This window comes from Ostrinia nubilalis, chromosome 5, assembly GCF_963855985.1.
Source record: "Ostrinia nubilalis chromosome 5, ilOstNubi1.1, whole genome shotgun sequence".
NCBI lineage: Eukaryota > Metazoa > Arthropoda > Insecta > Lepidoptera > Crambidae > Ostrinia > Ostrinia nubilalis.
The window spans coordinates 7,324,270-7,569,342 of NC_087092.1; the positions used below are offsets into that span (position 1 = coordinate 7,324,270).

At 36.7% G+C, this 245,073-nt stretch overlaps 11 protein-coding genes and 1 long non-coding RNA gene across 14 annotated transcripts; 5 read left to right on the top strand and 7 right to left on the bottom strand.

The window, feature by feature from the left end:
- Positions 1 to 10,154: 10,154 nt before the first annotated feature.
- On the top strand, positions 10,155 to 13,636 carry LOC135071745 (cytochrome P450 18a1). The gene is made up of 6 exons (XM_063965534.1): positions 10,155 to 10,696; positions 10,962 to 11,083; positions 11,175 to 11,399; positions 11,485 to 11,689; positions 11,869 to 12,133; positions 12,240 to 13,636. The coding sequence occupies exons 1-6, from the start codon at positions 10,324 to 10,326 to the stop codon at positions 12,655 to 12,657; spliced, it is 1,608 nt and encodes a 535-aa protein (XP_063821604.1). The 5' UTR covers positions 10,155 to 10,323; the 3' UTR covers positions 12,658 to 13,636.
- Positions 13,637 to 14,058: 422 nt separating this feature from the next.
- Positions 14,059 to 18,335, bottom strand: LOC135071746 (cytochrome P450 306a1). 2 transcript variants are annotated; one of them, XM_063965536.1, is made up of 8 exons: positions 18,227 to 18,335; positions 16,933 to 17,257; positions 16,681 to 16,826; positions 15,818 to 16,017; positions 15,292 to 15,739; positions 14,947 to 15,093; positions 14,678 to 14,852; positions 14,059 to 14,359 (listed from the first exon to the last, which is right to left on the bottom strand). In XM_063965536.1, the coding sequence occupies exons 2-8, from the start codon at positions 17,249 to 17,251 to the stop codon at positions 14,178 to 14,180; spliced, it is 1,617 nt and encodes a 538-aa protein (XP_063821606.1). In that variant the 5' UTR covers positions 17,252 to 17,257; positions 18,227 to 18,335; the 3' UTR covers positions 14,059 to 14,177. The 2 variants fall into 2 exon arrangements, with proteins under 2 accessions (XP_063821606.1, XP_063821605.1); XM_063965535.1 differs by lacking the exon at positions 18,227 to 18,335 and adding an exon at positions 17,825 to 17,959.
- Positions 18,336 to 41,661: 23,326 nt separating this feature from the next.
- LOC135071747 (uncharacterized) lies at positions 41,662 to 42,851 on the bottom strand. The gene is made up of 2 exons (XM_063965537.1): positions 42,762 to 42,851; positions 41,662 to 42,518 (listed from the first exon to the last, which is right to left on the bottom strand). Exon 2 carries the CDS (start codon positions 42,508 to 42,510, stop codon positions 41,818 to 41,820), a length of 693 nt encoding a protein of 230 aa, XP_063821607.1. The 5' UTR covers positions 42,511 to 42,518; positions 42,762 to 42,851; the 3' UTR covers positions 41,662 to 41,817.
- An 11,925-nt stretch (positions 42,852 to 54,776) lies between these two features.
- LOC135071748 (magnetosome-associated protein MamJ-like) lies at positions 54,777 to 55,744 on the bottom strand. Its single transcript, XM_063965538.1, has 2 exons — positions 55,672 to 55,744; positions 54,777 to 55,535 (listed from the first exon to the last, which is right to left on the bottom strand). Exon 2 carries the CDS (start codon positions 55,522 to 55,524, stop codon positions 54,916 to 54,918), a length of 609 nt encoding a protein of 202 aa, XP_063821608.1. The 5' UTR covers positions 55,525 to 55,535; positions 55,672 to 55,744; the 3' UTR covers positions 54,777 to 54,915.
- Positions 55,745 to 58,882: 3,138 nt separating this feature from the next.
- On the bottom strand, positions 58,883 to 60,118 carry LOC135072237 (uncharacterized). The gene is made up of 2 exons (XM_063966180.1): positions 60,085 to 60,118; positions 58,883 to 59,795 (listed from the first exon to the last, which is right to left on the bottom strand). The coding sequence occupies exon 2, from the start codon at positions 59,786 to 59,788 to the stop codon at positions 59,057 to 59,059; it is 732 nt and encodes a 243-aa protein (XP_063822250.1). The 5' UTR covers positions 59,789 to 59,795; positions 60,085 to 60,118; the 3' UTR covers positions 58,883 to 59,056.
- Positions 60,119 to 89,893: 29,775 nt separating this feature from the next.
- Positions 89,894 to 103,407, top strand: LOC135071750 (glycolipid transfer protein). Of its 2 annotated transcripts, none has more exons than XM_063965540.1 (6): positions 89,894 to 89,906; positions 101,261 to 101,434; positions 101,531 to 101,586; positions 101,780 to 101,892; positions 102,112 to 102,262; positions 102,410 to 103,407. In XM_063965540.1, the coding sequence occupies exons 1-6, from the start codon at positions 89,903 to 89,905 to the stop codon at positions 102,575 to 102,577; spliced, it is 666 nt and encodes a 221-aa protein (XP_063821610.1). In that variant the 5' UTR covers positions 89,894 to 89,902; the 3' UTR covers positions 102,578 to 103,407. The 2 variants fall into 2 exon arrangements, with proteins under 2 accessions (XP_063821610.1, XP_063821611.1); XM_063965541.1 differs by lacking the exon at positions 89,894 to 89,906 and adding an exon at positions 99,258 to 99,622 and having other exon boundaries at positions 101,260 to 101,434.
- On the top strand, positions 97,174 to 99,174 carry LOC135071749 (uncharacterized). Its single transcript, XM_063965539.1, has 2 exons — positions 97,174 to 97,251; positions 97,521 to 99,174. Exons 1-2 carry the CDS (start codon positions 97,249 to 97,251, stop codon positions 99,171 to 99,173), a joined length of 1,656 nt encoding a protein of 551 aa, XP_063821609.1. The 5' UTR covers positions 97,174 to 97,248; the 3' UTR covers position 99,174.
- LOC135071752 (uncharacterized) lies at positions 103,404 to 104,654 on the bottom strand. The gene is made up of 3 exons (XR_010257318.1): positions 104,401 to 104,654; positions 104,129 to 104,242; positions 103,404 to 103,670 (listed from the first exon to the last, which is right to left on the bottom strand). It is a non-coding gene; the product is annotated as an uncharacterized LOC135071752 (long non-coding RNA).
- A 189-nt stretch (positions 104,655 to 104,843) lies between these two features.
- On the top strand, positions 104,844 to 109,691 carry LOC135071785 (large ribosomal subunit protein uL16m). Its single transcript, XM_063965611.1, has 5 exons — positions 104,844 to 104,987; positions 105,082 to 105,159; positions 105,239 to 105,396; positions 106,795 to 107,037; positions 109,421 to 109,691. The coding sequence occupies exons 1-5, from the start codon at positions 104,954 to 104,956 to the stop codon at positions 109,634 to 109,636; spliced, it is 729 nt and encodes a 242-aa protein (XP_063821681.1). The 5' UTR covers positions 104,844 to 104,953; the 3' UTR covers positions 109,637 to 109,691.
- A 255-nt stretch (positions 109,692 to 109,946) lies between these two features.
- LOC135071791 (transmembrane protein 132E) lies at positions 109,947 to 225,933 on the bottom strand. The gene is given in 21 exon segments (XM_063965621.1): positions 109,947 to 112,106; positions 112,579 to 112,733; positions 112,978 to 113,058; positions 113,303 to 113,580; positions 114,109 to 114,230; positions 114,966 to 115,068; positions 116,257 to 116,551; positions 117,017 to 117,221; positions 117,447 to 117,487; positions 117,575 to 117,718; positions 118,410 to 118,682; positions 118,878 to 119,046; positions 119,475 to 119,647; positions 120,042 to 120,243; positions 121,197 to 121,345; positions 121,788 to 121,962; positions 122,295 to 122,438; positions 127,997 to 128,264; positions 134,151 to 134,297; positions 144,542 to 145,373; positions 225,516 to 225,933. Coding segments are annotated over 21 exon segments (4,251 nt in total). The 5' UTR covers positions 225,547 to 225,933; the 3' UTR covers positions 109,947 to 111,842.
- Positions 225,934 to 227,774: 1,841 nt separating this feature from the next.
- Positions 227,775 to 230,298, bottom strand: LOC135072238 (rRNA methyltransferase 3, mitochondrial). The gene is made up of 5 exons (XM_063966181.1): positions 229,696 to 230,298; positions 229,337 to 229,584; positions 229,001 to 229,156; positions 228,504 to 228,795; positions 227,775 to 228,016 (listed from the first exon to the last, which is right to left on the bottom strand). The coding sequence occupies exons 1-5, from the start codon at positions 230,088 to 230,090 to the stop codon at positions 227,848 to 227,850; spliced, it is 1,260 nt and encodes a 419-aa protein (XP_063822251.1). The 5' UTR covers positions 230,091 to 230,298; the 3' UTR covers positions 227,775 to 227,847.
- A 2,126-nt stretch (positions 230,299 to 232,424) lies between these two features.
- Positions 232,425 to 237,883, top strand: LOC135071753 (protein kintoun). Its single transcript, XM_063965542.1, has 3 exons — positions 232,425 to 234,523; positions 235,871 to 235,988; positions 236,298 to 237,883. The coding sequence occupies exons 1-3, from the start codon at positions 232,512 to 232,514 to the stop codon at positions 236,706 to 236,708; spliced, it is 2,541 nt and encodes an 846-aa protein (XP_063821612.1). The 5' UTR covers positions 232,425 to 232,511; the 3' UTR covers positions 236,709 to 237,883.
- Positions 237,884 to 245,073: the final 7,190 nt, after the last annotated feature.

The window sequence follows — 245,073 nt, forward strand, 5'->3', positions numbered from 1 at the left end:
GTGAAGCCTTTGGGAGTCTAGTAATAACTTTTATGCAGTAAGGATTGGTTTACGAAACGTACCAAATATTTTGATACTATCTCCAATAAAATGTAGAGCCATAAAATCCAGACTGACTCCTAGATGTATTAATAAATGCCTGCCTCCGCCGACCTATTGACATTTATGTAACAATGCCCACAACACGAAACGTTATCGATTTTCGTTTAGTATTTATGTACTGCTCCGGACCTAAATTAGATCTTGTCGCCACTGCTAGAACTAGGAATACAGAATGAAGCAAATCATAAACTTCGGTTGTTATGATCAAATCAACATTTAATGTTTATATTTGAGCGCACGTAACTTCACAGTGTATTAAAGTTATCGCTTAAACAGTGATTTTCTTCAGAATAGCAAACTAGCTGATGTTCGATACAAAGGAATTTGCTTAGATAAATATTCAACATCATCTCTGACCAATCCGTAGCATGACGTTAAGAAGAAAGAAAAGCCTGTTTTATTATACTAGCTAACATCGTATTGCTGTTTTTCATAATAAAAATATTATGCGTTAGGAAATTGTTTTGGGAAATAGAGTTAGGTAGATTGATATTTATTATAGTCACTGACGAGTAATTTTATTATTCATTAAATTTTAAATGTCACGTTGCTGACCACGCTACCGCGCATAATTATTTATTTATTTATGAAGCGATAACAAAGACAATTTTAATTAATGTTCATATACAGAGAAAGTGCCACATGATGACCACACAAGAGATCGACGTAGGGCCCCAGTTTATCGAAAGTTATCTTCCGCGATTGTGGAAGAATCGGGTCACCCAGTTTTGAAGGTCGAATAGATATTATTTTTACACACTGGCAATTAAATAATCGCAAATTTTAATTGTATGACCCGAGTGTCACGGGCATTAAGATTAAATCGTATCAGAGCGTTTTTTTTTACGAAAAAAACTCTGTCAATGAATATGTTGACCATGTAATAGGTACCTATGTAAATATTTATCATAAAAGCAATTCTTATAAACATTATTTAAATAAACACAAAGAAATTACAAACGATCTATCCAACTCTGATTTTTTTTATCTCAAATCTTTGGCTTAGAATAAAGTTGACGGTTTATTTTTATAGATATTAACTGTCTATGAAGCCTTAGCTTATGTACAGGACCTCTGCTCGCCCTATAGTACATGTTTTTTAAGCAAATAGTAAAACCACAAAAATGATAGTATTATTATCAGAAATGAGAAAATATCGCCAGGACATAGATCATTTAATAAAACATATACCTAGATAATTTAGTAAAAAAACGAGTATAAAGATTGTATAAGAGTAAAAAAGTTGAATAACCCCAAGAGCAACTTGTTCGGATATTCACCTTTTACCTTCATAAAGTATCTATTTCATAACACCAGAGATCTGCAACCGCATGCTCATTTGAATAAACAAATACAGGGTGTCCCAAAATTATCACGTCACAATGACACCAGAGGTAGCTGGACCTAAGACGCATCCAACAAGCCTAATACATTTTTAACAAAGTTAAGTTTTGAGATATGATTTTAGTTATAATGTCCATATAAGAATCTGATGATTTTTAAAATAATGATCAATTTTAGTTATTTTTAAAATGGTAATATTACACTAGTTCGATGCGTCGTAGGCCCACCTACCTTCGGTATTAGTGTGACATGCTAATTTCGGGACACCCTGTGTAAACTCTACAACTTTTTAATGACTACGTCAAATGTGTACATCCTACGTAAATCTTATATTCGTAACCGTAAACAAAATAGTGATTTATTGCCTGACAACAGTTTAACTGTAGAAAACGGCAGAAAACCAAAAATGATTACTTCACAACATACTTCGAGAAGTTAGCGCGTCGTGAAATATTTGAGCAGGTTGTTTAGAGTAGTGCAGGGCGAATGGAACCTATTGATTGAATAGCATTAATTTATTATAATGTTTATCACTTATAAATTAATGCGTGATATAATTTTGAGAGTTTTATAGCTATTTCAATTGCAATCTTAAAAATTTTGTAATCTCATGTACAATAAAGTAATTTGAAAATTATAAATAACTTGAAAAATACTACTAATTATAAAAATACCACTGCCACTGCCTAAGCCGGGAATCCAACCATTGTTTGTTCTTACCTAATCCTTTTATAAGAATTTAGTAAGTGTTCGCTTCAGTTTATTCTGATTTTCATAGAGGATCTTTTATTCATGTGCCTTTCAGGTTCTTATGTTTTAAGGTCCACAAAGGATTTCATGAAGTAAATAAATTAATATAAAACGATTTTTTTCCATGAATTCTAGTTTCAGCCGAAGGATTACTTTAACAGAAAGTTTGTCTTTGCCTAATAATTTTATTTCTGCCTACCGGACCGGAAAAAAGCAAGAAAATAAATAAATGTTGGTATTATGACAGTTTTTCCGAGTCTCCCCGATTTATTCGTTTGTTTTGACTTCCCGCGCTCGCCGCGGCGGCGCCGACAAACAAGTGATGATAGATAGATTTTGCAATCGAGATCATGTAGGTATCGAGCGATAAGTGGAACACTCACGAGTTTTGACTAATTACATTTTTTTTGTAAATTAAGTTTTTAAACAAATTATTTGTACCTACTGTTCTGTGATTTTGCGAACCGCGGTGTTTTCATTGTACGCTTAAATGTTATGTAATATTAAGTCATTACTCGATTACAGGTACTCGAATAGTACAACTTATGTTTGTTAAAAAGTAAACGAATCGGTTTGGGACTAGTCATGTTTTGGATAGACAAAATATTGTTAACTGTTGAAAAATATACTATACTATAGCCTGACCAGGAACATAAAAACCCTCGCCATGTTGCGGAAAACTAATGGTACTAATTTCTTTTAATGGCAACAGTAACTGAAAACTTCATTGACATGTCACCTTGCATGTCAGTCTATTGCTGTCAAAGTGTAAACAAACTTTATTTTAAATGTGCGCAAGTGGTTTTATGAATTAAATTGCTAAAATATTTTTATAGTCGTGAAAGAAAAGTGGTTCACAATGTGTTAAAGTATTTGTCGAAGAGAAATACTAAGGGTTCGGACAATATTTTCATTGAATAATGTTTCCGACAAAGGTTGTCAAATTGACTGACATGTTTATCGTATAGTACAGTCCACTATGAAAATTAGCTGTGGTTTGTTTCAACTACCTATTTTAAAAATTTTGTCACTTTCTAAGTGTTGAATTTTATGGGATTGGGAAAGAAGTACCAAGTTTGAAGCGTTCATGAGCAGACATTGCAGTTGAATATTCAAGTTCTGAATTTGATTATTGATGAATAATAAAATAAATCTACTAGCTCGATTGATGGTTTCATTTAATTTATTTAAATCAGGTTACCTATAATAATATTTTTTCGTTAATTTATGAAAATATCAAATTAGCCCGTAATCCTGAATCCTGATACATAAAGTTAGCCTATTAATTTAACACAGGTACGACTGTACTCAGTGTTGCACTATCAAATGCAATTGACGCGCCTCTATGCCAGGGTTTTTATGTTCCTGGTCAGGCTATAATAACATTTACCAAATAAATAAATGTGTGTGGGTATTCGGTTAATATGTTGCGATGATTTTCATTTCTAATATAATATAAAACACATGTAGGCAGGTACTTACACGAGTTACAGATGTGTGAAATTTTCATTCAACGTCATTCACTTGAAATAAAAATTGTACGTAGATTTATGTCAAGGAGTAAATAATCGAGGATATACAAACATTACTCGCACACATCTGGCCATTGACGTGGGACTATTGTGCCCACTATTGTGCCTGTGTTTGCAGCGAGATCGATGACCCAATTTGCGTAGATCATTACGTGGATTACTAATTGACTAAGGTTTTCTAGATTTACCCTTTAGAAGTGTGGGAGAAAGTCCGTACAATGCGCACGATCGCAAACCAAAAACAAAAGATGCGTTTATGCAACTATTAGATGTGGAGTTCAATACACTGAAGGTAGACAAATATAACTTTAAGGTTTAAGATAAGCTAGCCGTAAAAATGAAAACATCGATAAAAATATCTGCCAGCAACAAACCTAGGTACCTACACAGTGTAAGTACTTACTTTAGTTTTATCGCGAGGTAGGCACATAGGCACTACAGGTACGAGTACCTTGGCAGAAATAAAATAACGTGTACCTTTTACAGGTTACTTCGGTTATGTTACGAGAACTTACGAGTAACTGAATCCTATTTTAGGCTAGTTTGATCTGTAAGTAGACTTATGTTAGTTAGTTTACTAGTTCTCTAGGAACGCTAGGAATTATTTATACCTTAACCGAAGGTGGTGTAGTGTTTGCCTTGTCGTGGTCAGGGTAGGTCAACGCTTCGACACATCAGTTACAAATATTTGTCACCGTTATTTATTTGTACTGGCTTCGGTTATTGACTGACGGTATCTTCGGGTCAAGAGCCAGTATGCACTTTCTCTGGCAGCCTATTTATGTACCCCAGGGCACTTACTTTCAATTACATAGATTTCGGTCCGCTAACCCCCGGTCTGATTGCGGGCGTTATGCACATTTTATGAGTCATTTGTATTGCAATTGTAATCACTTGTAGTCTCAACATAGAACTTCTTAATAAGGTTATTGGCCTGTGGATTTCGGTAAGTCACAGAAGGACTTGACCGCAAGTAGTTCTAGTTACGTACTTACCTTCGTCCCTCGTGTCTTAATTATAAGTGTATGATTGCATATAAATAAAAATTACTTCAATCAAACTTACATTACCATATCCTTTGCACTAATATTGCATTCTCATTCGGCTCACAGGATACATCAAAATAGTACAACTCAAATCAACTCCGAGAAATAGATAAAATGTTTAATAGGTTTATAAAAGCTAAGATATGTACGGCTTTTTATAACCTGAAAACATGAAAAACGATTTTCCTCACAATGATAATAACCAGACTACGTATCGAAAAAAAAAGAACATGTCTAATCTTATAAATTGTGGGTAGGTACGTGACAAAAGCTTTTAAACAAATAGTGTCACAACAGCATTAAATACTGCGACAGCGTACTACTAGGTAATGAAATAACTTATGATTCAACAATACAAATGCCTAAACCAGACTTACACCAGTGTGCTTACCATGGGTTTACGTTAGGTGTGCTCGCTAGCGAATACGTCAAAAAAATCTATGACGATTTTATTTCTTGAAAGTAGCCGCTAGGGGCGCTGCACAATATGTCATACATTTAATGTCATTTTTTTACGGAGTCGCTAGCGAGCACACCTAACGTAAACTCATGGTAAGCACACAGGATAAAGAATTCGTTTCAGTGAAATGGGAAACCAAACATTTACGATGTGGGGTACCTACGAAATTGATGCATAAAATTTTGAAGTGGACGTAGACAAACTAAACTATAAAGATTTAACATGACATTTAAAAAAAATACGTATTGGATACGCAACGCAAATTGTTTAATTCATTTTTATATTGAAACTGTTTAAGCGCGAACATAATTTAATTGTGGGTAGTTGTAGGTACCGTACCTACTCTGTACTACAACATAATCTGTGAATGTGAGGGAGGGCGCTAGTGCTACTGAGTAATCGGCTGTGGATCGATGCTTTTAAACATGTTCATTTAAACAACAGTATGATTAAAAGTAAGTTTAATTATTAAAATAGTAAAGTAAAATTATGTGACAACGATTTTTTATGTTAGGTTATTTGTGGGTCAACCTAATTCATTGTAATCGTGACACTGTACAACTTAATTTGTGAATGTGAAGGAGGGCGCTGATGTGCGATAAGTTCTGTTAATGCATTAATTTTTAAAAGTTGATGTTGTTTTAGTGTATATTTTGATTTTATTGGTAATTTTCATTGAAAATGAAACTTTCGGCATTTGCCATAGAAAAACAGTACACTATTATCGAAACAAATTAGGTACTGCGCTGCCACTAACGGTTTTCCCTAACTTGCTTGACCCGAATATGCAACTAATAAACTTAAACAAGAGTAGGTATTAGTGTGTACTAAACTATTAACTAGGTGGATAAATGTATCGGTCATTCGGTTCAAACCAGTCGCCACACAAATCGTTAGGCCAACCAAATATTGTCAAATGTTGGTCAACTAGATGTCAAATACGATAATGAGCGCAATAAATCGGTGCATAGCCGATAAAAGGGACGGTCATTGACTTTTAGCCGAGTATCGCCGTTCACACGAGCACCGCTAGAGCTGCATTGAGGGCGCCACTGGCGTCGTAGAAAGCCCAAATTGCTTAGATAAAGTGTAGTTCCAAATTGTGCCAAATGCCAATTTAGATTTGTCGGCCTACATGCGACTGAAGTTTGCCGGCCGGTTGAATACTACTCATTATCCCGTTCATTGTTGAACTCTTATCGCAAATCTAATTAATTTGCAGATGCACTAACAAGTTTCCATTCAATCAATAACAAAAACAATTAAAATAAATTAAGTACCGACTTTGTAACAACAGACTAAATACAAATTGATATCAAAAATATTTTAAAGAAGAAAATATTTGCAACTGATGGAATACCTGTGTGAACTTAACTAGTTTTAGGAAAAACTCGATTCAAAGGGCTAAAGTTAAGAAATTATTTGTTAATCTACAAACGGGCCTTTCAAAGCAGCTTTCGCTATAATGGAAGTAATACAATAGAAACGAATAAGTCGCCCAAGGCAGATAGCCTACAAAACGCCATTATTGAAGTAAGCTTTTAGCCGGCTGTTTAGTAAGATATGCCCCCAGCAGTGGCCCTACTCCAGCCATTGTCTATTTACGCAACTACAGCACCCATAAACTAAGTGTGGACAAAATGCTTTATCGGTCACTTTCAGCTATCTGTTGGTATATTTCAAGAAATATTTCCTAATGCATTAAGTTGTCGGCGATCCAAATTGTGCATAGGCCAGGTAACTGTATCATCGACTTTGAACTAAGAATGTTTTGATGTTGTTAACATTTAAGTACATTATTTTGTATTTATCAAATTCATGTTCAATTTATAATTCCTTCGAATTTAAATAATGAATATCGTTTTAACGTTACTAAAATATCGTTACACGGTATTGGAATTTTTATTAATTTATTGAGGGTGGGTCAAAAATAGTTAGTTTATGGTGTACGGTCCATATAAATGCGGGGATCCTCCCGCAGATCGTCCTTTTTGGAACGAGCAGTCAACAAGGATAGCAGTTCACAAGAGAAGTTATCAAATTCCAAATGAAGTTTTTTTTACATACGTGGCATAAAGGCGACTAACTAAACTAAACCGTGAGTTATTTTTTAATTTGTTAATCATAGCGTTTAGTTTTCAAAGGAGTTGTGATGACATTTTAATAATTTTGTTCACAGCTACAGCAAGTTTGTAGTTAATGGTACGGCCCCTGTTAGGGAATATTAGGATTAATATTAGGAACTAGAACAATCTTTATCCTTTTGGTTTCCATTTGCTTTTCCATATTTTTCATGACTTTTTAAGGTTTAAATGTACATTGTGCCATAGCGTGGTCGTTAATTTAAATTCACATGGCTACATGGCGTGTGTGGGATGCCTTGTGGCCGTGTTTCATTGTATCTCTCTTCAGAGAGGCCAGCACAAGTACTTTTGTGCCTCATGGACGTGTAGGGAATGCCATGCTCAAGGCACGTGGCCACGTGGAGATTACCCTAAAGGTTTCCAAGTGTTTAACTTGCGTAGAAGTCTCTAAATAGTTGTTTGGTTCATCCCCACGTGGTGTGTACGGAGCCTTGTGCTTATTTGAAGAGACCGTGGTCCACGCACATTTAAAGTGTAGGTATGTCATGTACACACCACGTGGCCATGTGAATATAACGTTAAAGCTTTGGATTGTGCTTATTTTGTGAACGTACTCGCTTAGCGGTCACGTCACGTCACGTAGTACGTTTAAATAATAATTGAATACTATAATAACCACAATAATTACGTTGCACCTTGTTACATTATTGTGATATATTTACATCACCATGAGGCGTGCAGGGTGGGTGCGCTCCATGTGTGTATTTTTGAGACCGAGGATAATCCTGCGTACCCACTAAGTATTTGTTTCATAAAAAAATACATACAGGGCATGCCATGCGCCAAGCACGTGCCAATGTGAATTTATGTTTTCTATTTTACTAATGACCACGCAATGATGCAATAGGCACGAACCTTAAAGACAGCATGAAATACAAAAATCGTATTTAAACTTTTGAGCGTGTTAAAGTTTTATCGGTTTGTAGATTGAAAGTTTTAGGCTTCTTTTTAAGTTTCAGAATTCGTTAAATGTCTATACTATAGTCTTATTACTTTTACAATACAAAGTAAGAATAAATCGTACAATAAAGTAGCAAAACCTAAATAATTTCATTCATTCGAGAAGATTCTAACCTAAACAGCTTTTGAGATTCATTGACACTATTTTGATGCAGTGGAATGTCGTTTCATCGTGTATCTCGAACAGACTTTTACAATGGGCAATGTTCGGTAAAAAGGGTTTGTGTGTCAAACGGTTTTTTTCCTATTCGAAACCAACTGTTTCTCGGTATGTACTTCCACGCGCATGCGCACTATCTTTCACTTCTGCTACTTTGCATTTATCTTAGAACTGAATGTACTAAGCCATAATGAATTCAGAATTAGTTATTACGGTTCGTTTTTAATTACTTAATGATTATATCGGTTATTTTCTCAAACAAGGAACGCTGAAAAATATTTCAGGTTCAACGTTTTAACTAGCCTAGTATAAGCTCCTTACATTTTTTTAAAATATCACGGCACTTGTACGGTATGGTGGCCATAATATAAACTTATGTTTAAGAATCTACAGATCTTTCATAATACATAGATGTTCCCCTCCAAAGTTTTCTTTTTAATTAATTTTACCATAACTATTAAGTACCTACTTATGTAGGCGAGTTAGTATGTAGGTAGGTTTTGACCGTAATGTTTAATCCTTATTAACTATTTTCCTTGTCGATATTAAATGTTTTCAATAAAAATCACAGTATTTGTTTGTATAATTAATAAATAGGTACTTAATTACTTATAAAGATTTATTTACATAAGTAGCTACTAATAAAATTGTAGGAAAAAATATGTATTATAAGAAAGAACTAGCAGCCACGTAGTTATCTATTGACCTTTAACCAAGAATGATTTATGAAAAGTACCAATTTAATTACATTTAATTACTTATTTTTAATATGTTGTCGTAGTGCTTGCTGATTGATAGCTCATTCAGAAACGTAATAACTAGTTACACAATTTTTATTTAAATGACTGAACTTTGGAACAAGTAGTTATAAGTATTTAATTAATTATTTTATGCATTACAATATTAATAACTTATTTCAATTAGTTTATCGGTACCATAGATGACGAAGCCTTTTAAATACCTTAGCAGTTTAACAAACTTCATTAATTTTCGTGTGCCTTTTGTATTCTGGTAGGTATTACTTAAAGTTTCCTACTGCTGTTACTACGTCCGAATCGCTCGTAATTTAAAATACCAATGAGAATTTTCTATTGAAAATTCGGGTGTTAGAGGTCGAGTGGCCGAAGTTCGCTCAAGGTTCCATCTCGCGAGTCGTCGACCCGCCGTCACCTTGCCTCAACTTACGCAATTTGTTAATCTTATCATCGGCATGCGCACCCGCGCGACCTCGATAGCCCCTCTTACCCCTCGCCGAAATTCAACCACGCTGACATCAATACAAACCCTGAGGTCGCTCTCAAAGACAACTACGCTTAAGATTCAGGATGAGCGCAATGCAGGCACAACAAAACACTCTTGAATTCTTGCCAATATAAACTTACGTTGCACTTTCAGCACTGCAATACCTATTTAACTTTAACACGATTTTCTGAACCATTCTACACTTACACGTGTTACTAGAAAAAATGGAAACCCAGGATGGAGACTAAACTGTGAAAATATTAAAGTCGTTATCATTAAAAAACACGAGCTACGGCGGCTGTGCTACGAAACTCGTAGCGCAACGGCCGGCGGAAAATCGCCGCGGAGAGAGGTGCGCCCGCGCCAGTGGGCGAGCCATGCGCACTACCCCGGCGCGTATTTATTCGCAAGGCCATCCAGCCGCAACTCAGTGCGCAAACGACGGTCGCACGCGACATACACACTTCTGTGTAACTGATCGTTTCATCGTATTCCTTACGTGTGTTAATGTTATAAAGATATTTTAAAATATTTTAATATTTTTCACTCGTTCTAGTTTTCATTGACTTTATAAACTTTAAAAATGTTCTCCTTCGTCGCTGAATCCAAGATACTGTGGGGCTTGTACCAAGTGTTAAACAGTGTGTCGACACCTCTCCTGCTGACCATTGGCGCTCTATTACTGGTGCTGCGCCTGGCTCTGGTTTTGCGGGAGATACGGAAGCTGCCGCCGGGCCCGTGGGGCCCGCCTGTTGTCGGCTACCTTCCGTTTCTTGGCGTGCGGCATAAGACTTTTTTGGAACTCGCACGCCATTACGGGACACTGTTTTCCGCTCGGCTTGGTAATCAACTGACTGTTGTGCTAAGTGACTACAAGCTCATCAGGGAAGCCTTCCGAAGAGAGGAGTTCACTGGGCGGCCCAGCACTCCGCTCATGCACACTTTGGATGGCCTGGGTAAGTAATTTTTTTATAGAAAATTTAATTAAAATAAGTTCAGAATAATCACAATGAAATAACTGAAATCATAATGATATTAAAAACTATAAAAAAAATCAATCTTAGAATTGTATTTGTGTTAGTATTGTTAGATAACGTTTGTGTATAAATTTTCGCCGGTATGATAACACAGTGCACATGGGCATGTGGGCGGCGCGACCCTCCCGCCGGCCGGCGTGCCCTCCCACTCTGACTCTCACTAAACGCCTCCCTCTCTATGCAGGCATCATCAACAGCGACGGACGACTCTGGAAGAGTCAGCGTCGGTTTTTGCACGACAAGCTGCGCGAGTTCGGGATGACATACATGGGAAACGGGAAAAAAATCATGGAAGGCAGAATACTGGTACGTTAATAATTAAAAAATACAATATTAAATACAATATTTGTATTTTTTAAGAAAAAAAATCAAACTAATTTTACTTTTCTTTTTGTAGGACGAGGTGTTAGGACTCGTGTCAACACTGAGACGGTCCGAAGCTTCGCCAGTGGACGCCAATCCCGTTCTCGCGTTAGCTGTGTCTAATGTTATCTGCGGGATCACCATGTCTGTAAGATTCAGCCATGGTGACGCAAGATTCGAAAGACTAAATTACCTCATCGAAGAAGGCATGCGGCTCTTCGGTGAGGTCCACTATGGGGAATATGTGCCGCTATACAACGTAAGTTTTAATGCCAAAAAGTACTTGATATTTGAATATTTAAATTTGATTCTTTAAGATTACTAAGAATTTTGTTTTCTTGCAGTATCTGCCGGGGAAAGCTCAAGCCAAAGAAAAGGTGGCTAAGAACCGCGCAGAGATGTTTGAATTTTACCAGACCCTAATTGATGAACATCGCCAGACTTTGGACCTGGGTAATGCTAGAGATCTGATTGACGTCTACTTGATTGAGATCGAGAAGGCCAAATCAGAAGGCAGAGCCGGGGAATTATTTGAAGGTCGTGATCACGGTAAGTTGATTTAATTTTATCAAGTCTAAAACAGCTTAGTTTAAAAGTTTAAAAGTAAATTTTGAATTGAATCTTACACGATATTATTGAATTAATTTTATATTGCTTTTCTGTGCCATAATTATTTCAAATTTTAATAAAAATGCAAACATTTTCTAACTATTTATTTTTCTTTTCAGAACTTCAACTAAAGCAAATTTTGGGCGATCTTTTTTCCGCTGGCATGGAAACGATTAAATCTTCTTTACTGTGGATGATCGTTTTTATGCTGCGGAATCCAGAAGTGAAGAGGAAGGTACAGGAGGAACTTGACGCTGTCGTCGGCCGGGATCGTCTCCCGAATATCGAAGATATGCCAAATCTTCCATATACGGAGACCACCATTCTTGAGACGCTTCGCATGTCCAGCATCGTCCCCTTGGCTACCACACACTCACCTACTAGGTAAGCTATCTATCATGCTTAAACATAACATTTCGTAAGTTAAACATTTCTTCACCTCTATTTATGTTTTTTTGGATTTTACAATGTACCTATCTTATCTTTACAGGGACGTTATGCTGGACGGCTACAAGATCCCGGCTGGGTCGCAAGTCGTGCCGCTCATCAACTGCGTGCACATGGACCCAAACCTGTGGGAAGAACCTAAGCAGTTCAATCCAAGCAGGTTTATTGATGACAGCGGCAAGATCAGAAGACCGGAGTACTTCATGCCCTTCGGAGTCGGCCGACGAATGTGCTTGGGAGACATACTCGCCCGCATGGAGATGTTTATGTTCTTTTCGAGCATCATGCATCAGTTTGATGTATGCCTTCATGAGGGCGACTCCCTGCCTTCGTTGGAAGGCATCGTAGGGGCAACGATAGCGCCGAAGGCATTCCGAGTCAAGTTTGTACCGCGAGGGGAGCCCGAGCCCCCCGCGCCCCTCCCAGACCACCCCCTGCTGCGCCACGTCGGCGCGCACTAGTAGGCTCCGGTGCACGCGCACTAGTAGGCTCCGGTGCACGCGCACCCAACGCCGCTACCCACCCACCAGTATTCACTGATCACTCGTTTTAGAGCGCATCGACAACCATTTATTTAAGTCTAGTTTTAAGTTATTAAAGACATCGCTGTTACGATAGTCGAGGCTGTGCAAAAAAGTGTTCAATATTTGTAATGTGAACTGTAGCTTTAGGTTAACGAATTGAAAATTCCCATCGTTGAGATTATATTAATGTTTATATTAATGTGTGTTTGCAGTATTATGTTCATAGATTTTAGTTAGATTAGTTCAAGCGCAAATGACACATCACTAAACGTTATTTTGTAGTAATTTATAAGTTGATTAAGCTCTAGTACCTATACCAAATTAAGTTTATTCTAGATCATTATTTATTAGTAGGTATTACTTGAGTGTTGTATTTTGAGTGTGATCTCATGCCTTCAAGGATGTACGTATGACTGTACAATGAATGGTATTTAATATCTAGCTTTTCTGAACGAGAAAAGAAATATTGGTTTGAAACATCCCTAACATAATTGACCTGCAGCTAGTCTTAAGTGAGTTGATAGGTTTTAACTACAAATAAATAAATACTATCCTGTTAATTTGTGTAAGTTTAGTCTATACTGAATTATGATTGTTTTGAAGAATGAGATATGAGGACTTGTGTCAAGACTAAGACGGTCTCGTGGAATCGTCGCCATGTCTGTAAGATTCAGTAGATATCGGTGACTCAAGATTTTAGACTCGATGTCACATTGGAGAAGGTGGAGAATATGTGCCCCTATCCTGAATTATTACTGTTTTTTTTGCCACCACTTTGTTTACTTTAGTCATTTTTACTTTCAACTCACCGTTAGTGTAGGCATATTACCATTTATTTACCAAGCTTTGTACATAATTATGCATTAGTTACTAAATGAAGGTCTTAGTTGAAAATAAATTAATTGATTCAAACTTATTTCTTGTTTACATATTTATACCCTTTCTTGGCTTTCTTTAAACTTTTTATTTTGAGATGTAGCTTCATTCATTATATTAGTTAAAGATATCTAATTCACATTAATAATGTTGTGTGAATTATCCAAAAAATTAATGACTGTTTTCACATGTTGAATCATCTTGATCACTTAACTCGAATGGTGAAAATTTAAATTAGAAGCAGAGCATTACATATGTTTATAGAGGCTCATAAAATCTGACACCAGACGTATTAATGAAGAGTACTATTTCACCATCATCATCAGCCTACAGAACATAGCCGGCTGTATCATTTCTGACTTTTCGTAATAAATAGGTAAAGAGTACTATACCTAATTATTATTTCTTATAACAACTTGTCAAATAGATAGTACTACTGGGGTAATGAGTAAAAACTAAAAATTACTTTATCTAAAACCTTTAATGACAATTCACTATAAAAATACGTATCAAAATCTCAAATTAATACAACTACTTATAATTTGATCTGGAATCTGGAAATACTCATAAGATCTACAACACTATATGGCATCACAATAGTACTTCACAACGGGCGGTGCGAGAGTGACACCGACTGTTCCTTGCATCTGCTCTGCCGTGGGCGGCTGTGACGCGAGGCGGACGCGCCGGCGACGGAACAGCCGCGCCACCAAGCCGCATGACAGCATCCGCGAGAGCTCATCTCCTGGACACATTCGCTTGCCTGAAAATAACGTACAAAACTTGAGAAGCCGTAATTTGCGCGGGTACAGGTTTGCTATCTGGTTGACCAACCGAAGTGATTATGGACGAAGGTAATAAGATATTAATGAGAGTAATTAAAACTCTTTGAGTTTACAATGTCTTGGTTAACTGAAGCCACAATTATTTTATTGTTTAGTCTTTTTAACAACCTCCAAAAGACACCTCTTGAGTCATGGTAATTTATAGAAAGAAATCTTTAATAAACATAAACTGAAAATTTTAATAAGTACAAGAGCGAATTATTTCGTAAAACTCTGTAAACAAATCACTATTTTACCAGTTTGGAAAGGTATGAACTCTTGTGGTTTCAACAAACTGCCATCATCCGCTAAGAATCTGCTGGGCCTGAATTCTTCTGGATTTTCCCAAACATCGGGGTCCATGTGCAAGGCCCACTGCAGCGGTATCACCATAGCTCCTTTTGGAACTTTGTAATTTCCAAGGTAGGTGTCCTGCAATTATTCATAAATTATAATTCAAATCTTATGCCCTTAAAGACGAACTTTCCAAACATTACTTAATTGTGATAAATATTTACTTATTTACCTGCAAAGCGCCATGAGGAATTCCGACAGGCACTATGGATCGAATCCGCTGCGTCTCACATATAGCTGCCATCAAATATGGTAATCTTGATCCATCCACTTCGCCTTCTTCTGGATACACTTCCAAAATTTCTTTTCGAACTAGCTCCTGCGAAATGGTAAAATTATTGTAACAGGTACACACGGCCACACTGTTAACTATCCTTTTCTGTTTTTGCTCTCGCTCTCATGAAATGGTGATTCTTTGCGATAGAACGAGACGACATGACAGGCAATGGATAGTTATCACTGTTGCCGATGGAACGTCAATAACTATCAAAATTATATACTAAAGGATGTTTGATACCTGTTCTTTCGGATATAACGCCATGTAAAGCAAAAACCAGGATAGGGTGACCGATGTAGTATCAAGACCAGCTCCAAACATGTCAGCCAAAAGGTAATGCAGTTGCTCATCAGTCATAAAGCGTGCACTGTCGTCTCCATTTTCATACCTTTTTTTCTGTTCTATTAAAAAGTTATCTAATATGCACTCATCTTCCATTGGGATTAAAATGTTAGGATCGAAGAAATGTTCTGCATTGGAAGCGTGCTTGCTGTATGTAACACATCTAATATGACCTTCTGGGTGATCGTCGAACAGATCTGCATGAGGTAAATACTCAGCTCCAGCTGGTGTCTCCAAACCTAACATTTTACGTCGCCTTGCTATGATACTAGCATACAGTCTATGCGTCTGAGCTTGTCCACGTACCAACACCTCAAATGTTTTTCGGATTGAAGACGAAAAATGCCTGAAAGTATAATTTTAACTTGTTAATGTAAGCGATAAAAATAAAAGAATGACTGAAAGTAGTTATAAGAACACAAACCTAACAAAAGGCAGGAAATTAACAATACCAGCTACACCCATTTCGTGGCAACCTTCTTCTTGAATTTGTCGGAACCAATTCCAGGTTTTGTCTTCAGGCGGGTATTTGAATCCAAATATAATTTCGTTAACGACATTCCCAAGAGAATTTGTGAGCATGTGCGCTAGGTCCAATGGAGATCCAGAAGATTTTTCCACATTCTAGAATCATGAATAAGGTTTAATTATAAAAATAACAATACAAAATATAACAAGTTACCTAACAAATCGTAACAGACATTTATTAAATGAAATAGTTAACATGATAATTTAAGGACACTAAAGTAGGCAGTACTGACTGAGTAGGTATACAGATATTCAGCGTTTAAGACACAGGTTGTGAATAAAAAGTGAGACAAAACAAAACCAAAAGTTGGAGATCGTGTTTTTGCCTTTTGCTGCCCGTGCCACGGCAACATTTGTCAGTGACATTAAAAGGTCACTTTCAAGAAATATGTGGGTTTGAGCTTATGATAAAAACTTTGAATTTGTGCTTAAATTTGATCGCTCTCATCCACCTTCACCTTTAGAGGCATTAATTTAAAAGTTTCTTACGTCTTGTCGGGCAGGTAGACTCTTTGTGTTAATGTAACGAAGCGTGAATGTAACTAATTGTGTTTATTAAAATACCTTATTGTACCTATTGTTTTTGTACAGTTCACTGTAAATAGAAGGTCGTCAAGTACGTTAAAGGTCATTTTTAGTATTTGACCGGTAATGTAGACCTTGATACGATCAAAAACGTATGCTTAGCTACAGAAGTACAAAGTTACACATAAGTATGTTAATCATTGTATTTCTAATAATTTAAAAGCTTTTCCATACTTCAAGTAGTTCGTAGACTCCAGCAGCGATTCGTTTTTCCAATTTGTCACGAGATACACTGTGCTTGCTCATACCAAAACTTTTAAGCCACGCTGAAACTTGCTTTCTTTGATCTTTCCATAACGGTCCTTCTGCGCAAATAATTCCTGCGGAAAAATATTTATAATGATGAATAATATCGACTGAACAACTGAAAAAATAAATAAATTGTGTAATTTTGTTGTCGAAACTTTTTATGTTAAAGTAACTTACCATTGCCATGCATGATACCATGAGTCAGGTATAGCGGAGCTCTTCCCGAAAAAGCGTCTTTGGCGAATGCATCTCTTATCAACTTGTGATCCGACAGAACCACCGCATAAATGTTGCCCATCCCTATTCCATATATGGGACCGTACGTCTTGGACAATTTAGTCAAAGTTAAGTGTGGTTGATGACGGTCGATGAACGGCAAATATCCTAAAATTGGCAGACCCCAGGGGCCTGGAGGCAGATTCCGCCATTGATTTATTTTGCGAAATATCCAAAAACCCAAAACCAAAGTTATGAGCCATAAGAAGAACAAATCCATGGCACCCTAAAAGAAAAAAAAACTGATTAATGATAATTATTTATAATTGTAATGTTATTGCTTCAACATAAGTATTTTATTTTTTGAAGAAGAATATTTAGGAGAAAAATTATTTTATAACTTGATTAAATTATAGTTAACTAATTTTGTGGAATAGACACACACGAATACTCATAAAATAACCTTGTGAATAAAGGTACAGTTGTTACATTAAATCGATCAGAAAGAAAATCTTAGGTAAAAGATAAATGGCATTTCTAATGCGCCTGTCAAATAGCGAGGGTGATGGTGGCATAATATTTTATCTTCAATCATTCAGACTGACTTCAATCATACGACTGAACAACATTGAGCGTGGCCATGAGTGAACGGAGCGATAAATAAATTCAATAAAAATATTAGGCTTATGTCATCGGACTCGCTGTTTGATGTAACTTTTACAGCAGTTACCTACACGTATGAACGTAACCATATTATTTTGAGGCAAACAATGAACATTGTTACTATATTACGTCCTTGTACTAGCTAGGATAATAGGTAATATTAAAGTAAATAAATGAGTGTAGTACTTACAGTCTTATATTTTCCTTCTATATTCAAGAACTAAATTCTACTTGCAAGCATGCTACGTGATTTGTTTAGCATTGTCTTCATCATCGTGCGAGTATCATATTACGCTTATTACAGTCATGTTTAACCGTAATCTAATCAATTAACCTATCCTCACCTTGAAAACGCGATAAAAATCTTTATATTAAATTTTACCTGCGTACAAGACATATTTGATATTGGCGCCAAATGGTCCGGTCGATGATAAGCCTTGTCGGCCTTTATTTTTAGAATCATGTCGCGTAGGTATAACTATACTATTATGTTTATAATCTAATACGTCATTGGTTACACTACAGAGATAAACTTATGTGTTTAAGTTGTTAGTTGTATGACTACAGGCTAAAAATAAAACAGAAGTCTTACCTTAGAAGTTTTTGACCAGCAACAATTTTGTTTGTAGGCCTTGATAATAATATGATGTAATCACAGACTACTGCTCAAGCGGCCAGACGCACGCAGACTGTCCTCCACAGTGGACTATCCTATGCTCCTCCAAAAATTAAATCGTATCCCGCTACCCAAGATGAATTTGTTTTTCAAATTGCATTAAAATTTATGTTTTTTTGTTACAGAATACTGCCGGGGCGATTAATGGCGTTGCGTGACTCCACTTAAAGCGATACACTACGGTGCGTCTGAATATTTTGCTTAAGCGCACTCATTCATTGCTGTCAAAGCACAATGCACATTCTGAGAAACCTCGCTTCAAACCCAGGTAGTTTTGCTTTGATTCAGCTGGACTGTAGTCCGAATATTTGAATTTTAAATTGCTTACGTATTCGATCGTTTGTCAACAGCGAGCAGTATAATTCATTTTATCCTTTGTAGCAAATTGGATGATATCTATCGAGCATTCAATATGTGTATAGTACCCACATACGTAGATCTGTATATTTATAATTTTATTAAGTTAATTGAATCGAATGATTTGATATTTAGTATGTCTTTTAAACTGATTTTGAGAGTCATTCATAGTTTTTGCGTAGCATTATACGGGGTAAAAAATTTGCTTGCCATACCCAGGATTCGAACCAACTAAAATCTGTTAAAAATTACACCCTGCATTTTTCGAGTCGATCGTAAGGGTGAAGTATAAGAATGATATCTCTCTAACAAACTTGATAAATCAAATGAAAGGAAAACCATGAAATCTTACATTATTTTAATTTTTTTACTAAAAATTGTATGGCATGGTAGAGAATTTTCGATTAAAAAATCGGAAATCTTTGAATGCAGCTCTATTTCTTTTCAAAAATAAAGGAATGTTTTCTTTGAGTATAATTTTCTATCTATAGTATTAAGTGTATTTTCCCTCCAGGTGGCATTACAAAATTCCACCCAGTAGACTTTTTCAGGCATTTCCAAATATTTTACTTGATTGACATTATTTCCTTAGATTTGATATCCTCAGTAAGAAGGACAATAATTACTTACAATGTCAGCAGAAACCAAGGCGTGTTAGCTAAATTGATACCAATACTTTTACCAACGATGGGAAGATGTATGCGTACTTCAGGGAGAGATGTTTTTTGGGGCACGAAAACGAATGATCCTATTTATCTCCACAAGGGTTTGACCAGTTCAGGTTCTCTGTAAAGGGTTTGTGATTCATCGGAGCTTTTACTTAGATAGGTTTTAATAAAGGTAAAACTGGGGTCCCTGTACTAAATGTGTTTTGCTCCTCGAAAAAGCTTTGGATCTCTTTTCTCGCTTTTTAAATCTGAAGAATTCGAATGTAAGACGTTAGGGGTATAAGTTACCTAATAAAGTAGAAATTCTGTAAAAAAAAAGTCTAAAAAAAATGAGCCGAATAAAAATAGAATGATAAATGATGGTTCCAACAATTTCAATGTTTTGGATTGATATTCGACTAAGTCAGATAAATATAAAAAAACTAGGTATGATTTTTCATTATGCGAATGAATTCAAAACGTTATTCGAAAATAAAAGAAACTGAATGAACGATGAAATTTAAAATTTTCAGACTAGCACTATGTATATTTCTATAGCAAAATAACTGCTTTTTCAACTACGTGGGGATACCCTTTTGCTCACTCACATGTGCTTAGCTTAATGTGCTGTCATTCGTTCTAATGAATTGTTATTTTTTATTAAGCTGTTGATAAATTAATCCGAAACAAAAAAAAAATCCTTTTGATATCTGTATAAAAAGTTGCACGAGCACAAACTGTCAAGTGTGAGTTACACACGTTCGTTGCACATTTAGTACATAAAATGTACAAAGCAATAAATATGTATAGGTAAAGTTAAAAGATAAGAAAATAAAAAGAAACATTTAAGTACACGGTAGGTTTCCTGTAGGTAAACTTTGTAGGAAAAGAAAAGAAAAAGAATAAAAGAAAATAAATGTAGCTTATCCTCAATTGATTTCAATTTATGTCCATCAAGCAGTCTGAAAAAATGCCTGTGAGGCCAAATATTTGTATTCCTATTTTTTACAACCCCTCACTAGGTAGGTACAAAGTAAGGAGCTAGGGACCCTAAAGTTAGGTAGTGTTGGTGAACTAAAAAACATTGAATGGTTCTAGCGCAGAATAGGTTGGGCGGAGTGCGAGACGAGCGGGCGAGGTCGCTGGCAGCGCGGCGCGGGCGCAGCCGGCGCGCGAGTGAAGGCCGGTCATCGTCCGCGCAGTCTTATCGGGCCAATCGTAACGATCTACTACCAATAATGTAAGCATCCACTTGTCCACGTGCCACCGATTACTAATTACAACGCAGTTGCCACAAACGATTTGTATACCGCCCACGACCATGCCGTCATCGCCACTCACAATATTATAATCCAACCCACAGGAGTTTATGCTTAATTGATTGGTGACATTAATGAAATACTTTGTAACTAGACTAGGTTGAGCGGAAAGTTGCCTTTACTTTTGCTCGATTTGGCGTGATTCATTCCTGAACAATGTAAACCTCTTATCTGATGTGTGAACAGGTAAATGCAATTTGAAGGTTTATTATATTCGTAAATCCAACAAAATTTATATCATATTTTCCATATTTCCAGTTTTTTCACTTATCATACCTGTCTTCAAAAGCTATGGCATTATGTTTTTCATTATAGTTAGGTACCTACCTACATAAACAAAATCCTGTAACATGATATAGGAAACTTTAAGAATAGCATTACAGGTTTTGAAATAAACCTACTTAAGATCGTGAAAGAAATGAACTGCCATGTCTGTTTCAGGAATTCTTACGAGTAAGTATATGCATAAATGTCACTTAAGTTAAAAATGCCTATTGGTTGACTACGACCCTAAGGACAGTTGCCCGACTAAAAAAAACCTGGAATAAATCCGATAACAGTTGAATCCAGATTATCTTATTGTTCAGTAGACCAGAGGATAACCGTCGCCCAAGAGCACGCAAAAAGGCAAAACGACAAAAAGGAGAAGAAATTCTGCTCATGAGTCGCAGCGGCCAAGTTTTTGCTATTCTCATTCAGTCGCCGTACAGTTATCCCGCGACCAGTGTTACTGACACAACGCAAGGTTACCGCGAGGTGGACGCCCGGCGCTGGCGCACCTCGAACGACTCGAAAGGACATCGTATCGATTGAGCCGATCAGGGTAGGAAGTCTCTACCTCTGATAACGACCACTAACCGATTTCGGTCGTTAAGCCTGAGTAATGCGATATTTTAACAAAATCGATATTAAAAAGAAAAATGTGTCAACCTTTAACTTCATTATTCTTAAAATATTAGTTTTAATTTAGGCTTCGCGCAGCCTCCTAATCCTAAGTCACATTGAGAGGACTTTTCATTAGTAAATAAATAATATCAGCCGATTACTGCCACCTACACAAAATTGCGTTTAAACTGACATAGATAAACAAAACACCATCAATTTATTACAATGGTTACGAATAACGATAAACGATTGTTCAGAACATTTCAATTTACATAGAGCTTTACTTTTATTTTAAGCACTAGGTACTACTACAACAAAGTAATCTTTTGTTCAGATATCGTTCTCAACAGGATACACCAAAATCCGCTCAAGTAAGATAATACCGAGAAAATATCATTTTTATAATAGCAACCGCAATGTTTCCTACTTTATTTCAATATTTGACCAGTTTTAAATGTTTTATCCTTGTAGCGATATTAAACTAGTATAAGGTTACATAGGGTTCTGTAGACTGTTCTATTTTTTAAAACTAAATAATGAACTTACTTACCAAAAGATGTGGCAATATGTACACAATTGGATTGTTAATGTTAATTAAATTAATGATTCATAATATACCTATCTAAAATTACACGAAATAAATCGTAGGCTTCACTTAATGTGAGATTATTCATCTCATTTTTGTTCAGTTCGAACCCTTCGAATGTGCATAACTAAAAACGGAATTTTCCCCGTCCTTAAGTTCAGGGTATTCATATTAATAGACTTAACTCGTCGCTTGCACCTGTGCCTTATCCAAAGGCATGCTGGTTCACTTTTAAATTAATTTAAGATGTCTAAATTCATTTGTTCCCGACGTTCCTTTTGTTTGATCGTTAATCGATCGAAAATGCTGATAGTGAAACTAGTTCCTAGGAATGTAAGTCTCATTAGTTCTCATCGCCAAGTCAATAGCTTTATTGCGGCGCGTCGGCAACACTCTGAGTCAAATCAATGGGACCTCTAATGAGGCACGCTTGTCAATGAGTTCGGCGGGTGGCTCCGACGTGAGTGCCTATCCTCTTTTACTCTTTGCGAAGGCTCAGAACAGTCGACGGCCGTCTCCGGTCATATACTTCAGGCCACTGAACGCGCCATCCTTTTATTCTTTTTATCCCATACACCCGCAAGTACAGTCTAGAATGCATGCATCCCTGTATAACGTCTTCCTTCTTTTATTTTTAGTTGCGCCAAAGAGGTGGTCGACCAGTCGTGGCGACAGGGTCAATGAATCCAAGGCTTTTACCCCTGGCATGTGCAGCTGTTGCACAATAGTCTAGAAATTCCTGGAATAAATAAAGAACACGGGTAATCGAGTATTTATGACCGTACGCGAGAGAATCGGAAACTTTATCATAATTGCTTGTTAACATACAGTATTCTTACGAAACGTAGGTCAGTTACAATTGGTTTATGGTCTATATTTTAAAACGCAATAATTTAAAAGCTTTACAAGCAGATGTTCGAAGGAGTTGAGAGCTTAATAAAATACGGGGATACAGAAAAAAAACTAGTAAAAATGGCGATATAGCTTAGTGTCTGGTGATTCCTGAGATAATATTATACCGCTCAACTTTAAAGCTCGTTACCCTGATGTCTGGGTAAACTGACACTAACCTCAGATTTATTTATGGCAGTAATTAGTGGTCAATACTCGATGCACTATTCTTTCTCGACCATCGTTATCACCTCTGCCCCCACTTTACAATGTATTTATAGGCCCTAGGACTTTGACTACATCGCAGTCGTCAGTACTTACTATATCAGTGAAATGAATGATGCCGATGGCTTAGTATTGGAAAAGTTTTTGCGATTAAGTTTTAGCGCGATCATTTTTCTGCGTGTCCTCGGCTGTGGGTAACTTTTGGCTGTTTGCTTTTATCGAATAAAGTACTCTGTTGAGTTGGCCTAAAAGGTTATTTCGAAATGTTTATAAATGTTTGGGAGGCAAACAGATCGCGCAACTGACAGGCGGGCGCGGAGCGGTGGGTGCGGGCGGCGAGCGCGTGACGTTCGCCGCGCGCCCAGCGGCCCATCGGTGTCCTTGCATTCTTCAAAGGAATAGCAGAATGGTACCGGTTCAATAACCCTTGACAATGTGAAGGGATCACCGGTGCTCTTGAGCTTTAGGCGTGGTTATCTTTACGTAACCACGAACGCGATCACAGCCACCGATGGGATTCCCACTGAAGTCGACCAATAATGTCAGTCAGATCGCCCATAGGCTACTTGCATACTGATTGGCACTTGACCTATAGTTAATCACAGGATTATTCAATATGGCTAACAAGACAAGTGTCCGCGTCGTCGTGTGAATAAATATTCAAGTATTGAGGTCAGATCTCATGCACTGTTTATCAACGCACGGAGAGCTGAGGCTATAAAACAATGAGGTGTAATATTTGGGCGGCAAACTGTACTTACATGAGCAAAAGTAAGCAATCATGTCTGTCAATATTGTAGATTGCTTGATGTATTGTTTGAGTTTAGGTAAATGAAAAATTATGGGCTAATTTTATGGACAGAATGAATCCTTTATAAAAGAATGCACTTATGTACACATGTGGTATTGGAGAGTATTACGTTTGTAAAAAAGTTCTCACAGTCCCAACTATTGTAGTCTTGTTAATAACATCATTTCAAATACTCAGGTGTTGAAACTCGATCTGTATGCAGTTGCACACAGGCAAAGGCGTTTCCAAGAAAACTATTAAGAATGGAAACAACAGCAAACCATGACATCACATTTTGTATTTTAATTACTTTATGAATTTGTTAAAAATATAATGTCTGCCACCTTAAACTCGTATTACACTACTGGCATACTTAACAAACGTTAGTAAGTATTATTTTCGTATAAGTGGCCGAGCAGATTACCTACTGAGATACTACAATCTATTAGGTATATCTTACCGAAGTATTGTTGTTACCTTATAATAATTATTTAGTAATAAAGATAAAAACATTAATATTTTAACTAAATCAAAATGCATTAAGTGCTAAGGCCTTATATTTATTACAATTATCACTTCTTATGATAAATCAAAACAGTTAGTTTTTCTACTATAACGCCTAAGTAACTAGGTCTACAAATTTTAATTTGGTTCACACGGAACATTATTTCGTTGATTATAAAGCAGGCGTTGCGTTACTTAATAATATAAAACTTGCTGCGGATCGATTTAAGTAGGTACTGATCCTCCAAATCTATTTGGATAATATTAAGCGGATTCAACCCTGTAAGAATTATATCCTTAAATGACCACAGTAAATATTAATTTGTCCAATGTTCAATTTAAAGTTATTCCAATGGAATATTGGTGCCTATTTTCCCAAATTAACTATTTCTTCGCTATAATAACTTTGGGCTGGAAGACGTAGCGTGGGCAGGCCTCCTACTAGGTGGACCGACGATCTGGTAAAGGTCGCGGGAAGAGCCTGGATGCGGGCAGCGCAGGACCGTGCATTGTGGAAAACCTTGGAGGAGGCCTTTGTCCAGCAGTGGACGTCATTTGGATGAAACGCAACACCAAACGGCCGACAACACAATAATTTTATTATCGCTTATTACTTGGGCCCAGGGTCACCACCATGCTCCGTCGTGGTGTCCCTATGGAACTCCTAAGGGACGGTATCAAACAAACAAAGTGATTTTACGCCAAACCTGGAAATATCGGAGTTCGGAAAGGTTTAACACTAACCACTGAATCACGGAGTACCGGTGATATGAAAACAAAGAAGAAATATGGACATCTCAAAAATGCCACCCTGGGAGTATATGTATAAGGTTTTAAACTTTCGCATTCCATTTCGACTAAAATATTTTACTTAGTTTATTCTTTGACTTTGGGGCGCTTGTTTAGTTTAAAAATCTGGTGTTATTTTGCGTTCTAAAGTGTCGAGAAGTTGAAGAACAAAACATTGAAACACTTTGAACTCAAACGTGCATCGAGTTGCAAGTGACAACAGTCTAGGACGAAATGGCATCTTCAAGCTTTTAGGTATTATACTTGAATAGTTATCTTAATGAAATATGTAAAAAAAACATTTATTAAGTTTCATTCTGTAATTTATTTCAAAATTTTGTAATCAATATAAATTGTTTAAATTCCCATTAATATAAATTGTAGAAATAAAAATGATATCCAAGCATAACGAAAGTATTAAGGTTTATTCTATTGTAATTGAATGATAATGTAAAAATACCTTAGCGAGACTTCATTAGAAGAAATACTTGCATCTTATTAATTATAAAGTTATTTATAATATTTTAATAATTAATTTATTAATATCAACCTATTTTCCCACTATTGTTGAATGCAGATCACAATCGTTGAGAGCTGGTCATTGTTACGAGAAGTTTAATTTAACGTTTTATACAAAGTGTCAAATATTTTGTACATTTTAAAATAAGTTTGTTATGGTAACAAAAAACACCAATAAGAATCAACTCAAACTCGTTTGGAGCTGTAGTTTAGTAGAGCCACTAGATTAATATAGTGGTAAATATTGTAAATGTGAAAGTGAGTGTGTTTGTTCCGCTTCCATGGCCTTATTATTCAAAGATACTTAAATTTTTGGGCTCACATACCATTTACTTACAAAAATATAACCGTGTTGTTTTAGTGTGAAAACAATTTGCCTGTAATTTGCTGGAATCATGTATTTAGATAACGCCTAGTATAAACTGGAAAGCAATACTCTTTATCGAAAGGTAATTAGAATTTATTATCATTTAAAAACGTATCGTTAGTAATAATTATACTTTTAGAATGATGTAGTGCAATTTATAGAGCATTTCCTTCAGCGATATTTTAATGGCATTTCAAAAGTATTGTCGTGATCTTATTAATCTCCTTTTCGAGAAACGTTCTGTGAAATCATATCTTTATAGAGCTTGAGCGGATCACGGATTTAAATAATTGCTTCAAGATACTAACTAGACTGTTAAGTTATTTGATTTAATTGCGAAGAAATACAACCAACGCATCCAACGAATGTATTACTCATGCCCTGAACACAGTTTTACTTGCGTGGACATTTAAATGAGTGCCTACAATTTGGCAATTCAGTCAAAGAATGATTCACAAATGAAATCACTGCATGCAACTGCTGCAAAAAATACACATATGAGTCATTCAGAATTGGTGCGCCGTGAAATGTCATATTATTGAACTGTTTTTTTTTAAATTAAAATATAGAACCTTAAAGCTTAAAGCAGTAGCGCAAGGCTGCGCCAGCGCTGGCGACGCCATGTTTACAAACAAAGAGATCAACGATCGGCAAGTAGGTTACCGCTGCGCGCAGGCCGCCGGCGTGTTGCGCGGGTCGTGGTCTCCAAGCCGATTGATCGCTCCCAAAATACCTACTAAGCAAGCCCTCATTTTATTACGATACTTAACTTTTATAGCGATTTTGAATCACAAAAAAGTCGATGGCAAATCACTGACGAAACCATCGCGTTTTATGGCTACACCTCACCGGTTACCTTTTTTTGTCGAATGGGCTACTTACACTTGATCATAATCTGACCTTTTTCAGAAGAAATGATCATCCTACCTGCCTGTTATGGAGAATCATAATTTTAGCACTTCTGAACATGAATAGCGGGTACACAACAGCAGCATGCCCATATTATCATAATTATAAGTAGGAATAATTAAATACTTGTGCCTGAATTATCAACCAGTTGGTAACATTTGCCTGGGGCTGTGACCTCTACATGGAATTCGTTTTGTAACAGAGACGCTTTTTTGTACATCCCTTGGGAACTTATTCCCGGGATACCCTAGCATAAAGATAGACATAATGGATTCATGTCTACAATGGTCGACAGTATTTGTATAAGATTTATCAGCAAATAAATAAAAGTTAGAAAAAGCTACATTTTGAATTTCAATACGTATGATTCAAATCTCTTTACTTACCGTAGTAACAGAAATATCGAGCCAGCTGCAGCGATCTACAAAACAATTGAACCCATTTCACTCCGACACACACTACAATGTTTCGGGATGGCGACAATCGTCTCGCGCGCCGGAGAAATCGATACAATGCCCTCTCGCCAAGTCGCCGGAAGAAAGTTCCTAGCGATTTACATAGCGTTCGGTAAGCCGCGATCCCGCGCCTGCGATGCCCCACTTAGACACGGTTTGGTTTATGGCGGGGACCCATTTCCGTGGGTGCACGACCAGCGCTGCCCGCGGGCCGACACACTTCGCTCACTCCGAAAGTTTCTCCGATAGAGAAACCTACAATATCTAATAGCGCCGACATCCGTCTATGCAGATTTCCAGAGCAAGCCTCCACTGAGATGCTGACCTAAATACAAACGTTACAAAGCGAATAACGCCGGTGAGAGGTTGTTTATTTTGCACGCCGACGATATCTTTCAACCTATACTTGTTACCTTCCAGTGTATTCATCCAGTTCTAGACCGTAATGATGTTTCTCATTATTTGTGCCAAGTTTTTCTTATGCTGAAATACCACGGTATTCTCCTGCAGGAGAATCTTAAAATAATTTCTAAAACATATCTCAAGATTGGAAAGCTTTCGCTGCTACATGTGAGGGTAAATAACTACATGTATGGTGGCTAATTAAAACGTCGATAGAATCAACAGAGAAATGATCAACACCAATGACAACATCCACTCGTTTTCATTACAAATGGTGGCCGACAAGAAAAACTTGCACTAGTGTTACGTTAGAAAGCGTAGACATTTCACCATAAAGCCTAGAAAGTGTACATGAAGAAAGTGAAGAAGTAGGGGAAAAATGCGGTGTGAGTGCAGGAGGCGCGGGAACGAAGACACAATACTCGTTCCGAATCTCCAAGTTCCCAGTTATGCAGCCGTCACTTTTTCTGCCTAGATGAGCGAGCTCGCGCATGTTTCTCGGCACCACACGTTTGCCTAGTTCTTATATCGATGCACTCATTTTTACTTTCTTTTCCGTTCGCTCTTATTTGTTTGTAGCCGCGCTTCGGTTATATTAGCTAGACATCTTAATGAAAATAAAATCGACGCTCTCGCGTTCATGCTCAATGACGTCTGTTCCAGAATTTACTGCACTGTCTAGACGAGTCGTAAATGCATGATGCATAGGTTCAAAGAAAGGGTGCGTCTTCCTTAACAAGACGTTTTATTAGGGTTTTGGCTAAAATAAAGAATAAAATAGACTCACATCAGAGAGTAACATACTGCAAGTTGAATCATAGATTTTGACGTTCTTGCCTACTTCCGTTTTGTAAAATTTACAGGGTGAGTAAAGTTTGAGATCAGTTTTTCAGTTGATTCGGCATAGTTTTTTTCTGTTTCTATTCAATGAATACTTGTTAAAACACATTAAGTACGTCATCCTTGCATATTATTTCACTTAACAACTCGCAAAGAGATAAAACTGGCTGATTAAAATTGACATAGTGTGTAAAACTGTCGCTATTCTCCGGCAAAAAGTGTAAAAACTACCCATGCCAGATATTTTTGATGCATATACCTGAAAGTGAAAATCTTTTTGTTCATACATGCTTGGTCTATTCGTACGTAGATCACGCATGCGCATGCCAGCGCGGGCAGCCGGCCGGTCGCGAGGCCGCTACCACGATCACCACTTCCATTCCTTGTTCCGCTTCTCTACCGATACAATACCATGCCCGTGCTATATTCTCGGTACATCCACCTAACTATACCAGCGAATTAATCGAAGAACTGACAAAAGTCGATCAAACAACTTGTCGCCGTCAAGTATCAAGACAGTTTAAGATGAACATTCTAGTATTTATTTGATATTTTAATGACAGTTTCTTATGTGTAAGTTCCGTTGAATAGTTCGGATGGTCACATGCGAGCGGTATTGTCCGAGAGAAAATACAAACATTGACGAGCCGGCACGACATCGTATCGGCAACGATATTGTTAGCAAAATATGGTTGCTGAGAGTTATTGATACGCAAACAAGCGTGCATCGTAAAAAGCGCGGCGCTATGGTGCCTGTGAGTCGGATGGGAAAGCCGTCGGTTGCTAAGCAACGTCGAGAGAAAGAGTGTGAAGGAGAGAGATGAGCATTTCACCGCGCGGGGTCAACGTGCTCGCTATACTGTCGCTGATTGTGCCCCAATTGCAGTATGTGGGTCTAGGCCGGCGTTCGTCGACCCGCGTGACACACTTCGCGGCGCCCGCGCACGACCGCGGTGCTTTCACGGGCCAGCGGGGTGGGGGCAACTCTTTCATGGAAAGCTGTGGAAATATAATGCACCTGGGCGGGCATGCGCGGCTTGGAATGAAAGTTCGTGTTTAGCTCTTTAGATGGAATAAATAGCTTAATTTATTTGAGATTATACTTTTAAATTACATTTCAAACCTTTTTATTGTTTTTAACAATAAGTACAATTTTTTTCACAAGAAAATCGGCTTTTAATTACTTGGTACCTAAGTAATTAAAAGTACATAGGTTCAACCAAATATAAACACGTCCTTTAGAAATATTTAAGTGAAATAATATGTCACTAGAATAAGTAATAAGCATTTCTTTTGGAGAAAGATGTATCAGAATTTGATCAATAAAAATATTCACTAACAAGCAACGTTGCCTTTGTATTTACAATGCAATATTATCAAAACGTAAATTAAACGCAACTATAGCCTGACCAGGAACATAAAAACCCTGGCACAGAGGCGCGTCAATTGCATTTGATAGTGCAACACTGAGTACAGTCGTACCTGTGTTAAATTAATAGGCTAACTTTATGTATCAGGATTCAGGATTACGGGCTAATTTGATATTTTCATAAATTAACGAAAAAATATTATTATAGGTAACCTGGTTTAAATAAATTAAATGAAACCATCAATCGAACTAGTAGGATTTATTTTATTATTCATCAATAATCAAACTCAGAAATTGAATATTCAACTGCAATGTTTGCTAATGAACGCTTCAAACTCGGTACTTCTTTCCCAATTCCATAAAATTCAACACTTAGAAAGTGACAACATTTTTTAAAATAGGTAGTTGAAACAAACCACAGCTAATTTTCATAGTGGACTGTACTATGTGATAAACATGTCAGTCAATTTGACAACCTTTGTCAGAAACATTATTCAATGAAAATATTGTCCGAACCCTTAGTATTTCTCTTCGACAAATACTTTAACACATTGTGAACCACTTTTCTTTCACGACTATAAAAAGATTTTAGCAATTTAATTCACAAAATCAATTGCGCACATTTAAAATAAAGGTTGTTTACACTTTGACAGCAATAGACTGACATGCAAGGTGACATGTCAATGAAGTTTTCAGTTACTGTTGCCATTAAAAGAAATTAGTACCATTAGTTTTCCGCAACATGGCGAGGGTTTTTATGTTCCTGGTCGGGCTTTAACTCATAAGGAGTATGTAGTTTATACATTTTCCTCGTCATTGTTAAGGAAACCTATTTTCAGTCAGGCTTCATTTTGTGCAGACCTGCCTCTTGATCGTACATTTAGTCATTTGCGACTTTTTTACTTGCTCTTTCATATTATCATCAACAGTTGTTTACTGCTTACGAATCTCATCACATCTCATTAAAGTTGCTGGTATATTTGAATCATACGCAGTTAGGATCATACTTTATTTCAATTACCGCTCTACCCATAAAATTCTTCACTATGAAGGAATGCTGTATTACGAAGATTTAACTTTGTAAAACACAGTTAAAAGTTTTTTAACTCTGGTTAAAAAGTCACGCTACAACAAAAAAATATATATGCTACTAAATTAAAAGTATGACTCTACAATGACACTAGCAAGAGTGTGACTGTTCAGTCAGAAGAGTTGTCCAATGTCATTGAATGCTAAACAGAATATTATTTAGTTGTCCTGTTCGTATACCAAATTTTTCCATAATAACAATTCTCGTACCGCTCTCAATCATTTTCGGAGATCATGCACATTTTTTTCGCCATCAATTATGTTTGAGTATAAGTGGTCCACCTGCCCTTTGTGAAGAAACGCATCAGTCATTTTGAGATCTGCTGTATCACTGCAAATAATACTGGGAGGGACACTTACATACACAAATGTTTGTTTTATTTGCCAAGATGTTCAGATTGGTAGTTTAAAATGATTCAGTAAAGAGATCATCTTATAGTGTTTATGATTAGGTATGAATGTGCTTGCTTAATGTTTAATTTTAAGTTTTTGAAGGAATTTTACAATTCTATTTACTATAGGTGATGCAGTATGGCCAAACATAAATGTAGAGTCATGAAGTTTTCATGAAAATCCATATAACTTTATTTATACGAGTTCGAAACAAGTTTCCCAAATTGCTGGTGCTATGAGTGCACATAAATCAATACGACTATTAGTAAAATACAGCTTAGTTTTATTAACTTTAGAGCCTTTTTAGGGTTCTGAAAAGGCTCTATAAAGAATATTTTTAACTCAGCAACTTTTCTCAGTGGTATCCGTTTTATTATGGATTAACTTGAACATAATTAATGTGAAACTCAGTTATGAATAAAAAATGTAGCCAGTAGGGAATAGTAATAAACGAGTAATAAGTAGTGTTCCGTATAAATTTACACGTATAGGGCACACCGGTAGATCTTGAATAATGAAATAGGTACGACCATCAAGAAATAGCAAAATCGCACAGAAATACTGAGATAGTATGAGGAAAATGTGTCTTTCATTTGCTAAGGTAACTTGTATTTTTCTAACATTAATCACTTTACAAATGAGAAATAATGAAACAATCTAATAATGCAGTGTTGTAATAAGTTTCGTCATCTTCAGAAGCACGAAGTTGCTTGCTTGTAAAAGTATTACTATAAGTTCGATGATGCTGGCTAGCAGAATATTTTAGGCATACGTAGTAGAGTCTCTGTTTTCTTAAAATCGTTACTTATTAGGTAGGTAATGTGGTTATTTAAAAATGACGAATATATTTTCAACGACTGTACCTTGACCTTGAAAATGCAGTTACCTTGCCCTAAATCGCTTCAAATCTTTTAGCACTGCCTCACAATACACAAACGTCGCGCTCGTGACAAATTATACATCTCGTATACCTGCGGAATACTTTTTGTATTATCTTTAAAATTTTAATGAACACCATTTATCATTATTTCACGTTCCGTGAAACTACATACCGCAAAAATAATGAAATACTTGATTTAGATAAGTAAATACAAGATTACGAGATAGAAGAATTAAAATTATTGAAAAGAACGTTGAACTTGGGTTCGTTCTATGCGTTTCTAATTATGTTAACAAATTCATGATTTTGAGGTCAGTAAGTAAAGTTTACGTGGAGTACATGCCATGTAATTTTGATTAAGATTATTGTTTTTTATAATTTGACTTTGATTAGAATTATTATCATATTTTTGATCTTGTTGTAGGTAATGTTTTTTTAAATATGTAATGGACTTTGTGCATTCATGATAACAAGTCATAAATTGACTTATACCTATTTATATTGAGCCAAACATCTGGAAATTAAATGATAATTGAGCATTAAACCAATTTCCTTTTTTGATAATAAAATATCTTTATAATGACAATTTCGTCAATTAGGTGTTTATGATAACTACATTTTAACTGTGCAGGTGCTGTACTTATAGTGCAAATGGTAACAACTCTGTGGTCTTGAAATAAAACACAATCACTAGTAGGTACCTACTTAGGTAATAGAAAAACACTGAGTGGAACTGTAGATAACACTGTAAAATATATTTTCCAAAAATCTTCTGAGCATACATTGTTAGTATAATACCTACCTACTTAGGTAATTAGTAGGATCTTCTTCTCAGTCGGTACACTCTTGTCAGAGTGGTCGTGGTCATCATTTTGAATCACTATTCAGAGTGATGTTCCTCGTAACACGGCGCCATTCCTCGCGGACTGCAGCTTTCCGGGTACTTTCGCTAACCGAGCACTTAGTTGCGGCCTTGATCTGGTCCGTCCATCTCATTGGTGATCTACCACGTGGTCTGGTGCCCTCAACTTTTCCCTGTACTACGAGACGCTCTATGGAGTCATTACTGCGCCGAGATACATGGCCGAAGAAGGTTAAAATGCGTGACCGAACCGTGGTTGATAGGCGCTGTCTGATGCCGAGTTCATTTAATATGGAGTCATTGGTACGAAACTCGGTCCACGATATTCCCAGCATCCGTCTCCAGCACCACATCTCCAATGCGTCAATCTTCTTCCTTTCGGTTTCACGAAGAGTCCATGTTTCCGACGCATAGAGGAAAATGGGGAATATTAGGCAATAAACGAGCCTGGTTTTCGTGGCCTTGGTGATGTTTCTGTTGCCCCAAATCTTCCTCATTTTGTCCATAGCAGACCTAGTGACTGCGTTGCGTCGCTTGATTTCGTCTATGCACCCGCCTTCATTGGATATCAATGCCCCAAGATAAATGTATGATTTAACAACCTCGCAATTCCCTATGTGTGTAATCCCTGGTAAGTTGTTATTGGCGCGGTCGACAATCATCATTTTGGTTTTTGTGCGATTTATTTTCAATCCAAATTCTCGGCTTGTAGCTTCCATCTTGTGCAGCAGATCTTCCATATGACGAGCATCAGTAGCGAATAAGGTCGTGTCATCCGCATATCGCAAGTTGGAGATCCTTTTACCGCCAATTACGACTCCGTCCGTCCAATCTTCTAAGGCAATTCTCATTATCATCTCTGTATAGATGTTGAAAAGTAGCGGTGAAATAATGCAGCCCTGGCGTACTCCTGCATCCGGATGGAAATGACTCGACAGCGTTTCATCTGTTTTTACTGATGCCAATCCGCTCTCGTACAGGCGTCTGAGCAAGTGGACAAGATGTTTCGGCGTGCCCATTTCCAGCAAAAATCCCCATAAAACTGGCCACCTCACCGAGTCGAATGCTTTCGAGAAGTCTACAAAGCAGATATATGTAGGCTTGTTAAACTCTCTCGCTTTCTCGATGATCTGGCGCACTGTAAAAATTTGCTCGCGGGTGCCCTTTCCTTTTACAAAACCCGCCTGCTCAGGAGCGATTTCTTTCGAAAGGAAGGCCTTAAGGCGCTCATTCAGAATGTGTAGCAGTATTTTACTCGCGTGGGATATTAGAGCAATGAGTCTATAATTACCGCATACTTTTGTGGAGCCCTTCTTATGAAGAGGAATGAAGATTGTATGGACCCATTCTCTTGGCCATGTACCGGTATGCCAGATTTTATTGCATATAGTATGAAATATTTGGACAGCGTGATCCCCCGCAGCCTTGACTACCTCTATCGGGATGACATCTATACCAGTAGCTTTACCAGTTTTCAGGTGTTTGATAGCGGCACGTACCTCTTCTTTAAGAATGTCTGGTTCTAGATCATTCCCTGGTTCTGTTGATGGAAATTCTTGTGAGTTTGGATCCTGAAACAAAGCCTCACAGTAGATCTTCCATGTTTCAGATATCCCATCCATTTCTGTAATTAGCTCACCATTATGATTCTCTATCGCCCAGGTCTTCGATGAGAGTGTCCTAGTTAGTGACCGGATCTTCTGATGGAGGTCTCTGGTTTCGTACTTGTCTGCATGTACTTCAATTTCTGCACAGATATTCCGCAGATTGTTATTTAGATCTCGCCTGCATCCAGCTTGGATTTTTGCAGAGAGGCTATTCAATTTTCTGATGTTAGCACCCGTAGATTTGAGTCTTCGTCTCTCCTCAACCAGCCCCAGAGTATCATCACTCATCCAGTGTTGCCGTTTTACGGTTGTCGAAGGCGTATTACACTCCCTAACTGCGCTTTCCAAAAGGGTTTTCGCACTGGTCCACAGTTGATCCGAAGTCTTTCCAACCGACTTCGCATCAATCCACTGATCCCAATTTTTCTCAAGCACCGCTATAAATTTAGTGTTATCCTTCACCTCCATCCTTCGTTTATTGCTTACTTTCCTGGATGCTTTAAGTTTAAGCTGTATCCTTGCAATCAACGGTTGGTGATCCGATCCGCAGTCGGCTCCAGGAAGAGTATGAGCATTTTTAATAGAAGTCCTCCATCTTGCTTTAATTAGGATGTAATCTATTTGATTTTTATAATTACTAATTAGTAGGATGGTCAGAGGGAAAAATTTCATGTAAAATTTGGCAATAGGGTAGAAAGTTTTCAATCAGTAAGTAAACGTAGGATACGATCAGTCTCGTAACTGTCAAAAACCACACAAATCACGCAAAGAGACATGTTCATTAGATAACTTTAGTCTCATAGATTTTATAGCTAATTAAAGACAACGTTTATCGACACTGTCTATAAATAACCGAGCTATTCTCGGTGCGATACGACAGGGAATGCTGCTTAATTAAGTGCAGTGGGGACGCTAATGAATCTAATGCACTATCCGATAAGTGCCGGGAACGAGGCTGGCGAAGTGGGCCAAGGTCACCGAAGAGGCGATAGCGACCCTGCATTCGAATAGTCAAGTAGACAAGATGGTAGCCCTCCATCAATAAATTATTGCCGAAGCTCGTCTCTTAAGGCAACATTCAAGTAGATATGTTAGAGATAGAGTACGTTCGCTACTTTATTTAACAGCGGTACACTTATAGGTTATTCAAAGAGAACTGGGAAATTAAATCAATATCAGAACTCCTATATTCGTAAACGAAATCCTGAAAGATATACTTTTCTTCCCTTATCGATAAAACATTTACTTAAACGGAATTGCTTTTACTTTTGTACGAGTGGGTATAATAAAAGATACTATAACTTAGTTGTGACAACACACAATAAATGCAACTTGATTTGAATTTATGCAAGTTGGTACGCATATAAAATTGCATTAAGTATTTATCGAGTTCTTATCAAACGGCTAAGCCGATTTTCTCGAATCATTGCTAATCAAGCTACCTAGTTATTTAATTTTTAGCATTAAGAGTCGCATCTCAAACTAATTTGAAAATTATAAATAACTTGAAAAAATCGAACTGCCTAAGGCAGGGATTGAGCCTTAGGCAGTTCGATTTTTTCAAAGCAAGCTACCTTTTAATCAAAAAAGTCATTTTTAATCGGCTCATCCGTTTGGGGACTACGTTGACTCAGATAAACGCATAAAAAGATACAGAGACAAATACCTGAATACAAAGCATCTCGGATACACGTTATGTCAAATATTCGGGGGTTAAATCAAGTTCTGTGAGAAATATCACAAACTCTATCCATTCCGACAGCGAACTCTACTTTTTGTGCCAGTATTGACGATGAATACTAAACCTAAAAGGCGAGATTATAATAATCACAATTATGATCATGAATTTTCTCAATCAATTAAGCTTTATTGTTTCATGAAAATTATGATTTAACCAAGTGCTTGAAACTTAACTGCTTGTTAACTGTTGCAACGGTTTTGACATAAGTAAATCTTATTTATCAATTATAGCATAGTAACTGAAACTGACAAAGTTATCCTTACATAAAAAGTTCCAAAATATAAAAAAGAAGTAGATAGAAGTACTGAGAGAGAAGTGACCAATTAGACAGACAAGTAACTTTAGTAAAAAAATATGAATCAACACTCGTTATAGAGTTTATAATTAACCATTTTGAGAAATCATAGAAACCATTACCCATTTGTTGTAACTTATATTTTTCCTCAACTATTAAAAAATTGATAAATAAGACCTACGAAAGCTGCACCTTGTTTCTGTCATTAATCAAAACTAGTGTCCGACCGAAATTTCGGTTTCGGTTTCGGTTTCGGCCAGTTTCGGCCAAAAAATCAAGTTTCGGTCCGAGTTTCGGTTTCGGCCAAAAACGGCCGAACCTTTCGGCCGCGCCGAAACTTACAACATCGTACCTTAGGGTAGTTAAATTTTCAAACAGAACCTCTGTAACTGTGCTGAAAAGACAATGCCGGAAATTGGCGTCTTTTTTTTTCGCGCGGCCATCGAACAAACCATGTTTTTTAGATACAAAATAGTGTAATAAACCAAACTTACTATGACATGTATACCTCTAAACTCAGTCTGAACTGAGTTACGAGCATTAGAAGTTTGATGATTTACATACTAGATTTGCTTTTTGCGCGCAAGTTTTGTAAGAAATTGTAACAAAATAGTGACATTGTACCTATGTGTAAACAAACAATACCATCCATTAAAGGCTCCAGACATCAGTGTGGAGTAGAATCAGCGCAATAAAAAAATAGCGCAATATTTTGTTGCAATTTCTTACAAAACTTGCGCGCAAAAAGCAAATCTAGTATGTAAAATCATCAAACTTCTAACGCTCGTAACTCAGTTCAGACTGAGTTTAGAGGTATACATGTCATAGTAAGTTTGGTTTAATACACTATTTTGTAATCAAAAAACAAAGTTTGGTCGATGGCCGCGCGAAAAAAAAAAGACGCCACCTTCCATACAAAATCTGGCATTGCCATTTTTTCATTGTGATAAATCTTTGAAAGTAGAAACCTGTAATTATAGGTCGGCGAGATATTAATTTTAGAAAAAAATGGGCTTACTATAAGTCTACCAGAATCTCATGGCAAACAAAAATATTGGAAAAGTGTGTTTTTCATATGGCAATAATAATTGTCTATGGTTTAATTGTCACCTGTCAATGAAAATTATGAAATCTGTCAGCCGCTGCAAAAAATTTGTAATCTCTTCTTGACTATTTCTTATTTTTGTGAAAAAGTCGAAAAAGCTCAAGCAGGTCATATTGTTTTCAATGTGAATTGTAAAATAAGGCATAATAATCAAAGTCAATCTTTGATTCAAAAGCGCGTCGTCGAGTTGACAGTAAGTTGGACTGAAATGTTTTGATACATTTAGTTTATTACCCAACTGCGGCAGAAGGAGGGTTATGTTTTTACTTTTTTATTATATTATTCTTACATTAAGTAAGCTGCTTTATCGGGGTTTTCAGGTATATCTCACAATGTTATGACCATGTAAAGAAAAATGAAAAAGATTTCATCAAGCAAGATTGAATAATGGAGAAGTTTCCAATTTCTTTCTTTAAATAAACTTGAAATAAATATAAGTAAAACTAATAATAATTGTGAAAGAATCATGAAAATATCTCTACAAATGAATAAGTTACAGGGCCCTAAAGTTGCGCATAACTATTCACGCCATTTTGATCGGTGTATTCACGACAGTCATTCGGAGTACAAACAGTAAATCACCCCTAATCCGGTGCTGTTGACAGATCCATTTTTTTAAAATCTAGCAGTTTTTAATTTTTCAGCTAAGGTCACTCAAGATTCTTTCTTAGTAAAATTTTGTAACCTTTTTAAATATCCCAGACCTGGCCATATACAAAAAGAACGGCACCGCCTGTTTCAGTTCCACGCGAAAATATGCAGGTAATTTAAATAATTAATTTCCCAGACATTTCTTGATCGATTTAAAAAAAAAATTCACCGTCTTTTTAGTTTTAGTATATATTTTAATCCCATTCTGAGAAATATAGTGTTTTTAACATCAGGAAACTTCTCCATTGAAATGCTGGAAGAGCAATTTATTTACAATACCTCTTTATCTTGATCATCTATTGAAGAACAAGAAATGCAATTGGAGTTCTCAGAATCGTTTTCTAGTTTTGAATGAAGTGATAAGTTAAAAGTATGATTCATAATAAAATTAGTTACTTAAAGTAATATACGATTTATTTATTTTTCAAGACATTTTCCTATGTTAAAAACCCTATGTATAACAACATTCTTCATACACATTCCTACCTAAAATGTATACTCGTACTTCATGTTCATTAATATTATAGTCATAAAAGTAAAAAATTAAACAATATCAAGATCGTTTATTCGAATTTCCCCAGTATTGCTCTCAACAAAGTTTATTTTCCCTATTTGCCATGAGATTCTGGTACACCTATAACGTTTTTTCGACTTTTTAAGGACTTTTTTTATTCTATAAAAGGTTCGGTTTCGGTTTCGGTTTCGGCCGAAAATACAATGAAACCGAACCTTCGGTTTCGGTTTCGGTTTCGGCAAAATAACATGTTTCGGTCGGTCACTAATCAAAACCAATAAGCGAGTCTCGAGTAAAAAATAAACTGTCACTGTAATTGATGGCACCATTTGCAAAGCCACAATTAAACTACGAATAAGAGCAGGTGCGCAAAAACTCGAGCTCCGTGATGCGAGACGGCGTTCCAAGAACCCGTTGTTGGTTATCTTTAGACGACAATGTGCATGCGCATAATCGGGTGACGTCACTCGTCGCAGCCCGATTAGAGCCTAGCAATAAGGAAACCGACATGAAATTCCCTTCTTTTGCGTGAATCAACCTCGCTATTTTTAGCTCTGAAAAGTAGATGTCGCGACTTGTGTGTTTAGGTCTAACTAGACCTTGGTACGATTGTCACTTGTTTAAATAATGGGATTTCGTGCTGATTAAAGTAGTAAATTGTAACTCTTATTAGGCATTGGTTCGGCGGTTTATGCCAAAAGATTGTTAGCATTTATTGGTTCTTCCTGTAGCCTTCCTAACTTACCCTAAATCATTTAAGATTTTTTAATAACTTAACAGAACATTAATGACTGAGGAGTGATTAATAATACGTCAAATAAATTATTTCAACTGCAAAATATTTGCTTCAACTCTTAACTGCGGATAGATATAATATAGTGAGGGACCATACATAAATACTTGCTTCAGACCTGTTTAACTTTCCGTGGGACGGGAGAGAGGCTTACGTGTACCTGACTCATACATTCCGATCGATGACGTCACTGGCTCATGGGGTTGGAATTGACCAGTGGAAGGAATCGGGATAAATAAAAGAATGACGCAAGTTTTCAAGTTCATTCGTTTCATTAATCTTTTTACAAGACATGACGTCATCGACTAAGTATTTCCAGATTATATTACCTTTTGTAGTTAACTCAAACTGAAATAATAATGATTCCTATTATAGATACTCGTATAAGTGTGTAAATGTCAACATTTGGCTACGACAATTTATGATTAGAAAACACTTTCGTAGCACCTACGAGTATATTACTTTTGTGCTTATTTGACGTCATTGATAATAGTTTATCGCTAGTAAAGTAATTTTTTCGCAAATAATATAATTGAACACCGCTCGGTTTAGTATTTAAATATCTCATTACATATCATGTCATCCATATGTTATTTATTCGCCCGGATAATAATTCCCCTAATCTATTTAGATAGACTGTGTCGGACTATTGAGTAAAGTGATAGTGGCAAATATTTTATACTAGCGGCCGCCCGCGACTTCGTACGCGTGGATCCCGTTTTACCCCCTTCATCTATCTTACGCGGTTTAGATTTTTTCATACAAATGTTTTTTCCCGCTAACTCCCGTTCCCGTGGGAATTTTGCAATTTCCTATTGTAACTAAGCTTTAAGTTTACTAAGGTACCTGCATGCCAAATTTCAAGCGTCTAACTTAAGCGGTTTAGATTTTTCATACAAAAGGATTTTCCCGCTAATTCCCGTTCCCGTGGGAATTTCGGGAATTCCTTTCTTAGTGCACCTCTACGGTACCTCCTAAGCTACGTCCCTTCCAAATTTAACCATTAAGGCTGCACACGCGACGGAAACTTAAAAAATGGAGTAACTTCTCCCGTTTTCCCAAAATATCCCTTCACCACTCTGCTCCTAAGTATACTATAACCTGCCCAGGAGTATGAAGAATAATTGTACCAAGTTTCGTTAAAATCCGTGGAGTAGTTTTTGTTTCTATAAGGAACATACAGACAGACAGACAGACACAAAAATTTTACTGATTGCATTTACACTGTCGATCACTAATCACCCCCTGATTTATTTTGAAAATATATTCCATGTACAGAATTGACCTCTCTACAGATTTATTATAAGTATAGATATAGATTTTACATATTTTTAGACTATTTTTCTCTATACAATTAAGCTTCATGTGAGAATGTATTCATCTTTTCTTCATCCAACATGTATTCAGTTCTTGTCACTCAAATACTTATGCTTATTAATAACACCTTTATTTTGTCTTCCATACAATTAATTGAAACGTTATAGTGCAACCAACGTTAAAGGTAGCTTAATATATTGAGTTTATGAGATCCACTCAATTCATTAATAAACAAAAACAAACACAGGAGTTTAAGTACAAAAATATTTATTGGAAACAGTAGGTACAGAACCAAAATATTGGTATATCTGTTGAACATAGTTTTCAAGATTTTGCTTTCATTGTGTTACACGCAAAAAGCAGCACAGCTTAAGCTGGTGTTCGACAGTCTCCCTCCAAAGTTGATTTAGTTAAGAATTTCGGGGAGCACGACGGCTTCGGGGATGACCACGGGAGCCACGGGGTCAGGGATCACGATAGCTTCAGGGATCACCTCGGGGGCGATGGGTTCGGGGATCACGACCGCTTCGGGGATGACCACGGGAGCCACAGGCTCGGGGATCACGATGGCTTCAGGGATCACCTCGGGGGCAATGGGCTCGGGGATCACGACGGCTTCGGGGATGACCACGGGGGCCACGGGCTCAGGGATCACGATAGCTTCAGGGATCACCACAGGGGCGATGGGCTCGGGGATCACGATGGCTTCGGGGATCACCACGGGGTCGACGGGCTCGGGCATCACGATGGGTTCAGGGATGACGACGGGCTGTTCAGGGATGACCACGGGAAGCACGGGAGTGGGCAGAACAATGGGGTCAGGCAGAACAGGTTCGGGCTCCGCAGTTTCAGGCACCACGATGGGCAGCACAGGAGTAGGCAAAATAATGGGGTCGGGAATAACGGGTGCCTCAGGGTCGACGGGGATCACGGGAGTGGGAAAGATGACCTCGGGAACGAGTATGGGAGCGGGCACGGGCTTGTCGACGACGACGGCGTCGCTGGAGCCTCCATCAACGTTGACGATGATCTGCACCAGCGGCAGGGGGTTGGCGGCGGCCACGGCCACGAGGGCGAAGAAAGCAATGAAGGTCTTCATGTTTTTAGCTGAAATAATGAAAATGTGTTAATTACAGAAACGGTTTGAAAAGAATTTGTTTAAAAAGTTAACTTGTCTACGAATAACATTGGTTATCTATGTTACACTATTTCGTCAAAAATTAGATCTCACGATGAAGCTTAATCAAAATAGGAACTTGAATATTATTTTCAAAACACCTAAATCACAAAAAAATCTTTCTACTTATGCTACTTGTGAATAGATTAATTTTGAAAGAAATGGTTACTTACTTGTTTCCAATTGATTCCAATGAAAACTATGAGTTATGATACATTTACAGGCTATTTATACATTGGCTTTCATGATAGCTGTAAACTTTTTATTATAGTAGTAATGATACCAAATTTTATCATTTAAATGGCGCAGATAAAATAAATGATGACTAATTTTCATAAATATGTACCTGACTATTGGATAACTTCTTGAACCCTTTCCTAAAGCACGAGGTAAGCATTATTATCAAAGAAATCTCAAAATAAAACTCAAACTCCAGTATTGCTCAGCTTATCAATATTTGGACCGAAGTATCACAGACTCCTATATTCTTACGAGTGTATCCTATTAATATTGTGTATGTGAAAGTTTGTGAAAATGGATATTTGTACACCTTTACATCACAGGCTTCTTCAAGCGTTAGAACGTCTCGTAGCTAGGTGGAGTGAGGACTTGCTGGTCACTGGCAAGTATTGGGGTAGGTCTAATTATGACTAGCGTAGTAGACTGCCATGAGATAATAATAAAGAGTCTTTACAAGTCATTTCATAATAAAGGCATGACACAAAAAAAGCTATAAGACCATGCAAAGATCTAATATAGGTACACATATTTTAAATATACAGAACCACTTATGGTTAAACGATTCTATATGGCTGATATTCCTTTATCTTTTTACAAGTATTAAAGTTACAAGTAGAGTAGTAGATAAAGTAATAGAATGTTTAATCAGTATGATTATTTTTAGCATTGCAATTTATGCCAGACGTGAAAAATAAATTTGCATTTTGAATGTTGTAGTAGGTAATTGTTCAACTTCGTTTCAAAGTTTTGGCCATAAGTTTCTAAATATACTCGTAGAATTAAACTTCACGCCCTTCCGCTATCCACACATCAGCTCAAAATATCAGACATCCCCACTGTAGACGTCGCCTTGCATGCGTCTCCTCAAAAACCAAAACCTAATGATAGGGTCCCGAATTTTATTTAATAAGCCCTCATCCTATTAATAAGACGGTTACACAAATAAAATCGCGCGCCCAACCGGTATTATTGAAAACGACCGTTATTAACTTTGTCGGCGCCGGACACAGATGCTGCAATTATTATTGATGATTAATAGTACCAATCTTAATATTATGTTATCTGTATAAATCTGTAGAGCGGAAGGTTTGTGATTCCTAAACGTAACACCCGACTGATGCGCAGAAAAAGGTAACTGTCAATCAGTTGTGTCATGTCAAGTGTGAGCAGGCGGCTGCGAGGTTATCTTTGAAAGCGTGTTGAGTTTGGTGGAACGTTAAATTGTAGGGAAAGTGATTGTCAACCATCCAAGATATTATCTCCTTGCCCGTTAACCCACGCCTATGGAGATTCCACCCCTAGAGTTCCTTCTGATAGAGACCCAGTGCCTTTATCAGAAGTGGGATTCGAAGGGCACTATTCAAAGGAGATAAATCTTTCAGCATGCACACCTACGCTACGCAACTCATCAAGTTTTACATGGAGGATGCTGACTCAGACGTTGAGAGTTGGTGCAGGTTGACGGAAACTATTGTGATTGACGTAAACTGGAAGGGTCTTTGAGTGAGTTGAGGGGGCCGGGCCAAGGGCGCCCGGGCCGCCCTGTTGCCGTGGTTGAAGGGGCTGTTTACGCCCGGGCCACGCTGGTGTAATGTTGGTTTCCTGGTCGCACGGCTGCATGCCTGGATCAGCAGTAATAGTGGTAGTTGGGTTTGAGGTAACTGGTTGAAGGAGCCTTGGCTTAAGCCTTGCGCATCGGGCCATGTTACCTAAACTCTGGTTTCCTGGTCGGCCAGCTGTAATGTGTTGGTTTCCTGGTCGGGCCAGCTGTAATGTTTTGGTTTCCTGGTCGGCGGGGCCTCACCCCGGGCCAGCTGTAATGTTTTGGTTTCCTGGTCGGCGGGGCCTCACCCCGGGCCAGCTGCAATGTTTTGGTTTCCTGGTCGGGCCTGACGCCCGGGCCAGCTGTAATGTTTTGGTTTCCTGGTTGAAAGGGCTTCGCGCCCGGGCCAGCTGTAATGGTTTGGTTTCCTGATCGAGGGTCATCACGCCCTGATCAGCTGTATTTATTGTGATTCTACGATCTGATATTCGCACGCTCTGTAGTCAGGAATGGACGAGCTGTGATAATAAGAAATTGAATGTTTACAGATGGACAAACCCTGGACTAAGCGCACGAGGCCGTGCGATAGTCAGGCTGGCCGTGTCGGCGCCGGACACAGATGCTGCAATTATTATTGATGATTAATAGTACCAATCTTAATATTATGTTATCTGTATAAATCTGTAGAGCGGAAGGTTTGTGATTCCTAAACGTAACACCCGACTGATGCGCAGAAAAAGGTAACTGTCAATCAGTTGTGTCATGTCAAGTGTGAGCAGGCGGCTGCGAGGTTATCTTTGAAAGCGTGTTGAGTTTGGTGGAACGTTAAATTGTAGGGAAAGTGATTGTCAACCATCCAAGATATTATCTCCTTGCCCGTTAACCCACGCCTATGGAGATTCCACCCCTAGAGTTCCTTCTGATAGAGACCCAGTGCCTTTAACTTGATAAAGCACCCTTGATAAAGACCCAAAATTTCGATTCACCCCGGTCCAACCGGAATACTTGTCCATCTGTAGTAGTACCAAGGACAAAATATTATAATGCTGCAGCAACGGGAAATGTAGTTGTTCCTACTGTTAATTGTGAAAAATATAAAACGTTAAAATAGCGGTATCGTTATAGCCAATGAGATGCTGTCATAGTGACATTGACAATACGTCAATGTCACACGAGAATCAAACGTCAGAATAGAGGGACGCGCGGAGATGACTCCGCGCGCTTTTGTACTAAGTGATGAATTGTAATTATATTAAGGCAATAATGTGAAAGTTGAGTATTCAGTCTTTTATTTATGAGAATAGATCGACCGGCCTTTAATACTACCTAATCAAGACATTCTCTCTTTATAAGACTCGAAGTTCTAATTCCAAGGGGGGAGGACAAAGTTAGATAACACTTTATCGCATAATTGTACTTAATGGTTCGTAATGATAATTATTTTAATCCTGTATATCGATGGACCAACGATCTAGTGAAAAGTGGATGCGGGCAGCACAGGGCTGTCAGAGGGGGGGTGCGATTCGAATCGGACGTAACCCAAAAATCCTAGGGGGTGCCTTAGGACTTAATAAATATTTATCATTCTTTACTTAAAAATAATTCATTCATTTAATTGTAAAAAGAAAGTTACTTAAGTAAATATAAATGCTCTCCTACCTTCTTTAATAAGGATTCAATGAAAACTATAGGTACTTTTTCCAAATTTTTCAATCCTTATATCGAGATCTAAATCTACATTTGCTATCATCATTTACGAGTTGACTTAAAGGATTACTTTATTGAACCACAACGATGGTGATTTATATTCTTACATAATGTTTTATCTTGATAATATAATATTGTTCTTTAGTGTAGATATATTCATTCAGTAAACGAGTAGATTGTTGCCTTCCAGGAATGAGTTTAAGCTGATCAATGTGATTTTGAAAATAGATCCATGAATTAATAGGCCTTTCCTGAAAGTCCCTTAAAAATGGTGGATAGTAAAAAGGTAAGTAGGTACTACTCGTTTGGAACAATTTTATAGCAGTCAAATCTAGGTTTATTGGTGCCAATTTCAAGTGGAAAATTGATTTAACTCGAAAAATAAGACACAGTCATGCGTTTAAGTTAAATTGTTTTTTCATAGATTCCATGTAGGTAAACAATAATAAATACTCTTTATTGCACACCAAAGAACAGAACAGAAAGAAAAGGAACACACAAGGTACAACTAGGCGGTCTTATCCCTATGAAGCGATCTCTTCTAGACAATCTATGGTGAGGACAGTTACTATCTGATTAATATCGTTTCGGGTTCAATGACAGTTTACCTTTCCCCCGGGACAAACATAGCCTTCACAGGTTGGGTTATTATTGACGGCCAAGCTATAGACATAGATCCTGACTACACAGTAGTCGCAGCGGCGCCAACGAGAAGTGAGAATAAATAGTCCCATATTGCTCGAAAAGACTAGCGCTGACCGCCGTACCTACCATTTTTTAGTCGGCCGACGCTTTCTAAAAAAGCTCAAAAATATGATATCCTATATAATACAATTACAGAAAAAGTTTAAGAAGGTTTTTTCAATTTTATCAATACTTCTTGTGTTGTGATACCTGGTACGTCTAAGATGCGTTCGATTGCAACTAAGATAAGTGAACAACTAGACTTGTTTTTACATAAAACAAATAGAAAACTAGCTGTTCCTGCAGACTTTGTCTTGTATTAAGAAAAAAATACATACAGCCGAACATAGAACCTCTTCCTTTTTTGTAGTCGGTTAAAAAGTTAATATTGCCGTTATGTTTCCTTAATTTCTTTAATTTTCCACGCATCTTTCTTAATTGTTATTACTAAAGAACCTTTTTCTGAACAAACACAACAAAAAAAAGTATGAGCGAAATCGGTCCAACCGTTCTCAAGTTAAAGCGTGAACGTGAAATAGATAAATTAATGATGAAAATCAATAAATCAAAAACTAAATTTTAAATACCGAGAGGTCCCGGGTTCGATTCCCGGCCGGGCAGAAATTGAAATGATTAATTTTAATTTCTGTGACGGGTCTGGGTTTTACTATGCATAATACATATGTATTTAAAAAATATAAGTTCAAGTAGGTATGTTTATATCCCTTGTCTAGTATCTACTCATAGTATGTACAAGCTTTGCTTAGTTTGGGAGTAGAGGCGCAGTGTAAAAATGTCCAACAATAAGTATTATTTATTTATTTAATACTATTAAATAAAATAAATCAAAAACTGTGGAGTGTCGCCGAAAGGGAGCTCCCTCGCTGTGCTAGAATTTAATTAACTTCTCTTCACCAGCTGTTAATTCGCGCTAACCAACCACTGCTTGCTGATGAGCTACCTTAGTTTACTCTTACGTTAATTAATAAATCAAAATATATTTTAGGTATTTGTTAACCAGCTGACCCGGCAAACTTCTTACCGCCGCCAGTAAAAAGTTGTCTAATTTATAATAACGCAATTTTAATTTCTGACGTGTCCTGTTTAAAACCCTTAATTTGTATAAAAACTAGCATTCCGCCCGCGGCTTCGCCCGCGTGTAATGTTGTCTGTCACAGAAAAATTTTATCGCGCGCGTCCCTATTTCAAAAACCGGGATAAAAACTATCCTATGTCTTTTACCGGGACTCAAACTATCTCTATGCCAAAGGACAATGTTCGTTCTCCATACATTGTTCGCCTAAGAACCAACAATTTTGATTGACATATTACTACCCGAAAGCGAAATAATACGATTCTGTGTGTAAGAACAATGATTCCTGATGGACACTTGCCATAAAATTAATGATTAAGAATATTAAATCACAGCAATTTTATAATATGTCGTTTATGACAACATGGCGTCTAATGTATTGTGTGAATGTATGAACACCGATTCGCGAAAAATGTTTTGTATTGTCGTCACGCCGAGTCGCAGCCAAATAGTATAAAATAATAGAACAAGTTTTAGAAATACAACTCGGCATTCCACTTTTATAATATGCCCACTTATTGCACGTAAATAAACAACATGAATCGTAGGTTGTTTCCACCCTTGTCATCTGACACATGAAATAAACTCCTATTGTATTATAGATATCGAAGCCGAATCGTATGTAATAATAGAATGGGTTTTGGAGATCACTCGGGGTTCCACTTTTATAAAATACCTACATATTGCATAAAAATAACACGAATCATGAGTTTTCTTTTCACCATTTACATCTGACATGAGATAACAAACTCCTATCTCCATGACTACCGTCGTAGTCTATGCCAAAGACTACAATATTTTAAGCAAGAAGTTTCAAACCTTAGCGGCTACAGTAACCCCTGGGCCACATACATCGTGATAACATTCGGTCGACACCGGAACGAAGTCTTGCGATTATGCAAAAAAGCACCGTATTCTAGTGCGGCTATACCACGTTCAACCGGGGTTTTAATTCGACTAAAGTCCTGACTAAAGACTGGAAGAAAATACGCCGCATTGTATGAGCACTTCGTGTTCGTTAAAGCGGCTTCAGATCTAGAGCCTACATAGTTTTCTTTCCAATAATATCCGCAAGTAGCGCTGCATGATCTTTACAACAAAAACGGCAATAGTTATTAAGGTGCCAAAATTATATGATTACTTTGGCACGGTATTATACACGTTCGAAGATTTGTCATTTTCATTCATTTCATCATCATCATCATCATTTCAGCCACAGGACGTCCACTACTGAACATAGGCCTCCCCCAATGACTTCCACATCGCACGGTTGGTAGCGGCCTGCATCCAGCGCCTTCCCGCTACCTTTATCAGGTCGTCGGTCCACCTTGTGGGTGGACGTCCCACGCTGCGTTTTCATTCATTTATTATTTTCTTAAAGTGCCAGAAAAATATAGTTTCTAGCTGTCCCAGCAACTTCGTCAATAAAAAGTTGTCTTGTCTTATCTTTAAAATCGTAATATTAATTTCTGAACGTATCCTGTTTGACACCTAATAATATTATTTGACATAGCTGGCTCGGCGAATTTCGGCAAATTAATTTTGACATTGCAGAATATGACTTTTGATAGGTTTATCATAGAATTCGGCGGGGATATCCTCACGGAGGAAGTTCGAAAAATGGCGGAACAAGATCTTATAATAATGCAAGGCCGAAGCTGTAACGCGCGTGCTCCTACGTGTAATCCGGCGAGTATACAATAAATAGTAATGTCTGGTAAATAGTGGTAATACGTATCGTTCGTTCGTTCGTTTCAGCCGAAAAGACGTCCACTGCTGGACAAAGGCCTCCCCCAAGGATTTCCACGAAGACCGATCCTGCACCGCTCGCATACAGGCACCTCCCGCGACCTTCACCAGATCGTCGGTCCACCTAGAGGGAGGCCTGCCCACGCTACGTCTTTCGGCTCGTGGTCGCCACTCAAGAACTTTCCTGCCCCAGCGGCCATCAGCTCTACGAGCTATGTGCCCCGCCCCGTCTATGTCTATATGCGCTACGATTACAGGGTATCATTTTGCATAGTCGCAAGACTTCACTCCGCTGCTGTCAAATCAATGTCGCATAATGTTATCGCAATGTGTGTGGCCCTTGGCCAAATCACAGAAGCCTATGCGAAGAAAGAGCACTTGAATGACAATGAAAATCAGGGTTACCATTTTATAAGATCTCCTCACTATTGAGGGTAACAAAGTAACATTAATAATCTAGCCATTAATTATAGCTAGGGCATGCATTATTCGTTCGATATTGGTATTCGAATATTTCGAATACTAAAATTTATGGTATTCGAATACTTCGAATAAAACGATTTTTTCGAATACTGCTATTTTCAATATAATGTAAATTAAAAGAAACACTTTTTGTCTATAATCATTTTAATATGAATCAATTTGCTTAATACAATCATCTAACTTCAATAACTACTTAAAAAAAAAACGCTGCTATCGAAGCTATTCGAAAAAATACTGTTCAAACGAATGAAGCCCCACATCGGTGATCTGATACCTGAACACCAATTTGGTTTCCGGGAAAGACACTCCACAACTGAACAGGTCCACAGAACCATAAACATCATCTCAGAAGCACTAGAAAAGAAACGATACTGCTCAGCTGCGTTCTTGGACATAAGTCAAGCCTTCGAAAAGGTCTGGCATAAAGGGCTCTTGTAAAAACTGAAACAGAACCTCCCATGTCCGTTCTACGAAATACTTAGGTCGTATTACAATAAACATTTATGACTATGACTATGACTATTTGAAAGACAGATGCTTTGAAGTCAGATCTGGAGACTCTTGTTCTGCCCTATGCAACATAACGTTCGGTATACCCCAGGTTAGTGTCTTGGGGCCCGTGCTATACCTATTGTTTACCGCAGACCTGCCAACAACTGCAAATACATTCACAGGAACCTTTGCTGACGACAATGTAACAATGGCAACACACGACGATCCAGTCACGGCCTCACTCTATCTCCAGGAAAGCCTGACGGAAATGGAGAAATGGTACCATTCATGGCGTATTAAAGCGAACGGAGAAAAATCTGTGCATGTTCATGTAACCTTCACTCTCAGGAGAAACTCCTGCCCACCAGTTAAACTTAATGGTATCCAAATACCTCAGGCTCAGCCGCTGAGGACGTTAGGTATCAGGGCTTGCACTTGGATCGCAGGCTAACCTGGAGAAAGCATATATGGACAAACAGAGGAAGGACCTAAATGCCAAACTAAGAAACATGATGTGGCTTGTCGGAGTCCAATCACAGCTGAACACTAGTAGCAAAATGATGGTCTACAAAACTATCCTTAAACCTATCTGGACCTATCTGTGGGGAACAGCTGCCAACTCCAATCTCAACATAATCGAGCGCTTCGAGACAAAAGCCATACGTTTGATTTACCAAATCCCGTGTATATCAGCAACAGGCTCATGTATCAGGACTTGCCATTGCCCACAGTCAGAGAGGAAATAAAGAGCCACACACTCCGCTACAAGGATAAACTTTCAAATCATCCAAACTCATCAGTCCAACAACTCATGACCATTGAAGGCTTCCTATTCAGCAGACTGCAAAGAGCTAATGTCAGGACAGCTATTCCAGGACAGTTGAGAAACCATGACCACTGAGGGCAACTGAGTCACTGGACTCCTGCTGACTTACTACGAACAAAAAATCTCATTACAACAGGAGATAACTACACCATAACACTAGCCAAGTAGCCACCATCGGAAACCATATGCCTGGCACTTTAACATTTTTCGCGAATATTGGTTGGCACTTGAAGGGATATCTGCGATTGCGCGCACTTGTCCATTCATCTAACCTTACCGCTAACTTATTGCCTGCAGTTTTAATAGTTTTAAAAAGTTTTATTAAGTAGTTTGCGGTCAGATATTTTTACAAGTTTTTAATAGGAAAGGCGTATTCGTATTGTTCGAAAAGACCGAATAATTGTATAGATGCTATTCGAATAATAAATGTGGCGAATATCCGAATATTATGGATATCCGGATATCCGAATTGCATGCCCTAATTATAGCCCGACCAGGAACATAAAAACCCTCGCCATGTTGCGGAAAACTAATGGTACTAATTTATTTTAATGGCAACAGTAACTGAAAACTTCATTGACATGTCACCTTGCATGTCAGTCTATTGCTGTCAAAGTGTAAACAAACTTTATTTTAAATGTGCGCAATTGATTTTGTGAATTAAATTGCTAAAATCGTTTTATAGTCGTGAAAGAAAAGTGGTTCACAATGTGTTAAAGTATTTGTCGATGAGAAATACTAAGGGTTCGGACAATATTTTCATTGAATAATGTTTCCGACAAAGGTTGTCAAATTGACTGACATGTTTATCGTATAGTACAGTCCACTATGAAAATTTGCTGTGGTTTGTTTCAACTACCTGTTTTAAAGTTTTTTGTCACTTTCTAAGGGTTGAATTTTATGGAATTGGGAAAGAAGTACCGAGTTTGAAGCGTTCATGAGCAGACATTGCAGTTAAATATTCAAGTTCTGAATTTGATTATTGATGAATAATAAAATAAATCCTACTAGCTCGATTGATGGTTTCATTTAATTTTTTTAATCCAGGTTACTTATAATAATATTTTTTGTTAATTTATGAAAATATCAAATTAGCCCGTAATCCTGAATCCTGATACATAAAGTTAGGCTATTAATTTAACACAGGTACGACTGTACTCAGTGTTGCACTATCAAATGCAATTGACGCGCCTCTATGCCAGGGTTTTTATGTTCCTGGTCAGGCTATACATTTATTACCTATACGAGAAAGTAAAGCAACATGCGGTTTTATTTTAATTTGTAAAATATTTGTAACAGTTTGTTCTAAATTTAGTTTTACAACAGTATTGCTGTTTCAGCTGTGACTGTGAAGCTTTGGGAAAATAAATAAATAGAAAAAATATTAACATAAATATTTATTTAAGTTTTTATGTTCATTATCATAATATGCCAATTTAAGTTACACTGTGTGACAAGTCTTTGACACTAAACAAACTCTTCAGCTTAACGTAAGTGGAATTAATCCTTTTTGTTTGATCACATATAAAAATAACAAAAGTGTTAAGGAAAACTTCTTCTTTGGTATGGTATCACCACGGAGTTATAATGGCGGCAACTCTGTATCACTGACTTGTAACTTTCAAACAGTATGAATAATAAGGGCACCACATTGGTTTTCTTTCTGAAAAAAGGCTTTCACTTTTAGTACTAACCCTTTAGCACTATTTCATTGAAATAAAAATACAATAAACGCACAGAAGACTGAAATTGAGTCAACTGACGTGACATTTATAATTTGTTGACATTATGACAGTTTGACAAGACTAGGGATTGAAAAAGTTTTAATTGAAAAAGTAAAATGACAATTTATTAAAACGATTCACAAGGATATAATCGATTAAAAATATTTATAAAATGTTCTGATACTTGCTGTAGCGATTATCCAATCCTGGTTTCTACTGAAAAACTACCTTATGGCAAGATTTTAATAAAATAATAAAATCTTTATCTTCTCTTTCACAATCTATAAAAGTTCATTTGGTCTATTATTATACATGTGCTATGAATGAGGGTTTTCGCGATTGAAAAATCCGCGAGATAGCAAAACGTAGACGCGAGGTCCAAATGCTGCATGGTTGGTGGATTTTGACATATCTGTCAATGTCATGTCAAAAATAACCAATCATGCAGCATTTGGACCTCACGTCTACGTATTGCCATCTGGCGGATTTTTCAATCGCGAAAACCCTCATTGGCATTGATTATGAGAGACTGGCAACTATACTAGGTTGATATATGTTTCTCTCACTTCAACTGGCATTGGATTCAACATCGGATTCTGACACTTTTACAGTTATGATACCATGAATATCAGTTTATGGTCCTAATTATTTTTATTTTATTTTCGACCTTCGACCAGTTAGACACTTTAGATAGCTTCTTGTAATAGTGTCAATATCTTTTTAGCTTTTAACGCAAATCTTCTTCAAAGTCTTCAAAGCAGTTTAATCGATTTATTTTATTTTCAAAATCGATATTTTATTGTCTATGATGGCCGCAGGAACATCACTATACATGGACTCCCAGCAATAAAGTACGGTAATGCCTCGTACAGATTTTATCGGCAAAAATTATGGAACTTGATAGGTTTTAGACCATGCCACGCACCAAAACGTCCGGAAGTTGTAATAGTATTATAGAATAAACGTTAAAATACTTATTTATTTAATTTTTCAATGCTTAAGTGTCCATTAGAATGAAAGGGTGCTTAATGTATTAAAAAAATTAGAAAATAATTATGATGGGTTAATGTTTTTGGGCGGTTTTTTAGGCGGTTTCTGACAATGTCCTTTCATCAAAATCGGTTCAGTAAACCAGTGCGACGTGAAAGCAAGACAGACAGACAAAGTTACTTTCGCATTTTATAATATTAGTATAGAAGTATAGATAGCAGGCTCGGTGAACTTCGGAAATAATGCGTGACATGAAGCACATGAAGTGTCAATCGCGGAAAATGGCGGAGTAAATACCTACTTAATTAGATTTAAATTACATTATCGAAGTTTTTTTGACTAACCATTTTAAAATATTTTATAGCAGGGTTCCCCAAGCTATGAGTCGCGACGCGACCCAGTGGTGGGTGGCGAGCGAACATTGAGTGGACCCTGCCTGTAGAACAAACACCACCCTACCGATCCGAGTCCTTTATTTAGGTATACATATTAATAACGGTTCAATTTCTAAAATGTAAGATTAGTTAGCAGTGGCTATTTATCTAATATTATAATAGCGATTGGTTGCAAACACAACAGTTATTTAGAAGAAAGTAAATGCTTTATGCATGCAGATATTTAGAATAATTTAATTATAATTAATAAAAACATAGTTAATTCAATTTGTAAACGTCATTTATTAAGGTATTTTACAGTACATCCAAATCATGAGTGAAAACTTATGAAAGGAGTGCCTTAATACATGCAATATTTCAGCTGGCTGTTCTTAGCGCCCTATCTAGTTCCAGTTGTGAAGTTAGCCCAGTTGCTCGGGGAGGACGATTGCCTCGGGGACAACGACGGGTACGACGGGCATCACGGGGACGGATTCGGGGACCACCACCTCAGGGGCAATGGTCTCGGGAAGGACGATAGCTTCAGGGATGACGACGGGGAGCACAGGGGCGGGGAGGACGATCGATTCAGGGATGACCTCGGGGGCAACGGGTTGAGGGATGACGATGGGGGTAGGGAACACGATGGGCTGCTCGGGCTCGGGAACGACGATGGGGGTAGGGAACACGATGGGTTGCTCGGGCTCGGGAACGACGATGGGAGTGGGGAAGACGATGGGCTGTTCAGGCTCAGGGATAACGATGGGGGTGGGGAAGACGATGGGCAGCTCGGGCTCGGGGACGACAATGGGGGTAGGGAAGACGATGGGCTGTTCAGGCTCAGGGATAACGATGGGAGTGGGGAAGACGGGTCCTACAATCTCGGGAACGATCACAGGAGCGGGCACGGGCTTGTCGACGACGACGGCATCGCTGGAGCCTCCGTCAACGTTAACGATGATCTGCACCAGCGGCAGGGGGTTGGCGGCGGCCACAGCCAGGAGGGCGAAGAAAGCAACGAAGGTTTTCATTGTTTTTTTTGCTGAAATGAAATTAATTGAATTAGAATAATTTTTGTTACTATCAAATATTTGTTATTATCAAATACCAAATTATATCCATCATCATAAAGCAAATAATATTTAATTGTGGACCACTTATGTAATACATTAACTCACCTTGTTTTACAAGAATTCAATGAAAACTATGCTCTTAAACGAAATTTTTAGTGTTTATATAGGGAATCTACATTGGCTATCATTTACGAGTTTTATTATGACGATTATCTATATTACACTAAGCTGATACACATACCTACATGATTTATTGTTCTTTTATAGTTATGAACGACAAATATTATGTAAATACGAGTATTATGTAAAAATGTTAGTTTGGTTAAAGTTACAAGATACAAGAAAGTAATGTCTGACTAAAACTTTATTTAAAACTGTGAATAATTCACAACCACAAAACTGTTTTGAAATAAACCTAGATCTTTAGATATCTTAATTAACTGATCTTGATTAACCCACGGTGGATTTAATTTAGTTGTTTATGCGATCTCAAGAGATCGAGAGCCTGGGTGGTTTTTAAGTCTTCTTGTAATAAAAGCTCTATATAATGCTTCAAGCCGCGCCGTGTCCAAAGACTTCATGCAACATAGTCCGCTTAGGGTAAAATAAGCATGGAGAGAGTTCACTTTGTGATCATCATCATCATCATCATTTCAGCCACAGGACGTCCACTGCTGAACATAGGCCTCCCCCAATGCTTTCCATGTTGATCGATTGGTAGCGGCCTTTGTGATACCAGCACCAAATTTCAGTATGTTGTCAAGCATGTTATTTTGGCTTAAAAACCACCGGGAGCCCATCTGTAAGTAAAGTGTCTGGATCCGGAGTAACGACGTCATAAAAATGACGTCATAAAGATGCGCATCTTTAAAATTGCATTTAATTCTAATTCTAATTTGAACAAAGGCCTGCCACAACATTATTCTCCGCTACAGGTAGAGACAATTTAAATTTTAACTAAAATGCTTATTTTACTTTGAAATCTTTTGTTTTTATTTGAAATCTAACTTGTCTCTATCAAAATTACAAATCTAGAGCCATTTTCAGTCGAAGCGTTGAAATAGTCAGAAAATATGGATGGCCCCTTAACGAACTTGTAACTCATATAAATTCAAAATGTCTTAGTTCGTTATCTGTGAGGCGCTTTCTATACCTACTCCAGACGGCTGTACTCTGTTAGTTTCTACTAATTTCAACTAAATTCAATGTAAAAGGAGACGACGTGTGAATGACAGCCATGTAAAAACTACATTATAAATATTTACCAACATTATTCAGTAAAATGTGTTTATACAGTGTGAGTCACGTTAAAGTGTACATATGAAAATAGATGAAACTAGACCTATTTTTATCGACAAAAAAGAGGTCAAAAAATTATTGAGATCTTTGTAAAACCAAAAATCGCATGTCTCTATCCCTATCACAACATTTGCTATGGTCGTTTGAACAAAGGCCTGCCACAACATTATTCTCCGCTACATGTAGAGACAATTTTAATTTTAACTAAAATGCTTATTTTACTTCGAAATCTTTTGTTTTTATTTGAAATCTAACTTGTCTTTATCAAAATTACAAATCTAGAGGCATTTTCAGTTTCGTTGTTAACGAAGCGTTAAATGGCGCGCCCGGAGAGGCTTAGTTCAAACGATCAATAGTGACTGAGTTTCTTGCGCTGCTTCATCTCAGCACTGGCCCATTTATTGTCCCGAAGCAGTGGTAGGGTAGTGGTAATATTGGGACGTGTAAAAGCGCTTTTTAAAAGCCTATTTGCAAAAATAAATGAATTTTATGAATTTTTATTTTTTATGATCATTGCAAACGTTGTGATAGGGATAGAGACATGCGATTTTTGGTTTTACGAAGGTAATACGATAGAGAATAATACAAAGTAATAAAAACCACCGGTTATACGGGCATTTTTTGGAGAAATTGATCAAATAACCAAAAAAACACGAATTTAAAAGCAATTTTTCTTTCAAAAAGTATCATTTTTTATTATTTGTTGGCCTTTTTTGTGTATTTTATGTATTTTTTTAGTATTGCTTGTTATTTACCATTATTACTGTTTTTATTTTATCAGGATATACCGTTTAGTTTAAAAGTTATTACGTTTTCTTTACAATAAGTAATTGGAAGTAAAAAAATTCTATAAAAAATTAAAAAAAAATCGCAAAAAATTTTTGACCTCTTTTTTGTCTATAAAAATAGGTCTAGTTTCATCTATTTTCATATGTACACTTTAACGTGACTTACACTGTATTGTTCAGTAAAATCCGATATTGCTGTTTTTGTTTTTGAGGAATCTTATGTTATTATGAAACCTACCAACCTAACACCAATTTGAAATCAAATAAAGGATAATTAAATTTTCTTCAATTTGTCTCTCATGACTTTTTTTAAACGATTTTGACGTCCAAAAATCGACATTTGTAATTGTAACACTAAAAACTATCTATCACTTGTACAACGTTAAAATTTACTGGTTTTTTATTTATTCCTTTACCTATATTCACACAACTGCCTATCTGGATACCAAACATGAACTTTCTAGGTCATCTGAAAGTGGTAAGAATTTGGTATATAGGTGAGCCATGTACATAGATTTTTGGACGTCAATAAGTACCTAAATAACTGTTTCAGGTATATTTATAATGAAATTGAAGCTAATGTTGATATTGCAAATCTGAAAATATGAGCCAAATTTGCCCGAAAAACTTATTAATGTTAAATAGTTACATAGTTTTTGAGTGATGAGGGGTCAAAAATGGCTCCAAGTAGTTCGTCTAAATATACACACGGTGCAGTCGCCTAGCTGGAACTTGGCTTAACATGTTCCCACATATCTAGAATGATTGTTCAGTGTTGATTTAGTCGATTTCCATGTGAGACAAACAATGTATTTTTAAAAATTTCAGGCTTTTTAGAGCAGATGTTTCAGAGTGTTCTGATAAAAGCTTAATTTTAATGTTTCTAGCAAAACTTTTGTATCTTGAATCAAAGATAGGAAGGTGATTATTTTTTTCAAATATCTGCAATTAATAACAAATCTGTCGAAAAAAAGAAATCTGAAAAAAGTCAACCCAAAAAAAAAGATAAAAATGTTTAAAGCCTACTAGGTCATAAAATTTTAAAATATCACAAAATTATCTCTATCTCTTAAACTAAGCACAATCGTATTATATACATGGGGGTGATTTAGGTACACCTTGATGTAAGGATTCTAAATTTTTCTTTTAGACCTCACTGTTTTGGCCACCCTGTATGTATCCGCCAATGTTAAGAAGAGGTTAAAGTAAATAAGAATTAAACGTAAGCATTTAGTATGAAAGTAATTTATTTACAGAAAAATAATATAAAATAAGTTATAATACATTAAAATATTTTAAAGTAAAGCTGTTGAATTTTGAGTGTTTAATTTAAAATTATTATTGTTATCATCAAGTTATATTGCCGGTTGGTTTCCTTTAAGTTAAACCACTGGTAAACAGATTTAGTTCAGTGGTTCAGGGAGCACGATAGCTTCAGGGACAACGCCGGGCAGAACAGGTTCTGGTAGAACTACAGACTCGGGAACTACAGGGATAACAGGGCTTGGGTGAAGGATTGATTCAGGGATGGCAATAGGAAGCTGAGGAGTGGGGAGAATGATGAGTCCAGGGGTGGCAATGGGGCTCTCAGGTAAGACGGGAGAAACTGGGGCAGGTAATACGATGGGGTCGGGGATCACGGGGCTCTCAGGTACGATGGGAGAAACTGGGGCAGGTAATACGATGGGGTCGGGGATCACAGGGCTCTCAGGTACGATGGGAGAAACTGGGGCAGGTAGTACGATGGGGTCGGGGATCACAGGGCTCTCGGGCAAGACAGGAAGAACTGGAGCAGGTAACACGATGGGATCGGGGATCACGGGGTTCTCAGGCAAGACAGGAAGAACTGGGGTAGGTAGCACGATGGGGTCGGGGATCACGGGGTTCTCAGGCAAGACGGGGAGCACTGGGGTAGGTAAAACGATGAGGTCTGGGATCACAGGGCTCTCAGGCAACACAGGGGTAGGCATGACGATGGGACCAGGAACCACTGGTGCCACTTCAGATTCAATTGGCTTGTCAATAGATACGGCGTCTACTCCAGATCCTTCTAGGTTGACAATGATCTGCACTACCGGCAGTGGGTTGGCGGCAGCGACGGCCAAAACGGCAACCAAAGCGACGAAGATTTTCATTTTGGATCTGCAAAGAAACGTTGGGTTAAGATTTACAGAGTAAAATACGAGTCCTATTTCAATTCTACATTACTACAAAAAATATTTTGTTATGGGCGCAGTAAAATAACAAATTAAATATAGAAGTCGCAATTCCCATATTAAACATTTTAGGCTTATTAATGTATATCATACGAATGCACACTAATGTTTATTTATCTAATTATAATATATTATTGAAACAAATAAGAAATTAAATTTAAATGATTTGTAGACTTAATCTAGTTACAATATATTTGGTGCGTAATCAAACTCACCTATATTACTTGAAAGCTCTTCAAAAATAATATATTTTTTCTAATTTACACTCGGTTTTTATTGAAGTCATTAGAATAGTTATGAATTAATTATCTGATTATTTGGCACGTTCCACATGCTTGGGATTAATATTAATACAACCAGAATTATTAGATTTGATAGTGTCTTCCCTGCAAATAACGTGATCTGCAATTTTATTTTTGTTATGTACATTTAAATGATAGTATTTAGAATCTTGCTTGCTTGTAACCCGCATAATGCGAAAATTAAAACAAGAATCTATAATAAACAAAGCTCATTACCTATTATAAACATAATCGTCTCCGTTACTGTGATAGTATAAGTAAGTAATTAAGTAGAAGAGAAACAATTATTATACGCGAAGAGAGAAACGATCGTGCACCTTAGTGATTAATGAACGGCGTAAAAGCATGGTGTACACTAGTTCTAGAAACTGTAATCTTACTGGATTACCTAGTTTCGACTACCCACGCCGTGGAAAAGTCGGAAAAGCCCGCAAGCCGGCGACGTCACATCCGCAGGTCCGTTGACCACAAGCCGCCGATACAGCAATTAAAATAACGATATTCTAATTAGTATATCTTGAAATACAACTGAATTAATTTTTTGCAGTTTTATAAAAAGTTATGTTGAACTTTTTTGTGCAATTTATTGGTAGGTACATGTAGTCTCTACCTAGTAAAACTGCAAAAAATGAGTGTATCAAATCAAAACCCAATAGGGTAAATTAGAGAGGACCGTGCCAAGCCTAGCTAGCCGGTGTAATCAAGAAAAAGGTTCTGAAGTAATGTAAGACAGTAAAACAGAAGCCAAAACTTCCCGTTTTATAACTCAGCGTAAATATTTTATCTTAAATTCTGCTGCGGCGCGAACCTAATGACATCCCTTATTGATAAAAATCTCATATATCCGTTGAATACAAACAGCAACCGCTCCCTAGGCGATGGAAAGCCCTGCGCGGGCGCCGCGTGGTTGCCGCGTCTCCTCCCGTGGAAACTGTGCCACGACGCACCTACTCTTAGTAAAAGTACTTTCTTCTGCCCGCTTTCGGAAACCCGTCTAGAACAAATTTCCTCGCTGTAGTAACCTTGTACTATGTGACATAAGGCGTTTGACTGTGCCTGCACTATAATTAGACTCGGTCGGCGTTTTACTGCTGTACCGAGAACTCAATCTATATAGACTCGACTAGTGTATATGTTACGGTTAATGTGATAAATTGAAAATTATTAATAATAACCGGTTATTATGAATAATTACCGACAGTCGCGGTAAAAGTGATAAATTAATCACATTTAACTGTGATTATTTAATAATTCAACCTTAGTACTAACAAATTTCATACAAGAGAACAACATCGTGTGTACGTGCTCGTGTACAGCCAAACTTTTGAACGTTTTGATATCATATATAATTTGGCATAATGAGTTTGGAATGTTTCTTGCATAATATTACTTTTCCATGATGCCTATAACATAATGTTTTGATTTAAAGTGAAAAATAGGTTAAGGTGCGGCGGGGGTGGCCCTTGGGCCACCCCTAAGCCGCCTATTTAGTTTTATACACACATAAATGACCTCATATTAATCACATTTACCAAATCATGCGGTAATTATTCATAATAACCGGCGATTATTCATAATTTTCACATTTATCACTTTGACCGTAACATATAGATTGTAGCAACACCCCGTGAGAAATGCCAGCACTCTCTAGATATTAATATACCTATGTCAGCCGATTAGAATACAATAGGTTGTTAACAGATAGGTATTGTTCGGAAAATGATAACCGAGAAGTTCATAGTGCCTTTTTGTTATTGTTACAGTGATTGTTAGGAAGCTTTACGAGTAGATGGGTTCATAGTGATTTTGTGTTTTAGAAATACGAGCCTATGTATTGTATACCTTTTTGGGCTATCTTAAATACTATCATAATAGAAATACTTAAAAAGCTTTAGCTGGAAAACTCTTTTTTTGTCTTAAACGTTTTCAGAATTTTAGCATTTTCAACCCCAGTTCAAAACAAATTCTTTTTCAAGCGGAAGATAATTACAATCATCTGATAAGATGTCGATAAGTATCGTACAGCCACCGATAAAAATGTGTTATTTTTATTTGAGAATAAGAAAGTTTCGATTCGTAGATGACCTTTTATAGACTAAAACAGTTTTACGCGAAGCTTTTTTTGTCTAGCTCAGAACATTCAGACATTTGCGAATAAGCGTCGTTACCTACTAACATAGGCATCTAAGTTTAAGCGGTCTAGCGTTTCTCTTCAGAGCTATACATTGTCTTAAACTGGCAAAAGGGAGGACGTATTTAGGTCACCGCTGGGGACCGCAAAGAAGACGGGCGAAGTCCCGCCGGCAAAAGTAAAACTATTTCAGTGGCTACCTATAATAAACTTCATTTCGTTTGTTTTGGTTGTCTGAGTCTGAGAGCTTACAATAAATCTTTATATTAAATTAATAATAAAATGCTGATTCTGATGCCAGAATATCAGTCCAATAGATCCGATAAATCTTTAAACGTCCGTTTTTGAGTTCCCAGTTTTAGCGTTACCGTAATATGAATCTAATTTAATTGAATCTGTGTTACTTTATTTATAATAGGTAGGTACGTGTGAACCATCAATCGACAGATGCGGAAACGTTGCGCGAGAGCATTCTTGGGTCTTGCATTTCGGTCGCTTGCGCCGCGTCGTGATCTATCACGCGGAAATCCAAACATGTCACGAACTCTCCGACAAAGGTTCGTGTTGTACATGGCCCAACAGTCACCAATATATTCACATCAAATCTAATCAAAAAGTCACCCCGTAATCGAAATAGATCCTGATGATAAGTGCGGACTCCGTAGGTGGGAAAACTTCGTTTTTTCAAAACAATCGCCAAAAATATTATTGGTATTAAAACATGGTCACTGAATCTGGGGGCACGGCAGTGCCCCCACCAAGTCGAGCAAAAAAGCGGCACGGCCGTACCATCCTTTTCTCGAAGCAATTCAGGCCATTTTCGACTGCCTGTAACTTCGTTGTGGATAAAACTAGAAGGCTGAATTTTCATTAGCTATGCAGGCATTGTAAAGACACGGTATATTTAAAATTTCATTCAATTTGAACCAGTAGTTTAAGAATTATAACGGGTCAAAGTTACTTAATTTTGTCACTCACTGACTCACTGACTGACTGACTCACCGATCATCAAAATTCTAAGGCACTTCTAGCAGACCTAGAAGCTTCAAATTTGGAATATAAGTAGTGTTTGGTGTATGAATCAAGGAAAAACTAAAATATTTGGGGGCACGGTAGTGCAACCGCCAAGTCGAGTAAAATTTTTCAATTTCGGTCCAGTTTTCTAGATACATAACTGCTGTCTACAAAATACAAAAAGAAATGAGATTTGGGGGCACGGTAGTGCAACCGCCAAGTCGAGTAAAATTTTTAATTTCGGTCCAGTTTTCTAGATACATAACTGCTGTCTACAAAATACAAAAAGAAATGAGATCCCATCAAAATCAATACTTGTCAAAAAAACCAAGTCTCGCAACTCAGTTGTTCTACGGTAAAAAGTTGTGAAATCCATGTAATACCAAGTCCAGGCCAGGAAATCTTTAACGTTTTACATAAATATATTGACTTGGCCATCGCATGAAAACACGTGTAAATTAAATTATTTAGTGCGATGGCCAAGTCAATAATTTATGTAAAACGTTAAAGATTTCCTGGCCTGGACTTGGTATTATAGCCTGACCAGGAACATAAAAACCCTGGCATAGAGGCGCGTCAATTGCATTTGATAGTGCAACACTGAGTACAGTCGTACCTGTGTTAAATTATTAGGCTAACTTTATGTATCAGGATTCAGGATTACGGGCTAATTTGATATTTTCATAAATTAGCGAAAAAATATTATTACAGGTAACCTGGTTTAAATAAATTAAATGAAACCATCAATCGAGTAAGTAGGATTTATTTTATTATTTATCAATAATCAAATTCAGAACTTGAATATTCAACTGCAATGTCTGCTCATGAACGCTTCAAACTCGGTACTTCTTTCCCAATTCCATAAAATTCAACACTTAGAAAGTGACAAAAAACTTTAAAATAGGTAGTTGAAAATAAACCACAGCTAATTTTCATAGTGGACTGTACTATACGATAAACATGTCAGTCAATTTGACAACCTTTGTCGAAAACATTATTCAATGAAAATATTGTCCGAACCCTTAGTATTTCTCTTCGACAAATACTTTAACACATTGTGAACCACTTTTCTTTCACGACTATAAAAAGATTTTAGCAATTTAATTCACAAAATCAATTGCGCTCATTTAAAATAAAGTTTGTTTACACTTTGACAGCAATAGACTGACATGCAAGGTGACATGTCAATGAAGTTTTCAGTTACTGTTGCCATTAAAAGAAATTAGTACCATTAGTTTTCCGCAACATGGCGAGGGTTTTTATGTTCCTGGTCAGGCTATACATGGATCTCACAACTTTTTACCGTAGAACAACTGAGTTGCGAGACTTGGTTTTTTTGACAAGTATTGTTTTTGATGGTGAAATATGCTTGGTTTTAACTATCTTAAATCAATTTTAAGGTAACTAAGAAGTAAGTAAGATTTTGATTTTAACTTAGTTTTGTTGCGTTGCGCTGTTATAGGTGTCTTTAAAACTCTACATTATAACATAAATAAAAAATAATACTTACAATGTAAAAGGTACCGGAAAATCGACAAGAATAAAAACATATTACGTAGGTATGTAATCAATAGATTGTTACTGCAATATTTTTTACTGTCATCCATTAGAGAGATTAGCATTATCAGTATCAAAGCGGTATAATTTTATGAAACGTGTAAAGTCTTAAAAGTGGCAATAGAGATTGTTAATCCCATTTATCTGCCTCGATAACCGAATGAACAAAGTTTGGTAGCGTTTTGCTACTTATTTTATACGTGTAAATCAACCTTAACTTAGGTACGTTGATGTAAAATCAGTGAGAACGCTTATTAGAAAAGTTTTCTGCCTTTTCATTCACTTAAATATCACGGAAATAATAAACAATATTTTATAACTAAGAAGGTTGGCATTCTTCCGATAACGATATAAATAATATTTTTACCTTTAATTAATTTAGCTGGCTTAATGTGCCAACAATGTAGAAACCGATATTAATGGCTTACCTAAATTAAACAAAAATTTACCGATTAGATGATAGTTATATCTCTTTCAGCCCAGCCCAACACAATTGTGACGTTAGTTTGAAGTAAATTTTTGGCGGTATTTTAAGGCGTAAGTGAACGGGCCCACAGCCGCACGATTGTGACGGATATGCTCTATCTATTGGTGTGAGGAAGATAGCCAGCAAGCGCCGCGAAGTTTAAAATAAAACGGGTTCATTTTGCCGTTGCTGTTGTTTGGGGTATCGCTGCGTGTGAGTGATTCTAATTACATTAAAATTATGCCATTGCTATGTTATTATTGGGATTTATAGTTAATTATGAAGTGTTTTAGGTAATAGTGAATAAATTTGTTTGTATTTTTGGGTAATTCTCTAGAAAAAGTGTGACAGAAGTTTAAAGTCACAATTGTATCACTGCGGGCCCAACTACATACTACATTGCAATGGCTAGATCATTATTTTTCCTTAAAAACAATACAATTGGAGAGATACTGGAACAGTATGACATGGAAGATGTTCATGAGGCAGGTGTGCAAGATTGTAAGATTCTTACTCCTCCAAGAATGATGCTCCACTCTCATCTTTGAGGGCAACCCCCAATCAAAGTGACGGCAAATGGACAAAAAAAATGATTTCGTGGCAAAACTACTAGCCAAGCTCAAGATAATTAAAGTAATGAACAGCCCAAATCATTTGCGGAGTACTTAGAAATTTATTTTAATGCCGATCTGTTTGTAAGTTTTGCTATCGCTGCTGCGCAATATTACATGGCCGAAAAGGGCCAGCAAATGAAATCGCAATGTACATCTAATGAAATCAAAAAAATCTTTGGGGTTCATGGGACTATGAATTGCATTAAATACCCTCGAATTAAAATGTTTTATATTGTGACCTTGAATGAGTTGGGCCCACATCGACACAAATGTGACCGTCACAATTGTGACTTAAAATGAGTAAGGCCCACGTTGATACAATTGTACGCCCCCTGAAAAACCATGAAAACAACATAGTACCACTGAAAATGTTAAATTTTTATTTTCTCTGATCCCCAAAGATAAAGAATATCGTGTTTTTTCATTACTACCTTGTTTAGTTTCGTCGTGGGTCTGAAAGGGATATTTTTATCTCGACTGCTTAATAAGTTTGATACTTTGCTAGTCCTAGGAATGACGAGGCAATAAAATGTATTAAAGCACGAATGTAGCATACTCTACTCGTTACTTAATATTTCATCATTACATTTAAATCACAGACATAGATCTATGCTTAAATCGAAATCAAGCATCGAGCTCCCATAATACGTCTTTAAAATTTCAGTCTTATTAGTCCTTTAAAACTCTTTTTGAAAATAAATCCTTAAAGTTCCGTTAGTCGAATGCCGTAAAATCTTTTGGGAATTTGGTGTTTTTTATGTGTCTGGACTTGGACAAAGAGTCGTTTAACAGTCTCGGGTAGGGTTGGCAGGCATTCGGACAAAGATGGGCCTTGATCAGGTCACCTAGAAAACAAACTCCGGGTAGAGCGAAAATATTGTTTTTAACGGCTCTTAGATTTTACAAATAGATATTTTACGTTTCTACGCGAATGTCCAGTATTCTAAACTATATGACCAATCCGGATCCACGAGTTAAGGAATTGTCAACCCTGTCTCAGGAGTCAGGACTCTCAGGGGTAATAAAATATATGCCTTTATTTTTGGACCCGTCTCTCGACTTGAAGCGCACGCGCACGTGTCAAAATAGGTCAAGCAATATCCCAAAAGTTCATTATTCCAGCCACTTCCGTGTCCCACGCGGCTAACTTCAGCTTAATTAAAAATGAAGTGTAAGGCTTTAATTTTTTTAAACGCTTTTAACCATTAAGTATCATTTATAATCGATAGGATTTTACTTTTAAAATGCTCTAAAATATCTCCTAGCCTAGCTGTAAAATTCCGTCATAACAATTTAGCACCTACAAAATACCGTTTGTTCATATTGTTACCATGGAATTTTTTTAAATTCAACAGTAGCCTACAATAGAGCTAAAAGTAAACAATAGCGTGTGACGATGACTTTCTTCCGATGTAAGTAGTACTGTACGCGCCAGCATTAAAACCTCATGCAATTCAAACTCATGTCACACTATTCTATCACTCATTCTGACAGTCCTTTTCCTATCCTCTCCCTCCCACCTTCAGTCTCGCTCTCGCATCGCAACGCGCCGCTTCGCCTACCTATCTGGGCGTTAATAATAAATAAGTATCCAAAATAAACCAATTCAAATAAACCCAAATCGCGCGCTAAACTCATCTCAATAAAATTCAAGTGTTTGTGAAAGTGAAAGAAGAACCAAGCTTGGACCGTCCTGTGGAGTCTGCTCAATCGAAGGTATCCCATCCCGTTCCTATCCCAATCTCCTACAACTCCTTTCTGGTCCTTCGAGCCGGATGGTTCATTTCCTATCCTTTACACTTACAGAAAATCACAACTACACATTTTCACGCATCCGTCATTTTGACAACTCTCTAGAAAATTCTAGAAAATTCGCTCGTTTGACACATTCTTTCTGGAAAGTTCGATTCGTTTGACATTTGGCACATTCTAGAAATTGCTATTCACTCAAACGTCAACTCGTTGTTTGTAAACACGTATATTTTTTAAATTCAATCTTTTAAAATTTTATTTCAATTCAATTTCAAATTCGCTTACATACGCTACGCATTTTATTTTCCTACTGGATTATAAATAAATACGCACAACTCAACTCATTTTTAACGCTAGCTCTCGTGCGTGTGTTTGCTCACCTACAATACAATGGAGGGAGTAAAACGCAAAATTAATTTGCTTGAGGCTAAAAAAGAAGCGCTTTTTCAGAGGGTTCAGGAACTATACGACCTCAGCCTAAAGGTCTCCGACCCTCAGATTGAACAAATTTTCATGTCTCGCATGCATTCGATTGAAAAAACAAGATCGGATTTTCTTGATACTATTGACGAACTTAATTTGTGTTATATGAAAAATGATGAGGAACTCAAACCTACATTTGCCGCACTCAACTCGTTTGACGATTTGTACTGTAACATCCTTTCGGTGCAAAGCTCCATCGCACAACTAAAGGCCAACACAGAGCGACGCAAACAGGATTTCGTAAAAAAATTACCGCCTTTAGAACTAGTCTCTTTCGACGGAGCCCCTTCCAAGTGGCCCGTTTTCTACCAAAATTTTAAAACTCTTATTCATGAGAACACTGGTTTGTCTCCAGGTGAAAAGGCTCAATACCTTATAGGAAAACTTTCCGGAAAAGCACTTACAATTTGCTCGGGTATTCCACCGACTGGTGAGAACTATAACATAATTTGGAACAACCTATTAGAAAAATACCAAGACATAAGAGTACAAGCCTCTATGTATTTGGAACAGTTAATAAACTTCAAATCGCAATTTTTAGATGAATTTTTGGAACAGTATTGCTCAGCTGAAGCTGCCTTACGACGTTTACAGATTGATGACCTTTCCGATTTCATTTTGACTCATATTGCTCTCAGTAAATTAGACAAAGACACTCTAAATTTATTTGAACAATCCATTAAGCACGTAAAAATGCCTACGTTTAATGATCTCAAGACTTTTATAAAAGAACAGAATAAGATCCATTCTTTACGCTCATCTTTTACGCAAAATAAGCCGTACGTTAATTATAATAAAACGAATTTCGCATCGCAGTCTAAAAACTCGAAACCGACACAGTCGTTTGTTTCTAATACAGCTTCTGGAGTAAAACCCAATCAACATTACTTCCAATCTCAACCGAATTCGCAAGGCTCATACACTCCATCCGCTGTACGCAAGAATTGTCAACTTTGTAAGACGGAACCTGAACATGCCCTGTTCAAATGCAGTTATTTTCGCTCGAAAAATGCGCCAACTCGCTACTCTTTAGTGAAAAAATGTAACTTTTGCCTCAATTGTTTAGGCTTTCATAACATTAAATATTGCAAATCTCAAAATCGTTGCTCAGTTTGCCAACGTAAACATCACACTCATATTCATATAGATAATTTTAACGTAAATAGACCTATGACGTCACAACAGCTGACTTGCAGCGCTACGCTTTCGCCGACCGACGCGTCCATGTCCGCGCCCGGTCCGGTCACGCCGCCGTTGCAATCGATGCCAACCAACAATGTATCTCTCTCTGCAGTCACGCCGTCGATCGCTGATGAATCTAGTACCACGGTCTTATTACCCACCGCGTCAGTGTATACTTATGACAATAATAAGACGTGTCAAAAATTACGCGTGTTTCTAGACACAGGTTCGATGAGCAACTTTATCACAAATAAATGTTGTGCGCGACTGAACTTAAAAGTCAATCCGCTACCTACCACTATTAAGGGCATAGGTCAGTCTGAAAGTGTGTCGCTGGGATATGTATCTTTCACAATTGCCTCACGCTTTGATCCCAGGTGTAAATACACTATTAACGCACGCGTCATTGATACAATAACCGATTATTTACCTAATGTAAAGGTTGACATAACCCAGTTATCACATTTACAAGGTCTTCCTATGGCTGATGACAGCTTCGATATCCCTGCTGAAATCGATTGTTTGTTAGGCAATGAGATATTCCCGCTTCTTTTAGGTAGTAATAAAATAACTTCACCGCAATCCTCTGTCATCGCTATCGAAACCACGCTCGGATATCTCGCTATGGGACGCGCTCAGTGCTACTCAGCTCATTCACGCAATGATAATAAAGCATTCTTTTGCAATGTAGACTCGCACTCATTAGAATCACTCACGCAACGCTTTTGGGAGCTTGAAAGTGTACCTACTAAGAGACACATCAGCCCTGACGACGAAATATGTGAAAACATTTTCCAATCAACTCATTCTCGCGACGACTCTGGGACGTATACCGTTTCTTTGCCATTTAAACTCGACCCATCAGAACTCGGCGATTCTTACTTTACTGCTAGGCGTCGCTTCTATAACTTAGAGAAAAAGTTAGACTCAACTCCGGGCTTACGCACTAACTATAATGAAAATATTCAAGACTGTATCGATCGCGGTTTTCTGTCAAAAGTCGAAAACGCATCGAATTCAGAGGAAAATACTCCAAATTATTATATACCTCATCATGCAGTATACCGACCAGATAAACTCACTTCAAAAACTCGAGTCGTTTTAGATGCAAGTTGTAAAACAACCTCTGGAAAGTCGTTAAATGATGTTCTTTACACTGGCCCAAACTTACAAAGTAATATTTTTGATCTTTTAATTAACTTACGCATTTTCTCAGTCGCTTTATCTGCTGATATTGAAAAGATGTATTTCTGTGTGAAGCTTGATCAAAATCACCACCCGTTTCAACGCATATTATTTCGATTTGATCCTGAATCACCGATTGATACTTATCAATACAATAGGGTTTCTTTTGGCGTTTCTAGCTCGCCTTACCTCGCTATGCGTGTCGTTCGCCAACTCGCTGAGGACGAGCGCGCGAATTATCCTATCGCCGCGTCTGAAGCTCAATCCTGTATGTATATGGACGATTATGTCTCACCGATGGACGGGTTAGAAAAAGCTGAACAATCTTACCATCAAATGGTTAAGATGTTCATGGCCGGGGGGTTTAAAATGGTTAAGTGGATCTCGAACAACCCTGAGCTTATAAATAAGATTCCCGATTCGCATAAAAATCCACAGCTCGTCGATTTTGACACTGACTCAGAAATTACGACAAAAATCATAGGCATGCAGTGGCAACCTAATGATGACGTTTTTCTTTACAAAATTAACTCTACTAACTCTGACCAATGCACCAAACGCACGATTCTCTCCGCAACCGCTAGATTATTCGACCCTTTGGGTTTGCTAGGCCCTGTGACAGCGTTTCTCAAACTCTTAATTCAAGAATGCTGGCAGCGCGAACTTGAATGGGATCAGCCAGTTCCAGACTCAATAAAAAATAAATGGAATCGGTTTGATAGTGAGATTAACTATTTATCGCAATTAAAAATATCTCGTCATATAGGAATCACCGCGGGTTGTCACGTCACTATCATGGGCTTCGCGGACGCCAGTGAAGTATGCTACGGAGCTGTAGTTTATGTGCGCGTGAGCTCTGATGCAGATTCACCCGGTGAAGTCTTTCTTATCGCATCCAAATCGCGCGTCGCGCCTTTAAAGAAAATATCTCTTGCGCGGCTTGAACTGTGCGCAGCGCTGCTCTTAACAAATCTTTTATTATCGGTTCGCGATAGTATAGAGAATCGTTATGCTGTTAACTCAATTTACGCATTTTCAGACTCGACTGTCACTCTCACGTGGATATATTCTCCCGCGTACAAATTTCACACATTTGTTGCGAATAGAATTACTGAAATTAATTCGAAACTCAACGCCAAAATTTGGTATCATGTTAATGGAAATGAAAATCCTGCAGATGTAATATCGCGACCTGTAACTCCTAAAGCATTATTAAATCAATTAAATTGGTTTCACTCTCCTCAATGGACAGCTCAGCCAATCTCGCAATGGCCTATCGAGCCATTTCAAGTTTCATCTAACAGTGTTCGACTGGAAGAGAAAACTATCGCTCTTGTTTCAGAGACAAACTCTCAATCGAACTCTCACTTTTTCGATCGATTAATTGATCGCATTTCCACGTACCCAAAATTATTACGCGCTACTGTGTACGTGTTACGCTTCGCTAAAATACTACGTTCAAACGGAGTGGTTACATCCTCTGATTTAGAACTCGCTGAACTCTATTTAGTACGCCATATACAGGCACTATTTTTTACTCAAGATATGCACGCAATTAAAAATAATAAACCCTTTAACAAATCGCTTCTCAAACTTAACCCTTTCATTGACTCTGATAATATACTTCGTGTCGGAGGTCGACTCACTCACTCTCAACTCAACTATGGACAAAAGCATCCAATCATTTTATCGCCTAAACATCGCTTCACTCAACTTTTAGTTGATTACTTTCATGTATGTAATTTACATACTGGTCCTTCACTTCTACTCAGTCTGCTTAGACAGAAATTTTGGATACTTTCCGCACGTAACTTAGTACGTCAAAGAGTGCATCAATGCAATATCTGTTTTCGTTTAAACCCTAAATCTACAAACCCTCTTATGGGCGACTTGCCATCATTTCGCGTTTCAGAAGCTAAAGCCTTTGTTTATACATCGGTCGATTATGCAGGTCCCTTCTTTATTACTCACATTCGCCGCAGAGGTGTTAAAAGCCAGAAGGCTTATATTTGTTTATTTTGCTGTCTTACAACTAAGGCTCTACACATAGAGTTAGTTTCAGACTTAAGCTCTGATCTATTTCTCGCCGCTTTTCGTCGATTCATTTGTAGAAGAGGCCCCGTTTCCATGATATATAGCGACGGAGGTACTAACTTCATTGGCGCTAAACGCAAGCTTGACGAAATTTACGCTCTTTTAGAATCTGACTCTCACAAAAAATATTTAAGTTCACATTTGGCTGAACAACGCATTAAGTTTCTTCATAGTCCACCATATGGTCCGCACTTTAACGGCATCACAGAGATAAATGTTCGTTATGTAAAAACGCATCTTTATAAAGTTATTGGTCTTCAAGTGTTAACATACGAAGAGTTCAACACTGTACTTGTACAAATAGAAGGCTTATTGAATAGTAGACCATTGTGTGTTCTTAGCTCTGACCCATCTGATGTATCCGCTCTCACTCCCAATCACTTTCTCAATATAACTCCACTGAAATTCTTACCAGTAGAGGATGTCTCTGATATTTCTGACAATCGGTTAACGCGTTATCAGTTAGTCAATAAATTAGTGCAAAGCTTTTGGCGTCGCTGGAGTCAGGAGTATTTAACTTCTCTACAACGCCGTGAAAAGTGGAATACGGTGACCAAACCGATAGATGTGGGCTCTGTTGTTGTTATAAAAGATGACAATGCGCATCCTCTTTGTTGGCCATTGGGTGTGGTTGTGGAAGTATATCCCGGAAAGGACAAAATCATTCGCACCTTAAAAATTCGCACTGCAACCGGTATTTATGTTCGGCCTGTAGTTAGAGTTTGTCCTCTTCCTTTACAGTAACTCAAATAATGCTCTTAACTTAATTTTTTTCTTAACTTTAATTTAACTCAACTTTAATTTTAATTTAACTCAACTTTAACGCTTATAACTCGTTTAGTTCTCTCTAACGCATGTTTTTTTTACGTTTTTAACTTTTTTTTACAAACGCTACTCAATCTAGAGGAAGACCTCTAGGCCGGGGGAGTTGTACGCGCCAGCATTAAAACCTCATGCAATTCAAACTCATGTCACACTATTCTATCACTCATTCTGACAGTCCTTTTCCTATCCTCTCCCTCCCACCTTCAGTCTCGCTCTCGCATCGCAACGCGCCGCTTCGCCTACCTATCTGGGCGTTAATAATAAATAAGTATCCAAAATAAACCAATTCAAATAAACCCAAATCGCGCGCTAAACTCATCTCAATAAAATTCAAGTGTTTGTGAAAGTGAAAGAAGAACCAAGCTTGGACCGTCCTGTGGAGTCTGCTCAATCGAAGGTATCCCATCCCGTTCCTATCCCAATCTCCTACAAGTACTTTTAAACAACAAATAACTTACTTGGAGTATTTATTGTTAGATATTTATATCATTAAATAGAATGCAACAATTACAAAGCTTTACTTTCTTGCATTGCTTTACTAACTCTACTTGCTATCCAAAGTCCAAACATAGGAAGGTATACTATTTACATTTAAAGTAAATAAATAAATAAATCCATCAGCTTTTATTATCAATTATCTATATTACTCTTTTCGTTATCACAACTAGGTACGTCACGTTGATATACTTGCTCGTGGCCCGTAGTAAATGATGGTATTATGATTTTGTATTATTTAGATAGGACCTAAATCATTATTTACAAATTATGAAATATTTCATTAAATCAAATGTAATTGAAATGGAATCATAGGCTGTGCTTATCTTCCGCCCGCGCTGCGCTGCGCGTGAGTCGCCGCGGCCGCATGCGCCGGGTGGGCGAGCTGCGCCGACCAACTCGCTGCGCACTCGGCACTCGCTGAGACTCGGCTCCGCAGCAAATTTCGCCGCTCTCGCCCACTGATCTACATTTCACCTCCAATATGGGTCAATAACTGCCCACGCTCAGCCCCTCCGAGCGCGGCCGTTCACCTCGCCACTCCAAATCATTGTTCGCCAAATGTATAGCGTAGCTGCGGGTCGATGGCCCCATGAATGGTGAGAGAATCTTCTTCGAACGACACTCGACACGATGCCATCAACGCACATACATCCTCCGGCCAATCGTCGGTTTATCAGCTGCGCGCGGCAACATAAACACCGAGTCATTACCTTTTCGAATAAGTAATCATCATTCAGCCAGCTGTCAGCACTTCCAGTAACATCGAGTGATAATCATATCATACAAATTGCATTATAAGGATCTTCTATCTAAGGTAACCTAATCTTACAATTTGTTTGAGATACGTTTATTGTTATAGAAAGGTGAAATATCTAATAGAAACTGCGACAAATGGAAAGACGCGTAAAAGCTCGTGAAAGCTGCGCAAGCGATATGAACCTACCGTAATCTCAGATTTCATCGTTACAGGATGACCAAGTCTTGAAACTCGTTTTGCAATTTGTTTACATTTTTGAGGCAACATCCCACAATGTAAACCGACAATGTGCCTTTACCATAACACTGCAGTGGGTATAATAAAGGAATACTGAGTTAACCAAATATTGGACTGCAAGGAAAGTGGCGCGCTGAACGGCGCTCGCGCTGCCTCCGCTCGAAGTGTCACGACGAACTCTTACATAAGGACTCGTTGTGCTTTCGAAAATATAATGGGCAATTTTTACCATTCCTTGTCTGAACAATGGCCTTCTTACTCGCGTGTTGCGTGCTCAGAAGAAAGTTACATGGATATGCATACGTTTGTAAGATGATACTTATCTAAGCGTTGATACGCATAAGACAAAACATTGTATCTACATGCTTCCCGTTACTTGTGCTTATGTCTTGTTTCTTTGTGTTATTGTGTTGAATGGGAATACAATTTCGTGGTAGGCTGAAAGACCGCATAGCAACTAGTGGAGTCGCAAAAACCAGCTTCGTATTTCGGCTCTGGGCAGTTACCGCACGACAGCCGACAGGCCGTGCAAGGAGAAACACATCGCTTGCTCCACATTCGAGTTTGGAGCCGATGACTCCTCGTGACCGTGTCCCCCTTACCGAGTGCTGCTTTATCTCGCCGAATTTCTCTCTTCTGTTCCGCATCATCACGGACAAAAAGTTGAGACCCGTTGTGGAAGCGCGGCCTAGTTGTGGCAACGAGTTGGTCACACCGCGACGCATACCACTCGGTGTCAGCGAAAATTGAACTCTTCAAATGTGTTAATTGTCCGAAAGTGGACGAAAACACTTACGAGTGTAACTAGCATAAAAACAACTATAAATAAGATTGCAGAATACGTTAAGCATCAGTTAACCGATATTTTAGGTGATTAGCAGAGGTTAAAAGTTTATGCTTAACGGAACTTTGCACGTAGATTTAGAATACAATATGTTTGGACACGGTTGAACCCATGATTTGTCTGTAAATGTTAGGTTCCTGATAAAGAAAAGTAGACAGATGTTTGTTAGATTTTTGTTTGTTTGATTGTTTAGTAAAAGCAAAAATCCATGTGAAGATCGATGTGTTTAATAGAGCAATTATTTCTCTACAGTCTAGACAGTGACCAACTTACATGCTATGTTTATTTAAATTGGTATGTGCAGAGCCAGATTCAAATTAGAATCAAAATAGTAATTGATAAGGAACTGATAAGGATCGTTTTATTTTAATATTTTTGGATGAGAATTGGACGATTTTCTTCTTTCTAAGGTAAAAAAATAGTCAGTATTTAAATACCTAATGTATCACCCAACGTAGAAATGTAAGCAAAAATATACTTCTATCTAGTACTTACAGAAAGTACCTAAGTTGTTGAATGGTCAGAAAGACCATTCAACAGTAGAGCGTTTATTTGATGCAAGCAATAAAAGTAACTTGTACCCTATAAAATAATTACCGTAGGACCACCACCTACTAACCGACAAACCAAAGTGAATCGCGTATTCATGACTCTTTTTTCACTTTCCGACTCTAGCTTGGAGTCATTAAAATTTTACAGTTAGTTATCACAAGTCAGGCCTTTAAATGGTGGGTTTAAACGGTGATAAACGAGTACAAGATGCAAGTTTAGCTACATATAAATATACACAACTTTATCATGTTAAAGTTAACTTTAGGAAGTTTTTAAATAATTATGTTTATTACCTAGATGACTTCTCTATTATTAATTTGAATACTTACTAAGGTTGTGTGCTTATGGCATTTTAAATTGTTTTGTATCTGGTTCTAAACAGTCTCTAAGGCTGGGTTGCACCATCTTACTTTAACAAACATCAAAAATCTGTCAAATTCCATACAAAAAGCACCAGTTGTCGTTATAGTTACAGTTAAAGTTAGGTGGTGCAACTCAGCCTTAGTATAGCTCAGATGGAAGAGTAGTCGTCCGGCAAGCGAAAGGTCGTACCTATGTTCAATTCCCACCGTAGGCAGTTTGATTTCTTCAAGTTATTTATAATTTAGTTTGAGATGCGACTCTTAACGCGAGAAAATTTTAATAAAATTAATCATTGATCTGTAATTTTTTAGATTGCGATTTTGCGACAATAATAATCTCATGTCTGATGTGCTGTCGACGTGCCTACGTAGCACTTGACTAAGTAAGTATGCTTACAAAGTCAATACTGAAACAAGAGTTTCAAACCTGTTTTACAAGTTCAGCCTGTCGAGGCAATTTTCTGAGGCGCTTTACAGTTTCAGTAACTCTTTTTAATTTTGGTGTCGAGCACGTTCGCCTTACGGTAGTTTAATGAAACAAGTTCTCAATTAATTGGCAGTTTCGTCATTTAATTCAATAAACCAAGTGAATGTAATTATTTAAGTGTAGATTGTCTCGAAAAAAAAAATACTTAGTTGTTTTAGTATGAGAATATTACACACTCATTTTTTTTTTTTTTTTTGGACTATCCCGCGGAACACACTCATTGAACAGTGTTTTTAAAGTGACGTTTAGTATGGAAATGTCACTTTAAAACAGTGTTCAACAAGCATGCAACTTTTTATTAGTAAGGGGGTAATAGTATAAAACTACACATACTATTTAAATTGTTAATACCCCTTATTTCAAACCATTGTTCTACATACAAGCTTCCACAAAATATCACTAAAATATAACTAAACTTAAATGCAACCTTTCACTACTATAATAATAACACTAGTTTACAAGGTTTTTTACCCAGAGATGAAACTGATATGTATCGGTAGAGTTATTAACCCTTACTTAAAAACTGAACTTAGAAAAAATTTAGGACGTCAAATTTTGTAAATATTGATTATATTAATTTTTATCATTTTTACACATTTATCTCTAAAAAACAATAAAAAATGAGTCGTTTTACTCCTTCTTTTATACTGATTAGTATCAGTTTCCCTTATTATAGACCAGCAGCAATCCGATAATATATTTTTATCCCAAATTCCTTGTTATCTTTCCTCAAAAACCTTCAAATCCTGGTGAAAACTTTCGCCATGCTCAACACTCACGCTTCCCAGGTTCTCAGGAAAAAAATCCAGGTGAGAATGTAAAAAATGAATTTTTAACGACTTGCATGGGTATTCCTTGGTAATTCCTCAATAATTTAGAAACAATTTCTGCATAATTCTCAGATTAATTTATAGTTTCCCTTGAAACTTTTCACTACTGCTTTAAATTAATACCAAGCATCTTTCCCTTACTGGAATTGCTGGGTAATGATGGATAAAGAATTCCTTCAGACTGTAGCACAGGTTTTGTGACTGATGCAACATCAGAATATTGTATGTTCTTGGTTTTGTTGCTAAAACCTGTAGTTTCCGTGAGGCAAAAGTAACAGTCATTAATGTGATTTGTTGGTTCTCTCCATAACATTGGGGTGCCGAACGAATCGTATATGTTTTCTTCTTCCTGGAGCCTAGTGCAATAATATACTTCTCAAATTTTCGCACACTGCACCAGGAACCCATTTTTATCAGGTTTGTTATCGAGATTTGAAAGTAATAGAAATAGGCCCGTTTTACGGCCTCAGTGATTGGTCTCTTCATTTTTGACAATATAATTTGACCACAAACTTAGCAAAAGTTATTTGGTCTTAATTTACACTGCCTTCGTGACATTTTAAAACAAGTGAAAATGTTAAAATAATACTTAAACGCAATTAAAATAAAGTAGAAACTCCGACACGGCTAACAAGACAGCTTACTTAGGTTAATGCGGATATCTCAAAAACTTGACGTGATAAAAATATGAGACATATATTTTTGTAATAAGGGGGCTGGTAGAAAACACATCCCATATGAATTATCTTTGGGTAAAAGAAAAACTTTTTTTTTGTAAACTAGTGTAATAATTAATGTACTTTTTGGAAATGTCGTAGGCGTTTCTCAGCTTCTAACGAAAGAAACTAAGAAGCTATGTCTGAAACATGCCAAAAGTACCTTCAATATGTTGATATGAAAACCAATCGTCAGCAATAACATTCAATAACTGCACATAAAATGTGTATTACCACTTACTAGTAATAAAACGCGTAATAATTTTATCTGTCGGCGACTGTTTAGTCGTTTATGAATGGTAGAAGTGGTAGAAGTCACTGTATATTTACTAATCAATTTACTTTTTGTTTTTAGTAAAACCATTTTTTTATGTAGGAATGGGTATCCATTAATAAGTATAGAAGCACTAAATACATATCTATTTTTAAATAAAAAGTAGGTAAAATAGTTCCAGATCCAGTACGTAGAAGTAGTGCATTCCGTCCAATCACTCACTTCCGGTCTCTAGCAATCGGACGTCTAAAAACCTACGTTAATCTTTGGTATGTTGAACCTCGTCGAAAACATTTTCAAGACATATTTTCTTAAGAGCCATTTTACATTTTCGTGCGAATTTCTAAGATTTTGGAAGCATGAATTACTATCTTAAGCAACACCCAGATATTATTTAATAACTGCGAAAGATAGGTCAATCCTTGGTGTTGACCATTAATGAAACGGATTTACTAAAACTCTTTTGCTTAATTCACAGTGCCCCATCTCCCACAACCATTTTACGGAAAAATTGCCGCAGACTCATTTTCAAAGTCCTGTATCTATTATTTATGCTCATATAATAAGCTTAAAAATATATAGTAATCATCGGACATATATTTTTGTAGTCCATTAATGAAATAGATTCTTGAATTTCATTACCATTATTGAGTAAAATCTAAAAATAATTTGGCAAATTTGAAGATTAACGTCACATTTTGATCGTGGTTTTTGGTTTAAAAACACAGCAATAACTGCAATAAAAGTATCCCAAAATAAAGTATATTCATTGTAGAATTGATTTCTACAGTTATTGTTTAAATATTAGTAACCACTTTGTCAAAATATTGATGTGAATATCAGTATAAATTACAATGCGCAAGCCGACATCGATTAGTATGGCGCGAGCGCCCGTCAAGGCAGGACCTGTGTCATTTTTCCCGCCGTGACGTTTACGTGCGTTCGTGTCGTGAAGCGGTGATTTGTACGGCGACCAAATACATTTGATACTATGCCGAGAGGCTGTTTCGAGTCGGCCGGCCGAGCAGAAATTGAAATGATAAATTTTAATTTCTTTGACGGATCTGGGTGTAACTATGTATAATATGTAGGTAACATGTATTTAATTGAATAAATAAATTATAAAAAAGTATATCCATTATGCTAGCACCCTTAACACAAGCATATTGGTTGCCTACTTTTGGACTAGATGGCGCTGCGAAATTGTCCAAAGATTTGTTTATTTATTTCCGTACCGCGCGGGAATAACTTGACATGTCATTTTTGCGTACTTTTCAGGGGAGCGATTTTAAAGTTTAGAGTTCTCTGGTAAATCGGAATTAATGATAATTGATATTTTTATGATTGAAATAAGCTAATTTGATGCGTATTTTTCGATTGGCGTAAGAATTTGATTAAATTATCTTCTTAATCTATTAAAAAAAAGACTTGTCAAGTTGTGTACCGACGACTTGTCAAGTTATTCACCAAAGAAAAACAAACATTTAAGGTGTAAAAATTGGATTTAAGTTAATTATTTTGAATGAAGTTTAAGTAAAAAAACAAAACATAAAAATAGAACATATTTTTATCACTTTTGCAATGAAATAGTAACAAATTTATTAGAAAAATCAAATATAATCGCAGATTATGATTGCTTTTGATCAGATAATTGTACGTTTACTTAAAATTAAAAAAAAAAGACAAATAAAAGAACAAAAGCCATGCTTCATAACAAGCACAATTAATTTTAATTATTTTAGGCTTACCATTAAGCTTAAAATAATTAAAATTAACTGGATATATTTTTGCGTAAGGTCGACACGCCCTTTCGCGTCCACCGTCCAGTTCACGTCCAAATGATGGATCACTCTAGAACGTAAGCTATTGCTATGATTCCCTGAATATATGACAGGTTAAAAAAAATAAAAAAATCTTATATCATGCTACCGTTTTTGCCAAAAATAAATCCCACGTGAGCAGGTGCGCGTTTCAAGGTAAGTTTTTAATATACAGTGTGAGTCACGTTAAAGTGTACATATGAAAATAGATGAAACTAGACCTATTTTTATCGACAAAAAAGAGGTCAAAATTTTTTTGAGATTTTTTTTTAATTTTTTATACATTTTTATTTCTTCCAATTACTTATTGTAAAGAAAACGTAATAACTTTTAAACTAAGCGGTATATCCTGATAAAATAAAAACAGTAATAATTTAATGCTAAATAACAGGCGATACTAAAAAATACATAAAATACACAAAAAAATGCCAACAAATAATAAAAAAATATACTTTTTGAAAAAAATCTGCTTAAAAATTCGTGTTTTTTTGGTTATTTGATAAATTTCTCCAAAAAATGCCCCTATAACCGGGGGTTTTTATTACTTTGTATTATTTTCTATCGTATTACCTTCGTAAAACCAAAAATCGCATGTCTTTATCCCTATCACAACGTTTGCAATGATCGTTTGAACACAGGCCTACCACAACATTATTCTCTGCTACAGGTAGAGACAATTTTAATTGTAACTAAAATGCTTATTTTACTTCGAAATATTTGGTTTTTATTTGAAATCTAACTTTTCTTTATCAAAATTACAAATCTAGAGCCATTTTCAGTTTCGTTGTTAACGAAGCGTTGAATGGCGCGCCCGGAGAGGCTTAGTTCAAACGATCATTGCAAACGTTGTGATAGGGATAAAGACATGCGATTTTTGGTTTTACGAAGGTAATACGATAGAGAATAATACAAAGTAATAAAAACCTCCGGTTATAGGGGCATTTTTTTGAGAAATTTATCAAATAACCAAAAAAATACGAATTTTTAAGCAGATTTTTTTCAAAAAGTATCATTTTTTATTATTTGTTGGCATTTTCTGGGTATTTTATGTACTTTTTCAGTATCGTCTGTTATGTAGAATTATTACTGTTTTTATTTTAGCAGGATATACCGCTTAGTTTAAAAGTTATTACGTTTTTTTTACAATAAGTAATTGGAAGAAAAAAAATTGTATAAAAAATTAAAAAAAAATCTCAAAAAATTTTTTACCTCTTTTTTGTCGATAAAAATAGGTCTAGTTTTATCTATTTTCATATGTACACTTTAAACATTTAAACATAATAATTTGTAGATTTTATATCAAAAAATATAATCATTTAACAAAATTAATTTTCTTATAATATTTTAATTCTATTACAACCATTTTCCACTTCATCGCAGATGAAATCGCGGGCAAAAAGCTAGTATGAAATATGTAGTATTGCCTGCGGCTTCACCCGCTTGAAATTTAGTTTGTCACAGATCGTCATAAATTATAGCCTATACATTGTTATTCTGGTCGACGCCAGGGATGGATGAGCGTCGCTGTCGCTGGCGACAGGGTCTTCTGGTTCAGGGTTCATGGCGTAGGTCTCAGGCAAAATGAAATCCACTACACACAGCACTAATAATAATAATTACACACAGCACTAGAGTCGTATCGGAACTGAATGAACCAAAGGTCTTGCGATAGGAACGTCCGACCCGAGTGATAGTTGAACACAGACTGCCTAGTACTGCTGTACTGTACTGTAAAGTTTCATCAAAATCTGTTCAGTAGTTTTTGCGTGAAAGTGTAACAAACATCCAGACATCCACACAAACTTCCGTATTTATAATATTAGTAAGACTAGTAAGAAGTAAGATAGTAAGATGAATTATTTTAGTTATTTGTTTACTTATAATAATATTTATTTATTTATTTCTTAGCTCTGTCTGATAATGGATCTGGAGGAGATGCAATGGCCACCTCCGTAACAAAACAATAGAACCCTATGGAGTTTGGGCTTGTGTGATTCGCCTTGACGAATATTTCGTATCCAGGGTCCGATGATGGAGCTGTAAGGGGGCAGATTTTTTTTTTCACTATGTGACTGTCTTTATTTTGTACATAATATATATTTTACATATTATACCTATTCGTGTTTCATTATGAATCGAAATATAAAAGACTTAATAAACTCTATTAAAAATTTAAATTAATTTATCAAGTTTGAATACCTCATTCTACCTTAAAATTTATAACTTAAATCAAGTCTTAATACGGTCACAGCTCAAGATTTTTTTGTCCATTTCAGCGTTCTTTTTACTCTTTTGACGTTGCGTTGACAGCTTTTACCTAAATTCGCGCGGAATATTTTTGTGAAATGGCTCTTAAGGTGAAATATTTTTCACAGATATTCAGAATTTTGTAGGTAAACCAAATTTTATACGAACGACTCTACATTATGAATAACTGCCTCCCTTGCGACATCATTCGCACAGATGTTGGAAGCTCCAAATTACTTCCAGCCCCATCTCACCCCCTTACAGGGGTGGATTTTCCTATCAATATTTATTAGAGGATGCCAATATTCTACTTCATCGCCGGGAACTTAATCTACTAAATTTCGAGATATTTCGTGATAAGTGTGAGACCGAATTTTATGGAAAAAATATTTGAAGTTTTGAAGAAAACGCAAACATCCTATTAGATGGATTCTGCCACACAAAGGATACTAAAACTACTAATCATATTGCTTACATCGCGCAGAAATTGGATAAAGTGAAAGCTCATCGTCGATTTTAATTTTAATTGCTCGCTTAGCCGTTGTCAAAAGCTTAAATAGCGCGCTTGTAGCGTAATGCGCATAACTTTCTCTTTGATAATAATAAAGTGCGTTTTAAAAAACGTTATGTTCAGTTACAGGTGTCGTGCAATACCGACCGGCGGGCGGCTGCGCGGGCGCCTCCGCGGGTAAATGTCACGCGCGCGGCCTCCGCACTCACAAACGGCCTTTGCAGTTCGGCGCGGTCGACGACCCGCACGGGGTCGATGACCGAACCCACATTTAGTTTTCACTTTCGTTCACTAAGGATAACTGTACCACATACGTCATGCACCCGCAATCTACGCGATGCGGTTCCTGGAGCACACGCGGAATACGCAATACCCTGCCTGGCACACATTTTAAGCAATAGGTTCTGCCAAATTATTCTAACAACCATATTTTTCATGCGTACTACGTAACAGCGACTTTTCGTGTTGAGCAACTAGATTTATTATTGACAGATCTATCCGCCCAAACCACCAATCCTAACATTTGGATATAATTAATGTTACATATTCAAATGTTAATCGAAAGGACCGCATGCTTCGGTCCAACTACGTCCGTCACCTACCTAGGCTTAAGGTTGTTGCACTAATGATAGCCGGTGTTGTAACTCGGACATAGGAGCAGTGTCCTTTTGATGCATTTTGGGTACAATTAGGTAATTTTTGGTGGGGGGCGCGGCAGTGTGAGGGGGAGAGGGGCGGTGCGTGGGGTTGCGGATTCGGTGGTTGCGCAAGCGGCGGTCGTCGACTTGGTTATGTCACTGGGTTACGTAAGCGTTACCTCGCAACGCTCTCGGGCGCCAATTGACCGTTTCGCACTTCTCGCGAACTATTTGCGGTCGGCTGAGGCTCGTTAGCACTCCGCGCCTGCGCCTCTTGACCGACTCACTCTATTGTCCGTACCACCCTCCAACAGGTGATAATTAAGCTCGTTAGCGTTCCCGTGCGCGCTGATTGCAAAAGGGTGCTACATGCTCAAGTTTGCAAATAATGTCTGAAAAGGCTGTGAAAAACCGACACGAAACGTAAAAAGGTACTAATGGAAATATGGTCACTTGTAAACATATTTTTAATTTTTTTCCGAACACACAACTAGGATCTTGTTAAAATAGGGGATGACTTAGCTGGAATCCATTACACGTGTTTGATATCTGTTAATGAATATCATAATCTGTTTTAATTACTCGCTAAGTTATAGGACGGATTAAATATTCAATTCGGTTTTACAATCAATTATTTATAGAGGCTTAGTTCGAAGATAAATGGATCCGAATCAGATCGGCTTAGAGCGTTGCGTAAAATCAAGCAGCCTCCAATTAAGTTCAACCTTTCATGAATCGATTAGTGAACATCAAAATTATTCATTGTTGAGAGCAGGTGTGCCCTGGAGGAGTAATTATGCGATATGGCTGTGAAGGGGCTGGAGCGTTGCGTCAGAGTGCGGAGAGCGGTCGGACTCAACGCACAAGGTTGCAGAGGTTCAATGCTCTAGAAATACGACAGCACGCGACCCCGGGCAACCGCAGCGGCCCAAACCGTGCGCGAGCGCCGCTCTATGCGTAGAGCCGCGACTACGACCGTAGTCGATCGATATGCTCCGCGCAGCTTTCGTGCGATTTCGATAATCGGTGCTGCAGCTGCATTTTTCTCACACATTATAGCACCCCTGGAGTAACAGAGATAGATTGAGCCGAATAAAAAACCGAAATTATTTCGCGGAGAACTCCGAAAGCGTTCCAGTTGAAAAGTAATTTAACATAATTATAACTTTTTAAAAAAATAAAACCGACTTCAAATGCGTGAACACGAAAAAAAACTAAAAATTAAAAATATTGCGTATAAAAAAGTTCATCCCCAATTTTACACCCTTGGGGGTGAAATATTTTCTTCAAATTCGCATGAAACCACCCTTTTGATAATACCTATTCAACAAAAAAATAATCGTTCAAATTGATTTATAATCGGCGGAGATATTGCGTATAAAAAAGTTCATCCCCAATTTTCCACCCTTGGGGGTTGTTTTTTCTATTATTAAATTTAAATGGGACCACCCTTGAGGTAGTACCTATACGCCGAAAAAAGATTTGTTCAAATCGGTTCATAATTGGCGGAGCTATCGCGTAACAAACATAGAAAAAAAAAAAAAACATACGGGTCGAATTGAGAACCTCCTCCTTTTTTGAAGTCGGTTGAAAAATTATAGAGAACAACTGACACGGCTTTTATGAAAAGTTAAAGTCCTAAGTTAAGTTTCCTAAAGAAAATTAAAATAATAATATGTTTGAATTAGCCACGCTATTGTATGAATAAGAGAGAAAATTACAAAAAACTAGAGCCTGAACTGTAGGACTATCAATCAGAAAATCAATTGATAATAGACGCCTGAATTATGGAAAAATCCCCAGCTGGAGAATGTAGAACAGTAAATAAACAATTGCCATGCCGGCGCCACAGCTTTATCTGCCAATCAATCTTCTCCCAACCAAAAAGAAAGTGTACCTGTTTGACTACAGTTACGTTATAAACAATAGTTAAACTAGTTCTACAAACTGTTGACAGTTTTGTTTTAACGGTACACGCACAGCTTCGCGTTATTGTAACCTTCAAAAGAGAGAACGTTGCGTCGCCAGCACGTCCAATGTCCCAACTCTTTTTATGTGGTGGTTTCGCAATTTTTTTATAAATAATTTTGCCTTCGACCTTTGTGAGCCGCCCAATTTAGCCCGATTGGTATTCCTGAGGCGGCGCCGCGCCGTGGGCTTTTCGTAACGTGTGTGCTACGACACTAGGGTTGACAAGTCGGAAGGGACTAGCTAGAACGATTTCAAAACCAATTACAGCTAAATCCGTATGAAACGAAAATCAAGAATGAAACTATCCAGTTGTAGAAACAATAATGCAATAGATTTTGGTCTAAAAATTAAAATTCAGCCAATCGCAACAGACTAGACTTGTTGTTGTTAGCTCTACCTAGGCTTGAATCTCAACGGTTTATGAAAAGAAGAACTTAACTTTTGCTTCTTTTCAAAGTTTGTTATCATTTCCAATTTAGATGTAGTTTATAATATAAGATGTAGATGTTAATAATGATAGCAAATCTGAATACATTTTTTTTTTATTCTTTCTAACTTAAAAAATCCTTTCTAACTGGAACTATTTCATACTAGGTATAAGAAAATATCAGACAATGACTGCAAGTCTTATCAACCCTATAGGCTGCGCACGCGCTTATGTCCACGTGACTGCCATAAAGTAATGCTCACCCACGATACAAGATCCATTTTTGGGGTTTACAAACGCGATTTATCAATGTACCGATGAACGTGCTACACGAGACTTTATTGTTGGAGATATCATATTTTATTGGAGATAAATCGAATAGTACGTCCTTAACATTAACAACGCGACAATTTATTAAAAATAAATGTCAAATAAGAAAATATTAAAGAAGACATTGCAACATTAAACGGTGCCTGTTTATTTACTTTTATTTATTAGTTAGGTAGGTTTTTTTATATTCGAAATCATACGAAACGGTGGTTAATTTAACTGAAATCACAGAAATTTAATAATGCCTGGTACATAAAGCTGAAAGAATGACCATTATTAAAAAAAAATAATGCTCTTAGGTTGTATATAAGTATTTTAGCTGTTATGAATCACAAAATGCTTTATTGAGTGCAGTTTGCAATATGATGGCCAAAAACAATAAAATTAAGAGAGCCATTTCACTTTAGCATTTCTTGTTTTATTGTTACCAATTTTAACCGTACCGTTAAACGTTGACAATTTCTCCGTTCACTTCTTTGCTTATTCTGATTACACGTCCGTAGAAAGCGTCACATTGCTTATACAACTCTTTAGCGCATGACAACACAGGCCCTGCTTTACTAACTCTGGTGGTTCGCGAACACCTCATAGGGTTGTCTGTATTGTTCAATTTCATGTATTGATTTCAACGTGTGTAAAAATAGACACAATACATCATCGAAATTATAATAAACCAGTTTCAGTCTACGGCGTCAACCGCGTGGATTTCAGCGTTAGAAAAAGTCTTTATCATGAACTACGCCTACGAGTAAAATCTAAACTTATGAAACATATTTCTCGAGTTTCATCTCAATCTTGAGAAATTATTGTTTGAACCTTGTATGAGTTCCTATAAAGGTAGCTTATGTCCTTCTCCAAGTACTAAAATTGATTAAAATTGGTTTTAGGAAGTCAAACCAACGGACAGAGTTACTTTCGCATTTGTATTATTTTAATACAGTTTTCAGTCGTTGTCACCGCAAAGGTAATAATTAATTAGGTCACTGCTTTAAACAACTTTTCAGTAGCGCTGAAAAACTTCTGGTAAGGTCTCTGCATGAAATTTACTTCTGAATACTGAACCAAAGTACGTGCTATGAAGTACCTTGGAAACTAATTAATTAATGGCTGAATTATGATGTCGATCCAAAAAATACACTGAAAGTTCAATGAATAAATGTTTTACTGTCAATCAAATAACATTAAATTGTATATAGAATTATGAAAATTAATGAAAAATGGACATGAATAAAGAACGTTCAGCTTTCAATCCCTGAAAAAGGCTAATATCAAATGTGTGCCAGTGACCAGAATTTTAAGTTTTAGCCAACCCTAGTCCACAAGGTTCATTGACCATGCTGACCGGCTCTAAGATGATTTCTGAAACAGCTGCGCAACAATGTTGGCCCGCGGCCGCTGCTGCGGTTGCCATGTGTGATACCGAGTTTTTACGAAATAAGCCTGTAGTAGACTACAGGATTTGGTTACATTCAAAAATCGTCCAATAAACTGAAGAAAAGTATGTATGTACGTAAAGTTCTTGAGAACTTTTTGAGAAAGCTCTGATGAAACAATGTCGATGGATATTGCCAAAAGTGAAGAAGTTGGTACGTCTTATTACTCTTATTACAGTAGATCATGAAGGTGACTGTTTCACTATTTCAACCCACAGTTCGGTATCAAACACCATAATAACATACTAACTTGTTTGTAGGTATGTTAACACTCTATTTCACCAAACTCAAATGAGAGAAGTTCTCACGCAAAATACCAACGATTCTAATCGCTTGAATCACGAACAGAATGACCTTATTAAACTTTTCATGGCTATCCAGCGTAGGTACGTACCCAAATTAAGGAAAAGGACCTTGAAAGGGCTATGCTGTAAAACCATTACTTTGATTGACAAGCCCTATTAATTTCGATTGCAATTATTTAAGCGTATGAATGGAATGTTAACGTTAAGAATTTGATTTTATGAAGGTTCAATGCTATATGTTGATTCAAGGAGAGTTGGAACAATAAGCTTTGTTATGTTGAACGGAGATAAACGCTAAGTTAAAGGCGTGCTAGCATTGCTACACGTACCTACAAAATGATCGAATTGAACGATAAGATTTAATCGGAACTCTTTAGTAGATAGTCTAGAGCTGCTATAATCCCTTTTATCAAATGCTAGTAACGACGGTACTTCCAGGATAATCATCATAAAAAACGCGCGTGACCTAGGTAAATGACTTCTCAATCATTTATTCTGGTCATACTCACCATATTTTCTTATGAAAGGTGCAATAAGCCAATACCATACTCGTTTCTTTTGTCGAGGTGCATAGCAACAGAATTCCATACGTCGGATTATCGGTGCAAAACGCGGGCGCCGGCAACTGGCACCGGATCGCACGCGTGCACGCAGCCTTTCACGCACTTAATTTGGCAGGACCCCCTTCTCACCTCACCCGGGCTGCCCCTGTCGAGAGAAAGTAGCTAGCCTACGCAATGCTAGGGTCAACGGCCGAACTCGAAAATACATACTTCTGACGAAAAGTGACACATTAACAGTACACATTTCATATTCAGTGTGTGCGGCCAATTTCTTGCACGGATGTTGAATGGGCACTATTAGCCTCGGAGCTTGAGACCATTGTTATGGATAGGCACGTAGCCTACGCAAACCATGGCATATCCCCCATGTTTGGCGAGTTGCATTATAAACGTATCGATCAATAAAAAGGGTTATAGCGCATTGTCCACTTTTATGCCGCAAATACCATTGAGTGTAATCTATTTGTAAGAAACGAACCTGCAAATCGATTGCTCGTAACTTTTGTGATGGGAATATTTTCTTTACTAATAATTTTGTACACCATAAAGCTACATAAACGGAGAATGTTATCAACATCTTATTTTAATAACACAAACATTATTTAACAGCATCATTTAGATGATAAATGGGCCCTTAAAACATAACAGTCGATCTCATTCCGATGAGAATGTGAACGGTTTTTGAGAAGCATAATAGCGAAGGGCTTAGCACGACTCGTTCAGGGTCATCGGTTAAAAAAATAACCGCATTAATAATAGGTAACTGTAATAACTGAATAGTGCTCCACTACTCTACTAAGCACATAGCAACGCGAGCGCATTAGAGGCTGCGCCGAATTTATGAGTGAACGAGGTTGAAAAAAAAAACGTTTAAAAAACGATACCACACTCATTTTTTTCGAGAAGCACTCACGTAACACAAAGCTGAAGATGCTGTTACTGGAGACGCAAGTTGGTCTGCTATTTTTAAAAGATCCACTTAGCAGTAGGAACAAAATTCCCCTTTTCATTTAAATAAGACAATGGAACATAAAATATACCTTAGCAATTTTTGTAAACATAGGTTAAGCTTTCCTGTGAATAATGATATTTTTGTTTCGTGAAATTATCAATATTGCTCGGATTATTTATGGTTGCCAAATTAATGCCGCGTTTCCTAATAACCCTTATCAAGTGCCGTTTATGCTGAAAACATTAATGACGTTTCTTTTCTATTCGCTCGCGTTTATAATGATCGTTTATTTTATGTTGGTCATTTTATAAAATAGTGAACCTGAGTAGGTACATGCATCTGCGCAGTTGTTTGACTAGTCGTGTCTTGTCAGGCGATAATTTATTGTATAAGCTTGCATGAGGAATGAGAATAGGCAGCGGAGTATGTAGGCACCGTGCTCTTAGCTACGGCGCGTGCCATGGAAAATCACAGAAAACAAGGACACAATGCAATGGTTCATTCAACCTCACGTTATTATTCAACGAGCGGTCTGTGATGAAACCATTGATCTTCATTATTATTAGCGGAGTGCCGTGTCGAAATATTGGACCATGTACGCGCAACCAACCTAAGGGCCAGCCGAAATATCGCGTGGTACTTAGAACAACGCACTTGAACACACAATAATAATAGGTCTTAAACGAATATGGTGTCGACACTACGAAGGGCTCACTAAAGAGCCACTACTTTTAATTTATAGTTAACTCTACATTTGTAAGTATGGGACATACCTAATGCAGTCTTGTTTGAAGGATCATTAATTTCAATATGTAATAAGTAGCACTTTTTACGGAGGTCCTGGATTTGATTTTCATCTGAAAATGTAATGTTTCTAATGTACCTTATCTGAAATCTGATAAATGTGTATTGTGTACTTATCTATCTACACACTATGAAAAAATTAAGCAGGTTGAATTGAATCAAATGATGATAATCCAGTGTTCCTATACAGGGTGGAAACGATAAGTGATCTCATACGATTATTTCTAAACTTTACAAGATATCGAAAAACTGGTTACTAATCCTGAAAGTGCTTCACAAGCTCTATCCAACGGTACCAATATTAGGTTACAGAATTAACTGGATCTATCCAAAAATTTAATGTTTTCAGCCTCCATACTAAATGTATGGCAGCCAAACAATAATAGAAGTAATAATATTTAAAAAAAAAAATAAAACACTTAAAATGAACTCGTAAATTGCATTTTGATAAAAAATTATTCGTGGAAAACATTGGTTTTAGGCTTTACTTGCTATAATATTAACAAGACATGAGTGCCACGACTGTAGCTGTACTAAATGTATGGAAGCTGGAAACATTGAATTTTCGAATGGATCCAGTTTATTTTGTAACCTATTATTGGTAACGTTGGATAGAGCTCGTAAAGCACTTTCAGGATCAGTAACCAGTTTTTGAATATCTTGCATAGTTTTTAATATTTTGTCGTTTTTCTAAATGTATGGAAGCTATAAACATTGAATTTTTAGATAGATCCAGTTTATTCTGTAACCTACTTATTGGTACCGTTTGAAAGAGCTTGTGAAGCACTTTCAGAATCAGTATCTTGTATAGTTTAAAAATAATCGAGTGAGATCACTTAACGTTTCCACCCTGTAGATTGACCAACTCGAACAAAGAACGAATGTTCTAAATATCGGCGTTCACAATTTATTAGTAGATAGCCATTGCTATGACTTTCCTTATGTAGAGTCGTATTGTTGAATCCCCTGATATACTGAAATCAAATTCCTAGACTCATTATTTGTGTTTTGACTGAGCTTTTAGTAAGTTTAGTATGTTGATCAATCATCAATCAGTCACGCACGGCTGAACTGAAGATTTTAAACTTTGTTTAAACTTTAACCTGTGCTTTAACTTTTAACTTTGTTGAGTAAGCTTTGTTTGTATAGGTATCTGATATGTAGATTTCCTTTTGACAGTGTAGAAATTTCCCAATCTCACTGATAAATATGTATACTTTCAAACTAACTAATTTGCGGTTTTGAATTTAAATTAACAAACTTGCGGAATATTATTATCCTCAACAACACGTGTCGTGAAGATTATGACGTTGGAAAGAGCCTAATTTACTGGTTTATGGTTGCCTAATACAATGTTACATAAACGTTTTAAACTACTTTCCACTTTTAACATCGGAAATAACAAGGGAAAAACCAACCACAAATAAAATGTGTTAATGTTAAACATGACGTCCACGATACCATATGATCGAATTTAATCTATCATTGTCTTGATCCCCTGAGAAATAACGGAATTGAATTATTTATACGGACAATGAGGGATTACAGATCAGACAAAAGCTGCATTACTCGTATTAGGCTGGGTTGCACCAACTTACTTTGATCGTAACTTTACGGTAACCAGTGTATTTTGTATGGAGTTTGGCAGATTTTTGACTTTTGAAACTCCATACAAAAAACACCGGTTATCGTTATAGGTACGGTCAAAGTTAGGTGGTGCAACTCAGCCTTATTAAGTACTCGTTTGGGAAACATTTGGCGCTATTCAACTGTATAGTTTGTCTTTATGCTTGTAATATGCTAGTGAAAAACTCGTAGATAGAGTTCGAAATTATCTACCTTTTTGTTTTCTTCAGTGATTATATTGACTAATTTCTCAATGATACTTCTATACCTACCTAACCTACTCATTAATGCGTTATATTGCTCCGGTCAGTAAGTAGGTATACTTCGCTGTTCAATGCCAAGCTTTATACCCACTCGACCATTACCTAACACATTCATGATCTACCTGAATTAAACCTCGAATGGCATTGGGGATTATGTTTTTACTCTCTTATCTCTTACTGCAACAAACGTAAGGCTCATAAATAAGGTGTTTAAACAAAATCTGCTTGACTATTTACGTAGCACCATCAACGTTACAATGCGTGTAACTACTTCCAAATAGTTTTTATTGTGGGACCGCGAAGATTCGAGACATTCGTATAAATAAATGTTTATTAATAGAACAATAGAAAAACAACGGTAAGCGGTGCATCGTGGAGAAATCTAAACATCGGGACCCTACATAGGGTGATTAGTATTCATGCCTACATCAAACGTAGCCAAAATCGAGTTGGGTGATGGTGTAACCGCGTGAGTGCGGTAGTAATGGCCAGGGTTCGTTCGCCGTGGAAAGCGAAAGTGCGTTCACTGGGACAACGACCGGCTCCTGCCTCTGCCCGCTTCCTGCGCGATACATTATCATCGGAGGCGCGTCACACCTTTGCCGAACGGGCTCCGTAGGCGCGTGCGCCTCCCGCTTCCTTGGTAACCGACGATCGGTGCGCCTAGGGTTGCCAGGTCGAAAAACACAAAAGCCACACATTTTAACCTAAAAGCCGGACATGTCACGGGGGGTGTGGGTGCAATTAGTGTCATACGTGTCATAGCTCACGAGTGAGGGAGACTGGGTACGGTTGAAACAAAAGACGGTTAAAACAGAGCAAATATCTCGTAAACGGTTCCCCGGGGAGTGAGGGGTCCTAGGGGAAAAAGAAGCGGAAGACAGGTCCGAACACGAATTTAGTGCCTAATAACTTCCTAACGCGTTGACGTTGTGTATAAAACACCATTTTGTTTTTTACTCCCCAAAGTAAGTATTTTTCTTCAGACATTAACGCTTATACTACCTGTTCTTTTTATGTGAATGTATCGAGTGTGCGTTTGCGATTATAATGAAGCTTGTAGAATAAGGGACAGTAACTATTTTTAATGTGTGATTGTTAGTGTCGACGAAACTATAAAGTATATTTTACCAAAAGTGGGGCTGGGGACGATTGAAACATTTTTTTTGGGTACGGTTGAAACAGAAAATGTATTAATGTTTATTTTATGTAGATGCCGAGAGTTTGGGTAAGGAAGATTTCCAGGGAGGAAATTGACTTGGTAAAGCATAAGAGGAGGTAAAAGCTGAAGATTCACTGCGGAAAGCGGCGGAAAAGTATGGTTTGAAAAAAAAATAAAGATTTTCGTGAACTTTATTCAGAATGTTATCTTAATTATTAATGTTTATTAGATTTGGAAATATCATTTATTTTATCATATTTCTGTTATTTTTTTAAATGTTTACTACTTATCAAAGGCTAATTAATGTTTTAAAAATATTAAATACTTAGACTGATTAATGTCGTCATGTGGTACCATAATTTTAATATTCGTAGTATTAATGATAAATAAAACACGTTTTATTAGTAATTATTGTATTATTTGTATGTATTTTAACAGATCCCAATCGCTGTTTCAACCGCCCCCGGCATGGGGACGGTTGAAACAAATTTTCTTTTTTTTTTAAATTTCGTATATTTCTAAAAATAGTAACCTGGGAACTATAATGATACAGCCATATCGTAGCTAAAACTTCAAATTTCAATTTCACGTATCGTAATCGTCACTTGGTTATTAAACAACAAAATTATAGACAGTAAAAGCAAAATTGTTTCAACGGTACCCAGTCTTATTATTCTATAGCTCGACTAAAAAGCCAAACATGTCCGACTAGAGCCGGCCACCTGACGACACGTCTATCGTAGAGTACCTACCTACTGTTTTATTTGAAACTAATAAAAATAAATGTGTTTTTACATTACACAGCTGAACCGATTAGATGCCTAATTGTCTGATCATAAAATTTCACTGACCATAGAACCTTTTCACGAAAATATCCTAACCGAAATAATGAACTAAGCTTTGTAATTAGCCTTGTTAACGATAGGAGGATGTTGTTTACCTAATTGGTCACTTCAGCCCTAATACCTCCTTATTAGGGCTTTAATCAAGCTTTAATTAAGTCGGAATCTCAGGGCTCTACTTTATTTCCGTGTGTTGGAGGTGATTTGAGAATAGGATAGAATATTAAGCGGATATCTGGGAAACTAAGGTAGTAATCGAGGCGAAGTAATGAGATTTTGGCAATGTCTGTTACTCCCAGGATAGAGTCCTGAAAATTAGGTAGAGCTGTAGCCTTTGTTAGAGCTGGAAAATAGATAGGTGGATGTAGAGCGAGACAGTAAAATTTTCAGCGATATATTCTGCGCCTAATGAAAAATATAGATGGTGTAATCTGTGTGGTATAGTTTGCCCTAGCGAATAGAAAAAGCCCAAGCAATCTTAAAGCTGACGAAAAAGGGATGAAAGCAAAGCGTCGTTTCACAAATTAGGGATCTGAAAGTTGATATTTATGGTTGTGGTTATTAATGTTTCATAATAGTTCAGAATTTACGACCCCGTTTTTTAATGCGAGACGCCCATTAAAGACTTTTTGGAAACGAGAATCCAGGAATCTTCGCGGACAACGCCATAGCATTATGCTAGTATTACGAAATGTCCGTAACTCCATTTTTTTCAGTGAGATTTGAACCCGTAACCCCTAGGATTGCAGACGAAAACGTATACTTACCTACTATTAGCTATTTACTGGACCAGAAGCCTATTCAGTATTTTTTATTTTAAACCATTTAAAATGAAATTAAGTAATTAGATATTATATAAGGTAAAAAACAAATCGATTCGCTTTTTCTGACAAAATAACGCCACCAACAAGTTAATTTAATAATTTTAATGGATCTAATGAATACAAATTGGCCGGCTTATGATTTACACGCTGAAATCTACATCCTGAATAAAAGAAATCGCAGGAATGATTTGAGCACGCAGAACATTTAATTTTAACAATAAAATTTAATTCTTGTTTACCTAAAAATTATTGTTATATATTTTGTGTTAATTAGTTAAGCGAACACCAATCTGCAGACCAAAACTTCTCATCGCTAGCAGTTTTTGTTTGTTTCTATTTAGAAAGGAGTCAAAAGTATTATTTTTATAATTAACATTAAATATACTTATTGCTTACGTAGTTTCAGCCAACACTTCATACTTTCAATTCTCCGCTTAGCTTCCTGAAAAAAAGTTATCACAGATCTTAGAAAATTATGTGGTCCCAGCATCCATTACACGACATTATTTTTGGGATTTTTAATAAATAATACGTTCTACTCACTTTTCTAATACCTACATAAATTGATAACGGCTAATAACGAGCACCTATGTAATATTATCGCCTAAAAATGATAATGCTGCAAATTCGCCTTGTGAAGAAAGATTGCTATAAAATAGTGGCAAGGAGTAAAAAGTTGATAAAAATAATAATAATATTATGATTATTATCACTGCACCCTAATAGAGAAGTTCTGAAGAAGAGAACTAAGCAAGAAGATTATTGTTGTCAAATTAATTAATCAATCTTAATATAATCTATAAGATAAATAAACTTAACTTATTATGTAATTCACGATGACACACGATACACACCCAGTATGCTGCGCTGTGCTTAATTCACGTAATTGTGGGTAAAATTAAAGTAATTTACTTAAAATTACTTTTAATTCAAATGGAGATAATATGTCTCAAATATTATATTCTAAAAGGATCCCTCTACCTATCATATTAGACTCTAGAACTGCAGTTTATGTTTAAGTGTAGCCTTAGTACCATCCTTAAATTACCTGAAACTTTACGAGAATGTGGTCTATTGATAAGATTCAAAATTAAATAACTCTCGTGAACATTCTTAAGCATTCGCCATTTTTTTACTAGGTAGAGATCTAGTTTATAAAACTCCGTCATATTCTGTAAACAATAAGCTGTCAAAACAAACAGCTAACAATAACATAACAATGACGCATACACTGTTAGTGCTGCATTGTTCAAATTTCCCTCTTGCCGATGGAGACAGCCAGTCGCGTACCTGTCTGGCGGGCGCAATCGTTACCGCGTCGGTCTGCATCGACAGGCATGCGCAGTGCGCACCACCGTGCGAGCATTCGACCAAGTGGGAAGTGAGGAGGAACGGCGCTGCACGCTGTAAATGGTCGCCTCCGAGCCGCTCCGCCGCGCCGCCCCGCACCCGCAGTCCTCCCGCCGCGCCGGCTTCGCACGCTCCTCGCTAACCGCATCATGGTGAGTCATACCTCAGTGCGAAACTATTCATTTACGGCGACCTTTATACGATAGACACGGGCAAAAATAAAACACGACACCAGACCTGCCATAAAATCAACGAACGTGCTACAACGCACCTATCCGGCTTCGACGCGAATTGCAATAAATAAATCTAATTATGTGAATATTGAACTTAAAGAAATCGAGGAGTCTCACGTATATAAACACTGAAGGTCAATAAAACGTTTCGCCTAGAATCATTTAACAAAATCTAACACGCGTTTCAGGTAATGGACAACCGGATGAACGAAGAAACTGACAATGAACACAACTCCTCGATATTCGTGACCAATTTTCAAAATGGAGAAATAGTTAATTACTCCCTTGTTTTGATTAAAGGATTCATAACAAGAGGCAACACAACAAACCAGGACCAATTGACATGCACATTAAAAAATGAAAAAACACAAACAAAATCACAGTGGTCAGTTTATAATGGCGAATTTAAGGTCATCACTGAATTAACCAGAGGAAACAACACGATTGAACTAGAATATGCAGAACAAAAGAAATCAATTTTATTGGAGTATGAGCCTCGTAAAACGAATCTCAGAGTTACACCAGTTTACATAATTTGTCAAGGCCATGACGGATGCTTCCAAAGTCCTCAAGATGTTGATTGCTCTGTAGAAAGTGCTTGCTCTCGTATAGTCCTCGGATCAAAATTAATCCAATGCTTAACAGCTGAAAAACTTTTTGAAAGTGGAGTTGGGAGAAAAACTTTCCAACTTGAACATGAAGTAAATTCCAAAAAGCCTGAGTGTGTCATATTCCGCAGCAGCTTAAATGTAAATAAAGCAAGAAAAATGAAGCAAGCAGAACTATGGACTCACTTCGGAAGAGAACTAATGCTCTCTGATTTAGGGAGTAATGAAAGGAAGTTTCTGGGATTTATATCATGTACGAGATTTAAAGGGACCGACATTGAAAAACCAATGACTCACGATGAAATCGTTTCACTAACGGAAGCTTACGCTGCACTTGGAGGCGGAGGTCTAGCTCTGTTTGGTACTGCTTGTTTATACACATGGCCCACAACAGTGGATGATATCATCCCAAGATTCATGGACACAACACCAGTAAACAACCGAAGATTTATGGACGACAGCGGATACAGAGGAACCCTTGGAGGCTGTTTTGCTACAACATTGGGCTCAGTTTTCCATGAATTAGGCCACACCTTTGATTTAGGACATACTAAAGATGGTATCATGGGAAGAGGATTTGATAATATTGACCGTGTCTTTACTGTTGGAGAAAGAAGGTCATCGCTGATAAAAGATAATATGAATAATTATAGCGGTAAACCCGTACAACATTCCACAGTTTCACTACAGCGAAACATTAGTGTGACCATGAACGTGGCGGAACCACTACGCTTGTTGGGGCCAAGAAGTAAAACCACGTTAGGGAACTTTGCTTCAATGTCAAAATCTGACATCGTACGAAGAAGTCCAAATGTTACACCAATAACTAGACCATCGAGTGTATATTCAAGCATTACAAATAAACTCACAGACTCCAAGAGAAACATCAACCGAGTAAACGGAAATGATTCAATTTACTGGACCAGAAATTGTGCAGTGCTATTATCATATCACCGATGGTTCAACAATGAATATGGGAGAGAAAGACAAGCAATAACGAGATATCTGAAATTTGACAAAAACAAAATGCTGATTATCTCAACGGCTGGCATAAGAATAGTTGAAGTAAGAGATGAATCGAATGGAATGGTGTTGGATTCGTATGAATTCACTAACCTATTGCCAGAAAAAAGATTTTTGGTCCCGTTTACCTTTTCTCCTAAGAGCAAAGTCTTGACCATTGTCGTAGAAGACGATTTGGGCAATGTATTGAAGCAAACATTTTCTTATTGATTTCATTCCAAGCTAAGAATAGAATAGATTAATGTATTGACAATAAAGTGAAAATGTAATTGGGAAGTATTAATTTATGAGAAGGACATGTATATAAGTAATTTACGTGATAACAAAAACATGTAATTTTAACTTTGCCTATGTTATTATATATATTATGATTCTCAGTAACTAAACACGATAGCTTGTGATTTTGAACGTGTACATTTTAAATTTTAAATTGTGGAAACATCGCTCTGTGTAATGGCAACTGGAAATTTGACAATTAATAACTGACATGACATTACTGACATGCCGTGTTGTTGTTTGTTTACACTTAAAATTTTCAGGAAACTGGTGGGCTTATTTTATCAGCTTAATTTTATCATTTGAATGTAAATACTCATTTGCAATGACTTAGTTATCTATAGGTAATCAGTGTAGAAAATTTGGCGTGCAGATGATAAATGGTTTTGAGTAGAGATGAAACGGATATCCGGCAACTATCCGGTAGGCCGGATATCCGGCCTAAATTTACTATCCGGCCGGATACCGGATAGTAACTCACTATCCGGCCGGATACCGGATATTAAAAAACTACAACAATTTCCTATTAATGAAATGAAATACTTTAATATTAGAGGTAAACATCAATAAAATGGCTTATAATAATGACAGCTTTTATTAAAGTCCAAAAAGTTATAAAAAGCCATAATATTAAGGCCTTTAAAAAAAACTAATTTCTTTTTCTGGGCTATTCACTCTAATGACGAATACATAAATAGTAAATATACACGGTGGCCAAAACAGTGAGGTCTAAAAGAAAAATTTAGATTCCTTACATCAAGGTGTATCTAAATCACCCCCATGACCTGTATAATACGATTTTGCTTAGTTTAGGAGATAGAGTTAATTTTGTGATATTTTAAAATTCTATGACCTAATAGGCTTTAAAAAAATTTATCTTATTTTTGTGTTGATTTTTCTCAGATTTCTTTTTTTTGACAGATTCGATATTAATTGCAGATATTTGAAAAAAATAATCACCTTCCTATCTTTGATGCAAGATACAAAAGTTTTGCTACAAACATTAAAATTATGCTTTTAGCAGAACACTAACAAATTTTCAACTTAAAAGTTTAAGTAAAAAAAATATTATTCCGAATTAATAGGATTCCCAATATTAATTCACTCTAAGAAAGTCAAAAACATGTAACGGAATCTCCGACTTACTACTTTAGTGGAGCGATTACAGGAAATAGTGGCCCATTAAGTACATGTTTTTTTTGTATTATTATGAATGTTCAGGAAACGGCGCAGTTTTTGAAATGGTTTTGGACCTATGGAAGTAATTTTTTTTACTTAAACTTTTAAGTTGAAAGTTTGACAGTGTTCTGCTAAAAGCATAATTTTAATGTTTCTAGCAAAACTTTTGTATCTTGCATGAAAGATAGGAAGGTGATTATTTTTTCAAATATATGCAACTAATAACGAATCTGTAAAAAAAAAGAAATCTGAGAAAAATCAATCCAAAATAAAGATAAAAAATTTTAAACCCTACTAGGTCATAGAATTTTAAAATATCACAAAATTAACTCTATCTCCTAAACTAAGCAAAATCGTATTATACACATGGGGGTGATTTAGATACACCTTGATGTAAGGAATCTAAAATAATCTTTTAGACCTCACTGTTTTGGCCACCCTGTATGTTAAGTAAAAATATTGCCAAATAAAATAGGCGATCATTTTTCACTGATGGTCTGATGTCATGATGATGCAGTTCGGTCAGATTACGCAGCAAGTAAACGAATCACACACTCACGAAGGCAACCGAAATCGCCCGAATTTATCTGCCCCCTAGACAAGTGGCAAAATCCGACATTCTATTCGGACTGATTCGATTTTCGAAAAGTGTGACTAGTCTAGTCTACTAATAGACCCACTGATCGCGTTCGAAGCACCTGTGCGGCGCATAACTCGTCACGACATGCAACGAGACAATGGGCCAACTATCCGGCCGCCGGATATCCGGCTATCCGGCCTAGCAGCTGGCCGGATATCCGGTATCCGGTATCCGGCCAAACTACTATCCGTTTCATCTCTAGTTTTGAGTCATATTGGACATACTGATAATTTCTTACAAATGGCAAGTTCTTCGGGTCAATTATCGCATCAAAGCAGTTTCTGGAAAAACATGAAAGAATTTCCACCTGTAATTGATGGAAGAATACATTTTGTGAGTTTCTTAGAAGCTGCAAATGATTTGATATCATTAGTGGGTATGTACCATGTGAAATGTATCTGCAATGCACTGTAATAAAAATCACGTAAAATGTTTAGTTAAAGGCTTAAATATCAATTAAAATTTATTACAGAACGTCTTGGCAAGGTGTTTGTGCCAGTTAAATATGATATGCAAGGGAATATTGATGTAAGTGAACATACATAAACACTTTTAATTTTTCATGTTTTTTTCCAATATTTCCAATACGATAATGTTATTGTTTATGGAATAAATGACTATGACTATACAAAAAATATTGTACCTACTTTACAAAAACTTTGTATGTTAACTGGTAATAATTATTGCAAATTGTTCACCTACATGTATTTTTACATTATAGAAAGTAAAGAAGCATTATCAATACGATGAAGCATCCTGCTTGCTTGAGTTAATGCTTGATGAATATAGCAGAGGAAAACTGAATGCACTAGAGGGCATATTATGGCTTAATAGGTGAGGGTTTTTTCTGTCTTATATTATTATACTTCACCATTATCTACTATGCGGAAGACCTTACTAAAAATGTTAATTATACTTCATTATGTCTTATTATTAGTCTTGTCATTTTGTATACTTTTGCACTATTTTCAATTTTAAATAGAAGAGGAAATGTATGCAATTTAACTTTCTTGTTTGCATATTCCAACTGGCAATATCTGTCTTTGTTCGCAGAGCATTCTTGTTTTTCGAACTGGCATTTCAAGAAATAATTAAATGTCTGCAGTCTGGTAACTATGATATAAACATGGCCAAAATATTTACAGTGGCATACGAAGGATCTGTCAAAAAATACCACAATTGGGTAACACAACAAATATTTTTTGTAAGTTGATTGAATGTATTTGGTAATGACAAATTGAGAATGATCTTTTAAAATTTTATTTAATAACTTTGATAATCAAAAGTCCAAAAAGACATAATCAGTAAATAGAATAACATGAATTATTTTTGTGTAATTTTAATTTTTCAGTTTATCTGCAAAATGTCTCCGTCGTTGCTTCAACTTTTGAAATCCCTTGAAGTTGATAGTGATATGAAAACATTTGAAACGAAATTAGTCCAATTCAACATAACATTGCATTTAAATAGGTGTAAAATTGATGACTTTTTTAAAGATCACCAATTGTTTGAAGATTAGATGATAAGCTATCCAATTCAAATCCCAAAGTGTCCTAGTTTAAAATATGAATACAGTTAGATTTTGTTATTTGTAACAATAAATTGACTAGAAATAGATTTTGTATTATAATACACTAAAAATTATTGTAAAGGATCACTTCTATTATTATTACCAATTACCTAACTACTTAATTTTTTTAAATAATCATGTAATGTGTTTAACCATTAAATAGAGGTGGTCCTAACTGTAACCTAAGATAACCTACACCTAAATGCTGTGTTAGTACCTATAGAGCAAGAGGCTATTATAAAATAGATATTTATTAATTACATTACCAATAGGATTTTTTGTATTGTGAACCAAAAATGTACTTGTGACTTCCAACTAGAAGTGGAATATATTTTTGTGTAATAACATTTCTGTTAACATCTATGGAAGCAAATACACACAGATTTTCGAAGACTAGTGCCTTGAGTGGTTGACAGCAAGAATTACAAATTATTGTGTATAAGAAAGGTTCAAAACATTTTAATGAAATACATTATGAAGATGTTATATTTTGTACCAGTAGCTATAATGAGAATGCTCTAAAAATAATTTTAACCCAAGAAAATTAAGCAATGAGATGTGTAGAGTATTAAGGTGCTAGTAATAGTTTGAGAGATGTCACTTAGATCTTTGTTTGTGTATTACAAAATTGTGTTAATTATATATTTATTCTTATAAATATTACTGTAAAACCGATTGGAGCTTTGCTGCTACACATGTTAGCTTATAATGAATTCATTATAAATCTTGAGTGACTATGGAAGTTGTCAAACAACATAAATAAACATTTTTAAAATGCATTCATTTTGTATTTATTACGAGTATTCTTAATTAAGTAACATTATTCTTTGGAATGTTTTAAATATACACTTTTAGCAATATTAGAGGCCTGTTTCAAAGCTAAATAACTAAATATAATTTCCGCAATGGTAATGGACCATAAACATGCATGTAAAATAATCTCTGTGGGTGTACTCAGTAAATAAGGGTTAAATAAAAAGAAACTAACTAGTGGCATCTGCATCAGGGTTGTCAACATCAGAAATCCAGCAAGCTCTGGGACCTGGAAAGTGGGAAAAGAGGCATTTCTATAGGCAAAATCCAGGTGGTGATGATGTTGAACTTAATAATTTATATTGATGTTTTCTAAAACTCTTACACCCAATTTTTTTAGACTTGAAGAATTGAATACCTAATTGAGCTGTAAGACTACCCATAGATTTTGCATGACAAAGGGAAGCTATGATTTTAGACCTAAATAAAATAGGACGCTCAAGTGTGTAAGAAAAAAATTAAGGGTAAGAATGAAGTTTAGTAAGATTGTCTTGAAAATATCAGTTAACCGCTTGAGTCCCAGACGGCATTCATTAATGTCATAACAATTTATTTTATCTATTGTGTCTAGATTCGCGGGCCTTGAAGGATTAATTCTTCCCACCCTATTATTAATAAATAATTGTGTCAACTATTAGTAGTGGTATGTGAGTAAACTAAATAAAAATTAAATAAAATACAACTTACTCTGCAGGATAAGTTCCCATAGTGACCCAAGTAAAGTCTTGCAAATTCTATTATTGTAAGTAGCGTAAACACTGTGAGAGACAGATATTTTGTGAGATGGCCCAAGATATGTAGCTGAAATAAAAGAAAATAGTATTTCATTCATTAATCATTCAATAGATTTAAATTACATTTTCTTATACCTTTCAAACTTTTTATTGTGGACTGTAAAAGTTTTATACGAAAGGATTTAATGTTATCGTATCATACCGTTAGTAAGTCTATGAATTTACCTTATCGTACAGAAAGAATCCAACTACGATTATCCAAACCACAAAAAGGTATACATTCAGGTAAAGGCATTTTTGGAGACGCAGCATCGTCCGGTATTCCATGATTAAAGAACCTGTTCACTAACACACATGTTCTGGCGATGAATCTACTTTAAACCAAAATGATTATTTCCTCTAATTCATTATTGTAATTCGAAACTAAAAACGTTTTTTCACACAACAACAAAATCAAAACTCGCAAACAAAAACATGTCAAATAACTTTTTAAATAAACTTTACAGCCTGTGAACTTAACAGTTTAGCCAAATCCATTAAGCTAAATCTGCGGTCCACCAAAAGAACTTTGTATAAAACCGGTAAACCGGTAGATGTTCTACAGTAGAACCGGTAAATCGCATGTTTGTGGCGACCCAATTTTTTTATGGCCATGAATCTGACAGTCGGTAAAATAGCTATACTTTAGTTAACCTCAAAATTTCCGAAATAATTGAAAATCATTTAGATTTTTCAAAGGAATAATAAATTTTAACAAATTGTCTGAACCAAAAGGACAATGATTTTATCACGAACATTTCGTTTTACACTAGGTAAAGTTCTTAAGTTCAAAAGTTGCAATATTAAAGTTTATGCCAAAATTTGATCCTGTATTTTGTGTGTACTAAAATATATTTTTAATTTAAGGCTTACTTCGACCAGAAAGTGTTGAAACAACTTTGAGTGCTGGTATTAAGTATTTTGCACCACCAAAAAATTATGACCGTAAGTTATTAACCCAATAACAATGATCATTATAGAGAAAGGCACAAGCAGGAATAATTCTCATCTTTCACATTTTCAGACATTGAGATACCTGAACGTCAAAGGCTCAAGGTATACGAGAAAGTCCCAGTGTACCCACCTAACTTGAAACCACCCAAAATGCAAAAGAGACTGCGATACATGAGAGGACCTGAACCTTTACACACCACTTTACAGTTGAAGCAATATGGTGTTATTGTAAGTAAATATATAGAATAAAAATAAATAAACTAAACCTAAATTAAATAAAAACCATCAAAAGTGTTGTATTTTCCCTAGTCAAAGCTAGAGTAAAAAATGCTAGACAATTTTGGGGTTTCCAAACTGTGCGTTGCAACACCCTGGGGCGAAGTAAAAAAGTTTTAGCTTTCTGTTCCTTTGATAAAAAGATGGTCTGTTACTTTTTTAACACTACAGTGTAAAGTACACTGTAGTTAACAGGATACACAGTTACAACAGGGTAATTCTCAAAAAAGCTGATCACATCTCTTATAGGGTGTTTTTTTAGAGGTATAGAACTTTAAAATGAAATAAATTATGTAAAAATATGTTTGATTCACATGGTATTGGTTTTGTTTAACAGATGTTCTTATGCCATTTATGCTTCAAAATGATTTCGGGCCAAAGGGCGCCACGGTTGGCTCAAATATAGCGTAAACGAGATGTCCAATTTTCAATTTCTTTTTCGAGCAACTGGGGCCATACATCGGCAATAACGCGACGAATGTTGGCATTGAATTCCGTAGTTTATCTGCACAGTAGTGGACTTCAGATATCCCCAGAGAAAATAATCCATATGTGTGAGATCACCCGATTGTGGAGGCAAATTCAAAGATCTATCGAGTGAAATTATGCGCTCATCGAATGTTTCCCGCAATAAATCGAATGTGTCGCATGCTGGTTGGATGGTAACACCATCTTGTTGAAACCATAGCTCTGCCACATTAATATCATTCATCTGAGGAATGAAAAGTTACGAAAATTACGTCGACCGTAATATGGACGTTTGTATGGAAAACTGAACCATGTTTTTTAAAATACATTTTTGCACAATTTGCAAACGTTTTTCTGAAGTAATTCTATTTAATTATAAAATGGCAAAACCTATGTACCACCAATCAGTAGCGGCGTAAGGGGGGGCGGTGGGGGCGGTCCGCCCCGGGTGCCAAGCATCAGGGGGTGACACAAGTCGCGCAGATTAGTACTCACTGACGCATCTGCATGGCAAATCTGCGGTCTATGTCCATGATACGGGGAGGGGGGGGGGGGGGGGGGGGGGTCTATCTTCGAATCGGTAGGTAACTCCAAAATCCTGGGGAGTACCAGAGGGTGCCTTAGGACTTACACCAATTACACAATTTTCAAATTAATTATCACTAGAAACAGTGTAACCAATTTAAAGTTGTATACCTCTAAAAAAAACACCCGTTATTTGAGTTAATCTAAAGATTAAGTCAATGCCTGGTGTTAATATTAGTGGAAAGTTTAATTGATTCCATGCATTCATTCACAGCATTAAGTTCACCTTGTGTTTCAAATTTTGGCATTAAAGTTTAAATAATTAAAAAAAAATCATTCAAAACCTTAAAATTTCAGGCAACTGGTGGAGGTAGGATGAGTATAGAGCATTTTGAAATGGCTCGTCTGGTTGTGGCTCGCAAACTCGACCAAAAGAGAATGTTCGCCATCTGGCGGGTCGACCCTCCATGGCAGCCGGTGACTAAGAAGGGGCAGGGACAGCGTATGGGTGGAGGAAAAGGGGCCATTGACCACTACGTCACTCCTGTCAAAGCTGGCAGAGTGATATTGGAAGTTGGTGGCAAATGCGAATATGCTGAGGTAAGATAACTCTTTGTTACATAATATCTCTTTTTATTTTTTATTGAAAATTTTCTTTGTATTATACAATAAGTGCTTAAGGGAAGGTGTGTGTCCCAAAGTATGGAAAGTCGCCAGAATCACACCAGTACACAAAGCCGGTTCTAAGAAGGACGTCGCAAACTATCGACCTATCTCCATTTTACCCACTCTTGCGAAGCTTTTTGAAAGGCTTATACATAATATCGTATATCCTCTTCTCCACAATAACATACTTCCACAACAACACGGATTCGTCCGTAGACGTTCTACCGTTACCAATCTTGTAGTGTACACCAACGATTTATTTCACAATATAGACTCCAACAAACAGACAGACAGTGTGTACACCGATTTTCAAAAGGCATTTGATAGGGTAGATCATAAAATATTACTAGAAAAAATAGCCTATAATGGTATACGGGGGAATCTGTGGAGATAGTTCAAATCTTATGTGACAAATAGAACACAAAAGGTGGTAATCAATGGGCACGAATCCGAAACTGTCTCTGTAACTTCTGGTGTCCCACAGGGCTCAATTTTGGGCCCATTCCTTTTTGTTGTTTTCATTAATGACGTCACTGACTGCTTTAAGCATTGCAACTTTTTATTATATGCAGACGACCTTAAGATATATCGTACAATTAATAATACTTCTGACCACCTCAAATTTCAACAAGATCTGGACCGATTTACGGAATACTGTAATAAAAATAAATTAAAACTAAGCTTGAATAAATGTAACTGCATAACTTTTACAAGAAAAAGAGTATTTACAGAGTACAACTACTCAATTTGTGGTGTCAATCTTAATAGAGTACAGCAAATTAGGGACCTAGGGGTTACACTAGACTGTAAACTTACGCTGGATTCACATATTGAAAATATTTGTAACAAAGCATACAAAATGTATGGTTTTGTCATGCGATCTGCTAACAATTTTAGGAAACCAGCTACATATCTTCATCTTTACAAATCTTTGATTCGTTCTCAGTTGGAATATGCCATATCTATTTGGGATCCTTATTATAATAAATATTCTGATAGTCTAGAAAGAGTACAGAAAAAATACCTAAAGTGTATGAACTATAAATGTTATCGTGGCCGTTTACCTTATTCTGGATTATTGGAAAGGTATGAGTTGCCCTGCCTTAAAACTAGGAGACTGTTATTGCAGGCTACCCTGCTTTATGATTTTTGTCATAATAAATATGATTGTATCAGTATTACAGATAGGATAAGATATCAAGTACCGAGTAGGCCACGCATGAGAGCCTGCCGTACTTTTAAACTTTTTGCTAAAGATATATGTCGGACTAATGCTGGAAAGCGTTCACCATCGTATAGACTAGCGCAGATATATAATAAGTATTTTAATCATATAGATATATTCTCTTCTAAAATCAGCACATACAAAAAACTTGTATTGGATAAATTAACAGAAGGCATAATGGTTTGAATGTTGGACTAGGTTACGTTATAATTGTTTTTCTTTAATTATAGCTTCTCAACATACTTATAATTAAGTACTCATATAGTAATATGTGGTTAACTATGTTGGTTTCACAATTATCTAAGTCAGAATTGTATATAGCTAATAAGCATTCATTGTGTAAGCTGTTTGTTGACCCCAATAAATGAAAAAAAAAAAAAATCAATAATCCAACATTCAAAGGGAGGACTGTATCGTTGCTTTATGGCAGTGGTTCTTAACCGGTGGTCCGCGGACCACTGGTGGTCCCTGGAGGCATTCCAAATGGTCCACGATGTGCACTTGCACACCTTGGTCAAAACCACTTTTAACTGATTTTTGTAGTCAAACTGGTTTTGACGGATTATGAGGTGGTCCCTGACAAGACAGAAATTTGGTAAAATGGTCCCTCATGACTTAAAGGTTAAGAACCACTTCTCTATGGATTTATTTATACAAACAATAAGCCGCGTAGTTGCTCTCGCCGGAAAATCCGCTTAGAACAGTGAACGCGATGCTACTGCCACCCACAACACAAGCTTTGCTTAGTTTGGCACTAGATGGCGCTATGTAAAGTGTTAGGTATTACAAGGGTTATTTTAGGTATTTATAGTGAATTTACGCGCATACTAGGCGACCATGCGACAGCTCGGCGACTAGACGCCTATTTTAGACAATTTCATACATTACCTAGTTTCTCGTCGCGACTCCGCGGCTCTGACGCCAAGTGTGCTTTGAACAAAGTACCTATATGAAATTGTCGATTGCAGCCTGACGTCGCATCTAAGTCGCCGAGCTGTCGGTCGCGTGTCGCCCAGTGTGTGCCTGCACTAAGCTGAAAGGTCCATAATATTTTACTGCACAATTTCTCAAGAGCTCCTTTATTATTTCCAGGTCCACAATATGCTGAAGATTGTAGCAGAAAGATTACCATTCAAAGCAGAGGCTGTATCCATGGAGATTTTAGAAAAGAAGGCTGCCAAAGAAAAATGGCAAGAGGAAAATAATCAGAACCAATACACAATGAAGTACATCATCCAAAACAACATGGGTGGCTGCCACAAGATGTTGTCGCCGGTCGACCACAAGTGGTATGGGAAGTACTTGTAATTATGTTATTTATTTTAATTGCTGTAGAAATATATTGTATAGTTAAGTAAACAAATGAGTTCTTTGTTCATGATAGGTATAGACCATCTTTTTTACTCCTAAATAGACAGAGAGTTGATCAGTTTTCAAAATCAAATTCATGACTTTCATTTGAAAAAGTGATATAGGTATATTGTTGAATGTACAAAACTCGAATCTACTACTAGGTGTGTGTCTATGGAAACGCATTCTTGATGTATGTAGGTAGTTGTCTATTATACAGTTCAGTTTAAACAGATTATGTACAAATTAATTAATAAAACCAGTCAAATGTTTTATAATGGTTTATTAAATTTGACATTTTATGAAAGGATCTGTGACAAGCCTCAGTTTGCGTACATGTATAAACCTTGTAGCGTTAATCGTTTATAAACTCCTTTCTCATATAATTACGGTTTTAAATTCAACAAAAACAGATGTTACAGTAACAAATACTACAGCATAGAGTACTTATGTCTCGTGACTCCCTAACCTAACGACGAAAGCCAAACAACACGCTATCAGTAGTGAGCCTGTTCAGACAAGCGATATTCGCTTATGTCGCGCAATATGGATACAAGAGATATAACACGAAAATGCGAAATATCGCTTGTCTGAATCGGCCTAAGAGTATCGATACAGGTTCCTAGACTCAATCGTTCAGGCCAAACATGTTTGACACTGCACAACCGCATGCTAAATTAATATTTCAAATTTTCTGACATTGCGTTTTGCTCTATTTAGGATTCACATTAATACACAAATACAAGATCAAAACATTTACTATTACAATAGTGTACAACTTGTAACAGACACAAATCATCTCCTCTGTGTGCAACTCTACTCCGTCCACATGTTAAGCGATTCTACCACATTTATTTTCTATATATGCACTGTCTTCTCCACGTACCTATAAATTATATAACGTCATAACAATATTTACAAAGCCTAAAGAACTAACTTACGAGTAAATGCAATTTACATCTTCAATAAATTAAATAGTGTTTACAATATCATACAAGCACTAGATTTCATATATGATATGGCTTTTTTATTTATAAAATCGACTGCATACAAAATAAACCCCAAGCAGTCATTTTATCACAAGTAGAAATTATTTATCTTTATCTGTTATACATATCAATGGCTATTTATTGATTATGATTAACTTACATAAAGTGTATACATTTATGGAATCCACAGAAAACAATTTACTACATATCATAAATAGTTACCTTACATTTATTTAAATAGAACATAAGTTATTTTGAAAGTATGTAATAAGTAATAAATTAAACCATAACGGTGGCAACAATAAGGAACTATCAGTCGCGGGACCGACAACGTAGATGAGTAGAGGACAGTACAACAGACTTGAGAATACTAAAGCCCCTAGCACACAACTGGCATGAATATAGCGTTATATTTCTATACAATTGGAAGCGGAACACATGAACGAACACGCTTTCACGTGACTTTCAATTTGTACAGATCTCACGACCGTGTGCCAGAGGCCTTAAAGCTCACATTATAATAAATTTGACTAGTTCTGTGTCTTATACTCTAACCTTACCAAACTATAATTATTTCCCTAACACTGGCAATTCGTACTCATAGGATCATTGATTTTATATCAATCAGGTAAACAAACAAAACATCTAATTCGAAAAGGAGAAAACAACGTACAAACTTTGCTTAGGTTTGCGGAATCATACATACGAATATTATGTAATAGATACAAGCTAAGCTATATATAAAGTTAAGACAAAAGTGAGGTAGCATTTTTACTTTCTAATGGAAAAATATGTACAGATCTAGAACAAATGCAAGGGTGTTTTGTATTTGGTTCGGGATATTACTATTACAGTAGCGACGACGCTAGGCTAGGCAAATATACAGATTCAGATGTCTCAAGTAGCCCACGATAAACAGGAATAATTTTACCAATACAGATAATACAACGCGTGTATTACAATCTATTATAGTCATTGACATAATGAGTATTAACTACATGCACACTATTAATTACTCGAATATGTGCAGCTTTGTAGATGACTAGAGTAAATATGTTTTAACGATATAATATATTATGTATAAAACAGTTACATTTGTATATTTCGTTTTCGATCACTGCAAGGATCCATTGATAGACACATATTGTGAGGATAATACATTGACGTTGCAACAATTATTCGTACGCCTCGCTCAGATGTTCCAATAAAAAGGTTAGTTGTCTTTTCATGAAAACGTTTTTGTGAGCGATGGAGTCGCATAGCGCCTGCGTGGGCGCCGTGTTATCGTCCGCGTTGTTGTTGTCAACAGTACTATCCTCCGGTGCCTCAGCGGCCGCATTGAATACGTCGATCGGAGCTTTGCTGATATGCTGATATTTAAACGTAGACAATATCTGCCGGATCTTTGCAATGATCTGCTCTACTCAGGCGTTCGATTCCTGCGAAAAATTTGAAAACAGACGTGAGTCAGATTCTGTGAGACAAATCCACTACAGGATTTATTGATTCTAATCGAAAGTGAGGTTCACACTCTACTGCTATGCTAATGAGATAATCAGCTGCAGTCTAGCTCGCTACGTTGATGGGAGAATGAGGGATCGAAACGGTGAGTGTGCCAGTGATCGGGCGAAGTCTAAAGTCAAACGCTGCAGGGCCGTGACGCTAACCTTATCCGTACTTAAATACCGTTATAATAATACTGCGCGGTATTAAATGTATATTCGTATAAAACGTAGTACTCATATAAAATACTATGCTAAGATTCATTTTAAATGCATCAAAATTTAGGCTCTATCGTCATAAGAAAGTAGGAGGACATCGAACATCGAGATAGTGACAGAGCGGCCGCGCGACGCAAGCGACACAGCGATACTATGCTAGAAGCGTGGTGGGACGGCGTGTGGTTTATACCTTGAGGTTGTGGAAATAGTGCATGATCTGCTCGTAGTCCATGTGGAGGTCGTCGAGCCCGAGCGCCTCGGCGGGCGGCGCGCGCGGCGCGTGCTCGCGCGAGTACATCGGGTTGCCGACGATGGTGGCGCGCTTCACCTCGGGCGAGTTGCTGCCTGTGGACAGAAGTATTGCATTAATCTTGTTCAGATGAGAGAGAAGCTCAGGTTTTCTGCTTAAGTTACGTTTGTCAAACTTAGTTAGCTATAAATGTGTCGCATGAAAGAACAGTGTCGTGTCGTTTCTTTTGATGGTCGAATGGATCAATATTGTGTAAGGTCTGGAAGATGCGATGAGACATTCTTGAACTTCAAACTTCTGTATGTAACAAAAGGTAACAATCTTAATAGGTAAACCTACCTTTGTTCTGGCTGGAAGCCTCCACGAAATCTCCCTTAGGCTCTTTGGTCCGCTTGTGCCTCAGTTGTACCTCTGGCAGTCCTGCAAGCAATCCATATTTATATTACCGATAGCCTTACTTCAACTTCCTTTGACTTAGCCAGCTTTTGCGTCTATGAATTCGGGAAGGGGAAAACTTGTGTAGGGTAGGGGAGAAGATCATTCACTAGGATTAGCTATCTCACAGGACAAAATTACGCTTACTATGCCTACAGTAAAATGATTTTCAGAATCAGACACCAAACGAAACCTCTAAATCCCAAAGCATCCAAAAATTTAGTCTCACCTATTCCCGAATCGTGCATGTAGTCAGGACTTTGCGGCTTAGCGAACGTGCGCCTGGAGTCGTCAGTTCCTCTGTTAAGACCGACGATCTCCCTGTAATCCTTGTTCTCCATCACGAGGGGGGCGTCGTTGTCGAACTCGAAGAGCCTGGCGCAGTCCTCCTTGTTGGTCAGCTTCTCCACTGGGTTGTCGTCGAATTCCGGTCGTGAGTCTCGCTTGTAGTCTTTCATGTCTCGGCTCGATATGTAAGGGGCGTCGGTCTTGTTCAGATCAATAATTCTGAAATGGAGAAGTCGGTGATTTCAGAAAAGCAACTAAAAAGTTACCTACCGCGTTGTACTTATTACTGAGGCGGTCGGTAGTACTACGGTTAAAACATTTTACCTGTGTAACTACTCGAAAAACGATTGATAATACCATCACGTATCATGGGTAAAAAAGGGTAGTATACTGGTGTTAAGAAAATGTACCTACATTATAATCATTTGTAAAATTTTCCAATTAATGTTATCCTCATAGTTGAAAGCATCGCTGATTCTAATAGGGTATGTTCCGGATCACTGGATACGGAATTTCCTTGATCATTTGCACATAGATATTCACTGACCCGGTACTAGATTAAGCCTTTATTACATTGTTGCTATCCGGTTATCCGGTATGCTAATAATTTAGTAATTAGCCAGATAGCATAGCAAATCATAGTTTATCGGATAGATTGTATTTTTATACTAGAAAGCAATGAAGATTGTGTTTTGATGGCAATGTAAAATAACCTTTGTTAGAGTGTCAGAGCTTTTTTAAACTCACCTGTCGGGGCGGCGGCCATTTTCCGGAGATATCTTGGTGGAATCGTGCTCGCGGTCGTGTTTCTTGTGGTGGTTGCGGGAGTGGCTCCGCCTTGAGGGAGGCATGACGGTCTCGGGCAAAATCTAAAGTTTAAGATAAAAAATACAATACTTAAAGCCATTGCATTCTCACAATAAAATAACTTATAAGTTGAACTTAAACAACCTCCTTAAAACTGATAAGTACTCAAATGTTTACGTCACATACGTAAAAGCAAGGAACATAAAATAGTTTTTTCTGTTCTGTAGGGTAAAGGAAGTTATACAGGGTGGCCCAAAAACAATGGATAACCCTGTAACCATCGATAGGCCTCGCCTAACATCAAATTTTGACCCTAGTAAAAATATGACCATTTTCAAGATTTTTAAGTTTTTGTAAATTTTTTAGAAAATTGTCACCTGTGATTACCTACTTTATCTCATGCTATTTCTACAAATGAAGATATTTTTCCTATTTTTTTCCATATTACAAGGGATAGTTGGGCTAACAAAAGAAAACATTGAAGTTCAACAAACTAGTTTAAAAGTATGATAAATTAAAGATATTGCAGAAAAGAAGGAAAAATTATCGTTTTTGGGACACCCTGTATGTACCGCTTTGTAAATAGCATCAACAAGAAAGCTACTGCGACACAGGCCTGCGAGCCTAGTGCAGAAGTTGTCCTTGATAATGATATTTGTAAATAAAGGTTATTTATTTTTGAGACTCGCCATAGAGTCACTGTATGCTGTAAGAGCTTTGTGAAGCTCTATTTTCTATGTGCTAATTTATCGCTTCTAATATCTAGAATTCTAGATCATAACAGAAAGAGGTCTCACTTTGGGGTTTCGCGGTGGCACTGGCACTTGCGGCTGTGGCGTAGAGGAGTTTCGGTGCGGCGGCACCGGCGGTCGGTAGTCGTCCTGGCTGGAGGGCTCGGTCCTGAAGACCAAATGTAGTAAATTATACCTCAATTACACAATACAAACAGTTATCACTACCACACTACATAAGCGCTATTAATTCAAGCATTTGAACAATGATTTTGACAACACTGAAAGACACACGTTACGATATGTTGTAAGTTAGGGAAAACCAGAATTACAAAAGAATAGATTTGACTGTGACCTCACGCAAAACTAGTTATAATTCATCGGAATTTATCTTGAGAATTATCACACAAAAAGGACAGTGCCAGGGTCTGGACCAAGTGCTGCCCAGAATGAAACCATAGTGCATTTTGTTCCTCAGGCCAATACTAATTTATAAACCGGAGCGCACTGAAATCTATCCCTGGAGTTAAGAGAAAAAAAGAGTTTTGTTTTGAATTATTTACATACAAAATATCATCGATGTATACGTACTACGCATAAGATTTCGCGATTTTGGCATTAAATAACACTCGCTTTGTTGAACTTAACCATACTGCATCCGTACACGTTACTTTAGTGCGATTTAGACATTCTTTATAAACGATCTAGCGCTGTTTTGTTTGGTAAGTTGATAGAAATTCATTATTTCCAAAAATGAAGCAAGAAGTTTTAGTTCTATATCATTGCAAAAAATCAATTTATTGGTGTATTACAATCGATTATTGGAGTTATTAAGCTAAAACTTCTTGCTCCATTTTGGAAATAATTAATTTCTGTCAAGTAACCAAACTACTGCAATAGCGCTTGATCGCTTATAAAGAATGTCGAAGTCGTACTAAAGTAAGGTGTACGGATGCAGTATGGTTAAGTTCAACATATCGCGTGTTATTTAATGCCACAATCGCGAAATCTTATGCTTAGTACGTATACATCGATGATATTTTGTATGTAAATAATTCAAAACAAAACTCTTTTTTTCTCTTAACTCCAGGGATAGATTTCAGTGCGCTCCGGTTTATAAATTAGTATTGGCCTGAGGAACAAAATGCACTATGGTTTCATTCTGGGCAGCAGTTGGTCCAACTTCCATACATGGATTGGCACTGTCCTTTAGACTTGATAAGGTTTTGTACAGGGTGTGCTAGGCAGTCACAATATTAATAGGCTCACTCACTACATATTCAGTTTCAGAATGCATGCAGTCTTTTAGTACTTAATTACAGCATTGCTGTGTATGAAATACTAAATCACTACTCACTGCCAATGAATGTCCCCGCTCTGCGTACGCGCATGCCTCGCCGGTTTCTTGCAATACGTTGTCGAGTCGATCGTTCGCTTCTCGCTCTGCGAAGGCAGCTCGATCGAGTTCGGATTATCGAAGCTGGTCACCATGACGTTGCCGTTCTCTCGTATAGCGTCATCTGGGTCTACGTAGTTGTAGTTGAGAGGGTTAGCCGTGATCCGCATCTCTGTGTTATTGCCGTTGTCGACAGGTTGCGTTGAGTTGCGATTCGCCGGGTGACGGTTGCCGTTGCGTTCGATGGTTGCGCGTCCTGAAAGATAGCGAGTCTTTTATTTTTATTGTCAACGTAAGATAGTGGATAGTGTTTTATTTTTGTGGTTCTTTTGTTTAGCATTCCATGTAGAAAAATATGGTGGTCGTGTGCTTGATTTAAGTTTGTTTAAGAAAGTAGAATTCTTATGCAAATCGTGGCAAATCGCGTGCTCTTGCCACGTAGTGCTAACCAGATTTCGTGACATGAGGGAATTATAGAAACTTTTGCCACTTTAGACATGAATTCTTCACATAACTTAAGTTTAATTTGGCGATCGATAATGAGTTGTTCGTATGCCGAGAGGTCTTCCCTTTGTATGTAGTATACCCATCTATATACGTGAAGGTTACCTGAAAAATATTGCTTTCTGGCGATAAGATCGCCCCAACAATAGCAGCCTAAAATACCTAACATCATATTTTCTGAAATTTATTTTTTACGGTGCTCAACAAATCTACTTACCTAGCCAAACCCAATCATGAGCATTGGTAGTCGACTCCCTAGACTGCTTGTCGCGCGCCAGCCCAAGCGTGGTCCCGACCAGCCCCGCGACTTGGATCCGCCCGCCCTCCGCCACCGCCGGCATGGCCCGCCCGCCCCCGGTCCCGCCCTCGGCGCGAGTCGGCTTGAGACGGAACGCGTAAACGACACAGGATACGACAAAAACCTATGTGAGAGATAAGAGGTTTGGTTAGAGATGTTAGATAGATAAAGATAGAACAGTCATCCATTTAGGTGCAGCAATCTAATGATTTAGATTTAAGTTTAAAGTGACCAACAAAGTGTCAAATGCTAGAGATGCAGATGATAAACTGGAGAGTTTGTTTTTGAAAATGAGACTGATAGTGACGTTGTTTTAAGGCTTACCTAAATATTTTTTTTTTTTACTTACCACAATAGCCAGGCAGAATACTCCAAGTAGGACTGACATTCCTGAAAGAGTACATAAATTGATTAGTGTCCACGATTTTTGAGTCTCATTTTTTATAACTGTATCATTTTCATAGTTTAGTGACATACCAATCTCAACAGGCCTCATGTTATTGGCGGGAGGATGTCGATTCTGAATCGATGGGTTGTTGCGGAAGATCGAGGAGCCATACTGCTGCGCCTGCACTGTAGGCTCGTGGTTATTCTCATCCTTCATGTTGGAGTTGCCATAACCTAGAAAAAAAGGTTTTCAGTTTAGTCCCATAAGGGGCCGTTCAAGTATTACGAAAGCAGATTTCTTACCATTTTTTACCCCCCGCCCCCCTTGTCATCAAAAGTAAGCAAAGCACTTACCCCCTCCCCCTATGCTTACGTAAACATTTTTAGTTATAAATGTTTTTTATATTGTCATTTTTAAAATAGGAAAATTCATGAAAATATTAGGTTTAACTGATACACATAGAGTAAGGGACAAAAAAATATAATAATATGCGGACATGCGGACTACGACTCTCAAATTTCAATGGGCAGTGTCGGCACGAGAGTTATTATTAGACAAGTGAATAGCGCACGGTAATTTCCCTAATGTGCGGTAATTCCCCTAATCAGTTCTCAAAGCGAGTGCCTACGCATATGTATTATTTGCGGGAATCCCCGAAAAAACGTAAATAACTAACGATGACGTAATCATCATCTAGACCCCCCTACCCCCCATGTCATCCAAAATAAGCAAAACAGAGACCCCCCCACCCCCCCTTGGTGCTTACGTAATACTTGAACGGCCCCTAATAGCATCAAAATTGATTCAACAGTTCATAAACGTGGCAGACAACTTGTAACTTTATGTCATAAGGACATGACTAAGGTTAAGTTGGGAAATGTGGATAGGATTTCATTTTTGAAAATATCTAAAAGTAAGAATCACCTTTGAGCATATCTGTAAGATCCGCGATCCCAGACCTGAGTCCACCTCGCACCATGATATCGTCATTCTGTGGGGTATCTGGTCTCTGAGGAGCGTCTCCACCGCTGAAGTCCACGTCCACACTCGCAGCAGCGCTGGCCAAAGCACCAGGAATGTTCTTGATGTTGGCCGGAGTCTTCGCATCGCCTTTCCCTGGGAGGGCTACCCTACGAAGAGGACCGTTGCGGCATTGTTCAGGAGTTAAGAGGGTCACACGGAGTAGTTCGCCACTACCTGATAAAGTAAGAAAAAATATTAGAAATCGGGTCCAAAGAGTAAAAGTTAGCATTAATTTATTATCATCATGTTCCAACGAAGACAGCTTTGATCCAAGTTTTTTAATACCCCTCATAATGAGGTCATTTTAGACACGGTCATAAATCTCAACTTTACAACCTTTACAAAGTGGAACATTAAAAAGTTCCGAACCTTCACCGACGGCTATAACTCGTGGGTGTTTCGAAGCGAGCATCGGGGCGAACGCCACGACCTCGGGGTCCAGGCTCTCGACCAGTAAGAAGTAGTCTGTGACAGCAACATCGCGTAAGGCTGTACGACTGCCGTCCGAAAACTCGATATCGATGTCCAGTAGTCCTTCCTGTAAGATTCCCAATGTTTCAGTTGTAAAGAATTTTCTTGCTTTAAGAGGCTGTTATTTCACACTTGCTGAAGACTTAAATAGAGAAATTAACTTATCGGTCAGACAAATTACAAGTTTTGATTTCACAGGTAACAACAAGCTCTACCTTTAATGTTAGCTGAAATTGTTTCAGGAATCGGTTTAATAACTGGCTTAACTTAATATTTAATATTAGAAATTCTATGAAAGATGAGACATTTTGAAGGACGGCGCTAATTAGTTAAAACAAACGAACTTCGCCTTAATTTCGAATTCTTGCCCGTTAACCGTTTCCTTGATAATTACGGGAAGCGTTTATTAGAATAGTTTCAGACTCACTAAAACTTTGTTTCGGCAGCTAGTTGAGTTTCGGATAGTTGGATGAAAAATGGCCCTAACTTACTAACCTGATACTGGGCTGTTAGTCGCCTAGTGACGGTAGTTTCCGAGACGTATCCATCGGTAATGGCGGAGTCGGGGGAAATGTTCAACTGTAGCCCCGATATGACGCGAACTAGCAGCCGCGAGATAGAAACTTTGTCGTTCACCACGCGAACTTCACGCAGCCCAATCACGCGACCTGGCAAATAACAAATAATAGAAAAGTTTAGAACTGAGCGAGTACGGAACCAATTCCCTCAAGGCTATTTGTCTTTTAGGTATTTTTGTTACGTTTTGTTGCCATTCGATGGAATGGATTGCGCCTGAAGGCTGAAAAATGTACACGCTACGTTTTGGATAAAACAGTCTGTTTTTGAAATAGGCGTCTATATAAATCTGTGTGGTTTTATATGCCTAAAACCTAAAAAATATTCTGTTTTTTTGCTGCTACAACGCCCTCCTACTAGCAATTTTTAAGATGTTTTTATAACATTGACTGTAGATAGTATTAAAATCTGGCTAATTACAATAAATCTCATTAATATACTCTGGCTCTACATACAACTAAAAGATTTTCATAAGAAGCAACTCACCAGTAATAGGCGACAGCACTTGCACCTCAGTGCGGCCAGTGCTCCGCCCTTGGAGGACGCGTCCCCGCAGCGACGCGATGCGAGGGTCGGAGACACGCATCAGGGTCAGAACCAACTCCGTGACCTTGAGCCACGTGCGACGAGACACGAAGTACGACACACGCCCCGAGTCGTGGTCTTTGGCTAGGAAACGGGCGTAGACCTGTGGGAAGATCGTGTATTTATGATCCCATCCTCTAACTATATTTTGTTCGCCTTTATTATTAAAAGATAGTAAGTACACGTAACTGGATACTAGATAAAGGTACAGGACATTTTAAAATGCTCAACGTGTGTGTAGGTAAGTTATTTCCTGTCTAAGTGTCTTTAGCTAAAAAAATATGCTGTCAATTATTTGCGGACCGAAACCTACCAACGAATAATTTTATTAAAATTGTACAACTGGTTCAAACCAATAAACCTGATGATCTGATGAACTAAAAATAGTTTATTGCCCCTATTTAACTAGCCGTTCAAACACTAATATCCTAAGGATAGGTATACCTACCCCACAAAACTTTTTCAATATCGAAACTCCACACAATACCCGTATCGACGGTTTAGGGCGAGAAATATACTAAAATAGAGTTGTAAAGTTGTTTGCGAACTATCCTGGGCTACTAAACGATACCGATACAATTTAAACTTAATTAAGATACGAATTCGATTAACGTTTTTGCTAGCTATAGACTTTACATAAAAGTTATTTTCATTATCTATCGCACAATATCGTTATTTTAAGACCTGTCACTATTTCTACTTTATAATTATTTTAGTACCTAATTAACGGAGTCTGCAGACGAAACTAATTAAAGTTTCGATTCCACCATATTTTACGCGAAAGCGTAAGTTTTCATTGAATATTAAATGAAAATCTTTAAATACAAAAGAGTTAGTTTAAGATTAAATGAACATAACTCCTACAATTTAGTTTATTCGACAGCAAGTTCTTATAAAGAACTGGATTTTAATTTTGCTGTCACCATTGATCCCAAAGTATAAGTTAAGCATTCTGAAAATTAATAAAAATTACTTGCTACTGTACCTATACAGAGTAAAATTACCCTGTAAACAACTACATAGGGTAATTTTCAAGATAAACATCTAGTAACTCACCTCAACGTTACTCTGCTGGTATCGGAGCCGGCACGAGCGCTGGTCAGTCAGAGCGTTAGTGCCGTCTGGCCTCGCACCACCCCATCCTCGAGCTGACAGCGACCTCTTCATCCGATCTTTCGTGCCTGCTTCGTCTGACACCTTCCAGCCTAGACACAAAAAGATTTAATTACTTACCAGGGACATTTGGTTATCACTAGACTCTTGTGTTGAACTGAGATATTTAGCTTGTGATAACTGTTACAATCCTATTAAGACGATTGCGAGCAAGCTGCGAGAATCGCGAGATTTGAAGTTTTTTTTTATGCATAGCAAGGCAGGTAGGTATTTGACCATAATCGCACCTGGTGTTAAGTGGGATGCAGTGTAGGATGGTACAAAATATCTGCCCTGTATAAAGTGCCTATTCACTCTCGCCTTGAAAAACTACAATACTAAACAACAAAACATTGTTTCATGAAACCAAGAAATCTACAGTCTTTTCGTGCGCAACTTATATGATTTAGATCTAAGTTATGTGAAGTTAATTAACCAGTGCATGCCTATAGCTACCTTTTTAAGTATTATTAATAAAGAATTGAGTAACCTCACCTTTAATTTGCGACAGCCTATTGTCATCCACGTCGATCTCCAAAGGGTACTCGGGCATCCAAACGGTGAACCGAGCGAGGCCAGTGTATGTTCCGTACTTCACGATGACTGACGCGTTTGAAGACCCTCGGATCTCGGAGCCGTCTACGTACACTGAACTGCATGACGAAGAGACCTAAAAGAAATAGAAGCTTGAGTAGTTATTTAAAGTAAGGAGGTAAAGGAACTCAATTTTGAAATCTTAGGCTTTACCTACTTATGTGTTTGACCATCTAAAACTATAATTAACGGCAAAAATACTGAAGAGCTAGTCTTATTTTGGGAATAAGATTTTGATCGACCCTGAAGATTTGGAAAAAATATGCTCGCCATAATACCTATTATTATCAATACTGTGGCCACTATAAGTCCGACCAATGTTTTCAGATCACCTAAATCCTGAAAATACCTACTTGAATAATGTAAGCACTTCTTTGAATATAAGGGTTATTTAATCAATAAATATACCTTCAAAACGCTCTCATCTTCGGAATGACAGGAGCTCTGCAGCGTGACGTCAGCAACCTGTCCAGCCTGAGACACGATGAGCACCTTCATGGCTTGAGACACTTGGCGTCCAGTCAGCACCGCTGTGTTTAGCACTTCCCAATTCTAAAACAAACATAAATATGTATTAAGTAGGTATGTCTTAAAAATCCAAAACGTAGGTTAAAAGTGCATGTTGTGGGCAAAATTATTATACAACTTTGTGATCGTCTAGCTATCGTAGAGCTAAAATCTTATGGTAATCTTAGCAGTATCTACTGTTAAACAATAGAGGGCCCCCGCTGAAAATCAGTTTCGAGACAAGCCCTGGCGCGGTCTTGATGTATGCTGAGCGGGTGCTTTTTGTCAGAGGGACACAAGCAGCTATTTGTCCACTTTTGTATCTCTTCCTTTATGTACCTATGTGTTGCCTGCTTGTATAGGTACCTTAATTTTAAATAAAAACTATTCTATTCTATTCTAAATTATGTTTATAAATTTTTTAACCCAGCCCTCTAACAAAATAGAAAAAAAGACGATAAGTACGTAGGTACTAATAACAAAAGCTCGGATTAAGATTAGCTCGGTAGAGACGATACTCGTATGACCGCCCACATTGCCTATTAATCCTCCAAGGGATAGTATTTAATGCCTATTAGCCAGCCCTTCGACTCGAAAATAAATGTTGGCTAAGATTGCGGCTCACTATTATAAAAGGGTAGACTAGATTACTATGATTATTATAATAATTTATATTACATTTAATTGATAGCTTCTAGGCATGTTCTGTGCAAATAAAGTACCCACGCAGCTTTGATTTAACATGTCTGTAATACTTATTTCTCGGTAGCACTGTAATTAAATAAGTGTAGGTGCCACCGAAAATAGCATTTTGTCAAAGTTCATTCGACTCTACTCTTCAATAAATACCTAAGTACGAGTATAGTATAACATACCTTGATGTGTGACCTCTTGGTACACTTGACTCAAATAAATGTGCGTAGGTGGTCTTAAAATAAACGTTTTTCGTATAAATAGCTTAGTTTTATAAGTACTTAGTTATAACAATTCTGAAAATGATCTATACATATGTAAGACAAGTGTGTTAATCAACAATGTTGTAAGACTGTTTGTGTGAGTTAGTGAATCATGTATGTATTTATGCAAGTGTAATAGGATTTGCTTAGACATCCAGTACAATATACTAATCGGATGAACTTCACAAGGGGACACCTCACAAAGGTGTGCACGACCGACGATTGTCGTCACAGTTCTCTTTTAACAATGGGTAGTAAAACTATACTATATTCCCTCCATAAACGAGTGAGTAAAGTCTCCAGTGGTTTATGGTTCGTTTGAACAATGTTCAACATAAATGTGTGGACCGATCAGCCAGGGAGCTCAGGGAGTAACCTGTTCCTACATAATATGTATTATTTTAACTCCTATGTAGTCAAATTGTAGACAACTTGACCGCCAAAAGCAGTACTTAGTAAAGGCTAATTTAATACCACCAGGAAAATGATAAACACTGTCTCGGGCTCGCTCGTAACGAAATAAAAAAATAGGAATTGGATTGGAACCTAAAGATCGTCTAGTACCTAGGTAGGTACTTATTGCAAAATGAGATGTGAATTTACAATGTAGGTATTAGGTATTGTGTCCATGTAATAGTTTTGTTTTTATTTAACTATATGTATAGCGGTATTGTGCTTAATTACAATACACTTACCTAATTAAGAGCTACCTAAAGGTGATTAATAGTCCACAGCAGAACAACTCTGAACGGACCTCGTTTAAAACAAGTGACAGGCGGGTAGAGACTGATAAGGACTTGGTATCTAATCGAAATACACTTTAGAATTGTGGTGTATTAATTTCCTGAAATAGGACGAAAAGCATTACTTAACCTGGAAAACTCCTCGTAGAAGTGCTTTTCCATGTTATCAAGTTTGATATCAACTAAGGATTCTTCAAAATTTCATAGACGTAAAATGTCTCAACTTCACAGAATAATTTTGAAGCGCAATTTAATTTAGTTAAAATAAACCATTTCTAAAGTTCCTGCTTTTGACACTTTCAACCTAGTTACAATTTTATTATTAAAACATTTTCCTCAGCGAACTACGTTTAAATTCACAGCACATTAGACATTCCCTTTGAAAAAACGCCCTTATTCTTAATTACCTTTTAAAATACATTAAAACTGTATCATTCTTCTTTATAAAAAAAGCATTTGATTAGATATAGAGACACTAGGTAGAAGACACATTTCCATGTAGTTTTATCACAAATATGCAATAGATGTTACTGGCAAAAAGCTTTATCAACAATACACAAGCAACTTAATTATCTTGTACTATACCGCTATTTTTATTACATAGTGTGTAATAAACAGTGCCTATCTATATGGACGTTGTAATCGCTTTGTCGACTTCAAGAGTCATTAATCAAGCCGAACGCCGCCTGAATAACAATAAGTGTATTGTCTATCCTCTATCCAGACCTGCCAAAGTCATTCACAGACTAATTACTGTAACATGCATTAATAACATCGTTTGCATTTCATCACTAGCACACAGCTAAAATAGTACAGCCTCAACAACAGACCTCACAGTCTAGTCTAGTCATGACTCATACAATTTCAGGTATTACAAAACTTTATGAACAATAATAGCATAAATACAGCTTCATAAACTACTCCTTACTATGCTTAAAGTATGTTCCTAAATACTTCATTATACTTTTGGATTACTAACAACACTACTCTAACCATCGTATGCATTTTTTTTTTCAAGTTATTAATAATTAAATTTCATGTTCTATACCTTAACTAATAAGAAAAGGATTCTAGTATTTCATTAAAGTTCAGACGTGTGATTGTAATAAAAATACTCACATCAGTATACAAAATGGAGACTGAAACTACTAGCACATAACTTGGTTGTTCCTCCCCAGCTATGCCGCCTAGTTTAATTACTTCAATCATGTAGAGTACGTATAAACAAGGAACCCGTTTATCCCTCATTGAGCTCCGTCTACAGAGGCTCAGCCCGAGGCAGCTTTGAGGCTGCTAATATTCAGATAAACTAATTTGTCCCAAGCAATACGAGAAACTTGTTTAAATAATTGTTGTGCGTGCTGTGTTGGGTATGTTGATTGTTAACTATGTTACAAACAGTTAAGTTTATGTTTAGGGGTAATTAAGAGCTAGGTCGGGCTTTTCTCGTTTAGCTGCAAGTTGTTAAAAGTTTAGGCACAAACAATTTATATTCAATTTATAATTTTAATTATTTTTAACATTATGAACTAACGCCCGTATTCACAAACAATCAGCAAATGGAACACATAGCATTGAATAGAGCTCTGTGATTGGTTCGTGTGTCACCCTGTGCATCCACGCGCACTCTGAGACCTCATAGCAATGTTTGTGAATACGGGCGTAAATGTACTTAGTTTTCCTTTGGACAGCTTTATTAATCTAAGCTTTGGACCATAACCATAAGAGTAAAAATTTGTTTCTTTATTTCTAGTGCCATTCAAGAAATTGAAATTCATTACATACATTTTCACTTTGGTGACATGTGATGTGAATCAGTTTACGACACGTTTAGGTACTCACTTAGATTCAAACTTGCTACTCATATTAAACAGATTTAGGTTAAAACAAGAAACCGCTAGAGCTCATAAAATTCTAATGCTGTCGGCGAAATCGGGATCGGATTACAATACATTTCCTCAAACCCATATTTGAGTACGCCCACGCATACACTTGTACGTACAATTGTTTAATTCCATACCACGTGGGTGTCGGGTCCGCTCCTGGCTCATGTTTGTCTGTCATCCCGTCCCATTAATTCATAATTGGTTTACCTTGGTTTACCCACAAGATGTGATCGTTTAATTAAGTTTTCCCGTTGTTGTTCTACGTATTATTTCAATGGAATTATTTGCTTCTTACGAGTACATCAATGGTGCAAATGTACGAGAAGGAATGCAAATAACAGAGCTTTTGACTTGGCGGGAATAGTGAATGTGATATATGCGTATTTGCCGCATTTACATAGGATGAAAGCCTACGTCTACCCACTTTTCACGGGTAGGTAGGGTGGGTATTTTTTTAGGGTTCTGTTACCTCAAAAAAAGGAAAACAAAAAATTCTGTCTCTTGTCTTTAACGTCTATACATAGAAATACATTCCATCCATTTTTAATTTGTGTTGCTCTTATGAGAAAATGCTTCATGCCCATTTCAGTCTCTACATTATTCAACCTTTTTCCAAATATTATTTATTTGTGGAAAGTTTTTCCAAATAATATTTATGATTATAGAATTGAAACTCTCAGTTCGCGATCCGCCGTCGGCTGTTTTTATCAGAATGATTTCGGAATATCTAATATTTATGCTGATACCTGATATTAACAAAGTTGTATATCTTCGCTACAATTTATGAATGACAGTTGCTGATAAATCCAACATACAGAGATATACGAGTATTCTATATTACCTACGGATGGATTGAATTAGATAATAGTGATTAAGGAAGAATAAAATACGTCACCCGAGTCGGGAATGAAAGTAAATTTTAAATGCAGGGAGGTACTATGTATAAATAAGAGAAAAGGGTAAGCCCTTTTTTCATCAATCTTCCTATGTTACCAAAACACGGAAAACGAATTCGCAGTTTCATTACCTCGACGAAACAAACAAAAAACATTAAACATGATACATTGGATTCGTGGCATCAATTATGGGATTGTGTATGTTAGTACTGCGGGCTATAATGCCTACAACATGACAGAGTAAATGTAATTAACGAGATTTTTCAGCGCAAAGGTTCAGATGACATTGCCTTTAATAAAACGGAATTAATTCAAGCAAAGAAAATAAAAATATATCGCCAAACAAGTTGCGTTAAAATGCGGCAAAGGCTTATTCAAAAATTAATCGTCAGCAACAAGCGAGGCGGCGAAAGGCGGCGGCGTCGTAGGCGGCTCTTTCCCAGCCTCCATTAGCCCGCTATAAAGCCCCATTACACGCCACTTCATTCATGCTAAGAGTACACCATTAAACGCTAATCCTCAACATTTGCTTGCTTCTAACCTTCGTTAAATAATTGCAACCACAACATTTTTCCAGAATAAGACACGGGAATGTCACCATTTTTTCTCCTTAATTAGATACTACGTTTTACGGTCCAATTAACAGACAATAGTGGCCGGCCGACCGTCTCGTAAAGCCCTTGAAACCCGATAAAGATATCGTTATGGCAATAAAAGGTGCTCCTGCCCCACCATTAATTACTAGGAAAATACCTTTGGTAAATTTATCGCCACAATCGATGTCTCTATAAATTGTTGATTCCTGGCATCTGTGACGCTCGTAATGACCGAATAATGGAGTGGGTTGTCGAGATTGTGGCCCACATTTGCCCGTAATATTCCCGCGTTGGACAATATTTCCATAGCGCTCCATAGTTTGTCACGTCGACCGCGAGATAAAATAATTTAAAAATAGCCCGGTGCGTTTCAGCGTGGAACATATTTACGTGAGGTTCGAAAAAGCTTTTTGTTGTATTATTTATAGTGAATGCTAGACTATCGTTGTCAACATAACTATGACCTGAACTGACTTTTACTACAAAAATATTAATTTAGGATTCAAAATTATAAATTGAAACTTACCTTTGATATAGGCAGGACTGCTTGAATATCATCCTTTTCGATGTCCAGGCGAGTGTTGACGCGATGCTCATGCGGGGGTTCCTCCGTGGTGGACGTGGACCCTGGGTTGGTGGAGACCCTGGCGGACCAGCTCAGGCGTGCTGTCCCTCGGCCAGATTCGCCTTCAGATCCCTCAGTGTCGCCTTCGCCCTCAGCTCCCACTTCGACTAGCCACGTCAGGATCTCTTCCCAGCCTGGACCTCCTGCACCACTGGTTTCTTCCACCGCTCTACACAATATGAAAATATTTATTAGGTATATGAAAAAACACGTCAGTAATTCTGTATAAAGAGATCCGTAAAATTGTCATCGAAAAGATATTTACGGAGAAAATACAGGATAAAATAAGAGTAGCACAGAAAAAGCCGATTCAGGACTGCTTTGTCAGCAAAAATCAGCGATCCGCTACGCCTCGTGTCTGACCCACCCCGTATTGTGCAAAAACAGATTGTATCCGGACAATATTGCTTGACACATAATATTTCAGCGTATGTGGCGCGGCGCAATTTTTAACATGGAAATTGAATTACCCTGCCTCTGTTTATTTGAAGGTTCTGCAAATATTCACTGCAATCATGATAGCATTGGTCAAGCTGGTATCTAGTATACTACCTCAGAAGGGTATAATTTTAAAAGTCGTGACATCGAGTTTCATTAAGCAGCACCAGCGCCAGTCGGATTTATGGCCTCGCAAATGCCAGCTCCAAGTAAATACACAGTCGTGAGCGAAATTGTGAACAAATTCCACAAAAGAAATGAAAACGCGGCTTTATTTCGTTACTAAAGAAATATGTTTTCATTTGCGTATAAAACTCGTTAACAAGTACGAGGGGGGATCAGTAAATAAATTCCAGATGAAATTTCTAAGTGGAGCAAATGACGCGCGTCTTCCCACAAATGGTGTCATTTGCACTTGGGTCTTATAAAAGCGGCACACCTTGCGGCTTTATTCGGTTAGCCTTTTGTAGTAGTGTTCCCTACCCTGAGATTTCGTTTTACTCGAAGTTGACCCACTGACTTTCAATGGTGTCGTGGAATGCGAATAGCTGGGAGGCGAAGGTAGAGAAAATAGAAACGAAATGGCTCCTTTAAATCCGCGTTGAAATGCGCCGTGGCCGTAAGCGAGTCTGCAGATGCGCTGCCCGCTATGAAAGCACAGCCGGACTAAGACGCTTGCAGTCCCATTCCTATCGTATCTCGCTCGTGCAATGCAAACGCAAGCCTGTGTATGTAATAGATGCTACAATATATCTCCGAATTTCTTGGGAACGTTTGCAATAAATCCTTGCCCTGGGGAGTGCAATCCTTTCGTGTTCTTTGAAATAAGGTTCGGTTTCGAATTTGCTTGGTTACTAAAATACGAAATATTTTATGGGAGCGCAGAAAATGTTCAATTAAGCTACTCCTAATATGGCGTGACGGGTAGGCTCTATAAAACCCTCCAGTAATAGACGTTCGCCGAAATAAACAGCTTTTCGAGAGAATGGAGGTGACACGGCATAATCGTATAAAATACTAAGCTACCATCTACCTGGCCCCAACTGGTGCCAAGATTTCTTTGCGGACGGATGAAATAATGGCTCACGACATGAACGTGTAGAGCCGCCGCTTTTCGCATAGTAAGTGGAAATGTCTAGATTGATGTACCTACTCTTGAGCCGGCTTCTTACCTAAATTCAACGTGAAAATATACCGATACTAAAAGAAACTGACAGGTTTTTTCGTTAATTTAAACTTATTATTGTTTCATTTCTTTCAACTTCCCAATGACGTCAAAAGAATTATCCCAAGGCACACAAAAATCTACACACTCCTAATTAATTCATGTTGTTTACCTAGTTTCCACTAATAACTGCAACATAGTAGACCTCGCCTCCTAATCATGTTACAGTCCTAACAGTAGGTAGAACAGTAGCTATTCAGTATCAAAGTTGCAAACTGCAATTACGACTGCAGAGTTTTCACCGTCATAACTCCAACTGGATACCATGATTAATTTACTACAATTTTATAAAGCACTACATAGGGTAAACCGTATAGCTATTGCCTGCCCACTTAAAGATTTCAAACACATTGAGATGAAAAATTAAAGAAAGTATTTTAATTGTCGACCATTTATGACTTTTTTCTTATACCTCAATAAACTGTTAAACAGAATATTAACAGTTTTTAGTTAAAACTTACGTAACTTAGAAAATATTGAAATAAATTTAAAATCCTCCAAAAAGTACAGTCATTGCCCATTACTTACACTAATTGCCCACATCAAAGCACAGTAATTGCCCAGTATCTTAAAACAAAATATGTAATCAATTTTAAAATGACAAAATAGACTTTAAATAAACAAAACAAAACATAAAAGTTAAATTCTAGTAAGTAGTACAGTCTTTAAAATTTCAAAATAAATTGCGTTTGGCCTTATTAACATATTATCAAATATTTCTTAGACATAGATGACGCAAAAATTTGAATTTTATATGTAAATTTTATATGTACGAGGGTGGTCTGAAAAGTTTCCGACCTCAACGTGAAGATTGCAGCACACATCAATTAAAGTCAGGGAATGTAATTGTGCATCTTTTGACAGCAACACTTCAAAGTTTCAGCCATTTTTGACGCGCGGTTTTTATTTGAAAGTCGTTTGAGTGAGTCGATGTGAGTATTTTTGTGAAAATGGAAAAAATCGAGTATCGAGCTGTCATAAAATATTTGTTTTTGAAAGGGAATACCCCTACGAAAATCAAAGATGAGTTAGATTCTGTGTACGGGGACTCTTCACCGTCATTTACCACAGTAAAATTTTGGGCAGCCGAATTTGAACGTGGCCGTAAGAGCTTGGGAGATGATGAACGTTCGGGACGTCCAAAAACTGTAACTACTGACGATAACATCGCTAAAGTTCACCAAATGGTGTTAGACGACCGCCGAATTAAAGTGAGAGAGATAGCAGAGGCAATGAAAATGTCCAAAGAACGTGTTTGTCACATATTAAATCAAGATTTAGGCATGAGAAAGCTGTCCGCGCGATGGGTGCCGCGTTTGCTAACGTCAGACCAACGACGTGTTCGAATGAACATTTCCAATGCTCTGTTGGCGCAGTTTAGGCGCAATAAATCCGAGTTTTGGCGCCGACTAATTACTGTAGATGAGACTATGTAGAAAAATAAAAATCAATTTTAAGAAAAAAAATCTTGTATCTATGTTAGGTCGGAAACTTTTCAGACCACCCTCGTATTTATTTTTTTATCTTCTTTGATATCAGTTCAAGTGGTTGCTCAAAATGTTCAATTAGCTCTTGGTTATTCTTCCCTAAAGTTGTATCTATTTCCTTACAATTAACATTTTCACTAGTAGATTAAACGAAGGATTTTCATTTTTTGTATTTGCGTTTCAATTTTTATCAATTTTTTCAAGCCAAACCATATTTTTCAGCAATTTATCTTGTAGATAAATTGTTCATTTATCTTGTACATAAATTTTTCATTTATCTTGTAGATAAATTGTTCATTTAACGTAAGTGCGCCTATTAACGACCCCCCAAAATTTGTATCCTATTACCGCCCTATTTTTCTTTCTTTCATAAAAGACATAATAACAGGTCCTAGAAAACACGTTAGCTAAAAAATATCTAGATATGTTTATTGACTATCAAAACGATTAAAGTTTGTGTTCGTAAATAACCAGTAAATGGAGTTATTTGACATTAAATGAGACGCGCCCGCAACGGACGCACTTTTCATACTGACGCGCTCCCAGCTACTTAAGGTGCACCTTGTTATTAATTAGCGATTTTAACACATTCAAAATGAGTTTACCAATATGTTTTTGCATGATAATATTAATTCGTACTTTAGTTTCCTTAATAAACCCTCAACATAGCCCTCTCGCTGTATTTTTGTAGCTTAAATACAATTTTAAATAAGGGCGGTAATAGAAACACTTTTCATAATTTGGTTCCTAATAACGACCCACGGCGTTGTTAGAAATTTGATAACGTTTTTTATTTTAGTATTTATATATTTAATTACGCATTTAACCTCGATTTTGTTGTCTTGATCGATTCATAAGAATATTTCACATAATTAAATCAATTAACGCCATACGTTTATTGTCATAGGTTTGGCATAAAACTGCAATGAACATTAAAGAATATCTCTAATAATGTATGACAGTAGATTTTATAAAAACCTGTTAAATTCTAATTAGTATCTATTTGATATAAAATAAAACCTAATAGAAATGATATTTCACTGATCACGTCTTCATTAAAGTAGATAATTATTTTAGCTGGTTACTGTTTTTTTTTACGGTCGCTAATAGAATTAAGTAATATTCATACTTAATTCTATTACCGTCTCATAACTATAACGCCACCTGCGAAGACTTATAAGCCTGTATTTTGTATATAACCAACATTTATGACATGACACCAAACCAATCATGCGTTATCACAACAACTATGTAACTTTTTAAGATCCTTTGAATAAAAAAAAATAATTTAAAATAATTATACAGACAGTGTCCAATATTGTCCAAAGTTTAAATTAAAATACACAATTACACACAATTAAAATCAAAAACATAAGTCAAAAACTAATTAAAAATTATAGTCAAATTAAAAATAAAAACAAAATATTAAATTAAAATTAAATTAAAACTCAAATAAAGTTTAAATAACGACCCCCACTAATCACTAGAACACAGGGTACCGAAAAATCAAGTATAATAGAAGAATTAATTATTTTACTATTTCTGCTTGATTATTTATTTATTTTCGAGAAGTGTGCCCTTTCTCTTTTAATGATACTGGAATTCAAAAGCAAAACAAATTTAACTTGAAAGAATCAAGTGGTTCCCGAGCCTCTGAGCGGGAATCGAACCCGTGTCTCTTGGAATATACCCAATTGAAGAGCAATATTCTTAGCGGTCGGTAATAGAAACAGAAAAAACGTTAATAGAAACACACCTCGTCTATAGGTCGGTAATAGAAACAACTGCTTTTTCAGATTAAATTGCTATTTATTAATTATTACGTGATTAAATACTCATTGTTACTACTTGAATTCAAAGATCACTTCATCATTGTTATAAATAAATTAAAGTTTCTTTTCTATCACCACGTCTTATATCTAATTTTCTAACGTTTATCCGAAGTGAGCTTAAACTGGCGGTAATAGGCGCATTTACGTTATCTTGTAGATAAATTGTTGGATACATCTTGTACAGCTTCGATCGCTTTTTGCAAATTTTCTATGCTATATTGAACTTTTGGAGTCTTTGGCATACTGAAAATGAAACATTAAAAGCCATTTTCAATATTTATGCCTGTAAATTGCAAAACAAGTCTAGTAATGAGCAACTTAAACACTGCTACTGCATGGTGGCAACACTCTAATAATAATTGCCCTGGGCAATAACTATACAATAACATATGGCAATAACTGAAATGATGGTGGGCAATAACTAAAAATATACAGATTTACGTGCAGTGATTACCCACCGTTAAAATGACCGTTAGAAATCAAATTTTATCAGTTATTTTCATTGATAATGGAGAAAACACTTATAATTTCATCATGACTATACACCATTAGTTGAATATTAAATAACTTGCAAAAAAAAAATTAACCTCTAAGCAAGTAATTCCTTAGTAAAATTGTTAAAGTCTTTACTTGTTTGAGTAACATTTTCACCCGTCTTGACAAAATCCGCCATGACTGTTTTTTTTTGTGTTTCCTATTGTAAATTTTAAATCTACTGTACATTGATCTCGGAGCCATCTACTTAGTAAATTCAAATCTAACTAGAGTGATTCAAAGTCAGCACCTGACAATATTATTCTTAAAGCGGGCAATCACTACCAGTGGGCAATCACTCTCTGGTTTACCCTACCTTACCTAAGTATTTTTCTTTTTCTAGCATTTGCATTTTTCTTTTTTTTTATTTGTGGAACAATTAATGCAATTTTATCAAAATTCTTCCACTTCTCTTAAAAGATGTAGACTGAATGTATGACTTTTCTGATCAATTCAAAATTATTACACTCTAGCTTGAGTTCAGTCAGAGTGACCAAAAAAAAAAACAAAACTGCAGTTAATAACTGAAGTCCACTTACGTGTCAGTTCCATCGTCATCCTGCAGCGGCTGTTCAAGTCGTGTTGCGGTGACGGTCGCAGCCCGCTGCTTCACCTCCGCGGTCACCGCCCACCGCGAGTTGGCTGCGGTCACGCTCACCAACCGCAGGCCGGACTTCACTTTCATTCTGGTGACAAAGATTGATCTAGCATTAATTTGTACTGCAAAAGTCATATTTCAAAAGTAACCTAAATGTCGCTGATATTTAATTAAAAACTTTTCTTAAGGTAAAATTATCACTTCACGGGATTTATTGAAAGAAAGAAAGATACATTTATTACAATGGACATCACACAAATACAGGCAATTACATAGATATGACAGTGGCACATAATAATGGAACAAGAAAAAAAAAGTAAAAAAACTTTTACTTTTTTTGCAACAATATCTATTTTCTTAAGGTACCTACTGGCAAAGAAGCAAGCAAAAAATACTTATATGACGTATTTGTAACTTGTTGTAGCCACTGCACTGAAACCACGACACCCATTCAAGTAAGAACAATGTTTTTTGTTAATTTGGATTGTCTGTGTTAATTAAGGTATTGTTACTCGTATTGTAAAATAAAATACTTGGATATTGCATAGATTTAAACCGAATAAATACTCGTCAGCCGCAGCGCTATACATCACACGGGTTATCAAAGTTTCGACACAATTTCAGGCTGGCCCGCTGTAAGACATTACAGCGTATTGTGTGCTATCTCCGGCAGAACCGAAGTAGTTATAAATTTCCATTTAGGCGCAAACGCCGTTCCCGAACGCCCCGACGGCTATAACTCTGTGAAGCAGTTTGGAAGCAGGTGGCGCGGGATACTGCCAGTCTCTATCGTTCTGAATCTTTGGGAAGATTTTCTAGAATACAGATTTTATGATAGGTTTTGAATTGTAGCCTGTGTTACCAATTATGAATTGTAGCCTGTATCACCAAAAAGATCTTATATAAAATTTTATTTACTTCATTGCACTATGTAAGTAAACTATGTCACACGTGTCCAAAACAAGGACAAAGCTTTATAAGGAGGAAGTTTGCTCCAACACTTTTAGTAAACAGAAACGTGTCAAGATAGTTACTTTATTTAGGACTTAATGAGTTTCTGGAAAACCAATCTAAACAAAGGCAGTTCATGTGACGAAGTCCACGAGCGTTAGGTTCTACCTAGGTATTAAAACAATAGGTTGTAAAGGACATCATCCACGTTTCATATATTTTTGGTCCAAAATCAAAAGTGCCGGCCAACAAAAAAATGTGCTGTATTCTGACAGAATACGTCTGCCTTAGCATTTGTTACTATGGCACCAAAGCCGTAGCTCCACTGTGCGTCGAGTATTTGAGATCTAAAAGTCATCGACTATTCATACATTTTTTGTTCAAAATCAAAAGTGTCGGCCAATAAAAAAAAAAGTGCTGTATTCTGACAGAATACGTCCGCCTTAGCATTTGTTACTATGGCACCAAAGCTGTAGCACCACTATGCGTCGAGTATTTGAGATCTAAAATTCATCGACGATTCATACATTTTTTGTTCAAAATCAAAAATGTCGGCCAATAAAAAAAAGTGCTGTATTCTGACAGAATACGTCTGCCTTAGCATTTGTTACTATGACAGCAAAGCTGTAGCACCACTGTGCGTCGTAGTATTTGAGATCAAAGTCAGTCGTTTCATATATTTTTAGAACTCAAATACTACGATGCACAGTGGTGCTACAGCTTTGGTGCCGTAGTAATAAATGCTAAGGCGGACGTATTCTATCAGAATACAGCACTTTTATTTTTTGGCCGGCACTTTTGATTTTTGGACCAAAATGGATGATGTCCTTTCTCGTACTACGCTCGAGTTTACGCGACGGCTACGCGACGCGCGTGTCGGGCGGTCGTACCTATATCAAAATTTGCAGTGTTCTTTGCGGTTTCGTTAATAGCAGTATTGTTGTAAATTACTCTGACGCTACATCACGCTATGTCCAACTCAACACTATGTTGCTAATAATGAAACGGTTTGAAGTTTCATAATATGTAGTAACTAAACTTCTATCCTAACACTCTATAATATATAAGACCAATCTTATCTCACTTAGGTATTTGTTACGAACACATTAGCAGCTATGTTGTTTGTTTGAACATAACGTTGCTTAAGTTTAATCTTATCAAAATCAATCCCCTTAACATAAAATATTTACCGCGAATAAGAAAATGTATAAGTCCTATAAGTTTGTCTGAAACAATAACAGAGCTTGTACAAATAAGCCGATAACGTTATATTATGCCATTTACATTAATGTATTCTCCGAACTTTTCTCGGCGGATTATCTTGAAAAGCTCAAAGGAGTCTAGAAATGGTTTACGAACTAACGTAAGTTTGTAAAGTAAGATTAAACAAATGTAGAAGTCTTGTTTGATCGACCTTTGCCAAAGAATGATTATTACAGAGCTTAATTTTCGGGGAGGGGCTTAACCTATAGAGGAAAAGTTTTAATTGGAGATTCGAGGCCAACACAGCGGGCACTTGAAGCGCATTGTGGAACACTAGCGCGTCTCGAGCGCCTGTTAAAAGTTGCAAAGCGTTCCAATAGCCCATTATTTTTATGAACGTCAATACCGCGCCTACTCCATGGGAGTGTAACGGGTTTATCGTAGAAATAAAACTAAAGCAATCCACAATACGTGTTAGCTTTACGTATCGTGTGGGCTTTGTGAACCTAACAGCCAATCCATTTAAGCTGAAAGACCTTTGTGAATGTATCATGTTTCAAATTCTTTGGTAACGTTAATTGCTTTTGGTTTACCTAGCGGGATGGACTGCGGTGCGTGTTGCGAGTTGCGATAGGTCGTTAAAAAAATCAATTAGGTAAGGATACACATTATGCTGTGTTATTGTTTAATTTTGCACCAAACACAAACCTAACTACCTGAAAACATACATTAAATTATGTAGATTTCGTAAGAAACAGTTGCACTAATCTGTTCAATGTCGTTTTAAACTACCTTGTAAAATGTTATCACAAACTTAATTCAAATCAAAACCAATGACGAGCAATCTCGGCTATCGGAACCCAGTGTGTGGTGTGTTAAATCGTCGCCGTGACATCAAGTGCCTGCCGGTGACAGCATTTCCACTGCTGTGGGCCGAGACGTCAGGCTGCCGGGTAGGCGGCTGCATAATCACTTACCAATTGACAGGTCTATCTGGTGCGTGCTTGTACTAGACGTGTAGCTTGTGGGTTTAACTAAATATTCAGAGAGCTTTTCATTAACTAACGCACTTTGGAACAGTGTTTTGATAATGCGCTTCTTAATACGATGGTGGTCCACAACATCCCACATCATACATTATTTTTGCAAAATCCTAACTATTCATTAAGTTTAACTTATATAGTATGTACCATTATAAAATTTGATATTTTTTAGCTAAATTAGCCAACTGTGTAACACATTAAAATTATACAACCTCGTTTAGGCAAACCTCCAGTGAATCAAATGGTTAATGTAATCCCAGTTCAATATGTAGGGCCAGTCTTATTCCTTACCTACGTCAAGCCTTAATCTGACTTATTTGACCCAATGCCTCTTTACACAAATCTTTCAACGGGTCGATTTATCCCTCCATATTTATGTTTTATCTTTTCAAGTCATATCTCACAAAATAAACTACCCCTTGTTGAAATCTTATTATGATTGAAATTCAATTTAGCATATCTATCGACCATTTATTGTTTTTTACAATCGCCATTTGTTGAGGAAATTACTAGGTACATACTATTGTTAGCAACGATGTTAGCAACGAAAGGATTAACGCTGATTTGGCTATCAAATTACACCTGAGGAACGCGGGGAGTCGTACGGGATAACAAAAAGATATTCCTTGTGGCATTCGAACGTTGGCCGCGAGCTAAACGCCATGACCCGAGAGCCTTCTAAAATATCAGTGTGTTGTGTACCTATGATTGATGGCTTGAATTGGCAAATTATGGTATTGGTGAATAAGTTGGTTTCAGACTATTTGTATTTAATATCCAATTTGTGAGTGAGTATGTGTACGAATTTAACATATCAGAAGTGAGTCCGACGCCCATTGGTATGTAAATTATTTTTATTATTATTGATGCAGTTGCATGAAACAACAAGTGAGTTTTCTGGAAGTAGCCGCTCAATCAATAGTTGACTGGCAGAAAATAACATTAAGTCCTTATTTTATGCGCTTTTATTTTGCGCGATAAAGTTCACAACAAATGAATGGAAAATACAGTGAGAAAAAAAAAACTGATATTATTTTGGATACTGTTACTTACGTTATTATTTGAGAAGATCTGCTTCGATAATTTAAAATTTTAATTTAATTTAAAAAAAAACGCGAAGTGAGTAATTTTTGGTATGAGGATGTCATTATGCAATTTTTGCAAAGAAAGATTTCTTTTATTTATCAAGTATTGAAGATATTTATAATTTAGATCTTCGCAAGAAACTAAGGTATGAATTTGGAATTGCTAAAAGTGATTTTATAGTGAATTCGTAAAAGTACCATTTTACTAAGAGAAAAGATAAGTTCTCAGCAGATAGTTTATGATTAATATAAAAATATATCATAATGGCACAGTTCATTAATTTTATTTTTACTCCATCATTGGTTATTAAGATCTTAACAAAATAAATGTGAATTATTTGAAAGTGACAAAGGATTATTAGAAGTTATGTGAGTCAATTATGGAATATATTACTGTGAAATAATAATTATGGTGATGTAAATTAAGTAAATTTAAATTACCCATATAGAGTTCGTAATTGTTTTGTATTAAAATAATGTAATATGACATGCTGTTTGGAACAAACACATCCTGACTCGGATTGCGCTAGCGAAGCGAACCTGTGTTTATATTAACACCATTAAGATAAAATTTCGTGGCGAGGCCTCGAAACAATAAACACCATTGTGTGTGGTTCTAAAGGTTCAAAGTAAGTACTTGTGATTTGTTACTATTATGATGAATTTGGTTCGACAATTTGTCGTGATTGTGCAAACATGATTTATGGAGATACATATATTTTAAGAGTTACTGGTAATAATAATTTATATTTTGTGTATTTTAGCCCATGGAAAGGTATGGTACCTGCTATATTTACAAATGGCAAATGTACTGAAATAATCATAACATTGACTGACTGAACACATGGACGATGAAAGTTGGTAATTTTAACAAATCGATAATGAGTAGGTAAGACTACCTAATTGTCGTAGAGATGTGAACACAAATGATAAGTGTTTTGATTTTGACGTCGAAAAATAAATAAGATTCGGTAATTAGTTCATTACTCCAGTGAATGGAGTTGTTTTGAAGATACGTAATTAACACTGTCAGAGTGGTTAAAGATTGGTCAAAGTTTACAAGTTGAAAAGCGACACCTACGTGATTGTCTCTAAATGTGTCTGCGTTACATTTATGTTACCACACGCAATGTATTTGAAATAAAATCGTATCTGAGGTAAATGAAGTGATAAGTAAGTAATTTGTTTTCAACCATCAATGTGGGATTTAACAGTTGGGCTTTCAGATTTGGTAGCCATTGTGCTAGAATGTTTGTGATATTATATGAGTAACGTATTGGTTATTACGTCACTATGAAAAATTGAACTTGAGTTAATAATGGTTTGATACCTAAGTGTAAAGATCACGAAAGTCCGGTGATGTTGTGATGATAACAATGATTTTACAGGTAATGTTTACAGATACTGATTGAAAGATTTGAATTAAATGATGATTTGTTAACCGGAACAAGGTAATTTAATACATAACTGATGTGTAATACATCCAGTGCAGCTTATACAGCCATGTGTAGTGAGCGATACCATGTAGTATCGATGAATATGATTTTAATCAAATTACTGGTTTTTACAACAGTTATTTAGAGCGGTTTTAAGTTTACGTTTGTTGATCTTGTTGAAGCGGATGTAGCGAAATTAGAGCTAGATAAATTGTGTACCATATGGGTAACAGTGTTTTAAAGCATACCTACAATTGATTTACCAAGAGACAGTTTATTGTGATTGGTGGTATAACCAATTAGCAGTGAAAATAGATACATCATTGAAATTACGTTATATTAGTTTGAGTGTAACTATCCCGTTGGGAAAAGTTATGGTGTGTTAATGTTGTAATTATTATTATTATTCGATGACTGAGTAAGAAAGGTAGGCCGAATAGCAAGCAGCGCTCACATAATTGTGAAATGGATGCTGAAGCTTAAACGGTGCTCACTCAGTAGGTAGATAGATACCTGAATTATTGAGTAAGGGAAATGCTATGAGAACAAATACAAGGGTGCCAGAGATTATTCTTATAAATAGACAAATTACCCATAATAATTGATGCAAATCGAACTATTTGATTCTAGTAACACAAATTGTGTCGAATACCCTATATTTTATAGTGAATGAATAGTGATAAATGAACTAACAAATAAGTAAGCTATAGACCTGAATCACTATGGAGAAGAGACTAATATACGAGTGATACTATGTGAAAAGAATGTATGTTTATTGATATGTGAAATGTGATAGTGATGTATGTAAAAAAATAAATATCCGTGACAAATGTCATACGACTTAAAAATAAAAGAAGCAACCTGCTTATTTGCGAGACAAGGAATCGAAACAGACTCGTCGTTCTGAAGTTCATATTACATGGTCACATTATCTGTAATTTATGTAGAGTTTAATGTTTACCTACCATTTTCGAGCAGTGTACTAGTGGACCTGCCTGATAATGAATTGATAACACAATACTAATGATTTATGAGACTCAATTTAGCTGTTGTTACGTATATGCGAGACCTACAACACTGAAGACGAAAGAACTAGAGGTGTGTAAATTGGAGAATACAACTATGTAAATTCAAAACAGGACTACGAGGAGGCATGTGCCTGACAGACAGATCTTAGAGCATTTTGTTAATTGAGAGCAGCTTCTACGAGTGTCATACGGTGAAAACAATGTACTCAATTGAGTAGATAATATAAAATCCTCGCATGGATAGATGTTATAATATTATACAGAAATAAATTTAACCACATTTCAAGGTACACTTAAAACATGGTATACGAAAGTCTAAAATAAGTAATGTACTTATTTGGTGATTAAGTTAAATCAGAATGATATTCCAGGGATGGAAATAAAAGTAAAAGGTTAATAAATGGAACGTTAAGAAAATAAAAAAAAAAGTTGCCTGTTGATAATGGATATAATACGAGTAGCAAAAGATACCTTAAGCAGGCTTTTGACGGAGGACAAAATTTTATTGAAAACCCGATCACTAGAATAAATGAAATATTAATAAAATAGAGCGATAATTGCAAACAGTAAAAGTTTACGTTTATCTTGGCGATTCTCGAAGTGGCTGTTCCAGTGTTAAATGAAGACATTATTTTAGTACATATATGTATCTATTTACATGGGACTAAACTTCTTTATAATGATTCAAGTTCATTGGTGGAAGAGTTAGTAAGTACTTACTGAATTCTGCAACGATCGACCCAGTTCACAAGAGTTATAACGCATACTTATTTGCTTCCCACTTTTAAAATCTGAAGATAATGATGTTACACCGGAAATGTTACATTACATTTCCGGTATTCCGGACTGTAACTGAATTTAACAGCATAAGATAATGAAAAGTTGAAGATGATAATGTAATAATTAATTGGCCACATATGAAAATTTGTCCATGGAAGTCGATACAAGTGTGGACACTGAGATGTTTACAAACATTTCAAATGACCGACTCCAGGCTCGAGTATAGTTATTGTTATAAAACATTATCGGAACATTATGTATACGAAATTCATACATAAATAATTAAGTTGCAAAGGATACAACAAGTCGTAGTTCATTTAAATGAGAAGAGTTTTAATGCTGGACTTTATGAAACTGAACAATAATGGTGAATGATGAAATGAAATGATGAAATGAAATGATGAAATGAAATGATGAAATGAAATGATGAAATGAAATGATGAAATGAAATGATGAAATGAAATGATGAAATGAAATGATGAAATGAAATGATGAAATGAAATGATGAAATGAAATGATGAAATGAAATGATGAAATGAAATGAAATGAAATGAAATGATGAAATGAAATGAAATGAAATGAAATGAGATGAAATGAAATGATGAAATGAAATGACGAAATGAAATGACGAAATGAAATGACGAAATGAAATGACGAAATGAAATGACGAAATGAAATGATGAAATGAAATGATGAAATGAAATGAAATAACGAACGTCAAAGCGAACGTGACAAAATTAGTTTCGATGAAGAGATATTTACATCTTGGCATGTACTTGGATGAAACGTAACGTGGAAAAAGCATATTTTTACCAAACGTCCAGCAATAGGACAACAATAACGCGAAAAGTCATAAGAAATGGTCAACCTGCAGTGGAAAATAAGGTCTTGTTATAGTATAAGTGTATAATGAAACCAATCTAGACAAACGTTTTTGTTGAAGTTTCAATGGAAACTGTCGAAGATGCTACCTGAATTATCTTTATGTGAATGCACTAATGTGGTAAAGCAGCAGTATACGATGGAGTATTGAGATATTGTAGAAGCACCGTGGTACGTCACGAGAGACTTTACCGAAAATTCGGTATCAAAACAGTGAAAGAAGAAATAAATAATAAAGCTAAACTTATCATAATGAAAACTGGAGCTACATAACAGTTTATTTGTGGACGATATATTTTCAAGTATTCGTTCATAGACTAAAGAAGAAAGTACCTCAGGACTTACTGAAAGAAGATTGATTTATGACACTGGCCTCGAAGACCGCCAGAATCATTATTATGAAAATGGTACTGAATATCGCTCAGACAGAATGATTGCAATAACAGAGAAAAAGAAAATGTAACGAAGACGGAAGAGTAAAATAGAATGTTTAATTTAAGGTCCTCGGGTGAAACTATTCACAAGGAAGGTGTTGACACTACACTGGTGTTGTCAAATGCGAATCGAATTTCAGCTGGACGATTGATTCAACTGTTGATTAAGGTGTTGCAGATGATAATTGATTCTCAAGTAATTAAACGACATAGATAGCATACATGTATGGGGACATACATCATAACGTTCGAATGGCCGAAGCGGAATGGGGACATTCCGGCATCAGGACGGCCGTCTGTTAGCAACGATGTTAGCAACGAAAGGATTAACGCTGATTTGGCTATCAAATTACACCTGAGGAACGCGGGGAGTCGTACGGGATAACAAAAAGATATTCCTTGTGGCATTCGAACGTTGGCCGCGAGCTAAACGCCATGACCCGAGAGCCTTCTAAAATATCAGTGTGTTGTGTACCTATGATTGATGGCTTGAATTGGCAAATTATGGTATTGGTGAATAAGTTGGTTTCAGACTATTTGTATTTAATATCCAATTTGTGAGTGAGTATGTGTACGAATTTAACACTATGTTCGTTTATTTAGTTGTACGTATATCAAAGCGTTTCATTTCAGAAAATGAAACACGCCGTCCTAAGCCCTTCTCTACCTACCAATTACGGCATAACGTTGCTTAATTTCAAATTTTTGTAGCATCGGTAATCGAAGTAGCTACCTACATATTCGAAATTTATTGATCAGTGTGTAATAACTGCTACTGTGTGGTCGAGTGTCAGCTGACGGTTGCCTAATTTGACGAACTCGAGGCGGCCAGCTCGATTTCAATTAAAGATTACCACTTTAGAGACGGGTTCGAAGAGTGCTTAACTCGTTTTGAACGATGTAAAAGTGTAAGAAGAACTTAATCGAATATAATAGTATCTAAAACTATGAATATAAATGAGTATGACATTCTAAGCTGTTTTACATTGTTACTCTTTAAAACTGTTCATGTATAGGTAGCTATACAGTAAATTAGTTACATTGTATAATCGTATGTGTTTCAAAACAAATAAAGCGTTTTGAAAACTTTTGAACTAAAATAAACATCCACTTTCCAGCAGAAACAAATATTTATTGTTATCATAAAGCAAGTTGATCAAGACCGACAGTCTCTACTGCGGACTAAAATAAACGAAACTATCCCCAACTTCGGTTTTAAAAGCTGTTAAATTGAAAACGAGGCGCTCGGTGAGTGACAATCGGAGAGACGCTCGCGGAGAACTCTCGACTCAATCAATAAATGTAAAGCAAAATAGCTTCTCCAGCAAGATTTCTCGACTGACGCGTAAAAATAGAGCGCTGGAAAAAACTTTTACAAGTCTGGCTGTGCGCAGTTACTAGGTTCAACTCAATAATGCACAGAGCCTAAGTGGTCAGTTGAAATCTAGAACGATAAATATAGTATTTAAAAATGAAATACAAATTTTTACCTGATAACGACATGTCCAATAGTGTGGCTGGTGTCTCGGCGTACAACAAAGGGAAGATGCAGTCTTGAGTGTGGATACAATGGTGCTCGCGGTAACAGCAAGGCAGCGTCTCCAGCTCGGGCCTCGCGGTAGCCAGCCCGGGCGCCGGCCAGCGTCACGGAGCCCAGGGGCCAGGCCGGTTGCACAGACACTCGTCCACAGGCCCCGTCACCTGTCTCGCCACTTCCCGCTTCCGCAGCGCTATATGCCAGCTTCACAGTCCGCGGGGGACGCTTGCCCTTCCCATCAGCGGGCCACCACGCAGCTGGCACAGTCAACTCGGCTAAGCACGCGCCCTCTTCACCCTCCGGCCCACATGTCGCAGTTAACGTTCGCGAACCGAGACTCGCGTGTAAAGTTATGCACACCCGCCTTGGACGAGCGGCCGCCCGTCGCGCGCCTCCCTCACCACCAGTGTGGAACAAAACGCGCAGAACGGGAGCATCTCGAGGAAGTTCCCGAAAGACGAGATGAGCTGACACATCTAGCCTGTGGGCGGTCGCTTCTTGTAGTTCTAACAGTGTGGCATTTCTTCGGGGTGGCTCTAGGGGATCGGGCACTGCGTATCGAGCTGGCACGGTTTGCTTCGTGGAAAATGGGCCGTAAGTAGCTCGCACCGATGCTGGCGCAGACCCTTGCAAGACCGTGAACCTGTCGAGAGACAGTAGCGCGCCGGGAAGGGCCGTGCCCATCGGTTCGGGAGGTGGACCTGCACCGCTCCATCGCGCCGTGTGCTTCAGGAAGAACCCGCTGTCTTTGTTCTCGAAGTGAACTTCGACGGCCAGCGCCGCCCCTGCAACGAAAGAAAACATCCCATTACAAACGTGCATAAAACACTCATCAGCGTAAAAATGTATGACATGTGTAAAATGTTAAGTAAGTATTTTATTTTTATTCCCGACGTGAGATAAAAGGGCGCCAAACGGAATATCTGGCACGTTTCCAACTGCATTTGTGTTCTGCAGAGTTGTCAGTTTACGTCAGTTTATGTTTACAAACAAACCAATATTCGTAAATTAGTTTATTTCAGAATCTAATCAAAGACAATTTACGTAAGATTAATTCCCACAGTTTCACATTTTGTAAGAAAAAATATGGTTACACGCAGAATTTTTTAAGTGATACGTATCATTTCAATGACGGATGAAATAACCAGTCGTCCCGCTGGCTGAGGCCTCGGCAGTTCCTTGAGCTAGATTTGTGTCACGCGCCGCATTGATGGGATGCTTCCAAGAACTTATTATGCTGCTAAAATATTCAGCAGGCGATCATTATTAGAATGTGTTCTATTTTGTGGAGGAACGCGTGTTTTTTCTGACTATAACAAGATAATTTAGAGATTATACGACAAATGACAATAGTTTAAAACCTTGAAGAAATACTTGTAGGTAGGTACTCTGGTTTAGCATAATTATTTCACTAAAACGCATTATTAGAAACCTATACTGGAAATACAAACACATTGTAGTTAGTGTGAGAAGATTTACGTAAAGAAGGTTCGAGTATTTAGTACACTGCAAGATCTAAATAACCAAGCCTTGTTTCAATTAGTGGGGTTAACCGTGGGTTTCAGGCGTGCTTTGATTAGCCATAATAAGAAATGGCTCCTTAATCCTGCGAGATTAACCCTAATAATGGTCGGCGTGAGAAAGTAATGAGCAAATCTCTGATTAACTTAGACCTCTGCACAGGTAGCGCATAGTTTCTGGTAGGAATTGTTTTTATCGCTTAGGTATAGTTTCAGTTCACGAAAATAGATGCAACATAAATTACAAGATGATCGTTTATTTTCAAGTAAGTACGGCTCTTCGTTTAAAAAACTTGTTGCTATAACGGTGACATCTTGTAAAGGTGCACTGAATCAAAAGAAAAGTTTTTATGAAAAGCGCCCCACGTCGCGGACTTTAAAATATCTCTACGAAAAATAGGATCCGCTGGAAAACTTTAATAAAGAGCGGACTTTAAAAACACTGGTTCAAATAGTAGTATTACTTAAGTAGAAAGCGATTGCTTCATTTGCAAGCAAAGGGCACTATTCCGGCAACGCTCACACCCGCGGAGAGGATAATAAAAAGCTTTAGCACGTGACGTGCTGGAACAAAGAAAATTCACACCGCTTTCTGGTTTTAACCCCTTCAGTGAAGATCTTTTCATTAGGTTCGCTTGTTAACACGTCAAGTTTTTGCAGGAGATGCAGGTGCATGTAAAAATAGAGTTTTCCATTTTGTTCCGGAATCTGGTGTATTTTTTGAGGAAGGACCTGGTGCTTTGCTACTTTTCGTATACTTTTTGAACAGTAACGCTAGTCGTAAAGGAAATTCTTTTCTTTCTTTTCTTTTTTCAGCCAAATGACGTCCACTGCTGGACAAAGGCCTCCCCCAAGGTTTTCCACAATGAACGGTCCTGCGCTGCCCGCATCCAGGCTCTTCCCGCGATCTTTACCAGATCGTCGGTCCACCTAGTAGGAGGCCTGCCCACGCTACGTCTTCCAGCCCGTGGTCGCCACTCGAGAACTTTCCTGCCCCAACGGCCATCGTCTCTACGAGCTATGTGCCCCGCCCACTGCCACTTGATTTTAAAGGTAAAGGAAATTATTAGTTTGGAATCGAAAAAACACTACATTTATCAAATGTGTCACTTGATTAACCCTATGGTGTTACTAAAGTATTATGACGTTATAGAATAGTAGATATTATGACGTTATGAAATCTGAATATTTTTTGTTAAATCCAGATGGTAAGAATATGAAATACTGAAGAAAAAACTGGCTACTGATGCAAATAAATTCACTCCACCGAGATATGAAATGCCGCGCTCCAAAAAAACTAGGTAGAAAATGTTAAAAGTGACGGAGTCTAGTAATAAAGGTGAGGCGCAAGGATGAAGGAGATTGCGAATTCAGAGAGCCAACTATCCCTAAATTAAATTATAATATTCATCGTGACAGTAGGTATTTCACTCAAGCCAGGTTAAAAGTTACTGATGAAAGATATAACCGGACGTTATTCAAAAGACGGAAGATTTTATGGATAAATTAAAAACATTATCCTACTTTTTATCACTCTTAATTAAAGCCACTGAGTCCGATGGTTTGTGTACCTACTTACCTACCTATGTAATTACAACGTCAGCTGCCTTTGCGGGTTACCATTCCGCTAAAGCCAATTTTATACTAAAGATAAGCACGTGCCTTTATACTCGGATTTATGACCGTTTCATATCAGTAAGATTATTGAATCGTGTATTTAATAAACCATTTCAAGTCAGTCCTTACGATAGGTACCTATATCAGCCTATAATAGGTACCTAACGTGCCCATTTTGTTTAAAAGGCACCCCAGTTTCCCATCCGTTGCTCCAGTGAGCAGCGGGATTGGAAACGTGACTCGTGCTAAGCGAATGGCCTCCCCGGGAAAATTAAATAAGCAAGTCCTTGCAGGCAGCCAATGCAAACATTGCGGTGCAGTGGTAAACACACAGAAAATGTGGGTGCTAAAACTATCAGCAGCCTTTCCTTAGCTAAGGTTTTATGGCCATTGCTATGCCACGGCCCACTATGCATCGAAATTGCGATTTATGGACATAGCGACTTTTTTCACAATTTCTATTAGAAAAAAATACCTATCGATAGGTTACGTTATTCTGATGAATAAATGCTGCACAAGTTTTTCTCTAAAACCAACAGTTTGGCTGGAAAAAAATATTTTCCATTTTCGTTGTATGGAATGAAACATAAAGTGGTCGATTTTGACTAAGCCTTGACAGATCTTGCTTTGAAACTACTTGAGCCTTGTTCTATGGCTTGTTGACTATAATCCTACACTATCAGCGCGCGCCCAAAGTTGCCCGTTCACAAGTTATGAGGTTCTGAAAAATTAAAAAAAAGTAAGTAAAAGTGACTTTTTTTTGGAATATCTTTAAAGATTTAACGAAAATATAAAGATTCTATACGATAATAATGTAAATTAACCTTAAATTACTACTGAAAACACATTTTATTAAAATTAAAAGTAATAAAATCAGCGATTTTTTTTTTCACAATTTTTGTTAAAAAAAAATACCTATCGATAGGGTATGTTATTCTGATGAATAAATATTATTAAACGTTTTTCTCTAAAACCAACAGTTTGGCTGGAAAAAAATATTTTCCATTTTCGTTGTATGGAATGAAACAAAGTGGTCGATTTCGACTAAGCCTTGACAGATTTTGCTTTGAAACAACTTGAGCCTTAATTTATGGCTTGTTGACTATAATCCTACACTAACAGCGCGCGCCCAAAGTTGCCCGTTCAGAAGTTATGAGGTTTATGTCAAAGGATTCCATTACAAGTGGTGCCAGTGTTATTTTTTGTTTATTATGATTTGCTGTCGGTAGGTAGTTAAACCCTAAATTATTTTACTAGAAAAGAACAATTCTAGTAAATTTTCAAAGATATTAAACCATGCATCGCTCTACATTACTTACGGTATAACCAGTAATTAAAATTTTGTAACCAATTCTATTGGAAATAATACCTAAGTATGTTACAGGCCTCCCACTAGGGTGGACCGATGATCTGGTGAAGATCGCGGGAAGTGCCATGGAAGCCCAGCAGTGGACGTCATTTTTAAACGAAAGGACGAAATTCGCTAAAATGAGACCTATTAACAAACCATGCTTCATTATAGAAAATAACCCACTTATTACGTAAAATTTTATAACAAGTAGGTAGGTAAGAGATAACGATCGTCATTAATGTATTTCAGAAATTCATTATCGAATTCAGTTTCGTACTCTTTTTAATTATTACTTTGATCCATTATGAAACAGCTTAATTTCAGCTCATTCGTAGAAACATTTTAAAAGTATTGTTTCCTTTTAAATCCACCATTAATAAAATCAAGATCAATTTGTAACTTTTCATTTCGCATTATTAACGCATGAATAAGTATCATTTTATCCTGGCTACTGCTGAAAAACAGCTCTCTCAAATATCTCACCAAATGATCGACGAAAATACATCGTTCAGAAATCGCTATTTTATTTCCCTTGTAATTTATGAAGATCTAGATAGCTCTTATTTTCTCCTCGCCAAGGACGGAAATTGCTTTCACGTGAAATCTGTATAGCCCAACTTCAGCCCTGCTATGTAAATTCGGAGTAATAATGGCGTGACGTCAAATAGCCAACGCAGCGGCAACACGGCATGACAAATGAACAAATATTTGCCCGCTAATGGAGTCCACATATTACGGGATGGTATTAAGCTGTTCCACTACTGCGATACTACGCGCCCGAAATTAAATATCAGTTTGACGGCTTCCAAGCGCTTACGGGTATAAGAATGGATTTATGTTGCTGATAATATTGTCAATTTCAGGATCAACGTAAAAACATATTTAAGCTTTCACTTTTTTCATAATATGTGAACAGGCTAAGAACCTACAGTAGGTATATTGTGTTACATTGTTGCCACTGTGACTGTGGTGTGGTACATATTATGTATGAATTAACATTTATAGTGAAATACATAAGGTTATTCCAATATTTATTACATGAATCTTCATGTAAACATCTGTTTTCAGATCCTTGACCCTATTCAGTAAAGTAGTTAACGTTTTATTTGACGAACTTTTCACAATTGTGAAAAGCTTTCTTTCATTAAGTGATATTGCAGCGTATAGTGGACAGCAGGCTTAATTGTCGTTCCAGGGTATAATATCAATGTTCCTACCGTTCGAAACACCAGTTCATCATCGGAATCCATGTTCTGCTATTAGTTTTGAATGATACCCGATTATTTATTGTTGTCATTGATTGATTCGGTGTACCGTTGAATGAATAAACAAAGGTCGTATCGACGGTCTTTTAAGTACTACCTACTGAATGTTTAATTTAAAGATAGCTACTGCATTCGTTGTTAAAATAAACAGAAAGCTTTTTCTACCTTTTCACTGTCCACATTTAACTGGGTTCTGTGCATTTCGTGCTGAATAAAACACGATACTGCAAGTTTCATGAAAAGTTTTCAGTTCAATTGTAGATTCGATCGGTCCATTTCTGCTCGCAATCACAATCGGGTTCTACGACCAAAGTTTTTCAATACACATTATTGTGACAACAGTCCGCTAAAGGTTTCAGTTTGACCTTTACACAAATAGGTAAGTGCCCTCCAAAGACCCGTGTTGATAAAGTCGGCGATACGGCGTAGCGGTCGCGCTGAGCCGTATCTAAGGATTAGTTCGGTGGCAGTTATTACACCCCATCACCCCCACCCGGAGGGAGGCGATCGAGAAACGCGATATCAATTCGCGAAACTTCTCTTTTTGTATCAACCGCGCTACCGCCGAGGAAATTAAAGTGTAGTCGAATTCGGACAAACGAATACATTCGAGCTGCAAGCCACTGGTTTTGTTCGAGCTTTTACGTGTCTATTTTCAAACAATGTTTTTGAAATAGAATGACTGTAGGTACCTGTTGTTTTGCCGGGCTTTTACGTCTATATTAATGATTGCAAACTAAACTATTACAGCTAAAGTTGCTCTTACTTATTAATCTGGGTATATGAGAATAAAGCTTAGGTTTAAAAGATCTAGCAACGATAGGCTTTATCTGTAGGTATTCGTGAAACAAACGGATTATTCGTGCAGTACACGACTCTCGTTATCTTTAACTTGGGTTATTGCAATATCGTTAACTGCATCATAAAACAATACACTTTCAGTGGAACCAAACCGAAACGCCCCTAAAATTTGTATAAAACGACAGTAAAATGGGAAAAATTGAGGTAAAAGAAGGCCGCGTAAAAAATAATGGCCCACCCACAGGCCTGGGGAAGGGTAGCCTGCTAAATAAATTGTTTGCCTTTTTCAATTCCACGCCGCCCAGCCACAGAGGGCACGTGTATCCACAATTATAAACACTTTTTGTATCAGAATGAAATGCCTATTCCATACGAAGTAAAATAAAATAAAAAATAAAAAAAAATTTAAAAAAACAGTAATTATTTTTTTCTGCGATGATGAATATGGAGGTTTTCACGTTTGAGTAGGTATCTGAAAAAACAACGACAACTCTTTCATTGACTTCGTCAGTTTGAATTACATGAGCTTAATAAAAGTACGATACACAAAATACTTGTTTACAATTGCTCAACAAACGTAATCATAATGTTGATTTTCGACTTCGAAAGCATATTAAATATGTTTCATTTTAGATACAGAAGAATGCTACTAAAATTTACTAAGACTAACCTACAGCATTTAAAGAAAATTCATATTATGCAAAAGGTAGCGCTATCCTGTCAACATCTCAACTTGGGTAAAAGTGGAAAGTAGCATTTACAGAATGCAGAACAAAAGTCTTTTCCTGATTGAACAAAGAGCCATTCTGTAGCAGCTCCCGATTTTATGGAAACGGGTCTCATTACTGCCATCAATAACTCGGCATCGGATTTGAGGGCTTTGTAAGACGTTTATTGAGCCCCGGTCCATGTTTGCGGTTGCCGAATGGATGTCACGCTGTATTTCGTTTTGCAGAATATATTTTTCGTGTCGAACAAGCTTTCTTGTGTATTCCGCCTTTCAGATTGCGCAAGTTGATGGATTGTGTCAGCGTATGGAGAGTTTACGAGTGAGCTAGTATAAGACGAAATTGATATTGATTGTGTGCTAAGAGTATGAAGGATTGGTTCGTTCGAAATGGAAAAGTATTGGGGCAAATTGATATTTTCATCGACTTGAAAAGGAGTATTTTATACGTTCACCAATCCAATATTTTTTGGAATTATCGATTAATTTTAGATAGGTAAGAGTTTAGCTTAGAGTCCTTGATGTAGAGCAATAATTTAACGATACTACTTATCACCAAATACAGAGAAAGATATACGAGTAAACATATTCAATTATTTAAGCCTGGTAGGCACAATAATATTACGTGCAGTTCTCTACGCAATCTACTCATTTATTCACACGGCTCCCTGAAGAACGATATTCGGAATATTCAACATTGCGATACATTTTCATCTTGGTTATGGCCTTGCTAATGTTACTTTGTAAGTCTTTAAGTGAAATTGGTTGCGTAAAATCTTGCAGAATTCCTAACTTTTTACAAGGTGCTAACAAGTTTGTTGAACTTGATGCTGATGTTTATTGACAGATGGTAGGTATGTCTCAATTAGTATTAAAATGGTTTTGTAGTAAGGTAAAAACAAAGTTCTATTGTTATTAATAGAATAGATCCCACAATTTAATCTTATTATAGACTAACTAAAGGTAAGGGGATTGATTTTCGAATTCAAAAGATAGCAAAACACAAACAGCAGGCGTGGGCGGGCGGGCTCTCATTAATCAGCCAGGATTGCGGTCCAAAGACCTTCCAATATCTTAGCACCGAATGTATCTATCCATTGTTTGCCCAAAGAGTTATTTCGCCACACAACTTTGCCTCCCAAAATTAAGGTACCTGCACTACTCCAAGTCTAAGCAAACAGTTGTTTTCAGAGCGGTGACGTCACTCGACTCAGCAACCTGAACAGCAAACCTTTTCGCTATGCTAACAGCAGTTCGCAGTCTTTTTGTCCACGTTGCTATAGCGTCGAAATGCAGCACTCGTTCCAGTACATACTGGATTTAGTCAGACGTGACAAACATCAGAGACGTTCACGAAGACTAACTGCTTGAGCGATTGGAGATAATTTGACTTACATTTTACAACAATACATTATGTTCAAATGGGACAACTGCTTGCCCGTAGAGCAAATGACCTATAAGAGAGGGACAAAGGTCCTTTTATTACACTGGTTTAAGATGTAAGATTACACGAAAGTAGCGTAATCATTATTGGAAAGCCACTGTATTCAAAAGCCCCAAGCGTGCAAGCTTCTTCTTTTCTAAATAACTCTTTTAGGTCTTAGAGATAACATTTCATTACCTACCTATGTGCTCGTATTATGTGAATGCTATAGCTACCTAAATCGAAAATGGAACTAACACTTCAAAGCCATTGCGATTTGCGACCTAGGTACATACACCTCCGGATATTCTTCTCTTATATCCGGACAAACTACTATGGATTGAGACATTTCCATTGCGAAGCGGGCTAAGTTAGCGCGAGCCCCTGTCGCCTTAGATTACTGCCTACAAACTGACCTAATTTGTGCGCACTAAGGACGTGAGATGGAAATAAATCAGATTGTCCCAAGGGACATGGGTACGTTGATTGGTATGCCATCTCAGCCTTATGCGATGAGCTAGAGTCTCAGTATACTAATGTACATTGACTCCTCTGAAAAAAACAATGGATACGTTTCGTAATTAAAAGCTTTCGTATTGAGAAAATCGACTTCTAAAAGTGTTAGTCATGGCCATAAAAAATAATTCTTTGTAAGTAACTCGATAAACAACTACAGGTGGTTTAAATAAATAATGTATTTTAGGGCTTCACCGATGAGAAAGCAATAGAAATGTAGTCACTTCATAAATCATCGCCCAGCGATTAATATGCGCACAATGCATGAAATCGAAATCAAAATATGAGCGCAGAGTGCAATCGGTGAAGGAATGCACGACTCGTCTGAGCGGTCCATACCTACATGCTTTAGGGATGGGAGTATGAATTTCGCGAATTTTAATTAAGTTGATTGAGCTGAATTGGTCACGGTGTAAACACTGTATGCAAATGCAGTGCTAATAACATGTAAATGTCTTCTCAGACTTTGCAAGTGTTGCTGAATTACCCATAATTACACGTTGGTGGGACACAAAGTTTACGTTCATTAAAAGCCAACTAATACTTATATTATAGCCAAGAGAGTGATATTTTTTGACAAACTGAATAACTAGATAAAACAAATTAAACTTCTCTTGAGGCCATCATCTGATGATTTTTAAAGAAACGAAAAGATCACAAAGACATTTATAAAATAAACAAGTGTAAGTACCTGTATAACGCCGATATAAAAAGAAAATAAAAAATATTGACGTACAGGTCCACTTGTAAATTTATTCAGAAACGATACGTTGTTACAAAAGTTTTGGGTTTTCTGAGCTGCAATCATCCCTTTTTCATTCGTGTGCCGCAACTTTTGAATAGAGTCCGTACCTTGAGTTACAAAGAAACTAACAACGCGTCATTATTTTGTGTAGCTCACAAATGTCGAGTGGATGTTACATCCCTAACTTATAACTGGAGGCGGATTCCCGGAACGGGTCCCGGCTGAGTCACGGGATGCCGCGGGCGTAATACAACATCCAGGAATAGAATAGCTCGGTATTTGTCAACATCGGTACCCGATTGATGCGTAATAAAAGTCCGTACTTTGTAGATCGCATCACTAGCGTATTGTGTTGCTGCCCGTGGATTTATGCACGGTATTGAATGACGATGCTAACGTATCGATTAATTGTGATGAGAGAATGCTTTGGAAGCATTGTATGTAAGCGATTCGTCATAGCATAGATAGCAGATAATAGTTTTAGAATTTTGCTTCAGTTTCATTCATAATTCATTCAAGTAAGAATTAGATAGTAGGTAGGGTAAGTGCGCTAGTTTTCGTCCAATTATTATCGGAGTTGCCAACTTTGTGATGCGAAATGAATATCTTAAAATACCCTTACTCATATGTATCATATGTCATTTTAGTCCTTATATAGTCTATTTTACGTTAATATTATATGACAATAAGTAAATACCACGGGTTTTTTAAAAAAAATATTTTATGCATAAGACGCGATTTCACTAGTTTTCGTCCAAAAAAATCAGTTTTCGTCCTAGTGTACGCTAATTTTCGACCACTGTGTAGAAAAAAGGGTGCTCTTGAATTATTAACTTAAAACCAATTCTACAATACAGTAACTATGGATTGTGGTATATCATTTGAAAGGTAATTTTGTTAGCTTTCAAATGATATCAAAAAGATTTAAATAAGTTTCTTACCTAAATTTAGGAAAATATTGCAATAGGTCGAAGGACAAATGGACGAAAACTAATCCACAGGAATAGCTATTTTTGGTATTCGTCCAACCCCAGCGCTTGCTCATGACGTCATGGACGAAAACACAACAACGTTTAAAGCTGTTTTTTGTTTTCGTCCACATCTTTTTAACGGTTTTTATGGGTTTATCACTGTTAAAAAGTGGACGTAAACTAAAATGTTTAATGTAATAGCAATAAAGATCATATTGGAAGAAAAAACATTTTATTTTGTAGGTCCATTGAAGTAAAATGATTATTAAAAATATTAACTAGGTGTCAGGGTTTCCGTCCACGTGGACGAAAACCAAAATCTTGCAAAATTGTTATGCTAGTATTAGTCCACTTAATTATCTAAGATTTCTATATAAAAACTTTAATAAACCCTTAAAATAGTGTTTATTATGCTAATAATTAGACATACGTGCCAAAAACATTACGTAAAGTAGCTAAAACAGTAATTAAACATACCATCAAAGTTCCCTACCGGCACGTTTTTTTTCTAACTTGACGACGTTTTCAATTCACCTGTGTGCAGCAGCAACTTCCGTAAATTTTTTTGGAGTTATTACTTGTCAAATTACATTTTCATGCAGGCAGAACTGTTACTTAGATATTATAGATTGTAACAAGTCCAAACTTGCACGGAAAGTTAGGTTTGTATTCTAATTTTCCGTATTTGTTTGTGGCAAGTCGGTCAAATGGACGAAAACAGGAGCTGGACGGAAAACCGGCGCAATTACCCTATTTTAGTTTGAGTTTCTTATTAAAATTACGATTTTATTCTTATCTGAAATGTTAAGCGAATAATCACTCTACAAAGTTTTGTTATTTATAAACATGCGTGTGATGTTCGCAACTTCGCATCTACGTCGATGTTGTATTAATCTCGCTACTTGTAATGTAAGGAATCCCTTTAATATCTGCTGGCAAACAAAGCCCGGTACTTCATTGACTAAAACCAGATCAAAGTGAAGTGGAAATGTAGGAAGATTTCAACGCAATATTGTTACGTTGCTTCAAAAAAATAGCTTGTGGAAGGCGTCGTTTGCATAACTGTCGCTAGGTAAGTACTCGTATCAAATTATACCATTTCATAAAAGACTAGCTTTTTTACTCACTGCTTTGCCTGTGTGGATTTCGGTTTGTCACAGAAAGATATAACATAGATTAACATTTTTTTTACTCTACATCTTGAATTAAGCTATGAAAAATTCCCAATAATGGGTACGGGTAATTTTGGTAATTTGTTAAGCTAAACTGTAAATTGACTGGACAAGCCTTTCAGACAAACAGCCAGCAGATAAAGGTATTTAATAAAATAACATTGATATAACTCTTAAAAGTTACTATTTATACGAATGTAATGTAAACAAAATCACAGTCAACTCAACAAAACTCGACAGACGTCAACCTCTCCTACGTATCCACTCGACTCGAGGGCTCTTCTATGAAAGGCTTCTACGCGCAATATACTTCTCTGAGATGATTTAAGTTCGCAACATTATTTTGTGAGGGCACAGGCATTGGTACCTATGTATTAGACGCAGATGAAAACTGGTTAGAGTTAGAGTTTTGTAAAATTCTACAGAAAATGGTAGTGTCTTAAGCATCTCGTTCCACAGTTGGATAAAAACAATCCCTTCCTAAATCTTCCTGAGTTTCAGAACAGTTAGGCTTCTTCAAGGTCAGGCAGCCTGACCCTCTTATGAGACCTCTTATGACCCTCCCTCTCAGATGGTTACTCCTTACACTAACTGCGTGATCTTCTATAAGGACTATCTTAACCATTTCGCCAGACAAAGCGGTTTCTCTTGTTCAAATCTGCCCCTACTCCAAACAAAATAATTTGACACGTTTCCTTTATCTTAGTCTTTTCACGCGTAACAGATTAAGCTCAATTAGGGAAAGGAGTTCCACGTCCTCTCGCAAGTAACAAATCGGCGTACATCCTTAGCGGAAGACATATCGCCCCCGCACATTCCCGACTCATTTACGCGTTTGTCAAAGGGCCGTGAGAGCGGGCGGCTGCGATGCGTGTGCACACCATTCGCATTGTTGATGCGTGCGTAGGCCCTTAGGTCCGGATAGCCAGTAGCCGCTACACCTAACGGTGTATCTTTATCATGTTTGATGTTGATACCACTTTTCAAGAAAATTATGTTGATCATTTTTTAAATGTAGTCGTAACTATTTTATGTAAGTATATTGTGGTGAATCGAACAAATCTTTTATTAAAATCAATCACCGTCTCATAAAACCGCAGAAAGGCGCTTGATGCAGGTCGCTACCAAATGTCTGGAAGAGATCTTTAGTTAGAGAGTTGTGTGTTATTTTAGAAAAGTTATTCTTTTGAAATATTAGTCTCAACACTAATACATAACAACACAAGTTACATAGGTACCCATTTTGGTACAATACAACTGCGACAAGCCTGTTTGATAGAGACGAACGAGAAAGTTTAAGCGTGAATGAATGGATGTTAAACCGTTAAAACTTGTAGCACTTGTTGAAAAATAGTGTCTTGCGAGTGAAGTCTTTGTGGAAACGTTACGTCGTCGCCTCCGGTAACAGAGGCGGGGTTCGAGCAAAAATAAGCGACTCCCATTTTTCTGGCGAGATGAGAAGTCGGGTTTCATTTCACCTGACAATTACTTAGGCGGGTCGTTAGTGACAGTAATTAGTCGGGCAGATTCGGTGCGAAGTAGCGCGGGTGTTTTGAGGTGACGAGGGCCCACGTTTTCGCTGTCAACAATAACTCGCCGCGCCTATCTAAATGCAAATACAGCCGAGAGGGCGCCCCTTGATCTTCGCACTCATCCCTCATTTGTCGTTGCGCAATAAGGATTTGTGAATGACTTTCGAGCTTGATTAAACAAACAGTCGATTATGATGTTTACAAATACAACCGTTCAGAGCGCTGTAAAACCAACTTAATGATCTACAAGAGAAATTACATTTCTGATATTCTAAACGGCTTCATTTAATGAATTTTGCTACAAATAAAAATGTTTAGGTTTAGGTGCACGTATCACAAATTTTATTATCATACTTCGTGTTACAATTTTACGATCTTGATTAATGGGCATTTTTATAACTATTCCCTATTTAGGAAACAACATGAAATACCTCATTATAATAAGAAGTACCTGGCATGCAAATAAGCTTTTAACGTAACACGAAACCACTGTTTGTTTTGGAATTCAATTATCGCGTGAAGCACGACCCTCATTCACATATTGAAAGGCGATTGATCTCGTATATAAAGTCAGTTATAAGAGTATTCCTTATATGCCACAAAAAGGGTCTAATGTGTTCAATATTTTAAAGAGCGAGCTGAAAGAATTCGATCCCGGGGTTGAGTTTGCCCGCCGAAGGAAAAATAAGATTAGGTGGGGTAAGAGCCATGAACGGCCATCGGCTCTTTGTGGAGAAAATGTAATTGCGTAAAAGCCGATGCACAATGGGTTTCGTTCGCGAACGGTACTGTGCATCTCGTACAATATTCTTGAGAAGATTTTGTATACGAAATGTTTAGAAGTGTATATTAAAGTTCTACGAAAGACGTTACTAAGGCTGAGTTGCACGAACTTTGACCGTAACTTTATCGCAGGTGCTTTTTGTATGGAGTTTGACAGATTTTTGACGTTTGTCAATGTTAAAGTAAGATGGTGCAACGCAACTCAGCCTAAGTATGTTACAAGGAATATGACACTAGATCCTCAGAGAGATCAGATAATGTATGTAGATAAAAGTGGGATAAGGTACGGAGAGACTAACAAAACTTAATTTGGGTATGGCATATTTTTATTCTACAAACTACATTCGATCCTATTCATAAGTAAGTATACCTCGTTTTGAATAGGAACGTTTTGATTGAGAAACTACATGGAATCGAATGAGTAAACCTAATTATATCCTCGTCTGTCGTCTAATTATATCCTCCAGCCCAAATTTCATAACAGCAGGCAGTAGGCATCCAATTATTCGAGTCAGGTAAACCGTTACATCGCAGTTTGCACGTTGGCTTGGCACGCTGAACAAATGTCACCGCTTCAAATAGAGCCGGCAGCCGGTAGGCCGCGGCACAAGCTCACCAAATCTTGTTAGTGGCGAAGCAATTTAACTTCCGCCCCAGCTGACCTGTTATGCTGAGATAATTATTAATATCCACTTACGAACTCGTTGCCAAGCCGTACACCGCAATTTGGACTCGGCTCTATATTTGGGCAGTCAATTAAACAGTTTAGTAAGTCTTTAATGCCGTGATTAAGTATTTCCTTCCAGGGAGATTGACACGCGTGAATTACGTCGTAATGCTAAGAATTATTTGCAATAAATACTGAAAATTGCGTGTGGCAAAGTGGAATGTGGAATAGGATACTGTAATAAGTTATTACTTACGTAAGATGCATGTCGGCCGTTAACCTAACTGTAACCGCGTACAGAATAAAGAGTCGTAAAAGACCTGTGACATTATTCCCGGTTGAAGTTTATTCGGTCAGTGAAATAGTAATCGTGACCAATTGCAATAAGTAACGTCGCCCCCCGCTGCGGCCGGCTGTTGACGCTGCGGGGTAGCGTCAGAATGTACACATGGATATGTCAAAACCTTTTAAACCATTGAAAACCTTATGCATTCCTTATAAAGGAGATAATGGAAATAAAGATAAATCGATGATGCAGCACGCGAGGCACACGCCTTGAAAAGCTAAAGGATTCGACGATCATGAACGTGATTAGTCACTGTAGACGATTTAAGTCGAGGAATTCCAATTAAATCACAAAGTGACATCGTACAAAGAATTACAATGTACAGGTAACATTAATATTTATACCTTTTCGTTAGAACAAAAGCCTTTTTACGAAGCAAGAAGATACCTACAATCCCTATAAGAATAAAAAAGATTCTTTGTATTTAAAATTATAGGTAAGTCTCTATCCAATAAACAAATTTGTACGCTGACAGATTCGGGTTAAATGGAGCTTGTGCTTGAACGAAGTAGCTTTGTGATTTACATAAGGACGTTATATCTAACCGAAATAAAGTGCTAACAACAGAGCTATCCACGCGAAGAACCCGCGATTTATATAAATTTCATGGACTTAACGGAATTGAGAATATCCCAGAAAATCTTCTCTTTCAAAGGTGCGAGGTATATTTACTTCGCATTATTTTTTATGATTAGATTTGTTACGGTAAGACTCTACATCTTACAGATTTCATCAAAGGGAAATTTTTGATTCTATTAAATACTTAAGCCGACACTTTAGAGTTTAATGGTCTTATTTTCTTCTGATAATATTATGCTTGGAGTATTAAATCACATACATGAACATTATGGAATCTCAAATAAAGACATAAATGACTAGGTACGTCACTATGTATAGGAAAGTTTGCAGTTTTCTGTGCAAGTTGCGCGCTTTTGTTAGGATTTTTAAGAATTTCTGGCAAACAGGTATGGCACCAAAGATTTTCTCATCAGCCAGATTGATACAGTTGCGGCTGTATACAAAGCCTTGACTTGATGGCTCTCTCCCTAAATGATGCACTCTCGGCTTTTAGGAATATTGTCTGGCTCACTCCACGTTCATTAGAAGAGACAGGTTTTAAAAGACTGTTTGGGAAAATAGTTCACATAAACTTCCACCTGCATGTAAACTTCAGATTCAGAGATACAGGAAAAAATATGAAGCAAACTTGTGAAAACAAGTTTGCCACTAAAGAAAAGGTAAATAGATCTTGCAAAGTTACCAACTCTGAGAGGCAAACTTTGTATAGACGACGCTTTATTAAAGTGCATCGAGCCAATTGTTGGTTTAATTTAAAGTTTGTATTTGGTGATTGAATGGCCTCACTCAAGCAAATGGAGCACAACAATAATGGAGGTACACCGAGGCATGCTCAATCAATAGCTTGTACCGACCAATGCGCAACCAAACGACCTTTTAACTATACAAGTGCTTGTCACTGTAGTTATTTGTAATGATGAATCTATCTGATATTAATTTGTAGGTCAAAAAAATAATTATTTGTAACGTTATTGATTGACGAAATGTTTTTTTTTTTATGTTAGTGATAGATTTTATTGTCGAATACATAATTAAATTAAACTTTAAATACACATTGAAAACACGACTAAGTTGCATTACTTACCATTCCATGGTAAACATTAACATTCTTTACCGCCAAGCAGGAAGGACAAATAATTTATTTCTATCAATTTCCCTTAAAAAGAAACATTTCCGTTTTTCGCAGTCGTGACTAAATAAACAAAAACGTAAATCCTGCTTAAATTAACTACGCCCACTTAAATTAATTATTCTTCAGATATTCACTTAGTCCATTAAAATTCCCATTCATCAAGATAATTGGTGGCATAATCCATCAAACGGTTTTTGCGTGAGGCCTACTTAACTAAGTCACAAGAATCTACAGGGTCTTAGTTCAAATAAGTATAGGTAGTACGAGTTCATTAAAAAACTATAGTGTTTTTGAGAGTATAGACTCTCAGGAACTATAGGTCCGATTTGAAAAATTATTTTTGTGTTGCATTGCCCATAACATCACCCTACAGCAGAATAGGGGCGGAGCAGTATAGAAAAATGTTGCAAAAACAGGAAATATTATTCCAACTATTTTCACGCGTACGAAGTCGCGGGCACAGCTAGTTATGCCTATAAAAACCACTTAAGTAGGAACATCTTCACTTGGTATTAAAAATGTGATCTGAATTTAATAAAATATGATTATGAAATAAGAGTGAAACCAGACGAATAGATCACAGAAACCAAAAAAGCAAAACTTTCTAGACACAAAAAAACTGGTTTGATCCGTCTGGCTTTAGAAGATATCGTAATCCACTGGTCGAGATGAAACGGCATTATCTTCTGATATAAAAGAGGCTTTGCCATTGTTCGGAACGAGCGGCTTAGGTTCCCAATAGGCGTTATTATAACACATTCCTTTTTTCTTCAGTTCCCTTTACATGGGCAATTTTATCAAACACAAATGGGGAGTAGAAACTTTATTTAATGGAGTAATGACTTTAATGCATCTCTTGAATGGAAGCAACTTGGAACGGTATAGTCCCTGCACTATCAAAGCAAATCGAATATACTGCGGAAACGTCGAGTTAAAGGTTAGAGTGCTTTTAGGAAGAATTTAATTATCTAAATTAAGTGGACATGGAAGCTAAAGTCAAAGCCGTGTTTGACTTAACTAACTAATGTTGATGCAACCAACATCAGTGGCACGAGTAAGTGAAGGTACTTTTGATAAGGAGACATTAGTTATAGGGATTGCAATCCGGTCCGGCGGATCCGGTAATCCGGCGGATCCGGTGTGTTTTTGGACCTACCGGATCCGGTGAGTCGGCGCCGGATCCGGTGGCGGATCCGGTAAAGCAAAAAATACGCGAACGTGAACTGGGAAAGTCGAGCGCGCGCGCATTTGCCAGATCGCTAGACGTGCCGCGACACTACATTGCATTTTCCTTTGCAAAAAGTAAATGCTTCTTGTTTTATTGTTGCTTAGGAGTCAGATTATTTCTCAAAAAGAACTGAAGTTGAATTTATAAGTACAAATTTAAAATACTGTTTTGTGGATTTAAGTCTATGTAAATTATTAATAAGAGTTTAATAGTATTATTACTTAAGTACTTTCAGATACTTACATATAGCAATAAGTGAGAGTCAGACTGATTACTAACTTTATTATTTAGAATTTTCATAATTTTATTAGTACAAATAGTACGTACTTACCAAAAATTACAAATAATACCGAAAAATATAAATAAAGTGACTTTATTTTCCATAAATACGTATTTTATTTTTCTTTTTAACTACTATTATCAAAACTAAAAATCACTAAATACTAGACCAAGTAACTTTGCAATCCGGCCGGATCCGTCCGGATCCGGCCGGATTAGCGTCAATCCGGTGAAATCCGGCCGGATTGAAAATGATACCGGATTGCAATCCCTAATTAGTTATTTATTTATAATCTTCTTGATTTTATTAGTATTAGGTAAATTTGTAAGTATGAGGTTGGAACAAATGAATATTGCCTCGGATTATCTAATTTATTAGAGCTGCATTTAAATAGCTTGCCTTGTTTATTCTAGTATTAAATGATTCTGTCTGTTAAACGAATTATCCCTGCTTCATCACAGCTCTATCGAAGCGCGAGCTTTGTGAAACTGTAATGCGAGAGCTGTGTAATTGTCTACAAGTATTCTCAAATCTTCATTTTGCCTAAAGCTGATGGAAATCGAATATCTAAGGCGTTTATTTCGCTCCCGAAACTTATTTTATTAACGGGCCGTTAAAATTCTAAAAGTCCGATAAAGCATCAAAGGGCTGTTTGGACGCGGTTTCTTGCTCCGACACTGGAGGAGCTTTGAGTCTTGCTGGTCACAGTCAAAGTAAATCGAAAAACGTTTTAGGTTGATATCACAATTTGGTACACTTTTAAAGCGTTCATGAGTAGCCACATGATTTTTTTAAACTATGTTTTAATGAAGGTTTCAATCAATGTTAATTTTGTTCAAAGTATGGCTTCAGGTTTTTTTTAAATCATTTTACTACTTTACCAGTCTAGCGCACACCAATTAGTTACATTAATATGTAGGTACTGCATTTTAAATAGTTGGTTGCATGGACCTATAAAAAAAGGCGGACGGAACTCGCGCTACAACAAAACTGTGACGCAAAATTTTGGCGTTTGTCTATTGTGTGAGTGAATTTAGGGATGCCATGTTAGCCAAAACATTTTACCCATTTATTTTAAGAAAAACATAGATCGGCAGATGTTACTTGGAAATGTAGACAGAATTTGAAAAGGATGAAAGGTGAATGCGTTGAGGTAGGCGAAATTTTGAATGTTCAAATTTTCTTACATTGTTTGCAAGTCGTTGTCAGGGTATGTACATAATGTTGATCAAAAATGATTTACGCAGTTACAAATTACGAATCCTGTGTACATTATTATCATAATCTTATGCATCATCAATATAATTATTATTATCTCTGATAGATTTTAACATAAAACCTGATACTGACTTGCAATCAATGTAAGAAAATTTGAATTTCGCAGTTCCACATTTTTGGGAAGGATCAAATCTGCCTATGAAAATGTATCCCATTAAAACACAATTATTATGATAAATTATTTTATTTCTATAGTATGCGTAATAAATAACTAAAAAGTCCTAAAATTATTATTAATTTCCCATATTTCAGGTAATTTTCCCACGTAAATAACTGAGAACACTGGTTTTTGACGTATTATTTTTTCGAGTGAATGACGTTTGATTTCAATTTTAATTTCAATATTTTAATGTCGGGAAATAAGTGATTGGATTATTTTACCTGTGAAATGTGATTCCTTAATTTTTGTTTGTTCGAACAGAACGGTTTTTACACAATTTCATCTCACAAGACATGTCGTATTCGTGTTGTTTTTTCGCCGCCTAAATGTGTCAACTGTGTGAAGTTTGCACTCGAAGTGGTGCGTCAGGGTGTGAATGTGTGCGTGCCGGCCTGTACGTACAGGCAAGCTGGTGTATCCTAATGTCACAGTATTTTGTTGATGAGAATCCGTCCGACTTTTTTTATAGGTCCATGGTTGGTTGACTAAGTTTCCTCCACTATCCCTCATCAAGAGCGCAAAAATGTAGCGCTTGTACAAAGATGTTTTACTCTCCCATTTGACTGTGCCCCGTCGTTCAAGAAGCTTCGAGTTTTGCTTAGACGTTCCAGCAGAGGGCGTCACTCTTTGAGCATACTGCTAATTCAATTAAAGTGAGTGGGAATACTGATATCAAAGTAAACTCTAGAGACGTCACTTTTATCTAAGAAATGGTGAATGCTAACCACTTCTCTGCCATCTGAAATGAGAGTGAAGCGAAATTTAATCTAGAGAAATTGCAATCTGGTGACAAGATTATAGTTGTACATATTATCTGTGGTTGTACTGTGAGCAGAAACATTTTTCATGAAGAATTTTCTGTTTGAATGATAAACTTGGTAAGGGCTCTTTCAAATAAGACTAAGCCTGACGTTAGTAGTCCATTTGCAGGACCGTAACTACACGGGATATGAAAAATGCGTAAATGACAATTACCAACAGTAACCTATTAAGTGTGCGATCTTGCAAATACACGATTGATGTCCTGTTCAAAACGTCTAATTTGTTATTTGATAGAGCCCTTAGATGAAATTGAACGAAAACTGATTTTCTTACTCATGCTTAAAATCAATATTTTGATTGCCATTATGCACAATGCTTCTAGCATAATGCATCAAAGATGGTCTAGTGATGAGAATGCTTCTATTGTTAGAAGCGCTGCATTGCTGAAGATTGTGATCATTGTGGGGAATGAAATGCACACGCCTTTCATGGCAGTTTCTATAGAATCTTTGCCAATGACTTTTCCATTTTACATAATAGCCGTCAAGCAAGCTATGTAAAGGTGTCACTATTTTCAAGACCTTTATGTATACTGGTGTGAGCTAGATAATTGATACCTACCTAATTACGCGACTGGTTAGTAATTTTTTGTATGTATAAGACATTATTGGTGTAAGTAAATAATGAAAAACCTTATAGAATTTAAAAAAAGAATAATAAAAACATTAATCACATCAGATATTATTCTTGTGGACCTATGTGTACATTTAATATCAAACAAAGCTTAAGCAAACAAAGATCTCGTCCCTCCCACGTAAACGCCCGAATCATTTATTATTTGATTTGGCAAAACGAAATCATTAGGGAAAACTAATGCCGTCTGAAGTTCAAAATCACATTTGGGCGTAACTAATTACTATGTTGTTGGCGTACGAAATGGGGAGCACAATCTATATTATGTTATAGGTATGTTTAATTACATTCGAGGCCTAATAATTATACATTAGGGCACGGCAAGTCCCAAGCCAATTAGTTGTATTTTGGCATTAAACGAGGTTATTATTAATAGATTTTGTATTTATATTGTTGGTAGCTTATCTTAATGTTTGAATTAAAATTAGGTTAGTTAATTAATCTAAATGTTTTAGTTAGTATAACCTCCAAAACAGCCGTGAATTCTTTACCGAAAACCAGTGCTATTTCAAATGAAATAAAATTTCGGCGAATTCACGATTGTGTTATTGTTATTACCTACATTTCAGTATTTACTTCTCAATTTGCTGAAGTAAATAAGGAGATATTAATAAGTGTTAAATTAAAACTTAGTAGCAACTGAGGAATGAAGCAAGAAAATAATGAAAAACGTTGCCCTTTAATTTCTGGAATTAAATAACGAATACCTACTTTTAGATGTTCTAGTTTTTTTGGTTAAACCCTTTTAGCTCTCCGTCCCTTTGTAAAAGTAATTTTTCACGCGTTGAAAATGAAAGTCCAAAGCTAATTAGTTTATTACAGTGTAGTACTTCAAAGGCCTGCAAAATAATTCAGGTAGTAATAACAATGCTTCTTTCCTTAGAGGGCAGCCATAATCCGGGCGTGCTGACAGCCGAGATAATTATCTTAAGCGTTAATCTTGGATGAATTTTCTACGTAAAGCGAATTCTTCACGATACCGCCAATTTCTTGAGTCGTCTTTGAATAACAACAACGAGACTTATCGCGGATTATGTTCTTTTTAAATTATTGTTTTCCCCGGATTTCCTTGAAGACGCCGGTAAATGTAATGTAACGGGAATTTTCCGGGAGGTGTCAGTTTTCGGATTTCAAGTCAAATTCAAATAAGTTTATGGTGAATGACAGGCAGAATGACAGGTAGGTATAAAAATCATAGAACTTCACTTGAAAATGAGAAAAGCTCTGACGTCATCTTTTTAACCGACTTCACTTATTTAGGTAGGTACTTTATGTTTAATTTAAGATTTCATTTTCAGTGCCTATTTAAAAATGAAATAGTTCAATTAGGCCAAGTAGATATGTTTCTTTAATATGCTATTGAGTTTTCAAATAAAATTAATTAATCTAATTGCCAAAAAAGTAATTTATCTATAGCTTAGAACAAGGTCTAGAAACAATTCTATAATGTTAATACGCGAATAAGGATAAGTAAGTAGGTACCTACCTGAAGTAACTTTCCAATTAAATTATTATAATAAGTCAGATGAAATTTTCACATTAACTAATAACAAAGTCTCGCTCTGTTCGCATCACCTAAGTATAAATAAAGTTCTTATTAAAATTAATAATTTCAAAACTTAGCAAAATTTAATTACTGACTAGGTAACTTATAACTTTACTTAAAACAATCAGCAAAAACAAAGTTATTAAAGTATATCAAAAATTTTACGGTTTTCGTGTATCAACATTGAAAACGAAAATAATGATATTATTATTAACATGATCAAATAAAAAAAGACTGAAATGAAAAACATAATCGCCTTTTTGGAATCATTATGAAATGAAAATACAGACAGATATTTGTTCCGTAAGTCTACAAATTGTTTACATAAGCAAGTAGAGCGGTACTACAAATATAATATTAAAAACGTCGGATGAAATATGCCTCAAGCACTATTATACGAGTATGCTTAACTCGACAAATATTCAGGGACTTCATTAACCGAGATCAGAAGGGATTCAATTTGGGTGTGTTTTGGTTGACGTCACGTGTCACCCATCGCTACGCAACGAGTTCTCGACTCTCGCGCCAGCTGAAGGGGAAAGAGAAAAATTTACAGGTCATGATAGGGCAAATGATAGCTGGATCGGACGTGTTCGACCGAGAAACGGATCGGCGAGAACCGGCCCGGCTCAGGCACGGACTGATTTGCATGGCCGGACGTGTCACGAATAAAATGGAAATGACCCGGGCGCACTGAGAGAAACGCTTCAGCCTCCAGCCACCGTCACCGACAATATTGCTCCAATTTACAACCAGAATACGACCTCGTTGGTGCTAACAAAGTGTCCGCATTAAACAACAGGCGCTGCCCGTTTTCGGGTACACTCTGGCGTTTTGAACACTATTTTTTTTAAACAATAGTTACCTAAATTCATAGTGAGAAAGCTGCCAGCATTTCAATTAATTATGGTATTCCCTTGCGCTGGTAGATAAATGAGTCTCTCGGGCGGCGTCGGAGTGAAAACACGAAACTTTGCAACACATCCTCCCCGCCCACGACAGCTTCAGGATCACCCTAACTTTTGAATTATGTATCCTTTCAAGTTTTTACACGAACCGAAAATGTCAAATAAATACGATTCACTTTGCTGTGCTTGCTCTTTCAAAGTTCTAAAATACATGAATCTCTCACTCAGTTCATTCCCTTCACGAATAAATAACCTACCAACTCAGGGCGTTGATATCAATAAAAATAATGGAGGCACTTAGAATTCTTATTGATGCTAACCACGTTTTTTGAATAACCCATTTTTAAAGCAATCGTAAAAGTCACATGGGGCTTTACATTTCCTATAATGCAATTCTCCAATCCTAAATAAATAGTTAAGTACTTAAACAGTATGTACGAGTACTTATGTGAATCTAGTTTGACCAATGTAAGAAATCTGGTCAGAGGCGTATGTTGGTTGCAATGAATCAAGCCTAAAGCTTTCAGTGTATCAAGCTTTAGGCCCAATCTAACTCACGCCCTGAAACTGTATCCTCGTAAATACCGAAAGTGTACGCATCGCACACAGCACATAAAGCTAAACTCTGTGGCCTCTTATGTAGTTTTATTAGAAGCTATTTTGCAATAAAAATGTGTAGGTAATTTGACTTTACATTCGTAGCGGCCAGATAGCTTCGAACACTAACTCCAGCGCCGGGTCGAACTCAATTTCACGCGTGATTTGTGCACTTTTATTTCATTTCCACTCTGACTGAGCGGTTGGCGCGACAGATCCAGAGATCAAACCGTATAAACAACAGGATCAAACGAATTTGATAACGACAATATTTCAGAATAAATAAAGTACCGTTAAAATATAAAATATCCCATTTTGGACGCGATAAAACAGAGTAATAGAGTATAAAATACCTACATTATGTGACTTTAAAACAGTTTTTGAGAAAAATGTAGAGTTTTATTCAACATCATCTATTCAAGAATTTCCTTTCAAAGAATGTCGTAGTACCTACGTAGTTTCGTTCGTAGCAATACATTTGTAAAATATCGTAATTGAAACAAATACCATTAAATTCGTCAGGTTTCAACGACCCAATGGAACAAGGCTAAAGTGATTACGTTACAATAACGAATAACAACTTTACGCGTGTTTGCATTTAGGGCTATTAAACGCTTTCGAGGCAACTTTACTCGTGTACAATGGTGTCGTGTAACTTGACAAACAGCGGCTCCTGTAGCAATAGCGCGGCTCGCGCCACCGCCAACTTGATATATTGACCTGCTTTGTGAGGGAGCCCCGGTAAACAGACGCGCTAGCGTTGCGTCTCGAGATAAGAATAAGACCCCCTGACTCTAAATTATTTTTATCTTCAACTTCCACGACTCACTAAAACTTATCTCGAAAAATTGTTTACGTGTGACTACGACCGCGAGTGCATTTGAATGCGGTAAAATTTAGCACCAGCCACCGTGTATGTACAGAATACAGACTACACGGCTTGCACGTAGCTCGTAAACGAATGGAGTCGGCAGAAAGCCAAGAAAGCACTACTAGCCGAAAACGCTACAATTTTCAGCAACGTTATAACTTTTCAATAATAACGAAAGTTCGATATCCATCGGTATATTTGTTGCGGTTTCAAAACATCAGGGATGAAATTGAATAGAATCGCGACATTCATCACGAAATGGTCGTTTGAATATCATGAAAAGCGGCAAAATTCCACGGCTCGGTAGACAAGCCGCAGTGGATGGAACTTTATGACCGGCAAACGACGCGTATGTGAACGACAGAAAAAGACGGTGCGTCGATAAAAACTCCATTGTCGACACCAGACTCGCTTAAGGGCTTCGCAAATGACAGGAGGAGCATGATAAAAACTACGGACGCTCGTCTGGCTGCTACAGAACAAGTAGGGAATGTTACTTCGGGATGTCGGCGAGCGTGAAATTTGATTGGCGTCTGAAAAACATTTTCTGAATGACGTCTTGTCGGAAACATTTCGCAGAATCTTCATTACTGAAGTAATTTTTAGTCACGTAGAATGTTGACTCATATTTACCTGAAACAAAAAAAGTCCTGCTTTAGTTAAAGCACGTTATAAATAAATAAAAATAATTTATCTTAGCGGTACAGGCAAAAAATGAAATAACAAGACAGATCTTTTTAAAAGCCTTTGATCAACAATGGATTTTCTCGGTTCATTAACGAATTCTTCTGAAAAAATGTCTAATAAATTTTTCACGAAATGCCTGAAGGAAAAACGGAGCTGTCGGCTAAGTGTGTTGTGCTCTTTTGTTATTTTGTATTTATGTTTAAAAGGCGATCAGTTTGGTTTTTGTTTGAACAACAGTGTAATTAATTGACCTAAATGTTGTAGTTGAGGTTTTTCTGAAATGGGTTAATTCAAAATCGGTCGATTCGTTGCGTGACTCGACAGTTGGCTGAGGGAAGCTTGCCTTTTAGTTGGATAATGTTTCGCTTTGGAAATGTGAAATAGTTTTAGGAAGCCGAAACCGCGCCGAGCGTTCGACTTAGCGGCTGATTTGCAGGTTTCGAAGGGCATTGTCTGTGTCCATTATGCAAATGGAAGCAGCGTCGACAGTGTTCGTATTTAGCTGATCTATTCACAGAGTTTGCCGTCGAGCAGCAGGGATTCAACTGCTACATGTTTAATCACTCGGCCGCCATCGCCATGAATAGTATAGACCGTCCATTTTCCAATGCAAATGCTAGCAATCTAAATAGAAATTGAACAGTGCAATGAAGAAGCCCGCAAGTTATCTCAGCATCAAGAAGACAAATATTTCTATTCTATTCTCTTCCAAAAGGGAAACTAGGTTAGCTAGCCTTTCTGGAAAATTCATGGATTGCAAATAGTTTAAGAAAGACCGTCACTACATCAAGCAAAGAACACACTCAATATTTGAAACCATTAATAGCACTCTTGTATTTGTTACGTCTTCGTTAGTCTAACTACTTACCTACTTGGAAAATACTTTCATCGAGTAAATATTCTAGTCAATTTACACACTTCAACAAAACACGTTAATGTCCATTTACATTAGCAAACATTTCATTTGGCAAGTTCCACATGCCAACGAATGGAATACTGGGCCAAATTCCTGTCAAATAAACGTAACGGGGGTGTAGTATCCTTTGGGAGTACCCTTATAAACTATTTTATTTAGTTTTCTCCAAACAGGAGTTACTCGGGGAAAAGACTGGCAGAAAATATCGAAGTATTTTTGCAGTTACTATGGGTATGTAGTGTTCCTTAGAAAGGCATAACCCAATATGACCCCGAAGGGTGCGTCTGCTTATACTCCAAACATCCGGCGAGGGTAACATGTGATACCAGGGGAACATCTGTACATCGAGTGTACTTGCCCGAACTTCATACTGAGACAAATAACTTCCTCGTGTAACAATAATATTGTCTGTTGTTACTGACACTCCGGTAGATAACATTGTTCCAACCTTACGAAACTCACAACGAATGATTAATGTTTTGTTATTACGTTTAACGTTTTAATTTTCTTCATTATTCATGCTTTATAAATTAGGTAGATAGGTAGAACATTAGTTGACGTACATAAAGAAGCGTGACAAATCACTTTGGGCGGAAAACTAAATCTCATGCTCATATTATGCTGTAGCGTACTCCTTCTAAAAAAGCCTATCAAGCCCAGCCTATCAAGTGACATTAATAGGTTTTCGCGAAAAACTAAGCTGCATAACCTCTTGCCTTAGTCAAAACTCCCCCAGCCAATAAAATGACACCTAATGACCTGAAGATTCCGATAACACACCGAAATAACATGACGCTTGAACACTTTCCATGCGAGTATTGATAACGTCGGAAAACACGAATGCGTCAAATGGATTTTCGCGAAAAACTAAGCAGTCTTGCCTTATATTAAGTACGTAGTCAATACAAAAAAAAAATCTCCCCCAGCCAATAAAGAGACATCTGATGACCTGAAGATTCCGAAAGCACACCGAAATAACATTACGCCTGAACACTTTCCATGTGAGTATCGATCACGTCGGAACACACAATGCGTCAAATGGATTTTCGCGAAAAACTAAGCAGTCTTGCCTTAAATTAAGTACGTAGTCAATACAAGAAAAAAATCTCCCCCAGCCAATAAAGAGACATCTGATGACCTGAAGATTCCGAAAGCACACCGAAATAACATTACGCCTGAACACTTTCCATGTGAGTATCGATCACGTCGGAACACATTAGCGAGATAGCATCAGAACACTTGTCGGGCGCGTGTCGCCACTCCGCGTTATGGCGGGCCAGCACCCCGGGGACTGCGGCGCTGATTATATTGCTTTTTAACTGCCTATATACTTCGGCAATTCCTGTTTGTTCAGTAGTGACAGTTAAGGAGAAAACTTGTGCAGAACAGCGGTTTAGAACGAGAACACTTATGTGTGATTCATATTTCCTCAGAGATATGATATCGTTATAAAGTATAGCATAAGTTACTCACGTGTATTGCTTTCCTGGAAAATATTATTTTGTACATATTTTTAGATTACGTCGTTTTATCGCGTATATTACTCGTATGTACTGGCATGCTTGAAAAACATACAGTCGAATTCACAGAAAACATAAATGTAGCTGCCATTTCGAGCAGATAAACAACTACGTATTTTGCATGTGCATTTCTCGGCAACGTGATGCGTGATGAATTTAATCAGAAATATGTAGTTTAAAAAACAGTATTGATTGTGCTATTATAGAAATATTTTTTCTCGTCCTACCAGATCCGGCTGTAAAAATTCTCACATTAACCTAATATCAATTTCATGATAAAATAACCTCCTGTGATATACGAGGCTTTTCAATTACACTTTCTCCAGGCACCTGCCTATTTAGTTCTTGTAAATCCACAAACATCTTCAAGCTAGGAAAGTAGAAACGTATAGCGAGTTTAAATGAGCGAAGAGAAACTCTAGGCAGTGATAATTTATCTATTCAAGCTTTTAACAATTCGACGGTTTTAGTGAAAACCACGGTTAATTAACCACAAATGCCAATAACCTGTAAATTTAAGTGGAAATATCGAGTAAGGCCCGGTTTTTTGATTCGTAGTTAAAATAACCAATGGTCAAATTTGACAGATGTCAAATGACAAGTGATTAAATATCAGAAAAAAATGTTTTTCGAACAACGGTTATCTTGACTTTTAGTACATTTTTTAACTATTTGTTAACATTTTGTTAATATTTAACCATTAGTAGCAAAATTTAACAATTTGTTATTTTAACTATGAATCAAAAAACTGGCCCTTAGTGTCCAATCTCCCTTGATAGTGAATACCTATTTAAAGTAATTAGATGTAAAATGGCGTTGCGCGTTGGTTAATAGTCAATTTATGTCAACAAAAACAAATAATTCTGTGAATTATTTGACTCTTAGAATCATTATCAAATTGCAGAGGAGTTGGAATATCAATTTACAAGCGAGCAAGTCATTAATTTATTAGTGTTTATTTAGCTTAGATAATTAAGCTGGTGAGCATGGTCGTAAAGTACAAATTAATATGAACAAGGCAGCAGGCTTACGAGTGGCTGCGGGAATCTTGTGTGCAAGTTTGTGCAAAAACACGTTCAGCCTTGCTGTGTTTGCAAAGGCTCATAGTCCCAGCAGTGCTTTCATTTGCAAATATTACGACGCTGCAGCGAATCCTTTGTGGCATACCGTTTATATCTTTAATAACTTAAAACGCCAATAATCACGGAATTCCAGTTTCATCTATGCTATTAAAATGTAGGTCATGACACAGTTCAAAGCTGTTTTCAGTTTAATAATAGCAGCTGCATTGTTTCAGTAAGATCATATTAAGTTTTCTGAAATCTGGATGGAAAACTTTTTTAAAGATTTTTAAATCTGTCATAATTTTAACTCCTCATGAGTTTTTAGTGCTACATTTTCATGCGGCTCTGCGCTCTTTTCAAGAAAAAGTATTTTCATGATAAAGTAGACTGAGGTTAACTTAACAGCTTCTTGCACCACTTTGTACAAACTCATGTAGTTACATCGGCAATAATAGTAAACGAAGAAAAAATACATTAACAGCCCATTACACTTCACATTGGAAATATTGGCATTCAGCCTGCGCGTAGCGGTCCCCTCGCTCGCAACCAAACTCTCGGAGAAAACTTTAATTGGAAAATAGTCCCGCCTCTATGGACAGTTTGCAGTTCTCCTATTACGTAATACTGAGGATTGGAACTTAATAAGGGAGCTTGTGAGTGGCACACTTGTTCCTAGAAAGCCGTCGGCTTGCGAGACCGAGTTGACCACTTGTAAATTATGTTACGAGTTTTCAGCATGGAGACGATGAATTAATGATTTCGTGTGACCTAATTTCACGAGAAAACTATAAGAATAGCTGTCACTGCATTTCAGTACAGATTCTTAAAAAATAAAACTTTAACATCTTTTCGCAGATCCTAAACCAAACGGTTTCCGATATATGACAATTATACCCTTACTCAGATTTGGGTACCTACCTACCATGGAAAAGGTTTATTTATTTGATATTGAAATGAACGTCCCTAGCAAACCTGACAAAATAATGTAAGGTAGCCTTAGAAAGTTTTTTGTTGAGCGTATTTGACAGGTAAATATAATACGAATACCTGTAGCGAAAATAAATTTATAAAAACAGTTTTAACCGAGGCGATTCGAGCTGCATAATAATAGAATACAACACGAAAGCAAAATGATATTGTAGCTATTGCTATGAAGTGTAATGCTCCGAGTGCACTCGTCGGTTTTCGTCCACATTCCGTTTCCCTTTGTTCATAAATATGAAAATATCAAACATTTAAACTGAGGCTTGATATTTGTTTGCAAGCTTTCCTTTATTCCCATTTTATGGAAGAGCATATGGTGCGGAGTTGTGGAATCTGACTGTAATGGCGCCCCTAAATCTACATACAGCAAGGGCACATACGGAACCTAACACGACAACCGCGATGTAAAGCAGCTTGCATCGCCCTTAATGCACGCTACTCCCTATAACGAGGCCAAATGAAAACCACAAGCAGCTTCATACGAGCGTAAGCTCCTTCGTTTGCTATGCTAATTGGCCGGATAAGCCGCTGGCGGTGCCAACACGAAATGTTGGTACTTCGTAATTAGAAAATTTGGCGGAAAATGGTTGACGCAGAAACAATGCGGCGTTAACCCACTTACTCCTACCAGGTGTTATAACACCGCTAAAAAGTAGTTCGGAATATCCTCAGATAAATTATAAAAATATCGAGAATTTATTTACTGTTCCTTGTATTTTCTCTTCATTACGAATCAAGTTGTAATTGAGTATGTTCGATATCGCATATTTGCTTTATTTTGTTAGTTTTTTACTATTTTGAATTCTGTTATTTAGTTTTGTGCAAAAACGTCTTATAAAAGCTAAGATATTTCATAAACTTGCTAGTAATACCTCAGATTATACTAGTTATTATTTTAGGTACTACTGTTAGCTACAAAACTATAAACTTATGTTTTTGAAAAGCTTTTCATTTTTGATACTTTTTATGACAAAATTACGATCGGTGTTTTAACACCTGGTCGCATAATCGACGTCTAACCTGTATATTCATTAAAAGTTTAGGCCACGATATAAAAGACCGCTGAGACTTCACGAAATAGTGGAAATATTAGAAAACATTGACGACGTGATCAGATACCGAATTACATAGCAATTTTACCACCAGAAAATGCTAATGCAGAAGCAACAGATGAAGATTCTGGTGAAGAAGACCACGTTACCTTACAAAATCTTCCAGGTTAGCCTGCTTCCGTTTATCTAACTACAGTTACTTATAGCGTGTAAGTTTTCTATTGCTATTTTTCGTGAATTTCCAGGTTTTCAACTTAGAGCCGAGGCAGAATTAGGTACAGTACGACAAGTCTTCTTCAGACAAAGAGGATAACATCCCGCTTTCTGATTTTTTTAAAGTAAGACGAAATGAATCTCCTCCAATGCGGCTAGTTCTTCTGCCATGAAAGTACCTACCGCAATCACAATTATTACAACAATGCAATATAGTGCAAGTACCTTCTGTTAAATTTTGTGCCAAAATGTCTAAAATATACATGGCAAAGCAGTTATGGTACTCAAAACAATATTTATGAAGAATGGCGCCACAACCAGGGTCTACGGAGCTTACATCCCTATGTATGTACTACTTTAGTTACGAGTACTACATGCAACTGACATGTAAAATTTGGGTGCAGTCCTGTTGTCCCCCCTGGTTGGCCCCCCTGGGGGAGCCAACAGGATTTCGAAATCCTGTTGTCCCCCCTGGCTAGGGGAGACAACAGGACTAGATTTTTAATCAATGATTTGAGGACTGTTGTCCCCCCTGGCAAACATTATTTAAAAGCCATATATTTTTATACCATAATTTTTGAAATACTGGAAGTACTTGACTGAATGCCAAATTGCCAAACTGAATAACCGTTTGTTAAATAATAATTACCATTTTGATAACGAAAAAATAAGGTGTTGGTGCCGATACTGACACCTACAAACTTGAAAGGCAGGTAGGTTCCTTATGGAGTGTAGACATCTGACAAGAACGGATTTTATTTAACTATTTATTTAAGGATATGAAATAATACGAAGGATATAATAGGATTTTACGAAATTCCACACATAAGGGGGTAAAACGGACTCCACGCATACGAACTCGCGTGCGGCCGCTAGTTGAATCACTGAGCAAGTGTTGAATATTATGATTAATTTAAAATTATGCAGTTTTAGCGTCCTATCTACTAATATTATAAATGTCAAAGTTTGTGAGTATGGATGTTTGATACTCTTTCACGTATTTAAAGACTACTTAACGGATTTTTTTTAGTAAACTTTACAGATGATAATATTTTTTATACATGTGAATACCATACCTTTAAATTAGCTTTTGCCCACGGTTTTGTCTGCGTAAAATTTTGTCTGTCACAGAAAAAAATATAAGAGCGCCTTCCTGTTTCAAAAACTGGCATACCAATACCAAATATCAAAATCGGTTCAATGGTTTAGGCGTGAATTCGTAACAGACAGACAGATAAAGTTTTTCGCATTTACTTAATATTATTTAGTAGGGATAATTCATTAAGATTATTTTAAAAGCAAGTAAAGCAGATTTTGGAATAGTTAGAAATAGTACCGGTACCAACAACTTATATTTTTTTCGTTGTCAAAAAGTTAATTATTATTTGACATACGTTGAGGTATTTAGTTTGGCAATAAGTATGGCATTCAGTCAGGTACTCCATTTTCAGTTCATCTTAAAAGTTATAAAAATATATGGCTTCTAAATACTCAATGTTTGCCAGGGGGGACAACAGTCCTCAAATCATTGATTGAAAATCCAGTCCTGTTGTCTCCCCTAGCCAGGGGGGACAACAGGATTTCGAAATCCTGTTGGCTCCCCCAGGGGGGCCAAGCAGGGGGGACAACAGGACTGCACCAAAATTTGCAAGAAAAAATCAATTTGGTGTAAAAAATGCGCCACGTACTAAAGTATCCTGGGTTATGATTTATGTCTCCACCATCCTCCTACCTCCTCTGAATAAGATTTTGGTATTTTTTAAATAAATGTGTATAACTTACAACTCGTTTTTAACTCTTAAACCTAACAAAATCATAAGAATAAGAATAAGAATAAGAATACATTTATTTGCTTAAAACACGGTATATACAGATGTTACACAGAAAAATGTTCAGTCATGTTTTGCTTACACGAAGCATGCAAATATTAATTTTGGGCCAAAAAACCCAGTCATGTTAAAGGTACATACATTAGTGCTAAATATTGTTACATAATCATTATATTCTAATTCTTCATTCTATTCTAAATATTGTTACATAGTATAATTTTTTCTCGTAGTAGTAGTCCATTCTCCGACCAGGTGTTAAAACACCACCCATTTTCCGGCTTTTCCAGTTGACCAAGAATTTTTCTAAAATTTTTCTGTGGATACTTGACCTCTATTTAGAAACATCATAAAAATTTATAAAAATTGACAAGGATAAAAAGTTTCAGGAGTATCTGGGTTAAGGAAAATTCTATTTTAGGTGAGACCTCTCACGTTCATCTAATGGGCAGGCGGCATTAAGACATCCGGATTGTTTGATTCAATTTATATTCTGAATTTGCTAACTTCATCAAACACTAGATTACCCACTTTTTACCAGAAATCATAGTAGGTACTTTAGGTGTAATCTAAGGTAGAGAGGAGTAAGGCTTTAGGACAGTATACGTTTTCTCGTGGGTTTAAATTTTAACTAAAATAGGTATTATAATTTAACGTTCACGCTAGCTTAAATTTTCCTTTGTTAAAATCAAAATATGCAATGTTAAGTAACCTATAAAAACGAAAGAAAACGAGTTTCCCCCTAGGATGTTGAAAGCTTCTCGGTGCCATTGCGTACCACCGCCTTCAAAATTACGGTCATTAATTAAGTTTAATATTATTACTGACATGTCAAACTTGCTTATGACAAACATAATAATAGGTACATTACTTATATGCGTATTTATTTACCAAGTATACATATAGGTATTTTCCATGCAAAACAGTGCTTATTTTATCATACTTACTTCGATACCTACACTTCTTTTTCTCATTACTACTTCATAAGTAGCCCAAAGGATTTCCGTTTATACCTACCTATTTCATCTCCGGCTAATAGGGATTGAAATGTTAGATACTTTTTACGTTACATATTTATAGCCTTCATTAAACCACTCTGTAGGCAGGCACTTAATAAGCGAAGCTAAACATGTTTTCCGCTAACTAATTAATGAACCTGTCCAGACATAATCAAGTACTTGTACAACAAATTTTCTTCTAAGATAAGTATTTTTAGCATAAATACCTCCATAATGAACCGTTTCATGATCAAGTTTCTTGCGCCAGGAACTTGCTTCTTTCACATAAAACTTTATGTGAGCTCCACTTTATCTTTTCCATATTATTCATGTATTAATTATTCCCTAAGGGAGTTGTTGAATTAATTGAATAATATGTAGCCTACGATTTGTTTGTTATTGGAAACTTAATGGCCCCTAAGATTTCACGGAATCGAAACAACTGAAAACTTTGTGTTTAAGTTTATCATATAACTTGAAGGCATGTTTACATAAGTAGGTACTCGTGCTAATATGAAATAAGTTATAAAGTTATCGAATCTTATAACTATCCATTCTAAAATTAACTTTCGATTAACGTGTCTATATTACCATGATGTCTTTTGTCCCGAATCTGCGTTTGTATTTACATAATTGTCTTATTACAGGGTAATATAGGTAAGTACCTACCTATAGGTAGAACTGAAGATTGCTGTTGAGTATCTTCACCTGAGCTCCACTAATTGGTTTCGCGTTGTATCTCTTCCATCGACTGGAAATCACTAATTAACGCTGTAATTTAATTAGAACTTCACTCAATTTAGTAACGGAACAAAGCCATAGTTCATGCTGTTATCAATAATTTTAGTCATGCTTAATCATTTTGACGAAAGGTCGTCGCTAATAATGTTAATAGGGGTCCGGACCGCACACAAAGTAGTACGATGATTAGTTGTAGGAGTTAATTACTTTTTCGAATGAAGGAAGAAAGAAAATAATTTTACGTAACTACTCGTAGGTAGGTACTATGTATTCACTGTGAAACGACTCACGTTCATACCATTAAATGAAAACGAAATTCTAAAAAGATACTGCAGCACATAACTACTAAAATACACCCCCTTTTAGTAAAAACGCTGAAACCGATCGCTTATCACTTTTTTATACGCAAAGGAGCCATTACGGTCATTTCAGTCGAAACCTGTCGTGGGTTAGATCTGTATCTCGGCCTCTATACAGCCAGGTCACCATACAGCTTTTAGTACATTACACTGTAAGCCACGCATTAGCTTAGGGCGGGTGATTCGTTGAGTTTATGTTAAGCTTACTGGCCACTTCATCACATGGGTAAATCTGTATTATATCTTATGCTGGACGTAACGTGATCTCACAATTTATTCAAAAGCCCCAGGCGCGGTACGTGAGAAATTTTCTGGACAAAAGCGGAATACCATTTATGAACAAGAATCTCGCGGCAAAACTTAATTTGAAGGCAGCACAGGCCGACCCCAACGGCCATAAAAAGCTACAAAAAGTTGCATGTGCTCCTTAAGTCGCAGGTATTAATACAATTGCAATTTAACACGCATAAACGTCAGGCGCAAAACGAAAGGAGTTAGGAAGTTTAATTGGAAATGTCTCTTAAAATTGATAGGTCGCTGGTAGCGCCTTACGAAGTTTAGCCAATTTGCTCCGGGAATTCGAGATCGACTTCGAGTCTTATTTCCGTACTTCCGACTCCGAGAATTTTCGTTTTTTTTGTTAAACGAAACTTGAAAACAATATCATCTGTTGCAATACGTTTTTGTTACCTTACTCACTTTATCTAACTGGCTAAGAGCTTTTACCAAGAATTCGTAATGTCTTTAATATTGTATTGAGGGAACCTATTTGCTATGTGGCGTATTGTTATAATACTCATGGTGGATTTTTTCCATCTTATGCCGTAAAATTACGCAGATTTTTCACATTCTTTCAAAGTCAAAGGCACAATTCGTTTATTTGATTTGAAAGGCAAATTAAGCCTCTCTCAGCCAGTTCGAAATGTAAAAGTTTGTGCGCGGAAAAATCCGGAAACCAGAAAGGACTTTGAAACCTAACTAATTAGGCAGATTCGACATTTCACATTTTTCTTCGACTGTCCGACTGCCACTGTGGCGGAAACAGAATTAGTTCCTTTTTAAATTAAGCCAATGACATTGTGAATTCGGAAACTTTTGCAACTGAACCACGAACGTCAGGTCATTTACCCTGTAATATTCGTGTTAGGTATCAAAGGGGACCTAATTAGATAATTGAAGCCAGTGAGTATTGTGAGGTTTAATGCTAATATTACGTCTAGAGACTAATAATGCTATTCACTGTGCATAATCTATCTAGTTAAATTGAATTAGCACCTGATGCATGCGGTTTGATTTAATTCACTCGCGCATATTCGTTAATTCTGTGGGGTTTTGTTATTACAGCCTATGAAAATAAACGCACCCGCACGTTTAATGTAATCAGGTTATTGAAACACGCTTCATCGAGTGAGCGCCCGGCTGCGTCAGAGTGGTGCTCGAAAACGCATTAGCATTGCCGACCCGCCTGATGACGTTGGTCAGGGATGCCAACACAAAAAAACATGTTTATCATTTGTTTAGAAGCGCCAACTTTACCTAAAAAATTCAGCCGTTAATCTCAACCGATAAGATTGGATATAAAGCCCGGAGATTTCCTTTCATCATCATCGTCAGGCCACTCAGTCCCCTCTGTAGGATAACTATCCTCTTCAATTCAACACAGGCTTTGGCCTACACTCCTCACGCCTGAAAAACGAGTTGGGGCTTGATACCTACTGTTTTATAAACAATTATTTTCTTATTGTACGTCCATAATCTAAAGTAGGTTTAACTACTTCTTATATTCTTAAAAATTTAAAAAGTACCTACTTAGTTTCTATTTTCATCAGTTCCATCCAATTCTATTCGATTGGAAATTCAATAGTTCCGAATGACAACCCTGATACTTGCACATAGTGTTCGACAGAGACAGCAATGTCACAAGAAAGGGTCAACAGGTTTCATCTCTCTACCCGGGCCAATACTCAGCAAATATTTGCGGTGCTCTTCACAAAAAACTCTAAGCAAATACCTTGACGCAAGTTGAGTTAAATAAGTAGCTAATTAATTCAATAAATACTAAATGGGTCGTAGCATCGTCTAACATAAAGTCTTTACTCAAGGAAACGGCTATGAATTGCATAATAAAATAATGCATTAAATCGGACGTAAAATTAACAGTTCCTCGTTAAACTATCCGTGAACAAAGGCCTCGTTTTCAAAGGAAATCGTTTAAGCTGAATCTTAACTGGCCTTGCAAGATGGGCTATACGTGGCTGGACTACGGAAGTGTTTCGTGACTTTCATGACTGCAGATAGCTGGAGACCCTTTGGGCTTATGTTGCTGTAACTCGTATATCTTCAGGCATCATTTATTGTGTCCAGTTCATTTACAACAGTCAGTAAAAATCAGATGTGGCTGCCAAAAAAATACATCACGGTCAGCAGCCTCAATTAGTACCTACGTTGGTACAAAAGCTTTGCATGTCACGGTGAAAAGGGAAAGCTTCAAAAGCAAACGTTACTTTACGAATTGATGTTATTTTTTATGACACAACATTTTTTTTACTAATTAAACCGCAATGAGATTTCATAAGTCCCAAGACTAAATCAACTAAATGAATGGTAATTTCACAACTGCGTGGTTCTAAAACAACTAACTTCCTAAAACAGTGGTGTTAGCTTAAATTTTCGTAGCGTGAATATCTCTGTGTCCAGAGGCGTTTACAGCTTGTGACAATATTTGAGCTATGCACTGTACAAATGTATTTCGACTGGCGTTTATTTTAAACTATGTACTCAAATGAGACGAGCCAAGATAGCGAAGCGGTGTCAACCTGTAGTCTATTATCACGGTTAAGCCACGAGAATTGGAATCTTCACTAACATTTCTACTAGAAATTGTAAACTTTCCTTTTAAGGATTACGTTAACGTTATCGCTGGGTAAACTTACTATTTCCCATATCCGTCTGTTACGACATAGGTACTCGTACTCTAACAATGCATTTACTTGAATCCCCTTATAAAAGGTGTAAAGTATTAGAAAGTAACGCGTAATTCACAGTTACAGAGCTTTAGCATTCATTAATAAAATAAGCTCAGAAGAGCTATTACATGTTACTTAATCACGAGTCGTTGTCAGTCTTGAAAAAAAACAAAGATTTTAAAAGGATTTACAAAGATGGTACATAAAAGTGTCACTGTGAGTTTACTCGAACGATTGTATTAAGCTTATAAAGTACTTGAGAAACATGATTGACTTCAAAAACACAATAAACAAGGCAAAAATAGCGTTCGTCGCTAGATTCTTACGTCGCGCGCCAATCCCCTAGGATAAGTTTTATTACATTCCCAACACAAAGCGGGAATTACACAGTACGTGCGCGGTCAAATATTGCCCTTCCTCGTACACTTCATCACAATGCTCTATTAGAGACAATGTAAGTGTAACGTCTCGCCCTAGCCGCCTTAGAATCTCATTATAGTGATGTGTGTAGCTAAATCTTAGCAATTATTCTACAATTAAGACTTTCCAAACATCTTGTCAAATAAGATCTGAAATCGAAACACTCATGGACGCAGGTCACAAAATAAATAACTTAAGAAGTTAAAAAGTAATAGACTAAGTACATTCAACCTGCATATAAGTGTGAAAAATCTTTTCATCAAGACAGCCTAGTTACAAGTTTAAATGTTTATTTTATTATAACAAAATAATTAAATTTAAACTATCCAATACGTAACAAATTAAATTACGTGGCACAACAAATAATGACATATGATGCAAGTGGTTCATGTGAGCTTTTATTTAATGGCCAGAATTACTCATCAACTTAAAAATTATTCATTTAAGTGCAGCTTTTAATGGTCTGCTAATGGCAATTTATAGCGCACTTCAGGCTGCAATATAACGTTTATTACACAATTTCAGTCACACAAAAGGAAAAAAGGGTGCTGGATTACGAGCATAATATGTGTGGTGGTAAACATTTCATAGAAAGACCGCCTGGTTAGAGCGCAGTTTCTCTTACTATGACGCCAATAGTCACAGATTCGAATACCGGTTGAATTATAATCATATTGCTATTTTGGTGTGCCATCGTTAATTTTGTAAATTATACATCTTACGCTTAAGTAGCTACTGACGTTTTTTCAACAGTACATCACGTACAGGCTGTTCTTAAACCGATCTTAACTTAATAAAATTCAATTTAAAGTCATTCAATACACATTTGAGTGAAGGAGCACTGCGTTACTAGACACAATGCACTCGCCCCAGAAATTCATTCAGAAAGGAGTGCCCATTCTCCGGTGATACCGTATGCAGTTGTTCTGGCGCTCGGGACTTCCATTATCAATAGTTCACACTTCAGTTCACTCGTGTTACTATCTGCTGATGGATGCGAGTTTCGAGTGCGGCCGGTTTTATTGCTTTTAAGTGCTACGTAGTTTTTAAGCTTAAATGTATGCAAAGTGATTTGATTACGAAATTCTTTCTCGATTCTTAAAAAACACTTTTTGACAAATGAAAATGAAATCTTTTATTCTGCGACACAAAACAAAATCAAGAAAATGAAACAAAAACTAAATAAAGTAATGATGAAATGTAAATAAAAAAAGCTTTATTTAAGTCTATTAGTTCAATGTAATATTCTAGGTTTGCTAAACTATAGTATTTTTTATATTTTCAAAACACTGTAGAAACCACAAGAGTAGTAAAACGGTTATTAAGAGCGATATTAAAACTTAACAGTATTTTTATTCCTCTTTGTGTTATAAATGAGATATGGGCCTTTAATGCTGGTCTCTTGTCCCGTAAATCGACGTGCTCCTCGAGGAATGTTCTATTAATATTTATGACCGGAAAATTATCATTAAAATATGTTTTGACCGACCGTAACATTACCGATAGGCCCCATTCAATATACGAGGGCCCTACAAAGGCCCACCTAATACGCTTTTTTATTTAAATCAATGATATTGTTGATATGACATTACGTTAAGGACATTTTTGTAGGCACGACAACAATTGGAATTATCTTACATGGATAGGTGCTTTTAAAAGCTTTATATTTTAAAGACTGTATGTTTAAAGTTTCTTATAATCTTCCCGGAAACCTACTTGTATTTAAATACCCTAGTTAATAAATCTAAGTGAAATGCACAGAACTAATATGTTAATTACAAAATCTTCACAGTGCTTATTCAAATTCCCAGCTACAGAAGTTATAGCTCAAGAGATTACATTGCCGTTACCACTTGAAGCTAGAGCAAACTTCGCGAGTTTCTGAGTTATTACAGCAGTGGATGGGGATGGATACTAATTTGACAAGAGATTTAATACCTATTTTAGCTAATGTTATAGCAATATTCATGTTTAGTATTCTACACACTTTGGCATTAAGAAACGTTAAATTTAAGCTTTGCTCTTACTATTTCAAGTCATTGTACCAGTGTACCTACTTATGTCTCTTTCGGGATCAATATCTTTGTAATTGTGATTCCTTGTTTATACAGGTAGTAAAACGTTTTATAGTCCTTGTTCTTGCCTACTTTGCATGGCCATTGATCAAATGCATATTGGAATTCCATTCATTTAACTACTCAGTCACGTGCGCTTAGGAGCAAATGTTAGCTTTTCTATCGTGCTTTGTAGGTAATATGAGTACCCACATCCACGTTCATGCGTGCACATATTTAATATTTATGTATCGACCTAGAATCCTTACTATAAACACTTAACAGCCGGCTGCTAGAGCAGGCCATAATCAATTTGCTAAGCATGTGTATCCAGTGTTGAAATTCAAATATTTATCGGCAGTTCCCATGGGCGTAAGCGCAGGCCGACCGTTGACCCTGCGCGCTCGCTCGCTCGTAAGAATGCGTCTGCTCTCCTCACTGTGCCGGCACCCGAGACAAATCTGAAGGCTGTGTCGGCGTCCTTACATGTTTATGCATGGGATCTACAATACGATAGCGATAGCGAATTGGCATTTTTATCCCTGTAAATCTTGAAGTTTAGCCCAAAGGGCTCTATCGTCTTCCCAAGCATATGCACTCATCCGGTCTGAGAAGTTTAAAGAAAAAGGAAATGACTTATGACCCGTATACAAAACAACGCTCAAAACACATTTCATTCTCGGTCACAAATTCTGAATATTGAAATTCGACCAACTAAAAGCCTCTATCAATTTCTAGCAAAAATGACCGGATAAATCAATCAATCAAAAGTCTGTTAATATTAAGTGATTACACCACACAGCAGGTGGTAATTACTTTTTATGCATGGTAACCAGTTTTCTGTCATAGAAACCTCAAATTAATAAAATAACATGATACTATGTGGAATACATTGCTCTTCTCAGAAATTGCGTTACCTACAGAAAATTAAGTAGAAAGTGTTGGTAATATAAGCTACGAAATTACGTAGTATTTTACACTGGCGTACATAATAAACAGGATTCATAGTTCCAGCTACTACACACTTTACATTTTCTGTGCACTTATGCAACTTATCACTCCTCCCCACTTCCATTTTGTGTATAATATCGCTGTCTGTTTATGATTCTCATAAACAACTAAAGCGTAATTCTGACCTAAATATGAAAAAGAACGTAATTTCTTTTGGAAAGAAGTACCTAGCTAAAAGTCTGAATGCCTTTGCGAAGAGAAAAGCGGCAAACTGACTGACTAAATTCAATTTAAAAGGTCAGATAACGACTCGATAAAAAGCAATTACTGGAAAAGCAAAAATAGTGTTCTCGGGAGTCGGGATGAATGGTTTCATTAAGCTTGAAATAAAGATTTTTCCAAAGTATTGCCTCGACTTCTTACGCTAATAAGACCAGTTTTAAGCGGCTCTTCATTATTTCATCCGCGAAGCTATTAAGGACCAAGCTAAAATGGGAGAGTTGAGGGCCTTAAAAGTCTTTCTTACATAACTATGCTTGGAAAATGTGAAACCATAAATTGAGTGAGTAATAAAGCATATCATTACTCAATTGTAAAGGTTAATTGGTCTCAATCACAGGTTTTGTAATATTTTATGAATTTCGGATTTACAGGCGACAAGTGAGAAGTGGTGACGGACATTGATGAGTGCCTTTTCGTAAAGGTATAATAAGTAACAATTGTTATTATTAAGTCCGGCCACATAAGTACACAGCTAGGTTGACCTATGAGATCCTGTAGACGGTAAAGGTAATTAACTTATTAACTCTACATTATATTTAGTCATACTCATGCTACATCGGTAAGTAATTTAATTTAATTTGTTACCTAACATAACTTAAAGGCAGGTACTGAAACCTTTCAGCAATCAGTTTTCGAATAATTCCAATTTAACTTTGTAAATTAATTACTGTTAAGTGCCTCAATATGCCTTTAATACCGCGCTTCAAAAGTCCGGACAGCATTTATCAGCAGTTTTCTGTTAAATGATCAACGCACTCCACGTTGATGAAAACGAAAAATAATAAAATGGAATTTATTGTCTATCAGGCGAGCGGTCCGGGTCAGCGAATCGCGGCGGACTCGGCTCAATTTAATTAAATGTCAACGCGGCCAATGCACTTAAAGCGGTGCACTGGATTAATATCAGTGTTCACTCAGAGACAAGCCACTCATACGCCAATCAGCATCGAATACCAATGAATTTGATATGCGTCAATACCAAAACAAGACACGTGCCTTAATACAGCTCGGTAGCTAACAAGCGACAACTTTAAGCGTGCCCGCATCAGACATTGGAATTTAAATGACGCTTAAACACTTGTCTTGTAACTACGTTTTATCGTTTAATTACATTCTTGCAACCATCAAAATCTTTGCTCACACTCGTAACTGGAATTAGTGTACTTAGCATTCGCAAAATTGACTTTAATCTTTTGATATCTCTCTCATCTGTAGCAGTACATGAATACATTTTCTAAATCAACTGTTAACAAGCTTACAGGGTCTAACTTTACATTAAAAAGTACAAACATTATTTTCTCATAATATGTCTAGCTGTAACGATATAACTCGTTAACCATTCCCACCAGACACATCGCTTTAAAAAACATTTCCGGGGATATTTTATTCGGTTCGGTATCTTTATATCCTATACTGCAGCTGAGAAATACAGCGTGCACAGAGACATTCATTCTCTCTGTATGCTAAATAGGCATGTTTATAGGCTTATCGAAATTCGATAACAGAAAACAGGTATTGAATACCGGTCGGGTTTTGTAGTGCGTGCTTTCTTTGAGAATCAACTGATTTTATAAATTCAACAAAGGTTCTCCAACATCGGTGCGTTCATGTTTGAGTGGTCAATTACATGCTCATCTTTATAATCGTCGAAACTAAGGACCCTATTATTAATATCGAGTTAAAGAGGACTTTACCTGGAGAGCTCTCTGCTATTAGGTCGCGGGTACCCCATTATGGGCAGGTCTCATAATGGAGCGCCTTATGTTACGACGCTCCCTCCTCGCTAATGGCATTAGACCCTAATATTGTTAGGTCTCTTAATTAATACAGACTTAATTCACACAAAATATTAAGGAAGAAACGGACGTGCTTGTTTATTATATTACGTGGCGTCTTAAGTGCTCCTTGCTTTGTTTAATTAATGTGAGCAATAAGTAGTATCTACGACCACGACCTCTAACAACTTTGACTTCCATTCTCCATTAATAACATAGAGTCCTTTTTTGATGTTTAATTTTTAAAACATCGATAAGTAGTCAAGTTAGTTTTAAATAAATTTTAGGCATTATAGGAATATAATAATTATTGGTATGTGAACAATTAAAAACTTGGTAATAAAAATAAAGAGGCACTACGTTAGCACATTACCTACATTTTTGATAACTCTACATTAGAAAGAAAATATTTCTGAGTAATTATACCCACAGTTATCCAACGCAGCAAATTTTGTGAAAAAGCCTCACTTCTTAATGAAAACAAAGTGCCCAAACACTGAACTAATTAAATTTGGACAACGCCAAATGGGACCAGCACCTAAATTAAAATACTTTAAATCTTATAACTGACCCAGCCTCTTCCTTTCGCAAGCATTGCATTTTCTGTGAGAAAGTTAAAAGATTGCTTGGAACAAGTTTCCGAGATATTTTCACAGGATTCCGCTGCGAAATAACTTTGTAAATACCTAGCTCTCTATAGGAAACGTGAACGGTAACTTAGTCGAGAAAGAGGGGTATAAAAGCAAAACAGAATCTTGTAATATTTGCATATTTATTTACATTAAGTTTTCACACGCTGATGTTATTCATGAAAACCTCGGTATAAAACAACGTCATGAATATTAGATAGATCTATAATAGCATTAATATTGAATTGCTCATAACGAGCTTCTCAGCTTTTAATAGATATAGTCACTGTTATCATTTCTTGGAATATTTCAAGTTCTGAATATACTTAACTGGCGTATTATCACTCACATTGAAATCGAATTACCGACCTGACTTGTTCACCAAACGATAAATTATGCTTTTATCGGGACTGAATGAGATTCTAAAGGAGTTAAGCGGCTCCTCTGGCAATTGAATGGTTTTATTAAAAGTTCGTTAAGCGCTGCAGCCGTTAAGAGATCGAGAAGGGAGGGGAGTCTATTCGATATTGTAACACCGATTTTCATTATCAATTTTGAAATTGAATCTACTAATTTTAAATAATATCAATTTCGAAATCGAAGCTTTTTTCAAAACTAATTTCAAATAAACGCTAATGGAAATGAATTCTAAATCTAAAGAATATTATTTCATTATCTGGGACCTACAATGTTTGATCACAAACATATTAATTTAAACAAGAATACTTAGTTACTTCAATTGAATTTTAAAAAATACCTCCACGTGAATATGCCTTTAAATAGAGTGTACTTAAGTGTTTTGGAGCTCAAAGCTCTTTTAATTTAAGTGGCTATAAAATATAATCACTGTAATCGAAACGTACAATTAATCCACAGGCAAATAAAGTATGATTAGTGTGACTCATGTGCCTTCTATTGCTTCTATTGACATGGAATATGTTTCGATTTGGAGTACCAACCTATGTAGGTAATTGGCACCTATTAGCCTTTATTGATTTAATTTTTAGAGCTTTTAACATGAAACACTAGGGCAAGAATCTAAATATATAAAAGGAGAAACTGACTGACTGACTGACAGATCAACGCACAGCCTAAACGGCTAAACGTAGGCACTTGAAATTTGGAAGGGACGTAGTTTAGGTACCGTAGAGGTGCACTAAGAAAGGAATTCCCGAAATTCCCACGGGAACGGGAATTAGCGGAAAAATCCTTTTGTATGAACAATCTAAACCGCTTAAGTTAGATGCTTGAAATTTGGTGTGCAGGTACCTTAGTAAACTTAAAGCTTAGGTACAACAGGATATCGTAAAATTCCCACGGGAACGGGAGTTACCGGGAAAAAACATATGTATGAAAAAATCTAAACTGTGTAAGATAGACGCTTGAAATTTGGCATGCAGGTACCTTAGTAAATTTAAAGCTTAGGTACAACAGGATATCGTAAAATTCCCACGGGAACGGGAGTTAGCGGGAAAAAACATATGTATGAAAAAATCTAAACTGCGTAAGATAGACGCTTGAAATTTGGCATGCAGGTACCTTAGTAAACTTAAAGCTTAGTTACAACGGTATATTGCAAAATTCCTACGGGAACGGGAGTTAACCGCTGAAGATAGATGAAGGGGGTAAAACGGGATCCACGCGTACGAAGTCGCGGGCGGCCGCTAGCTATCATCTATCTATATAAATAAAAATGAATTGATGTTCGTTAGTCTGATTATAACTCGAGAACGACTGGGCCGATTGAGCTGATTTTGGTTTTAAAATGTTTGTCGTAGTCCAGAATACGCGCGCGGTATGTTTTTCTGTGACAGACAAAATTCCACGCGGGCGAAGCCGCGGGCGGAAAGCTAGTATTTTAATAAAGTTACTAGACCAATTTAATCTCTGTAAATTCTGTACAACAACTTGACTCAATTTCTTGGAATGGTGACCAATGGTATTTAGCTACCTTAATTGAAATATATTGACGATCTGCTTGACAGCTCTAAAATCGGCCACGAGGCCCGTTTAATCAACGCCGTTAATTAACAGTTATAATAGAAATTGAGGAGCCTGCTATGTAATTGATCTTAAGCCAACCGTCCTATTGTAACCTATATCGAACCACAATATAGCTTGGCTTATCTTAATCATAGAGTAATTGATTATTATTGTTAAAATAAGGTGCTCAAAATACTAAAATAACGTAAAACAAATAAATTAGTTTGTTAACGTACATTTTTTTTAGTTTCTTTTCTTTGCTGATGAACTAATACTACAATTTATACTTGAACATTTTTTTCTAGTGTTGTAACGACTGAAGACACACGGCTGTTGTCAGACTTTACGAGCTACCATAAGCGTCTGAAATGGCTCTATCAACATGGCTTGATGTACAGTCAAAGCACAAAATCATATCTCTTCTTATGTTGAGACAAATAGTACTATTCAGGATACATATAATTAGCTAACAAAGGCCTGGTCTACACAGTTATGATCTATTCGAACCTCAATAACCATGTTAATAGTCTGAACTCTACCTTAGCTAGTGGGAGGATATCAATTCCGACTGATCGAACACCCGATCAGTAAGCGGCTTAATCACGCTGCACGGTGTGTTGCCTCATTGTTGACGTGTGTTTATGTTCTCGTAAACAGCTGAAACTACGTTATTTATGCCTCGTTAACGGTCAAAACCGGTTTAACGCAGCGTATCTGACGTGTTATGGAAATCATTTTAATTAAGGCTCCATTTTGTAATCAACGTTGTAAAGGGCCTTTTGTAATCAGGATGGAACGAGAAGGGATCATTGCGATCGGATCAAACCGAATATTCAGGCAGCTAAGTGTCAGGACGCCCCGGATTTCTAGTCCTGATTTTGTACAAAGATAGACTCATCAAGTTATATCGTCTAAAATGTTGCGTACTGTGTAGGCGGTATTTACTTATCCTGTGACGTACTTGCCCTTTTGATCTTTCTTCTATTGAAAATGGAATCAAAATAATAATAATGCTACCACATTTTCCTTATCCGCAAACACAATTATCCAACCTAAAGCTATCGTTTTCATTTTCTCTTCTCGAAAATAATCCTCTTATTTATCGTCGAAAGTGAAACATAACTGTTCTATGAAATGAAACTAGATTTTTCCCGAGCTTTTCCTGGATAAAACAAGACAAAGTAATTAGCCGTCACAAAGGCCTGTCCGTTTAAAAAAGGCGTTTCAATTGTTTGAGTCAAGTCAACACAAAGCCTTAAGAAAAGATCACAACAGGAAGTTAAACACTAGACTCTCAGATAACTCTATTATTTTAAAAATAAAATAGAATTTACGAAAGAATTACAAATTAATGTTCTTTGTACAAATAGAATACAGAATGAAACATCTAAATAAACGAATGAAAACGTATCTAAAGTTTTGTCATATAATTTTGTAAAACGTTTAATGTTATCTAAATATTATTTACATAATTTTGTACGAACTTTATCGTCACAGCTCTAAAGTTTTCCAGGCTAATCTAAGCAGAAGTTCTGGGAAAATAGTGTACAACATAAACTATAGCTATAGTCGTGGAGCGTTGGAATCTGAATGCCGTGAACGGTCCCCCGAGACAAGCATGGGTCTGTGGAGCGAAAGCTTTTGTTTCCCGTCAAAGCGTCAGTCCTCTAAGTAGGAAAATACACAGATATAAAATCTGTAAAATACTCCCATGAGTCGTAAAGTTACAAACAAACATAAACCTAAATGAGCAAACGGTTCATCCAATGAAGTATGCAATCTTAGTGTTAAATAAAATTTACCTAATTAATAGCATCTGGAAAAGGATGTGCGCCGTTATAAAATGTTATCGACAATTTTAAATGACAGATTTCTGGGTTTATCATGCAAATCGATAAAATGTCCCGATAAAAGTTAATCGTGAGGCGCATTAAATTATTCTTTTAAATGCGCCACTTTAATCCTCTTTGCCAACCCTAAACTTGTAGTAATAGATACCAGTACATGCCAGTCTAGTTTCTCCGTAAGTCACCGCTGAAATTATCCAAGCTAATCTCGTCAGATTTCCCGGAAAATTGTCTCGACACGCGACGGTGGCGATAAAATCTAGACGGCACAAAAATAGTACTTAACTATCCTTCTATACGACAGCAAGAAGGAGGTTAATTATGCTCAGTATAAATAAATAAGTTATTGACAGAAGATTCGTAGTTTCATGTTGAGTTTTTTTTAATAACGCCCGTTAGTGTCGCTTTTTGTTTTTTTGTGTATATTGTAAAAGAGTCCCAATTGAATTTAGTACGAGAAATATAATTCAAACGAGTATTAATTTGCGCTAACTTAGTATAAACATTGTCGTTAGTCAAGGACTTCCTAAGCTAACAGCCTACATAACTTCGACTTCGCGTTGTGTTCATTATACAACTTACATAATTTTCATGATAAGGAAGTTTCAGTTAGAACAGAGTTTAATATCACGGCTTCAATATTATAGAAATTTTAGTATACTCATACTCGCTTCTGGCGTTATTTATTATTGAGTAAACTAATCGTAATCATTATTTGTTTACCTTAAAACGGAGAACTGCAAAATTTTTCAATCAAAATCTGAAAACACGGTCTTACCTGAAAAGAAAGCAAAGTATTACTTAATTAATGTACATAGTAATAAAGAAATAAAAAACATAGACATTTATTGTGCTACGCTTTAAATTAAAGATAAGATAAAATATTATGTAGTAAGTAAGTATGTACTGCTACTTATTTATTTATTTTAAATAAATAAATAAGTAGCAGTACATGCAAACCTTAGTGCCCTCAATTTAACGTGTCAGCTAAGTATTTTGTAGGAGGTTCAACACCTTTTGTCCAATTCCCAATACAACTCTAGATGTTAACAACAAAAAAAAATGTTTTAGCGGTCCTAATCTATAACAATACTGTTGTAAACTCATCTATCAAAAGGCTTTTCGCACTTTTGTGTCAATTTTTATATGAACATAAAAATGTTTTCTTTCTCTCCAATCAACTTAAGTTTTCCTTTTGTGTAACTCTTCTATTCATTCCGAACCCGTAAAAGTACTTAACAAAATTAAAGGTAGACATTAAGAAGCATCACAACAAAAGTGAAAACCCAACTCGAGCTTTCAATAACAAAGGTTGTGGAAAACAAATAGAGACACTTAATTCAAGGGCCCTCGCAACATTTGAAACCGCATGGGGTGCAGAAAAACCTTCACAATAAAGCCGAAGCTTGGGAAATTCCGTACGTGGAAAACCGGCCAATAGTCCAGTCATTTAAGCTTAAATTAGGTAAGAATCTCGGAATTAGAGATACCCAGCTGTAAGTCTGTAAATACTTGTATATTGACACCCTAAAAGTTGTCTCAAAACCTACATATGGTAGGGTGTAAGCAACTATTAAATTTTAAGGTCAAAGGTCACAAAAATCGGTTTTTTGCGCTTTTTTTGGAAATATCTCATTTCCTATGGGTTTTTTGCTATTTGTATTTATTATCAATATTGTAGAATACTAAATTCTCTACAAATTTTGTTTAAAATTTTTTTTTATACGGTGAACCGTTTTCGAGATAGAGGGCGGAGAGCGCGCGGTCACTGCATCACTTCAGGTCAACTTAAGCGGTTTAGGTTTTTCATACAAAAGCATTTTCCCGCTAATTCCCGTAGGAATTTCGGTAATTACTTGTTGTAAATAAGCTTTAAGTTTACTAAGGTACCTACATGCCAAATTTCAAGCGTCTAACTTCCGTTAAGCGTTTAGATTTTTCATACAAAAGGATTTTCCCGCTAATTCCTGTTCCCGTGGGAATTCCTAAGTAAACTATAACCTGCCCAGGTGTATGAAGAATAATTGTACCAAGTTTCGTTAAAATCCATCGAGTAGTTTTTGTTTCTATAAGGAACATACAGACGGACAGACAGACAGACAAAAATTTTACTGATTGCATTTTTGGCATCAGTATCGATCACTAATCACCCCCTGATAGTTATTTTGAAAATATATTTCATGTATAGAATTCTGTCCGTCTGTATGTTCCTTATAGAAACAAAAACTACTCGACGGATTTTAACGAAACTTGGTACAATTATTCTTCATACACCTGGGCAGGTTATAGTATACTTAGGAATTCCCACGGGAACAGGAATTAGCGGGAAAATCCTTTTGTATGAAAAATCTAAACGCTTAACGGAAGTTAGACGCTTGAAATTTGGCATGTAGGTACCTTAGTAAACTCAAAGCTTAGTTACAACAAGGAATTCCCGAAATTCCCACAGGAATTAGCGGGAAAATCCTTTTGTATGAAAAATCTAAACCGCTTAAGGCTTGGTATTTCTGCTAAAGTAGGTATTTCGCGCTGTCAAAATCTGCGCGCGCAATTCTTCGCCGCAGACAGCGCGCCAAAGAGCTCCCGCCACAATTTCCAGCTACACAGTATAGAAATACGCAGTTGGTTAGGTTAGGTTGACTTCCTTCCCTTCAAGCGTCACACTCACAACACTTTCTAATACAAATCATATCCAAGTGATACAAATTAAAACACCTTACAGGCTTTTTGGGAATATATTCTAGAATCGAATAAATATGAAATATAACTGCAGAAGTAAACACGGTTCAAAGTGGCCGTGGCGTCGCCTGACCTTCTGGAAGTTCTGCGCCGGCTTAAAGAATTTCAAGATTACGTCACCCGACCTATCGGTAGGCCCTTGGAAGCTTGAGCGACTGGAAAAACATTTTATGATAAGTTACTCTTAGTAGCGATTATTTAGAGCTTGGATAATAAATTATAGTTGTTGCAATTCACGAAGCTTTGCATGTGGTTAATAACATTAATCAGTACACGCATTAATTTTGTTCAGTCTCTTTGTTTATTAATAAATAAAAATATCATACTAAAATTGCAGAAACATATTTGTTTGTATTGGTCTGGGTGTTTTCTTTCTATAATATGTATGACGTATGTACGGGGTTCTGTATCGAAAATTACTATGAGCATCACACGCGGTTACCTGCTTACCTCTGTGCTGTGCACTCATGGGAGTTTAAGCAGAGGTCCCTAGAGTTTGACTTTGAGCTTTGTTTATAGTCATTACGAAGCAGACTGATGGGAAACTGCACTGTCTTGAATTCGAAAGGGCAATTTGACGGTGTTAGGGGAATTCTAGGAATAAATACAGAGTCTCCTCATTGAGATTGAGACATTTCAATTTGAGATTTCACTTGACATTGAACACAATCTGACATGGAGTTTTCAAACACTTGTAAAAATAAAAAGTAATTAAATCAAAGGCACTAAGTAGTATTGATTTCAACTTCGAAGAAAATGACTGCCAAAATTACTTTCTACCCGTTCCACACGTCTTTCATGAATTATATTAAGGAATTGTTAAACTAAATTTCAAGTAGATTGAACCAAGGAATCACTTTGTCCCATACAAACTTTGCCCCCTTTTTTCACCCCCTTCATTTCATGACCCCATTTCGGAAAATCTTTTCTTATGAGATGCCAACGTCATACAAAGAACACACCTTCCAACTTTCAGGTCTCTACGATATCCGTCAGTCATTTAGGACAAAGCATTTTCATTAGTTGTCCAATACTCTATCTTTCCAGGTATGTCATTGACAGGAGGGCGCTACTATCTTAATGGGTTATTCATTAGTCCCAACTTTATGCCACTTGACATTTCAGAATCGTTTGACTTTAGATACCTAAGTGATTTGATATTCGGAGTCTTTTAATGAAATCAAGTTCTGAAATAACTTGAGGTGTTGTACCCGATCAAGCTTTTCATTGCAGGACAGTTAAATGGTTTTATTATTAGTTTCTTCTCTAAGTCTTAATTTGTCAGAGTAGGTAAAGGCTCCATGAGAGCAAAATTTAGCTTTATAATATAGTTTTTAATTTTTTTCTTGAAATATTTGACGCCTTGTAATCTCTCGTTAATATAGGTCCACACAAAAATAAGAATGTTTGACTTCGACTTTAATAATTATGCTCTTACATAATTATAAATAAACTAGCTTTCCGCCCGCCGCTTCGCCCGCGTGGAATTTTTCGGTTTTTATAATATAACCTATTACACTCAGATATAATGTGGCTTTCTATTGGTGAAAGACTTTTTTAAAATCGGTTCAGTAGATCCCGAGATTACCCCTTACAATTTAACAAATATACAAACACACAAACTTTACCTCTTTATAATATTAGATATAGATAGGTAATTTGAAACCCTATTTTGTTTTATTCTTTTTTTTATTTTAAATATTTCACAATCCAAACTAATATTTACTGTAAGTAAATGCTAAATAGTAAATATTAGTTTGGATTGTGAAATATCCTACTAATATTATAAAGGCGAAAGTTTGGGTGTCTAGATGTCTGGATGTTTGTTACTCTTTCACGCAAAAACTACTGAACGGATTTTGTTGAAACTTCACAGTATTATTGTTTATAACCCAGATTAACATTATGACGATATGTGGCAAATAAATTTCAATAAATAAATAAGACGTGTCTAAAAAGCGCCATCTATCGTCATTGGTTAAAATCTACAGCACTGGACAAACTACGGTATGACGTTCGTAAATATTCATTCGGGGGAAGCCGTGAAACGCCATCTATCAACAACGAGGTAAAACATCATATCTAACGGGGGTAAAACGAAGTCGCGGGCTGCCGCTAGTTTATAATAGGTAGCTTTCCCTCCGCAACCTTATTGGTATTCCATGTATGTGTCTTTTAACTGATTTCTGTTAAACATTTCATGTAAAATTTGTCCAGTTATAACTCTATTTACATCTGCATCTGTAAGCAAGGATTCATGTTCTCCAGCCCAGATGCCGAGTACAGAATCGTCTTTCAGTGACGTGCAGCTGCCCCTTTATTTGACCAAATTTTTATTATTTATTTGTGTCATTGTGCTCTTCTAAAGAGTGTAAGACGATTGTATGTAGGTACTATTAAAATGTAATTTTAACTCATTGGTTTTGTCTCATATTTGAGGAATGTACTATGTATCATGAGTAGGGTCTTAGTTTAAAAGGATGCCAACGATTTAAATTTCAATAGGTAGACAAAATTCATAATTCTTAATTATCAAATATTTTAGCTTTCTCCAGTAACACTGATGTTATTATACTGTGACTCATCAAAGTCACCATTGTCAAAAATATTGACAAATCGCGAACTGTCACGACCAAAAAACTGACACGCGTCCGTCCTCCGTAAGCGCCACCGCGCGACTGATTGAGATTGTCCAAGCCGTCATGGGCGATTTTTTCCACATTTTTTAACATAGTAACTAAATAAGAGGCAATATAAAAATTTCATCCGTTAAAAGCCCTCAAGTTATTTCTGAACTTTAGTTTAGTAAAAGATTCAGAATCTCAAATCGCTTATTTAAAAAATAAAACCATAAATAGAAAACGAATAGAGGTAACTTTGGGAATTTATTCTATCGAGTCAACTTCATCAAATCGTGTTTCCATCCGTTAATAGCCCTAGAAAATATCCTCAACTATGCCCAAATAAAATCTTAGCCTTTAATTTTACTGTTTAGTACCTCAAAAATGAAAAATGAAAACCTCATTTTCGCCATTTTCACTGCTACCCGGCCTTAAGTAGACCTGAAGTGATGCAGTGACCGCGCGCTCTCCGCCCTCTATCTCGAAAACGGTTCACCGTATAAAAAAAGTTTTTAAACAAAATTTGTAGAGAATTTAGTATTCTACAATATTGATAATAAATACAAATAGCAAAAAACCCACAGGAAATGAGATATTTCTAAAAAAAGCCCAAAAAACCGATTTTTGTGACCGTTGACCTTGAAATTTAATAGTTGCTTACACCTTACCATATATGTATAGGTTTTGAGACAACTTTTAGGGTGTCAATATACACGTATTTACAGACTTACAGCTGGGTATCTCGAATTCCGAGGTGAACTTACTATAATGACTGGACTACAAGTGCGAGTAGTAACTCGCGCACGAAGGATTATTTAATGACCATTATCCATTATCTAAACAACATTAGGCTCTATATGTATTATTTCTTTTTTCCCTGGTGTCTGTTTGTAATCACAGTAGGATTTTCCAATTGAATTACATATTTATTATTAAAGTGATTATCAACTAAAGGACATTGTCAGAAACCGCCTAAAAAACCGCCCAAAAACATTAACCCATCATAATTATTTTCTATTTTTTTTAATACATTAAGCACCCTTTCATTCTAATGGACACTTAAGCATTGAAAAATTAAATAAATAAGTCTTTTAACGTTTATTCTATAATACTATTACAACTTCCGGACGTTTTGGTGCGTGGCATGGTCTAAAACCTATCAAGTTCCATAATTTTTGCCGATAAAATCTGTACGAGGCATTACCGTACTTTATTGCTGGGAGTCCATGTATAGTGATGTTCCTGCGGCCATCATAGACAATAAAATATCGATTTTGAAAATAAAATAAATCGATTAAACTGCTTTGAAGACTAGATTTGCGTTAAAAGCTAAAAAGATATTGACAGTTTGACACTATTACAAGAAGATATCTAAAGTGTCCAACTGGTCGAAGGTCGTAAATAAAATAAAAATAATTAGGACCATAAACTGATATTCATGGTATCATAACTGTAAAAGTGTCAGAATCCGATGTTGAATCCAATGCCAGTTGAAGTGTGAGAAACATATATATTTTTTTTTTATGTGACAGGAGGCAAATGAGCAGACGGATCACCTGATATCAACCTAGTATAGTTGCCAGTCTCTCATAATCTATGCCAATGAGGGTTTTCGCGATTGAAAAATCCGCCAGATGGCAATACGTAGACGTGAGGTCCAAATGCTGCATGATTGGTTATTTTTGACATGACATTGACAGATATCCACCAATCATGCAGCATTTGGACCTCGCGTCTACGTATTGCCATCTCGCGGATTTTTCAATCGCGAAAACCCTCATTCATAGCACATGTATAATAATAGACCAAATGAACTTTTATAGATTGTGAAAGAGAAGATAAAGATTTTATTATTTTATTAAAATCTTGCCACGAGGTAGTTTTTCAGTAGAAACCAGGATTGGATAATCGCTACAGGCAAGTATCAGAACATTTTATAAATATTTTTAATCGATTATATCCATGTGAATCGTTTTAATAAATTGTCATTTTACTTTTTCAATTAAAACTTTTTCAATCCCTAGTCTTGTCAAACTGTCATAATGTCAACAAATTATAAATGTCACGTCAGTTGACTCAATTTCAGTCTTCTGTGCGTTTATTGTATTTTTATTTCAATGAAATAGTGCTAAAGGGTTAGTACTAAAACTGAAAGCCTTTTTTCAGAAAGAAAACCAATGTGGTGCCCTTATTATTCATGCTGTTTGAAAGTTACAAGTCAGTGATACAGAGTTGCCGACATTATAACTCCGTAGTGATACCATACCAAAGAAGAAGTTTTCCTAAACACTTGTGTTGTTTTTATATGTAATCGAATAAAAAGGATTAATTCTACTGCTCAAATGGAATAACTTATCCCAAGAGACCGAATATAAAAAAAACCTCTCCATAGAAATTATCACCATCACGAGGATGTGAATTTTTTTGAGAATTTGATATTGGTCCTGTAAGAAAAGTAGTTGTATTTCAGTAGTAGAATCAACCCTTCTTGTTTCATCAGCAAGAGTAACTATAAAAACGCCCTGTAGGTAGGTATTATTAAGCTGAAGAGTTTGTTTAGTGTCAAAGACTGTCACACAGTGTAACTTAAATTGGCATATTATGATAATGAACATAAAAACTTAAATAAATATTTATGTTAATATTTTTTCTATTTATTTATTTTCCCAAAGCTTCACAGTGACAGCTGAAACAGCAATACTGTTAACAAAACAGTAAAACTAAACTTGGAACAAACTGTTACAAATATGAGGGGTTTAATATTTTACAAATTAAAATAAAACCGCATGTTGCTTTACTTTCTCGTATAGGTAATAAATGTAATTAATGGCTAGATTATTAATGTTACTTTGTTACCCTCAATAGTGAGGAAATCTTATAAAATGGTAACCCTGATTTTTATTGTCATTCAAGTGCTCTTTCTTCGCATAGGCTTCTGTGATTTGGCCAAGGGCCACACACATTGCGATAACATTATGCGACATTGATTTGACAGCAGCGGAGTGAAGTCTTGCGACTATGCAAAATGATACCCTGTAATCGTAGCGCATACAGACATAGACGGGGCGGGGCACATAGCTCGTAGAGCTGATGGCCGCTGGGGCAGGAAAGTTCTTGAGTGGCGACCACGAGCCGAAAGACGTAGCGTGGGCAGGCCTCCCACTAGGTGGACCGACGATCTGGTGAAGGTCGCGGGAGGTGCCTGTATGCGAGCGGTGCAGGATCGGTCTTCGTGGAAATCCTTGGGGGAGGCCTTTGTCCAGCAGTGGACGTCTTTTCGGCTGAAACGAACGAACGAACGATACGTATTACCACTATTTACCAGACATTACTATTTATTGCATACTCGCCGGATTACACGTAGGAGCACGCGCGTAACAGCTTCGGCCTTGCATTATTATAAGATCTTGTTCCGCCCTTTTACGAACTTCCACCGTGAGGATATCCCCGCCGAATTCTATGATGAACCTATCAAAAGTCATATTCTCCAATGTCAACCCACCACAAGGTGGACCGACGACCTGATAAAGGTAGCGGGAAGGCGCTGGATGCAGGCCGCTACCAACCGTGCGATGTGGAAGTCATTGGGGGAGGCCTATGTTCAGTAGTGGACGTCCTGTGGCTGAAATGATGATGATGATGAAGAAATGAATGAAAATGACAAATCTTCGAACGTGTATAATACCGTGCCAAAGTAATCATATAATTTTGGCACCTTAATAACTATTGCCGTTTTTGTTGTAAAGATCATGCAGCGCTACTTGCGGATATTATTGGAAAGAAAACTATGTGGGCTCTAGATCTGAAGCCGCTTTAACGAACACGAAGTGCTCATACAATGCGGCGTATTTTCTTCCAGTCTTTAGTCAGGACTTTAGTCGAATTAAAACCCCGGTTGAACGTGATATAGCCGCACTAGAATACGATGCTTTTTTGCATAATCGCAAGACTTCGTTCCGGTGTCGACCGAATGTTATCATGATGTATGTGGCCCAGGGGTTACCGTAGCCGCTAAGGTTTGAAACTTCTTGCTTAAAATATTGTAGTCTTTGGCATAGACTACGATGGTAGTCATGGAGATAGGAGTTTGTTATCTCGTGTCAGATGTAAATGGTGAAAAGAAAACTCATGATTCGTGGTATTTTTATGTAATATGTAGGTATTTTATAAAAGTGGAACCCCGAGTGATCTCCAAAACCCATTCTATTATTATATACGATTCGGCTTCGATATCTATAATACAATAGGAGTTTATTTCATGTGTCAGATGACAAGGGTGGAAACAACCTACGATTCATGTTGTTTATTTACGTGCAATATGTGGGCATATTGTAAAAGTGGAATGCCGAGTTGTATTTCTAAAACTTGTTCTATTATTTTATACTATTTGGCTGCGACTCGGCGTGACGACAATACAAAACATTTTTCGCGAATCGGTGTTCATACATTCACACAATACATTAGACGCCATGTTGTCATAAACGACATATTATAAAATCGCTGTGATTTAATATTCTTAATCATTAATTTTATGGCAAGTGTCCATCAGGAATCATTGTTCTTACACACAGAATCGTATTATTTCGCTTTCGGGTAGTAATATGTCAAAATTGTTGGTTCTTTAGGCGAACAATGTATGGAGAACGAACATTGTCCTTTATCTTGTGAATATTTCAAGCGTCTACCTTTTGCCATTATATTAATATCGAGCAACATTTGTTTTATGGAAGCCTCATTTCAATATTTATTTTATTCTGTTTTTAGTAGTAGGTATTTATAACAGCAACAGAATACAACGGAACCCTAAAAATGCGAGAAACAGCAGACAATCACGCAATCGCTACCCTTACCCCGTTTCGTGCGTCGCGCCGGCGTCGGCGAGCGACTAGACGGCCCGGCTCCGCTCTCGGGCTCATTAGCCAAACGAGCCATGTGGATATCATACCTAACACCTCGATGTTCTTTTGTTTAACTAACGCCAGCTACCGCGAAAGAAAAATATATCGGAAAAAACTGTTTTGTGACGTCACGTCAAGAGCAGGGACAGCGTTGGAAATGCTACGAAGATGGGAGGGAGAGGGTGAATATTATTGATGATGTCACATGAGTGAATAGATGAACATAATAAACAAGAGTTCCTCCCATTAAAGAAAGTAGCAAGAAAGATGTACCTTTATGATTCAATCAAGGAATTTTTCATAATCAATGCCACTTATTTGAAAAAGTGCACGTATAATCGAACTGCGTACGTTATACGTTTGCTAAAGTGTAAATAATCCTACTACTAATCCTAATTTCCTAAACATAACTCCAGTCACTTCATTATGCTGTTCGGGAAGTTGTTACGTAAACGTATGTCAACGGCAGACAAATAGGACACAGAGTAATTTCCCTGCATTTATGGTCTTTTGCCAGCAAACACGGATCAAATTATGGTCCACAAACCGCAAGCTCGGTTTCTGCTGTTGGCCGGACGCGTGTTAGCAAACAACGGTACAGCTACCTATAGCGACAAACCTGCGGGTGTGTAAAGTTATTTTATATGAAGGTACCGCAAATATGTAACTTTAATGCCGCTAAGCCATCACCGTAATAAATAATTTAGCTAAAATGGCTCAATATAATTAAGTGGCTTGGTAAAACGTGTACATGGTTTTGTAATTTTGTCCTTAATAAAGAAGAGTTGAAAGTTGACAGCGAAACGCCAAGAAAATATTTAATTAATCCAACATCAACCGAAGTTCCAGAAGCGGCTTTGGACTTTATTAAACAAATGAATCTTGAATTTCCAGCACGCCTGCAAAAAGGTGAATTCCTGAATTTTTTATTCATTAAAACTGGGAATAATATTTTATAATGTCTTTTATGCTGGCGAACTCGCTTAATCGTATCTGCGCCGGCTTTGTGGCGAACATTCGTAAGTCCACAATGAGCGCCATTCGTGCTAATCGCCGTTCGTTTAACCAACAAAAGAAACTGTTTAATGTTGCAGCACGCGCACCTCGCATAGCTTCGCCATCGGAAATGCTTTAAGCTCGGATTCGTGTAATAGACCGTTTGTGTAAATAAATTCCTGACATTAGTGCCCGCACACGGCAACGCTCCTTGCTACACATGTTTCGGTCTTGATACGTATCGACCGCGGCCCGTAAGATTTGTTGCTTTACACGCTGGACTCATTGTGGTTTCTGTGTGTTTTGATGTCGTGATTTCGGCCCGTGCCGAGGCAAACTTCGAAACTAACATTATTCAGAACAAAACTTCAGTGCTCGGTCACAAAACTTTACAACTGTGCCGCACAAACATGCGAAACACAAGTTAATCAGTTATTTTGTATACAATGTACATTCGGGCACCTGCATTACCTCCCTATTAATCTAGTTACTAGCTTTTTGTCACGATGCCAAATATTAAGTTATGAAAGTTTGGCTGCAACTAACGAAAACAATATCGACTTGGTTGGAGTGAACGCTTGCAAAATTTTAGCAGGAAAACTCAACGAACGTCACGTCTTCGAAAGCACTTAAACTCAGCTGTTCTTATAAGTTTTGAAAGTTAATTTTTCGCCTAAAAACAAGTTAGTAACAGTGCGTGTCCTGAATTGTGGGTGAGTAGGCAAGTCGTTAAGTTTAGAGCAGTTATAAATCTTGTGAATAGCCAGCTTTATCGGCTGCTACTAGACTCCAACCGAAGCCGACTACCACGCCTTCAAGCAATATCAAAGAACTTATTAATTACTTACTCAAACTATTCACAAACACCATCACTCAAAAATGTCTAATATATGTAGTTATGTTGAAGATTATTTAAACTTAATAACGACGTCAAAATAACCTCCTCCTTTTTTGAGTCGGTTAATAAGGAAACTACAGAAACTACATTAACCTGACCACTTTTTAATAAGCTTTCTGGCATATATGAACTGATCTGGACAGTTGGAACTGCGGTAGATAAATGCTCCTAAAAACGGAAAACTAAAACAGTTCAAGATTAATGGAGCTAAAATTGCATTGCAACATTGCAGCGGCAATAAAAGTCCGCAAAATCAGCGGTGAGCACCGAATGCAGTTTTATCGTTTAGACATGAGAGGGTCCGAGTCTACTAAAATTAAGAGAGCTTTCCGTTTGAAAAGTTTTAACCGAAATTCAGCTACAAAAGCAAAATGGCAGATTGAAATGTATCGTTTCATCTTTACTTTCGTTTTGTGCTTAGTCATAGTAGGTATAAGCCTGACCAGGAACATAAAAACCCTGGCATAGAGGCGCGTCAATTGCATTTGATAGTGCAACACTGAGTACAGTCGTACCTGTGTTAAATTAATAGGCTAACCTTTATGTATCAGGATTTAGGATTACGGGCTAATTTGATATTTTCATAAATTAACGAAAAAATATTTTTATAGGTAACCTGGTTTAAATAAATTAAATGAAACCATCAATCGAGCTAGTAGGATTTATTTTATTATTCATCAATAATCAAATTCAGAACTTGAATATTCAACTGCAATGTCTACTCATGAACGCTTCAAACTCGGTACTTCTTTCCCAATTCCATAAAATTCAACACTTAGAAAGTGACAAAAAAAATTAAAATAGGTAGTTGAAACAAACCACAGCAAATTTTCATAGTGGACTGTACTATACGATACATATGTCAGTCAATTTGACAACCGTTGTCGGAAACATTATTCAATGAAAATATTGTCCGAACCCTTAGTATTTCTCTTCGACAAATACTTTTACACATTGTGAACCACTTTTCTTTCACGACTATAAAAAGATTTTAGCAATTTAATTCACAAAATTAATTGCGCACATTTAAAATAAAGTTTGTTTACACTTTGACAGCAATAGACTGACATGCAAGGTGACATGTCAATGAAGTTTTCAGTTATAGTTCCAAAATACTGGACTGTCCTGTCGATGACATTGACAGTGGGGCGCCACCGTCAATACCGGATCGCTGGTTCAGATTTTTGCCATGTTGGAAACCATATAGTTGAACGATGGTAGCGCCCCCCTGTCATTGAGTTTGGTGGGACAGTTCAGCGTGGGTCATCTATACTGTTGCCTTTAAAAGAAATTAGTACCATTAGTTTTCCGCAACATGGCGAGGGTTTTTATGTTCCTGGTCAGGCTATAATACTAGTAACCTTTGGTTCATTTACATTTTACACAAAAGCCTGAAAAGGTCGTTGCTCCAAAAATTTTAGTTGTTTTAATTGTCAAGCAGTCACGCAACGGACTCTTTAATTGACCCCATCTGGCAGGCAATTGCCAAAAATTCCTCTTGCAAATTATCTCATTTACAATCGTCAAGACTGTACCCTGCGAAATGAGCCGGGGTAAATGAACATTGACCGTTTCGCTTATGAAAATAACGGCGGAGGTCTGAAATAACACATTCGTGATACGTATATGACGATGATGAGCCCCCATGGGGCTTTACGATGACGTGCAATTGTTATTTCTTCTACCCAACGTTACACAAGTATATTGTGCACATACGAGCTTTAAGTCATTTTTTCATACTTTCCACATTACTTTTGTTATGCTCAATGTTAAAAAAATGGTTTGAATGTTCTTCCGACACTTCTTCTCGGCAAAAACCGATAATGTTGTCCCAAAATCACTGACAGAACAAGCTAGTTAATAGACGTGTAAAAGTACCCTGAAAAGAGCCTCCCTTTTACTAATAAAGAATTTGAACTTGTGGAAAGATTAGAAAGCTTATATCGTGCTTGTGTAACACATAGGACTCAAATCAGCGTCAGTTAAGTTTATGAAAGTACGTTCCTCAACTCCAGAATTGACATACAAGTAGCTACGAACATAAGGCAAAAGAAACCCAGCGAGTTAGAGTGAGGTGGAAGTTTGACGCGGAATTGCCCGACTGGGGCGTGTGGTAACTTTCAAGTTGCGTCGAGTTGCATCGTTTGAGTTGCTGATTGTATCAAGAGATTCATTTCGGTGAAAAAGTAGGGAAGTTAAAACTTTTAATTAGTATCGTATGAAAATACTCACGAATTCCATTTTCAGTGGCCTACGTTTTTTTTAATAAGTGCCTAATTTCGTACAAAAATTTTTTTTTTTATTTATTTCTGTCACTGAACTCAGCTCAAACTTTCTGTAAATGTAAAGATTTCTTTATTATTTAATTATTTTTTTCCTACTCTAAATCTTTTGTATAGGGGAACCTGTTGAACCTTGGACAGAGTTGTACCTAAAACAATTGTATATATTTTTTAAATAATGCGGTTTTATGAAAAGTTGTCTAGGGTATTACATACGTTATTTGTCAACATTAACGTGAAGTTAGCTAAGATTCGCCGACGCCGTGCAAGTACAAGAAAAAATGGTAATTTAATATTTTACACTGACGCAGTGAGTTTTTGGAGGTTTACTTCATGTCAATTTATGAAAAATGTTGCATGTTTGACAAAACGGTTATAGTTAGAACATAATCTTTATATATCTAGCTACTGGACGATATGAGTTTCAGATCCTAAGCTCAAATGGAAGTGGGTTTATTATGCTTATTAAGTGAAGAAGTCGCAATGTTGTACCTTGACCACCCAACTAGCGATGTACCTTGGTCACTGATTTTCATTACGTTTTAATGAGAATTTTATTGCAATAAAAAAACATATCATACTGTTATAGATACAATGCCCCGAAGACCTCAAAATAGCAATTTAAAGTCTGTTTTTGATATTATATGTTTTTTTAATTTCTAATGTTTTTTAAATTTACGTTTAATGTATCTTCATAATGACTTTTTTCAGATTATTTTTGTTGATAAAGCGGTTTTAATGGATATTTTGCTAGAATTTATGTTAAATGATAAGAAATAAAAAAAAACTAGATTGCAAGTTAAAGCCACTCCTGCGCGTATTTTGTCTTACACGACATAACATATCAACATTCAACAAAATTATCTAGAAAAAATGTTGAATATTGTCATATTTTTGTTGATTGTGTAAGGCTAAACATGGACTGGAGAGCCGGCTTAAACTTAAGTGATTTGTTGCCAAAAAATTGTGAAAAATAATTAGTACAAAAAATATGGATGAGGATCTTTTTTAAAAAATACTTTTACTTAGATATTGTTGCTAATAACTGTAATAATTGGTATTTCAAATAATAATTTAACAGAAAATTAACAAATTGTAGCGAATATAAGCATTTATTTAAATTTAAATAGGTACAACGTACACGGTCCAAGGTACACCTGGTTTGTTGTACCTAGGACAGTTTTCCCTTTTTTTTCTAGCAGCTAGTATGCCCAAATTTTTAAAATTATACACAATTTTATGAATGAATTATGTAGTTAATTAAATGATCTTTAAATATAACTGCACTAGACAAGTTAAAGTATCACCATTATTTTTCAAAAAATCAAAATTCGAAAAACTGGCCTAAGTACAACAGGTTCCCCTAATGTAAAACAATACGCGAAACCTAGAAAATACAAATAGTTATGTATACTTAGTTCATAATAGAAATCATAGGCATTGAAAAAAAAGCTTACGCGTACGTACCTAGTACCTACGTCTCCATTATCATGATGTGTAATTAAACCATAATATTATGTCAGCCCTTTCATTTGTCATTAGTCACAGATAAATGTGTAATACTCTGGAACAGTTGGCGCCAGGATATTTATAACCAAAGTTTAAATTCCTTTGGTGTTCACAAAGCTGTAATACCTACGGTTTAATTTATTTGGGTGTTTGAAACCACAGCGGATTAACACAATTAGTTTCCGATTTATAATAACAATGTTATTTATTGTTTGCCGTTGCGGTAGAATGCGGATATAATCTGATTATCTACTTAATATAAGAGCTATTTAGCTTTTATTAGCCTTGTTTACTTTGTCGCTTTCAAAAGTGGGTTATTCGGTCTCTGGGCTATTTCAAACGTTTATTTATCGAGAATTGTACCTACCTAGGTATAATTAATTTTTCGTTTAGTTAATTAACTTTATGAATGATTCACTTTTTTGTAATACAGGATTAAATTGAAAGAAATATTGCCCCAAATCTATGTAAAATTCTATCTGGTTAACAAAGATTTTTTTAAACTTCTTGGATTTTACACATACACAAACCCGACTAATTCCCCAACGAAATTTGGGTCGCATACGGTTTCTCTGTAACATGTTTAATATGCGGAAACAAAATAGTGTAGGTGCAACAAATCATCTTTCATATAGGTCAGCTCCTGTTATCGGAGCCGTGATAAAGTTAGGTAATTAACCAGCTACTACAAAGCACTCTTAACAGCTTCATTTGTGTATGCTTTAAATTTATGAACAGTTACCGTCATTCATGAGTTAGGTAATAAATACAACGCGAAATGTGTTCACTAGACGTTTATGAATGAATACAAAGTTTAGTGTCGTCAATTAGGTAAGGTTATCGCTGTTGTACTACATTCATGCTCGATTTACGTTTGTCGTGCCCGATAGTAAGAAGTATAGCGTCATCGACAACACTAAAATTATTTATCTCCTTGAAAACTAAAAGATTCTACCACTTCCAAACAATTCCATTTTCCCATTTTGAAAAGCTTGGAATGCCAAGGGAGTATGTTAGTCTGAGAAAATTCCTGACATTCTAAAATGTGTTAAAATTGTAATCTAAAAACGAGAGCAAAGTGAATTGGTCTCTCGTCGCCGTGGCTGAAAATTTTCAGTCGTTTTTAAATTTTCTCTTTGTTCTCCAAAACCGTACTGATAAAGTCACGTTATCAAAATGAAAGCTAACGTTCTGTCCGCGTTTGGTTTATCCTTCAGATAGCCGAGAAAGGGACACGAACACAAAGACAACATCCTATGGGAAAAGCCGCAAACTTTACCTGTTTTCACCGTAAATTAAAAATTAAATGCATTTCGACGGCACGTGACATTATTTTCAAGAGAACTACGCCGTAGAAGGTCAGTCGATATCAAAAATTCATCGGCTAACTAATCGATGCGTTGGCAATGTCGTAACAGTCCATGATATATGGAATGCGAGGGGGTAAATTAAAGTTTGCAGCTACTTTGGGGTTCAATATCTAAATAAATAAGTTTGGGGGAGGCCTCCCTCGCGCCGAGGACGCAGATGCCCACACACGAACCGAGGCATTACGACAGTAACGCCGCTTAATCCACAGCCCGGCTAAGGGCGCTGATACCCGGGGATTAAAACTCATAAAAATACATTCAACATTTTTGAACATTTCATTGCCCCAAATCCCCGAATTCGTGGTAGAAACTTGGAGTTTTAAAGACATTTTTGTGTTCCATATTTCTGGGTAACTTTATTTTGAAACTGTCGGAGTATTTACCTAATTGTATTAATAAGTTCGAGTGTGGTAAAACTTTCTTAGTAGTATTCGATGGTAAATATTAAATACTTACTACTAGGTAGAATAACGACATGAAACAAAACTTTGTAGTGTAACTGCGTAGTAAATCTAAAGATTCACCATCAATAGCGCCGACAAAACCATTGTCATTTATGTGACCGTAAACAATGTCGTTTACATCACGAGGCTGTTATGAAAGAGAATGCGAGGGAGAATCAATAGCGTATCCAGATCAGTGCAACAAATCGTAATAGGTATAAAATAAACACTCCATATAACGTTTGTCCTCCACGAGGGGCAACTAGTTCGTAATCCCCCCGCGTAGTGGCGCCGCCTCCGTCTCCCCGGCGCGACAATGTGGGGCAAGAATGGGGCTGCCAAGTAAAAAAAATATCTGATATGTCATGGCAATGGCAACATAGACATAATTTTATCGGCACGAAATTCTAGCGTTTAATTTTCCAGACAAACAAACGTCTAACGTTTTCTAAGTTTTCTTTAGATCTCTCAAGTCCCAAATTCAATACTTTCGTGTACATTTACTCGTACCACAGATAATATAATACTAACTCGTACTTAGGTACACCGTTTTCTACTTTACGAAGGTATATCGATTTTTCCGAATAAGTATATCAGCTAAGTGGCTCTACACACCCTGCACGGATCGAAATACATCCACTCCTATTGTTTGTCCCAAGGATTCCTGGAGCTAGAAGGGCGGGTTCCGTTTTCCTACTCAAGAAAAGGTGAGACACTTTACACACGTAGCAAGAAATATTTATTTATTTTAGTCAATTTTAACAGATTTTACGAGTATCTAATACCATCCATCATATAAATGAACCACTCTACCAATATGCTAATTACTCACTTGTGAATAAAGGCTAGTATTGACATACCTAATACAGCTCGCAAAATATCCGAAAAAGTTTTAGGTAATCTTTGGTCGCTAACGACTAAATTGCTAATAATAACATAATATCTGCTGTATATTTCGTCTCCTAATATTATTACTGACTAAATTGCTAATAATAACATAATATCTGCTGTATATTTCGTTTCCTAATATTATTAATTACACTTACAATCCAACTAATTGGCAATCCTAAGAATAGAACCACCTACCTAGTTATCTCATGCCACGTTTTGGTCGTCGGATATTTCCCGTATCGACATCAACATCTTCTGATAATATAACCGCTCCAGGCGGTGAGAATCCAACTTGGATTCTCATATTCAATTACACATCCAATTTACGGCTTAAAGACTATTACTTTGAGTATTGATGATAATATCCAGTTATCGGCGCAAATTAAAAAGGCAATTCCGATTAATATCTGACTTTCTCGATGATTTTGCAATAAAATTTCATTGTAGGTTCACTTTCTTGTTAATTTCTACGAAGTTTTTCCCTTGGACTGTCTATAAATGACTCTACATTCCATTTTTTGCTTAGACGTGAAACATCATAAGACAAAGCAATAGATAACAGAATTTGAAGGATTCTGTAAGGCAATGATGAAGAATGATGTAATCACAAATTGACTCTACATTCGAGAATTAAGTTCATCAATTTTCTCATAGAGACGATTACAATTATACTGTTTGGCTAAAAATTGCTAGTTTACTTACAAAGGAAGAAATGGTACGATTTGGGCGGTCCTATTGCTAGAAAGTAGTTTTCTATCAAACAACATTTCAGGAACTCCAAGCTACTATGTAATCGCGAACCGCAGTTTCGAATTACGTTTGACCTTTGCAAAAGTATCAGATAGCTTCTCGGTTACCTACCAAGCACATTGTGTGGCTTCGTCAGTTACCGCAACCGTGTACTCTGAAGTACCTAACCCGGCCCATGGTGGCGAGTGTAAAAACATTAAACCATATTCGAGGAGTAAATACTATATTTAGTATATTTACTACTGTACTGTGGTTCTTCACATGTGGATGAACATCAAAGAAGTTCTTAGGAGTATTACATGGTCGCTGACATCAGATTAGGCTTGAATGGGGCTGATTTAGGTCATTGAGGTAATTCACGAGTGGATCTATGACCCTGGTTGCGGCCTAAATCTACTCAGAGTGCCTGGCCGAGCGATTACAGATTTCATTCCGAAGATTAATCATAATCCTTTAGGCAGAAGCGTGCCCTTGATTGATAGTCTACTAGATATAATAATATGTTAGTATGTATGCTTAACTCAAGTGAAGTATCTACGAGTATTACTGTAATTCAGCGTTGAATTTGCTAAAAGCTTAGTGATAACTGAAAAAATTACCTACATCTTTGATCACATTAAATTATTAAGTTTCTGAAAAAGCAATGATTTTACTCGTTTGTATAAAAAGAGCTTTCATGTTAATGCTCTTAAAAGCTTAAAAAGCAGGGCGTCACGTAGATTTTTTCACATAGAGAAAAGATATCACACTGGCAACCATTAGGTACGATATTATAGACGTCTGAAATCAATCGAGATTTACCTAATTTCTGTGCTTTTTTGTAGCTTCTGAACGTGACTGAAGTGTAAAGCAGCTTCACGTCCACGTTTAAGCTCCACGCATGAACGTGGCTTTAAAAGTATGAATAAACACCCAAGCAGATTTGATATATGTTCTATGTGAGATGATCGTGATATATGATTCTCGAACGGCACAGTATTGTAATCCGATCATAAAACAAACGTGTTTCGTGTAAAGGAATTTGGATTCAACAAATCACGTTTTGATATCGGGAGTGCGATCGATAAGGCAAGCTCGAAATGGAACAATGGGCTGTGTATTATTAGAACACTCGCTTTAAAATGCTTTCCATGTTTCGGCGCATCCGGTGGTGACCGTACTTCGGAACTAGTGACATGGTGCGACGGTCATGAATTTACATGACTGTACTAAGAGCCGTATTTGAAACGACACTAGAGAATCAGTATACAATCAAGTATAGATGAATAGAATGAAGCCTGTGAAACTAAGATCAGTAGTAAAATTATCATCACAAGTTTGAACACAGACATCGTAATCTGATCACGTTTTAAAGCTGAAGATTTTACGTGGCTTAAAATATAAAGAGCCTTAAAAAGCGTTTGAAAAAAAGCTTTTCAGAGCTTCTTTACACAAATTAAGGCCCTATTCTTAGTTTCGACTTAGCTCCAGGCTCTAAAGCTGAGTTGCACCACCTAACTTTGACGGTAACTATGACGATAACTGGTGCTTTTTGTATGGAGTTTGACAGATTTTTGACCTTTGTCAAAGTTAAAGTAAGATGGTGCAACCCAGCCTAAGTGTTAACATTTTTCTAGTTGAGTTAGAAACAATAATGTTATAAATAAATGTAGGTAATGATCGTTTCAATTTAATGAAATAAATAATAATTAAGGTTCATATTTAGCCTACTCGAGTCGCAGCAAGTGGTAACCGAACAACGCTATCCGGAACTAAGACATGGAACTGTAATCAAGTCCCTGCTTATCAGCGTTCAAACAGTCCGCTTGTACGACAATAAATAATCGGCGTGTCAAAGAATCATTAATTTCACTTTAAGCAGGATGTTAGCTATGCGGGAAAGCCGATATTGTACTGTGATAAGCGGTCTCTAATGAGGTTTATGAGCCTTTAAGCGCTATATTTGCTAAGCCTGCCTCTACTTGCACCACAATGAGGTATTAAACTTCAAGGTAGAGGTAATACACTCAAGAAATAGACGCAAATAAATACAGTATATTTTTATGTTTCATTTTATTCACAAGGCAAACCTATTACGCGCCAGACAGGTGCAAGTTATTAGATCTTTTAGGAGCTTTTAGCAAAAAACGTTTCGCGTTATAGCATTGAATATTTTTTATCCAAGTTGCCCTCAGAAAGCGAGCGTGAGTTGACGGGTCGAGGCTAGGGCTTGAATACCGGAATTCCGGAATTTCGTAACTCCGGAATTTCGGATAGATTTTTTCCGATATTTCAACTCCGGAACTGAAGCCAATATCGTATTCCGATATTGAAATTTTTCATAAATTATTTTAAGTTTTCAAAACGTTAAAGTATCTAAATAGGTCCTTAGATAAGGAAGTCCTTGAGATATGTATTCGCAACTTTATTACTAATAATTAAAGAGACAATAGAGCGGAACAAAAGCTCCAAAATGTTCGCTAGAGACAACTCTAATGGGCGAAGCCAGCTGAAGACAGCGAATGATAGTGAAAATTCAACAAAACCTGAGGGTTCTGGGTGAGATCGAAAAGTTTTTATGGACAGCTATATTATACCTCTGTCACCAAACCTGTTAATAGCTCAGCCACAGCACAGTTTCAAGAGCTAAGCTAACTCGACACTATACCGAAGATATCCCGGACATCAGCCCTTACGAGATTAGGATGGTTCTCAAACAGCTAAAGAACAACAAGGCACCGGGTGATGACGGAATAACCTCGGAGCTTCTGAACGCGGCGGGTGATAAGCCGATACTGAAAGTCCTTCAGAGACTGTATCTCCGTCTTACTCCAGGGAATAATGCCAGAGGCACGGAACAAAGGCTTGGTGGTGTTTTTCTTCAAGAAAGGGGTAAAAGTCATGGAGTTACAGACCCATCTGGGTTCTGACTCTGAGTCATGTCTACAAGCTGTTTTTGAGAGCCATCACGAATAGTCTCGCGCGTAGGTTAGATGACATAGCTTCTCGAGGAAGCCGGTTATCGAAAAGTTTACACTACCATATACCGCATCTATACGCTACGGCAGGTTATACAGAAGACCGAAGAGTCTAACTTGCCTATATGCCTGGCGTTCTTAGACTATGAGAAGGTCTTTGAGCCTGGCTGAGCACGAAGGCGATTCCTCTGCAGGGAGCTGTGAGGCAGGGAAATGTATTAATACGTCGAATTCAACTCGGCTGGGCAGCGTTCGGGAAACTACATAACATCTTTTTGACCAAAACACCTCAGTGCATAAAGACGAAAGTCTACAATCAGTGTGTGTTGCCAGTAGTGATGACATACGGTTCGGAAACGTGGCCTCTTACTATAGGCCTTATAATAAGCTCAAAGTTGCACACCATGGTATGGAGAGTGCTATGCTCGGTGTTTCTTTTCGAGACCGAACCAGGAATGAGGAGATTCGTAAACGAATTAAAGTCGCCTGACATATAGCGATCGGATTAGCAAGCTAAAGTAGCAATGGGCAGGGCACATAGTACGTAGAACAGACGGCCGATGGGGAAAGGTTCTGAAGTGAAGGCCACATACGTGTACGTGTTTGTCGGGAGGCGCTTTCTTTTTTTATCCAATTCCGGAACTAGAACCGGAATTCCGGAGTTGAGTGCCCAATATCGGAAATCAGTTCCGGAGTTGAAAACTATCCGATATTGCAAGCCCTAGTCGAGGCCTAATGGATCTCCCGATGATGACTCATGAGTCCCACGTGACAGCCAAAGTGAGCTTCGCCCGATTCGTTGAAGTTGTAACGCGGGTCAGGATTTGATATTTGAAGATTAGTTCGCATGAGGAAACTGGCGCTACAAACCCTTTTTTTATACTTACAAAAACATTTCGAGCGTGTAATTTGTTTGTTTTTGAATTGTCATCAATAATTGTACTCAAATATTAATCATCCTTTTTAACCATAACGTCTTATCTACTCGAGCTTTTGTGTATCAGTAAATATGTAATTTGTTTCTTAATATTTTGTGAAGAACCCAATGTAGAGGCAATACGTATGTATACCTACCAACAAGGACAAGGTTTAAGGTACCTAACAGAAAACCAACAATGTACCATTATTTCCAGATTAAATTGCCCCGTTAATTGGATCCTTAAAAATAAGTTCCCATTAATTTGGCTAGACAAATGAGTGATTGATTAATAGGCACGTTGTGTTCAGCAGAAATAATTGATCTGAATTGAACAACGCGATGAATGCCAGCTAATTAACCGTCGGCTGCGAATGAGCGGACGAATGCTGTTTAGTTTGTCTAACAACAATGAAAACTTATGTAACGTGAGCTCTCTGTATGAATATCGAAATCATACGAGTAGATGCCAAATTAGGCTATTATGGCAATTCTGTTAGCCTTTTGAGTTAACAAGACTTGAACGCAAGTCAGTAATCAATTCTAAAATTGACAAACTGAATAAATGTTAATAGCTGCTTATCTCTACAGGGTGTTAGGTAAATGGGTATATGAGCCGACACTAGCCCATGTTAACATAGGCATATAAATGGTATGGCGTAGTCAGAAATTTGATATCATCATTTTATTTTTTTAAATTGTCATACAAAATAATTTTTATAAAATCCGATTTGTATGAAAATTTAAATAATAAAAATGAAGATATCAATTTTCTGACTTCACCATACCATTTATATGCCCATGTTAACATGGGCTAGTGTCGGCTCATATACCCATTTACCTAACACCCTGTATATTATTCTCTTTTGAGAAGATAGCACTACTTAAGTGCAGATGTTACTTTATTTACGAGTAAGATCTCAGTAAAAATATATTTGCAAATATAAAACTAAGTTTGTAAACCTCTTCAAAGGCAAAAATATTGAACGACTAATCTGCAACTGTCAAAAAGATTATCCGATTTTCGGAGAAGGATTACCAAAAGTGAGCGATGAATTTCACGGCGCAAAACATAGAATCCCGTTGCTCAAAAGCAATTCAATCCACTAAGAACACATGCGGACTTCATAAATCCTAGTGTCGGATCTGTACAGGCGAGTTGTGTGTCATAAATACCGCGGGTATGTATGTCAAAACATGGGGGATTTGGGCGTTCTCCCTGCGTAGACGGGCCCAGCCGACGTCAACCGAGATAATGAAAAAAAAAGATTTATGATCAACTCTAATCAAATTTTATTACTACCCCATACGATCCCTCGCTAGCTATTATACTGTACAGAGTGCTTTTATTATCAAGATATTTGTAGTTCAGTATGTCATCTCGTACGATACGGGTATTCCGAGTGGACTATGCGGTAAATACGACGCTGCGGCATAGTCTAGATATAAGGGTACATTCCCATATAATTATGACGACGCAAAACATTGATTAATACAGCACTATTCAGAGCACAAGCGTAGCCAAGTTTCTTTAGCCAAATGGGACGTGGATCGTTCGTTACATTTCCATATGTTCCCTGAATATGGTTTTTGTAATGTCTCCGCAATATAGCGATTTGTACGCAACGCTACCCAATACCGTCGTGCCCCTTCCTTCATTTCTTTGACCCAATTACAGGGCACGTCTAGTTAATAATACATTTCAGCCCTAAGAGTCCCTCGAAAGGTTTGTTAGACGATGCGGGTGTTGCTTTTTTCGATTTTGAAGCTTTTCCACTGGGAAATATCTAACTTTTTATTAAGTTAGGTTTTGATCAATAGGTAGTGTTTAGTAATTGTGTGTAAAACTAAACAGGTGTGTTACATTTACCACTCAGTTACGTAAAGTCATAAAATATTTATCGATGGTAAATGTAGAGCACATGAATAATATAAAATGCAAGCATTCCTTCCTATACGCACGACAAGTCGGTCTAAGCGTGTGAAATAGCTATAAAATTAGTACTTACAACTGAATTGAACGCCGCCACAGTTAACAAAAAAGCATTGCAAGTATTGCATTTCCCATAGTCGTAGCTTAGTAATAAATAATGAGTATTTTATGGTGTAGGTTTAACATTTCAGGAACCAAGTGAGCTTTGACTTGAAGTTGAAGGTCGAAACCTTATATCCAATTAACCTTTAGGCGGGTACCAAGCTTTTGTGTCACATTAGTTTACTTTTGTTTTAACTACCTAGCTTATGTATCTGTATGTCTAAATTATACTAATTTTATTCCCATTAACTCTCATCAATTTGAAAACGGTAATTTTCAGTCTGTTAGTAGAAGTCAAACGCTAAAGCCATTACTTTAAGTAATTCATGAATGGATAATAAACAATCGGCTTTTAAAAGTATTTTATAAAAACATACTTGAATTGACCCTCGCGACAATCAAGGCTGGGGTTGCTAGAAAGGCCCATTATGCGGAATGACTTGAATTAGTTATTCAGTTGATTATGCGTCCCCTCTGGCCACTCTATCATTATCATTTTGCTCCTCGCACGTGCCACTTGTGGAACCCTCATGCTCTTCAAGGTCGATAATTATAGACCTTGTTGTTCCTTACTGTACTGTGTTCTCATTGTTTATCTTACCGGTTCGTGTGCACCGGTTTATCTTGGTTGTGCCTGTTTATAATAACGGATAAGTTTATAGGTATAGAATAGCACATTCTTCAATTTGTTACTTTCCAATAATTGAACGCGTCGATTGCTTTTAGACAAAACCGTAAAAATGCTTAAAGCTTACGCGATTCAGTCTTTTCAGAAAGATTTTTCAAGAGATTTTAGTATGGTCTAGTTACAAGTTCAGCCATTGCCGGACAGTAAGTCTAATTCCCGCGGGAGTGACAGCGGCAGTCCAGTCGATTCAGCTGCGGTTTAATTACAAATTCTGCTTCGACCAGTCATGTTCCACGACCACAGTCGAAAGACTTCAGCCACATTCGACGGCAAACTGTCCGAAAAATACCGCAACGAGTTTCTGATAGTTTAAATGCCACTAGAAATTACATAACTTTAAAGTTGTTCTTATATCTAATATGCTCTACATTAACGTATCTTTAGAAAAAAAAAATGCGATATTTGAATACCTAGGAGGAAAGCAAGAAACGGGGGAAAAGCAAGAAAATAATGAAATTTAAGTATTGATCCCGCAACAACAGCGTTTGAAAATCAAAAGATGAGCTTTTAGGCTCTTAACTTCTTTGTTCTTTATGCCGATTCTGAAACAATCATAAACCGTCCGACCGTTTTGCATAGCCTATGGCACAACTGTACATGCCCAGCAGATAGAACCGTTCCTATGACCCTGGGGAAATAAGTCTCTTATCTAATATTGTGTTGTGACCGTAGAATATCTGAACTAGGTAGCCATCTTTTGAAAAACGCTTTGCTTACGCAGATAACGAAGGGTTACGTAAATACGATAAGTTAATCTATAATTGCTTCTGTATTTTATTTGCACAATGCAATTCAATATTTCTTTACCCGCTAGCTTATCTTAATGTATGATTTCACCTTCGGATGAATCTATATTCATGTATACTCTACATTGTAGAGTATAATTAATAGTATTATTGGATAAAGCTAGCAAAAAATGTCTGTACTGCATGTAGTAAATATTAAGATTAATAAATAAAATCAATAAAACTTAACATAAATGCCTTTTTGAAAGTCATTGTTATCGTATATCATGAGCAAAATGAGCAAAGTTTAGAGATCCTTTCTTCACACTTCAGTTTATTTTAGATGAGTCTATTTTTCAGGGAAACTTCGAAGTAGTCCAACTGGGAAATCATTTTCTTTTGCACAGTAAAGTTGGGACTTTTCGTTTATCAGCCTAGAGACCAAGCCAAGGACTTTCAGACCAAGGTAATTTATTGCAGATCGCAGTAATTTATAACATCTCTTTAAACGAGTACAATATAATTCTTCTGTATTTGAGTGTTACCAAACACCTTAAGTACTGTTAGATCTGTGAGATAGATTATGATGATTATTACATTATTTAAATCCCTAGATTGCGCTACATATTTCCGTGAATAGTTTTTAACGATTGAGGAGCATCCTAGAAAATGTTTGTCGATTCTTCAGTAGAAGTTATAGGCACACCATTATTACCTAGTCCTAGAATGTAGTTACTTGATTTATGACTACACAAATCAATGGCAAAATTAAAAGGGTAAATAGGATACCGACTATCTAACCATAAATTGACTCTGTTAAAATATCAACACTTAGCAGACAGATACATTAGTAGAAACGATAACTATCGATTGATTAACGCCATGTGTCTGCCAACAAAAAATATGAATGAGGCTGAGAAATGAACCGTTATCAGAGAACATAAAAATAGTGTGAGAGCCCGGGCGCGACCCTTGCCCGCATACAGAGAGATGAGCGAGCAACACTTATGTCGAAAATAGCAGTATCGATTTCTAGTGTAATCTGTTAAAGTATTTAAGTACGTATTAACATTTTTAGGCTATGGTTGGTGTTAACATTTTTAGGCTAACTGCAGCATTGCATTAAAAAGAAAGTATCAGAACTGATTTTGGGATGCAGCGAACCTGTAGTTTGATTTGCTCTAGAACAATGGAATGGAAAAGATGGAAGAATCCATGCAGATACCTAAGAAAGTAATGCTCTACCATGAAGCTACAGATAAAAATGGAGGCCACACTCCGAATACCTACTTGAAGCACAAACTATGTATCACTATCTCGTTCTCTGTGGGCAGACTCGCTCTTTCTAAATAAACAAAAAATATAAAATTGCTCTAATTCAATGAAACTCAATGTAAAATCTTTATTTCTTGACATAGGTATCATTAAAAATGATAAGTGTAATTACTGGTAAAACGTTTTAGGAAGAAATTACTGTAAAAAATGTGAAAAATGTTTACAATGATCCAATGTCGGAAATCACGAAATAAACACTTACGCGTGGAATCTTATGTCACTTCCAGGACACCACGTACTACCGCAACCACGCACTACAAAATTTTGCACCAATTCTTGTGATAAAACAATGATTATTTCCTGTAAACAATCTCAAACGAAATTAACTGCTTAATAAACAAAATAGTAAACAACCGCCATGATGGGCCGGATTGGGCCGATGTTGCCACATGGTACCGATTACCCAGAAATTGGGATTGTAATTCCCTGATTCGCCAACACATTAAGCCTAAATGGCCGACAATTTTGTGATTTTTTATTTAACTAGGTAATCTTAGTTTCAAATATTAATTATTTATTTGTTTAACTTCTGATTTGGTTAGTGAATTGGCTATTTCGAAGAATTTACAAGGAGATTTAAATAAGAAGATAGCAATACTACAGTTCACACTAAAAAGAGAGGTAGGGCCACAGAGAGCGAGATAGATATAAGTAGGTATTTGACTCAAGTTTTTGTTCCAACTTTGCCCTCCATTTTTATCTTTAGCTTCATGTGCTCTATCTACTTGGTTTTTGGTTAATGCCTCTTTCCCGATAAAAGCTAGAGTTCCCGAATTTATACCAATCTTTTAACGTTTGCTTCATAGTCCGTCGCATGTGTACCTTTTGTGTGACAATAAAAATCTATGCATTATTTAAAAAAAGAACCCGAATTCAACTGACGCGTACGCATCCCTACGCTTTGCGTAGACAGCGCAGACGCCGGCGCAGTGACGCGGCCGCAGCCTGCGAGTGAGAAACACACACCCGAGATGAAAGTCGGCGCCGGCCACTTATCGACTCCTGCACCCGTTCCGATTATGCACTCGCTGTCAGCACCCGAAATAGACATAACAAACCGCCCGTGAAGTTTCTCTAAACAAATTCAATGACGGTTACCTAACCGACGAAGGGACACGTAAATAATGGCAGTTTATTGCTTGCCCATACTTATCTGTGCCCATACGTTTTCTGTCAATCTACAAAAGACGCGGCTCACACAGAATTCCAGTAATATGGCCGTCACTCTCGTGTCGTTAGCATAAAATAAAAAGATGCGTTCAATCAGGTTTTATGGCTTCTTTTTATTACGAATACATCTTGTTTTGGCATCTTCTCAGGGATATTTAGATAATAAAGTACGAACGATTTTTTCTTGTATCTTCGTTACAAAGATATTGCTCCAAAAAGTTTTTTTTGCCTACTAGATGTGTAGACAAGCACCAAAGTTAATCATTATAAAAAAACTAAAGCAAGCCCAGGTGCAGTCTACATCCGCTACTCGAAATGAAATGAAACAAAAAATATTGCGGCGGAAGGAATCAGCTGCGAAACTGTACCCAATACTTTTCGAACGTAAAATATGGATTTACTTTTGTTTCCTGTTTGCGGTTTCACAGAAACATTATATTCATCATGCCTACGATGGAGTAGGGTGTTAAATTGCAGTGAAACTTAAAAGCCAATTTGGACTGAAAAAAATCACTGTTTTTCTGTAGGTTAAGTAAATACAACGTGGATGGCTCTATTTAAATATCTTACATAAGGATGTACTCGTACTAAATACACTTTTTATGAGATATAATAATCACACTATTATACGGCATATTACCTATATGCCATCAAATAATGTAGAGTAGTAAGTATACAAATACAGAAAGAATGTGAAGATAATCTGAGCTTTTAGTTAGATCAAAGCACTTTAATAATATAACTTTGTATCCGAACAATATCCTTTTAACAAAACGGTTCGATTAGCCCAGACAGTTTACCTTGGAACAAAGTTAAATATTATAAACGGAAAAGTTTTATGACTTGCTTTAAAAGTTGTCAGTCTCGATGTGGACTAGCAAATTCAATAACAGTAGATTGATGAGGGTGCAGGGAGGTCTTTTTTTCGAACTTTTGTATTTTTTCACGGCGAAACTTCGCGATTTATCAAATTCCCTTCGGTATGGTTTTGGCGACAGATCGCTCAAGAACAATTTCCAATAGCAATTTCTTGTGGATCGCGCAAAAAGACTCACGGATACGAGTCTATTGAAACTAAACGGAGAAAGATATTACGAAAGTCGTATGTATTATGTAGAGACGTTTACAATAAGAATTTCTCATGATTGTATACGGCAAGTTACTACGCGAGTACCGAGTTGCCTTTGACATGCGGACAGAGCTATTCTTTGTGAAAATTTTCGCACGGGTATTTTAGTGTACAAAATAAACTTGGAAGAATTTTTGAACAATAGTTCTCGGGCGGCCGGCCAAACCGATGCGCGTTCTACCTGCATTGAACACCTGTCGCAGCCTGCCATAAATAAAGAAATAACAGCCTTTTTTGAGCTTCAAGGTGTTCGAATTTTAAATAGGTAGGTACTTACCTAATACAATCTTATTTCACTAAAGTTAGAATTCAAATTAATTTAAGCTGCTAAGTTTTGTACTGATAAAATTGGACATTTATAAAGTTTACAAGGGCGAAGTAACGTTTTACAAGGGCTTAAACCTTTAATATAAAATTTAAATAGTTCTTATTGGTTAAAGTTTGTAAATCCAAGATCAAAGACTAAATTGAGAACCCGTAGGCAGCGATTCATTAAACAAAGGCTTATAGAAAGGGACTAGTAGGTACGTCTTAGATATTAGAAGCGTTGAAACAAAATATGTAAGAACATAACCAAGTGCCTACTTACCAATCAAATTTAATTACCTATTCAATCAATGTCTTACAAAATAGAAAAACGAACATTCACATAAATTACTTATTGCGAGAGAGAGCTGTTTAGTGCCTACTAATAAAGGAGGCTTAATTGATTGATTACCGTAAAACCTTTCGTTTTACGATACAAAGGTTTATCGAAATTGAAGCTATGAATTTGCTGCATCATAAATATCTAACGCGGCGGAACCAATCGCCGTCGACGATACCGGCAGATGTTCGAACAATGGTACTCAGAGACCGACCACAACTACGTAATAGAGAAATAGTAAACTAAAACCATGCCTTTCATCTAATAAACATGTCAATAAATAAGAGATTACCCGCAAACTAAGCGCTAACTAAATTCGTAATTTGAAAAAGAGCGCAAGCATAAATAAAGAATAACCGCAATTGTTCATACGAAATGAGATTGGTGCGCGCAAAAAATTGCTCTTTTCTCTCCAACCGTCCCATTTGTTCCTTCGAGCGGCGGGACGAGGGTCTTTTGGCAGTCTTATTACTTATTTTTCACGAGCCATGATAAATAGAGAGCCATGACAATGTTACGGCAGTAAATTTTTGCAGGAGTAATGCGCGTGCGTGCTTGGATCGGTTGAACGTGCGTGCGAGTTCGTGCTGTGATTTCGTTGGAGAGGATATTTATCAGAATGGGTTGCAGATGTTACATTTGTAACAGGTGCGTAATTAACACGGTATAAATAAGATCCGTAGTAGGTAGGTACAACCATGTGAAACTTAATGATGGCCAGTAAATGGACCATAAAAACATAAGAACTCTACCTTAGAGGCAAAAGATGTACCTATCATTTTATTTATACTGATTAACCTATCAGTTATTAAAACATTTTAATTCATACTAGTCAAATACCTACTTACTTATCATGCAATCGTTGCTAATACAGTTAATTCTCATTCATTTATCTACGAGAGCCGAAAGCTCTACTACGCTACGAAAGCTTGTGAATGAGTAAGTTGGATCTATGCGAAGAACTACTTGATTAACTTGTTTCGAGGTAAAACTCTTATCAATCTTGAAAAACCAGATTTCAAAGCTGATATAACAGTACTTTTAACATCAATAAACAAACAAATTAGAGAGAAACAAAACAGGCGGGAACTAAGGTAAAGTTTTAAACTCAGGAGAGATGATCAGGCAAAGCAAATAAAATCATAGGCAAATTATGCTACTTAATTAAAACTAATCTAGAACTAAATCTTACCTGTCAATAATAGTAGAATTAGACGCCGCATGTTGAGCTCCTCACGAGGTGCGATCTAGTTTTAGGCAGAGGTTATCTGTGCACCAGCCATCGCAACAGTCCCGAGAGTGCGGCTATGCAACGCCAATGTTTACGCGACTCAGCTGACGCCCTCGAGTTCGCCAATTAACCACACACTCGCGCACTGCGGGATCCGCACGCTGCAGTGTCAACGGCCACGAGCTTACGAGAAAAACTGGACACTCGGCGAAAGCTGTCTTTGGTGGGTGCTACGAGCCGCGGCGCACTTATCTTCGCGTTTAGATAAGTTGTTCATTCATGTCGGGAGACGAGAGTCGACGGTTGACAGATGGCTTGTGATGAAAACATCACACATGGCCCGAGCGGCGAGAGACAGCGCGCGCGATCGCAGCGCACGACGGCCGAGTCGCGAGTTGCGTGAGTGGGCCGGCGCGCCGGGGAAGGGGCCACGCCTGCGCACCGCTCCCGCGCCGCACCACCTCCAGTATTGACCGACGACGCCTCCTTCCTACATTTCACATCCTTAACTAGGTACTACGAATTCTCCTTTGAAAAATTCCCTAATTCCTTCCGCGAGATTGAGATAGGCCACGTCTATGGACCATGAAAGCTCGCCCACCAATTTGCGTTTAAGAAAGCTCTTGAAGATTTTTAAAATGTCACTTGAGATTTTTATACTTTACTAGATTTAGTAAAAAAAATCTGATATTTAACATTTAAGTACCTACCTACTTGCATGCAACAATTTTCTGCAATATAATGAAATCATTGAAATTATTTAAGTGATTTCACCCCCCCCCGCACCATAGTTCGCTCTATAAGCGTAAAGTTTGTAAGATACTAACTTATAAAATTTATTTCCCATATAAATTTCAATACCTAATTCCTTTATTTGTCTACGAATACGATACATTATTTATTTATAAATACATAATGCAGTTTATTTCGAAACAATTTTTTATTTACGATCGATAAAGTACCTATGCAGAAAACTTGTTCACGAAAGCCTTTTGCATAGTAATCAGACCGGTAGGTAGGTACTATGTATAAGAACGCGACTGTGAATCTACCCACAGGGCCACACCATCAATTGTTTATGGCGCTATAAATTAGCTAATAGGCCGTCGTACTTTGCCATTGATCAAGTCTAGGGGACAGCCGAGTTGGATCTCGGCCTACAAACATACGCAGTTGTAGTGACGTCAGCGTAGCTTGGCAGCATATACTTGCCAAGTAAATTAAATTATTATGGCGTAGAATCTTATTGAGGTCAATTTCGTAACCTTTTTTTGTGCGTATTTTCTAATAAGACGTTATGGAGAGAGGCGGAAATTCCTAAGATTTTTCTATAAAGTCGAAATGAAATAAGATCCATAAATGAAGTTCTAATATCAAGAGACCACTTTATCTGGCAAAACAGTGAGATATATGACCTGTCTGATGCCTGGACTGCCTGATAAATGTTTCAGGGCGCTATTAGATGCAAACCTCTCTGGATCGCTCTACTACAGATCGATGAAAAGGGCCGTATTTACTATTTATCAACTAAGACTGTCGCGTATCTCCCGATAACCATGCATAGGTACACTTTATTACTTCAATGTGTGAAAGTTTAATTTAGTGCAATTAAGGGTTAAAATCCTCTATTAAAACCTCAATTTGATATGTAAACTTTTAAATATGAATAGGTACAGGTGGTTAGCGCCATCTAACGGAGACTACAGTTTGATGGGTAACTAAACCACCCTTGCGTGATATGGCGAACTTTTCAATGAAAGCACGCCTACTTCTATTGTCTTGGGTTCGATTCTGGGGGCAATCCAGATAAGTCTTTTGCGAGTATCTAAAAATAACTTATTCGTGTAGTTATTTCGAGACTATAACATAATTAAATGAAGAGCCTGTCGCTAATTTAATATATCTTATATCTTACTACTTGAAAAAAACATTATAATTATCATACATTTTTCAATAATATGGTTTATGGTGAGAGAGAGAGACCATGAGAGCGTTGAGACCCGTGTTTCTCTATTTTAGTTAAAATGCCATTTTTGGTGTTATGAATTTTAAACTGAAACAACTTACCAAATATTATGTCAATCATAAAACTAATAAGGTACCATCTAGAAGTAATATTGATAAATAAACGGGTAAAATAATACATGCAAACTACTTCTAACCTACAGATTTATCTAACTATGTATGTATGATATAAAGTACATAATAAAAGACATAATACACATTTATATCTTAGTATAATAGCACTATATTCTACATGAGATACTATTTACAATGGGCAACAATTAATTCCTTATGTGGCATGGGCGGCTGTTCTGTCGTTTTTGGCCTTGGTCCAAGCTTCTATGAGCTGCCTCCTGATTTCGAACGCAATAACCGACAGCGCCATTCCAGTGTTAAGACTGTCTACTCCTCTTTGGAGTGGTATATTAAGCCTTAAACCATTCTTCTGTGCTGCTAGCCTGAAAAAAATGATGATGTTTTAATTAATAAACCTGAGTGTTGTGCTTCAGCTTAGGGTAGTTAGAATGCTTGTTCTGAGCTTTTTAGCAAGTCTATTTTTAACAAAGAAATAAAGGCTACATTCTTCCTATTACATCTGATGACTGCTCATAATGAACAGCAGTGCCAACTGTGGTTTAAGATAAAACTTCTGTTGGAGGCACAATCAGTATTTTAAGGTTGAGTTATAAGGAGGACTACTGTATTATCTTAGTGCTCACTAGTTGGCGCCACTGGCAATTGGCTGGACTGGACCTTACTTTTATAGTGACCCTAGTGAGTGCAAATGCGATCGTCGTACTACCGTTCAGAGTTCACCGGTTGACGGCACTCTTAGCAACTAGCAAGTGACAAGACCTTACTCTACAGTGGCACCAATGGCTATTGCCTAATACAGCTACACAAATATTTTGTAGCATACAATAATAGCTTTTTTAAATAACTTACTCATAACTGTTCTCACTGATCCCCTCAGTCTCACCACCAATTATCAGGGTGACATGCTTGAAAGAAGGAAACTGAACACCATAGTATGGTAAAACTGGAATATCCCCATCCTCTACAAGGCTATCTGAGGTCTCCTCATAAACCCTGGCATTGCTGTCAGCAATGAATATTGATGTGTCTTCTTCAAGCAATTTTGGCATCTCTTCCCACTCAACAGAGCTGTGAATCGGTAGTCGGAAATGAGCACCAGCTGCGCTTCTGATTACTTTTGGATCCCAAAGATCTACACAACCTGTAAAGCACATTGAGTTTATGTTAAAGAAATTAGTAACATTTATAAATTATGTTAGATGAAACATTTAGGTCTAGTTAAATGTTTTGCACAAAAAAGTCTTATCAAAACTACTATGTATATTACGGTCATACATAGTATTTTATTCAGAATGTATATGGTAACATAAAGTCAATGCATAAAGCAGTGACCTGATTTTACAAACCTTTAGAAAGAAGAACTTTTCCACACCCAGATCCTACAGCTACCCTGAGAATGGCTCCCAAATTGCCAGGTACCCTAATATTGTCACATATTAAACTGAATGGCAAAGGTTTTGATAATTGTTTTACATTCTCCGGTTTTGGCATTTCAAATACACCTGAAAAAATGAGATTGTTATTTAGGGCATAAATAGAACATATTATTATTTATATTTAAAAAAGTCCAACTATCACATGCCTCAAATGAAGCAGAGCTTAAATTCTAGAGAGGAAATTAAATACTTCTTCCCTTTAAATAAAAATACAAATTCATGCTTATCAAAAACTTAATAACTCACCAAATAATCCTGGGGATGTCTCCAAGTCTGACCATAATTTGATCTCTTTGTAAGGTATTTTATAAAATACTACTCCTGTTTTAGGCAAAAATGGCCTCAAATTGTTTAAGTCTTCAGTTTGGCTGAATATAACATAATTTAATTTACATTTTGCTTCCAAGCCATCGACGATCATCCTCCAGCCTTCAACCAACACCTGTCCCGTACGTTGTCTGTCTTTTTTAGACTTCAACTTCACAAGGAGATTACTATAAAATAAAAAGAGACATAACAATTTTTATATTGCTTTTCAAGAATATTTCAGTCGGTAGGTTACTGTTAAAAAAGTTACAACTTAATCACAAGAATTCACCACTTACCTAATCCGACCATCATTTTCTTTCAGCTTTTCGAAAATAATATCATTATTATCATCAAACACCTTTTTCTGACTAAGATAAAAGAGTCTCTTCTTCAATACTTCATCTCTTTTGGACTTAATTTCTTTGGGCTTCTTTTGAGGTTGGGCTACTTTAGGGGCAGCCTCTTCCGGTTGTTTAGGCACTTGTGGCTTATCCTCAAACTTTTTAAAACTTGAGGGATCCAAACTTATCACCTTCTCCTTCTTCAGATTAGGTTTACTTTCGGGCTCAAACGGCAGCAGAACCTTAGCCGGATTCCTGTTCATCCATCTAGCATATAATCTTACAGATCCAAAACTCGGCTGCGGCTTTTGTAATACTATTTGTGAAATAAGATTGAGAGCTCTAGACATGTTGATGTTCAAATATTTTTAACCAAAAAGTCTGCTGAAACACAATGTTCGTAGAATAAGATTTAACAGTTAGGTACCTTTATAAAATTTGTTTCAATTCGTTACAGTTGGTGACTGATTAAATACATAAATAATTTTGAAGAACACTACTAATACTTTTCATGAAAGCAACTGACACCACCACATGTTTTTCACAACACAAACAACAAAAAAAAACACTCGCTCCCTCTACTCCCCTCCATTCTCAGAAATGTCACAAATTCTGTATCACCCAATCAACACTCGCCAGCTACCGGTGTGTTTATTTTGTAAACCAATCATAAGCGACAACGGTAAAATATAGCTTTATGAAATGGAGTCGCTTTTAAAAATGTCAATGTTGTCACTGTCAAAATGAAATTCCAGAGATGACCAACTATTATTTGGTTATTATGATGAAAAACAATGTTAACGAGTCTTAAAATATTTTTAATGGTACTTTTAGTTATGTACTCCATAGTGGGGATCATTTCGATTTTTAGCTGTGAATGCAGATTTATAGGGCTAAGAAATCCTTAATATGTAGTCCAAAAATTTTTGTTCTACGACAAAAATTGACGAAGTTAGGGCCAAATTACTAAAAAAGTTCACTGACCGCCCGGCGCGGGAACGATGACGTCACTATATCGCATCTGAACGCTGCCGGCGTACTGCGTGGATAGAAAATATTTTTTTCTAGCCAAACTATCAGTGTTAGAGAAAAACTTGTAATGACATTTATTCATCAGAATAAAGTAAACTATCGATAGGTAATTTTAAAAAATAGAAATTGTGAAAAATATCGCAAAAAATCCATACGCTCATACGATTCAATGGAACGCGGAGACCCGATTGGGGTCTCCGCGGTGGTATATCGTCGCTTGCCTCTCTAACTGACATTTTTTTCGAAACTGAGTTATCTACACCATCTTAATCAATTTCGCAAGACGAATCGATCTGTCTAACCGCCTGAAAATTTTGCAAAATGTCAGTTACGTACTTACGTCAGTTAGAGAGGCAAGCGACGATATTTGGCGATTTATTCAAATAAAGTGTTCATAAGTGTTGTTATAGTCATATCTTCTTCCAAGTAAAACATAAAAATGTATAAGTATTAATTTATTTACTTCTAACAATAAGGTATAGCTGAGGCAGATACACTCTGCCTAGGCTACAAGACATTGCTATGAAGATCATTAAAATTTCGATGTACACGCAATACCTACCTGTTATTTACTTTTTCTGAGTTAAACCTACCTATCTATTCGCCGTTCCCATGGGCGGGCCAGCTGCTGCAGGAAAGGACAGCATAAGCTGGGTATGACTCCCCCTCGGCCAGAAGCTGGGTATGACTATGTTTATTACTTAATATCTTCGTAGTAATGGTCCGATTTGGATAATTCAAAAAGATATATCTTTCTTATGTCTTAAATATTAACGATCGAACGATTAATTAACTAGTTTTATTGAATTTTCTACAACAGTAATGATCATCATTATGCTCTCTGTATGCTGTCTATATTTATAGTGAGTAGTAAATACGGAAATTAAGGACATCATTTAAAATTGTTATAAAATGAGACTGCAAGATTTTGCTGACACATAAACCTTGTTTGAAATTGTGTCACAGCATTCACAGATTAATCACAGCACATTAAGGCGAGCTTAATGCCATTCGTCATTCTCCTCCAGTTATCCAAAATAATCTTAAATACAAACAATAAAATTTATTTCATTAAATTGTTGTAAACCTCTGAATAAGATTCAGTTTGACAGTGACAGTATTTGTTTTACCACGACCACGTGCCTTGAGTTCGTAGCTTCGTAGTTGTTGAAACCAAAGATAATGCATTGAAAAGACTATTCACACACAGCGGTTAAAAATTCATTTGGGATACCGGTATTATGGATTATTGGTCGTATCAAGTCGAATTATAACAATGTTATTAATGTAAATCAATTACAACAATTACATGCAACAGAGTCGTAACAAAGCGAACTCAGAGCTCGTAATTTTGTTGCGCTCGCGATGCTTAATTACATTTGTGTATGGATCTTTTTTCAAGGGTACAATGGTTATCTGACTAAAACTAGTTAGTTACCACTTGTTAAAAGTATAATCCTCAACTGATTTAAGTCGATTATTATAAAACGTGTTACCGGTATTATGATTGAACCGGTATTTTTAATTTCGAGATTTTTCCATTACATATCCATCCATAGATATTCTCTCTCATCCATCGACCAATCAGACATATGGTTTACTGTCAGTTTCAGTATTACTTTTCTCTATGGTCAGTTTTATCAGCTTCAGCAGACATTTCGTCAGCACGGCTGAAAATCATTTGGATGCGTAATTACAACTGTGTTTATTTATAAATTGGCTAACAAACACTAGGCAAAATGGCAACGGGATTAAAACCTCGTGATGAAGAATCGCAACTTACTCGTTCCGATCTTGAAGTGATACAAGAGGCAATGAAAAACAAGAAATTTCGAGATTTGCTGGCCGATTACTGTGAAGAGGTACGTGACCCGGCGAATCAAGCGATCTATCAGCAAGAAATGACCCAACTAGAAAAAGAGCGTGGCTATGATGTTACTTTCATTAATCCCAAAGGAGGATATGTTATCAAAACAAGTGTCGCAGGCGACAGGAAAGCATTTATAAACATTTGTAGCAACGAAAACATCGGCAAACCGTCTTGCAAGGTTCAGGAGGTTAACGGGCAGAAAGGTATGAATTGGCAGCTACCGTACTCAATTATTCCTCCCCGAGAAGATTATGACCTTAAAAGACAGCGCTGTATTATTTACGATGTCGTATTTCATCCCGATACCCTGCGCATGGCTGAGGTCAACAAACAATTCCGGGAGTTGGTAAATAAAACAGCCTATGAGGGATTACAAAAAACCTACAACATCCATTTTGATAGTAATAACTTCCGTTTTCCAAAGTCCTATTATAAAGGAATGAATGTTCCTGCTGTGATTAGAAAAGAAGATCCGAATTTCAAGCCACCGGTAGAAGATGAATCTGAACAATTATCACCTGAAGTACTTGAGAAATTGTACCCTCAGCGCAACTATTCTGAGACTGAAACTGCTACAAATGTACCTACTGAGCCCCAAAAAGAGAAAAGAAAAACTAAGACTCAAAAAGCTGAGTTTAAGCATGCTTCTGATAATGGTTACACCATTCCAAAGTATATTATCAAACAACAGAAGAATGTTGATTTTCAAGATTACACCTATCACAAAGATTGTAAACAATATACAGCCATTCCGAGTCATTTAGTTGTTGAAGTAAACCTGCCACTTCTATCTTCAACCAAGGAATGTGTGCTTGATGTTGAAGAAAAATCATTGTGTTTAAAATCTGAGAACCCAGCAAAATATAAACTAGATATAACTCTCCCTTATGCTGTTAATGATGAATGTGGTAGTGCTAAGTTTGATAAAACCAAGAGGAAATTGATTGTGACCCTTCCAGTGCTAAAACAAAACCTGAATGATGACAACTCCAACTCATTAAAAGTAGACAGTGGTGTGGAGAGTGAAGAGAACTCTGGCTCACAGAGTGATGAAGATTCCAAGACTAATAGAATAGAAGAGCTATCTTCTACTGTCAATGAAACTTCTAAGATTTCTGTTGAAACCCCTAATCCTGTGAAGTTAGAGTCATTCTTGAAAGACTGCCTTGGCTATACACTACCATCATACACCCATAATGTATTAGATGATGTTGTTGCATTTACTTTTCATGTTAAAAATACTGAACCAGATTCTGTAAAAGTGGAACACATAGACAGCAAAGTCTTAATCAAGTTCACATCCGTTGGGTCTGGTTTTGTTCCGGTACATTATGCTGCTATTATTAAGTTTGATGATTGTGTAAACTTTGATAATGTGACTGGGGAGGCTTGGGATAATAATGTTATTTTGCAGTTAGAAATTGTGGGTGATGCTCCCCAAAAGTTCCAAATTGGTTTGAGTGAAGATTCAATGATCAGTGAACATTTTGATATGTCTCAAATAACTAAGACATTCAAGGCTGATGTGCAAGTGTCCTCCCAAGATTCTAACATTGATTCACCAGTAATAGAAGTAACAAATTTGGGTTCTGAGACCAACATAGTGGTTTCATCAAATCAAGATGAGGAACTTGATGAAGATGATGTTGAATCTCCTACTTCTGTTGATAAGGAGATAGTCTGGACAGATTCTAGCAGCTGCGAATATGGAGGCAAGAGTATTTTACGCAAACCAATGTCAATGAACAGGAGTTTCTCAGAGTCCAGTGTAGGTGACATAGCTTCTTCCATGGACTACATAAGTTCTGATTACATACCTGAAGAAGGCAGTCTGAAAAAGACTGTTAGATTTAACGATGTTATAGCAAGGCAATTTTATAGGTATGTTTTGAATTTTATCTTGTTTGGATACTTTTGCTGTGAAGGGATACAGATGATAAAATATTTACGTAAACAGTGTAATCTTTCAGCTTATCAAAATTGTGCCATTGAACAGATATTATTAATAGCCTTATTTTGTTATTGTATGTAATAAAAAATATTTAAAATTATATTAACCCATTATAGACTAGCGGTCCCATATGGTACCACTTTTTTGTGTGTTTTAATTTGGCTCTATACATTAACACGTGAAAAGATGCAGTGCTCTGATTGATGCAAGTCGTAGCCAATAGATATGGTCTATGCTTCTAGGAATAAAAATTTACAGTTATTCTTTTCAGTTGTGTGTAATTAATGATTGAAGTGAGCGCATCAAAATTTTCTCTTAAAAATTGACGCGCCATTCAAGTAAGTGATCATATTTTTTTTGTGTGATAGTGAAATACTGATTTTGTTACAATCTTGTATTCTCCATAAGTGCTCTTATTGTGAAATGGTGTAAAATTACGTCGATAGATAATAATAATGGGAAATATTGTATGTCAAAATTACTGGTACCGTACGGTACCGCTAGCCGCTTACCGTGTCTTTTTAATTATTTTATGATTTTTAGTTTTAACTGTATTTATTGGGAAGTATGTGATATATTCAATGGTATATAAGGTATACAGGAAGATAAAGTAAAATAGTTTCCTATACTTTACAAAACCATGGGTTTTTATTTATTTTAGATGTAACTTACACGAAACATTGGCAGTTTTGGAGGACGATGAAGGTCCCAAAACGAAGCAGATATTTATAGAACGAACTCGAGATAATTGCAACTCTCGAACAATATTAGAGTATAGGAAATGTTACATGGGGCTAAGTGCAGTGTGCAATGCCAAGCTCCATTCCAAATTTTTGAATATTCAAAGATAAAAATGAATATTCCTTACCCAATATACAGATTTTTTTACATTTAATATCACTTCTGTTATTTGCTTGTATATTAATACATATAATAATAATAATAAAATATATAATTAACCCTATTTTTATAAAGCCCATGATAAAGTTATGTTTTAACAGACTGACACGGTAAGAGGCTAGCGGTACCATATGGTACCAGCATTTTTTTTCTAGATTACAGGTCGGATCATTTTTTTAATGCTTGTATAGCATTATGTAGACCATAATTATGAACATATTTCAAAAAAACAAAAATCTGACACTTAAAGAAAACTCAGTCTATAATGGGTTAAGAATTGACCTACATAAATCTACTAAAACCTCATCTTAAGATGCACATACTGAAATTTAAGTTTTATGAAATTGTTTTTAACAATGCATGTTTATAATTTTCAGATACAACTCATCAATAGAAGGTCAGAAAAAGAAAAACCAGCGAAAGAAAAGTAAAAAACGTAGTCAAGACCGACGCCGCAGTGAAAGCGAAGCTGAGGACGACATTACAACTTCAAAGGTATGATATTGACGGTCTTAATAAATAGCAGCAAATGTAATATTTAATCAAGTGTATTGAGATGTGTAATGTAGCAATATGTTTGCACAGCATAAGCCAAATACATCATGTTGTAGTTTTTTTTACTAGAAGCATGTAAAGCTTGTAGTATAAAAAGTTTGAGATATTTTTTTAAATATACAATTCTTACAAGTGCCGAAAAACAGAAACGACGAATTGTAATCAATCTTCATTATATATATGCGTTTTCGCGGTCCAATTGTCTAGATGTTTCTTATTAGGATTATAATGAGAATTCATTTTTTTCAGGTTTCCAAGCCCAGATTGAAATCTGTTCTAAAGCAGAGGCGTGACAGCGGCCTCGCCGATACTTCTGATGCGGAAACTGAATGCAAAAGTACACCAGTGTACTCTGAACCTTATGACATTGCCAATGTCACTGATAAAGACATCAATAATGGAAATGCACCATTAAGTTCTATGTTGAATATTATTGATAACAAACATCAGGGTGAAGGGTCTGAGCCAACCATATGGAAATCGGACAATGATAATCCCAGTGAAAAAAATACTAAAGGTGATAGTAAAAAAAATCGTGAAAAATTCACCTGTGATAACATCAAACATAACACCGATCTCTACAACCCTGATAAGTTGAACAAGGGCAAATACTTAGAAGTTTTGTTCAAGAATGATCTCATATTTGATTTGGACATGTGAGGTTTGCTGTTTACTTTAAATTATACTTTTCAAAATATATTTACAGTACTTCAAACTGCATTAATATAGTTAGAATCCAGTGGACTTTATGTATTTCTTAGAATTATGTTGTTTGTATTGTGAAAATATATCATGTATTATTTTTCTTTATTTGCAATGTTTGTGGCAATAGTTTTTCTTTGTCATGTTTTTGAAACATATTTATAGTGTGTTCAATTTAACGTCAATTAATTGTCATGAATATTTGTAGTGTCTGTGTGTGCATGGTATTATAAATTCTGTAAATGCACATTTTGTGCAAAAAAAATCTGCTCATTTTAGACAATATTCTTAATTGAAATGCATTTGAATGGTACAAACTAGATTTATGTAATTACTGGTAAGAGGTAGGTAAAATTTGATTGAAATTAACTAGCCTAATTTTAAATAGTATTGTAGAACCACACACTATTAGGTATTTTGCACTAAACATATACACACTTTGAAAGTAGAATATATTATTTTATTGTAACACTATTTGTTAAGGGCTGATTTTTCAATCGTCGGATAACTTTTAACTGAAGAATAAGTTTGGCACGTTGACAGTTTCAATATAGAAAATATGTCAAAGTGACAAGTTTATTCTTCAGTTAAAAGTTGTCTGACGATTGAAAAATCGGCCCTTAATCTTTAATTTTGTACACACTGAATGTAAATTTTTACACTAAATTATGGACTCATGGGTGTGAGCGGTGTTTACATTTTCTTGAATCTGCTAGTCAAACTTAAATACTGATGTCTTTAAATTATAAATAAATTGGATGCAATATGTATTATCAATAGAATTTACGCAATAATATTGTGTCTAAATTAATGGAGTTTCGTAGAAAGCCATCAAATTTACAATTATGTAACAGTATGTACACTTTTATATGATGATTAATAATTTATCAATGCAACATTTGCCATGCAACACTTTTAGTGCCTTTTACAAATGAAATTATGAATGCAAAATCCCAGTGAAATGTTTATGGGAAACAGAAGCTGTTGTCATAAACAATACAATTGTTTCAGTGATTTTTATGTAATGTAGAGGAAGAATGCTAGAATTTATGTTCGAGTAAAGTTTGAAACTTTGTTTATTATTAAAGATTGTGATTTGTGACGTTAGTTTTAATATAAGAATTCATGAAGTACATTGATGTTTTATTATACAGGCTGCTGTTAGTTAGTAACTACATTGACTAACGTGTTAACTCTCGTACAAAGGAACGGGGCAATATTGAGAAAAAATACCTACCAAACAATCAAACTTAACTTATTTTTAATTGCGAAAATACTTATTTTCAATACTCGATTACTGACTTATTTTTTATACCTAAACTTATTCATTCGGCAAAATGAAGATCCGAATAAGTAGGTAAGTGGTCGATTTTCTTTTCATATTGACTGATTTTAGAGAATATATTTTGCCAGCTATTACCTTAAGTAGCACGTCCCCGTGTGCCGTTATTAGTGGAAAATAACATCAGGCAAATTACCACTACGACCACGCTTACAGGACCATATCCTTTTCATGAAATTTTCCAAACCAAATCGCAAAGTGGCTGCCCATAATAAAACCCTTAAGAAGTAATAAAACTAGTGGTTTTCCAAATATAATATTTATTTCACATATCCCTATCAATCATTACACATGGTGTTAGGTAAATGGGTATATGAGCCGACACTAGCCCATGTTAACATGGGCTTATATGGTATGGTGAAGTCAGAAATTTGATATATTTTTTTTTTTAATTTTCATACAAAATAAATTTTATAAAATGCGATTTGTATGAAAATTAAAATATTTAACGTTTATGCGCGTTAACGCAACCAGATCTGAGGCTGGTGGCCATAGTAAAAGTTGTTCGTCTTGTTAAGACCTTTCAAACGACACTACAAACATAACTAAGTATTGGAGCCGTACCATTCTGCAAAAAAGTATGTTTATCTTCGAACGCAACCAGATCTGAGGCTGGTGGCCATAGTAAAAGTTGTTCGTCTTGGTAAGACCTTTCAAACGACACTAAAAGCATATCTACATATTGGAGCCGGGTACCATTTTGCCCATTGTTTACTTGGCTCTTTATTGCTTTATGCTCATCTCTCGAGATGCTAACTGAAGATTCTAAAACCATGATATAATTTAGGTACCTACGTACATATTCACCTAATTCGTGATTAGTGGTTTGAAAGTTGAGTTCCCTCGATCCGAAGGTTCTAGGTTCGATTGTGGGACATAACTACCTACTCGTAGTGTAGGTAAGTACTTAGTTACTTTCCTACGTACTTAATTGCTCCGTGTTTATTTAGAAAATTGCCTGCCTATTATTTTTTGGTAATATAAAAGTTAGTTTCGAAACAAATTGCTTTTTTTGTTGTTATATATATTAATTTACCAAGTTCATGGTCCTTCTAAAAATGCCAATTATTAACAAGGAAAATACTAGTTATTTGTCGTCTGAAACCAATTAAGTTTAAAGTAATTACGCGGAGAAATGGCTGGAAGCCTGAGATGCTTGCGTACTTCGAAATTGTAAATTGCCTTGTTTGCGCGATTTTGGGCGCCATTTTATACAACAGCATAAAGTTGGTTTTATAATATTTTATAAAGGTGTCAATAATTTTCTTTGATTTTAGTTGAATTATCAAGCGAGTTTTAAAAAGAAAACTAAAGATTTCGCTAGGAAACAAGATTTTCAGAATAAATAAAAAAGTGGGACGAACTTGCGCCTAAAGAACTTCAAGACAACAAATAAACGCACTCCTTCTTAACAATAGCTAATGACAAGGTTTTATCGATCTCGTTAAACATTTAATTATTTATTTATTTATTGCAATAAAATACATTGTATTGTACACTAAGAAACTTAAAACTAGGTAACTAATGCACACCCGATAGGTACAATGATACTGTATTTATGTACTTAATACATATTTAAACGGTGCAGTCCTGTTGTCCCCCCTGGCAAACATTATTTAAAAGCCATGTATTTTTATAACATAATTTGTGAAATACTGAAGTACTTGACTGAATGCCAAATTCCCAAAATGAGTGAATACCTAAACGTTTGTTAAATAATAATTACCATTTTGATAAGGAAAAAAATAAGGTTGGTGCCGGTACTGACACCTACAAACTTGAAATTTGGCAGGTAGGTTCCTTATAGGGTGTAGACATCTGCCAAGAACGAATTTTATTTATCTATTTATTTAAGGATAGGAAATAATACGAAACATATAATAGGATTTTACGAAATTCCACACATAAGGGGGTAAAACGGAGTCCACGCGTAGGTACGAAGATGCGGGCGGCCGCTAGTTGAATGATGAATCACTGAGCAATTAATTTGTGGAATATAATTATGACTAATTTAAAATTATGCAGTTTTAGCGTCCTACCTACTAATATTACAAATGGGAGTATGGAATAGTATAGATGTTTGATACTCTTTCACGTAAAAACTACCTACTAAACGGATTTTTAGTCAACTTTACAGAAGACAATATTTTTTATCCATGAGAATAAAAAATATTGTCAAGCATTATACTTAGCTTTTGCCCACGTCTTCGCATAAAATTTTGTCTGTCACAGAAAAAAAATATAGAGCGCATTCCTGTTTAAAAAACCGGGACCCGGCACTCAAAACTATCTCTTTACCAAATATCAAAATCGGTTCAATGGTTTATGCGTGAATTCGTAACAGACAGACAGATAAAGTACTGTCGCATTTAGGTACACGCGGCTCGCCGCTCCACACGTGGGCGTTGGTGATGCTGCTTGGTGACAGTGGTGCGAGCGGTGCTGGTGCTGTGATGAGGGACGGTGCGACGTGCAGTGGTTACACAAAACAGCTCTTCTCAGAGCTATGCAACGGCTCTTGTCAGGGCCACATTCCTGTTTCTATTATGATGACCTATGTGGTGTTTCTGTGCAGAAAGTTGCTTGTGGCTTCGGCTGCAAACATTCATTGTTTCTATTCGATGACGATTTTTATTGTGGTCGCTGGCGGCTACAGCGCCACTGTAGAGTAAGGTCCTGTTAATCGCCAGGGGTGCCAACTGTTAAGTATAAAAACGATAGCCCTCATTCCCGCCTTAGGCAGTTTTTATTTTAATCTGAATTTTCTAAGATGTTGCTAAGAAATAATATTTACGAATAATATTATTTATTAGGGATAATTCATAACGATCTGTTAAAAGCAAGTAAAGCAGATTTTGGAAAAGTCAGAAATATTACCGGTACCAACAACTTATATTTCTTTCGTTAACAAGATGTTAATTATTAGGGGAAAGTAGTACGAGTTGATCCCCTGGGGTAAGATGATCTTTCGCGATTGTGCTGAAACCACTAACGTCATTTAGTTTCTTTCACTGGTAAAACATAGCTCTGGACACATCCCCGCCTCAGTCAAATCGTAATGGTAGCGTGAGCGATACATCGAATTTGACGAGAAAAAAGAAAAATTGTGTACTTCTGATCTAAAATAGGCATGACTTTGAGCTTATGTTACTTTTGTTCAAACAATGTTAAATGCAATTACTGTTGTCGTTAGGCTTTCTATTATGTTTAATTTTAATATTTTGGCCATAAAAACGTAGCCGCGTACTTGTAGATTATTTTAGCAAATATTTAACAAAAAGTGGGACTTGGGTCAAGATGATCCCTTCCTATATGTACGAGATGATCCCTGGGAATTAAAACAAAATAGTCAATGGAGTAGGTAAAGGGAAGTGAAATAAAAGAAAGAGAACTTCATATAACTCACCTGAGTCTGAAGGAGATGATACTGAGTGGCTGTACTGAACAGAAAAGTTTTCAAGCGATACCAAGGATGAAGGATGGATAAAATGTTATGCATGTGGAAAATGGGGCCATAAAGCATGTGCTGGGGTAGAGGGTGATGAAGCAGGTGAATTTATTTGTGATATATTCAACACAGCTCCAGCCAAAAAGCGTTTCAATTATTTAAACGCTTTTTAGCAGGTACTAAGAAAGAATCAGTCATTTTCGTTATTTAATTCGTAAATGTTTTTCTTTTCTAACTTTATAACAATTTGGTCGCATAATTAGGTACTCCGAAAGGAATATAACCAGAAAAGAATAGATCATAGAACAGAATCATAGGGATCATCTTACCTCTACCTGGGGGATCATCTTACCCACAGGGGTGTACAAGATGATCACTTTGTAAGGTTTTGCAAAAAATGAAATATTTTAATGAAACCTCAATTAATTTCTGGTTTTGAGTATAAGGAAAGTTGGATAGATAAATATACTAGTAGTAATCGTCTTTATTTTTGGTTTACCTTGAAAAATATGTATTTTACAGCGATTCCCGCTTAAGGGGATCATCTCGTACTACTTTCCCCTATTTGACATACGTTTAGGTATTTAGTTTGTCAATATGGCATTTAGTCAGGTAGGTAGGTACGCCAGTACTTCTTAAATGTTACAAAAATATATAGCTTCTAAATACCCAATGTTTGCCAGGGGGGACAACAGTCCTCAAATCATTGATTGAAAATCTAGTCCTGTTGTCTCCCCTAGCCAGGGGGGACAACAGGATTTCGAAATCCTGTTGGCTCCCCCAGGGGGGCCAAGCAGGGGGGACAACAGGACTGCACCATTTAAACTTGTATTAAGTAGTTTGTCCACTGCAAACTTCGCGGATCCCGCATACTTTTCACTATTCGACTATTTTAGAGTAGACACCATAACATTAATCAACACCTCAGTGAATATTATCAATAATCTTCAGCACAATCTCTTTGGTAGGTCTAGGTAGGTCATGGTGGAAGTGAGAAGTACGAGTTTGATGAAAATTGCTACTTTACCTACTTATTGCCTATTTTAAATGTAGCGTAAGGTACATTCATTCACATTGAATGCCAGAAGAACATTAATAACTGGTTGCTGTCAAAAGCGTTTTTCTTTTTGGATTAACTTATGAAAAATGATGACACACACGAAGCTAGGCACTTTTCTTATTTTATAGTAACTAACGTAATATTTTTCTAATATTATCTTGAGTACACACACCGAAATCACCCACCGTTTTTTGCCTTGAATAAAATCCTAAGTAAATACGTATGAGATTCAAGAAAAATGTGTGAACAACAACTAAGCCGAATAATAATATAGCGTAAAATATATTTTGTAGTAGAATAAAATCAAATAATAAGTGCCTATTCTCTTGTCGAAACTTTCTAGTACCTAATAGTAACGTTGTTTATTAGATTGTTTGTTGTGTAGAGTAACCAGATCCAAATGAATGTCTGGGACATTTTACCACACAAAAGTTCTTACGAACTTGCAAACTAGACTACTTAACATGTTCACGTTTGTTTACCATGATCCATTGTAAAGAGAGGTAAATCACCTCTATAGGTATAAGGTCGGTAATATCATATTTGCGGAGCGCGGTTTAAAACACATATTTTATTAGTTTTTACGCTGGTTTTGGTTACATAACCAATTAGCCATTCAAAAATTCCTAGGTAGAATGAAATATTCATAGGATAGCCCTAAACGCCTGGTGACTTTAGCCGTAGTTCAGTGGCACACAGGTGCGCGAGCAGTCTCGCCGACAAAAGCTCGCAGGCGAACGAACTCAATATTGACTTGTTAGTTTCATCACTGAATAACTTTTAGTAATACTAATTTTAACTTCAGAGTTGAACAGAATATGTTATGAACACCTAAAATAACTCCTAGTAAAGTATACAATTTCTGAAATGTTGCGTTACAAATATTTTAAATATAGAAATCACTGAAATACATTTAGATTTATCGCCATATTAATACCCAGATTTATCTTATTTATTGTAGGTAGGACTAAACACACTAAGTAGGTAATATAGATTTGATTAAAGATTAACTGACTGGTTATCTAGATTCACAGTAGTCCTAAAATAAATAGAGTAACAAATTGAATTGCTGCAACTTCACTATTATTTTATTGTTCTCACTCTGCGAGGTAAAATAAGACAATAAAATTACCTAGAGAGGGGACGATCGAAAGGGAGTGTTTTCGTTTGATTTAAGATAACGAAAAATCCCTATCTTCGGACGGTCGGATCTTTTCTTTACAGAATAGATTGCTACGCTTTTTGTTTCACATTGACCATCAGATCTTTTACTGGGCGAGTGTAGGGTTACTAAAAATTTCTGTGCTGCCTAAAATGATGACTCTTGCAATCGTAACTACCTACCTATGTAATAAGTCGTTTACCTACCGAGGCAGGTTTTCATTGATATGACATCTGACCTTATCAAGATATTTTTAACATCTTTCAATAAACAGGTAAGGTGTTCATGTTCAACGAGATGAAATGAGACGGGGAATGAGCTTTTTCTGTGTACTTAGGTAAGTTCTTCTAAAGGTCAAAGACGAAAAAACACGTAGAGCAATTGTGGCGCGTGTTTGCTTAATCAGTGGTTCTTTGACTATTCAACTTATCAATAAATATTATTCATGCGGGTATTGCGGGTGTCACGTTGGTCGCTCTTAAACGGCAAAGCCATGCTGTCATTACAGCGATCCACCTAAGTTAGATAGCTCTTGGTGGTAAAGTGGACCACACTGGCCGGTGGCCCTTATTTAGAGCCCTCTAGTCGTAGTTACAAAGTTGCTGACTATCTTGAACATTAATCTGAATGAGTAATGGTTCCTTTAAGAGGTCTGATGAATAGTTTCCACAACAATAACGTGATCATTTATCTGGCATGGTAGCTTCATTAGTCATTGATAGAATAGTCTATTTAGCTACCAATCGAGAAAATGGTAATGGACATGGCGCACAATTTTTGTTGAAGATGCCAAAAAATACTACAAAAAATTAGAATGAGTACTGTATTTTTACTTTTTTGATATCTTTAAAAATGACTGAAATATTCAAGCTCAAAGTGCGCTCTTCCGCTAGGAGCGATTTTCCGCGCGGATTTTGAAAATGTGACGTAGTAACATGAAAAGCTGCATGTAAGATATTATCTGTGTACAATGGTTAGAATGGTTAGTAGGGGAGCCGAAGCGGGGATTTCGGGACTTACTAAAGAGTGGCAGACTAACATACAAGGAAATACTTTGTACCTGGTTGATTACCTTTAAGTATGAATTTTTGACATAAAACGGCATTAGTTCTTATGCCTCTCACCCAAAAAATACCTCAATTAAGCCCAAATTTGAGACCGCAGCCAAACTTTGAGTGACGAGCCTAGATGGAGGACACATGAAATTGAACTTCTGCTTCTTCATTGATAAAGACTTATCATTTACCATACCTTATCATTTTGTATTCCATTTTCAAGTCACTTTTTTTTCGCTTACTGTTTAAACAAAAC

Excerpts from the sequence above, each read along its gene's own strand:
- LOC135072238 (XM_063966181.1), bottom strand. The coding sequence starts at position 230,090 with ATGTCTAGAGCTCTCAATCTTATTTCACAAATAGTATTACAAAAGCCG. Across the intron at positions 229,585-229,695 it reads GAAAATGATGGTCGGATTAG|TAATCTCCTTGTGAAGTTGA; the intron begins GTAAGTGGTGAA and ends TTTATTTTATAG. Across the intron at positions 229,157-229,336 it reads GACATCCCCAGGATTATTTG|GTGTATTTGAAATGCCAAAA; the intron begins GTGAGTTATTAA and ends TCATTTTTTCAG.
- LOC135071746 (XM_063965536.1), bottom strand. The coding sequence starts at position 17,251 with ATGGATTTGTTCTTCTTATGGCTCATAACTTTGGTTTTGGGTTTTTGG. Across the intron at positions 16,827-16,932 it reads TGGTATCATGCATGGCAATG|GAATTATTTGCGCAGAAGGA; the intron begins GTAAGTTACTTT and ends ATTTTTCCGCAG. Across the intron at positions 14,360-14,677 it reads GTTCATACCTTTCCAAACTG|GCAAGCGAATGTGTCCAGGA; the intron begins GTAAAATAGTGA and ends CGTTATTTTCAG.
- LOC135071745 (XM_063965534.1), top strand. The coding sequence starts at position 10,324 with ATGTTCTCCTTCGTCGCTGAATCCAAGATACTGTGGGGCTTGTACCAA. Across the intron at positions 11,084-11,174 it reads TCATGGAAGGCAGAATACTG|GACGAGGTGTTAGGACTCGT; the intron begins GTACGTTAATAA and ends TTCTTTTTGTAG. Across the intron at positions 11,690-11,868 it reads ATTTGAAGGTCGTGATCACG|AACTTCAACTAAAGCAAATT; the intron begins GTAAGTTGATTT and ends TTTTCTTTTCAG.
- LOC135071750 (XM_063965540.1), top strand. Across the intron at positions 101,435-101,530 it reads TGATTTGATATCATTAGTGG|AACGTCTTGGCAAGGTGTTT; the intron begins GTATGTACCATG and ends AATTTATTACAG. Across the intron at positions 101,587-101,779 it reads ATATGCAAGGGAATATTGAT|AAAGTAAAGAAGCATTATCA; the intron begins GTAAGTGAACAT and ends TTTACATTATAG.
- LOC135071748 (XM_063965538.1), bottom strand. The coding sequence starts at position 55,524 with ATGAAAACCTTCGTTGCTTTCTTCGCCCTCCTGGCTGTGGCCGCCGCC.
- LOC135071753 (XM_063965542.1), top strand. The coding sequence starts at position 232,512 with ATGGCAACGGGATTAAAACCTCGTGATGAAGAATCGCAACTTACTCGT. Across the intron at positions 234,524-235,870 it reads ATAGCAAGGCAATTTTATAG|ATACAACTCATCAATAGAAG; the intron begins GTATGTTTTGAA and ends TATAATTTTCAG. Across the intron at positions 235,989-236,297 it reads ACGACATTACAACTTCAAAG|GTTTCCAAGCCCAGATTGAA; the intron begins GTATGATATTGA and ends CATTTTTTTCAG.
- LOC135071785 (XM_063965611.1), top strand. The coding sequence starts at position 104,954 with ATGATTTTATCACGAACATTTCGTTTTACACTAG. Across the intron at positions 105,397-106,794 it reads TGAAGCAATATGGTGTTATT|GCAACTGGTGGAGGTAGGAT; the intron begins GTAAGTAAATAT and ends TTAAAATTTCAG. Across the intron at positions 107,038-109,420 it reads GCAAATGCGAATATGCTGAG|GTCCACAATATGCTGAAGAT; the intron begins GTAAGATAACTC and ends TATTATTTCCAG.
- LOC135072237 (XM_063966180.1), bottom strand. The coding sequence starts at position 59,788 with ATGAAAATCTTCGTCGCTTTGGTTGCCGTTTTGGCCGTCGCTGCCGCC.
- LOC135071747 (XM_063965537.1), bottom strand. The coding sequence starts at position 42,510 with ATGAAGACCTTCATTGCTTTCTTCGCCCTCGTGGCCGTGGCCGCCGCC.